At 39.2% G+C, this 288,358-nt stretch overlaps 1 protein-coding gene across 3 annotated transcripts; it reads right to left on the bottom strand.

Moving 5' to 3' along the window:
- Positions 1–55,922: 55,922 nt before the first annotated feature.
- Positions 55,923–243,772, bottom strand: TAFA4 (TAFA chemokine like family member 4). 3 transcript variants are annotated; one of them, XM_081071284.1, is made up of 6 exons: positions 243,531–243,772; positions 203,130–203,265; positions 196,508–196,623; positions 81,331–81,486; positions 69,909–70,033; positions 55,923–58,771 (listed from the first exon to the last, which is right to left on the bottom strand). In XM_081071284.1, the coding sequence occupies exons 2-6, from the start codon at positions 203,141–203,143 to the stop codon at positions 58,760–58,762; spliced, it is 423 nt and encodes a 140-aa protein (XP_080927410.1). In that variant the 5' UTR covers positions 203,144–203,265; positions 243,531–243,772; the 3' UTR covers positions 55,923–58,759. The 3 variants fall into 3 exon arrangements, with proteins under 3 accessions (XP_080927410.1, XP_080927412.1, XP_080927411.1); XM_081071286.1 differs by lacking the exon at positions 69,909–70,033; XM_081071285.1 differs by lacking the exon at positions 203,130–203,265.
- Between the last annotated feature and the right edge of the window lie 44,586 nt (positions 243,773–288,358).

The raw sequence follows: 288,358 nt of genomic DNA, 5'->3' as shown, positions 1-288,358 counted from the left end.
TTTAAAATATCGATGGCGTGCTTGTCAGAACTAGAACAAATAATCCTAAAATTTATATGGAATCACAAAAGACCACCAATAGCCAAAACAATCTTGAGGAAGAAGAACAAAGTGGAAGGTATCATGCTCTCTGATTTCAAACTATACTACAAAGCCATGTAACCAAAATGGTATGGTACTGGCACAAAACCAGACACATAGGTCAATGAAACAAAATAAAGAGCCCATAATAAACCCTTGCTTCTATGGTCAATTAATCCACGACAAAGGAGGCAAGAAAATGCAATAGAAAAATGACAGTCTCTTCAACAAATTGTGTTGGGAAAACTGGACAAATACATGCAAAAAAAAAAAAAGAAAGAAAGAAACTGGACCACTCACTTTACACCATATGCAAAAATAAGCTCAAAATGTATTGAAGATTTAAATGTAAGAGCAGAAACCATAAAATTTCTGGAGAAAAAAACAAGTAGCAAAATATTTGACATGAGTGTCAGTAATATCTTTCTGGACATGTCCCCTTAAATAAAGGAAACAGTAGCAAAAATTTTAAAAAATGAAACTCCATCAAACTAAAAATCTTCTGCAAAGAAAACCATCAACAAAATAAAAGGGAAACCTACTAAATGGGGCAATATATTCACAAATGATATGTCAGGTAATGAGTTGACATTCAAAGTATATAAGGAACTCATACAATTCAATAACAACAACAAAAAGAAGTGAACAATCAGGTCAAAAAATGGTCAGAGGACAGCAAGACACATTTCTTCAAAGAAGACATACAGATGGCCAAAAGGCATATGAAAAGATACTCAGCATCACTAATCATCAGAGAAATGCAAATAAAAACCACAAAGAGATATCACCTCATGCCTGTCAGAATGGCTGTTATTAACAAGTCAACAAACAAATGTTAGTGAGGATGTGGAGAAAAGGGAACCCTTGTGCACTGTTGGTGGGACTGCACATTGATGCAGGCACTATGGGGAACCGTTTGGAGGTTCCTCAATAAGTTAAAAATTGAACTACCTTATTACCCAGCAATTCTACTTCTGGGTATTTATCCAAAGAAAATGAAAACACTAATTCAAAAAGATACGTGCTCCCTTGTGTTCGTTGCAGCATTACTTACAATAGCCAAGATGTGGAAGCAATCTTAGTGCCCATCGATAGAAGAATAGGCAAAGAGGGTGTGGTACATATACCCAATGGAATATTACTCAGCCATAAAAATAATGAAGTATTGCCATTTGTGACAACATGGATGGATCTAGAGGATGTTATTCAGTGAAATAAGTCAGACAAAAAAAATAACTGTCATATCAGGTTGGTGCAAAACTAATTGCGATTTAAAAGGTTAAAAATAATTGCAAAAACCGCAATTGCTTTTGCACCAACCTAATATGTCTTCACTTGGAAGTGTAATTATATTTTAAAAATCAAAACAAACAAAAACAGACTCTTAGTAACAAAGAAGGAACTGATGGTTGCCAGGGGGGAGGGGAGTGGAGGAATGGGTGGAAAAGGTGAAGGGGAGTATAGGCAATAAACAGTGTGATAACTTTGGACAGTGACAGATGGTTACTAGACTTCATGTGGTGGTCACATTGTAAGATTTATAAATGTCAAATCACTATGTTGTACACCTGAAATTATTATAATATGGTATATCAACTATACTTTAATTAAAAAAAACTTATGGTAAAAGGGAGCAAACTGTATCTTCCTATGTGTTCACATACATGCTTTTCAAAAAGGTACTTTTCTTACTGCACAACTTGTAAGGTACGTGTCTAATGTATGTGTCCAAGTGAGCGTTGTTTCCTTCAAAGTAGTTCCCCTGAATCTTAGCACTTATTCTAGTGATGTTCACATGAGCTGCCATTATAACCTCTGGGGAATTTTTCTGTATGTCTCAGCATTAGTACCATCTCCTTCCAAAGGGATTTGACTTTAACAAGAAGCTGCCAGTTACTCGGAATCAAAGGTAACAAACAACATGGCTGATCGGATAAGACATTTGCCGTTTTAAAAAGAAGAGGCTTGGTTTTCTAATACACGGTGCAAATTCAATCTACAATTTGCAAAGTTGAGATGAGATGGAAAATCATCACTACAATGTAATTGTAGCCTTCTACAACTAGATTTGCCCCTGGTTGGAAATAGCTTTATATCACTTTTTTCTGCTTATTATTTAAAATTTATACAGACAAAAATAAAGATCAAGTTTAATCCCACTGCCAAGAGGTATTTGTGATTTATACTTTTGTGTTTACCTTTGTTTAATTTTCTTTGTTCATATAAAGCTTGGAATAAAGATTATTATGATCATTTAAATTGGATTATTATAATAATTTATCTTGTGATTTATGTAAAAATGAGTATCATTCTGTGTCAAATGTTGAATTAGACATCATTTTTAATGGCTGCATGGCATTGTGTTGTAGAGAGGTTTCATAACTTATTTAACCAGCCCCCTCCTGATGGGCATATGAGAGGCATTGCAATTTTTTGCTATTATAAACAACGCTACTAAGAATATCGCTGTCCGTCACAATTCTGTTATTTACAAACAGGCCTGAACTTGTTCTTCCTACTGTCTAACCCTCCCTCAGGCTTTCTTCTTGAGGGCACATATTTTTGAACAATGTCTAACTAATGCGGTTTCCATCACCATCATTTTTGAACGTCAATGTTCAAATAAAAATGATCCAATTTATGGCCAGTCTTGGTGTGGATGCTGGGGATCCTGATCTCAACATTGTCCTATTGGCCAGGAGAGGACAAATTCAATTGTCACCTGTTGGCTTGAGTCACATCTCTAGCCCGATGCTTCCATGGGAACCCAGAGGACATTGAACGTTCAGTTACATGTCACTGGGCAAAGCCATGCTGCTTTGGGCTCACATAACATGGTGATTCAGTTAGTCTGAGAAGAAACAGAGGCAACTGCTTATATATTATCTGATTATCTCCTGCATTCGATAAACAAGATGACCAAAGTCCAGGAAGGTGAAGCCAGGACATGTAGCATCACATCATTGAACTGCAGGCCCAGAATCACACCTTGAGTCCACGGAACTTTTATTAACTATTCAGTGAGCAGATTAGTCAAACTCTCAGCCTCAGTTTTGGGAAATGGAATTATAATACCTACCCCACAAGATTGTTTGATGTCTGTGAAATGTAGTGAGTTCTCAATACAGTTATTTCCCAGCAGTAATGGAAGAGTAGTAGTAACAGTAGTCGAGTTGTTATTGTCATTGTCACTGTTCCTATTGTGTCTATGCAGCAGTAACAGCTCTTGTTGTGTCTATAGTAACAGCAGTTGTACCGCAGAAGTTTGCAGTGCTGGCATGGGAGAATTTGGGCAGAACTCAAGCTAGATTTCCTATTGAATATTTCTCTCATTTTAACTATCTTACTACAGTTCCCAATTCATTTTTTTGAACTGCAAGTAAAAGGCAGAATTCTGCTTTAGAGACATATAGATTTGGGCTTCTATGAAGATACTACTTCTCATTTTGTCCTATCATAGGACAGCACAAATTAACACTTACCAGTAGCTTGAATCAAAGCCTCACTTGCCCCTGACCCCAGGGAAAGTCAAATGTTTGGTTGAGGCTTTAGGAGTGGCCACATGTTCAAAGAAGTAAGTGAAATGAAGTTTATGACATTAATCTTTTCTATTTCACTTTTCTATTTGCTTTCTTGACAAAGTGATTTCCTTTTGCAAAGTGTGTATGGCTTTACATTTTTAAAGAGTAGGGAGAAAAAGAAAATGTGTCTATACACAAGCAATTACAATTCTCATGAATATAACAAGTGGATCATATCTGAGGTTAGGTTTTCGGTCTTGTGTATGGACTCCCCACTGACTTAATAGGAATCACACTAATAAATTACAACACATAACATTTTTTTTTTCAATCAAGTTGTGGAGATGACAGCTCACTGGCCCCAGTGGGACTCAAACCGGCGACCTTGGTGTTATGAGCACCGAGCTCCAAGCACTGAGCCAACTGGCCACCCATAATATTTTCTTTTAAATTAAGGGCCAGACATCCACTAGGGATACTCAAAATCAAACTAATATTTTTCTTATGACATGCTTAGATAACCATTCTGAAGAAGAAGATAATTGCCCTACTTCACAAGAAGGTGTGCCAAACTACCAAACAATATCTGCAGTGATTGAACATCCAAAATAGTATTAAGCAATGGCACCAGTGTTTGCTTAGTGCTTATGTGCCACACATTGTGCTAGGAGATTTCTCTGAAGCTGTTGCATCAGTTTAAGGCAGTGATTTTAAGCTGGATATGATTTGGCCCCAGGAGATACACAGTAATGTCTGGTGACATTTTTGGTTGTCACAAGTGAAGGGAGTGCTATGGTTATCTAGTGGGTAGAGGTCAAAAATACTTCTAAACATCCTACCATGCTCAGGACAGTCCCTACCACAAAGAATTATGTGGCCCAAAATGTCAATAGCACTGAGGTTGAGAAGATCTGATTTGGATTAGCATTCCTTTTCATTCAACTGTTCATTCTTTAGTCACTCATCAAATGTTTATTGAGCATTATTATGTGGCATGTTCTGTACTAGCTGCTGAGGATCTCCAGAAAAGTGAATTACTATCTTTGCAGTAAGAAATTTGGATTATATACACTGTTTTTCAAAAGGTAGCTCAGGCATCATCAGTGTTATAAATACCAGGAGTATTGCCAAAGTACAGGTTCCTGGAATATACTCTGTGGCTCCTGAACTAGAATCTCTCAGGATAAGACAGAAAAATTACATTCATTTTTTTCCCATTTAACAATTTAAAACATTTAACTATTGAAAGTACAACATGAGAGAAGGTCCAAGATAGTCGTTTAGGTAAACATTATACTTACTGCCTCTCAGAATCACACCAAAAGTACAAATAAATTATAGAACAATCAACCTCAAGAATCATCTGAAGACTAGCTGAACAGAACCCCTATAATGAATTATCTAAAAACAAGGGCAAATTGAGACTGGTAGGAGGGAAGGAGGTGCAAAACAGGTTCACCCCAAACTCACAGATAGGGTTTGAACACTAAGAGGGGTACCTTCTTGGTGGTAGTCCCCCCAAAAGACTAAGGGTTCCCAGCTCCACACTAGGCTCCCCAGCCCAGGGGTTCTGTGCCAGGAAGAGGAATTCCCACAACATCTGCCAGTGAAAATTAGCAAGGACTCTGTCTGTCCATCTGGGTGAGATGGAAGGTGGCTGGGAACCCAGACTATTAAAGGCGCCACACATAACTCAGTCACTTGCAAACACTCACCTGGTCTCCAGTGGAGGGGAAGAAACTTGAGTGGCACTAGAGACATACACGGAAAGACTAAGTTGTGTGGCTTCAAGTGTGAGGGCTGGAGCAACCAGCCATTGTCCCTGTGTGGAGCCTGCCTCATGTTTAGCCAACAGTAGGGCGCCATATTTTCTATGTTGAACCCTCCCCCAAATCTGAGACCAAAGGACCAAATCTGAGACCACATTGGTCTGGTAAAATCCCCCCATGTGTACGACCTTGTTGACTCCCTGGATCCCCAACCCGCATAGCTAGTGCTCCATCACCAGGGGCACTCTTTGCTACTGAGTAGCCAGCCCTACCCCATGAGCTGCAGAAGTCTTTTACAGCAGCAGACAGCCCGTGGTGACCTGGGCAACTTTTAGTGGTGAGCAGTGGCTCTTGGTGACCTGGGTGGCTCTTGGTGACCTGTGTCCCTGAGGTGAGCGCTGGCTGGCCGCAGTGTTCTCAGGGCATTTTTACAAAGTGGTAGTAGACCCAGCACCAGTGCAAGAACCAAAACTGCATTAACTTTGTAAAAACCATGGCCCACACCCTGTAACTCCTTGGAACCCGGTCCCACCTACCTAGAGTTTCATTTCCAGGGGCAGTCTCAACACAGTGTCAACCAGTCTGGCCCTTGCACCTCAGAAGTCTCTTTCAATGGATGAGACTTACTGGCAGCCGGCAGGTGGCAGAAGACCTTTTGCTAAGCTGCCCAGGGTCCAATACTGGTGACAACTGACTTCAGTTCACAGTGAGGCCATGACCACATGACTCCAGGGCCAGCACAGGTACCAACCAACCACATATAGCTGTGTAGCCCCAACTGGATAGCCCCAGGCCAGTCAGAGGCAAGGCTGAAATAGGCCTGCAAGGTGGCCCCTCCCAATAGACACCAGAGACAACACATCCAGAGGCCAGCTTCGGCCCACACCAGAGCACTACCTGGTTAGGCCCACAAGCCACACACCAAAAGGGTGGACTCAACAAGCACAAATGCCCGCAGGGGCGAACCTCAATGGGAGGGGTCAGTCCCAACACAGCAGCTCATACACTGTGGGTGAGAAAGGTGAAGGGATTAGAAAGTATAAATTGGTAGTCACAAAATAGTCACAGGGATGTGAAATACAGTATGGGGAATCTTGTCAGTAAGCTGTACAAACTATGTATGTGTCAGATGGGTACTAGACTCATCGGGGGATCACTCCATAAATTATATAAATGTCTGACAACTGTGTTGTAGACCTGAAATTAATGAAAACTAATATTGAGTGTCAACGATAACACACACACACACACAAACATACACACGCACAAAGGGTACCAAAAAAATTTATACGCATTTTAAGAAAGGAAAAAACTGTATAAAAATTGTCTATTGAATAAAACAAAAGATGAATACAAGTCACATTTGACTTCAGCAATTACAAGAGGTGCTGAAAGTGGTTACCATCAGCGTAATTTGAATAAAGTTTTTTCCTTTCTTAAAATATGTATACATTTTTGGACACCCTCTCTCTATATATATTAACGGGATGTAAAATACAGCATAGGGAGTAGCATATAGGGATGTAATACATATAGGGATGTTATATATATATATACATATATATATACACACACATATATATGGGATGTATATAATAGGGATGTCATATATATGTCTATCTATCTATCTATATATATATAAATAAATAAACAAACGGGATGTAAAGTACAGCATAGGCAGTATAGTTAATGGTATTATAATACAAGAAGAGGGGTAGTAGACTTGTTGAGTTTATCACTTTGTGAGGGGTTTAAATGTCTAATCATTACGTTGTTCTGTACACCTGAAACTAATAAAAACAATAAGTAAATAAAAGAAAGTGCAACATATGTATTGCATGCCATATAAATTTTTAATGATACAATAAAATATAAACGATGATATGAAATGTTTGAAAATTAAAAAATAAACTGAATACACAAAATCTAATTGACTTTCAAGCTTCCTAGATGTTAAGTTATTTAATGTATATAACAACCCTTTTTAGTAAATGTTGCTTATATTAATATCAATTTCAGATGAGCAGCATTGATATCCAGTTATTTAAGGAACTGACATCCAGAAAAGCTACCATGCGCAGGGTCACGTGACTAGTTTGTGGCAGAATTAAGACTTGAACCACACAGAGACAGTAATACTCGCACTTGCCAACATAAATTTGTCCCCCCAAGTCCCTCTGGTCCCTTCCCCTCTCTCCCTGATGCAGCTGTCCGCAGTTAACAATACACCTCTCCTCTCCTCTCACTCTCAACAACAACCTCTCAAAAGACCCCTCCCCAGGCCTGTGCCAGCTACCCAAGATGAACAACCCAGAGTCTGGACCTTTAACTAAATAATAGATTTCAAATTAATTTGTTGTAAGTGGAGATAATTAATAGGTCCAAATGTTTGTAAAAGGAGAAGTTGCTACTATTTATAGTTCCTGACTATTTCTTAAAAGAGTATAACTCAAGGAAAGCCTGAGATCTGGTCCTGAATGTGAGAAGTCACATAAGTACTGAGGAAGTACGCCAAACTGTACATCTAGTACATTCCCCAGATGGTTCTATACTCACAAGTTTAAGGATGACTATTCCAAGAGGAGAGAGGAATATGTAACCAGGTAAACGAAGGTATAACCAAGTAAATTAAGGTATAACCAGACAAATGTCAAAATAGGTAGATAAATAAAATCCCTCTCTAAATTCTTTTTTTTTTAAATTAGGGTTTATTGGGGTGACGATTGTTAGTAAAGTTACATAGGTTTCAGGTGTACAATTCTGTAATACATCATCTATATATCACATTGTGTGTTCATCACCCAGAGTCAGTTCTCCTTCCATCACCATGTATTTGATCCCTTTTACCCTCATCTACCACCCACTCCCCTGCTATCCTGTGGTAACCACTAAACTATTGTGTCTATGAGTTTTTGTTTCTTCATTTGTCTTGTTCCTTTGTTGTTTTCAGTTTTATATCCCACATATCAGTGAAATCATATGGTTCTTGACTTTTTCTGACTTATTTCGCATAACATTATATTCTCAAGATCCATCCATGTTGTTGCAAATGGCACTATTTCTTCTTGTCTTATGGCAGAATAGCATTTCATTGTGTACATGCACCACATCTTCTTTATCCAATCATCTATCGAAGGACACTTTGGTTGTTTCCATGTCTTGGTCACCGAAAATAAAGCTGCAATGAACATCAGAGTACATATATCTTTACGGGTAAATGTTTTCAGATTTTGGGGGTAGATATCCAAGAAAGGGATTGCTGGTAATTTTATTTTTAATTTTTTGAAGAATCTCCACACTGCCTTCCATAGCAGCTGCACCCTTTCTAAATTCTAATTAGCTTTCAAAGCGCAATTTCTTGCACTCCATGAAATCGTTTTGGCTGCCCTAGAATGCAATGATCTTCTAAAATATTCATAAAACATAATTTTTCTCTAATTGCTTCTGAGTATAAGATTTTTCGTATTCCTTGTAGACTAAGCTATTCTACTGAAGGCTCAGTCACCCAGTAATTGTGAGATAATTGTCTATTGAATAAAATAACTTTTCTGCTTCTGTCAAGGTACAGGGGAAAAAATTAAAACAGAATCTAATTGAAACAAACAAACAAAAAAAAAATATATATATATATGTGTGTGTGTGTGTGTGTGTGTGTGTGTGTGTGTATGTGTGTGTGTGTGTATATATATATGTATATAAAATATAAAAATCAAGATAATATATTGGTTTTATCTTGTTGGTATCTATCTAAAACATGAGTCCACCTGACCCAGTCCCCTCAAGGTGATTAGCCTAACCCTAGTATTTAAGAAGTCCTTTTCTTAGGGTGAATTTTCCCCTTTTGAGGAGAAATTGAGTGAAAACAGCAGAATCAATCACCAATTTCTTCAATACAAAAGTTATTCCCAATGCATCAATCTTGTTGTCATCTGTCTTAGTGAAGATCCCAGCTGCTCAGAGCACCCTCTCTGTCACTGTCATCTATGGACCAACAATAAATCTCCCTGAGCTGCCCTCTAGCGGACACATTAGTGCCTGCCCCAGGTAACTGTCAGTTGCTTTGTGTAAGTCAATTCCCAAGAATTAGCTCTGGTGCTAAAAATAGTTCCTGAACCCCCAGAGCTACCTTCACCCAACCTTCTACAGAGCGATGGTCTGGGAGCTGGCATTGCAGTCTCTTCTTCACTCACCTGTAAGAGAGCAGGTGAGGTGAAGTTAATACCAAGGGGAGTTAGAGATCGCCAACAGCTAAGGTTGACTGAAGCCCTTGCAAACTTTGCTAATGTGACAATCAATATAGAAACTAAGGAAGTGCCATGAGTTTGGGGTCCAGGAACAGAGACCGCAGGGAACATATCTGTGCCTGAGACCCGGTTCCATAATCACTGAGATTTATCAGAGATTGTTCTGGATACAGGTCCACTTGTACAAGTCGAGTGAACACCTCCCCCCTGGGCCTTCAGGACAGCTAATACCAGAGGTCATGTTTGGATATATGTATGTTTGTCATTTTAGCAGTCTGCAGGGCCTAGCTCATATAGGAGATAGTGTAGGGATCAAGTTGATCGTCTGCCATCCTACAAAAAATTCTTTGTCAAGAAAAGAAAATACTTTGTGCTTAGAGAGAGCTGTACAGGTCCTTGTGGCCCCTACCTGTCTGGTTACAGCTCTGACACAGGAGAAAAAACTGAGTTGGTTGGAGTTGCCACCATAATTTGTAATTTCACCTTGATAGATCAATTTTGTTTTCCACACAAACACTTCAAATAGGTGATTAGGCAATAATTCTGTCTGATCCAAATAGGGAGATAATTCACTCAGTGCAGCCCTAGAATGAATTTTGGAAGGTCAAATATAAATACCAGTGATATCAGAAGAGGACATGTATATCACAAGATAAAATATTTTTGTAACTATGTATGATGGTAGATGCTAACTAGACATTGTGGTGGTCATTAACTACATTATGTAATAATGTAATTAATACATTGTTATACACCTAAAACTAATACAGTGTTATATGTCAATGATATTTCAATAAAAAAGAAGAGATGTAAAATATTGTTTTAGAATAATCTAATATTTTGCAATGCTTTAGTTTTTCATATTGCATAAGCAACCTCAAATCAACTCTCAAACTATATTAAAACAACACCTTCCACCACCATCAACCCACCTCTCTCCCTCCAACATTAGCCAAGCACATGTGTATAAGATTTGAGCACAGAATGTACAAATTTAATGCAAATTAAACACCTGTGGGTGTGGTACACATGCAAATAAGGAGTCCCACCAGTTACCAATTTCCATTTTATGAACTGCATACAGCTCCAGTTCTCAGAATTGATGAGATGTTCAGACAGTAATACATTTTTTTATCCTAATGAGGTAAAAAGTGGGAAGCAATACAAATGTAAGCTTTTATTACAAACATCTTTCCAGAAGTTTGATCAGGTTTAGGAATGTTTTATTAAAAGATATACGGCCAGCAGCCATGATTTGGAAAAGGGTAGATAATTTTCCAAAGCTAATAGCACACGCTACTATTTCCCTTCTTTGTCCACTGTAGCACCTAATACCAACAGTTTTCAGTATGTGGACCATGAATACAATAGGAATGACAAACAGAGAATTACTCCATTTGGCATTTTGTTATTGATAGTGATCCATAGAATCAAATACATGAGTGCTGTTAGGAATAATTCTTTAGACGGCTAAAATAATGTTAACTTGAGGTGAATGAGTTAGGAGAGGACATGATGCATGACACATTAGGCAAAGTCACAAAAGAGAAATCAACTTGGGCCTTGTCTCGGGCCTTACTTGGGCTTTGCTAGGAATGAGATAACACTAAGAAAAAATGAAATCCTTTGAGGCCAACTTTGGGCTTTGTTGACAAATGTTTATTTCAATTTTTCCAAGTCTGCCCAGATGTCCATGTTGCTGTATTGGGTAAAAACTTTGCTTGAAACTATCAGGCAGACATATCTATCTTCTAGGCCAGTGAGAGCTCAAGCTGACATAACCAACCACAGGAGAAGGGCTTAGGAATGGCTCCTGGTCTTTCCATGCAACAAGAAGAGTTGAAGTAACCATTTCTCTCAAGCTTATAAAGAAAAATTCCCTCACTTCATCTCTGACCTCCTGATATTTTTCAGTTTCATCACATTTCCTTATTTGCTGTTTATACTCATGAGGTTCCAAACAATCACTGAATAACTGTCACACAAGAGGAGATGAAACCTTGTAAATTATTATCTAGGGACTAAAACATAAGAATGGTATTTCTCAACAAAATATGTGAAACTCGCGTACAGATGGAACATTACTTTTTATACATCAAGACGTCAACCAAATCAGGATCAAGTGAAAGGAAATGTCTTTGAAATAACAGTATTTGTGATTTATTCTCATCTCCTATATTTCTAGCTAATTATCTTTGTTTGAGATGAAAAACTAAAAAGACTTAATTTGTTTTTGAAGTTCAGCCCTATCAAATTAGGCAGAATATATATGTAGCTTCTTGCTGATGGAATTAGGATCCAGCAATTATTTAAAAATTAATAGCAACTGCCTTTGTAATATTTCACTTTTTGACAAACTTCACCATTTACTGATTTCTTAGAGGCTTATAATTGTTCTAACTCTACAAAACCAGCTTTGCATGCCACCAAACTAGTTGCCTCAATTTAAGAAAAATTGAGACTTTATTTTAAATGTGTCACTTTTTAGGTAATGTATGCAAAACATCTTACATATGTAGATAATTATTAAAGCATTAAATGGCAGTGGCTAAAAGTTGAGCTCTAGAATACGTTAAACGGGATATGATAAAAGCTCTGTGCTTCCATTTAATATTTGAGCAAATTTCTAATCCCCTCCAGCCTGTTTTCCGATCAGTAAAATTGGAATAACGAAACCTTTCTCATGGTGTTTTATAGGTAATAATTAATAGCCTGGCAAACAAATAAGCAAGTGTTTGCTAGTATTGTTCCCTTATTTCAAGCATATTTTCCTTCTGACAAAGAAGGAGAAGGAGTCTATATTACTGAACATTTAACTTTTGGACTATGTGATGTGGAATATCTATTTATTCCATATGTGTCTATAAAATAGGGATTATGGCCCTCTTTGCAGATGAGAACAATGAAAAGCAAAGAGATCAATTAAAGAGACTGCCCATGGCCACGCAGCTACTCTGGGGTCAAATGGGGATATGAATAATGTTGTTGAACGTCAACCCCTCAGGCTCTTACCTAGTACTGTGCACTCATGTGTGCTCAGTGGCTCTTTCTGGAATGTCTGGAAAATGGGCAGTGACAGTGATTGAGGAAACCAGAGCCCCAAGAGGCTACTTTCACAGGGCCACCCAGTGACAACTCCAAAACTGAGGCCAGCCTTTTGATTCTTGCCTATGGGAGTCTCAAGTCTCCTAGGCCAGGACTTGGAGCTTCAAAGAGTGCAGGATTTTTCAAGTTCACATTCTTCAAAATTGGTGCCTTTTCTCGATTATTTAAGCATACTCATGCACTTGCCATTCATAAAACTAGAAATGATCTTTAAATTAGAAGCCATGCTCTTTTTCTAAGTGATGCTCCCCCTACATGAACTCAACATAACAGCTCTCGGCATTATTTTTAAAATATTCGTCAGACATTTGCATCTATAAAGATTAAAACTGCTTGCCCTCAAAGGGCTGTCTCCTTGAAAAACACTATAATTTGTGTGTGTCGGGGGAGGGTTCCGAAAATCCACCCCTGGATCTTTTACCTATCACCATTTTGGAAACACTTGCCCTTCTCTTAAGAGTCTGAAAAAGCAAGCCTCATCCAGACATCCCCTCCGTTTCCTACTATTTTTATAGATGTTTTAAATGTATAATTCTCTCTGTCAGTCCATTGCACAGTTATGCACTAGACACACCTTTTATGTGGGTTTACCTTGGAAGAAAAATCGATGTCAGCTAACCAATCTCCCTAGCCTGTCTTCTACCTCTTTTTCCCTATGGGACCTTTTCACTGATAATGAACCATGATCGTGATCAGTAAAATCCCTATATTCTCAACTCACTTATTAAATCTGCTGTAAAAACAATAGCACACAATACAGTCACTAATTACCAGTGAGCGGAGAAATATAAATATTCATCCATTCGGTTACATTACACCTGTTGTATAGTCACAGATGTTTAGAAAACTTCTAGAAAATGACTGACTTTTTTTTAATCTTAAGATATACTGTGAATTCCTCTTTCTTCTGCCCTGCTCCCTGAATAATGGTTACTCTTAACATAAAAACATTAATATATTGTTATGAGTTTTGCAATATTGAAAATAAAAAAATATCTGGCTCTATGTAGATGGGTCTTTAAGCATAGTTTTATATCTTCTCTTTAACTACTGTCCAGTGTTAGTGATGTATCTTAGACCTTAAACTGGATTGATATTTTAAGTATTATAAATCTAGTCTTTCAAGATTTATTTTTTAATTTTTCGTTTCATGACCACATTAACAATAGTTATGTAGAATTCCTGGTTTATTTATTTTCAGTACTAATTATTCTTATACGATAACTAATTCATTTCAAAGTTTTACATACATATGTAAATTTTCATAGATATCTAAATTTAAATGTATATATGTAAAATTTATGGATACATACCTATGTAGTTGTTTTCAGGAAGGATGTAGGTCTGGTATACTTTCCAACCCACTAAATGTCTAAGACCATTTTGCTATTATTTCTCTTCAGAGATGAAAAATTATATAGCCAGAAGTAGATTTCTTGAATTAATGTTTTTCTCAAATGCTGGAGATGCTTCACTTGCTTACTAGATTTCTAGGAACCTAGTCTACATACAGCTGAAGTTTTGTTCCTTTGTAGGTAACATCTTTTCTGCTTATTTATAAGATGCTTATTTAAATCTGTAAAATTCAAAACCACAAAATAAGGCCAGACATTTAGCTCTTTTCATTAATTTTTCTTCAGGCCTTTCTTAAAGACAAAAGAAATGCCCCTGTTGATTTCTTTGTTCCTCATTCTGCTTCAACAATTCTGTTGTCTTTCAGGAATTCCTCATATGTATTTCTTCCTGTTTCTAAATCTTTTCTCCCATTACTTTTACCATTCTATTTTGCCTGAATTCTGGGTGTATTTACCAAGGTCACTGTATACTGTAATAATAGATTTCCTAGAATATGCTATCATCTGTTCGCTACCTTCCTTACTGTTTAATATTTCTATGTAAAATAATTTTATAAATGTTACATATTTCATTAAGGAATAATAAAAAAAGTACAAAAAGAAAAAAGAAACAGTCAATACAATGTACGTAGATATAATTGTTGTTGTTGGTATTTATTTTTCCCAACTCCAATATTTCTTATATTTGAGGAATATCCCCTTTCAGGTTTTGTACACATATGTAATCATATGTGCCACATTCATGCTATTTCATAAGTGTGCTCATACTATTGCCTAACCTGCTTATTTATTTGACATGGAGAGGAAAACTTTCCCTGATAATGCATACAGAATCAGTTTATCATTGTTAATAGTTTCAGATTTATCTCATTACACAAATGTTCCATAATTTAATTATCCACTATTCAATTGATAGACATTTAGGACTCTGACAGCTTTGACTATTATTCACAGTGTTGTAGTATACATAACTTTACATATCTCTACAGAGTTACATCCTTGATCTTCAAGATAAATTTATAGGTGAAATTTCTAAATCAACTACACATTTAGAATCTTGATATTCTTGCCAATATGATCATATTAAAAAACCACCAGCCTACCAGTTAGTGAGAAAGCCTATCTCCTCCTCCTTCTCTGCTGTAAAACATGATTGCCCGTCTAAATCTTTTCCATCTGATAAGGAAAGCAACCTCATTACTTGATTTACATTACCTTCCTTATTGGGTGGCTGTTTGTGTTTCTTTTTTTATAAGTTTCCACCTCCTACGTTTGTCCATTTTGCTATTGGGAGGTTGTTCTTTACCTTGATTATTTATTGTTCTTTATGTTTTTGAAAATATTAACAACATAGTAATATAAATTGCAAAGATTTCTCCAGGTTATTGTTTATCTTTTAACGTTGTGTTTATTATACCACTTGCCATGTCATAAATTTTTAATTTACATATAATCCAACTAAAAATCCTTTTCCTTACAATTTCTGGGCTTATTTTTATTCCAAGAAAGGTCTTCCATTAACAACACTATGAATGTATTCTCATATATTCTCCTAGAAATTATTTAATCTTTAATCCTTTAACTCAGATGAAATCAATCATTTTCTCTTTGATTTAAAACAACACAAATTTGTTAATCATACAGTCTGCAGGTGAAAAATTGGCATGGGTCTCATCAGGCTAAAATCCAGTTGTTGGCAGGGTTATACAGCAGAATCTATTTCCTTGTTCATTCAGACGGTTGGCAGAGTTCATTTCCTTGCAATTTTAAGACAGGTCCCCGTTTCCTTGCTGTCAGCTCAAGACCATTCTTGGCTTTTGGAAGCCACCCATATGGCTTGGCTAGTGCCTGCTTGCTCTGTCTTCAAAGCAGCAATTGCCATTCAATTTTAGCTCACATTTCAAATCTTCTGCCTATTCTTCCATGGTACAGTTAAGCTAGATTTTTTTCCCCTCCAAAATAGACAGCTATTCTAAATTTGAAACACCAAATCTATCATACACTAAATTACCAAATACATGTGGCTCTCCTTCAACAGTATTTCTTTTTATTAAGACTCTTACTTATTTGCTATATGACAAATTCAGTTACTATGTTTGAATAAGTCCCTTCTAGTAGTACTAACATTGTGTTATTTGCTGATTAGTATTTTTTCAGATCCACTGAATGAAGTAGGACCCCTTCCTATTCCCTCTCAGACATCATCTTTTACTTTTATTCTCCTAACATGCTCATTCCACTTCAAACAAGCTACCCTCTGCTCTTTCTAGTATCCCTTATTCTTTTTTATTATTAGATTCAGATGTACAAAACAATGTAACAGTTAGACATTTACACCCTTCACAAAGTGATAATCCCCCTCCCCCAATATACTATCCTTCTGAGATCATATACAGCTGTTACAATTCCACTGACTCTATTCCTTATGCTGTGCTCCACATCCTGTGACTATATATATATTTCTAGTTGACATTCGTTATTATTCAGCTTTAGCTTCAGGTATACAGAGCAGTGATCAGGCATCTACACCATCCATGAAGTGGTCTCCTTAATAAGGCAAGTATCAATCAAATACCCTACCAAATCTTTACAACATCAGTGATTATATTCCCCAAAGTGTCTTTCATATCCCCATGGCAATTTTGTGGTTACCGATTGTACTTTCTAATCCCCTCACCTTCTCCCTCATCCCCACCCCCCTCCCATCTGGCAACCCTCAGGTTTTTCTCTATATCTCTGAGACTGTTTCTGATTAGTTTGTTCATTTATTCTATTCTTTAGATTCCACATATAACTGAGATCATATGGTATTCGTCTCTCTCTATCTGACTTAATTCACTTAGTATAATGTTCTCTAGGTCCATCTGTCTCATTGCAAATGGTAAGATTTCATTATTCTTTATGGCTGCCTAATACTCCATTGTATAAATCTATCACAATTTTTTAATACAGTTAACTATATGCCAACAAATTAGACAATCTGGAAGAAAGGGATAATTTTCTACAACCTTCCAAGACTAACTGAAGAAGAAATGGAAAATCTGAATAGACTGATCACTACCAGTGAAATTGAATCAGAAATCAACAGGCTCCCAACAAACAAAAGCCCTGGACCAGATGGCTTTACACGTGAATTTTGCAAAACATTCAAAAAAGAATTATCATCTATTCTCCTCAAAGTATTCCAAAAAATCCAGAAGGAGAGGAGGTTCCCAAACTATTTTTACTAGGCCACTATCACCCTGATCCCCAAATCAGACAAAGACATTACAACAACAAGAAAACTACAGACTTATATCCCTAATGAACATAGATGCAAAAACCCTCAACAAAATATTAGCAAACAGAATTCAGCAATACATTGAAAAGATCAGAGTGGAACGTAAACAAAATGGCGAAATGAGGTGAGATTCTGGAAATCTCCCCTAGAATTCACAACAAATTAAACAACTATAACTCCACAAAGGACTCCCTGCACAGCAGACAGGCAAGACAAAGAGTCTCACTACTGAATTCACCTAAAGGTTGTCAAATTGCACGAGTGATAGAGGAGGGAAGGAAGAAGTGTGGAGACAGAGATGCGTGGGTGCAGGATGCAGACCTAGCTCAGTGCTCCGAGCTCGCTGCATCCCGGAACTACCACAGCTGTGGGAGAGGGAAGAACTCGGACTGCTAGGGCTCCGCTTGTGGCCCACAGGGCTGAGGGGGCAGCATATAGCACGGCTGAACACAACTCTCACGGCAGAGACCTCGGAGAAAAGACTGAGGGAAAAAGGCTAAAAACAGTGGTTTAAGCCCTCACTGCCGAGCAGAGAATGGAAGCCTTAGGCACTGAGAACTAGCCCCCCCCCCCCCCCGCCTCCATTCCAGAGCTCACTCCGCCCCCACCTGCCCGGTGCTAGAAGCGGAACAGTAGCAGTGTCAGATCAAAAGAACAGAATATTTGCTGTTGTGGACCGCAGAAACAGATTTGCAGCCCAACTAGTTTCGGCAAAGGGGAGGGAGCTCTTGAAGCAGGACTGGCTGTGGTGGTGGTCACCGCCATTACTCTGGGCCACCTCTCACAACGATCCCCGACCCTGTCTCCACCTATCTGGGTGGATCCCTGCAGGAGTAAGCAGAATTGCTGAAACACATGGGCTCTGAGTCTGGTGCAAGAAGACCTTTGGAACTTCAAAACCTCTCTGCATACCCACACGGACACTGTGCCCTGTGACCCAGGTGAACTGTTAACAGAGGAGAAGTCTGTCTTCCAGAGAATCCCCCCATTGTGTGAGAAGCTGGAATAGTGCAGAGAAAACATAAACTACAGTGTGAGAAAGAAAAAGAGGCTGCAGTCAGATAGAAAATAAAACATTCTACCAACATGTACTGAAAAACAATCTCTTCCTCTCAATCTCTTCCAGAAATGACTCCTGTAGATGGCTAGGAAGAGAAATAATAAATTATTAATTGCTATGAATAACGAAGGCAACAAGACAGCTCAGAAAGAAAGTGAAAAGTCTCCAGAAAATGAACTTAAAGATATGTGACTTAATACGTGACTTAAATGACAGAGAATTCAAGATTGCAGTTCTGAAAAAACTCAATGAGATGCAAGAACACAGAAAGGTAGTTTAATGAACTCAGAAAAGCAATCAAAGAACAACACGAACATTTTACGAAAAAGACTGAAATTTTAAAAAAGAACCAAATAGAATTTCTGGAGATTAAGAACTCAATAAAAGAAATTAAGAATGAAATAGCCAGCTTAGGTAGTAGAGATGACCAGATTGAGGAAAGAATCAGTGACATCAAAAATAGAAACCTGGAAATGACATGGATGAAAGAAGAAAGAGACTTGAGACTTAAAAGAAATGTAAGAACTCTACAAGAACCTTCTGACTCCATCAGAAAGAGCAACATAAGAATAACGGGCATACCAAAAGCAAAAGAAAGAAAAAAGGGAACAGAGAGTATGTTCAGGCAAATAGTTGATAAGAACTTCCCAAACTGTGGGAAGAACTGGATCCTCGAATCCAAGAAGCAAATAGAATACTTAATTACCTCAACCCTAACAGGCCTTCTCCAGGCACATTGTATTCAAGCTGTCAAAAATCAACAACAAAAAAAAAAATCCTCAAGGTAGCCAGGGAAAAGAAGACGGTAACCTACAAAGGAAAGCCCATTAGATTATCATCAGATTTTTCAGCAAAAACTCTACAAGCCAGGAGGGAATGGAACCAAATATCCAACTATTGAAAGAGAGAAATTATGAGCCAAGAAAACATATCCAGCAAAGATATCCTTTAGATATGAAGGAGGAATAAAGACCTTTCCAGACATACAGAAGCTAAGGGAATTTTCTAATACATGACCTGCACTATAGAAATACTAAAGGAAGCTATTCGACCACCATCAACAGGAACAATTTGCGGCAACATAAAAAGGGGGAGAGTAAAGGCCTAAACCAGAATGTGGGAATGGAGAAAGTAAGCGTGCTGAAGAAAATGGAATACTCTAAATATCAAACTTTCTTTACATAAACTTAAGGGTAACCACTCAAAAAAAATCAGAACTGAAATATATATTGTAGTAAAAGAAGAAACAGAGGGAAACATCATAGAATACCACCACACAGAAATAATAGACAACAACAAAAAGGCAAAGAAACAATGGAGACACAGCCTTACCAGAAAACTAAAGATAGAATGACAGGAAATCTTCACATATCAATAATCACCCTAAATGTAAATGGACTGAACTCACCAATAAAAAGGCACAGAGTAGCAGATTGGATCAAAAAACTAAATCCAACCATATGCTGTCTCCAAGGGACACATCTCAGCTACAAGGACTAGTATAGACTCAAAGTGAAAGGGTGGAAATTGACATTCCAAGCAAATGGTACCCAGAGAAAATCAGGTGTAGCCATAATGATATCAGATGAAACAGACTTTAGGGTGAAAAAGATAACAAGAGACAAAGATGGACATTTCATAATGGTAAATGGGACTATACAACAAGAAGACATAACAGTCATCAATATTTATGCCCCCAATCAGGGAGCACCAAAATATACCAAGCAACTACTAACAGAACTAAAGGGAGAAATTGACCAAAACACAATTATACTAGGGGACCTAAATACATCATTGACAGCTATGGATAGATCATCCAAACAGAAAATAAATAACGAAATAGCAGCCCTAAATGACACATTAGATGAAATGGACATCATTGACATCTATAGAGCACTTCATCCTAACACATCACACTATAAGTTTTTTTCTAGTGTACATAGACATTCTTAAAGACAGAACGTATATTGGGACATAAAACTAGCCTCAGCAAATTTAAGAAGATTGAAATCATACCAAGCATGTTTTCTGATCACAAGCTTTGAAATTGGATATCAATTGCAAAAAGAAAGCAGGAAATAAAACAAAAATACATGGAGATTAAACAACATACGCTGAAAGAACGACCAGGTCAAAGAAGAAATTAGAGGAGAGATCAAAAGACACATAAAAACAAATGACAATGAAAATACATCCTACAAAAATTTGGGGGATGCAATGAAAGCAGTTTTAAGAGGTAAAGTTATATCATTACAGGCCTATCTCAAGAAACAAGAAAAATCCCAAATAAATAAACTCACGTTACACCCTAGAGAACTAGAAAAAGAACAAAAAATGAAACCCAACGTCAGCAGAAGAAAGGAAATAACAAAAATCAGAGCATAACTAAATGAAATAGAGAACAAAAAGACAATAGAAAAAATTAATGTGACAAAGAGCTGGTTCTTTGAAAAGATTAACAAAATTGACAAACCCTAGACTCACTAAGACAAAAAGAGAAAATACACTAATTAACAAAATCAGAAATGAAAAAGAGGAAGTTATCGCGGACACCACAGAAATACAAAGGATCATGCAAAAATACTATGAAGGACTATATACCACAAAATTCAATAACCTAGAAGAAATGGACAAGTTTTTAGAAACATATATCCTTCCTAGGTTGAACCATGAAGAACTGGAAAATCTAAACAGACCGATTACCAGTAACGAAATTGAATCAGTCATCCAAAACCTTCCCAAAAGCAAAAGTCCTGGACCAGACGGCTTCATTAGTGAATTCTACCAAACCTTCAAACAAGATCTAATACCAATCCTGCTCAAACTCTTCCAATAAATTGAAGAAGAGACAGTACTCCCTAACTCATTTTATGAGGTTAACATTACCCTGATATCAAAAATTGGTAAGGACAACACAAAAAAAGAAAACTACAGACCAATATCTCTGATGAATAGAGATGCAAAAATCCTCAACAAAATTCTAGCAAATCGAATGCAACAATGCATTAAAAAGATTATTCATCACAACCAAGTGGGGTTCTTCCCCGGGGCACTAGGATGGTTCAACATCCGCAAATCCATCAATGTGATACATCACATAAACAAAATAAAGGACAAAAATCATATGATTCTATCAATTAATGCAGAAAAAGCATTTGACAAGATACAACATCCATTTATGATTAAAACATTTAGTAATATAGTATAGAAGGAAAATACCTTAATATAATAAAGGCCATACATGACCAACCCTCAGCTATTCTCATAATTAATGGTGAAAAACTGAAGCCCTTTGCTCTGTGTTCAGGAACACGACAAGGTTGTCCCCTATCACCTCTGCTTTTCAACATAGTGTTGGAAGTCCTTGCCAGAGCAATCAGGCAAGACAAAGAAATATAAGGCATCCAAATTGGGAATGAAGAAGTTAAATTCTCACTCTTTGCAGATGACATGATGCTACATATAGAAAATCCTAAAGACTCCACCAAAAAGCTAGTAGAAACAATCAACGAATACAGTAAAGTTGCTGGCTACAAAATCAACGTACAAAAGTCCATTGCATTCCTATATACTAACAATGAAATCTCAGAAAAACAAATACAAAAAGCAATTCATTTTGCAATTGCAGCAAAAAGAATAAAATACCTAGGAATAAACTTAAACAAGGATGTGAAAGACCTATATGCTGAAAACTAAAAGACATTTTTAAAAGAAATTGAAGAAGACACAAAGAAATGAAAAGACATTCTGTGTTCATGGATTGGAAGAATGAACATAATTAAAATGGCCATATTACCCAAAGCAATATACAGATTTAATGCAATCCCCATCAAAATCCCAATGGCATTTTTTAAAGAAATAGAACAAAAAATGATCAGATTTGTTTGGAACCACAAAAGACCCCGAATAGCCAAAGCAATCTTAAGAAAAAAGAACAATAGTGGAGGTATCATAGTCCCTGACTTTAGCTTGTATAACAGGGCAACAATAATCAAAACAGCATGGTATTGGAAAAAAAAAAAAAAAAAAAACAGACACATAGACCAATGAAATAGAATTGAGACCCCAGGAATAAAACCACATAAATATGGACAGATAATTTTTGACAAAGAAGCAAAATACATACAATGGAGAAAAGACAGCCTCTTCAATAAATGGTGCTGGTAAAATTGGAAAGCCACATGCAAAAGAATGAAACTGGACTGCTATCTGTCACCATGTACCAAAATTAATTCAAAATGGATCAAAGACTTAAGCATAAGACCTGAAACAATAAACTGCATAGAAAAAAACATAGGTACTAAATATGGACCTTAGGTTCAAAGAGCATTTTGACTCCAAAGGCAATGGAAGTAAAAGCTAAAATAAATGAATGAAACTATATCAAACTTAAAAGCTTCTGCACAGCAAAAGAAACCATCAACAAAATAAAGAGGCAACCAAGTGAATGGGAGAATATTTTTCAAACAGTGCCTCCGATAAGGGGTTAATATCCAAAATACACAAGAAACTGATACAACTCAACAACAAAAAACAAGCAACCCAATTGAAAAATGGGCAGAGGACCTAAAGAGACATTTCTCCAAAGAGGACATACAAATGGCAAATAGACATATGAAGAAATGCTCAACATCACTAATCATCAGGAATGCAAATGAAAAACACAATGAGATATCACCTCACCCCAGTTAGAATGGCTATCATCAACAAGACAAATAGTAACAAGTGTTGGAAAGTCTGTGGAGAAAAAGGAACCCTCATATACTGTTGGTGGGAATGCAGACTGGTGCAGCCATTATGGAAGGCAGTGTGGAGGTTCCTCAAAAAATTACGAATAGAATTACCATATGACCCAGCAATCGCTCTCCTGGGTATCTACCCAAAAAATCTGAAAACATTTATGTATAAAGACAAGTGTGCTCCGGTGTTCACTGCAGCTTTATTTACGTTGGCCAAGACATGGAAACAACCAAAATGTCCTTTGATAGAAGTTGTGGTATATATACACATGGAATACTATTCAGCAGTAAGAAAAGAAGAATTAGGACCATTTGTGACAACATGGATGGATTTTGAGATTATAATGCTAAGCGAAATAAGTCAGACATGAAAAGCAGAGAACCATTTGATTTCACTGATATGTGGTATGTAAACCAAAAAAGTTTAGTGGTTGCCAGAGGGTAAGAGGCGAGGGGGATGGTAGATGAGGGTAAATGGGATCAAACATATGGTGATGGAAGGAGAACTGACTCTGGGTGGTGAACACACAATGGGATTTATAGATGATGTAATACAGAATTGTACACCTGAAATCTATGTAACTTTACTAACAATTGTCACCCCAATAAACTTTAATTTAAAAAAAAGATCATATACCACGATCGAGTGGTATGCAATGTTGGTTCAATATCCACAAATCAATTAATGTGATAGACAACATTAACAAAATGAAAAATAAAAATCATATGGTCATATTAATAGATGCAGAAAAAGCATTTGACAAAATCCAGCAGCCATTTATGATTAAAAAAATCTCAAGAAAGCACGAATAGAGGGATCTATATCTCAGCATAATAAAAGCCGCATATGATAAACCCACAGTTAACAAGGGGAAAAGCTAAAACCATTCCCCTTAAGATCAGAAACAAGACAAGGTTGCCCACTTTCTCCACTTTTATTCAACATAGTTCTGGAAGTTCTAGCCACAGCAGTCAGGCAAGAAAAAGAAATAAAAGGCATCAAAATTGGTAAGGAGGAAGTAAAATTGTCATTATGTGCAATGAGATGATACTATATAGAGAGAACCCCAAGACTCACCAAAAAACTATTCAAACTGATAAATGAAATTAGTAAAGTAGCAGGATACAAAATTAATATTCAGAAATCAGTTGCATTTGTATAGTGTTCCTTATTCTAATTTTTATTCATGTCTTAGAGCCTTGGCACTAACTAATTCTTCAACCTTGAATGTTCATCTCCCGAGATACCATCATGGCTTCTTCCTTCACCTGCTCCAGACTTTTGCTTTAATGTACCTCTTTAATTTCTTTTTTGTGATTGTTAATGGCATCCTATTTTTAATTCATTTTCTGCATGTTCATTTTCGATATATAGAAATGCAACTGATTTTTATATGTTGATCTTGTATCATAGAGCCTTGCTGAACCCAGTTATTAAGCAGAGAGATTTTATTTTTGGTAGATTTGTTCGTTTGTTTGTTTGTTTGTTTTTTAACATAGACAATCATATCACCTGCATTAGGGATAATTTTAGTTCTTCCTTTCCAATATGTATGCTTTTTATTAATTTTCTTGCCTTACTGTAATGGCTAGAATTTCCAGTAATATGTTGACTAAGAGTGGCAATAGAAGGTATCCTTGCCTTATTCTGATATTAGAAAGACAAAGGGGACAGAATTAAGTATGATATTAATTGTAGATTTTTTTCATTAATGTGTTTTATAAAACTAAGGTAATTCCTTTCCATACCTAATTCGCTGAGAGTTCTATCACAAATGGGTGTTGTGTTTTGTTAGATGTTTTTCTGCATCAATTGATATGATTATATGAATTTTCTTCTTTAGCTTTTTGATAGAGTGGGTGATACTGATTGATTTTTAAAGGTTCAATTTTCCTTGCATACTTGAAGTAAATCTAATTTAGTCATGTTATACAATAATTTTTATAAGATGCTGGATACAGTTTGTTAATATATTCTTCAGGATGTTTGCATTTAAGTTCTTGAGAAATATTGGTCTGCATTTGCCTGTAATTGTACTGTCTTCAGCTGGTTTAGGTATGAGGAGAATACTGACCTCCTGAAATGAGATGGGGTATTCCCTCCTTTACTATTTTCTGGAAGAAATTGTATAAAATTGTTAAAACTCAGGATAAATTCTCTAAGGAAACAATCCAGGTCTGGAAATTTTATTTGGGGGAGTTTTTAAATTACAAATTCAATTTGTTAAGTGGTTATCCAGCTGTTCAGAATATCTGTTTTATCTAGAGTGAGCTTGGGTTGTTTGTGTTTTTTGAGATATTGAGCCATTTATTCTAACTTGTCAGATTTATGAGCATCAAATTGTCCATAGTATTCCTTTATCTTTTTAATGACTGCAGGATCTTCAGCGATATCTACTGTTTCATTTTTCATATCCTTTTCATGTCATCTCTCCTTTAATTTTTTTCAGTCCTGCTATAAGCTTATCAATTATATTAATTTTTTTCAAAGAACCATCTTTTTGTTATATTGATTTTTCCCAATGTTTTCCTATTTTCAGTTTTAATGATTACTATTCTTATCTCTATTATTTCCTTTGTTCCGCTTGCTTTGAGTTTCTTTTATTCCTGTTTTTCTAGCTTTCTGAGGTACAAAGTTAGATTATTGCTGTGAGAGCTTTACTCATTTCTTGTGTAAGCATTTAGTTTTAGAAATGTTTCTCTCAGTACTACTGTAGCTCTATCCCACGTATTTTGATATGTTGCATTTTCCTATTCATTCAATTTTATGTAATTTTTAATTTTAAGACTTTCTCTTTGATCCATGGATTATTTCGTAGTGTATTGATTCATTTCCACACATTTAAGAGTTTTATTATTTTCATTCTATTAATGATTCCTAGTATGATCCCAATTGTGGTCAGAGAGCATACTCTATATAATTTCAACTTTTTCAAATTTGTAGAGGTTTGTCTGTGGCTCAGGACCTTGTCTATCTTAGTGAACGCTCCATGACACTTGAAAAAAAATGTATATTCTGCTGATGTTGTGTGCAGTGTTCTGTTTATATCATTAGATCATGTTGGTTGATTATATTGTTCAAATTTCCTATATCCTTGATGATTTTCTGTCTAGTGGTTCTATCAGATACTGAAAAGGGAGAACTGAAGTTTCCAAATATAGTGGGAATTTCTCTCTCTCCTTCAGTTCTGTCAGTTTTTGCATCATGTATTTTGAGGTTCTGTTGTCTGGTAATACACACTTACGATCATTATACTATCCTGGTAGACTAATCCTTTTATCATTTTGCAATATTGTTTTTGTCTGTAACAATTTTATTTGCTCTAAAGTCTACACTTACAGATATTGACATAGTCACATGTATTTTTTGTTAAAGTTTGTTTGTTATATCTCTATCCCTTTACTTTCAACCTTCCTATATCATTGAATTTTACGTGAGTTTCTTTTAAATGCTATACAGTTGAATTCTGTGTTTTTAAAGTGCCCTCTGCCATTCTGTCTTTTGATTTGTATATTTATACCAATTCCATTTAAGGTAATTGATGATATACTAGCATTTAAGCCCGCCATTCTATTATTTCTTTTATATTTGTCTCCTCTGACTTTCATTCCTATTTCTTTTTTTCTTGCCTTTACATGGGTTACTTAAACTTGTTTTAGAATTTCATCTTGATTTATTTATACTGTTTTTGAGCATACTCTTTTATATATATTTTTGTAGGGGTGTGCTGAGTATTACAGCTATATTAAAGCATATGAGTTATCAAAGTCTTCTGGTAAGAACATTTTACCATTTCAAGTGAACTATGGAAAGCTCACTTCCATTTACGTTCCTTTACCTTCCTATTTTTAATATCATGCCTGTATCAGATGGCATTATAGTTTTTTGTTTCAATCTTTAAATATGATTTCTACAAGTCATAAGAAAAAGAATAGTGTATTGTGTATACCTTTATTTCTGTTCTTCCCATTGTTATTCTTCCTTCCTGAGTTTCTAAGATTCTTTTTTTAGTTTTTCCATGAATTTACTGTTTGAACAATTTCCTTTAATCAATCCTTAAAGACACTTACTGTGGTAGAATCTTCCTTGCCTGTGGGGCTAGAGAATGCTTTCCAAGCTGAATGCCTGTGGTGGCTGAATTACTCTTGTCAGTCTCCCTGGGTGTCTCTTGGCAGGATAAGGAAGTCTCCAGCTCATTGAGAGACAGAAGCAATTCTCCCTGGTCACAAGACAGATGCCCTCTGTTACCACTGTCATTCAACATAGCATTGGAATTCCTAGCCAGAGCAATAAGGAAAGAGGAAAAAATAAAGGCATCCACATTGGAAATGAAGAAGTTGAACTGTTACTTTCTGCAGATGACAGGATTTCTTTTTTATATAGAAAACCCTGAGGACTCCACCAAAAATCTATTAGAAACAATAAACAAATACAGTAAAGTTGCAGGATGAAAAATCAATGTACAAAATGCATTGAGTTCCTATATACTAACAATGAAATTTCAGAAAAAAAAATGGAAAAAAAATACTCTTGCAATTGCAACTAACAGAATGAAATATCTGGGAATAAACTTAACAAAGGATGTGAATGATCTACACACTAAAAACTATAAGATATTATTAAAAGAAATTGAAGACACAAGCAACAGGAAAATATCCCATGTTCATGGATTGAAAGAATCAACATAATTAAAATGCCCATATTACCCAAAGCAATGTACGGATTTAATACAATCCCCATCAAAAACCCAATGGAATTTTTAAATAAATAAAACAAAAAAATTATCAGATTTATATGGAATCACAATAGATTGCAAATAGCCAAGCAATCCTAAGAAAAAAGAACAAGGCTGGTGTTATCATAATCCCTGACTTCAATTTATACTACAAAGTGACAATAATCAAAACAGTATGGTATAGGCAGAAAAACAGACACATAGACCAATAGAATAGAATTGAGAACCCAGAAATACACCCCCATATATATGGATAATTTTTGACAAAGGAGCCAAAAGCATGCAATGGAGAAAAGAAAGCCTCATTGATAAATGGTGCTGAGAACATTGGAAAGCCACATGCAAAAAAAAGAAAAAGAAAGAAAGAACAAAAGAAAGGAAGGAAGGAAGCAAGGAAGGAAGGAAGGAAGGAAGAAAAAGAAACTAGACTGCTATTTGTCACCATCTCCCAAAATTAATTCAAAATAGACCTAAAGATAAGACCTGAAACAACACATTGCATAGAAGAAAGCATAGGTACTAAACTTATGGACCTTGGTCTTAGGAGGATTTTCTGAATTTGACCTCAAAAACAAGGGAAGTAAAGCAAAAATAAGCAAACGAGACTACATCAAACTAAAAGCCTTCTGCACAGCAAACGAAACCATCAACTAAACAACGAGTCAACCAACTGCATGGGAGAAGATATTTGCAAACAATACCTCCAGTAAACAGCTATTATCCAAAATATGTAAAGAATTTCTACAACTCAACAAGAAAAGAAACAAACAATCCAATTAAAAAATGGACAGAGGACCTGAACAGATACTTCTCCCAAGAAGACATGCAAATGGCCTAAGATACGTGAAAAAATGTTCAACTTCACTAGCTATTAGGGAAATGCAAATCAAAACCACAATGAGATACCCCCTCACATTTATTAGAATGGCTATTATCAACAAGACAAGTAATAACAATTCTTGGAGAGGTTGTGGAGTGAACAGAACCCTCATACACTGCTAGTAGGAATGTAAAATGGTACAGTCACTATGGAAAACAGTATCGAGATTCCTCAAAAAATTAAGAATAGAATTACCAGATAACCTAGCAATCTCTCTTCTGGGTAGCTACCCAAAAAATCTGAAAACATTTATCCATAAAGATATATGTACCCCTATGTTCCTTGCAGCATTATTCTCAGTGGCCAAGACATGGAAACAATCAAAGTGTCCTGCAATAGGTATTGGATAAAGAAGACGTGGTACATATATACAATGGAACATTACTTGGCTGTAAGAAAAGATGAAATACTGCCATTTGCGACAACATGGATGAATCTTGACATTATCATGCTAAGCAAAATAAGCAAGACAGAAACAGTCGAGAGCTATACAACTTCACTCATATGTGGGATATGAAAGCAACAAATCAACAAAACAAATAAACAAAGAATCAAAAACATACAGACATAGACAACAGTTCAGTGGTTACCAGAAGGTATGGAGGGTGGAGGGGTGTAAGAAGAGGGAAAGAGGGTGTCAAATATATGGTGGTAGAAGAAGAACTGATTCTGGGTGGTGAGCACACAATGCAATATATAGATGATGTATCACAGAATTGTACACTTGAAACCTATATAATTTTATGAACCAATGTCACCCTTAATAAATTTAATAAAAATTGTAAAAATTCCATTTTGATTTTGATGGAGATTGCATTGAACAGGTAGATTGCTTTGGCTAGAATCATCTCAGCAATATTAAGTCTTCCAAACCATGAACATGTGATATCTTTCCCATTTATTTATGTCTTCTTTAATTTGTCTCAGTAATATAGTTTTTAGTGTGTATATGAGTACAAGTCTTACATCCTCTTGGTGTTAAATTTATTTCTAAGTATTTTATTCTGTTTGATGTTACTGTAAAGGAACGTATTTATTAAATCTCACAGGGGTTTTCTGTGAAATCTTTGGGGGTTTCTATGTACAGAGAGTGCCAAAAAATGTATACACATTTTAAGAAAGGAAAAAATTGTATTAAAATTGTAATACTCAATATATGCCAATAACAAAAGATGATGCAAGTTATGTGTACATACTTTTTTGTATACATATATTTTTTGTGTACACATGTTTGTGCCATTACATTTTTGGGGGGCACCTCTGGTGTAAAATCATGTCATCTGAGAGCAGAGATAATTTTACTTTTTCCTTTCCTATTTGGATGCCCTTTCTTTTTTGTGCTTAATTACTCTGGCTAGAACTTCTTGTACCACGCTGAATAAAAATGGCAAAATAAAAAAATGGCATCCTTGTTTTGATTCCTGATTTTGGAGAGGAAGCTGTGATATTTTCTATTACCAGAAATCGGAGTTCCTACTAGTTTTTTCACTTTGGAGGGCCATTGTCTCAGATGCATCTGTGGTCTTTTAATTTCCTTCTTCTCATATTCTATCAGAATCTTGGTCACTGTCTAATTTCAGCATACTTATGTTGAATTCACTCTTTCATGTCTGACATGTTCATTTTACTCCTTTTCATAATACTATTTGTATTTCCTGAGAAATAAGTGAAGACCATAACTGTTCTCTTGATTTTAGAAATAATGTTTTAAAAAATTATTTACTTTTTTTACTTATGGTTGGTATTCAATATTATTTTATATTAGTTTCAGGTGTACAGAATAACAGATAGACATTTATATAATTTATGCAGTGACCCCCCCCCAGTAGTCTAATACCCACTTCTCACTATACATGGTTGTTGCAACATTATTGACTATATTTTCTGTGCTGTTAACGTAATAACACTTGAACATTTTCTAAAAGAATAAAGTGCCCATATCTCTTCAGTCTACACATAACTGCAATGAATACATGAATGTATTTCATGCCAACAGTTTTCTTATGCAGTTAGATGGATGGGCTGACCAGCTGGCAATGTAATAGGAATGATATTATTATATCTGTCCAATATGGTAACCACTAGCCACATGTGGGCATAGAGCATTTTAAATGTATATAGTCTTGTTTTGGAAGGTGCTCTAAGTGGAAAATACACTCCATATTTAGAAGATTTATTATGAAAAATAGGTAAAATATCTCATTTATAATTTTCATGTTGATTACATGCTTGCAATGATAATGTAGTGGGTTAAATAAAATAAATTATTAAAGTTCACCCATTTTAAAAACCTTTTTATTAAACATGGCTTCCAGCACATTTAAAATTGCTTGTGTGACTCAAATCTGTGTGTCTCCTAATATTTCTATTGGACAGAGCTGATATATAGTTTTATATTCTTTCTTCACTTAACACTATAATACAGGCAGTTTTGCATGCCATAAAGAATTCTTCAAGATTATCATTTTAAACAGGAATTAATTATTTTATCATTTTGATACTATACTTTATTTATAGTATTTTTTAAAATTTTTTAAAAACATTTTCATGATACTTACCTTTTCTTGCTGTGGCAATTAGATATTACTTAGCAAACATTTATGACCTATCTGTTTCTTGATAATTTGTTCCTTTCTTAATTCCTTCATTTTTTTTCTTCTTTTTTCCTTCTTGCATTCATTTAGCAAATATTGTTGAAGGCCCTAGTAGGCATTATAATGTAACTATTAAGAGTAATTTCCTCTGAGGCCAGACTACATAGGTTCAAATCCTGGCCCTGTCACCTAGCAGTGGGATTGCTTTCGGCAAGTTACTTCTCTGGCATCAGGTTTCTCAATTATAAGATGAAGATTACATTTGTATTTACCTTACACGTTGTTGTGAGGATTAAATAGGATGTAATTAATTGCATGAACCATTTTGAATAATGCCTAATACATTCTAAGTACCATGTAAGTATAAGTTATTATCAATATCTGACACCTACTAATAACAGTCTAGCAGGGAAGACAGGTACTAGACAAGTTACCACGATCATGCTAAGTGTTATGAAAGGACAATCTCTGAGAGATAAACCAAGATATGTCCAATGCCCTCAAGTAGTCCACAGTCCATCAGGGGAGAAAGAGAGAAAGACATAAAAACAAATAATCCTAGTGCCATTAGTTAAATACTAATAGAAGCTATGTTCAAAGTGCTGCAGCACAGAGGAAGAATGGACTCATTGACCCTGGTTGTTTATGGAAGCAGTATTCTCTGAGCTGAGTCTGGAAGGGTGACTTCTTGTTTTTAACTCCAGTCCTTTGATCGCATGTATAGATTCATGGAGAGCTTAACATCTAACAGCGAAATGAAATGCCTTACATTTTCACAAGTTTGTTAGGACTAGTTGGCTGCATTTTGGAAAGAGATCAAACTCCATCAGTATCTTCATATACTAATACTTGGAATGGAGGCATGGAAGATACTTTAGCAAACAAGGGCTTATCTTTCATAACAGAAGTGTGAACAGAATGCCAATTTAGTGCAGAATTGCTTTCTTCTATTGCAGATGCCTGATTATCAGGCAAAATAACACAATGCATTAAGAATAAAAGAGTCCACAATTTTATGAAATGAAGTAAGAAGGCTTTTCTTTACAATGAAAAAGAACTAAAGACTTCAACTGTGAGCACAAGAGAGCTATTGGGAGTTTGAGAATACATTTAACTTGAAGGAAAAATGTCCTTGCTTTAGAATGAGAAAGAACAACATAATGATTGAAGCTGATAAAATTACTACTTACTCAGTTAAACTATCCAATCTAAGTATAATGTTGAGGTGACTTTGTGTGTTTCTAACTCTTTTTCTAGTGATAAAAACTATACTTGAAAGAAACTTTATTCAAGCCTTGGACCTGCCAAATTAACAATCAATTTACTTGGCAAAAACAACTTGACTAAATGCTTGTCTTTGTACTGGAGAAAAAAACATCAGTGAACTGGAAAACTTCCTTAAAGTCATTTGCCTATCTTTGTCGTCTTTTCACCCCATGTCTTCTAATTAATTAATTAGTAATAGCCAACTCTGAAACAAATAGAAGAAATGCCTACTAATAAAAGGTATAAAGATTTTAACTGAAAACTTGTGATACAGTGTATCTTTAACATTGCTTTGTCGTTCAGTTAATGATAAGGATTTAATTTATATCTCTTCACCTTTTCATTGGAAAGTCAAGATTTTTGTAAATCCAGATTAATAACAACAGCAGTTAGCTACACCTGCTCATAAATTTATTCATGTAAGTGTATTTTGACAGGTGGAATGTACTGTATATCTAACTCCTACTGTACGCATTTCTCTTTTCTTTCCAATTTATAAAAATCACAAAAAGGCTGTAGTAAGAGACACACACTTATTCTATAATTTTTGTGTTTTCATTTATTTTGTAAACTCATTTCCAATTTAGTTATACTGCCAGCTTTGCCCTGATTTATAGTTATAACTTCTTTGTGTTTGGATATATATTTCTATTTGCATGAAAATGCTCTGATTAATGTAGGCTGATATGTTTCAAAATCAAAGTTTTGTTATTTGCAAGTATTTAATACACTAAAGACATTTTTAACACAATTGCTTCTTGGGACAGATATGAATTTGTCTTACGGCAATGCTGAGTGATAAAATCAAAGATGTAGGTAACTTGCCAAACTATGTGACCAAGGGGTCTCATGTTGATTTGATGTCTCTCTCACCCGCAAATGTTCCCCAGCGGACATTTAGCAATATCTGAAGGCACTTTTGTTTATCACAAAAGTGATAAACGGGGGTGGGTACTACCGGCACCTCGTGGGTAGAAAGGCCGGGGAGGCTGATCAACCTTCCATGACGCACAAAACAGCCACACTCTAACAAAGAGTTATTTGGTCCAAACTGTTAGTAGTGCCAAGGAGGAGAAACCCTGGTCTAGTATGAAGAATATAAATGACTTTCATGTCTTTAAGTGTGGACATTTATATTTCTCTAGATATTGGCCCTTGTTGGAGCTATCCAAGCGACCTCTAAATTAGCAAGAGTCCTGAAAAATTGAGGTGACTGAGCTGATCCCATCTGCACCTTCATTGGTACATGTACACATGCACGTACACACACTCACTCACTTGTGAATGCCGACATAGAGCCTGTCTCTCTCTCACCTACATCCCGGCAGTCCAAAAGTCGCCATAATTATTGTGATTTCCTGACAGCATGCTCCTTCCATATTGCTTCATTGTGGCTTTTTAACGAACCCAGTGAGAAGAGCAATGGGGAATAAGGAACGTTAAATGGCACCATTGTGAGTAGTTGCTTGCTTTCCAAGCTAGCTGCCATGCTTGCCAAGCCTAAGCTCTTGTGTGCCCTGGCTTTGAACATTCTTTTCAATGTGGTTCCTGTGGAGATGTGTGGATGTGCATTCCCTTTCAAGAGGTCTGCTTTTTCTGGCCTGCCATTCTGAATAGCTTGCCGGACAGAGAAAATAGTATTGAACTATACAGATTTGGTAATTCTGTTCCAGAAATTAATTTTGCAGACTGGCAAACACGTCTTCCTTTCCAGCTAGTGAGGTTTTACAGTCTGGGTATTTAGAGGCAGAAAAACATTCTAGAGGAAAGGAAGAAATGTCCTGTGGCTGCCTATACTCACTCAAACACCTTAATTTCTGATCCTGGCTGTTAATCACTCAACATATAATTGCCCAGTATTTATAGCATGGAAAGCATTCATGTGGAACTGTTAATAGATGAGAAAAAAAATAAACTCTTGTTCCCTGAATTACCCAAAAAAATTGGGGGATAGGTGAAATAATTTTACACAACAGTGAACTCAAGGAAGAATAAGATTCATAACCAATTAAATTAATGATATAAATGGTAAAAGTCACAAGAGGGACAGCAATACATGACAATCTTGCCTGCACTCCGCAGTTAAAGCAATACAATGTGAGTCATGTCATTTGTGGCTGCTGTACCCAGACATGGACTCAGAAACCTTTTCAACATAGAAATGCAAGTGGCCATAACCACTCCATGGGAGATGGTATCTGAGTTGAACCATATTTTCCATGCTTGGACTGTGGACTTTAAGAAGCCATAGTGGATTGGGGAGAATACCTAATTGGTAGATGGGATTTTGATAGCGAGAAAGATATTTCAGGTCCTGCAGTGACACCGTTAAAATCATAGTGATGGGAAAGTATTTGGGGATGATTTCAAAAGTGTGTGAGCAGGAATCTGGGGCCTCATTAAAATAAGTGGAACAGTCAGAGTTGCTGCTGGTTTGAGGGAAAAGACAGGAATGTAGTTTTAGAATTATGCACTCCCACTTCTTCTTTCTTATTCTCTACATTCTGGAATTCACCCTCCATTTCATCATCTCACTTTTTCACCTTTTCCACCTTTCCTCCCATTTTTCTTACCTGACATCACTCATCCTAACACTAAGACTATTGAAAAGAGGAGTATAATACGAATAAAGACAGAGGAATTTCCTTGTCTTCTGAAAGAGTTTTGTAATTTATTACCAACTTCAGCTTTTGCAACTGTAATTTTGATTAGCTTAAGTGATTTCAGGTCTCAGTTCATTGATAATTATAATGATGGTAAATAATCATAGTTAACATTTAGTGGGAGCACCCATATGTTAGATATACACGTGTAACTTCATCCTCAGAACCACTCTTTGAGGATTGATACTCCTGACAGCCCCTTTCACAAAGGAGATTTAGTTATGGAACTTGCCCGAGCTCACCTCTCTAGGAAACCACTGCTTCCTGGCTTCGCAGGGCATGCTATTCTTAATAATGTTTTTTACTCTAGTAGAGAAAAGTAGTTAAAACAAATGATTTATTGGGGTGAGAAATATAGAGATAGGTATTAAGGAACAGTGAGAAAGTAAAGCTGTGTGTGTGTGTGTGTGTGTGTGTATGGGGATGTGTGGAAATACAAGTAAGAACGTGGGTGTTTTCCTATTCACGTCCTTCTCAGAGTTCTGAAGGGGAAAAAAAAAGCTATAAACCTGCTGGATAAAGGAAACACTCAGGTGTTCCCCTAGAGCTCAATGTGGGAAAGACCTGACTGACAATTCGGAGGTGAACAAACATCTGGGAGAAGTGACTCTGTTTAGCTACAGAGTCAATTATTTGTTTGGCTACGTTACTGTTTCTGAACAACTTTGTTGCAGACGTGATCCACTTCACATGGCCACCCATTCTTTCTCTATATGTTTGAAAAATATATTCATCTGTTCTGTATCATAGTTGTAGCTAATTAAATGCTACTACTGGGATATACACTTATCTTCATTTCCCTCTGTGTGACAATGAATGTGCAGATAAAGTACAGTTGACCCTGAACAACATGGGTTTGAACTGCACAGGTCCACTTACATGTGGAGTTTTTCAATAAGTGCATACCATATTGTAAACGTATTTTCTCTTCCTTATGGCTTTCTTAATAACATTTTCTTTTCTGTTGTTTACTTTATTGTAAGAATACAATATATAATACATATAACATATAAATATGTATTAATCAAGTGTTTATGTTATTGGTAAGGCTTCCAATAACAGTAGGCTATTAGTAGTTAAGTTTTGCAGAAGTTAAAAGTTATATGTGGATTTTCTTTTTTTGTGTACGTCCAGGGCTTTTCCCAAGTCAAGTTGTTGTCCTTTCAATCTTAGTTGTGGAGGGAGCAGCTCAGCTTCAGGTCCAGTTGCTCTTGTTAGTTGCAGGGTGCACAGCCCACCATCCTTTGCAGGAGTCAAGGAATCGAACTGGCAACCTTGTGGTTGAGAGCCCGCGCTCCAAACAACTGAGCTACCTGGGAGCTCAGCAGCAGCTCAGCTCAAGGTGCCATGTTCAATCTTAGTTGCAGGGGGTGGAGCCCACCATCCCTTGCGGGAGTGGAGGAATAGAACTGGCAACCTTGTGGTTGAGAGCCCACTGGCCCATGTGGGAATCAAACCGGCAGCCTTCAGTGTTAGGAACACAGAGCTCCAACCACCTGAGCCACCGGATCAGTCCGATATGTGGATTTTCAACTGTGTGTAGGAGGAAGGGTCAACATGTCTAACCACACATTATTCAAGGGTCACCTGTGAAGTCATTGGACACCTTCCCCAGCAATCACTGGGTTGTTAGTGATGTTGCTTTCGCAGTCACTGCTAACACACGCTCCACCACAGTTGAAATTACTCTGGGAGCTTTCCTGATATCTGGCAGGGGCCACCCTCGCTGTTAGGAGGGTTTACTCTGCCAACAGTAGAGCTACGTTACAAAATCGAAGTACACACACACAAAAACAGGAAAATGTCCACATACCGACCTGGAAATAGAAGTCAAAATACAACAGAAAAGAGAGGCTCCTAATGAAATAATGGCAGTTACCTGTTGCTGTCAGCTCATAGTTGAATCCAAGCACACTCATTGTGAGCACACTGGGTCAAGAATCCTTCCTCGGGAGTCCTGGGGAATATAATCATTCTTGTCCAGCTCCAGTCAGATTTTGTCTGGAGGTCACACCCACTGCTTTAATTAGGAGAAAAAAATTAATGTTGTAAATTCATAGAGAGTCACTTTTAATTCCGTACAGTCCATCCCACTCTGAGCCTGTATGGGGCAGCTTTTTTTTTTTTTTTTAAGATTTTATTGGGGAAGGGGAATAGGACTTTATTGGAGAACAGTGTGTACTTCCAGGACTTTTTTCTTTCCAAGTCAAGTTGTCCTTTCAGTCTTAGTCATGGAGGGCGCAGCTCAGCTCCAGGTCCAGTTCCCGTTGCTAGTTGCAGGGGACACAACCCACCATCCCTTGAGGGAGTCGAACTGGCAACCTTGTGGTTGAGAGGACGCACTCCAACCAACTGAGCCATCCGGGAGGCAGCTCAGCTCAGCTCAAGGTGCCGTGTTCAATCTTAGTTGCAGGGCGCTGCCCACCATCCCTTGTGGGACTCGAGGAATTGAACTGGCAACCTTGTGGTTGAGAGCCCACTGGCCCATGTGGGAATCGAACCGGCAGCCTTCAGAGTTAGGAGCATTGAGCTCTAACTGCCTGAGCCACTGGGCTGGCTCCGCAGCTCTTTTTAATAAAGGATTTTGCAGAGTGCCTGCTGTGGCTGAAACACTTTATCACCTTTGCTAGTTCCAGGACTTCTAGCATTATGTCATGTTTGACTCCAAAAAAATATTATCATAAGCCCTGGAATTAGAAACCCAACAATGGAACTAGCTGATTTAAATTGCCTATGGTGCTATCATATTTTGAGGTATAAAACTTGGTAAATTTTCATTTTAATCAAAAACTGTTAGAGGACCAGGGTGCTTGTCTGAAACGAATAATTTTCACAATTCTGGATGCTATTGGATAATGGCTCTCTCATCCATGAATTAATTATAAAACTAGAAATACTCTAAGAATATCAAATTGTATCCCTCACACTTTCTTTTAATGATAGCTTTGTTTCATCAACTCTGAGCTTAAAGGATGGAAGTGAAGAGCATTCGAGAGCCAATTTTTGAAGCATCTCACAGGCTGCAGCACCTGGGAGGACCTTCAAGGGCTTGCTATGTCCCAAGCATCATCCTAGTGTAATTGGCTCATTAAAGAGTCTCAAGTGACACGGATGACTGTAAGTTTAGGAAAAAACTTTTTCTTCATACAAATCTTTCAAGGAGCATATGTAAAACCTCCCCCATTCTTTCCCAACTGGGTAACATCTTGAGTCTCGCAGCCCAATTTGACACGTTTTTGGTTTTTTTCTATTTAATCCAATGTTCTCTTTTGAATTTGTATTGAGATTCAGCCCTGGTTGTTTTTTAAATGTCATTCTGATCTTTTTTCTTCTTTGCCCTATTAGCATCCAGTCCTGAATCTTACCAACATTAAGACAGAATCTTCTGTCTCCAACCTGCCCCCAACTCATGAGCGGGGTAGTTCTGTCACTCACAAGCTTTAGAAGTGACTTTCCTGGAGGACAGTCTGTTGACTCCCAGGAAAGGGCGTACCTCTCCCCACACACCCCTGGGGAGAAGCAGAGGCAAGAGCTCTTCCTGCTGGACTTCTCTTAGTAATGGGCCGGGTCGGAGAGGAGGGGCTCGTTCTTCTGCAATGCACCCTCAGGAAATGCTGCTGGGAGATAGCTGCCCTCCTCACTCTGACTTAGTACATAGCCTGCTTCCAGATTGTTCTTCAGCTACGGGCCGTAGCCAATTCTTGGACGGCAAAGACAGCCTCCTGGGTAGTAAGCATCATCCAGGTTCTGTGCACATGCTCTCTGCAAATACTAAAATTCTGAAGTAGGCTTGTTATCTCCATGTGGAAGATGTGGTGGTTTGGGAAGGCAGCATACTATAGTATCTACACTAGGGTGGTAACATGGGCAAAGCGGTGTCAGAAATGGGTTCAAGCTGTTGGCTCTGTAAATTATAACTGCTCAGTAGGTTTAGGGGACAGATGCAGGTTTGGTATCTGCCAATGAGCGTATCTCCTCATTCTCTATGCACCAATTTTCAGCCCTGTTTTCCTCTGCTTCTCTCCAGGCCTCTCCCTTTTCTGAAGTTTCCTCACATAAACCCGACAACCCCCAGAGATCTTATTACTTACCAGATCCAAACCTTTACTTATGTTGTTCACTTACCTTAAAAACTCTTCCTTCCCCCTTCTTCATTCGATTCCCCCAAATGCAATTCAATCATTAAGTTATTTAGCAAATACTTATTTAATGATGACTTTTAGCAGCTAGAATAGGCTGCATGTTGCTGCAGTAATGAACTTGAAATATAACGGGTTGACAACAACACAAGTTATTTCACTCTCATAGTCTATTAGAGGCAGTGTGACTCTCTTCCATGGCTTTCTCACTCAGGAAGCTTCCAGCATCTACAGCAGTTCTGTCTGTGATGAAGAAAATTTCACACTGCCCAAAATGGTACTAGTCACAGGTGGCAACTGAGTACTTTAAATGTGGCTAATGTGACTGAGGAACTGAATTTTTCTTTTATTTCATTTTAATTAATTTAAATTTCAATAGCCACGTTTGACCAGTGGCTGCTGTATTACAGAGTGCAGGTCCAGAATATCATGTGTTGCTAGGGAAGAGAAAAACATGGACACTTGCACACCGGTCCTTAAAAGCTTCTACCCAGAAGTAATAACTGCCATGCTTTCTCACATTTAATGGACCAAAGTAAGTCTCCTGTCCATGTCTAGCTTCCTGGGCTCAAAGAGAGCAATCCCACCTTGTCCTTGTTAGAAGAAAACCAAAATGATCAGTGAGTAGCACAGATGAATTGCACGCCACTGTTCAGTGCAGTCTGAACAGTGAACTGAAAGTCCAGTCTGGACATTCAGTGCAAAATGAAATCAGTAGGTGCCTTGCCCTCACGGAGCTTAGAATCAAGAGGGGGCGGGGACGGAGGTGATCATTAAAACTACACAAATATATGGTTACATAGCTTTGGGACAGAATAACTAGCTTGTGAATAAAGGCTTATAATTTAGATATAGAAGTAGGAAAGAGTACTATGAACAAGGGGCCTGCATGAGGACTGTGTACGTGGTGCAAAGAGTGGTAAAGGGATGTCAGACAAGAGGAAAAGAGTGTGTGAAGGCTCTGGATTTGGGAAGTACTTGGAGGAATCTTCCAGGAAATGAAGGAAGGCCTAGGAGGTGGGAGTGTCGTAGGGAGGAGAGTGGCCCAGGGACCACAGGCAGAGTGAGGACCATGCCACACACCGTGTTGTGAACTGTGGTAGGAGTGGAGAGTGGACCCTGGTCAAGGGGGAGCCACTAAGAGTTTTATGCAGAAAGAGACATGACCTGCTGTGCTGTTGGAAAAGTCACTCAGGCGGCTGCTTGGACAGTGTGTTTAGAGAGAGAGAAAGGGAGAGTAAGAAAGCCCCTTGTGAAGGTTCATTTTATGTGTCTACCTGACTGGGTTAAAGGATGCTCAGCTAGCTGGTAAAATATTATTTCTGAGTATATCTGTGTTTTTGTTTCCAGAAGAGATTAGCACCTGAATTCGTAGACAAAGATCACCCTCACCAATGTGGCTGGGCATCATCCAATCCATAGAGGACCCAAGTAGAACAAAAAGGAGGAGGAAGGGAAAATTTTCTCCCTGTTTGAGCTGAGACATCCATCTTCTCCTGCCCTGGGAATCAGCACTCCAGGTTCTTGGGCCTTTGGACTCAGATTAAATGAAACCACCGGCTTTCCTAGTCTTCAGCTGACAGACAGCAGATCGTGGGACTCTCCTTGGAGGACCCTGACTAGTACATCCCTCATCCAGAAAGTTTTCTACATTAGTTATTTGTTGCTATGTAACAAAAATGATGCAGATTTAGTGGTTTTAAACAGCACTCATTTGTGATCTCCTGGTTTCGGTGGGTCAGGAATCCCCACGTGGCGTAGCTGGGTCCCCTACTCAGCATCTAACCAGACTGCAAACCACATATTGGCCAAGCTGCATTCTTTTCTAGAACTCAGTGTCCTCTTCCAATCTCGTGTAGTTGTTGGCAGAATTCAGTTCTTTGTGATTGTACAAATGAGGTCCAGTTTACGTAACAGATGCAAGCTGGGGGTCCTTCTCAGTGCCTCGTATTTCTTGTTACGTGGCCCTCTCACGACATGCCAGCTTACTTCTTCAAGGCTAGCAAGAGAAACAGTCTCTTTAAAAGAGTCTAGTCTTTGACTTGATTAAGTAGAATATGTCTTAATTATTTCTGCAGAATCCCTTCCCCTTGGACACATCATCAAATCACAGTGGTGATAGCCCATCCTCTTCACAGGTCCCATCCACACAGAAGAGAAGGAGATTATATAGGGGTGTGCTCCAGGGGGCAAGAATCTGGGGGCAGGGTCTTGGGGGACATTTTAGAATTCTGCCTCCACAGTTTTTTGGTTTTCTAAACTCATATAGCATTTCGCCTCCCAGGATTTCCCATAGCAGCTATAGTCTGTACTCAAGGGAAAAAGGGTGAGAAGTAGGGAGCTACTGCCCGCCCCCCACCAAAAAAAATCAGTTTATTCATGGGGAACATAGAAGCCATAGTCTATGATTTGGGGGCAACTTAATTTGATTATCTATTTGGTTCTGAGAGCCTAATTTAGGCTGCCCATGTTCACAAGAGACGGGTCAGTAGCAGAATAACACCACTATTACCGAACACAAAGTTTAACTTCCAGACAGACCAAAACAGTTGTGTTGGCCGAGGAAACTGCAGAAAGTATTTAAAGAAGAGCTTTGGAATCAGAGAGAGAAGTTTCAGTATGGTCAATCCTTTAACTGCTCAAAGCTTCAGTTTCTTCATCTTTAAAGCGGGGATGATTTTAATCACTGTACAGCATCATTTGTGAGGAATAAATGAGATAACATACGTCAAACCTTTAACAAAGGACCTAGCACCAGATAAGCTGACAACAACCAGTGGCTTCTGTTACCCTTCTTCTCCTCCTCACCAGGCACAGCCAAAGCCAAGAAATACTTGTTGCTGTAACACAGTGGAAAGCATACAGCTTGGGTAGCTGTCCAGATTTTGTCCCAGGAGGGGCTCCACAGCTGAAGCAAATAAGCTCACCAGTGTGTCACTAAGCCACTCTGGGCCATCATTTCCAAGTCTGTTAGAATTAGATAACCTCCTTCTCTGTCTCCTCTCACTGAGGAGGCCTGTGGCAGCAATTTGAGGCTCTCAGAAGAAATGTGCTGTGGGATAATCATATAATAGTAATACCTTGCCTCCGTGTCTCTTGTTTACTCCCAGAGCATAAAGGAATTCCTGCAGCTCTGACTAACATGTCTTGGTAACAGAACCTTCCTGCACCGTCTATCATGCCATTACTTTATAGCTTGCATTTGATTATTTATTCATTTGGATTCTGCTGCAGACTGCTTCGTACCACTGGGCAGGAAGTAATCAATTAACACTCAATATTCTTGTTGCTACACCTGTATGTTGAAATGGGCACACTTTCCATGCTCTGCACTCTCAAATCTCAGGAGTATTCTTGGAATCTTGAAGGCTCAATACTTGCCAAATATTCCCTAACACATAGTTTCATGCCTCCTCAGCCAAATACGATACATCATAGGATGCTCTTTTATAATCGATTTGCAGGGATTTACTCTGAACACAGATGTGACTTATTCAAATCCACTCATAAAAATGTTTTGATTTAGGATGAGAATATATTGTCTCAGATTTATTTTTTGTCAAATGTCAATATTCAAGTTTCCAGTCACATAAACATGGGTGGTAACAAAATGGGAATCATATCCATGTCTCAAACTATGAAAACATTAAAAAAGGAATAATTGTTTCTTGCAAATAAACTCATCACAGATTGATAGATTACAATCTCTGTAATATGAGTAAAGTTCATAAAATCAAAGTACTTGCTGGAATCACGCAGAGCAAATAGCCCAGTCGCACAGAGAATAATATTGATAAGAGAACCCTGTTAATAAATCACACTGCAAAAAACACTCATCTAGACCAGTAGTTGGTAAATATGGTCTAGCCCACTGCCTGCTTTTGTATATAAAGTTTTACTGGAACATAGTCACGCTCATTTTCTTTCACGTTGTCTATGGTTGTTTTCTAACTTCAAGTGCAAAACTGAGTAGTTATGACCAAGACTACATGGCCTGCGGAAACCTAAAATACTCTTTGGCCACTTACTGAAAAAGTTTTCTGGCCCCAATCTTGAACATTAGTTATTAAATTGCAAAAGACATTTAGAATAGTGCTAGATCTAAATTTAAGTCACAACCGGGTTGATTAAGATAGAAAGTATGTCAAAAGGAGAAAGATGCACCTAACAACAGAGTTCCAAAATACGTGATGCAAAAACTGACAAAAAATTAAAGGAAGAAATAGGTCATTCAACAATCATAGTTGGAGACTTCAACACCCTACTTTCCATAATGGATAAAACCACTATGCAGAAGATAAACAAAGAATGGAACACTGGAACAACACTATAAACCAATTAAGATAAGAAACTTCTATAGAAAACTCCATCCAACCACAGCAGAATACACATTTTTAAATGCACATGAAGCCTTTTCCAGTGTAGACCATATGTGAAGCAATAAAATGTTCATAAATTGTAAAAGAATTGAAATCACACAAAGTATGTTCTCCAACCACAATGGAATAAAATTAGAAATCATTAATCGAAGGAAATTTGAAGAATTCACAAATATGTAGATATCAAACATCACACTCCTAAATACCAACAGATCAAAGAAGAAATCACAAGGGAAATTAGAAAGTACTTTGAGATGAATGAAAAGAAAAAGTCAGCATACCAAAATTTATGGCATACAACTAACACAGTGCTTAGAGGAAAATTCATAGCTGTAAAAACCTATATTAAAAAGAAAAGCTCTCAAATATATAACCTAACTTTACACCTTAAAATACTAGGGGGAATAAAGCAAACTAAGCCCAATACAAACAGAAGAAAGGAAATAATAAAGATCAGAGCCAAAATGAATAAAATAAAAAGTAGGAAAAAACATAGAGAAAAATCAACAATAACAAAAAGTTGATTCTTTGAAAAGATCAACAAAATTGACAAATCTTTAGCTAGACTGACCAAGATTAAAAACGACTCAAATTATTAGAATCATGAATAAAAGTGGGGCCATTATGAAGAACTTTACAGAAATAAAAAGGACTATAACACAATACCATGAAAAATTATATGCCAGTATATTAGATAACCTACATGAAATGGAAAAATTCTTAGAAAGAAACATACTACTGGAACTAACTCAAGAGGAAATCAAAAATAGACCTGAATAGATCTATAACAAGGAAAGAGATTAAAATAGTATTCCAAATACTTTTCACAATAAAAAGTCAAGAAGTAGTAAATGGCTTCACTGGTGAGTTCCATCAAATTATTAAAGAATAATTAACAAACAATTAACACTAAAACTTCTCAAACTCTTCGCAAAAATTGAAAAGGAGGGAATACTTCCCAACACATTCTATAAGATCCCGATATCAAAATTATCCTGATACCAAAATCATTCTAATACCAAGGCAGACAAAAGCAATACAGAAAAAGAGAACACGCACATCAATATCCTTCATGAATATAAACACAAAAATCCTTAATAAAATATTTACAGATAGAATTCAGTAATATATGAAAAAAAATCTGCACACCATGACCAACTGTGGTTTATTCCAGGATGGGAGATGATTATAATATCCAAATATCAATCAATATAATTCATCTTATTACAGGTTAAAGAAGAAACAGGACAAGATCATATAAATCGATGCAGGAAAAAGCATCTGACAACATTCAATACCTATTTCTGATTAAAAAAAAAAAACCCTCAGAAAAAAGGGAATAGAGGTGAACTCTCTCTCACCTTGATAAAGAGCATCTATGAAAAACTTTCAGCTAACATTATACTTTATGGTGAAAGACTAAATGTTTGTTCCCTAACATCAGGAACAAAGCATGGATGACTGCTCTCACCACTTTTATTTAACATGGTGCTAGAAATTTTAGCCAGCATAATAAAGAAATAAAAAGAAAAGGCACACATGTCAGAAAGGAAGAAATAAAATTGCTTCTTACTGCAGATGGCATGATGTTCTACATAGAAAATCCCAAAGAATGTACCAAGAAAAAAAAAGGAAAACCTTGTAGAACTTAGACCTTTTAAGTGACTTCAGTAAGTCTCAGGAAACATGATCAACATACAAAAATCAAGTGTATTTTTGTATACTAGCAATGGTCATGTGGAAAATAAAATTTTAAATACAATACCATTTATTAATACAATTACTCCAAAAACATGAAATACTGAGGTATGACTCTATCGAAACCTGTATAGGACTTCTATGATGAAAACTACAAAATGCTGACAAAAGACATAAAAATCTAAATAAATAAATGGAGAGATAATCCATGTTCATGGATTGGAAGACATCAATTAGTAAAGGCCAATTTTTCTAAAATTAATATGTAGGTTTAACACAATCATATTGTAATGGAACTAGGATGCTAAATATAATTCTGAAAAATAAGAATAAAGTAAAAGGATTCATTCTATCAGTTTTAAGATTTATTATATAGTAATCATGACTATGTTTGGTGGAGGGATAGACACATAGGTAAGTGGAATAGAATAGAGAATCCATAAAAGACTCGCACAAGTACAGTCAACTGATTTTTGATAATGGTGCAAAAGCAATTTAATGGTGCTACAGAAACTGCACATCCATAAGCAAAAAATAAACTTTGACATAAACCTGACATATTATAAAAACAATTAATTCAAAATGGATCATAGATTTAAATGTAAAACTATAGAACTTACAGAAGACAACATGGGAGAAAATCTTCAGAACCTACAATTTAATGAAATGTTGTTAGACATAACATAAAAAGAATGATCTATTCAAGAAAAAACTGATAAACCTCATCAAAGTTTAAAACATTTATTATTCTGTGAAAGATCCAGTTAGGGAAAGACTAGCTACAGACTGGGAGAACACATTTGCAAGCCACATATCTGACAAAGGATTCATGTCTAGAATATACAAAGAACTCTCAAAACTCAACATTAAAAACAAACACTGCTGAAGGACTGGTGAGGGTGTAGAGAGACTAAATCACACATACATTACCAGTGGAATGTAAAATGGTAGTCACCCTTGAAAATAACTTGGCCATTTCTAAAAAACATACACATAACATTTACCAAATGTCCCAGCAATTGTACTATTGGGCATTTGTCCCAGAGAAATTAAAACCTAATGTTCACACAAAAGTTTATGCAATGATTTTTCATAGAAACTTGTTTGCTTGTTTTTCTTTTGTTTTAAAAAATGTTTTTACGACACATTACTTACAAAATGTTATTATTGAATATGCATTTTTGTAATGAATGTTATCATATGATATTTTATTATTGGCATTTGACTGCATGTATGTTAACATCTAACATCCTTACACTATGTGTGGTTGAAATTACACTTGATCAGTTTGATATTTATGAGATTCACATAAATATCTTTTTTGATTTATTAACTATATTGGGGTGACAATGGTTAGTAAAATTATATAGGTTTCAAGTGTATATTTCTACGATACATTTTCTATATATTGCAGTGTGTTCACCACCCGGAGTCAATCCTCCTTTCATCACCATAGATTTGACCCCCTTTACCCTCTCCTACCACCTTCCCTCCCCACTTACCCTCTGGTAAAGACTAAACTGTTGTCTGTGTAAAGGAGTTTTTGTTTTTTTGTTTGTCTTGGTCATTCGTTCCGTTCAGTTTTACATCCCACATATGAGTGTAGTTATATGGTTCTTAACTTTTTCTTTCTGACTTATTTTGCTTAGCATAGAAACTTTATTTGTAAGAGTGAAAAACTGGAAATAATCAAAATATGCCTTAACAGCTCAATGGCTATACAAATTGTGCCTCATCCATACCGTGGAATATTACTCAGCAATAAAAAGTACTAAACTATTGCCACACGAACTTGGATGGATCTCAAAGGCACCATGCTGAATTTTTATACAGATGGAAAACAGATTAGCGTTTGTCAAGGGTTAAGGATGTTGGACAGCAGGGGTAGTGGTGAGACTAAAAGGGGTAACTGAGGGAGATCGCTGTTGTAATGGAATAGTTGTTATTCATCTAAAACGATCCACACAAACATTGTACCAATGGCAAATTCCTGCTTTTGATATTACGCTATAGTTACATAAAACAAAACTAGCGTGAAAGTGACAAGGGACCCATCTGTGTGTATTATCTTTGCAAGTCTTGTAATTACTTTTAAATAAAAGTTTAAAACAGCAAGTCCAAGGGGAACGATTCTCCCTAGGGAGGCTATCACTATTATTGAAAGAGTCAAGTTTCGTGAGAATGATCTGCCTACCCTTCAAAACATCTTAAATTCTAATGGGCAAATTAACTACACGTCTCCTTTGGTATCTAGGAACTGTTTGGATAACTAAATATCAAATACAATTGGAGGATACACACTGCAGGAAAATTTAAGCTGTTGTGCTGTAGTATCTTAACCTCTGATTAGACGAGCACAGAATTATTCTGAATGATGGAGTGTACGTATGCGTTGAATACATTGATGTATAAAGGCATCTCCAGCAATTGATCTGTACACCACAGATATTCCAAAGATCAGAACAAAACAAAAGTAAAGGAAACTTTTGTTTCTTGACCCTTTCTGTTTTTAACTGTGAACCAGAGTTACTATGTTTTTACACATTCATTAAAAAGCTAAAACAGGGCTTAAACATTATATATCATCAAATGTCTAATTTTAGGAATTTTTGCTAACAAAGGCTTTGCTTTGATTCAGTAAATCAACATCTACTAGGGTCCCTCCACAGGGATGCCATAACACAGAGCTTGGTTTTACAATTTGTCCTTTTAATACCTGTGTTTCAGTCCAAAAGCAGTCATTAGGACTGATTTGGTGTTGCTCACGATAACACAATACTTACTGTCTTTCTGATAAGGAGACTTTTACAGAGAGAAACTTAAAGGAAATTCTCCTTAGTTAGAAAAAGATTGTGAACAAGTAGAATGAGAAATTGAAAAATATATATGGTATCTGGGCTCCATCAGAGATCAAATTAAGATATGCCTTTTTTCCCTAAGGCTTTGATCTGATCATTCTTCTCTGAACCATTGCACGGAGCAGTGGCCTAGCCTTAAGGGATACCTTTCCCTAACTGAACAAACCTTAAACTGGCCGAGAAAATCCTGTGTCTGGCAGTCAGATCATAAAGCAATTGATCATCACTTGCATAGGTGCGAAACCAGAGATTTTCCCCCAGGCCCTGCCCATTGTTCCTGTCAGGCACGAAAAACAAACTTCTTCAGTCTCAGAGCATCCTGTGGGCTCCTATTTTCTGTTGAGAGGTCTTTGCAATTGGCTGATGGTCCATTAAACTCCAACACACATATTTCCTCATTTTATCAGTCTTGCTGACTCTACTTCACATAATGTCTTTTTACTAAAATCAATTCGTGTCTTATCAAATTTTTAGTTAAAGAACTCTCATTTAAATTTATTTATTTTCTAAGAACTCAAATTCCCAGTTCCAGACAGTCTCATGTAATTACAAAATTAATTACAGCATTAGGCTCCAAATCTCTCTCATTTTGACTTCTAATATCACCACCCTGATGTGGCTTTATCTTTACAATGCCTTCTCTAGGGAGGGAGGGGTTGCTCAAGCTTTAAGGGCTTGAGAATGACTTGTGGTTTCTACATTAATATTTACTCTCAAATTGCAAACCTCTGAGAAGTATACAACGGAAGTATGACAAGGGATGTAAAATCTCAGCTCTGACACTATTTCTGAGTCGTCGGAATGGCTTTTCAATTTCCCTAAGATTCAGTCTTTTCATCGGGAAAATACTGGCACATTATTATGTTGTCTCTTACACATAGCAGGTGCTCAATAAACGTCAGTTCCCTTTAACTCTCTAGCAATTTCTATACAGTGGAGCCATAGATGCCTCAGGCTTGCATCAAAACCTACAATGTGGGGGATCAGACGGATAGGTAGTAGATCAATTCTGATGGCAACACTAATGTTTCCAAACATTCTGATACATGACAGCTCTTGGTTGGGGAGATTTCTATTTGAGACATCAAGTTGAAAGACTGATCATCTTGGAAAGTTTTGACAGAATGTTATTTCTAGCTATCTGGATTGTCTTCCCTGCCCTGGAACGATTACTCAGTTTAGGTCAGAATGACCAGATAAGCCAAGGGAATATCTGATGGGAGCCCAGCTAGAGATTAAATATATTAGTAAACCTGTTTCAAATAAGGACAGTGTAAAGAAGAAAGTTAAAATCACACATTGTCCTCTCCCATAACATTTTACATATGAGATTTATATATGTATTCTAATTAACTCCGATTATACTAGATAGTTCCTATATAAATCAATAACATTTTAATGTCTCTATAATAATCCATTGTTTGTAGATACCATATTTAGCCACCCCCCTTTATAATAACTTTATATTTTGAAATAGTTTGACTCACAAGAAGTTAAAAATAGTAGAGTTCATATGTACCTTTTGCCCATATCCTTCCACTAATATCTTACATCACTGGGATACATTGCCAAAACCAGAAAATTGATGGTGGTACAATCAGTCCTCATTATTCATGGGCTCTGTATTTGTGAATTTGTCTACTTGCTAAAATTTACTTGTAATCCCAAAATCAATACTCACAGTGCTTCCACAATCATTTGGGCATGTGCCTGCACAAAGTGGTGAAAAATCTGAGTCACCTAGCATAAACGTTCTCTGCTGAGGTTAAACTTGGTGACGCTCTGCCTTCTAGTTTAAGCTCTCATACTGTAAACAGGTGTCTTTTATATGGTATGCTTAGCACCACTTTTTCTTGCAGTTTTGTGCTCTTTGTTAGTGATTTCTCTGTTTAAGATGGTTCGCAAGCACAGTGCTAATGTGCTGGCTAGTGCTTCTAAGCACAAAAAAGCTGCAATATGCCTTACAGAGAAAATACTTATGTTAAATAAGTGTTTTTCCAGCATGAGTTACAGGGCTATCGGCCATAAGTTAAATGTTAATCAATCAATATTAATGTCTGAAATAAAGTGTTTTTAAACAGGAACACACATAAAACAAGGTAGTATCAGGGTGCCAAAAAATGTATACACGTGACTTCTATTCATCTTTTGTCATCAGTATATATTGAGTATTACAATTTTAATACAGTCTTTTCTTTTCTTAAAACGTGTATACATTTTTTAGCACCCTCTGTATATTGATCAGCTGATGAAAATGTTGTGCCCAGAGGCTCATAGAAACATAGCCCTGTATGTTCCCTAGGAGCAATGATTCAGTGCTCATGAACTCAGTGTTTTGGGGAACTTTATATATCATAACTACAATGCATACCATGCATAAATATCAAGGGTCACCTGTCCAATGCTGGCAAGGATGTTGAGTAACTGGATCTCTCACACATTGCTGGTGGGAATGTAGAATGGTACCTCAACTCTGAAAAAGTTTGGCAACTTTTCTTATAAGCTGAAACATACATTTATCACACAACCCAGTAATTGAATTCCTGGGTATTTATCCCTAAGATACGAAAATTTGTGTTCACACATGTACCCTGGAATTTGTAGGTTTATGTCTTTAGACAAATTTGAGAAGTTTTCAGCCATTTTTTCGAGTACTTTTTCAGCTCTGTGTTTTTTCCCCTCTCCTTGTCAGACTCTGAGGACATGAATATTAGCTCTCTGATGACTGAATCACAAGTCCGTAAGGCTTTTATTTTATGTCCACCTATTTCCTCTCTGTCATTCAGATTGGATGATTTCTATTGGTCTATCTTCAAGTTCACTGACTTTTTTCCTGTCTCATTTCAATTCTGCATGAAACCCATCCAGTGAGTGCTTTTTGTTTTTACTTCGGTTATTGTATTTTTTCAGTTCTAACATTTCATTTTGGTTCTTCTTTTCATCTTTATTTCATTGTTGAGATAGTCTATTTTTTAATTTGTTTCAAGAGTTTTTATCATGGCCTGTTGGAGCATGTTTATGATAGCTGCTTGAAAATCCTTGTCTGCACATGGCAACATCTGGGCCATCTCAGTGTTGGCATCCGTTAATCCTATTTTCTCATTTGAGTTAAGATTTTCCTTTTTCTTGATATGGTGAGTAATTTTGGACTGTATGCTGGACATTTTGGATATGTTGTCATACATATGGACATTGTATGTGGACATTTTGGATATGTTGTCAACTCTGGTTCCTGTCTAAATCTTCCACTTTTGGCAGCTCGTCAATCTGTTAGATCCAAAGTGCATGTCGTGGCTCGCTCTTGAACGTCACGGTTCAAAAGTTAGTTTATAAAGCCCCTGCAGGGCCGTTCTCTTCTGCCCCCGTCCTTGTTACCTGGATGACAGGAGTCCAGCAGTGGTGGCCGGGGGTGCCTCATCACCACAGGGCAGGGACAGAAGACAGGGTTTAATGCACTAACACTCCTGGGGATCTCAGCTGGTTCCTGCACAGGGAATGGAATCAAAATTCTGCCCAGAGGCTCCACAGGGCAGGGGTGCCCTCTCACTACTCTGACGGTGGCCTGCGGTTGAAAGTCAGAATTCTGCCCACAGCAGCGGAATATCACCTCATTACCTTGGTGAGAAACACAGAGTTCAGAACTCCGCCCACAGGCTCTTGAGGAAGGGTGCTGCCTCAATATGGTGACAGGGCTCTGCACGCAAGCCACATGGGGAGAGACACATCTTCATACTGTAAGAGGGTAGCAGAAGTCCAAATTCATCCACAGGCTCCGCAAAAATGGAACACACTCAATGCTGTGGGAGAGGAGCATGGAGGGTAGAGTTCCACCCGCACACTTCCCTGAGGCAGCACACACTGGAGTAGGGGGTGGCTGCAGATGGTTTTCATGGTGATCACGCAAGAATAGGCAGACATGGTTAAAGGATTTTGTGCTGTTGTATTGCCCCTTTCCCACTACTTTGTGTGAAAGCAATCAGGTTTTGGGAACCGTAATTTTTGTCTGCACCCTTTGGCCTTTCTGGGTTGCAGCCTTCTCCAACGCCCAGCCAGTATTCACAGGACACACACACACTCACAGACACACACAAATCACCACAACAAACAAGACCTCATGCTGGGTTGTTTCTTAAGTCCTAAGGTCCCCACCTAGTCTGCCCTTCACTATCTTTGAATTCTTTGCTAGGTGACTTAGGTGTTTTTTCCAGGGGAAAACACCAGGGAAAAATTCCCTGACCATCACCAAAAGTACAGCCCCTTTTGATGGTTATTGGGCATTTCTGAATTTTTGCTTTTATGAACAATTCTGTGATTCTTAGTCTCGCTCATGCCACTTGACCTCTTAACTCCTAAATTCCTATAAATATAACTACTGAGTGAAGAAATACTATAGTGCTAAGGCTCCCAGTATGCAATATGTACAGTATGACACTACACTCCTGCGACTGTTCAGTATTCTCTTTCTTTTTAATATTGGCCAAACTGATACATGAAAGATTGTTCAGTCTCAACTATTCATCCAAAACTGGAAGCCAGTGGCCTTCTTTTATTTCTTCTTTCGTGAATTATTGTAACTGTTGTTCACTTTTCTGTTGAGGTGTTCATCTTTTGTTAACTAGTTTGTAAAAGCTTTGTTTTCATGAATATTAATATTTTGTCTTCCATGAAATCTGTAAATACGATTCCCAGTTTAACCTTTAGTTTGGTTTATGTGGTGTTGCCATGTACAGATTTTGCTTTTCACGTAATCAAATCTATTAATTTTCACAAATATTTTTCTGTTGAGTAGATCTGACTTCCAGGCCCTACTCTGAGCCTGAACTGACCCCTCCCCACTCTGACCCTTTTTTGTCTTTGAGGTGTCAGGAGGAGAAAGAGAAACCAACACAGGTAGTTCTAAACCACAGGAAGATGAACAGAGTAACAAACAGGGAAGACCTTCTACAATAGCCTTTTGTCTAATCAGACATGAAATAACAGCCACTTAAACCTCTTTCTACTTCACTCCCTGACCACAGCTCAAGCACCTACATCATCAAATTAGAGCCATCCACACTGATGATCCGCAGGCGAAGTCCCTCTCCCTTGAGAATATCAGACACGGCATCTTTTGAAGGTCCCCTCCCCTATTCCCACTCATCTGTGCTCAAGTAGAGAATCAGGAAAGACTGATTGACATAGCAGCAGGCAGCATCACATGCCATTTTTCCAACTTGGACAGTTTCAAGAGTTGTCACTAACTTTTTCTCAAGCTGAGGCTTAGTGGTTTTACTCTAGCTTCTTTACTGTGGCATTAAGAGTTACTGTCAGTCCTCTGTCAGAGATATAGCACTCATAAATATTTAAATATTCCAAAGTATTGTCCTGACTCCTACCTCAGCCCATACCCATACGGAGCTGACCTAAGCAGTCTGCTCTATTGATTTGTGTGTGAGAGAGTGCTTGAGAGAGAAACTATGGATTCCTTTTTATGTTTTCTTTTCAGTTACTGCAATGCTAAAATAGAAAAGGCATGATTTCATTTTCTATGATGTCCATGAATGGTGTATAAAACACTGAATGTTGAATTTAATATATGTAACAAAGTGAGAGTGAGGATGAAAATCAAAAAGAGGGTAGGGAAGTTCAGAGACCCAAACTAACTGCTGAGAATAGGATTTCAGATTAGGAAAGAGAGGATCAAAGTTCATCTGCTTGCTCCTATTCCCTGATCATTAATTACAGTTATTCAATTAATAATTCAGTGTCATGAACTATTTTGATAACTCCTCATTAAGAGAATCAAAGCTGATAATTAAAGGATGGGTCAGGGACTCCACCCACAGAGAGCAAAAACCCAAATGAACAACATGAAGAAAGTACCATTTTACATTCCTAACATGTAAGCAGGCTGTGAATATTCATAGCACCAAATAGGAGAGGAAAGGACAAATGCGTGAGCTTGCAGAGCCCTGCTTTGTTCACAGACCAAAATCAATACTATGAAGACTCCCAACATGCTTCAGTAACTGTTCATCAATTATTTAAGGGGCTCTTGTTCAAAGTTTCTGTTCACAAGATTACTTTGTAACTTGAAATGATTGTTTCCTTTCGTGTGATTGCTGGATGGGGTTTGAGCTTTTTACAAGATGAACTTGAAAGAACAGTGTTTTCATGTATGTGTTGCATTTGTCATCTGGGGTGCAGATTCAAATCAGGGCACCTGTGTGCCATATCTTTATTTCCGGGGGTACTCTGGCTTCCACCGGATAGGTGTTACAGGCCCAAGACATGTACCTGTCCATGACGAGAGCACAAGAATTTTCAACTTCCTGCCAAGTTGACTTGAGGTCAAGGGGAAGCTATATTCCTTGAGTTGTTTCTTGGGTTTGTCCTTGATCTCCTTTCTCAAAGTCCTCACTGACTTGGAAACAAGGAGAAAACACTTTAAGATCTCGTCCGATGTGGTCCCGATTTTCTGTCAGCTGTGCACCTTCCGTCCCAGTTTTGAGACCAGGGTCTGCTGTGTGGTTCTCTCTCTCTATGAGGTGACCACTCGGACTACAAGTTATTCATAAAAGAGGCACAACTTTATCAAGAGCTTATTAATTGCTAATCATGATGCTAAGAGTTTTTTGATAGAAAATTCTTTTTAAAACTCCTGCAAAGTGTCTATATCTTCATTTCCCTTTTATAAAGCTACGAAAGGTAAATGGCAGGGCCTATATTTGTATGCTTCCTGCACCTGGACACTTTGACACTTCCAGTGTCCCCATGAGCTCATAAATACATTCTGTTTTTCCACTGTGTAGAAGAGGAATTGGCAAACTTTTCTGTGAAATATCCACAAAGTTCAGGCTTTGTGGACCTGTCGTGGCTGGTCACGCCCAATCCACTCTGCTGTTGTAGAGCAAACACAGCCAGAGACGACACATAGCTGTGTTCTGATACATGTGTAGCTACGGAAACAGGCAGCATGTTTCGGACACACAGGCGCAGTTTGCGCCCCCGAGCGCACGTGTAGAAGACTCCATGTGCGTTAGGCACAACACTTACTCCTGCTTTGCCTATTTCAGAGACTGAAAGTGGTGAAGTTAGTTATCAGTGGATTCATCCTTGATCAGTGGGTCCCTAAGAGCCCATCACAAAGAATTTTGTGCAGAAACATCTTCCAATCCTGGAGAATTTATCTACGAGATAGGCATTTTGGTGAGGTTGTCTCCATTGACACTTTCAGGAGTCAATTCCCAACCATGTGCACTGACACATTCTTCCCCAAAATTCCACAGAATGGGTAAATGTTCAAATGAGGGCAGCTGGCCTAGCAGTGCTGGTGCTGGACTGGGGGCGTGCCACCCATCGAAGGGGCCGCCGTCCGCACCCCATCTAATAGTGTGAACATGACAGAACAAGGGCTCGGTGTTGCTGCATCATGTCTTCAAAGCCCCTGGAAACCCACAGAATGTGCTGAGCTGCATCTGCCCCATGCAGCCTCCAAGCAGAGACTGTGCAGCGTGGGCTGGTGTTCTGCCAGTGTAGACAGTGCTGTACATGACCTCAGAGGTGTTTATAGTCCACGTCCAACCACTGAGCACTGCAACTTTTCCCCCTATTACCCCAGGACAATAGTCTCCTTTAAATAAATAAAAAAGCAGGCAGTCACTTTTCTCAATTCAAATAGAAATTCAATAGTGTATATTTTACCCCATGTTACAGCAATAGCAGCACGACGTTTTTCATGAGTGTACTGGAATATTATAAGGTAGTGGCAGACAATGCAAGTGCTGGAACAAACCAATCTAACCCTGATAAAGCAGAGTAGATACCAGCCAGATCCTAAGACTAGCCCATCTCCCTGACACCTAGAACACAGGATAATATATGTTATTTTAAAAGTACTCAAAGGAAAATAGCTCTATAATTTCCTGTCTGTTTCATGATTCCTCACTATGTATTTTCCAATGGGAACTACCCGTGTGAATATAGGCAATTTTAGTTTTATTGGGTCCTAAATTCTTTTATAAAATGGGGATATTCATCAGCCCTCCCAGGTTGAGAGTAAAAATGGATTTATGTATAAGGATGGATAGTTTCCCCAACAACTCAGGGGTTCTTGGGAAGTTTCATTAAGTGTTTGTTGAATTTAATGTATGAACAAGGTTCCACTTTTCCAAGGGCAAGTACTAAAAAGGTATGTATGATTTAGAGCAGGAAATCGGGACCTAAGAGGGAGCTGTAAAACCTCGCTGGCTCCTTTGGTGAGACCCAGGCTGAGTCGGCGCCCAAGCTGAGTAGCTCCATGTTTTAAGGTATAAGAACTAAAGGGGTCTCGTCTTGAGACCACACATGCCACAATTAAAAGGCCTCGTGCTGGCATGACTGATACCCTCATGACTCCCTCAGGATCTTTGCTTTAAATTCTGGAAAATATAGAAAAGTGTCCTACAGAAAAAGACTAGGAATGATAACATTAAAATGCTTCTCGTGAAAGCCCCATTTCAGGGCTAACTTTTGAAAGAGGTAAAAAGTATACTTTGCAGCAATAATGGATGAAATGGCAGCTTTGATACCTGCCATTTTCTCAAATGGACCATTTATTCCCTGGAAGTAGTTTACACCCTAGAAATGTACCTCAAGGTGAAACAGTGTCATATTTACTTGATTTTATTTAGGGTACAAGATCAGATGCTTGGGCAAAGACTATGTGCTTTAAAATCTATGTGCATATAAAATCTACTTATTATTTTTTAGCTCTTTTCTTAAAAAGGAAGATCTTATACTAAAGGCAGCAGAGTATGCATAAAACATCATAAATGTGCCTAAAGTTAATTAAACCTCCCTAGATTTAACTCCGTAAGACTACATGGTTTGGGAGAAGAAATAAAGTAGCAATCTATATTTAAGTCTCAAGTTTTCCATATAGTTCACATCCCCAAAGTTAAATATTATTTTTTAAAGTTATTTTTCACTTTTGCATTTAAAATTTGCGAGCCTCAGATGTTAACACAAGGTAATAAAATAACAACAAAAACTTATAGTATGCCATAAGCCATCAGCAGAAAGAATTTTTTACTTACTAAGAAACAATTCTTGTTAAGCATCCAATCAGTCAAATTCAAACAAAATTTAGCAAACAAATGGATATCACCTATTTCCATTCCTTTTGCAAGAATAAAATGTTACTACTATAAACATTGTAGTAATACTTTCCCCATAATTATGAGAGCACAGGGATAATAGTGCAAAAAGTAAGCTTTGGCCATTTCTTACTATATATAAAATCTATCCCATATTATTATAGTTGTATGTATTTTAATAACATTATGCATTTAAAATCTGGGTCAGTTGTTTTTCATCTGTAATGTTTTTCTGCATGACAGCTTTCTAAGAATATGTGGAGACACATCAGCTACAAAAATCATTAAACCAAGAAAAAAGACTCAGATTTTACATTTAAATAAAATTATTAACAAATAAGCAGGTAAAGAGCTAAGTTAAGAATAAATCATGTACAGTCTAAAAATTCAGCATTTCAAGACTCTTGTCTAGGAATTAACAAAATATTTTAATATAATTGACATAAACTGGACCTAAGAAATCACCTTTGATCTAAACAGAGACTGTTTTCTATTTTCAATGTTTTCTATGACTACACATTAGCCACAAAAAACCCACAAAAATTCACATATTTCTTGGTGAATATGTCATGATAGAGCTTTGGTTATAAAATATCAATGTTCATATGCCTTCTTAGCACTCAGCAAAATGGTGCACTGAAATTAAAATGCTTACATTTTATTTCTCCTAATGTAACAATGGAAATTAAAATACAAAAATTTTAAATTAAAAGCAAAAATAAAATGCATACACAATAACCCCAATAAGTTCTGCCATTCTTCAATGTTTATAAAACAAATTTTCATGACCATTTTATCAGAATTCATTAACCTACATCCACAAATATGTTTTGCCAAAATGTTTTGTTACTTAGACCCATTTCAAACCACTTTAATGCAAAGGCTAAAGGAAAAGTTCAAAAGAGGAAAGAATGAGGACCCTTGTCAAACCTTTGTCCACACTAAGAAATTGAAGACCCAATATTCCTTTAGTGATGATCCATTCTGAAGTCTGTGGTTTGTTCCTCCAGGATTTCTTACAGGTATGTTCCTTGGGATCTGGATATGATGTCAGTTGTGTGGCAGCCTGTGGTTACAATTCAATGTAATAAAATGATGAAGAACAGAGGGGAGGGCTGGGACCGTTAAGTGAAAGCTCCGCCTTACAGCACACACATGCACGTATGATGTTGCTGGAAATCCAACACAGTTTTCCACAAAGTGGCCAGGATAGTAATTCAAACAAAAGAGCCTGGCATCTCGTAGCTCCTCCAGGATTGAAGCACACCTCTCTTTGCTATCGTGTTACCTAAAACAAATTAAATTAGTGAGCATTCAATGCCCCATACCCACCAAAGATAATCCTTCCTGCCACCAGACGCATATGTCCCTGCCCATGTCATTGTGTAGGGTACAGCAGTTTGCACCTTTATCCATAACCAACCTCACCAAATCAACTTCGAATTCTTCTTGACATTTCTTGTTTTTAGGTTGCAAAGAAAACGTGCATTGATGGGACTGCAAATTGGCACAGCCACTCTAGAAAAGAGCACGAAGGGTCCTCAAAAAATCAAAAATAGAACTACCAAATGACCCAGAAATCCCTCTTCTTCCAAAGAAATCCAGAACACTAATGAAAAAGATATATGCACCCTGATGTACACTGCAACATTATTTACAATCGTCAAGACATAGAAGATGGTTGGATAAAGAACAGATGGTACGTATATACAATGGAATATTACGTAGCCATAAAAAGAATGAAATCTTACCATTTCCGACAACATGGATGATCTAGAGAGTATTAATGCTAAACGAAATAAGTCAGACAGAGAACACCAAAAAAAAGATGCCAAAAAAAAAATGTATACACATTTTAAGATAACATCTCTTAAAATATGTACACATTTTTTTGGCACCCTGGTATATGATTTTACTTATATGTGGAATCTAAAAATCAAAATAAATGAGCCAACAAAACAGAAACACACTCATAGATACAGAGAACATTTTGATGGTTGCCAGATGGAAGGGGGTTAGGTGGCTGAGTGAAAAAGGATTAAGACGTACAAATTGGAAGTACAAAATAGTCTCAGGGATATAAAGTACAGCATAGGGAATAGAGTAACAATATGGTAATAACTATGTATGGTGCCAGGTGGGTACTAGACTGTCAGGGACATCACTTCATAAATTATATAAATGTCTGACCACTATGCTGCACACCTGAAACTACTATAATACTGAATGTCAACTGTAATTGAAAATAGCTAACTTTTTTATTAAAAAAAAGAAAACATGCACCAAGGCTTCTACAACATGGTGTTACATGTCCCAGCTTTGTATTTTGTGGAGTTATAAAAATCCCATCAGATTAGGTACATTCATGGCACCTCAGGTTGACTCACACATGCTGAGCGTGCTCTGTAAATGGTACTCAAATTTTGTCAAATGAATGCTGATTAAAATCAGCATATGTCGAGATGAAAATGTTGCCTTTGTACCTTTTCTAATGTAGTTAATTTGCATTTTAAAAAATACATTATTTTGTAAAACTGCCATATGGACTAGAAACATACCTCCATTAAAGGGCTTTTTTTTAATTCCATTTTTAAATGCCCCAGTCTCATTACTTATAATCTAAGAAAATAGCTCAGCAGTTTCTATAGTTTGATTTCTTCATGTAAGAAATTTTATATATTCAATACACCAACTAGAAAAAAAAAGCTTAATACTTTAACATGACTACACCATGAAAATATTTTCGAACTAAATTACATTAGTTGATAGCAGTCATCATGCCTCGTCTTTAGATCCAATCAGGTATTTATTCAAACCTCAGATTCACCATTAACTGATAATGGCCTTTATGTATTCTACAATGTAATAGCTCTTCCGTTTGTGCTGGAATACTATAGCAACAAAACAAAAATCCCATCCTAGAGTACGGGCCGGCACACTTTTTCTCTCCAGGACTAGACAGTAAATATGTCCACATTTGCAGATGTATAGTCATTGTCACAACTACTCAACTCTGCCTACTACAAAAGCCACATGGACAATACAACCCGCAAACTAATTGGTGTGGCTTTGTTCCAATAAAACTTTATTTGGACACTGAAATTTGGATTTCATATAATTTACATATGTTATGAAATGTTAATTTCTTTTTTATTTTTCCAAGCACTTAAAATTGTATATCTAACCCACCTTAGCTCACAGGCCATGAGCTGAATTTGGCTAGCAAACCATATCTTGCTGATTCCTATTCTAGAAGAAAGGATTGGATAAACAGGCAAATAAATAGTATGTCTAATGTGCTATGTGCTATGGAGAAAAGTAAATCAGTATAATGGAGAAAAGAAATATTGGGGCAGGGACAGTAGATGGCTACTGTTTTATAGACATTGTCAGAAAAGGAGATATTTGAAGAGACACTTGGAGGAAGGGAGGGAGGGAGCTCCGACTGTCTTGGGGAAGAGCATTCCAGGTAGAAAGGTGAATGCAAGGGGGACCACAGGTCAATACAAGATTTTTGGCCTTTCTCTGACTGAGGTACAAAGGTGAGACAAGGAACGCATGGCAGATGGCATCTTTTTGTTCTTTATTAATTAAAGTTTATTGGGGTGACAATTGTTAGTAAAGTTACATAGATTTCAGGTGTATAATTCTGTGATACGTCATTTATATGTCACACTGGGTGTTCACCACCCAGAGTCAGTTCTCCTTCTATCACCATGTATTTCATCCCTTTTACCCTCATCTACCACTCCCCTGGTAACCACTAAACTATTGTTTGTGTCTATCAGTTTTGGGTTCTTCATTTGTTTGTCTTGTTCATTTGCTGTTTTCAGTTTTATATCCCACATATCAGTGAAATCATATGGTTCTCTACTTTATCTGCCTGACGTATTTCGCTTAGCATAATAATCTCAAGATCCATACAAGTTGTCGCAAATGGCACTATTTCATCTCAAAATGGATCAAAGACCTAAACCTAAGACCTGAAACAATAAATGCATTGAAGAAAACATAGGTACTAAACTTATGGACCTTCAAAAGCTAAAATAAATGAATGGGACTACATCAAACTGAAAAGCTTTTGCACAGCAAAATAAACCATCAACAAAACAAAGAGGCAACCAATACCTCAGATAAGGGGCTAATATCCAAAATATATAAGGAACTCATACAACTCAACAACAACAAAACAAACAACCCAATTAAAAAATGGGCAGAGGACCTGAAAAGACATTTCGCCAAAGAGGACATACAAATGCCCAATAGACATGTGAAAAAATGCTCAACATCACTAATCATCAGAGAAATGCAAATAAAAACCACAATGAGATACCACCTCACCCCAGTCAGAATGGCTATCATCAACAAGACAAACAGTAACAAGTGTTGGAGAGGCTGTGGAGAAAAAGGAACCCCTATACACTGTTGGTGGGAATGCAGACTGGTGCAGCCGCTATGGAACACAGTGTGGAGGTTCCTCAAAAAATTACGAATACAATTACCATATGACCCAGCAATCCCTCTCCTCGGTATCTACAAAAAAAATCTGAAAACATTTATCCATAAAGACATGTGTGCTCCAATATTCATTGCAGCTTTGTTTACGGTGTCCAAGACATGGAAACAACCAAAGTGTCCTTCAATAGATGAATGGATAAAGAAGTTGTGGCATATATACACCATGGAATACTATTCGGCGGCAAGAAAAGATTGCATCTTAAAGGGATCACTTGGCTGAAGTGATGAAAGGGGAAGCCAAGAGAATGTGTGACAAACAGGATGAAGAATGTGACAGAAAGAGGAATTAGCCTTTGGCTTGAAAAACCTGATGACTGAATCGGTCATTTTCTGGATGCGGAGGACTGGCTCGCTTTGCCTTAGTTTCTTCATCTGCCTAATGTAAAAATAGCACCAGTTCCCTTCAGTTGCAGCGAAGAGTGACTGAAATATGTGAACTGAGTTGCATGGCCCAGTGCTTGTCACGTGGTTAACACTCAAGAAGTGTAGCTGCTGCCATGGTAGCTCTTCCCAGATTGATCATGTGTCTATACCTGACCTAACAGTGTTTACAGCCAAGTAGTGATCTGCATCTAGCATGGAATTCTCAAAGGCATGTTATTTAAGGAAGCTCATATCCATGCCCAGCTCATTTTAGAAGCTATCTACACTGAAAGTTGGATCAGATAAATTAGGATTTATTTTCCTGTAAAACTTTCATTTTGCTGATCGTATAAGGAAGGTTCATCATTATTTGGAATTTTGGTGGATAATGGTTACTAACATGCCAATATTAGCTCCACTCACATGTGACATGGTACCCTGAGTATTTTAAGCTCTGGCTGTAGGAATCAGGGGAAACAAGACTTCAGGGTAAAGATACTATCTCAGTTGGACCTGGAAAGACAAGTGGAATTTTAGAAGAAAAAGGAGATGGAGAAGAAAGCAATGGGGTGTGGAAATACATGGCCTACTGGGTGAGTGCCAGGGAAGGCCCATCCCCAAAGCGCTTATACTCTGTATTTTCGTCCTATTACTAATAGGGATTTATGAATGATCTCTCATCAGGAGGGAACCTGGGCATGGAGTTGATTCTGGTGGCACAGAGAGCAGAGTATAAACCAATAAAAGCTCAAGCCAAGCGCAGATAGGGAGCTCAGTTAAACCAGTGGCTCCTGCATGTTTGTTCGTCAGTCACCACAACCAGTTTTTTAAAGTATGGTTTTCTAAGCCTAGAAGGTCATGGAGGTGGGGCTCAAAGCAGTGCATTTTTAACAAGTGCCCATGGTGATGCTTCTACAGATACTGATATCAAGCAATTATTATAACATTGTGGCAAAAGAGGATGAGGATGGCCCAAGGTGGTAGCCCAAGAGACAGAGAAAGGGATCACTTAGAGAGCCGTCTGTGGACAATACCAGGAGGACTTGGCATCTTAGATCTTGAGAGGGGAATGGCGGTGTTAAAGCAAAACCCTGTTTTTTAAATTCCTAACTCCTACCTTAGATTTCCAATATAAAATATTAGAAACAATTAGACACTTTGAAGAACAAAATGATGTAAGAGGATTAGGTAGGATGCTTGCAAAGAGCTACTAAAAAACATATACTACTCTCTAAAGCAGAATTTTTCCGTCTCAGCACTACTGCTATCGGGGGCCAGACGACTCTGTGCCATGGAGGCTGCCCTGTGCGTTTTAGGGTGGTTAGCAGATCCTCCCTGCAGGTACCCAGAACATCCCCTCCCTAATGTGTGACAACTGAAAATGTCCCCACACAGCAAATAGCCCTTGAGGGAAAATTTCCCCTAGTTGAGAACTGTTCTAAAGACATAGCTGTTCACACTTAGTAGATGTTGTAAAAGTAAGAACATTAAAAAAATCTGAGAGCGGACGGGTGGCTCAGTTGTTTAGCGCGCGAGCTCTGGGCAACAGGGCTGCCGGCTGGATTCCCACATGGGCCAGCGAGCTACATGCTCCACAACTTGGTTGGAGCACGTGCTCTCAGCTGCAAGGTTGCCAGTTCGACTCCCGAAAGGGATGGTGAGCTGCGCCCCCTGCAACTAACAACTGGCGGCTGGACCTGGAGCTGAGCTGCGCCCTCCACAACTAAGATTGAAAGGACAACAACTTGACTTGGATGGAGCTGATGAGCCCTGGGAAAAACACACTACTGTTCCCCAATAAAAAGTCCTGGAAATACACACTGTTCCCCAGTAAAGTCCTGTTCCTCTTCCCCAATAAAATCTTTTTAAAAAATCTGGAAGTTCTTGATATTTAATAAGATTTACTTCCATTTTCAAACCACAAACGCCATGGCAAATGGTTGGCTTTTGTACGAAGACGATGTCATGCACTTGTCAGGAACTTTAATACTGACAACTCAGACAAAAAACGAACTCTTTACCATAGAGAATGCAGTAAAACTCAGAATTAAGAAAATGGAAATTGAGGCAGGACGACAGAGAGAGAGTTATATTTTTCCACAAGGAGTAATAGCTGTCCCCTCTCTGTGAAGCTTGAAAACTACACAGGAGAATAAACTCAATGCCAACCTTCTATGCTTTGGGAGAGACAAAAAGAATGGTTAGGGAGGCGTCCCCTCTCATCTTCATGTCTTCATCTAAGCCTATTAATATATCGAGTTAACTGCTAACTCTTTTCATATTTGCATGTAAGTGGAAAATAAAATTCTGACATAGGTGGTTTACTGTAGACAGACAATCTTACCTTTTGCCCCTTCTATGCTTTGTTGTGCATGAACAGTTTAAGGAAAATGGAAACTCTTTTGTTATGTATTTAACACCCTCTCCTTTAGGGTGGCAATTGCTCTACCTTTGTAGAGCTGGTATCTCACCAGTGAAGTAAGGTCAGGTGGTTTTAAGAAAAAGATGTAGCTTCTGTGGGCACCAACCTCTACACAGAAGCCAGTCACACCTCCACAAATGACTTTACTGTGTGTGCAGAAGATCCATAAAATACACAAAATGTTTTATGCAGTTCAAGTCACACTGACTCGGATTAATAAAGGAAACAAAGTTTTATAACTTAGAGATTATTCTCCAGTGGCTTATCACTAAAAAAAAAAACAGCTAAGCATCACAATAGCTTAGGGAACTATATTATGTTTCTACAACTCTTCAAAGTGCCAAATGAAATGTCACTACTGTTGAGGATTTAGCTACAGCAAACTTGGATTCCCAGCACACAGAGCCAAAATGCCCCTAAAGGTTTGCTTCCTGCAAATGCCCTCTATAACTGTACATAAACGGAGAGGGAATCACTATACCAAGAGGCTACTTTCCAGATCATAGCTGGCTTGCACTCATGATCCTGTTTCATATTTATATGTAAAAATCAATGCAAGCTGAAATGTTACTTCTTGGTCTACAAGAATTACAGTAAAAGAAAAATTTATCATTGATGGATGTAAGTAAGCTCCTAGCTCGTTGGTAACTCCAGGATTTTCATTTCAGTGGTTAGGGAAAATGGCTGAAAGGGACCAGCAGCAAAACAAGAATGGAATTAGTGAAAGGCAGGGTTTGCTTAGCAGGCACACTTGGGTTTACGTAGATTGGGATTTCATTGGGATCGGCTTAGAGGAGGCACTCATAGAAATGATGGAGTGGTAACCTCCTTCCTTCAACATGACTCCGTGAACTTCACTGCCCTGGATATAAACACATGTATCAGGTCATTTATCCTGGGCCTCTTGGTATCATTGACAAGGGCAAGTTAGATGATAATTGCAATTAATAATTGGAAGTAGTCTTGGCTTTGAAATTATGCTCTAAATAGATAAAAAGTAACTTAATCAACTGACTTAATATACTATTGATAATTTTTGGTATGATAATATCAACAAAAACTTACATTTACTTTAAAATTTATTATAAAATACATTATTTTTATGTTTTTGATTTAATATCCTATATTGCATAAATGGCATATATTTAAATATTTACCTTATAAAAATTTATTATAATATCTCATGCACACAATGAAGAGAAGAATTCACCTGCTTTTGACCTCAGTAGTTGAAGATGAATGAGAAATCTGTGTAGTAATTCAAAATACTCATAAAGGGAGAACCGTAAGCAAGATGAGAAGCCATTCAATAATCATTATACCTCCTGAGGGGCCAAAGTTCAGAGAGAAACCATAACTATAGAGTCACTCCAATCTATTGTGTCTCATTCTAATATCACAGAATGTCCTGTTTTACTAATTTTCATTCAAAAAAATAGTTAATGAGACATCCAGCGGGCTCTGGGACCATCAGGGTAAAGAGACATGGCCCTGATTTCCCAGCTCTGCTTTGAACAGAAAGCTCAAGGTCTGAACAAATAAGTCCAGCTGACGCTTGAATAACATAAGTTTGAATAACATGGGTCTACTTATATGCAGAATTTTTTCAATAAATACCTGTAGTGCTTTCTATCTGCAGGTGGGAGTCCGTGGATGAAGAGGGCCGACTGTATGCAAACATCTATACGTTTTATACAGGAGACTCAAGCATCAGTATATCTGGGTATACGTGCGGCTCCCATAGAGCCTGAGGGACCACAAATTTTGAGGAAGTCAAAAGTTATACATGGTTTTTTGACTGCGTAGGGGTAGGAGGTGTGTCAAGTTGTTCAAGGGTCAACTGTATACCCATCGACGGAAAATATAACCATAGTAAATGCTCAAAGATAAAGGGGACATGATTCTAATAAGGGAAGTGTTCCCTGAAGAAATAATGGTAAACCTAAGAAAAAAAAAAAAGGAGGGTAACACATTCCATGAAGAGTATATTCCTTTAAAACTGCAGATACCAGCGTAAGAGAGACTAACAGTCAGCAAAGATGGCCGAAGCAGAAAGAATGTAGGGCAGGTAAGTTGCCCGTTGACTTATTAAGAGCTTTTCAACATAGTGTTGGAAGTCCTTGCCAGAGCAATCAGGCAAGACAAAGAAATAAAAGGCATCCAAATAGGGAAAGAAGAAGGTAAATTGTCACTCTTTGCAGATGACATGATGCTATATATAGAAAACCATAAAGACTCCACCAAAAAGCGATTCGAAACAATCAACGAATACAGTAAAGTTGCTGGCTACAAAATCAACGTACAAAAGTCCATTGCAGTCCTATATACTAACAATGAAATATCAGAAAAAGAAATAAAAAAAAACAATCCCTTTTGCAATTGCAGCAAAAAAAATAAAATACCTAGCAATAAATTTAACCAAGGATGTGAAAGACCTATATGCTGAAAACTATAAGACACTTTTGAAAGAAATTGAAGAAGACACAAAGAAATGGAAAGACATTCCGTGCTCATGGATTGGAAGAATCAACATAGTTAAAATGGCCATATTACCCAAAGCAATATACAGATTTAATGCAATCCCCATCAAAATCCCAATCGCATTTTTTAAAGAAATAGAACAAAAAAATCATCAGATTTGTCTGGAACCACAAAAGACCCCGAATCGCCAAAGCAATCTTAAGACAAAAGAATAATACTGGAGGTATCGCACTCCCTAACTTCAGCTTGTACTACAGGGCTACAATAATCAAAACAGCATGGTATTGGCAGAAAAACAGACACATAGACCAATGGAACAGAATTGAGAACCCAGAAATAAAACCATATAAATATGGACAGATAATTTTTGACAAAGAAGCAAAAAGCATACAATGGAGAAAAGATAGCCTCTTTTATAAATGGTGCTGGCAGAATGGGAAAGCCACGTGCAAAAGAATGAAACTAGACTGTTATCTGTCACCATGTACCAAAATTAATTCAAAATGGATCAAAGACTTAAGCATTAGACCTGACACAATAAACTGCATAGAAGAAAACATAGGTACTAAACTTATGGACCTTGGGTTCAAAGAGCATTTTATGAATTTGACTCCAAAGGCAACAGGAAGTAAAAGCTAAAATAAACCAACGGGACTATATGAAACTTAAAAGCTCCTGCACAGTAAAAGAAACCATCGACAAAATAAAGAGGCAACCAACTGAATGGGAGAAGATTTTTGCAAACAGTGCCTCCGATAAGGGGCTGATATCCAAAATATACAAGGAACTCATGAAACTCAACAGCAGGAAAATAAACAACCCAACTGAAAAATGGGCAGACAACCTGAAGAGACATTTCTCAAAAGAGGACATACAAATGGCAAATAGACATATGAAAAAATGCTCAGCATCACTAATCATCAGAGAAATGCAAATAAAAACCACAATGAGATATCACCTCACCCCAGTCGGAATGGCTATCATCAACAAGACAAATAGTAACAAGTGTTGGAGAGGCTGTGGAGAAAAAGGAACCCCCATACACTGTTGGTGGGAATGCAGACTGGTGCAGCCACTATGGAAGGCAGTGTGGAGGTTCCTCAAAAAATTACAAGTAGAATTACCATATGACCCAGCAATTCCTCTCCTGGGTATCTACCCAAAAAATCTGAAAACATTTATCCATAAAGACACGTGTGCTCCAATGTTCACTGCAGCTTTGTTTACAGTGGCCAAGACATGGAAACAACCAAAATGTCCTTCAATAGATGAATGGATAAAGAAGTTGTTGTATATATAAACAATGGAATACTATTCGGCGGTAAGAAAAGATGATATAGGAACATTTGTGACAACATGGATGGATCTTGAGAGTATAATTCTTAGTAAAATAAGTCAGACAGAAAAAGCAGAGAACCCTATCATTTCACTGATATGTGGTATATAAACCAAAAACAACAAAAGAACAAGACAAACAAATGAGAAAGAAAAACTCATAGACACAGACAATAGTTTAGTGGTTACCAGAGGGTAAGGGGGGTGTGGGGTGGGAGATGAGGGTAAGGGGGATCAAATATATGGTGATGGAAGGAGAACTGACTCTGGGTGGTGAACACACAATGGGATTTATAGATGATGTAATACAGAATTGTACACCTGAAATCTATGTAACTTTACTAACAATTGTCACCTCAATAAATAAATAAATATTTTTTTTTTTTTAAAAAGAGCCTAACAGGCACAGGCTAGTAGACTAAGTAGCCAGAGGAAGCCAGTAGAAAACCTGGGGGACGACTAGCTTAGAGGATTCACGTTTCACAGAAATGAATGTAACCATCGTATGGAGAACAGGCTAACTGGGAGCAAGAGCAGATGTGAGGCAGCAGCTCAGTAGTCCAGAGGAGACACCGGGTGGACCGGACGGTGGCTGTGAGTACAGTGATGCAGAGTCGTGCAGGGATTGGGAAGTCACAGTACCACCAGCAAAAGAAACTTTAGACATGGGCACATAAGGAAGGAGTTGGATTTCTGGCTCAAGAACTGGGTTGACAACGATGTCCTTCAGAGACAGGGAGAACTGGAAAGAGAAGTATTTGGGGAGGAAACTTTTGACTTGAAAGACTTGAATCAGAGTCTTCAACATTACATCTCCTTACAGGCATACGTATTTCTATTTTAGTAAATCATCCATCTGTAGATTCTTGCCATGTCATTTTTATACACTAGCTTGTCGACTCTTGTAAACTTTTATTAATTAAATTTATTGGGGTGATACTGGTTAAGAAAATGATATAGGCTTCAAGTGTACAATTCTATAATACATCCTCTGTATATTGCATTGTGTGTTCACAATGTCAAATCTTCAGTCACCGTATATTTGACCCGGAAAGATCTGAAATTAACTTAGCAGCCTTGCCTAAAACAACGAATTCACCCACCAAGTCACTGCTGGGTAAAATCTGACATAAAGTGTGATGCTGGGAAGAGGGCTTTTCCAAAAGGCCACACACGGTGGCACTGCCCAACCAGGTTTACCAATATAGGTAATGTTGTTTTCCTGATGGCAGCATAAAATGAAGGGGAGAACCCCAGAGTTAATAATGCTGAAATGAAATCACCATTGTGTTTGGTCTATACTTGCCTTCGTAGTTTTGACTTTGTTGCCACTGCTACAGGACCAACCTGAGTAATCTGGCAGCACTTTACAATCCTCTCCTTCCAAACAAGGATGCATGTGACACCACCATTTCTGAATCACGATAGATGCTGGAAAACAAAGGCCAAATAATGTGACACTGCTCTTTCCTGCAAATGTGGACAACACAAAGCTCAATATAGATTAGTACATAGACTTCAAAGATTGCTAGTAAGAATTAGTTTACCATGAGTAAATTTAAAGAATCCAATTAGCCATACACTCTACAAATATTTTTTTTTCCTGTAGTTGACTAATTATAACATACTGTGATCTCAAGCTTCAAGGTAGGTAGGCCTGACTTGATTTGAATTTGGCCATGCTACTTTTTTACAAATGACCTGGGACTAGTTATTTAACTCCTCTCAGCTTCAGTTTCTTCACCTGCAAAATGGCGGTAAAAATGGAAGCTCACCATAGGATGTAGAGAATGAAGCTAATCTATATGAAAGTCTCGGCTGACTTTGGGCCAGTCACTATGTTCCCAGGAAACGTTAGCTACACTGTGGTCATCATCTTTGCTTGTAGGCTGCATTTTCATAGTGCAAAGTTGGTATATGTTTGATGCTTTTTGTTGTCAACAACAAAGACTAAAAGCAGTAAACATTTCCATCATACATTGTGCTCATCTCTCCAGCCATTCCAGCAAGTGGTGAGTAATTTGAAGTCAATTACTAGGTACAAAGTGAAGATGGGCAGGCCTGACATTCCCTCAGATGCCCGCATGCTAGACTAGTTAGCTCACTGTGAATTAGCTTTCCTCCTTACCTCACCATGCCCGCAGCAGTCCACCAATAAAATGATTTGTGTTTTAAGCCCATGAAGCAGAAATTAGCACCCCAGCTCTCTCAGTTTGGAGGCAGAAAAAGAGAAGTAAAGGAAACACCATTGATTTGGTTTGTTATTCCCACAGATTCAAAGGACATAAAGGGTTGTGACTGAGTTTTAAAGGTGAGCTCAACTAATAGGCTGGAACAGGACAGAGCACTGGGGGGCTGGGAGGATGGATGGGGTAAATGGGGACTAGCTTAGCCCTGTTTTCCTTCTTCAAACAGCAACACTTTGATAGAAATATACCCAATGGATTTGATTTGAACTACTGCTACCTAAGAAGTCCAAAACTCAAGTTCAAGCAAATTTTTATGAATTCTACTAATTGCCTTCCCTGAATTTTCTAATATCAATCTCACTGCAACCCTGAGGTTAAAATTATTTTCTGGCATCTCATAGAGAAGAGAAAACCAAGGCCCAGAGGCACTGAGTGACTTGCCAGAAGTCACATAGTTTGAAAACAGTTAGGCAGCATTTGGATGGAGGCAGTCTAATGCTGCAGCCCATGCTCTAACCATTAAATACATGCTCCCTCCCTCACACCAGAGTTCTCTAGTAGAAACAACTCCTTGTATAGAATCAGTGACAAAAGGAAGTAACACAGCAAGTCAGTGCATTCAAAATTATTCTTCTGTCAGGCAAATGCAGTATGGCATGATGAGGGCACAGGATGGTTTCTTTATCAGCTGAAGTGGCCACACATTGTGTCTACCTACCCTGATGCACAAAAGCGGCCACCGTTCCAGATTTTGGCCAAATACTGAGCTACTATTCCATTATTCCCATCAGCACCAATAGTACCCGAGGAAGGCAGATTTGTGATCCAGGAGAACCACTTGCTATTTAAATGAGAAGGTGACAACACTGAGAAAGGAATGTAGCTAAATGAGTTATTTATTTTGTCAGAGACTGCAACTGAACTTGAGTGGATGGACACACTGGGACAAAACCTGAGAAAGTTATATTCTTTTCAGCCTCAAATATCGTAACAATCTCATCTTAAAACTAGATGGAGTTTTGTCACTTTCAAAGAACTTTTACCTACCATTCCTCTTTTGATTATCCCAACAACCTTCAGAAGCAGGTGGGAAAGCAAATGGTTCAAGAAATAAACACTAGAACTTCCCATAAAGTGAGAGAGGAGGTATTAGAATCTAGATTTTGAGTGGCCAGTTTGCTCAGTGGTTAGAGTGCAATGCTCATAACACCGAGGTCGCCGGTTCGAGTCCCACATGGGCCAGTGAGCTGCGCCCTCCACTACTAGATTGAAAACAATGAGTTAACTTGGAGTTAAGCTGCAACCCCCACAACTGGATTGAAAACAATGATTTGACATGGCGCTGATGGGTCCTGGAAAAATGCACTGTTCCCCAATAAAAATTTTGAAAAAAGAATCTAGATTTTAATGCTCTCTATACATCTGTCTTTCTACTATGCTGCAATTTACAATAATAGTTTAGATTAAGAAGTGCTACATAGCATCTGACCACATTCATAGTGCTGACCAGCCATTCATTATTTTCTGAATACCTTGGGTTGTTCCCAAGTGGATATAAACATAAATAAGAGATGGTTTCCACCCCTCAATTTAAAATACCATCTGCAGGACTGGAAAAGTTATATAAATGTTGACAGAGCTTAGTGATATTTATACAGAGTTAAAGCTGAATTTAAAATAATTTTTTTTAATCTTTAAAACTGTTCCTTAGACACTTTCTTTCACTTAGCAGTGGAACTAATCTTGAGTGGTAGCAGAGCTACATGGCAGAGACAAAAGAAGCCTTGACAGGTGGTTAGCGATCTGTCCAAGTGAAGGCGGATGGAGCGGTGGGCCAGTGAGTGGATCATGTGGAGGCCAGCAGACCCAGGTGGCTCAAGGGAGGTATCAGCAAGGAAACTGAATGCTCGGCTAAGGAGGATGGGCGGGAAGGGGCTCTTCAGGCCAACTGAAGATTAGACTTGATTCTCTACGCAGTAGGGAGCCATGGGAAGTTTCTGAGCAAGGCAGTGCAGTAAGCCAGGGGAACCTGTGCTGCTAGTAGTGTTGGCCTGGCAGGGGTGGTAAAACAGTGGGGGACAGAAGGGAGTCTGCAAGAGACCAATTGAGGAGTGAGAAATCTGGGAACAAATTCCCTGCAGAAGAAATAGAATGAATCCGATTATCTCAACTTCACAGCAGAGAAATATCAGAACTTCTTACTGGACTCATAGGGATCCAAGAAAATACTGATGCCACGTAAAGGCGCTTGAGGGGGGGAAAAATGATGGATTCAGGCATTCATCAAAGAAAAATATACCAATTGTTAACTACAGAAAAGAATACTATGTGCCTAGTATTTTCTTTAAGGATTTAAATTTAATTTATTTAAATAAATAAAAGAAGGAAGCACATGCAATCAAGCTCTTGTGAAATTATTTACCATTTTTCTTTCATTTAATTGGAAAATATGGAGTGATTTTTCTAAAGACAGATTCACAATAGGCTCCTTATAATAGCAAGCTGACCTGGGATTTAAACTATTTCTCTATTTGCAAAAAAATAAATCATATTTAATATCTTATAGAAGAATATGTTGAGTGAGGTACCCCTATAAGTTCTTCATCTATGATGGCGTTTCATCGTGAAAGACTTAACAAATGTTCTTTCAGAAAACACAGACATAATAAGAGCTACCATAGTAGCCAAAATAAAAGTTTCAAATTCCTTTATGAGCTAAAGATTAACTAAGGAACTCACAACTAAGGTGAGAACCAACCAAGAGTTGGAACTGGCAGTGGATGAGGGGATTAAACAGCCTGGAAGTTTAAGCTTTGAGTGCATACTGAGCCAGGTAGAGCTGAGACAAAGAACCCAGCAGTAGGATTCTATTAAAATAACTCAGGAGAACATCTGCCCACTTAACTGAGCCTTGTCTCCCCCGGAAAATGAATTTGTGGAATGCAGTTTTTTTCCTGTTACAAAATACTATCATACACTTTAAATGAGAAAGGATCTTCTCACTTCTATTTTTACAATAAAATCCTTTAAAAAGCCTCATGCCTTCCTAACTTATGAAAACACTAAATCTCCCTATCTTCAAGATGCCAACCTGTAAGAAATTTCTAGTTCTATGCAGAAAAAGAGGAAAAAAAGACAGCGAAGCCCTGGATTTGTGGTAGTCACTAGTACTTTCTATAATGTTCTAACTGAAAATGTAATGTGGCTAATTAGCTACTTTGCTACTGGTGCATTTTCTTTACTCTCTGTTGTATAAAATAGATTGAGGGTTTTTTTTTCCCTATCCTTTATCCCAAATACATATCACCCCACTAAATAAAATACAGCATGTACTTATATAGCTATTTAAATAAGCCCGCCTTTGAATAAGGCCAACAATGAACGGACTCACTTCTTAAAAAGTTGGTCTGTCATTTGTTCACTTCATTTAGTTGTATTTACACAGAGTGAAGGCTTTTCTAAAGAAAAATGTAGTTTTGCACTGACACTATGGCCCAAAAGATTAAGAAAACATGTTTCTAAAATATATATCATCTAGAAAATGGAAACGGCCACCAGAATATGCTCTGGAATTTTAATGTATTTTATCTTTAGCTATTTTGCTCTTATCATTCTTATTTCAAGACGCACACCGTGTTCTTTAAAATTTAAGCCATTTATTAATTTTTAAGATCACGAGGTAGAAAGCCTGCCAATTTGTATTTCTTGTTTTTCAAGACAAGAAGCCATTCCAACCTGACCCATATAACACTCATAAAAGCGGTAGTTAGAGCATGACGACCCTTCTTGAGGAATCTTTTCCTTGTTCTCACAGGCCACTAATAACACAGGATTGCTACTTCCACAGTGTACACGGAGTACTGATTGAGGCAGTAGACGAATGTGCAGACTGGTCTTTTGGACTGAGTCTTGTCCTCTCGGCTAAATGCCATCTGATACAGCACATACACCTGCAGCGGGGCCTCTGAGGCAGGATTACTGAGCTGCGCACATTGACATTTGGGGCTGGATGATGCCTTACATTGGAGGTCTGCCCTGTGCGCTGGAAGGTGTTTAGCACCAGGCCTGGCCTCTATCCCCTGGATGACAGTAGCATCCTCTGCCCCAGTGTGACAACCAAGAGTGTCTCCAGACATTGCTAAACGTCCCCATGGGGCAAAATCGACCCTGGTTGAAAACCACTGACTTATGGTTATGTGGATGTATTCAGCCCAAAATGAGAAGCTGAGCTAATTCATCAGACCTCATTAAAGCGTTGGCTTGTGAAAATAATCCTACTCCACAGTAAACACCATGACACCACTCTCCACTGCCTTCCTCCATTCCCCTACTGTGGCCAAGTCCGCAAGTCTAAAGTCTGCGCGCGCTCTCTCTCTCTCTCTCTCTCTCTCTCACACACACACACACACACACTCACACACACACACATCCTGGCTAATCCTGGACTAGACATGAGACCTATGCTGACAATATGACCTGCCAAATTCAGGGATCACATTTTTCCTTCTCAAAAATTTTAGGGTATTTTATACGAATTTTGTTCATAGCACTTCATCCCCTTTCTTTACTGGCCTACTCTGCTTTATCCAATCTCCTAGAATACAAATTCCCAGAAGGCAGGAATTAAATCCTAAAACTCGATTTCGTCTAAGGCCTCTAAAATCAACGGCTCTGTTTCTACCATTTCCCAGCCACACTGAGCCACTTCCAGTTCCCAAGTTTGCCCCCCTCATTTTCGTATGCTTTATGCTGTGCTCTCCCTAGTTCCCTCCTACCTGGTAAACTCACTGCTTCTCACGGGGCACCACCGCTGACCCTTTCTCTGTTCTCCCTGGAGTCCTTCATGTACTAGAGCTTGTCTGTCTTTCTTAGTAAACTGCAGGTTCCTTGAAAGCAGGACCTGGATCTAATTATCATCCTACTTTCAGCATCTAGGACATGACAGGCACAAAGGTGCTAAATTAAGACTTAATAAACGAACCAACATATGCCAGGGCACATCCTTCCCACTCCCAAAGTGCTTTTGCAAAGTCCGCCTTGCTGTCATTCACCTGACCGCCACTGAGAAAACCCAGAAAACTGCTTCCCTTTTCAGCGGTACAGAAAACATGAGCAAGAAAATCCTGTGAAATCACATCTTTCAGATAGAGCCTGTGTCTCATCACACAGTCCATGAAGCCATGAGAGTTGTCTGCAGTATGAACTGTAACTCTCACCCTTAACTAAGCGAATTCTGACATCTGAAAAAAGAAATTCAGGCATCATCAAAAGAAAAAAAAAAGCTTTAAAAAGTAACAGCCTCCCATTCCTAAGTTTTTGTCTTATACCTCTTTTTTTAAAAAAAATCTGATTATTTACAAAGCATTTACTTTGACAAAATAAATTAAGCTTCATTGTACTACACATTTATCTCATTTTAGCATTAAGACCATTCGGGAGTGTTTCTATACAGCTGTATTTTGATAAATGCATAGCATACAGTTCCCACCACAAAACAGCCTCTTTATGCTGGGAGAAGATTCAAAAGGCTAAACAGTTGTCTGTGTTAGGACCCAAATAACCATAGCCTCAATCAAATAATTCCCCTCCCTTCTTCCAAATCCCAAATGTGTATTAAAGACACATTTCAATAATTCAGGGGGACTCATAAGTTAATTATTACAAAAAAATCTTGATAAGGGAAAACAGCTGGTTTTTCTTCCTGCTTAATAAAAGCTCTGTTTTTACGGAGAAGCAATGCAAACACCAGATAAGTATCTGTGGTATGGATTAACAAAAATGCATAAGGAGGTTCCAGCTTCGGGGCCAACTGAATCAGTGCCCTGTTCCAATGTCTTTTCACCTTTGTTTTAATTTAAATGTAAATTCAAATGAATTTTATATTTTAGAACCTGTCTATTCTTATTGACAAACAAGAGGAATGTATCAGCAGAGACTAAGTCTTCCCACAAGCCATGCAACTGCATGAAACTGCATAATTATTATAGGATAAAGATTTAGCAGGTAAACCTACAAAGCCCTAATGGAAACATATTTAGATGAAGGCTAGAAAATCAGGGGGACGTGAAAACAGATATATGCAGCGTGATTGAAAAACATGGTGAATGTTTAAATTTTAAAAAATTTATTACAGAAATAGACAAATTGCCATTAAACTCCCTTGCTTCAAATACATTTACCAATCATTCTTGCCACTTTCTGAAGCAGTTCTGGAAGTCCTCTTTCATGACTGTCTTTACTTCATCCTCCATCATGACAATGCTCCATGCCACACGTTGCTTCTGGTATATGGCAATTTCTGTCAAATAAAACCATTATGGTGTGTCCTTATCCGCCTTATTCACCAACTCTGGCACCATAGCACTTCTGCTCTTCCCCAAAGTCAAAACGATTTGGGACATTGAGGCAGCCACAACAGTGCAACTACAGACACTCACGAAAGAGGACTTCCAGAACTGCTTCAGAAAGTGGCAAGAACAATGGGATAAGTGTGTTCAAAGTGAGGGGTATATTCTAAAGGGGATTAATGACATGTGTCTTTTACTGTAATATTTTTTCATTTAATCATTCACCATATTTTGTGATTACACCTTGTATATCCTAACTAAGCCTAAACTACAACTTCCTATACCTCCTCAGTGACGTTGATCCAATAAACATTTATTGAATGCCAATTTTTTGCCAGGTGATGTGCAGGGGTCACAGACATGAAAACAAAATCACAATCTCATTTTTCATGTCTGGGTATTCTCTGGCCACAAATGCTGCTCTAAATTTATACGAGGTGTGACAATTAAGTTTGTGAACTTGTTGCACCAATATTGGTCACCTTTTTTTGATATCCGAGGGAATATTGATTATGAATTTGTATCAACTGGACAAACAGTTTACCAAGTTTACTATTTGGAAGTGCTGAACAGGCTGAGTGAAAAAGTTAGATGACCTGAACTTTTTGCCACCAATTCATGTCTCTTGCATCACGACAATGCACCAGCTCACACGGCACTGTCTATGAGGGAGTTTTTAGCCAGTAAACAAATAACTGTATTGGAACACCCTCCCTACTCACCTGATCTGGCCCCCAATGACTTCTTTTTTACCTGAAGCTAAAGAAAATATTGAAAAGAAGACATTTTGATGACATCAGGACATCAACGGAAGGTAACACGATGACAGCTCTGATGGCCATTCTGAAAAAGAGTTCCAAAATTTCTTTGAAGGGTGGACTAGGTACTGGCATCAGTGCATAGGGGAGTACTTTGAAGGTTACCTGTAGTGATATTCAGCAATGAGGTATGTAGTACTCTTCCTAGGATGAATTCACAAACTTAACTGTCAGACCTCAAAGCTATACTGTCCAAAAGACACTTCTAGTCACAAGTTCCCATTTAAACGTAAATTTGCACTAGTCACATCTCAAATGTTCAGTTCAAACGAAAATGTCCAGTTCAATAATTGGTCTCTATAAATCACTGTTTCTACGACACTAAGGAAATCATGTAGTTAGCCTGTGAGTCCGTTGGTTTTCCATAGACACAACCAAATGCCCTTCAGTAGAGGAAAGGTTAAATAAATTATGGCCTATCTATTCAATGGAAAACTTTAGGACAATTAAAAAAATAAGTTAGAGCAATGTGTACTAGATCTGGATCATAATATTGATAGGAATAAAGCAGGTAGGATTAAGAAATACCCAATGTGATACCATTCGTGTATAGCTCACATTTATATTGAATCTATCACATTTTCTACAGACCTATCTTAAATATACAAATACATAGAAAACATAGTTCCCTAGGATGGTAGCCAAGGGGATTTTGCCCAAACATAAAACAAGCTCATTTAGGGTAAGGTATTAATATTTCCTTTACTAAGATAAAGATGCTAATAATAATATTTGCTACCCAATTCCATACTTTCCAGGTACCCTAAAGGTACCTTGAATACTGTAAAACATGATTTAGACATATAAGAGTATATCCAAAGATTCTAGGCTAGCAGAGAGTATTTATATACTTTATGTCATGATTCTTAAGCTTCTATAGAAGTTTAACAATCTACAGAGGCAAGCAAACATAGTTGTTACCTTTCGAAAACAATCTGATTAGGAAAGATGAATCAATTCTCTGCTGTGTTAAAACTCATTCATTCACCAGCCAATGAGGGGAGATGGAAATAAGAGACCCAGTTCCTGTCCTCAAGCAACCACAGACTAACAGGAAGGCACACATTCAATAAGTTTTTACAACAAATTGGGATGCATGTTATGAACTAGAAATAGGAGGAGATACAGGAGAACATACAGGAGATTTGAAAGGAAAGTAGGGATTAAATAAACAAAACGTGTTGCAGGGAAGAAGGCAATGATTGAGGTACAGGATATTGATAGGTGAAGTGAAGAGATGAAGGGGAATGGAAAGGACTCCAGGTGGGGTGGGGTAGAGTAGATGAAAGAGAGAAGTGAAACAGAGTCAGATTAGGCAGGGCTTCATAAACCATGGTGGAAACTTTGGATTTTCTTTTAAAGACAGAAGCCACTGAAGTGTGATTTCAAGAATGAGAGTGACATAATCAGTTGTTTTTGTAGAAGCATCTTTCTTGCTACAAGATGGAAAATGGAATACTGGGAGTAGTAAGCTCAGCAAGATGTAATGTTGGCCCCCAGACTGTGGAGGTAACAGTGGGGTAGAGATAAGTGGAGCGAGTTGAGGGAGAACAAGGGGACAGAATGGGTATGATCTGGATTCAACTGATAGAGAAAATAGTTTGGATTCAATTGATAGAGAAAATATATCCCAGCTGGGGGTATGGGAACTCAGCAAGTTTCTTTCAAGTGCCTTTATAAATACTAAAGATCTTCATGTTTTTTACTGGTACACAATCCTTTACCTACAATCCCTAAATCCAAAAAGCTCTGAAAATGAAAAAGATTTCTGTACTATGGCAGCAAAATCTGACTTGAATTAACATAAGGTTCTTCACCCCGCCTTATCCCATTCTGCATGAATATTCACATATCTCACTGTAGAAATATTAATATCTGTGATTATGGAGTACAATTGGAGAATACATATGAGTAATTTCTGTTAGGTAATAAATGGGACATGCATTATGTTACCTTTATAAAACCTGACAAAATCTAAATTCAGCAACACATTTGGCCCCCAAGGTTTCTGATAAGGAATTGTAGATCGGAAATTCTCCACTTACATTTACAGCTTTAAAAGTGGCTGAGATCATGCCATAACACAACACCACTGATGATAATACAGCCCATAAATGTGTGCCTGTGTTTGTTTGGTAGAAGAGGTGGGCTGTGGGTAAGTTAGCTACTACTTTTGATAGCGCAGTAAGATCTGGAGTTAAGACTGTGTGTGTGTGTGTGTGTGTGTGTGTTTTAACTTTGACCTTTAGACATACATCAGGTAAGACTGGAAGTGTTTATTTCATTTTCAGGGAGGTTTTATGTCACTACAGAGAAACTACTAGAAAGCTTAACCTCATCTATCTGTTCTCTTGGGGAGTAATACTTGTTTCTAACAAGGTGTCTGCTGGAAGAAGCCAGGGACATCAAAAGGAATCAATCCCAGGCCTCCGCCTATAACCATCAACATTCACTTTTTTTTTTTTTAACCACTGGCATAGTACTCTGCCAGAAGATTTGGAGACAATGAATGAATGATACATGATCCCCAACTATTCTCAGAGAAGTTGCTTCAAAGAAGATGTTTTGTAATGTTTGCTAAATAAAATAGAAATTAAGAGAATATTTGTCTATTACATTAAACATGAAGTAAGAAAACCAGACTGAGTACAGAGTCTGATAGCAGGGAGAAGAAAGAGTCTAAGGAAGCAACTGCTTTGGTGGTGAGATCTGGAGAGACAGTTGGGCCAGAAGAAATCAAAGCACATCTTCCTGGTTATCTGGTAATGAAACTCCCCACTGATACCACGCTAAAAAAAAAATTATTAGTTTCAGGTGTACAAACAATGTAATCGGAGACATTTACGCCCCTCACAAAGTGATAACCCCTCTCCCCCCATCTAGTACCCCTCTGACATTCCATTGACTCTCTTCCCTATGCTGTACTCCACATCCCATGACCATATATGCATAGTTATAGTTATAGTTGATATTCCATATTATTCAGCTTCAGCTTCAGGTGTACAGCACAGTGGTCAGATATCTACACAGTCCATGAAATGGTCTCCCTAATAAGTCCAGTGCCCTTCTGATCCCCTACAAAATCTTTACATTACTGATTATGTTCCCCAAACTGTCTTTCATATCCCTATGGCAATACTGTGACTACTAATTTGCACTCTCTAATCCCTTTACATTCTTCCCCTCTTAAGAGATATCATTAATACCTTACTCATCATGAAATTGGTGAAGTTGTATTTATGGTCATTTTTGGAATGACACTGACCTAGAAGCAACCTAGTTTTCTTTGCATTGCAAAGACAGCAAAGTTGGAAGATCCTTGGTAGTTTTAGGTCCTTCTTCAATATTACAGAACCTGACCAGAAAGGTCTTACCTTCAACACAAGAAGGCTGAGCCCGAGTTGTGCCAGCAACCTGCCCTGGGAAGCAAGAACACTTCACTGTTTGGGATCGCTCTTCTATACGGTTCTTGTTACAGCACCTGTGCACAGCAACCACTTCACAGGTCCCCTGTTTGATTTGGTGGTGACCTGGTAGGTAATGGGGGGGAAAAACAGACCCAGTGCTGTTAGGAGGAAATGACATCACCAAGAACTTGAATGATGGCTAATTTTGGTGCCTACGTAGATGATGACTACATTTTCCAACTTCCTGTGCTTTGCTCATGAATCTTTGTAACTTTTCATTTTGATATAATTTCAAATTTATATAAAAGTGTCAAGAGGAGACAGATAGGGTCAAGATGGCAGAGTAGGAATATCCTTGGCTCCCCTCCTCCCTAAAACACGTCAAAATTACAACTAAATATAAAGCAACTATCTCCAAGAACAACCTGAAGACTTGCAGAACGGATTCTCTACAACTGAGAATATAAAGGCCACATTGAGATAGGTTAGGAGGCAGAGAAGAGGGCATCCACAATGAGGGGGGCAGATACACAAACCCCAGAAGCCCCTTGAAGAGCGAGGCATCCAAGAGGCACCTCAGGCTCCTCAGGCTAGGGGACCTGCACCTGGAAGAGTAGCCCCATAACTTTGAGTTGTGATAACCAGCAAACTAAGGGGCCCTGGGAAAGTGAGAATCCTCCCCTAAAGGGCCTGTGCACAAACTCATTCACTCTGAGTCAAAGCATAGACACAGCAGTTTGAAACACACCTAGGTCATACATGAAGAGATATACTGATGAATTTTAGGGTGACTGTGGGGGATTTGGCAGGGCTCTCTCTGGGAATAGAGGCACTAATACATACCACTCTTCCCTTGTTTGCTTTGTTTGCTCTCCTTCTATCTAGTCAGCCAGTGCTGTAGGTGCCAGGTCTGACACCTTCCATTAAGCTGCTAACCCTTCCATCCACAGAGCATTTCCCTGAGGAGCCACCCAGCCCAATCACCTTTCAAAGTGGTGCCTGCCCACCTCCAGCAACCAGGGGTACACATAAAATGGGCCCCCCACCAGCACTGGGCTGATGGCCCTGACAGGCCTCCAAAGAAGCACCCCATGCCACAGCACCTGGTTGGTGGCATGGGAGCACCCCCAAAGTGGGGATGAGGGGCCAGACCACACACACCAACATACCCATAATAGTAGAGACCAGGCCTTAAGCCATCCACACCAGAGGATTGCCCTATACACCAGCACACCAGCAGTAGTGGCTACCACGCCTTACAGCTGGCCAGGCCAGGGGCCAGCCTAACCCAGCAGTGTGCCCACAGCAGTCCAGCCAAACAGGGGGGGGCCAGCCTCACCAAACAACATGACCTCAACAGTCACAGCCCAACCACTACAGAAGCATACACACAGTCCACACAAGACACCTTCTACATAAGACCACTCTTCCAATACTGTCTGATATAGCTGATTTACCAGAAATAAAGTCATAGACCAAATGAGGAGACAGAAGAATATTTTCCAAATTAAAATTAAGACAAAACCCCAGGAAAAGAACTAAATGAAATGGATACAAGCAGTGTACCAGATACAGAATTCAAAGTAATGGTCATAAAGATGCTCACCAGATTCATGAAAAGTATAGAAGAACACAGTAAGAACTTCAACAAAGAGATAAAAAAAATTTCTAAAAATCAGAACTGAAGAATACAACAAGTAAAATGAAAACTACACTAGAGGGAATCAACAGCAGATTAGATAATGCATAAGAACAGATAAGCAACATGGAAGACAAAATAGTGAAAATCAGCAAAACAAACAAAAAAAGCGTTGTTTGTTTTTTTTATTAGTCTCAGGTGTATAAGACAAGGTAATACTTAGATGTTCATCATTTGTATCCCTTACACTGTGGACCCCCCACCCCCCATCCACTATCTCTCCAACCTCGCACCGAGCCATCACATTATATATATAAAATTATAGTTGGCATTCATTATTGTTCAGCTTCAGGTGTACAGTGCCATGATCAGGCATCTACAGTATCCCTGAGGTGATCTCCCAAATGGCACACGTGTCCATTGGATACCCTACAAAATCTTTACAACATTATTGATTACATTCCCCAAATTAATTTTCAAAACCCCTGAGGCCATCTTGTGGTTACCAACAGTTTCCTAATCCCTTCACCTTCCCCCTTATCCCTACCCCCCACCGCCCATCTAACAACTCTCAGTTTTTCCTCTTTGTCCCCAAAACTGTTTCTGATTAGTTCATTCACTTATTCTTTTCTTTAGATTCCGCATACAAGTGAGATCATATGGTACTTGTCTTTCTCTTTCTGACTTATTTCACTTAACATAACATTCTCTAGATTGATCCGTGTTGTTGCAAATGGTAAGATTTCTATCCTCTTTATGGCTGTGTAATACTCCATTGTATAAATGTACCACAGTTTCTTAATCCACTCATCTACCGATGGGCATTTCGGTTATTTCCATGTCTTGGCTATTGTGTATAGTGATGCAATGAACATAGGAGTGCATAAAGATTTTTGAATTGAAGTTTTGGATTTCTCCGGATAGATGCCTAGGAGTGGAATTACTGGATCATAGGGTAGTTCCATTTTCAGATTTCTGAGATACCTCCACACTCTTTTCCATAGTGGCTGCACCAATCTGCAATCCCACCAACAGTGCACTAGCGTTCCCTTTTCTCTACATCAGCGCCAGCATTTGTTGTTTGTTGATTTATTGATGATAGCCATTTTGACTGGGGTGAGGTGGTATCTCATTGTGGTTTTTATTTGCATTTCTTTGATGGTTAGTGAGGTTGAGCATTTCTTCATATGTCTGTTTGGCTTCTGTATGTCCTTCTTAGAAAAATGTCTCCACAGGTCCTCTGCCCATTATTTAATTGGGTTGTTTATTTTTTTGTAGTTGAGTGAGTTTTGTACAGATTTGTGATATTAATCCCTTATCAAATATATCATTGGCAAATATCCTTTCCCATCCAGTAGAATCCCTTTTTGTTTTACTGATGGTTTCCTTTGCTGTGAAAAAACTATGTAGTTTGATGTAATCCCACAAGTTTATTTTTTTTCTTACTTCCCTCACATGAGGGGATATATCAGTAAAAATCTTACTCCGGGTAAAGTCTATGAAGTTTCTTCCTATATTTTCTTCTAGATATTTTATGGTTTCAGATCTTACATTTAAGTCTTTAAGCCATTTTGAATTTATTTTTGTACATGGTGTAAGGAGGTGGTCCAGCTTTATTTTCTTGCATGTGTCGGCCAGGTTTCCCAGCACCATTTACTGAACAGACTGTCTTTATCCCATTGTACATTCTTGCTTCCATTGTCATAGATTAGATGGGCATATAAGCATGGATTTATATCTGGACTCTCTATTCTGTTCCATTGATCTATGTGTCTATTTTTATGCCAGTACCATGCTGTTTTGATTACTGTAGCCTAGTAGTATAATTTGAAGTCAGGTATTGTTATACCTCCCACTTTGTTCTTATTTCTCAAGATTGCTGAGGCTATCTGGGGTCTTTTACGGTACCATATAAATTTTAGGATTATATGATCTATTTCTGTGAAAAACGTCGTTGATAGTTTGATAGGAATTGTGTTGAATATGTATATTGCCTTAGGCAGTATGGACATTTTAACTATATTAATTCATCCTATCCATGAACATGGAATGTGTTTCCATCTATTTATATCTTCTTTCATTTCTTTCCTCAGTGTCTTACAATTTTCTGAGTACAGATCTTTTACTTCTTTGGTTAAATTTATTCCCAGGTATTTTATAGTCTTTGGAGCAATTGTAAATGGAATTGTTTTTTTTTTAATTTCTCTTTCTGATATTTTATCATTGGTATATACAAATGCAACTGATTTCTGAATATTAATTTTGTATCCTGCTACTTTACTAAATTAATCTATCAGCTCTAATAGTTTCTTGGTGGAGTCTTTAGGATATGATATAGTATCATGTCATCTGCATATAATGATAATTTTACTTCCTCCTTACGAATTTGGATGCCTTTTATTTCTTTTTCTTGTCTGATTGCTGTGGCTAGAACTTCCAGCACTATATTGAATAGAGTGGAGAAAGTAGACAACCTTGCCTTGTTCCTGATCTTAGGGGGAATGGTTTTAGCTTTTCCCCATTGAGTATGATGTTAGCTGTCGGTTTGTCATATACGGCCTTTATTATGTTGAGATATGATCCCTCTATTCCCACTTTCGTAAGGGTTTTTATCATAAATGGCTGCTGGATTTTATCAAATGCTTTTCCTGCATCTATTGATATGATCATGTGATTTTTATTTTTCATTTTGTTAATGTGGTGTATCACATTAATTGATTTGCGGATGTTGTACCACCCTTGCATACCAGGGATGAATCCCACTTGATCATGGTGTATGATCTTTTTAATGTATTGCTGAATTCTGTTCGCTAATATTTTGTTGAGGATTTTTGCATCTATGTTCATTAGAGATATCGGCCTGTAGTTTTCTTTTTTTGTGGTGTCTTTGTCTGATTTTGAGATCAGGGTGATAGCTGCTTTGTAAAAAGGGTTTCGGAGTCTTCCCTCCTACTGGATTTTTTGGAAGAGCTTGAGGAGAATAGGTGATAATTTTTTTTTGAATGTTTTGAAAAATTCACCTGTAAAGCCATCTGGTCCAGCTCTTTTGTTTGTTGGGAGATTGGTGATTACTGATTCAATTTCCCTGGTGGTAATCAGTCTACTCATGTTTTCTGTTTCTTCTTGTGTTAGCCTTGGAAGTTGTACGCCTCTAGAAAATTGTCCATTTCTTTCAGATTGTCAAATTTGTTGGCATATAGTTGCTCATAGTAGTTTAAAATTTTTTGTATTTCTGTGGTGTCTCTTGTCACTTCTCCTCTTTCATTTCTGATTTTATTAATTTGGGTCCTCTCTCTCCTTTTTTTAATGAGTCTGGCTAAAGGTTTGTCAACTTTGTTTATCTTCTCTAAGAACCAGCTCTTGGATTCATTAATCTTTTGTATTGTTTTTCTGGTTTCTATTTCATTTATTTCTGCTCTGATCTTTATTATCTCCTTCCTTGTGCTCCCTTTGGGCTTATTTTGCTGTACTTTTTCCAGATCCCTTCAGTGTGAAGATAAACTGTCAATTAGTAATGTTTCTTGTTTCTTTAGGTAGGCCTGCAGTGCTATGAACTTCCCTCTTAGGACTGCTTTCGCTGCATCCCATAGATTTTGGATCGTTGTGTTCTCATTTCCATTTGTCTCGAGATATGTTTTGTTTTCTTCCTTGATCGCCTGCTTGACCCATTCATTATTTAGTAACATGTTATTCAGCCTCCATGAATTGGTGTGTCTTCCAGTTTTTTCTCTGTAGTTCATTTCTAATTTCACAGCACTGTGGTCAGAGAAGACAACTGGTATGATTTCAATTTTCTTAAATTTATTAAAACTTGTTTTGTGGCCTAACATATGATCTATCTTGGAAAACGTTCCATGTGCGCTTGAGAAGAATGTGTATTCTGCAGCATTGGGTGAAATGCTCTGAAAATATCGATTAAATCGAAGTGGTCCAAAGTATCATTTAAGGCTGTTGTTTCCATATTGATTTTCTGTCTGGAGGACCTGTCCCTTGTTGTCAGACGTGTGTTGCAGTCCCCTACTATGATAGTGTTACTGTTGATCTCTGTCTTTATGTCCGTCAGTACCTGTTTTATATATTTAGGCGCTCCTATGTTAGATGCATAGATGTTTACTAGGGTTATGTCCTCTTGTCGGATTGATCCCTTTATTATTATATAGTACCCATCTTTGTCTTTTAATACGTTCTTCATTTTAAAGTCTATTTTGTCAGATATAAGTATTGCAACTCCAGCTTTTTTCTCGCTTCTATTTGCATGAAATATCTTACTCCAACCCTTCACTTTCAGCGTGTGTGTCTTTTGATCTGAGGTGAGTCTCTTGTATACAGCATATACAAGGGTCTTGCTTCCTTATCCACTCAGCCACCCTATGTCTCTTGATTGGAGCATTTAATCGTTTACATTTAAAGTGATTATTGATAGGTACATAGTTATTGCCATTTTTTAAATTTGTAGTTAGATTGTTTTCATCTTTCTTCTATTTACATAAGTCCTTTTAGTATTTCTTGCAATGTTGGTTTGGTGGTAATAAATTCCTTCAGTTTGTTTTTTTCGGGGAAACTCTTTATCTCTTCGTCAATTTTAAATGATAACCTTGCTGGATAAAGCAATCTAGGTTGTAGGACTTTGTTTTCCATCACTTTGAGTATCTCCTGCCACTCCCTCCTTGCCTTCACTGTTTCTGTAGAAAAGTCATTTGATAGTCTTATGGGAGTTCCCTTGTATGTAACCCTCTGTCTTTCTCTTGCTGCTTTTAGGATTCTGTCTTTGTCTTTAAGCTTTGCCATTTTAACTACAATGTGTCTTGGTGTGGACCTGTTTGGGTTTATCCTGGTTGGAACTCTCTGCACTTCCTGGGCTTGTGTGTTGATTTCCTTCATCAGGTTAGGGAAGTTTTCGGACATTATTACCTCAAATATGTTCTCAATCCCTTGCTTCCTCTCTTCACCTTCTGGTATTCCTATGATGCGAATGTTGTTGCGCCTGATGTTATCCCAGAGGTCTCTTAAACCATCTTCATTGTTGTTATATTTTTTTCTCTTTCTGTTGTTCAGTTTGGGTGATCTCTGCTAACTTGTCTTCTAAGTCGCTGATTCGATCCTCTGCTTCATCTAACCTGCTGTTAATTCCTTCAAGTGAGTTCTTAATTTCGGTAATTGCATTCTTTAGCTCTAACTGGTTGTTCGTTATGATTTCTACATCCTTCTTTATGTCTTCTCTAAGCTCCTTAAACATTCTTATCACCAGTGTTCTGAACTCTGTCTCTGAAAGGTTGGTTACCTCTGCTTCATTGGTTGCAGTTTGGAGGTTTCTTCTGTTCTTTTTTTGGGACATGTTTCTTTGTTTCCCCATTCTGACTGACTCTTGTGTTTGCTTTGATGTATTAGGAAGATCCCCTAGAGTTCTTAGTTCTTGCTGGGTTATCTTATGTAGTACGTGTCCTTTATATTTTACTTGCACTACTTCGTTCTTCTCCTCTGCTTGTGCTCCAAAGGTGACTCTTGTGTTGTGTATATTGTCCTGTTCAAGAAGAACTTTAATTGCTTTTTGCTTGTGAGTAGGTGGGTTTAACTCCTAGGCTGACTAGTTGTGAGACTTGGCTCTGCCCACCGCAGAGTGTTCTGCTGGGTGAGGGTTGACCACTTAAATGAGGTTTGGCCTCTATGGGCTCTTGTGCCTTCAGAGAATTCCCTCTGGGTGTGTGACTGGTAGGTCAAACCCGGTAGTACTCTGGTTTGGTCTAGAGTTGGCTTCCGGATATGTTGAATCTTGTGCCTCTTAAGCTGCGCCCTGGTAGGGCAGTTTCAGAACAAAGCAAATTACCATGTACAACAGCAACAACAACAACAAAGAAAAAAAATCAAGTACATTCACATGTAAAAAACAATCGACAACCCCCACTCAACACAGGCAAAGATATCAAAGACATAAAGACAAAAAAAAAGCAAAACAAAACAAACAAACCAACAAAAAATCAAACAAAAAGCAAAAAACAAACAAAAAAACAAAACCAAAACAAAAGAAAACAAAACAAAAAAGAAAAAAGAAAAAGAAAAAAAAGGGGAAAAAAAAGAAACAAAGCAAAGCAAAACAAGAAGCAGCACCAGTCTTGCCTTAAGCCCACCAAGTAATCTCCAGGTTGTCCTGTGCTCTGCCAAAGAGTCCTCTGCCTATTGCGCAGGCAGCGCCGGTCAGCTGGTGCCCAGAGTGAATTTGGGACTGTAGATTTAAATGCGAGTGGCTGAGGGGTCTGGATGACAGTTTTTAGAGAGTCAGTGCAGTTTCTGCCCTTGCCTCCACATATGCACGCTGAGAGTAGCACCACCAGCCCTGTGTCCAGTACTCCTGAGTCTTAGGGCCCTCCTTCCGTGGGTGTGTGGGAGGGGGCGGGTGGGAGATCTCTAAGCTGCTGAAAGCCGAGAGCTGCATCTGCCACTTACTGCTGAACTCAGGGAGTACCTCCGCAGTTGCACTTGCCCCTCCCCAGGCCAGCCAGAAAGGGTGGGGGCTGGGGATGGAGGGGTCTTCTCTCTCCCAGGCCAGCCCCGTCACACTCCTCCTGCAGGCCCACAAAGGTGGTGGCTGGGGGTGGAGGAGTCTCCTTTCTCCTCATCCAGTGAAAATCCCACTCCTCCCAGCCTCTTCTGTGGGTCAGAGCTGGCTGCCAATCTTCCCAGCGCCTGAACATAGACGCTCCTCTGTAATCTGACACCACTCCTCAGTTCAGGGATCAGTTTAACTCTCTGGAAGGGTGGGGGTAGGATTGGAAGAGCGGGGTGAGGGGCCCAGGTGTGGAGTCTGTTTTCTTTGTCTGCCGTAGGGCCCTCCAGCTGCCCGCCCCAATGGGAGCGATCAGCTGTGGGACGCAGGGAAAGAGCCCACCTCCTGGCTTTTGTGTTCTCTGTTCCGCCCTGGGCTCCCGCGTGCTGCTGTTGCGCTGTAGGGCCGTGGCTCTACCGTGGGTGGGGGGAGCGCACGGCGCATTTCCTCTCGCCCTCCTGTCGTTGGCGTGCTGCCGGTCTGCAACTTTACTGGGGGAGTGCGCGTCTCCACTTCGCGCCCCTCTCTCCTCCCCCACTTGCCCAACTAGCGTACCCCTAAGCAAGCCTTCCACGAATCTCTTAGCTGTTCTCCTGGTTTTTGTGTTCTCCGTTCCACCCTGGGTCCTGGGAGTCCCTGGAGGTGCGGGCACCGCCAGCCCCGGCTCTGCCGTGGGGGAGGGGGCACGTTCCCCCTTCGCTGTCCTGCCTCTTCCCCTGCTCGCAATTAGCACGCACCTTCAAGTAATTCTTCCACGAGTCTCCCAGCTGTTCTGAGTGATGAGCAAAGAACTCCTCAATGGGTTATATGTCCTGTTTGCAACAAGATCTGGAGGAGAACTCAAAAAGTGCGCCCTGCTGCCTCCATTCCTATGACGTCAGTCAAAAGCATTTTTTGTTTTAATGAATAGAGTTCAAGGGACCTCGGGGACAACATCAGGCATACTTATATTTGCATAATACAGTTCCAGAAAGAGAGGAGAGAAAAGACAGAAAATCTATTCAAAGAAATAATGGATGAAAACTTCCCTAACTGGTGAAGGAAACAGTATCCAAGTCCAGGAGGCCCATGGGACATCCTCCAGGATAGATCACATGTTAGGCCACAAGACAAGTCTCAATTAATTTAAGAATAAAATCATATCAGGTATCTTCTCAGACCACAATGGTATGAAATTAGAAACCAATTACAAAAAGAAAACTGGAAAAAAAAACCAAACACGTGGAGGTTAAACATGTCACTTTAGGTTAACTTAATCAATAGGTTAACAAATAAATCAAAAAGGAAATCAAAAAATATCTTGAGATAAATGAAAATGGAAACATAACATTCCAAAATCTATAGGACACAACAAAATCAATTTTAAGATTGAAGTTCATAGCGTTTGAGGCCAAGCTCAAGAAACGAGAAAAATCTTAAGTAGCCGATCTAACTTTACACCTACAGGAACTGGGGGGTTGGGGGGGGGGGAGAAAAACAAAGCCAAAGTTATTAGAAGGAAAACACAATAAAGATCTAAGCAGAAATAAATATAATAGAGACTTAAAAAATAGTAGAAAGGTAAGTGGAAATCAGAGCTGGTTTTTCAAAAGGATAAACAAAATTGACATACTTTTAGTCAGATTCATAAAGAAAAAGAAAGAGAGGGCTTTAATAAATAAAATGGGAAATGAAAGAGGGCAAGTTTCAACTAACACCACAGAAATACAAGGGATCTTAAGAGATTACTACAAACAATTATGCTGTCACTATTTGCAGGTGACATGATACTATATATAGAAAATCCTAAGACTCCACCAAAAACTATTAGAACTAATAAATGAATTCAGTGAACTTGCAGGATACAAAAAAAATACATACACAAATCGACTGTGTGTATATACACTAATCACAAACCATCAGAAAGAGCAATCAAGAAAAAAAATCCCATTTTCAACTGCATCAAAAATAATAAAATACCTAAGAATAAATTTAACCAAGTATGTAAAAGACCTATACTCTGAAAACGACAGGCATTGTTGAAAGAAATTGAAGACAACACCAATAAATGGAAGGCTATGCCATGCTGATCAAAAGAATCAATATTGTTAAATATCCATACTGTCCAAAGCAATCCACAGAATCAATGCAGTCCCTATCAAAATACCAATGCATTCTTCTCACAACTAGAACAAATAATCCTAAAATTTATATTTAAAATAGCCAAAGCAATCTTGAAAAAGAATAACAAAGTTGGAGGTGTCATACTCACTGATTTCAAACTATACTACAAAGCTATAGTAACCAACACAGCATGGTACTGGCACAAAAGCAAATACATATATCAATGGAACAGGATAGAGAGCCTACAAACAAACCCACACCTATATGGTCAATTAATCTATGACAAAGGAGGAAAGAATATACAATGAGGTAAAGACAGTCTCTTCAATAGATGGTGTTGGGAAAACTGAAAGGCTACATGCAAAAGAATGAAAATAGATCACTTTCTTACACCATATACAAGAATAATCTCAAAATGGATTAAAGACTTAAGTATAAAACCTGAAACCATAAGACTCCTAGAAGAAAACATAGGTGGTAAACTCTTAGACATCAGTCTTAGCAGTATTTTTGTGGATATGTTTCCCCTGGCAAGGACAACAAAAAAATAAACAAATGGGATCATATCAAGCTAAAAATCATTGGCAGAGCAAAGGAAACCATAAACAAAATGAAAAGGCAACCCACTGAGTGGGATAAGATATTTGCAAATGACATATCCAACAAGGGATTTCAAATATTATTTGAAATAATATTCAAAATGTATTAAAGAACTCATACAACTCAACATCAAAAACCAATCTGATTTAAAAATGGATAGAGAATCTGAATAGACATTTTTCCAAAGAAGACATACAAATGGCCAACAGGCACATGAAAAAATACTCAACATCATTAATCATAAGGGAAATGAAAATCAAAACCACAATAATAAATCACCTCACACCTGTCAGATTGGCTATTATAAAACAAATAAATAAATAAATAAATAAATAAATAAATAACAAGTGTTGGTGAGGATATGTAGAAAAGGGAACCTTCAAGCACTGTTGATGGAATTGCAAGTTCGTACAGCCACTATGGAAAATGGTATAGAGTTCCTCAAAAAAATTAAAAATAGAACTACTTTATGACCCAGCAATTCCACTTCTGTGTAGTTATTCAAAGAAAATAAAAACACTAATTCAAAAAGATATATGCACCCCTATGTTCACTGCCACATTATTTATAATATCCAAGATACGTTAGCAACCTAAATGTCCACAGATAAATGAATGTATAAAGAAGATGTGCTGTGTGTGCATGTGTGTATACACACACACAAATGGACTATTACTCAGCCATAAGAAAGAATGAAATCTTGCCATTTGTGTCAACATGCATGGACCTAAAGGATATTACGATAATAGTGAAATAATCAAGCAGAGAAAGACAAACACCATATCATCTCACTCGTGGAATCACAAAACAAAATAATCAAAACAGGTGCTCGCTTCAGCAGCACATATACTAAAATAATCAAAATAGAAACAGACTCATAGACATAGAGAACAAACTGACAGTTGACAGAGGGGAAGGGGGTGGGAGAAAGAGCAAGAAACATGAAGGGGAGTAAAAGGTACAAATGTCTTGTTATAAAATCAGTAAGTCACAGGAATGTAATACACATTATAGGGAATATAGTCAACACTACCATCACAACCTTGTAGGTAGGGTGTCAGATGCTTAATACTCATTGTGATCACTTCATTTGGTATATAAGTGATGAATAACCATGTTGTATACCTGAAACTAATGTAATAATATATATTAACTATATTTTAATGTTTAAAAATCTAAAAGAAAGAAATAACAGTGAGGAAGGTAGGATATCAGTGATCATTTCACTATGTATTTTTCAAGTTTGTTTGATTTTCTTTTTTATTTTTACAGTCGCTATGTTTTATTTTTCATATAAAAACAATAAAGCTATTTTTGAACATTTTTAAAAAGGTGTCAAGAACAGTACAAAAAACTTTTATGAACCTGTGGTAGAAAGAAATTTAATCCCCAAGACATTCAACCCCTGGTTATGTTATGTTACTTACATGGCACAGAAAATTTTTCAGGTATAATTAAGATTACTAACTGATTGATTTTAAGAAGGAGAAATTGGTATTAAGCTAAGTGAAATATGTCAGAGAAAGACAAATAACATATGGTTTCACTTATACGTGGAATCTAAAGAACAGAAGAAACAAACAAAACAGAAAAAAACTCAGAGATACAGAGAACAAATTTGGTGGTCCCAGCTAGGAGGGAGTTGGGGGGCTGGGTGGAAAAGGTGAAGGGATTAAGAAGCACAATAGCAAGTTATAAAAACAGTTACAGGGATGTAAAATACAGCATAGGAAATATAGCCAATAATATCATAATTGTATGGTGACAAGTAGGTGCTAGACTTATCAGAGTGATCAATTTGTAAAGCATGCAAATGTCTAATCATTATGTTGTACACCAGAAACTAATATAATGCATATAATATTGTATGTCAACTGTAATTGAAAAATAATGTCTTAAATGGGTAAAAAACTTGAATAGACATTTCTCCAAAGATGACATACAAATGGCCAACAAGCATAGCGATGCTCAACTTCACTAATTATCAGAGAAATTCAAGTCAAAACCACAATAAGAAATCACCTCACACCCATTAGGATGGCTACTATTTTTTCAAAAATCAGAAAATAACAAGTGTTGAAGATGTGGAAAAATTGGAACCCTTGTGCACTGTTCGTGGGATTGTAAAATGGTGCAACCACTGTGGAAAACAGCACGGAGTTTCCTCAAAAAATTAAAAACAGAACTACCTTGTGATCCAACAATCCTGCTTCTGGATATATATACACACAAAACAATTGAAATCAGGGTCTCAAAGTGGTATTTGCACACCCATATTTATAGTAGCAGTAGTCGGAATAGCCAAGACATAGAAGCAGCCCAAATATCCATCAGATGAAAGGGTAAACGAAACGTGATCTATATGTACGGTGGAATGTTATTCAGCCTTGAAGAGGAAGGAAATCCTATCAAGTGCTGCACAACATGGATGAAACTTGAGGACACTGTGCTAAATGAAATTAAGACAATCACAAAAACAAGCAAATACTACATAATTCCACTTATATGAGGTATGTAAAGTAGTCAACCTCATAGAAACAATATGTAAAATGGTGGCTACCAGGGACTTGGGGCAGGAAGGAAAGGGGAGTTGTTCTTCAGTGGATAGAGTTTCCATTTTGTAATATGAAAAGCTTCCGATGGTCTATTCCACATTGATGTGAATACACTTAACACTACCAGACTGTACACTTAAAAATGGTTACAAGCATAACTTTTGTGTTTTTTAAAAAATAAATAAATATTAAAAATAAAGTAGAGACCATTTTGGAGCTGGGAAAAAAATTGGGGGGTGGGGTGAAGGAGGGAAATTATCTTGGATTATCTGGGTGGGGTTACTGTGATCACATGAGTCCTTAGAGGTAGAGAGATAAAACAGAAAGGGAAGTCAGAGAGATTGAAAGCAAAAGGACTCAAAGCACCACTGCTGGCTTGAAGGAGGCGGCCAACATCAAGCAAATGGAGGCCTCAGTTCTACGATTACAAAGATCTGAATTCTGCCACCAAACTGAACACACTTGTGAGGGGTTTCTTCCCCAGGGCCTCCTGATGCCTTGACTTTAACCCAGTGGTGAGACCCTGAGCAGAGAATCCAGCCACACTGTGCCAGACTTCTGACCTATAGAAACAAGCCTCTACATGTGTGGTAATTTGTCACAGCAGCAATAGCAAACTAATATAAGGCCTTTTACCCAGATTCATTAACTGTAAGCTTGCAGCCCCATTTGCTTTATTGTTCACTCTTTCATATACTCTTCTGAGCCATGAGAGTAGTTTGCAGATTTGACACCCGTTTACTCCTAAATACTTCAGTGTATGTTTCCTGAAACAAAGATTCTCTTACAAACCAAAAATTTACATTGACATCATGCTATTTTATAATCTACAATCGATAGTCACACTTCGCCAATTGCCCAAATAAACTATATAGCCATTTTGCCCCTGCTCAGGATCCAGCCCAGCGGCCTGCATTACAGTTAGTTGTCACGTTTCTTTAGGCTCTTTAAGCACAAACTATTCCTTAGTTTTTATCTTTGTTAACCTTGACATTTTCAAAGATTGTATGCTAGTTATTTTGTAGAATGACCCTCAGTTTGGTTTTGTCTGTTATTTCCTGTTGATTAGATTCGGGTAATGCGTTTTTAGCAGAATGCCACAGAGGTGATACTATGTATGTCACATCAGGAGGCATGTGACAGATCTGCTCCATCATCGGTACTATTACTTTGATCACAGGTTAGGGTGGTGTCTGCCAGGTGTCTCCATCTGTAACGGAACTATTTTTCCCTTTATAATTAATAAACATTTTAAAGAGGAGATATGAGATATAGAAATATCCCATTTGTCATCCAACTTTTATCTGCTATTTTTAGCATCCATTAATGATTTCCACCTGAATCAATTATTGATATGATGATTCACACAACTGATTCTGTATTAATGTTCAAATTATCTCAGACCTCAACAGGAGAAGACCCTTCAAACTGGCAGCTATGCCATTCTGACACATCCCCATTATTCTCTGAGACTCTGCTAACTTTCTGGCCCCAAAGATATGCCAGGCTTATCTTCTATTTTCCCTGCCCTCACCATTTTTCTCAAAGGAGCGCTGACTATTTTTAGTGAGGCATTAGATTTAGAATGGCATTTAAACCTGGCACACAGGTTTACTCGCTGCTACTAGGAAGTGATCTGAGGCTGAAAGGGCAGTTAGAAGTGTGTGTACGGGCAGCGTGAGTTCACACAGATAGCTCCAATTCCAAACACGCACCACAGGCTCCCACTATTCTCTCCACAGTTCTGTGTTTGCAGCTCTCATCACCAACACTGAGAAACCTGACTTCCATGGTCCTATAACAAATAGAAAGGAATTTAAGCTTAATTTACATTGGAATCCACTTTATCAGTTAGGATTCTTTTGTCATAACAGCAGAAACTGATCTGAGCTAACGTAACCCAAAGGGAATTTATTGGAAGATTACCAGGAGACAGCAGAATCAACAGAGAACTTAGCTTAATGATAAGAGGATCATTTCTCACGGCTGGCCCTCAGTGAAAATTCCATTCCGAGTCTGTCATGCCGCTCAAGGTGACGTCAGCTGTGGGAACCACCATCTGAGCTAGTCTCCAATCATCCCTGCCTCCTGTATCCACAGCTTTGGGCAGCCCCTTCCCACATGGTACCAGAATTGGTCCTTATGACCAAGAGTACACAGCAGAAGGTATGGTAAGTCACTGGTAAGTTTGGGTGGCCACTCTCTCTGTGCCCCTTGGATCATTCACTCTGAGCAAACCATGGCATGAAAGGCCTCTGTGGCAAGAACCTGAAGTCTCCTGCCACTAGCCCTGTCAGTGAGCTTGTGAGCAGACTCCGTTCCACCTTGGGCTAGTGTTGGTCTGTGTGCCAATAGCAAACAGCAACAAAAGTAATGGTTTGTCACCTCCACAATTGGGTTATAAAAGACAGTGGTGCACTTGCTTATTTGCTCATCACTCACTCTGGGGAAAAGCATGCTGTGAACAGCTCTATGGAGATGTCTCTGTGGCTGGTAACTGAAGTCTCCTGCCATCGGTCACATGAGCAAGCCTGGAAGTAGGTCCTACAGCCACAGTCAAGGCTTCAGAGATGGCAACCCCAGACGGCAGCTGGTCTGTAATCTGACCACTCTGAGGCAGGATTACCCAGCTAAATCACTCCCAGATTCCTGACACTCAGAGTGTATGTGAAATCATACATGTCAATTGCTTTAAGCTCCTAAGATTTCAGCTAGTTTGTTATACAGGAACAAGTAACTAATATACCAATTCTGGCTATACTTTGCTCTGATATAAACAATGTAAATAAGGTTGCAGAGGAGGCAATGTTTAGAAATTATTAATAAAAGATAACCTTTTTGAGCACCCTCCTGATTTTCAGATACACCATTTACATATAAATTGTTCTGTGAATTACAAGCTATCTCATCTCCTCATTAAAACAGGTTTCCCCAAGGATTTCCATGGATAACTGCTTTCTTTGTTTTCTGTTCTTTGGTACATGTGCTTCAAATACCAAAACTAGTTTTAAAATATTCCATAATTCATATATTTAGTCTATAACAATAGGCCTTTCACAAAATATTATTCTGAATTTATTTCTGGCCCTTCCCTGTCATACTAACATAAATGTTGGTGGGAGCAAAATTCAGTTACTAGTGAGAACAAATACTAAGTCAAAACACATTTGTAAAATACATAACAGAAGAACCAGTCAATACCCACAGAATCAAACCCCTCGAGTGAGAGACAGTTTTCAATCTACTACAGAAGAAAGCATAAATATGAAAGAAGTAATTAAAACTATAAACCTAATTAAATGTTCACAACAAGAGTGTTGATTTCCCATTTATACAACAAGGTAGTTGTATAAAACTATAAAAAATAAACATAATAGCAATTACAATATTAGTACTGTAGTATAGGGTGTTAGCACTGAGTAAGCAGAAAAGTGAGGACCAGGAAGAGTTTGTGGGGAGACCCTTTTTTGGTCCCTAATTGCAAATAAGCACCTTCAGGTCAAATATTACCAGACAACTAATGAACTAATGGCTAGCCATGTAGGGGTGCCAATGTGAATTTATCCTCAGTCCTCTCTCTGTCCTCTCTGTTGGCCATTGTCTCAGTTTGTTCAGGCTACCATACCACAGGCTGGGGGGCTGACACAACAGATATTCATTTCTCATAGTTCTAGAGGTTAGAAGCCCAAGGTCAAGGTGCTGGTCAATTTAATGCCTGGTGAGAATCCTCTTCCTGGCTTGCAACTGCCACCTTCTAACTATGTCTGCACGTGGAAGAGAAAGAGAGAGCTCTGGTGTCTCTTCCCTTTTTTTATAAGGACACTGGCCCTATCAGTTCATAAGACCCACCCTTATGAACTCATTGAAACTTCATCACACCCTCACAGACCCTCTCTCCCAATACAGTCACATTGGGGTTGGGGCTTCAATAGACAAATCTGGGGGGAGGGAAAGGCACAGACATTCAGTCCATAACAGCTATCATGCCTTAATTAGATTTTAAATGACCCTAGAGAGTCTGTAACGAAGGCAGCTTTAAACCTCACTAAGAAAATAAAAGAAATATGCTTTAGTAACTTCTTAGAATAGTCAAGAAGTGATTGGGATATTCATTAATAATACAGTTTGCTTAGTATTTTGTTGCTATTTAGATAACCATCTACAAATGCAAACTATTTTTTTTTCCTTATTCAAACTTGTCTCTGAATAATCAGCTTGCCTGGTCTAGGATTATATTCATTTATATAGCACCAACTACCGTACTTTATTGATTTTAAGAAATATTTTTTTTCATCTTTTAACATGTCAGGAGGTGTCACAACTGATAGCATCTTACCATTACAATTGGCATTGCTTTTCTTTCTCAGAAATACACAAAAATAGTAACACATCTTACAATTGACAGCATCTTAGATTTAATAAAATATGGTAGGTTGCAGGCACTGTGCTAAATTTTTTATAAATATTATCCTGTGTAATCTTATTAAAGTGCTATGATGAGGGTACTATATTTGTGTATTACAACTAACAAAATGTACAAAAATTAATTTGTCCAAGGTCACACAGCTAGAAATTGAAAAGCGGTGAGATTTGAACCTAGACAGAGCCCATGCTCTCATAGAAGAAGGAAAAAGGAGCTGTAGTAGCTAGTATTTCCCCAAGTAGAGCCAAAATGGCATCTCCACATCAGCGGGTCACAAGATGTGGCTCAGTTCCCCACTGAAAACATCTTTCCTACTTGATGACATTGCTTGTGGGATTCTATATAGACAGCCTTTCTAGAATTTGTGTACTGCTGACACTGGACTGTGATTTTTGAATAAAGACATGCCTTGTTTCTTTGTGATCTCCAGCTCCTGGCATAGGAGATAAGTACTCAGAAACAGGTACTTAAAACTGCTCAAATGACGGCAAGAGGTAAGGATCCAGTATAGACTATGCACAGAAATCACTGATTATACTCAGTTGAGCAGCTCATTTTATGACATGGTATTAGGGTTCTCCAGAGAAACAGAATCAATGGGATATGAGCACAGAGAGAGAGAGGATGGAAGGAGAGAGAGAGAAAGAGAGAGAGAGGGGAGGGGAGGGGAGGGGAGGGGAGGGGAGGGGAGGGGAGGGGAGGGGAGGGGAGGAGAGGAGAGGGGAGGAGAGGAGAGGAGAGGAGAGGAGAGGAGAGGAGAGGAGAGGAGAGGAGAGGAGAGGAGAGGAGAGGAGAGGAGAGGAGAGGAGAGGAGAGGAGAGGAGAGGAGGGAAGAGAGAAAAGAGAAGAAACTGATTATGGAGGCTGGCAAGTCCCAAGAGCTGCACGGTGAGTTGGCCAGCTAGATACTCAGAAGAGCTGACCGCTTAGCTCCAGTGTGAGTCCAAAGGCCTGAGACACAGGGGAGCTGACAGTGTAATTTCAGTTTAAAGGCTGTCAGGCTCAAGAACCAGCAAGAACCAGTGTTTTGTTCACGTCCAAAGGCAGAGAAAGACTGATATCCCAGTCCTAAGACAGGAAGAAATCTCTCACTCAGGGGAAAGTCAGGTTTTTTGTTCTATTCAAGCCTTCAACTGATTGGATGAGACCCACTCACCTTAGTGGGTTAATCTGCTTTATTCAAAACACCTTCCAGAACACCTTCACAGAAATACCCAGAATAGCGTTTGACTAAATATCTGGGCATTCAGTGGCCCAGTCAAATAGATATATAAAATTAACCATCACAAACATCATACAACTTATAGTATTGCTGGATGGGAAAAAATGAAAGCAAAGAACAGACAAAAAATTCGTTGTTTTGTGATAAACTTAGTTCTTTAAAGAGGTAGCGAAGGGATGTCTTATTCAACAAACGTAGTACCAGAGAGTGGCCACTTCAGGTAAATTCATTTTTAAAAAGATGCATTTTCCATCTTAAACAGCAGGGAATATTTTGGTTGGGGATCCATCTTGAAAACTAAATATACATATATAACATAAGACCTGTGTAATAAGTAAGAGACTGTAGCTGAAACTTCTCATATACAGTTTCCTTTAGAGTTGCAAGGTGTGAATTGGAGTAGATAAGACTGAGCTTCCCAGAAGTGGAGCTGTGCTCTGGAGAGAAATGTGCCAAAAAGAAAACAAAACACTATCCCCTTTGTGCTGGCTGTTAATGCTTGTCACTTGCTCAGCCATTTCCCTCTGGGGTGTGTCATGGTAGGTAGATGGGAGGGTATTCATTTCTATTGAGATACAGTGTACTATGTGCCACACACTCTTCTCAGTGGTCTTGAAAACATACTGTATAAATGGGGAAACAAAACTGTTCCTTAATTCCTTTCCAGACTTCTCAACTTGCATTCAGGTTGTACATTTCTTTTTCAAAAAGATGACTTAAAAGATTGGCAAGACTGTAAAATGCAATATACCTTGCCTTGATTCCACACTTACCCAATTAGTTAACATAGACACCATTAAAAGCATTATGATAATCCTTTCCAGAAAAATTGATTGCTTGGGATTGCCATAAAGGATAGTTTAACTTCATCTGGAGAGAGAGTAAATTGCTTAAATGCATATCTTTTTATTCTTATTAAATATGCTTTTAAGAAAAGTTGTAAATAATAGGGGATATACCCATTTGTCCCAGTGCAGGTAAAGCCTTTCCATTATAAAAGAGATAAAATGCAAAACCACATTTGCAAGAGAAGTTCTTCTGTTAAAAGCTGATAGAGAGACAGAAGGCACCAGATTTCTTCATGTAATTATTTCCCTTGGATCCTTTTCCTTTTGTTCAAACATTTTTTGCCTTCCTACTCCTGCACAGCACACACACAAAAACACCCTCAAAAAGAAACCTCACCCTTCAGTGAGGTAAAGAGAGGCATTTACTTGATTTGAATGTGGTTTTCTCTATGGCATTCTCAGCCTTTCTCTCCATGGGAGCAGAACAGAGGAAAGAGAAGGCTACAAACAAGATTTCATGAAATGAAAGCAGAGAATGAGGCCTTGGCTAATCACTGCCTTTGGAAAGCATCCCAGGATTCCTGGTATTCCCTTATAATTCTCAACATTCTTCCCCTATCCCTGCCCCAAGTTGGCTTTTAGTCAAAAAGGGAAATGTCACAGGAAAGAAGTTGAGACTATGGTAGTCAGGGGACCATCAGCTGGACAAACTTGGTAACTTAGTTGTGAAGCCAAATATTTTCTGAGCCCCTACTACGTGCCAGGCCCTCTGCTAGGGTTGAGGATAGAACAGGAAAGAAAAGAGATGCCTCTGGTTTCAACGAGCAGGGATACCAAACAGAAATACCTGACCATTCTCCTGGAGGGGAATTGGACTCTCCTTACTCACTGGTAACAAAGGAGAGAGGCTGGACTTGGAGTCACAATTGCTGAGCTGAAATGCCAGCTTCCAGGCTTGAGTAAGTTGACTGAGCCTCTCAATCTCATTTCTCTCATGTGTAGTAGTACTTTACATGATGGCTATGAAGTTTAAAGTGCTTAATGAATATAGTAAGCTACGTATTTTAGTGATGAAAGGAACACAAAGCAGGAAAGATGCAATTTTAAATAGGAAGGGCCCAAGAAACTAACATTTGAGGAAGAAATGAAACCAGGTGAGAGAAAAAGCCTGGCAGATGTCTGAGAGAAAGAGGCCCTCAAAACCACTGCTATGTGAGAGAAGGGAGGTTAGTAGGAAATGATGTGAGAAAGATAATGGAGGACGAAAGGGCACATAACACAGGTCTCATGGGTCACGGTGAGGGCTCGGGCTTTTACTCACAATGGGATGGGAAGCCCCTAGAAATTTTGAACTTTGAATGACATGATCTGACATATACGTTAAAAGGATCTACTGTCATCAGAACAGACTAAAGGAGAGAAAGGATGGAAGCAGGGACACAGCTCCTGTCACCATAACTCAAGGAGAGGTCACAATTCTTGAATCAGTCACAGCAGTGGAGACGGTGAGAAAACGTTGGATTCTGGGTATATTTACTAGAGAGAGGTGGCAGGATTTGTGGATGGGTTAAGTGTGGGATGTGAGAAGGTCAGTACTGACTGCAAAGTTGTTGCCTTGAACAAAGAGAAGGGTGGGATCATTCTGTAAATGAGGGAAAACTAGGAGCTTGGTTGTGAAGTTTAGGTGCTGATTGGACATCTAACTGAGGAAGGTCATATAGGCAGTGACACACGTGAGTTGGAGTTCAAGAGAGAAGTCTTAAGATGGACAGTTGCTCATCTTTGGAATGTGCGGATGGTATTTAAAGCCATGAGACTGGCTAAAATCCCCCAAAGGAATAATTATAGCCAGAGGCTAAAGAAAAGGATCGCTTCAATGATAAGAGTTTGGGAAAAGGAGTAGTCAGCGGCCTAAAAAGAAAACCAAGAGTGAGTGTGTGGTGTCCTGGAAGCCTGGTAAAAAAGGCATCAAGAATGAGGGGGCAATCGTGTTAAATGCTGCTATGAATTCAAGGAAGACGAGAAACATTGGATGTTGCACTACTAAGGTCACTGGTGATCTTAACAAGAAACACATCAGAAAGAAAATGGAGGTATATCATGACTGAATGGGTTTCAGAGAGAGTAAAAAGTGATAAATTGGAGACAATTATAGCTAAAACTTGTGTTGTAAAGGAAGGAAAAGAAATAAGAATGTAACTGGTAGGACATATAGATGTTAGCAAATTTGTTTAAGATGTGAGAAGTTACAGCATACATGTTTGTTGATGGGGAAAAATCTAACAGAGAGGGAAACTGCTACAGATATGCCCGAGTAGGTAGGAGGGAATGGGTGGAGTGTAAAAGAAGAGGCAGGCATATGATAGGGGCACAGACAGTTCATTTATAATGTTGGTTTTCCCGGTTTTCTATATATTATCCTTGTGGAGAACGGTCTACATGGGAGGTGTGTTTCTTGCTATATGGGTATGCACTAAAATCATCACAAGAAAAATATACACCCAGCCACACATAAAACTAGTCCCAACTCAACACCAGGGGCTGTCCCATCAAGTCTGTTAGTCAGTCTGTCAGGGAGGGTCCAAACAATGATGCTAATATCGCAAAGGTTGAAGAATTTCATAACATCAACAAAAGTGACACTAGAGAGCTGCTTGAATACCACTCAAAGCCATTCATTGAGAATTTGGGCAGATTTAGGTCACAATTGAAGAAGAGGAAGTCAGCTGCATAGGCTGTTCAAAAAAGAGTGCAGTAGCAAAGAGAAGCCCTTAGGGAAATTGGTGAAGCACCTCAATGCTTTTGTAGCCATTTATGATCATGGGCAAGAGGGAATTACAAAATGAAAGTTGATACATTATAATACTACATTATGCTTTTTCCTGAAAAACCATGAAGCAAAATCCAGTCTAAGACTTATTATATCCTAGTTATCTTTTCCTTTTTCCATAAGGATCTGCCTCCTATGTTCCCACCCTTATTTGAGGAAAATTATCCATCTGCCTGGAATACTCCATCTCTGTGGGAATAACTACAATTGTTCTGTTCTCCTAAATACTACAAATAAAATTTTCAGAAGTATTCCATCAAACTGTCTGTTATGGACTGAATTGTGCCCTCCACCCCACAAAATTCATGTTGAAGCCCTAAACCCCAATGTTGACTATATTTGGGGATATGACAAGGTAATTAAGGTTAAATGAGGTCTTAAGGGCACATCCCTAATCCAACAGCACTAGTATCCTTACAAGAAGAAAAAGAGACAACAGAGTTCCCTCTCTTCCCATGTCCACAAAGAGGAAAAGCCACTCAAGGTCACAGTTAGAAGGCAGCCATCTGCAAGCCAGGAAGAGAGCCCTCACTAGAGACTAAACTTGCTGGTACCTTGATGTCTGACTTCTAGTTTCTAGAACTGTGAGAAAATAAATATCTGTTGCTTAAGCCCAGTCTGTGATATTTTGTTATGGCAGCCCAAATTGACTCATACACTGTCACTATTAAGTGAAGTACTTCATATCAAAGGTATCACACTGGAAACATGATTGGGCAAAATCTTTTGGGATCATTCATGATTCTGAAAAAGTCTCTCTCAATGTGTGTGTGTTCAGTCAATTGGGTTTTTAAGCCCAATTTATTATCTGCCTTAGTTTATGTCAACATGGTTTATTGATATGCCAAATTGTACTGAAGAATAGTCTTGTTCTTAGGAAATATAGCAGTTTTCCATTTGCCTTCAAGCAATTCAGAAAAGAAAGAATACCTAGATAGACACAGAGGCATGTAATTGGTAGTTCTAATATGGTAGGATGTAAAAAGTTGTAAATCTAGTAAGAGATATAAAGATGTTCGTTGTACTTGTCTTTCAACATTTCATTAGTTTAAAAAGTTTCCAAATAAGTTAGGAGGGGAAAGCTAACATTACAAGAAATAACTGGAAAGTATTTTATGAGAGGTAAAGACCCCAGGCTCTTGTGTTTAAATACTCTGCCATCTCTATTTCTGTGAGTTTTCAACAAGTGCCTTGTCTTTGCTTTGGTTTCCTTGCCTGCAAAATAATAAACCTGCAGAGGTTCCATGTTAGGTTCAATATACAGGTAAAGTGCTGAGCATGGTGCCTGGCACATTATAAGTGTTTAATAAGTATTAGCAGTAGTAATAATAATAATAATAGTATGATCGTAACTCTTATTACTGCTATTATTATTAAAGACTATTTAACCAATTCACCTGAGAACATTTAGGAAGAAATACGAAGAAATGGATTCAGTTCATTTTTTAAAAAACAATTATATTTCTCTGAATAAGGAAAAAGTCCATGTTTTCTGAAAGCAATCAACATCACAACAGTCCCCTTACCCACTGATATTCATTGATTTCCAATTTTGAGAGAGTCAGCACTCTTTTGTTTTCAATTTTTCTCGCCTGGAACATGAATCCCTTTAGTTCCCTACAAGTATTCATCCTCTGCCTCTTAAACCATGAGCTCTCCCATCAGAAGCCAGTTGATGAAAAATTTAGGATATCTCCAATGATGTGGATTATGACTTCCATCCCTATTGCATTGCACTATACGGGGTACTCTAATTTATTTCCTAAGTTCCTGGTTTTATTAGGTTGGTGAAAAAGTAATTGCAGTTTTTATTTTTAACCTTTTAAACCACAATTACTTTTGCACCAACCTAATATTATTGTCTTGTACTTTTAAATGTTTCGAACTAAGCAGGACAAATGAGGGACAGGAAGTCAAATGGAGTGGTTCCCTCTGCCCGGTCAATTAGAATGAGCATCTTTCTTCTAAAAGGGGAGCATAATTGAAGAGACAGAAGAGACTGCCAAAAGCCTCTCCATTTGGAGGTAACTGATGAAGCAGAAAACTGACATTATGCTTGATTGGCACCGCCTCTCTCAGCCTCAGACACCCTCCCCTCATTTCCTAGCACTCCCTCAAAAGCTGGGACACAACTAAAGTATACGGTTTATCACAAGAAAAAGAAGACAGAAAGAGAAGTGAAAAAGCTTGGTGCACTTTCAAAGAAACTGTTAATATATATATATATATATATATATATATATATATATATATATATATATATATATATATATATAAAAGTCTAAATAATGCCAAATGAAGAGTTAAACAAAAAGATAAAGATAAAAATAAACAAAAGGACTCAGTTTAGTCCCTGCAAGTCGCTTTCAATGTCTGTAGCGGTGATTTCAACATTTCATATACAGTTGGAGAGAGTTCTTATTTTTCTGCTAAATTTGTATGCAAAACTGTCTCAGTTTTGATCTCATAGATCAACAATAAATACTAGATCTATGTACATATAATGTGGAAATTGGTGATAAACTTCCATTTGTACATTTAAAATATAAAAAGTACATATGTATTTTTAACATTTCCTCTTAGAAAATTTTGTTCTGTTTCACTTCTAACTAAAATAGGCTTCAGTGAGAAATTGCATAATGTATTTTATCATAACCTAAACAATATTTTAGGTGTTAAACTCTCTTATAAACATTATTGTTGTTGACACATTATATATGTTGAAGTATCTAAGTCCAGAATTAAAATATCAGAATACTACCCTAACATGGCACCTTCTTAATGGCACTTAGCAGAGCCAGATTTCAATAGATATTTTAATTTTTTAATTCCAGTTAAAGACAGTAAAATATCCACCTAGACTGATCTTCTCTCTTTCCTAATACCCAACTAAAACTATTGTAAAAGAAGACAAAAGATCCCAACTAACAAGAGCAAAGAACAGAAGTGGAGGTACCACAGTTGAGAGACACTTCTTAGTGTTTGGGAAGATGAAAAGCAGGTGGATTAGGAGTGGCTGGTTGAGAAGGGCAGAAGTGAGGGGATGAGAGTGATTCACTTCCAAGGACCTCCGTAGGTCCCTCAAGGCATGGGGCTGAAAGCCAAAATACTCAAAACACAAAGCCCACTGGTCACCAAGTCCTATCCACATTCAGAGATTTCATTCTTCCATAAGGAGGTAGAACATTTGAAGAAAGTCTCCAATATGAAAAAGACCAAAATAAAGAAACAGAAAAAAACAAAACAAAAAGTTAGTGCAAGGAACAGACAAGGATCTAAGAGTACTAATTATAGTGGTATGACTCCAAAATGAAGACGGGGGGGGGGGGGGGGGGGGGGAGGGGGGCAGAGAAGAGAGGTAATTAACACTTACTATGTACCAGGTATTCTAACTGTTTATTAATATTTAATATATGTAATATACAATAAACACTTATATGATATATATCCTTATTAGTTTTACATATAATTACAATATATATAAAATCTCAGTCACAGATCTAGAATATATGTATTCTTATTAAATCTTTGACGATAAGGAATGGAAGGGAACAAGACCAAGTTTCACAAGGTCATTCAAGAACTATCAGACACTGAAAAAAAAAAAAGAACATCTCAAATCCAGGTAGTCTGATACTGCAAATGGCAATGATAAAATAAATTAGACAATTAAAAAAAACAGTCTTGAAAAATTTTTAATAGCTAAAAGCAATAATTTTCCCAAAGGAAATCTCTCAGAACATTTGAAAAAACAAAGCTATAAATCGATGGAAATTATGAAAGCAAACAAGAAATACTTAGAGAAACAACCCAGATGGCCCAATATCCTATTCTGGAGGGAAAAAACAACAACAAAAAGCATAGTGAGGATATCATCAAAGAAATACGACACGGTCAAGTTCAGAAAGAGCTGAATCCTCGTAGCGCACAGAAACACACAGAATGTAGAGTAGACTTACACCATGACACAGATCATCATGAAATTTCGACAAAAACAAACAAACAAAACATGGTAAGTGCTTTGAGAAGCCAGGAGAAGGAAATATTAACATGTGGAAAAAGAAATAAAACAATTTTATCAAACATCTCAAAAACAAAACTGTATGTTAAAACAACTACAGTCATGCTTTCAAAATTCTAAAGTAAAATATTTCTACATCCAACAAAAATATCAATAAAGTGTGACACAACAAATATTTCAGATATTGTCTCAAAACTTTTATTTTCATGAATTCAATTGTTTAGAAATTGACTGCAGGATATGCTTTAGTTAAAAAAAAAAAAAAAAGAGCAAAGTTAGAAACAAAGAATCCACTCCAAAAGATTGGTGAAACAAAGCCCCAGGGTCAGTTTTTCAGCTAGCCAGAATGGAAGAAGCCAGAATGGAGAAGATGTCTGGAACAAAATGAAATCTGATAAACATAAGCTGAAAACATTCATAGATGCAAATAAAGTTTATTAGAAACAGTAAACTATCCAAGAAAGAAAAGGTAATCTTTATCATAATAGAAGGTTAATACATAAGATCTAAAATTCACAGTATGAATTTTATGAATCAAAAAGTCACCGTATATGTATATTACATAGAAATGGGGTGTTAATAGAAAATTTAAGATATAAAAAAAGAAAACAGTAATTGCAGCTGAAAAGTGGGCCTAGGGGTACAGAGAGATTAGGCAGATTAATTTTTCAAATATATACCAGTTATTACTTTAATACATTCAATCATATATTTTGAAATCCTAACCAGCCAGATGATTTGCAAATCCATAGTATCTTACATTCACAGCTAAGTCCTTACATGCATGCGCACACCACACACACACACAGAGTTGTCCCTCAGTATCCACAGGAAATTGGTTCCAAGACCCTCCGTGAACACCCAGATCCTTGGATGTTCAAGTCCCTTAGATAAAACAGTCTAGTATTTGCATGCAACCTATATTTGAATATAGTGCCCGCAGGTCACTTCATTTGTGTGGATTCGGAGTAGTGCTCAGCCTGCGGAAAATTCAAGTTTTGCTTTGAAACAGACTTTCCAAGAGGTACACACACACAGCTTTACGGGAATTAACTTCCAGATTATTCTCCATACATTGTTTGTTTGGTGTTTTTGTTTTTGTTTTCTTTTACCTAAACATATAGGATATGCCTACGATAGAGGCAGATATATGCCTGCTCTCCAGACTCAGCTCAGCTTCTTCCACTTTATAAAGAAAGAGTAACTTTTGTGCAGCCCATATCTCACTGTGATATAGAAATAAACATATCTAGATAAACACCCAACAGAAGGAGAGTTTGAAATTTGCTGACATTGAAAGCTCCCTCCCCAATATTTATCCCATTAAGAGATGAAATTCCAACAAAATTTTACTAATGAGGAAGAATTTCAGGTGTCAACTAAATAAAATCAAAATTACTAAAATCAAAAGTCACAGTTCACTTCTGCTCAGTCATTCCTAAAAGAACACATAGCATCCCCTGTTACGGGGCAGGGTCCCTATGAGACCAGGGGGTAGAACATTTGCTCTGTTTTACCCCAATAGGAATGTACTAAAATACAATTCTGGAGTTAGCACAATCTCACCTGAAGGGCCAAATCCTCCAAATGACTGCCCCAACTTCAAACGCCAAGTCACCCATACTTGTGTTTAACTTGGCTATGAATTCGGGGGTTATCATGACCCAGTCAGCTTTGAAAATTCACTAGAACAACTCACAGAACTCAAGGAAGCACTATACTTATGATTCCATTTTTATTTTAATGGACACACATAGGGCAAGATTTAGAAGGGTCCTAGACACAGGCTCCCACGCCTTTTCCCCTTGGATTCAGGGCCAGTCACCCTCCCAGCATATCCATGTGTCCACTAACTCGAAAGCTTCACCAAACTCAGTGTGCAAACTTTTTATTGGGATATTATTACACAGTCATGATTGACTAAATCACGGGCCACGTGACTGAACTTGATCTCCATGTCTCCTCCTCTAACCAAAGATCAGAAAGTTGAAATCTCCAACCCTCTAATCAATCACATGCTTGGTCCTTCTGGTGACCAGCCACCATCCTGAAGCCATCTATAGGCCCACCATGAGTCATTAGCAGAACCAAGACAGTCCTGTCACTCAGGAAATTTCAAGAGATTTGAAGCTTTGAGCCAGGAAGCAGAGACAAAGGAAAAATAACTAAAAAAAAAAAAAAAATACATATATATATATATATATATATATATATATATATATATAGAGAGAGAGAGAGAGAGAGAGAGAGAGAGAGAGAGAGAGAGAGAGAGAGAGATGTATATAATTTAAGTATAGTTGGTATACAATATATTAGTTTCAGGAGTACAAAACTGTGATCGACATTTATATACCTTATAAAGTGATCACCACACCAGGTCTAGTAATCATCTGTCGCCCTGCAAAATTACTGACCATATTCCCCTTCACCTATTTCATCCAATCCCCCACCCCACTCCCCTCTGGCAACCATCAGTTTGATCTCTGTTTCTGAGTCTGCTTTTGTTTTGTTCACTTGTTTTCATACTAAGATTCCACATATAACTGAAACCATACAATATTTGTCTTTCTCTGACTAACTTATTTCACTTAGCATAACACCCCCTAGGTCCATCCATGTCATTGCAAATTGGAAGATTTCGTTCTTTTTTATTGCTGGGTAAATATTCCAGTGTGTGTGTGTGTGCCTCTGTGCACGCGTGTGTGTACCACATCTTCTTTATCCAGTCATCTATCAATGGATAGACATATTCTTTACTATACCACAACAGGTAAATTAAACTGTGGAATAGGGACAATTTCATTAAATTTTTAATGCAATTACGGATTGGGAGAAGACTAAGAGTTGGGCAACTTAAGAAAATGTAGGGAAGACAGGAAAGCAAGGAAAACTGAGAACAGTGATGAAACAACACATGGTAAGAGAAAAAATTATATCAAGGATAAATGACAGCCTAAGCTCAGACCAGTGTTGTCAACATGTTTGCCAAAGTATGTGTTTGATACAGAAAAAAAGCATCTGGAGGGAGAAACCAAACAGAAATGGACCTTTGCTTCTTCATCTAGGAGATGAACCAGAATGGTCACACTAGGCCTAGAATTTGATGTAGGAAAGCCTGGCAATAACACAGGGGTCCCCTTGCCAAGCTCCAGTCATAGGAGAGGTGGCAATCCTTGGAAAGAAAGCCTGTGGGAAAGAGTTTACTCCTAGAAATACCCGCTAAGCTCAATCAGAACAGAACACAAGAATTCACAAACTATGCTAAACATTTACAGTATATTGTTAGTACTACAGTACTATTAGTGAGAAAGATAAGACCATTAACACAGAGGCATTGCTTCTGGAAAGGAAAACTCTTTTCATGCTCTGTACGCTCAAGCAACAACATCAGAAAATAAACCAAGACAATGTGATTAAATGGAATAACCAGTAAACAGTAAGTGTGTAGCCTGAATCCTGCCTCTGCCCCTTAATAGCACACATGTGAGAAGAAGTAGAGCAAATATTAATTAATCAACAAATGGTATTGAGTCAACTCAATAGCCACTTAGAAAGAACAAAAGCTGAGTTAGTATATAATGCTATACACTAATATATGCTCCAGGTATATTTAAACATAAATGCAAAAATTTAAACATAAAATAATAAAACGTAAATGCATGATGAGAAAACATGAAAGTTTTTTCTGTATCTTGGGTTTTTTTTTGTTTTTTGTTCTCATTTTGGAGTAAGGAAGCCCTTTCTAATCAAGATGTAAAACTCAGAGGCATAATGAAGGAAAATTATATATTGGACAGTGAATTACATAACAAAAACACTTTTTAAAAATTAACAGTTAAGGATAGGAGGGGGTTCCACTTGTGCTTAGGATACAGAAAAATTGAAAAATATAGAAATTGCCACAATAACAAACAAAAAAAAACAGATAAGCTACAAAATCATGACATTTTTGAGCCCATAAGAGAGTCACAAAAAATTTGGGAGAACTGAATTTCAAAGGATGGCATGGCCCTTTGAGGACATGAACTGTTTGACTTTTGTCAGAAGCGGGGAGAAAAAGATAGCTGCCATAAAAGCAGGTAATGAGACAACAACTAAAATTTTAACTACTTTTAGGGCCAGCTCGGTGGCTCAGACGGTTGGATCTCCGTGATCCTAAAGCTGAAGGCTGCCGGTTCGATTCCCACATGGGCCAGTGGGCTCTCCACCACAAGATTGCCGGTTCAACTCCTTGAGTCCCGCAAGGGATGATGGGCATCATTTGGTTGGAGCGTGTCCTCTTAACCACAAGATTGCCAATTCGACTCCCGCAAGGGATGGTGGGCTGTGCCCCCTGCAACTAGCAGTGGCAACTGGACCTGGAGCTGAGCTGCGTCCTCCATAACTAAGACTGAAAGGACAACAACTTGAAGCTGAATGGCACCCTCCACAACTAAGATTGAAAGGATTGGGGCCGGCCCCGTGGCTCAGGCGGTTAGAGCTCCATGCTCCTAACTCCGAAGGCTGCCGGTTTGATTCCCACATGGGCCAGTGGGCTCTCAACCACAAGGTTGCCAGTTCGATTCCTCGAAAAAAGGCCTGGAAGTACACACTGTTCTCCAATAAAGTCCTGTTTCTCCTTCCCCAATAAAATCTTTAAAAAAAAAAAAGAAAAGAAAAGAAAAAAGAAAGGACAACTTGACTTGGAAAAACAAAAAAGTCCTGGAAGTACACACTGCTCCCCAATAAAGTCCTATTCCCCTTCCCCAATTAAAAAAAAAAAATGCCAAAAATTGAAAAAAAGATTTAGCTACTTTTAAAGGCCAAATGTGAGCAGAGAGCCCCAGACACAAGGGAAATTTGCACTCATTCTTTTCCAAGGAACTCTTCTGGGTGCTCAAGTAAAAGAGAAGGTAAGACAGAGAGGGACTCTAGGCAGTCCAGGTGTAAGATAGAATCAGCTGTCCCTGGGGAACAGCACATGACTCATTATCCTAGAACCTCTTCACATACTATGAAAAAGGCATCTGCAATCCCACACAAAGACTGGTGACCACTGTAAGGAGGTAGAAAACCTAAGTACCCTTGCACACACTGCCACCAGCCACTAGAGGAAAAACAGGAACCCACTTATTCCCAGGATCCTATAATGACAAAAAGCAGAGGCTTAGTGCCACTGGTGAAAGGGTGGGAGCGGAGGAGGGCAGGAAACCTGCTTCCACCCAAACTGTCTCCATCCTACAAAAACCAGGGAAAGTTCAGCCATCCTGGAGGGAGGAGCAGGAGCAAGAACATGGAGAAAGGCGCACCCCTGAAGCTCAGGCATACAGACGCACCTAAGACATGCTCAAGTTGAAGAGCCATACAAATTCCTGCTCCTGACACAAGACTTGCACTGAGTAATGAGCAACATCAGTCTGCTCCTGGGGAAAGGACAAAAGCAGGGAGGGAAACCACCTCTGTACATGTCCCACACTAAGCAAAAGGTAGCGACGGTCCACTGCTGAAAGGATGGGTACTAAGGGTAATGAGAGCAACAACAAAAAGCAAATCCAGAAGCATTGCAGACTCTATTGACTCAACCCATGGCCTGCTGGAAAATGAGTTAGGCCTATATATGGTCGTAAATAATATTTATCTCAGTCTCCTGTTCTATACACACTGTCTTGCATTCAATAAATATTAAGAGACACACAGAAGAAATCAAGAAAAAATAACCCAGAAGACAATGGAGCAACATCTTTACAGTACTAAAAAGAACAACAACAACAACAAAAAATACTGCCAAACCAGAATATCATGTTCACAAATGGAGTTAAAACACAACAGAATAATTAAAGTAGAATTCCAAAAACTATTCATAAATAACAGGAATGGGGGAATGGAGGGACAGAAAAAGAGAAGCAGCAAGCAGCAAGCAGAAAACAAAAAATAAACTGGTAGACTCAAACTCAAACATATGAGAAATTATAGCAAATGGTAATGGTACTATAGAATTAAGTTAAAAGGCAAAGATTGTCATAATGGACAAAATTTAAAAAATAAATCAGCATAAAAAAATTGGAATAGCTATATTAAGAGTAGATAAAAATATATTTCAAAACGAAATGTATTACCATGAATAAAGAGGGACATTTCATTATAATAAAAAGGTCAATTTACCAGAAAAATATAGAAATCATTAAAATGTACACAACAGAGCTTAAAAATACATGAAACAAAAGTGATGGAGTTAAAAGAAAAAAATTGATAATCCTATATTCATAGATTTAACCCCCTTCTCTCAGCAACTAATACAACAACTAGACAAAATCAACAAAGACAGAAAATCATAATACACTATCAACCAACTTGACTTATTTACAGAACACTGTATCCAGTAACAGAAGAATATATAATACATTATTTGGGACACTTATGGTACGTTTATCAGAACAGACCATATTGTGTGCCATATAAGAAGTCTCAATAAATTTAAAACTATTAACATCATAAAAAAGCATATCTAAACACAATTTAATTAAATTAGCAAACAATAATAATAAGATAACCAGAAACACTGTTTGGAAATTAAGTCACATACTACTAAATCATCCTTGAGTAAAAGAAGAAATCACAAAAGAAATTAGACTGCATTTCAACCTGAATGATAATTTTTAAACAGAGAGAATATAAAGACTTTCTCAAACAAAAGCTAAGAAAAATGAATGCCACAAGATCAGCACAAGGAATAATAAGGACATTTTTTCAGGCAGAAGAAATATGACACTAGATGGAAATTTGGATCTATACAAAGAAATAAAGAGTGCTGGAAATAGTATAAATGTGGGTAAATAGGAGACATTTTTCTTACTTTCATTCTCTTTAAATTATAACTGACTGCATAAACCAAAAATAGCAACATATTTAAGGGTTTAAACCATGACACCAAAGAGAGACGGATGAATGGAAGCACGCTACTGTAAGGCTCTTACACTGTGCATAAAGTGATATATTCTTTGAAGGTAGATTGTAAGAAATTAAAGTCATATATGTTAAACTCCAGAGCAGCACCATCCGATATGGTGGCCACTAACCACATGTGGATACTTCGGCACTTGAAGTGTGGTTAGTTCACCGAAGGATATGAAATTTTAATTGTATTTAACTTTAATAAATTAAAGATTAAAATTTAAATAGTCATATACAGATTGTACCTACCATACTGGATAGTGCAGGCCAATCACCATTAAAAACTTGTAAAAAAAAAAAAAAGTAGAGCAAAGAGGCATAGATAATAAGTCATAATGGAGGGAAAAATAGAATCATGAATAATATTCAATTAATTCAAAAGAATGCAAGATTATTAGAATAGATAAGTAACAAAACCCAACTGAAACCCCCTTTAAATATAAACATAAAGATTAGTTAAAAGCAAAAGGATGGAAAAATATGGATACAACCACTAATAAAAGAAAAGCTGGAATGTCTATATTAATATTAGATCAAATGAACTTCAGAAAAAGGAATATTACTGGAAGTAAAAAGTGGAACTTAATGATAATAAAAGGGTCAATATGTATGAAGAGGTCATAATAATCCTAAATGTATATGCATCTAATACCAGCATTTCACAATACACAAAGCAAAATTTCATGGACGTGAAAGAGGAAATTAAAAAAATACATAACTGTACTTGGAGACTTCAAAACTCTACACTCAATAAGTCCAGTAAACAAATCACAGCAACTGATTGACATTTACGAAACTCAACCCAATAACAGAATACACATTTTAGTGTACATGGGGCATTCACCAAGATAGATTATATTCTAGACTTTTTAAATAAAAAACTTAAAACACTTAAAAGAACAGGAATCATACAAAGTATGTTCTCTGAACACAAAGGGAAAACAAAACAAAAAAACTAGAAATAAATAGCGGAAACATATTTGGGAAAATCCCAACTATTGATCTAAATAACCCATGAGTCACAAAAGACATTGCAAGAGTAATTAGAAACTATTTCAAATGAGATGAAAATGGAAAACAACCTGTCAAAAATCTGTGGGACGCAGCTAACTCAGTGTTAAAAGGAAATTCATAGAATTATATGCTTGTATTAAGAAGGAAGAAAAGTCTCAAGTCTAAAGTTTAAGATTTCGCATAGCTATAAAAGGGAAAGCAAATTAAACCCAATGCAAGCCAAAGGAAGAAAACAACGATAGCGCATAGAGCAACAAAAGATAAACCAGAAAAACAATAGCTATAATAAATGAAACAAAAGTTTTTTCTTTGAAAAGGCCAGTTAGATTGCTAACTCTCCCCAGAATGATGAAGAACAAAGAAGAAAAAATACATACCACAAATATCAATAATAAAAGAGGAAACATCACTACAGTTCCCACTGACAATAAAGAATAAGGGAATATTATGAACAACTTTATGCCAATAAATTTGATAACGTTATTGGAAGAAGTCCCTGGAAAGCACAAACTACCAAAGCTCATTCAAAAAGATATAGTATCTCTACACCTACTAAAATGATTTAATTTTTAGTTTAAAATCTTCCCACAAAGAAAATTAGGTGCTAGATTATTTCACTGCTGAATTTTTCTGAATATTTAAGGAAGAATTAATACCAATTCTACATAAACTATTCCAGGAAACAGAAGAGGAGGAAACATTTCATTTTACGTGGCATCATTACCCTGATACCGAAACCAAACAAAAACATTGAAAGCAAAGAAAATTGCCAACCAAGTTTTCTCATAAACATAGATGTAAATATCCATTTAGAAACAAGCACATCAATGACAGCTAAAATTATAAAACTTTTAGAAAAACAACATAGGGATAGATCGTCATGACCCTGGATTTAGCAATAGATTCTTAGATATGTATATGACACCAAAAATATAAACAAGAAAACAAAAATACATAAATTGAACTTCATCAGAATTAACAACTTCAGCTCATCAGAAGACACTTTAAAAAATAGGATTATAACAGACTGGGAAAAATAGTTTGTAAAACACATCTAATAAAGAACTTTTATCCGGAATACATAAAAAACTCTTACAAATCAGTAAGATATAAAAATGAACAAATACTTCCTCTACCCACAAAATAGGCACAAGATTTGAAGAGACACTCATCACAGAAAATTTATGAATGGCGAATATGCATATGAAAGTATGTACACAAGCAAGTTATCAGAGAAATGCAAATTAAAAGCATGATTAGACGTTACTAGGTACCTACTAGTATGGCTAAAATCATAGAAGTGACAAAACCAACTGCTCATGAGAATACAGACCAACTGGAACTCCCATACATTGTTGGTGGGAATGCAAAATGCTATAGCCAGACACTTTGGACAGCAAGTTTGCAGTTTATGTAAAATTAACCATAAAATTAGCATACAAACCAGCAATCGAATTCCTAGGTGTCCACCCAAGAGAAATGAAAGCATATTTCCACACAAAGACTTGCATGCAGCTTTTTTCCCCTAATAATCAAAAGGTGTAAACATCCCAAATGTCCTGGTGAATCGATAAGCAAATTGTAGTATATCCACACAATGAAATGCTACTTAGCAATAAAAATGAATGAGTTATTAACACACACAACATGGATGAATCTTAAATGCATTATGCTAATGGAAGAAGCCACACACAGAAATCTACATACTATATAATTCCATTTATATGTCAATCTAGAAACAGCGAAATTTAAGGACAGAAATCAGACCAGCGGTTGCCAAGAGCTGTGTGTTGAGGGAGAGGGTAGATTGCAAATGTGCTTGAGGAAACTTTGGGGTTTATGGAAATTTTCTGTATCTTAATTACAATGACTACACTTACTGTATACATTTAGCGGAACTTATCAAAGTGTACCTTTAAAAGAGGTGATTGTGCATATGTAAATTATGTCTAAATAAACCTGACTTTAAAAAAACGCAAGCTGAGAAAAACTCTGTAATTGATCCTAAAGTCCAGTAATTGTATTTCCAATAACAAATTATGACATAGGCAGAGTCTCAGAATCAGATAGACAAAAACACAAAGGAGCCCATTTAACTTGAGAGCTTCAGAGCTGTGACCAAACAGCGAGAGGCCAGATGTAAACTTAGAAACAAGAAAAGAATCCTTGCAAGTACTGAGGATTTTCCTTTCTAAAGAAAATGGAAAGGAGGAGAGGATACAAACAAGTGAATGAATCTGTTTCAAAGCTTCCCACCTAGTTTTTTGACATTCCAGGTAACTCCAGAATTGCAATATAAAATAAACTTTGAAAAACAACTCTCTCTCTCTCTCTCTCTCTCTCTCTCTCTCTCTCTCTCTCTCTCTCTCTCTCTCTCTCACACACACACACACACACACACACACACAAAATAAATAAATAAATAAATAAATAAATAAATAAATAAATAAATAAATAAATAAATAAATAAATGACGGAAAGAACATATACCAAATAACAAAAGTGGTTGTCACTAAATAACAGGATTATGGTGACTTTAATTTTCTTCTTTTTGCTTTTCAGATTTTCTCGTTTACTTGCAAGAAAAAAATTTTAATGAAAAAAGTGTCAAAACACAAATGATAAATTGGGGAAAATATCTGCAATGGGACAAATGGAGATATGTTCTTCAATACATAAAGAGTTCTTAAAATCAATAAGAAAACATCATTGAAAATCCAAAGAATCATGAATAAACAGAGAACTGCAAATCAAATACAAATTGCTTATAACCATATGAAAAGATGTTCAACCTCACTAATAAAGAAATGAAAATTAAAACTTAGACTGGCAATTAAAAAATAATTTTACGATTTAAAGTATTAGAGCAGTTGTGAGGGAGGGCATAATCTTTTGTGTAAATTATTATACTGGGTAAATATGGTAATTAGTATAGGACACTTTCAGAAATATGCATCAAAATTTTATATGTACATACCCAATAACTCAACAATTCTACTTCTAGGTATTTGCATATTTGTCTAAGAACAAGCATATTTGCAATATATACACAAAGATAATGTTCAAGGCTGTTCAGACTACTACTCTTCCATAGAACCAAAAAACTGGAAACAACCTAAAGGTCCATTAATAGGGGACTGGTTAAATAGACTATGCTAAGTCCCCATAATCTAGGGGTAGATCTGCAGGGTCTGTTATATATGTTCCATTTCTACCCACTTAATTAAATAAATAAAGCATGCTGCAGGACAGTATGGAGAATCTTCTCTGCCTGGATTTAAAAAAAAAGTATAGACAAGATCGAATGCGCATGGAAAACCACTGGAAGAAATGCAAGAAAATGATTAACTATGCTTAACCCCAAGATAGGGAAAGTAGTGTACATCTTTTGTACTGTTTCAAATTTTACCATGTACATGGATTAGCTTTTATAACCATTTAACCTTGAGTAATAATGTATTTTACCTTGGTTTTCTACTTTGTAAAATAGTATTACTATTTTTGCAGCTCATCTCACAAGATAATTGTGAATGCTAAATGAGAAAATACAAATGCATGAAAGTGATTTGTAAGCTTTATAGAGTGACACATAAACTGCATAAAAGTTAGGTATTATTGCTAATCATTATTACTTTTTTTAGCTATAAGAAACCATTTTATCACTTGGAATTTCTAACGAATAAGTCTGAGGAAAATTTAATTTAGGGGAAATGATAGATGAGAAATAAAGGCTAAGAATATTGCTATAAAATGTATTAGTGGAGAAAGGCTTTCGTCTTGTTTTTCCATTAAGGTCAAAGTAGAAAAAATAAAATGGGTCAAGAAAAATATACAAAAGCTCATGCAACATTTTTTTTCACATTACTGTGCTAAATAAAAAATTTAATCCTATATAACATTTTTTGAGGATCTTAAAAATGAAGATAAAAACCTCACGTGAAGTTCCACAGTCTCCTCACAAGTAAGGGAGCGCCAGTTGTGGCCAAGGTGATTCAAAGAGAAATATGTTCCTTCTATACTGGGTGAATTTTAAACAGGTGTTTACAGGTATCAATAAAGCTAATGTTAGGGCGAAATAGAAAAACAACGAGACCTCAGAGTATTCAACGGAGACTAAAATTGCAACAAACTAACCCCCTACATTCACTATTAAAAGCTCATTAACTGCCAGCTGTTCATCCATTAGGCTGAGGAAGAAAAAGCACATGCCCTCACTGTCACATGTTTCTACCAGAGGTTTTCACCTCATAAAAGGGAGAGAGTGGAAAGATAAGGAGAAGATAACAATCATAATTATATCAGCAGGCTGTGGAGAAAGCTGTGCTAAGTATAATAAACCTCTCATCTCAGGCAATACAGTCAGGCGGATGTCCAAAGTCTGCCACGCAAAGAGGAAAGAAGGGTGAAGAAGGCTGGATGCCCAGTGACATAAGGGGACTCGTCCTTGAGCCACTTACAAACTGGAGCCCCATAACTGCCCGCACCATGGCACATCTAATCTACACGACACCTGCAAAGAGAATACTTTTCTGCCAAGTTATTCACTGTGGCCCATGGTCCTTGACGACAATGTTGAATTAAACAAAAGAAGGCATTGGAGCACAGATCAGATGTCAAGCGATCTGTGTACAAACCTGTTTTCCATCCATGGTTGGGAATCTGCAATGCAAAGGGGGGACTGTGGTTATACTGGAATTTTCAGCCACACGGAGATCAGCACCCCAAATCTCTCACTCCCGATGTTCAAAGGTCAAACGTACTGTTTTCCATAAGGAGTGATGGAATGAAGTTGCTTGTTGTGTGATGGAGCTTCTAGGCCAGTGCTCCGAAACTGGCAATGTGGAACCTCATTTTGGCCCACAGGTGTTTTACTTTACTATCAGGTGTTTTACTTGGCTCAGAGCTCCTAAAAAATTAACTGTTTAGTTGTCAATATGTAAAAGGCATAAGATATAATTCAGTGGTCTCTTTCCAATTTGGTGAAATTGGAAGATTGAAAAGCTAGGTCTATATTTATATATTTTGATGAGAGACAGGTCCCAGGTATTTGAGGTTTTAGCCGCAGAGAGTCAAGATCTTCAAATAAAGATCTTTGCACAGCTTTCCTTATGCAAACCTCAGGCTGAGATGCAGTACATGGCTACTCCTTCCATTTCTTTCCCAGCAGCATCTCTATAGCCCCGGCCTCACCTACCTGGCTTCATTACTGCATTCTTTACTACACTTCGCCCTCACTCTCTCCTTGCTGTTCCTCAAGCATGCCAATCACCTTCTGCCTCAGGACGTCTGCATTTGCTCTTCCTTCCCCAAGAAGATCCTTCCACCAGACACCATCAGAGCAGGCTCCCTCACCTGACTGCAGCCTTTACTCCAACAATCCCTTCTCAGAGAAGTCATCCATGAGCAACAGATTTAAAAGTCCATCTCTGACCCCTGCTTTATTTTTCCCCATAGAACTCATGACATCTGACACATTGTTTTTATTTATTGGCTTTGTTTATTTATTGGCTATCTCCACACACACAATGTTAGCCTCAAGGACAAATTATTTATTTGTTTGTTCACTGCTTTATCATCAATTGTCTGATGGATACACACATAGTAGGCACCAAAGAAATACCCACTGGACAAATTAACTTTGTTTCTGCTCAGGAAGCAAAAGGAAAACACACACTCAGCACATATCCACACATGTCAATGAAATTGTGGTGACCTCACACCTCTAAAATGAGCATACAATTTATCTACAGCAGACTTTCCATACAAGAAATGCTGAAGGATATTCTCCAGGCTGAAGGGAAATTATATTACAGGGAAATTCAGAACTTTATCAATGAAGGAAGAACAGCATAGGTAGTGAATAGCTGGTGAAATATAGGCCACTTTTCTCTTACATTTTTAAAAGTACATATGATGATTGAAACCCAAAATAATAACATTATCTGGTGGAGTTTTCAGTGGATGTTGATGTATTACATTTGACAATAATATAAAGCAAGGAGGATAAAGGGAACTATATGCTTATAAGGCTTCTACATTTTGCCTAAACTGTCAAAATACTAACTCTAAAGTAAATTGTGGAAAATGAGGTAGGTACACTTTACACCCTAGAGCAACCACTATAAACTAATACAAAGAGATATAGCCCAAAAGCCAATAGATAAATTAAAATAGAATAGTATAATGTATTCAAATAACCCAAAAGAAGGCAAGAAGGAAACAGAGGAACAAAAAGCAGAAGTGACAAAGAATAAAACAGTAGACTTACGTTCAAATATACCAATAATTATATTAAATGTAAATGACCTAAACTTACCAATTAAAAGACAGATTATCAGATTGTATAAAATGACAATACTCATAATTGAACAAAATAAGAACCCTTTGTGTGTTGAGGAAAAGGATTACGCTGAGTATACTCAGGTGATTCACTTACATGATAAATTCTCAGGTGGAAGTCCAGTGTCACATTCAGATGGAGGTGGGAATCCCCTGAATTAATTGTGCAAATGACCTCAAATCAGACATAAGTTCAGAGCATCACAACCAGGGAAAAAACTGTTACCACGCCACAGTAATATAGCAAAATGGCGGCAACCACTGGATCTGCAAACATGAGGCAAAGTGGGGAGAGCATTACCCAGAAGCAGTGGAAAACTGACAGGGTCTCTCCCACCTTTTGTATCAGCTCTGCACTAATGAAGGCAGGAAGTGAGCCTCAAAAATCTTACTCTGGCAACTGTGCCCACTTCCAACCACCATAATGATTTCCTTTTGAAGTATTTATGGCAACTTCCAATGTGTACGGTGGCATAGTGGGAAGAAAAGGTGTGTGGATGGAAACTCCTAGAGACATGTGACTAAAAGAGGAAGCAAAATGGTGAGGAACTAAAACATGGTCACTGGGCTGGAGTCATCTCCATAATATGAACTGATATCAGGCTACATGGTCCACAAAAGGGCCCCACCCTAACCACATGACTACACATGGCCCAGGGGCCAATAGTCACACTGGTCCTGCTCTATGTTCAATGCAAGTGTTATGGACTGAATTGTGTCCCCAAAAAAGATATGATGACGTCCTAACCCACAGTACGAATGAATGTGACCTTGTTTGGAAATAAGGTCCTTGCAGATATAATCAAGTTGAAATAAAGTCTAATCTAGTATGACTGGTGTCTATGAATAAGAAGGGGGAAATGCCATGTGAATACAGAGACACACAGAGTGTAACAATAGAAGCAGACACTGAAGTACTGAAGCTGCAAGCTAAGGAACACCTGGGACCCCCAGAAGCTAGAAGGGGCAGGAAGGAGCCTCCCTTAGAGCCTTCAGGGGGAACATGGCCCTTAAGTTTGGGCTTCTATCCTCCAGAACTGGGAGATAATAAATTTCTGCTGTTTTTAAGCCACCTAGTTTGTGGTACTTTGTTATGGCAACCCTAGGAAATGCAGCAAAGGACGATAATTCTCTTTGGAACACACCATCATTTAGGGGTGGGGAGTGGGGAAGATAAGATAAGACTTTAGGTCCATCAGAAGGACCAGACACCCAAGAAAGAAACCATAGCCTCCCTTACTACCTTGTATGAAGCAGGGATCTCAAGCTGCAGAGACTATAAAGTAAATGGAAGAAGTGGCCACGGAACCTAATCGGGCACGGAAACGGTGGGAGCCAGGTCTCTGTCTGGGGGAGCAGCATCTCCTCAGCTCTAAACATGATAATCTTTTGTTAGCAACTGAAATTAGAATTTTTGACATGATATTCCCAGACACTGAAACACTGTGCAGGATCTATATAGCACATATTTGGGCTAAACGACCCACAAACCACCAGCTTACAATCCCTCCTGTCAATCACAGCCCTGAACCCCAAGGCAGGGATTCAAAATCTAATAAAACCCTGCAACTGGAAAGAAGTCATAGTACTTTCAATATTAATGGATTGCCAATGAATTTCACTAGTCATCTAGATTTTCTGAAGTTATTAATCATAATTTTTCTTAGAAATATGTCATCAACATTCATCCTTGCAAGTTCATTTTACGCACAAAATGAAATGTGGACTGATATCACATTATTAAATACTACTTATCAAGGATAAAAGGTTAATGGACAAAAAATCCTTAATTCATCACCATTAGTGGAGGGAAGTCCTCAATTATTAGTCTTATTTCTACTTTTTAGTTGAGAACATAAGCTATGATTACATAGATGGACTCACGCATTGACAACCATTTTCTTCATCAATGAATCAAGGAAAATTTTAAGACAGAATTAAAATCTCAAATTTGGTGGCATATATCCCGATTTCATGGTCTGGGATATGTTCTGGACATCAGGATTTTTTTATAGCTCCCCAGGTGATTTTAGAATGCAGCAAAGTTTGCAAACCTCTACAATACACAACAGAATGAAAAACTTTTTCTAACACTAGTATAACTCTATTTCAGATTCAAAATATGATGCACTCATACCCCAAAGATAATCCCCTCAAAGCTTTCAAAGTTTCAGGGAAAAAAATATCAGATTGATTTACGCTGTCTCTTGCCATTTTGGTTGATGAAAATCTTCTAGGTTCCTAAATTGGTCTAAAGTTGCCATTGTCATTTTGTAATTATGTTTCTTTGTGTGACAATAATTTTCATCTAGGATGCTTTCCAATTAACTAGATTAAAAGATTACCACTTATTGCAAACAAAATGTGTCCTGAAGATAGATACAACTTTGCTTCCACTTGTAATGAAACTCACACCTTTCATCTTAAATTCAAGCAGAATCTCAAACACTAAAATGAAATGAGTTTAATACTTTCATATTTCTATTAAATCGATGGCCATCTATACACAGGTAAAATGCCTCCTCATTCTCTTCATTATCGCTGTACAGCTGCACTCTTGCTTCTGTGAGATCAAGGGGTTATACTGTCTCTTATAGTGAGATTACATTTTTCCTACATTTCTGCTTTTATTATTGTTGACTCCACAAAGCATCTCAACTTTGGCAGGCAAATACAGGCAGTTAATCGCTCTCTGATTTCAGGGAAGTAGAAACTGACTTATCCAAATCCCACACTGGGAGACAGATCTTCAAATGAAATCCTCTGATTCAATTCAGAAAAGGATGGCATGACCCCAAAATTTACTAAATAGAAAAGGAGAATGGACCATTGTTTTTAAATTCCACTAAGCAGATTGCATCATTAAGAGAATATAGGGCCAATAACTGTACAGATGATCATTGCTCTACTGAAAAACAACCTGTGTTTTAATTGCTTGCTTGTAATTCATTCAACGGTTTGGTTTTGCAGCAAACTGTTTCAGATAAGCAATCCTATTTGGTGGTTCATAGCTTGGCAGTCAATTCGGAATTCTAATTGCCATTTAAGTAATGATTAGTCATAAAGGTAAATGGCAAAAATGGCATTTCAATTTTGAGCTTATATATGAGCACGAGAACATGAAAAACATTTAGCATGAACCAATACTCTCTCCTGTAACAGTTAGCAGAACTTCATGGACAGTAAGTAACAATTACAATCTCACGCAAAAGGAATGAGTGAGACTTTGAGCCAGTTCTTTAAAAAAGAGAGCTTCCATTTTTATTGCTGTGCTTGAGTTATGGATTTTAAAAACTGCATCACACATGCAAGTTTAATTCACTCTGTAACAATGAATCACAAGTAGGCATATAAAGAGGGATTCCAAATCAGATAAAGTGAAATTCAGAAAACGTCATCTCTTTACCTGCTGATCTATAACCTAACTCACGATGCAGACTTACTGTGTTTAATGGCACAATCAAAAAATGTGTCGAGACACTGGAACTGCAAAGCTGTTCCCCTGACACCCATCCCTGATGACTCATTTAAAAGTGGGCAGGTTGTCCAAATCAATGGGACAGAAACACCTTTCATTCCCTGAGGGCTTGCTAGGATCCTGACCCGGGCCACTCTTATTTTTTCAATCTTCTCTCTTTGGAATAAATGGTTTTCTTGACAATTCTAGTATCATATACACTTTGGTAGTCGTATGATGATTTATTTTGGCATTAATGAGAAAATATGGAATTCATGTTATAAGGAGTCACTCACTGTCTATGAACACAAGCTAAAAAAGATGGCACCAATTAATTTCTGTCACTTTTTCCCCCTACTTCTCCCTTCCCTGGAGAACTAATCATTAACAAGAGGAGCAGGTGTTTTCTCTCCTGGCTGTTTTCATTTCTTCTCTTGTAATTTTAAAAGCCATAAGGCATATAAAGATAGATGTATTTTATTCATGTTAAATATACGTATGCTACGTTATCACAAAGTAACCCAAGATGACTTTAAAAACATTCACTCTCAGAACAACAGGGACAGCTCTGGCCTGCAGATGACTTTCTCTTCTTCCTCCTGACTGACAATTGGTCTTATCTCCCACCTTCTCAGCACTTCCATATCACTTCTTCCCACTTTCCATGGTTCCCTCCTTCCTTCACATTGCTTTCAAAATTCCAAACTATGTACTAGTAAACAGCTAGTAAACACTAGTAAACAGCTTAGGCACACATGCAGATATCAGCACCGGCAACTGACAACTCAGAAGATATTTTTGTCAATCATTTGTAGGGGAAGGAAGGATATACACTCCACACCTCAGAAAGCATGATGTAACCCAATTCTTGAATGTGACACAATGATTCTGATTCTCTTCATTATTAGTATCACCCACTTAATCCCATTAAGATAGAGTAGTAGGAATTGACCTCATCAAAAAGACAAAGAGAAAATAAATGCAGCTATTGCAGAACCAAGTTGTAGATACAGATGGAAAAAAACTAATCTGCCAAGAGTTATAAAGATCAAGCGAGGGACATCCCAGTTTCAGGTACCCCCTCTCATAAGACAGCTGTACTTTCGGTTTAATAAAAACCTTTGCTTGAAAGGAAAGAAGGAAGGAAGGAAGGAAGGAAGGAAGGAAGGAAGGAAGGAAGGAAGGAAGGAGGGAGGGAGGGAGGGAGGGAGGGAGGGAGGGAGGGAGGGAGGGAGGGAAGGAAGGAAGGAAGGAAGGAAGGAAGGAAGGAAGGAAGGAAGGAAGGAAGGAAAGAAGAGATCAGAGTGATGTCAGAAACATGGCAGCATGAGGGGTGCTGGTCCTTGATATCTCCCCTTGAAGGTACAACTTGAACAGCTACAATTCAACAAAGGATTCCCTATGCAACACACAAACATATCTGAGAGATCTGCATTGAAACATCGAAAGGTGGGCAAATTGAGGCAAACATGAGAGGAGGGAAAGGAGAAGAGCAGGGACGGGTGCCATGGGATACAGAGGTCACTGCAGTCCCAGGAGAGGGGAGAAATCAAACTGCAGGTACACTCTGTGGGCCCCAGAAATCCTGCTTGAGGGATCAGCATATAACACAGCTAAACCCAGTTATCAATTGATCAATCAGGACAGAGACCTTGGGGCAAAGATCCAATACAGAAGTGTGACAACTGCAGTCTAACAGGCCTCACTGCCAGGCAGAAAACAAAGCCATGGGGCCTAGCTGCCTACCCCTCCCTCCCAGAGCTTGTCTACCACCACCCTCTCAATGTTACCAGCAGGCCCCAGAAAAAAAACTGTAGCTATGTCAGAATATCTACAGCCCTGACAACTGGAGAGACAGTTCCTGAGCAACAGACACACACTGTGGCTAATTTTGGTGACAAGGGAGGAGCTATAGGGACAAGACAGCTGTGGTCTGGCAGTCGTCATTACTTGGAGGAGAACACAGACACAAACACACCAGCAGTGTCTCCCAGCTCACCCTGCCCCCACCTTTCACAGCTGCCTCAACCGGAGGTACCCTGGGCAAGGGAGGCACACAGCTCAGCATCTACCTGCTGGGCCAGCACTGGGATTTCAGGGGATCAGAACCCAATGATCCACCACATCCTCCTGTGGGGGTGGTTCCCTGAGACTAGGGCAACCTGTTCACAGAGGAGAAGCCCAAAGCCCCAGGAAATCTCCCATTGTGCAAGAAACCAGAACAGAACAAGAGAAAATAAAATACTCCAGTGCTACCAAATGGAAAGCAAAAAAAAGAAAGAAAGAAAGAAAGAAACCTTTTCATATCAACTGCTGCAGAATTCACTCCCATAGATGCTCAGGAAGAAAAATAATCCATTAATTGCCATAAATAACCAAGGTAGCAAGGCAGCTAGGAAAGAAAATGAAACATCTCCAGGAAAAAAAAAAAAAAAACTTAAAGACATGGAAATATGTGACTTAAATGACACAGAATTCAAGATTCCTGAAAAAACTCAGCAAGATGTAAGAAAACTGAGATAGGCAGTTTAATGAACTCAAAAATAAAATCAACAAACAGAATAAATACTTCACCAAACATACTGAAATATTAAAAAAGAACCAAAAAAGAAAATTCAGGAGCTGAAGAACTCAATAGATGAAGAATGAAATAGTCACTTCGAAAACTGAGCTGACCAGATGGAGGAAAGAATTAGTGAAATCGAAGATAGAAATCTGAAAGTGATGCAGATGGAAGAAGACAGAGACTTGAGAATTCAAAGAAATAAAAGAACTCTACAAGAACTATCTGACACCATCAGAAAGAACAATATAAGAATAATGGGTATACCAGAAGGAGAAGAAAGAGAGAAGGGTTCAGAGAGGTTATTTAAAAAAATAGTAGATGAGCATTTCCCAAACCTATGGAAAGAATGGGATCCCCCAATCCAAAACGCAAACAGAACACCTAATTACCTCAATCCTAACAGGCCTTCTCCAAGACACATTATATTGAAACTGTCAAAAATTAATGACAAAGAAAGAATTCTCAAGAAAGCCAGGGAAAAGAAGATGGTAACCTACAAAGAAAAGCCCCATTAAATTATCATCAGATTTTTTTCAGCAGAAACTCTACAAGCCAGGAAAGAGTGAAATCAAATATTCAAACTATTAAAAGAGAGAAATTATCAGCTAAGAATAATATATCCAGCAATGTTATGCTTTAGATATGAAGGAGGAATAAAGAACTTTCCAGATATACAGAAGCTCACGGCATTTTCTACCACGAGGCCTACATTACAGAAAATACTGAAGGAGGTTATTCTACCTGAAACAAAAAGACAAAAGGATACAAAACTATGAGCAAGATACTAACAGATAGACGGAAAGAGGAAATGGCAACCCCTACACAGAATAGGGCACTTAAACATAACATAAAGGGTAAAGAGGATAAAAATGTAAAAAAAGAAAAAGAGAAGAAAGAAGACAATTTGCTACTGCAACTAAGAAATGAAATTATATCACAAATGGATAATTTGTGACAACAATGATATAAAAGAGGGGGGAATAAAGTTCTGAATTTGCAATGGAAATTTAGATAAAATGCATGGTGAAGAAAAAGGATCACTGTATACGTGAAACTTTCTTTTACATAAAATTAATGGTAACCACTCAAAAAGAAAGAAAGAAACCCTAGAACTAAGACACATAATACACACATCAAAAAACTGTGAACAGAAGAAAAAAATCATAGAATACCACCAAACTAAAATAACAGACAGAAACACAAAGGCAAAGAAATAATGGAAACACTGAGCTACCAGAAAACATAAGATAAAATAGCTGTAGTATATCCTCCTATATCAACAATCACCTTAAATGTAAATGCGCTGAACTCACCAATAAAAAGACACAGAGTAGCACACTGGATCAAAAAACAAAATCCAACCAAATGCTGCCTTCCAGAGACACATCTCAGCTACAAGGACAAATATAGACTCAAAGTGAAAGGGTGGAAAATGATACTCCAAGCAAATGGCATCCAGAGAAAATCAGATGTAGTCATACTTATATCAGATGAAACAGCCTTTAGGATAGAAAAGGTAAAAAGAGATCAAGACAGATATTTCATAATGATAAAGGGGACAATACAACAAGAAGACATAACATATATGCTGCCAATCAGGGAATACCAAAATATATTCAGCACCTACTAAGAGAAAACTAAAGGGAGAAACTGACAAAAACACAAATATACGAAAAGACTTAAATACACCACTGACAGCTATGGATAGATGATCGAAAAACAGAAAATCAATAAGAAAATATGAGCCTTAAGTGACATATTAGACCAAATGAACATAACTGATATTTACAGAACATGAGACTATATGCGGTAGGACAATTAAGTTCGCAAAATTGTTGTAACAATGTTACCAACCTTTTTTGATATCAGAGGGATTATTCATTATGAATTTGTACCAATTGGACGAACAGTTAATCAAGTTTACTATTTGGAAGTGCTGAAAAGGCTGCGTGAAAAAGACGAAAATGATCTGAACTTTTCACCAACAATTCGTGGTTCTTGCATCACAACAATGCACCTGCTCACAGGGCACTGTCTGTGATGAAGTTTTTAGCCAGTAAATAACTGTATTGCAACACCTTCCCTACTCATCTGATCTGGCCCCCAATGACTTCTTTCTTTACCTGAAGAGAAAGGAAATACTGAAAGGAAGACATTTTGATGACATTCAGGACATCAAGGGTAATATGACGACAGCTTTGATGTCCATTCCAGAAAAGAGTTACAAAATTGCTTTGAAGGGGGATTAGGCGCTGGCGTCACTGCATAGCTTCCCAAAAGGAGTACTTCAAACATTACCACACTGAAGATATTTAGCAATGAGGTATGTAGCACATTTTCTAGGATGAGTTTGTGAACTTAATTATCCAACATCGTACATTCCTTTCAGTGCACCTGGAACATTCTCAAGGATAGACCACATGTTGGGACACAAAACTAGCCTCAACAAATTTAACAAGATTAAAATCAAACCAAGCATATTCTCTGATCACAATGCTTTGAAATTGGAGATCAATTGCAAAAAAAGGTGGGAAAAAACACAAATATGTGGAGATCAAACATTCTATTAAAGAATGACTTGGTCAAAAAAGAAATAAAATGAGAGATCAAAAGATACATAGAAATAAATGAGAATGAAAATACATCATACCAAATTATTGGGATGCTGAAAAAGCAGTATTGAGAGGGAAATTTATATCATTAGAGGCCTATCTCAAGAAACAAGAATAATCCCAGTAAACAACCTAACTTTGCATCCTAACAAACTAGAAAAAGAAAACAAATGAAACCCAAAGTCAGCAGAAGGAAGGAAATAATAAAAATTAAAACAGGATTAAATGAAATTGAACAAAAAGACAATTGAAAAAAATTAATGTAACAAAAAGTTGGTTCTTTGATAGGATTAATAAAGTTGAAGAATCCCTGGCTAGACTAAGGAAAATAAGAGAAAAGACAAATAAACAAATCCCTGGCTAGACTAAGGAAAATAAGAGAAAAGACAAATAAACAAAATCAAAAATAATAGAGGAGAAGTTACTACAGGTACCACAGAAATACAAAGGATTATACAAGAATACTATGAAGGACTATATGCCACCAAATCCAATAACCTAGAAGAAATGGACAAGTTCTTAGAAACATATAACCTTCCTAGACTGAATGATCAACAGCTGGAAAATCTAAATAGACTGATCAACAGTAAGGACACAGTCATCCAGAACCTCCTCAAAAGCAAAAGTCCAACACCAGATGGTTTCACTAGTGAATTTTATCAAACATTCAAAGATGATTTAATACCTGTCCTCCTCAAACTCTTCCAAAAAACTGAGGAAGAGTCAGTACTCCCTAACTCATTTTATGAGGCCAACATTACCCTGATTCCAAAATCTGGTAAGGAAAATAAAAAAAAAAAAAAAGAAAACTACACACCAATTGACCAATATCTCTGATAAACACAGACACAAAAATTCTAAACAAAATAACAGCAAATGGAATATAACAATACATTAAAAAGATTATACATCACGATCAAGTGGTGTTCATTCCAGGGGCATAAGGATGGTTCAACATATGCAAATCAATCAATGTGATACACCACATAAACAAAATAAAGGGTGAAAATCAGATGATTATATCAAGAAATGCAGAAAAAGCATTTGACAAGATAAAGCATCCATTTATGATTGAAACACTTAATAAATTAGGTATAGAAGGAAAGTACCTCAGCATAATAAAGTCCACATACTATGACAAACTCAGCTAATATCATAATGATGAAAATGAAAAAATGAAGCCCTTCTCTCTATGTTCAGGAGCAAGACAGGGCTATGTCCTATCACCACTACTTTTAAACATAGTATTGGAAGTCTTAGCCAGAGCAAAGACCGGATCTTATATTAAGTATTGCTCCAAAAGATGCATTAGAGCTAATTGTACGGCTAGGTCTTATTTTTGGGGAAACACGGTAATAACAAATGTTGGAGAGGCTGTGGGAAAAAAGAACCCTCATACACTAGTGGTACAAATGTAAATTGGTACAGTCACAATGAAAAACAGTATGGAGTTTCCTCAAAAAATTAAGAAGAGAATTCCCATATGACCCATCAATCCTTCTTCTGGTATATAACCTAAAAATCTGAAAACATTTATCCATAAAGCTATATGTACCCTTTGTTCACTGCAGCATTATTCACAGTGGCCAAGACATGGAAACAACCAAAGTGTCCTTCAGTAGATTTTTGGATAATGAAGATGTGGTATATATACACAATGGAATACTACTCGGCCATAAAAAAGATGAAATACTGCCATTTGCAACAACATGGACGGATCTTGCGATTATCATGCTAAGTGAAATAAGTCAGACAGAAAAATAAAAAGTTGAGAGCCTTTTGAGTTTACCCATATATGGGATGTAAAACTGAAAAAAAACAAAAAGAACAAGACAAAGAAAGAAACAAAAACTCATACACACAGAAAACAGTTTAGTGGTTACCAGAGGATAAGGGGGGAGGAGGATGGTAGAAGAGAGAAAAGGGTGTCAATTACGTGGTGATGGAAGGAGAACTGACTCTGGGTGGTGAATGCACAATGTGATATATAGGTGATGCATTATTGAAATGCATACTTGAAACCTATATAATTTTACTAATCAGTGTCATTCCAATAAATTTAATAAAAATGGAAATAAAAGTTTATAAGGTATAAGTTATAGCCTTTGCTTTTGAATCACACTTATGCTTCAAAAACAAAATCACAATTAACTTTGAAAAATTAAAGTCATAGTGCTGTAATTCCTTCACTAACATTTAAAACCACACTTGAATTTTCATAGCGATTGGGACAAGAACTGCAAGTAACAGAGAGAATAAGCATAATACACACATTTCTGGCAGAAGTGTTTCTGCATGTGGAGTTTATTAAGGAATTAGAGTAAGGAGCTGAAGGAAGTGGACTAGAGTGGAGGCTAGTTTTCTGATGTGCTTTTGTATCTCTTATTTAGGAAACAATTCAGACATAGAAGTCCATAACTACAGAGTAAATTCCAAGGGCTCCCTCATTCAACATGTCAGTATTTGAAGCCTACTTGCATCAGATCCTGTGTGAGACCTGAGGACATAGTTCCAAGCAACAAGATCTGGAGCCTATCCCCATGGAGCACAGTCTTCTCTACTCCGTTCACTGGATGAATCTGAGAGCAACCATGGACATCACAACATAGTGTTACTAGAATTACAGCGATATTGGCCTATGTGTATACACACACAAAGAACCAAGGCCAAAGAGCAAGGTTTCAACACAAGACTATCTAATGCATCACGCAGGAAGGACCAGGGTGTATAGATTTTTCAGGTAGGAATTTCTCATTTCTCAAATAGCGACATGTTGAGCAAGGGTTATTTGGAATGAAATGGAGGACATAGAATAATAATGCATGTGGGGCAAAATTGGTGCTGCGACTTGGTCAAACTCAGGCAGTTTACAAAACTGAGAAGAGCATGATTTTACTTAATTGGACAACAAATATGTGCTTAAGAGGTAGAAATCACTGTCTGAGGTGTCCAGAAATAGTTTTTCTTGTATTTCGTTACTCTCTCTGCCCTATATTTACATGTTCATTGGAAGCAGATGATATACACACAGGACAAATTAATTAATTATGCTTCTCCCTTATTTCTTCTCACCTCCCACATTCAGTCAGTCACCAATAAATAGTCCTAACGATACCGTCTCCTAACCATATCATAAACCCATCATGGTGGACTGCAAAATTGGCAACAAATTCCTCCCCTCCTCTTAGCTATGCCGTTGTAAAGTGACTGTAGCTTCTCCCATCAGGAGGTGGAGTCTTTTTCTACCCCTGAATCGACGTTGGACTTGTGAGTTGCTTTGGCTAACTGCACATTAGCAAACATTTAAAAAGTAACTGCACCTTGGGGCTTGCTTTCTTGCTGCTCTTTTAACAGGAACAGGCCAACAGGTTTGATGAAGAGAGACACATGGCCCAGTCACCCATCACCCAGCCAACAGCCAGCCTACCTCAGAGTGCAGTGGAATGATCCTGGTCAGTCAGTCCCTAGCTGACCTGCTCAGTGACCACTGACACACAAGCAAAGCCAGTCAAAGTCAGCTGAGCCTGGCATACACCAAGAGAACTGCCCAGAACTGCCAGCTAAACAAATGGCCGTTGTCTTAAACCATAAGTTCTGAGGCAAGTTTATACATCTACTTATTCATCTCCTAGACTCTTACAATGCCTTCCATCTTGTCCTCTCTAATCCACACTCCACAACGCAACCAGAATGATCTCTGAAATTACATATTATATGTATTATATGTATGCATATTATATGTATAGATATATGTTTGTTTGTTTGAGGAACACACTCAGTGGTGTGTGATAAATGTTTAACAACCATCTCAAGGGCATGCATTTGCTAATTTCCAAGGTCTAAATAATCCAACCATGGAAATTTCAAGCTACCACTGGTGTAACAACTTGCTTGCGAAAGTTATGAAAAATGAATAATCAGCTTTCACAAGCCAGTATTTAGCCCACTCCAGCAAAATACTTCCTCCTTAAAACCTTTACTGGTTTCCCATTAAACTCAGGGTAAAACCCAAATACCTGCCATATCCCAGGCTGCTTCTCTTTCCTTCTCAAACTCTACAATCCAGTCATTCTAGACTTCTTTCATGTCCTTCGATGGTGTTACTCAAAGCATGAGCTTAAAAACACTGGCATAAGAATTGCATGGAACGGCCATTAAAAATTGGGATAACAAAGCCCCATCCTAGAGATCTCAAGTCAGAACTTGAGGAGTGGAGTCCAGGAATTATGGATTTTAACTTCCTGAACAGATTCATGTGTTGCAGAAGTCATAAACTAGACATAGGACCACCTTATTTTGATGACAGTATTTTAAAAGATTTAATCAATTGCCAAAATGTTTAAACTGACAAATATGAATTAAGAAACTCTTGAAGAATTGGAAGATCTAGCATCCTGCTTTGGAACTGAGAGAATGAAACAGCTTCAAATGGGCTTGAGCCTTTCACCCCCACCCTCCACCACGTATTTCCCTAATTTCGTCCCGCTTCATTTCATTATCCATCGTACTAGACACAGGAGTTTGAGCCTCTTGGTATAGAAAGGTTTCTGGGCCTTTCTACTTTATTCATGGTACAATGTTACATCCCTTCATTCTAAACTATCCTCACTTGTGTCTAGGTAATTCCTGGATACATGTTAAAGAAACATCTCCTCATGGAATCCCTCTCAGAACCCAGACTAAACATTCCTGTTAAATTCTCCCATCACTTCTCTTTTTATAACACTCATCAAACCTGTGAAATGCCCGTCTCCCCCTCTACATTGTAAGTCCCACAGAGAAAATGATCAACCTTTCTGTGCTCAGCACACGGGGATGGAGAGAAAAATAGACGGGAGATGTTTGTTAAATGAAGGAATAGATTCCATAGATAATTAGATAGAGATGATTTTGTGCTGGGAGTACTGGAGAAAGGACTCAGAGAAGAGGTAAAATTTTTAGCTAAGTTAAAAAATAGATGCAGATACTAATGACAGAGAGGTCAGAAAGCAATCTAGATGGGGACAGTTTCAACTGTGGTTAGTTTGGGGCTACCCAGCATCCTTACCCTGGAAGTGAATTAAGAGCTTGACTTTCCTTCAGTAAAAGGCCCTCCCTCATTCCCGATCTTGTGATTCATGTGGGGTCCCTACCTTCCAGCTCCAGTTACAGGTCCTATGACCCATACCTCAGATGTCGAGGCCTTGCATTTGCGGCCTTGCATTTGTCACAATAACTGATGAGTTCATGACTCAAGCCTACCCAAGTCACCCAGTCAGAGGTAACCTGTCTTATACCCAATGAACGGGTTTATTGCTCTATCCCATAACACTGAAAAGGAAAAAAATTGTAAGACTTGAACTGCTGCTGCCATCTTGCCACCACACAGAACAGAAGAATAAAACTAAAATCCAGAGGCAAGCAGAGGCAAAAGACAGAGAAAAACTGAATCCCAGAGCTGTGGTTTGAAGCTCAATCAAGCTATAGCCAGAGCATGCTGTGCTTTCACAAGAGCCACCACTTTCTCCTTTTGATGACGAGTTTCTGTCACTTGGAAAGAGACCTAAGTAAAATAAAGACCTACATGAGCAAATTTATAAGAGCCAGGCTAAGTTCTGCAGTCCCTACATAAGCCACGTGCTGGTTGTAGTGGGGCATGTGAGTCAGTGATTGGGGGATGAAACTGAAAAAGAAAAACGGGCCAAACTATAGAGAGACGATGCCCGAGTTTAGGATTCAGATTCCTTGCTACTTCCAAAAAGAACATAGGGGTGCTACTCAACATTTTTAAAATCTATAAACAGAATAAAATCATAAACTGTCTTCTTCAGAGAAGACCAATTAATAAAATTAAGTTATACAACATAAAATAAGACCGAGGAAAATAATAAAATATGCACATTTAAATGTCAACATGGGTATAGTAATTAAGTTTAAACATGTCCCTGAGCTCCCTAGTAATCTGGGTGAGAAGGAAATTGCAATCCGTTTTATTGTAGTTTTTGTTTGCTTTATTTTCAAAGAAAGGTAAAACTTGAAAATACCTTCTAGGCAAAGGGGAACCATCCAAGGGTTTTTGAACAGAGACATGTTAGGAATGCAGGCCAGTCAGAACAAAGCCACCTCTTCCTTTCCCAATGTCCTGTCCTAACTCTCAGAACCTACGAATATACTGCCTTACCTGGCAAAGGGACTTTACAGGTGTGATGAAGTTAAGGATCCTGAAATGAGGAGATTGTTCTGGATTATTCTGGTGGGCTCATGTGTCACAACGGTCCTTATAAGAGGGGAGCAGTAGGCCCAGAGGCAAGAAAAGGCCACATGAAACAGAAGAGGGAGAAAGCAAAGTGATGAGAGCCCCACGTCAAGGATGAGAACGCCTCTAGGAGTAGCTGGAAAGGGCAAAGAAATGAATTCTCAGCTGAAGCATCCAGAAGGAACCAGCCCTGAAGACAACTTGATTTTTAGGAGTTCTCACTTCCAGAACTGTAAAATGATAAATCTGTGTTGTTTTAAGCAATTAAGTTTGTGGTATAAAGCCAATTTTTTATCAGTACTATCCCAGTGTCACTTACAGAATCAAACTTTTCAAAACAGATGGAAATGCGCAATGGATCTTTTGCTTATATGAAAACATTGAGCCACAGAGTGGTTGGGCGACCTGCCCAAACTCAGAAAGTGTGCGTTCTGCCTGAGCACCCACAACCACCTAACAGGTTTGCTCCACACTTGCTTCTCAACTCTCCAGGGCCGGGCACCGAAATGGGAGGCTGTGCATGAAGGAGTTCATTAAGGCGTGTCTGAAAGCTTGCCCAAATTTAAAGGGAGAAAGAAAAGCAAATTCTTCTGCTAGGTGCATATTCCACAAGTTTAATGAGAATCGAAACACAGGAAGAAATGAATTGGAATCATCATTAGTGAGACGTGGAATTGAAAATAAGGCAAAAGAGACCAAAATAATGGCATATCAGCTTTGTCACCAAAGCTGTGGGCATGTGGCAAGCACCTGAGGGGAGGAGAGCAGGCACCACCCCTTCCACAATTGCAAAGCTAGCTGGGCTTTCAAGTGTCCAATGGCCACAGCTGTCTGCTTCCATTAACTTGCATGACCACTCTCTTAAGACCCCAGGGTTTCACAGCCAGATCTGTTCTGGATTTAAGTTTCAGGAAAGGTCACCCACCATGCCAGAATCACTAGTTTTATTTTGAAGGAGATTGGAGATTTAATAAATATTGTGTTCATGGACAGTAAATCGTCGCTTAACATCACTGATAGATTCTGTGACTTTAAGAGAAACGACGTATAATGAAACCAATTTTACCATAGGCTAACTGATATAAACATGAGCTAAGTTCCTAAGACATCCCGTCAATATTATAGCAAAATGATGTTGAACAAAATGACATTATTCCAACAAAAACTCATAGACACAGACAATAATTTAGTGGTTACCAGAGGGTAAGGGGATGGGGGGAGGGTGATGAGGGTAAGGGGGATCAAATATATGGTGATGGAAGGAGAACTGACTCTGGGTGGTGAACACACAATGGGATTTATAGACGATGTAATACAGAATTGTACACCTGAAATCTATGTAAATTTACTAACAACTGTCACCCCAATAAATTTAATAAAAAGAAAAAAAAAAGACATTATTCCAGAATCTGCTGTACTGTCTTTGCCATGCAGATTTCCAAGTGAAGCTCAAATGCATGTCCCCATTGGCCAAAATACCAGGAAGAATTACCGTTTTGTTGATGTGTCCCTGTTTTATTCTGTCTCTGCCTCGTTGGCCATCACCTTGTCGCTCTGAACGAGCTCTGGGATCCCTGTGGATTCTGTTGCAGACTTTGGGGCAATATACAGGTCCAGGCTGGAAACCATTCATGCCTCTTCAGTAGCTTACGTGAACAGATGAGATTAAGAAGCTTCTTAGTTCTTTAAGCTTCTCCACTCACAGCACTAACTGTGGTGGTGCTGTAGTAAGTGCTACTTACTACAAATGTCTGTTGAGCACCCCATGAATGAGGTCCAGCAGGCATTTTTACCCACCTCATAATCTCCAGGGCAATTCAGTTAGGCAAAGTTTTACCAACATAATCTAGCTCAGAGGTTGGCAAACTTTTTCTTGAAAGACCAAACAGTAACTATGTTAGGCTTTGAGGCCCAATCAGCTGAATCAAGGCTTTTATGTCAATGTCTAAACAACCATTCAAAATGTAACTATTTAAAAGTGTGAAGAATATTCTTAGCTCAGGGGCCCCACAGAAAGAGACAGTGGGCCAGAGGTAGCCCAAGGGCTATACTTCGTCAACATATGATTTAAATAATTAAGAAAGCCTATTCATTAATGGGGGGGAAAAAACCTGTAATCTGAAGTTTGAACTATTCCTCTAATCATTCAAATTCTTTACAAAATATTCCATGAGCAGTCATGCACCTCCTAATGACAGTTTGGTCAACAAGGAACCCATATACAATCGTGGCTCCATAAGATTATACTGGAACTGAAAAATTTCCATCACCTCCTAATGTCCTAACATCACAGCACAGCACATTAGTCATGTGTTTGCGGTAATGCTGGTGCAAACACACCTACGGTGCTGCCAGTCATATAAAAGTATAGCACATATGACATGGACACACAGAACACAACGCCTGCTAATGAGAGTAAATGACTATGCTACTGGTTTATGTGTTTATCATACGTTTTATCATTATTTTAGAGTGCACTCTTTTTACTTATGAAAAAAAATTGCTGTGAAACAGTGTGCTAAGTTATGCCGGAAGACGTCTCATACATTTCATGCTTACCGCATCTCTCGATTGCATCATTTTCTCTGGTGCTTGATTTAACCTCGTTGTTTTGTGCAGGAACATGCTGTACAGGCCTGTAGCCCAGGAGCAGTAGGCTGTACCACAGAGCCGAGGTGTGTAGTGGGCTCTACCACCTAGGTGTGTGTAGGGGCGTCTGTGATGTTCGGACGGTGACGAAATCGCCTAACGATGCGTTTCTCAGCACGTATCCCTGTTCTTAAGTGGCACATGGCTGTGGTTGTTTTCCTGGAGCCCTGGAACCTACAGTATGTATAGGTACAAGATGCAAGCAAGCCACTGGGATCTTCAAGGAATATTGATACCTTTGTTCATGAGGTTTTTCAAAATAACAGGATGGAGGTTACATTATATTTTTACTCTGTGCAAAAGCATAATAGTGGCATTAAACAATAGTGAAAACTATTCTAATTGAGACCACCAGTTAGCTAACTTGTATATGCAATTTTGCCTTCTCTAATTGACATTTTATAAATGCTATCTGCTTCTAAGTGTTCCATTTTGATTCATACCAATCTGTTAGCATTACACATGAACTGGAAGAAAATATGGAGCCTTCTGCTTCAAGTATCCTAATTTACATGCGAAAGCAGAAGGTCAAAATAAATCTTTGTCATGTTTAGAGCCCTGTACATTGGCCCAGAAATACAGCATGTTGTTGTTTTTTCGTGTGTGTGTGTGTGTGTGTGTGTGAGAGAGAGAGAGAGAGAGAGAGAGAGAGAGAGAGAGAGAGAGAAAGAGAGAGAAAGAGAGAGAGAGAAAGGATAATTGTTTTTTTTAAAGCGGCAAGCAATACCTGAATGTGTTTAAAACAACAAAATTTAGTGCATTGGAAGATAAATAATGTAGAAATGCTTTGGTGTGATGAGCATGGCTTTGTTCAAATTGAAAATTGTTCTTCATCCTGATAGAAGTCGAGCAGCAGATGACCAAAGTTTCCATAAATATGTCAGCTCTAGAAGTACTCTACATTGAATAGCAGCCAAAACACAAGAGTGTTGAACCACACAAACCAGAGAGAGAACCTTCTGGCACAGACAGAAGAATGACAATCCTTCCCCACACAGTAAGATTTTTAAGCATCACCCAGCTTTCCCACACAGTAGTAATGCATACGGTAACCCCATTTTTTAAAGGTTACATGGCAAGAAAGTTAGCCTTTCTTTCAATTAAATTACCACATTTTCACAACACAGAACTTGAAATAGAATTTCAACTACTTTCTTAAAGAAGAAACTTGCTGTCAAAACCCAAGTGTACTGTTAAGAAAAAGAGCTATACAACATGAGGGAGAACTCCTAACGGTATGGTTTGCTTTACTTTAAATATAACTTTCAACCATTCTCTAGATACTGTACCATTTTCCCTTGCTCCCTGACACCTAATTTAGTACCTGAAATAACGTTTTAAAAAGATCTTTATTGAAAATTCCCTTCATTGCTGAATTACAAAGGTAGCTGATTTTATATCTACTGTGGCTAGTCATAGTATTTTGTACTTACCAAGTTTCAATAAACACATGTGAGATCCACCCATCTATTTGTCCATGCCTATTATGTCCTGTGCTAGATAACTAGAAATATAGAGATGAGTAATTTAGAAAGGACAACAGAATTAGTTTGAAATTTCTGCCTTCTCACTGTCACTCTGACAAATGGGAGAAGAAGGAGTTGATTTGATTGCTGAAATGATGAGAGTAAAACATTCCTGGTCCATAATTCTGTCCTAGACAAAGCTGATTTGGTCACAATTGATGTGACCTTCCTGAATTCAATGCCATGCATGATCTGCCATGATGATTCCTGTGGGTTACTGGGTAGCTAGCTATCTGTCCTGCCCTGTGTGAGTCCCAAGGAGAAACTCAGAGTGGAGAAGGAGTATCAAGAAGCCCACTTGGGCTGAAGGTCTGAGTCTCATTCTCTTCTACATCAACTTACAAGTTATCTGATGATGTCCTTGTGTCCTCTAGTATTATCATGCCTGAATATTTACATATTGAACCACAGGTTATTTTATTACTTCTTTTTAGTTTCTCCTTTATAATAGAGTAGAGCACCATATTGGAGGGTTTTTTTAATTATGTGTATAAGTAGATTATATGATTTGTGAATTTTGGTTTGGAACAATAAAGGAGGTGCTGTAAAATATTTATTAGAAAAAAGAGGACTGGGTCTGATGCAATCTGGGATAGAAAATAAAGAGGTTAAGGAACCAGTCACAACAGAGAAGAAACTTACACACAGAAGAAGCAGTAACAGAACATACAGGAGAAGCAGAAAACAGAATCGTTCATTTCCATGAGCAAGCCCCTAAAAAGGGTCCGTCCATTGTTTCAAAACCCCTCTGTCCATCCTGCTGCCATGCCAATCATCCTAAAATGCAACATTACTAATGTCTTCATCTTATGCCCAAGCTCTCCAAAGTTCCAAGTTCCCTTCAAGTGTTCACAATCTGGTCCAACCTACCTCCCCCAGATAATTTATTGCTTACTCAAGCCATATGAGTGCGCCGCCCCAATCTACTTTTTTCCCTAAATAGGTCATGAACAGTCCCAAATCTCATCTTCTCACCTTTGACCTCTCTGATTTCCCTATGGCAAAGCACATCCTCACCCGTATTTCTAAATTCTATGTTTTCCCATATAATTCACCTCAAATCCCATACGCACAAGCCCAACGTGATCATTCCTTCCTCTAAACACCTAGAGGGAGCGATGACGTGTGGCACGGCAGTCAGATTGGGTAAATTACACCACAGATAACAAACAGCGCCAAAATGTGAGCGGTTTACAGCAATGGCTCACATCTCACCTACGTCAAATGTCCAGTGCACATCACCAATGCTTCTGGCTCCAGGTCACTTTCACTCTAGGACACAAAGTAAGGGACCGGCCTTTGTCTGGAATACTGATCTTCATCGTGACAGAAGGAATCGAGAACACGGGAATCCTAACCAACTCTTAAACTTTGTCTCAGGACATATACACGTCACTTCCCCTTGGACAGCATTGGCCAAAACAAACTGTATAACCAAACATAATGTTCATGGGGCAGGAAGCAGAGGGGCAACAGCTATTTTTGAATACCATTCAAATCTACAATGATAGGATCAGCCTGCACAGTTAGATCACTTCCTAGAAATGCCCTCACACCCCTAGAATACAGTACAAGTGTCATGGTCAGCAACAAGCCACCTATATGATGGTCGCAGTGGATGTAAAATTTTAAAGTACAAACGCAAACCCTGAAAGCACATTTGATCATACGAATCAGAACCGATAATGTCTCTTCTGAATTGCCAGTTTTTGAATTGAGTTTAACAATACCATGAAATTCCAGTACAATAAAATAATTTGGACATGAATTTAAAGCTCAGTATAACAGTATGTGGCTTACAGTTATTTGTCTAGAAATATAATTTATTGCCAATACAATATGGTTGCCTTTTTATAGTTTTGAAATATATAAATTTGAAATGAACTATGAAATATTATTAAAGTCTCACTTTATATACAAAATTAGAAACAAAATGTGAAAATTTTAACTTCAAAGTCACTGAGACATGGGAATTACAAACTGATGCTACACATGAAGGTGTTAATTTAGCTGGTATGCAGATACTGACAGACTGTCAGTATTGTAGGAACCATTCTGCAAACTATTTTACTCACTACTGTGCTGTTGTTATAACGGTCAATACTTACAAATTAAAACCTTTTTTAAGTTCTGTAATAATGTCATTCATACATCCACCGATGTATGATGTGAAAACCATGCCAAAAATTAGTAACTTTTGTACCACCGCCAAAACACCATGCTATTAATTTAGGTGCAAACTCAGAACTTTGAAAAATACTGAGGATTAAACACAGCATCAATGTAACAATAAGACATGATAATACTTGCAAATGAACCATGAAAATAATCCTGCTTGATTTATTTTCCAGGAAAAAGAAGTCCTGGCTGACGTGCATTATGAATTTTACAAGTTTCTCAGGTACGATCCCTCACATCCATGCCACCCTGAATGTTAAACCTTGCCCCAAGAGTAAAGCCATGAGTGCACATTCCCAATAACTACACTTCACTCAGGTGTTTTACCCACAGGTAACTTTTTATCCAAAAGAAAAATGCGAAAATATTGACATGTTTAAGCCATGGTAAGTACCTAACAGCCAGCTCTCTGTGTCTTCTATTTAAAGATACGGCTGTCAAATCCATCACTTACAAAGATATTTGTGAGTTCTGTTCCAGTAAATCTGCAATGGAAACCTCCTGTAGAAAGCTCTACTGGTGTTAATTTTGCAATCCTATTGAGCCTCGTGTTAACAAAATAAAAATGTATTATGCTCACTCTTTTCATATGGCAGATGTGGACAGCTTTGAAAAGCTACTTGTTTACTTGTGGCTGCCATAGCTGTCTTTCTAAATTATCCAGTTAAAACAAATACCAACTTGTTTAAAAAAATGTAACACAGAAGGTGACTAGGATGTAAAGTGGTATTGAATGAAACGAATTTAACAAACATTCACATGCCTACTGTGTGCAAAGCAATGTGCCAGATTTAAGCCTAAAACTCTCACCAAACAAGCCATTTACTATGCTATCAGAGACGCACGTCTTGAGAACTGTGACTGAAGCTCAATTGCCTATTCTGCTCGGTGACAATGGTCAGCACAATTTACTGGATCTTCTTACACATTCTTAGTCAAGAAAAGTTTCCTAAGCACGATTACCTAACCAAATTTACCTCCAAGAAGCAAATTCACTGGTATTCTTATAAAACTGTTTATTCCTTTAGTTGTTTTAATGCTTTGCTGATAGGAATTAATTTCATTCTTACCACCCTACCCTACTCTAAAATTGTTTATTTGTTAGCTTCTCTCTCCTGGTCAGTGATCTTTACAGGTAATGTTAAAAACCATGAGGCCCAAATAAACTCAGTTGGGTTTACAAGAATGGCTTTGGCCTTTCCCGAAGAATAGAGCAGTCACTTCCTTGTCCAAAGAGACACGTCCCTTCAACCCTGAGGATTTACAGAATACATACACTGACTCTTATCTTAATATCAGTATTAAGATCTTGAGGTGTCACCATATTTCCCTGTGGTCTTTTCACAATGCTCCTCCCAGGGTGTCATACTTGAGGACCCCAGGGGTCCACAGCCAGAAGTGGGAGGTGATGGGGGGGAGCAAGAACACGGTGAGTGGAACTTGGATAGAGGGAAAAAAGTTACATCTTTATTTTACGAACCTCCGCCTGAAATCTAGCATTTCCTTCAATGAAGAATATAGGCAATGAAATGCAAAAGTATCAGCAGTACCTGTGCTTTTTGTCACCAAAAGAAATCACGGAAATCTTCATGTCCCATTTCAGTTTTTGCAGATGTGTTGAGATGTCATTTATACTCATTACTAATTCAAAATGACAGTGGTTATTAGACCTGCCACCAGATCTTTTGTAATGTGTCGCTGACATTCAAATATCACTTTGACGCACGTTTGAAAAATATTTGAGAACTGTTATTTCAATATAATGGGTTTCCTTTGTTATAGCACTGATTTTATTTTATGAATTCAAAATGTAATGATAAGAAGGGTCCATAGGCTTTACGGAACACCTGCCGAGGAGGCTCAGGAAAAGCAGTCCAGGGGGGTGGTGCAGTTATCGTGCCTGGTGTGAACAAGGGCTAAGGGGCTGCTCTAAGTTATTCAAAAACAACAACAACGACACAGACCGTTTTTTTAATACTTACTGTATTTGTTTCCTATTACTGCTATAACAAATGACCTCAAATGTGGTGGCTTAGAACATCACAAATAATACCTTACTGTTCTGGGTGGCAGAAGTTCAAAATGGATCTCCTGAGTTAAAAATCAAAGTTCCGACAGGGCTGTTCCTTCCTGTGGCTCTAGGAGAGAAGCCATTTCCCCGTCTTTCCAGCTTCTACAAGTTGCCCACATTGCTTAGCTCATGGGCCCATTCCATCTTCAAGGGCAGCAAGCACATCGCTGCAGTCTCTGCATCTGTTATCACACCCCCTGATACTGACACTCTCCAGTCCCTCTTTCGCTCATAAGGATCACTGTGATTACACAGGCCCACCGATCATCTAGGGCAATCTTCCTCTCTCAAGATCCTTAATTTAATCACATCTGCAAAGTCCCTCTCGCCGCGTAAGGTGACACATTCTCAGGTTCCCGGGACTAGGATGTGGATCTCTCGGGGGAACCACCATTGCACCTACCACACTAACCATACTTCCAACCAAGCTTTACATGGCAAAACAATGAGTTTGAGAATATGTGGTGGCTTAGAACATCAGTGTAATAGAGGAGAATCAAGGATTCAGCAGATGTACACAGAGACAGTGTCTAGAATTTTCCATGACTAAAACCTGACTTTAATAAAACATAGCATCCAAATTTATAGTAGCATGTGTGTCTAAGGACCCCAACTAAGATTATTTTGAATACCTAAAGCATTTAGGCATTTAGGAATAAAAATGAAAATAAGAAATTTTCCTAAAAATAAGTTCAATAAGAATAAACAGTCCACCACTTTTCTGTTAATTTAAAATGTGTGTAAATATTTGGTTGGAAGAACTATTTTTCTTAATTCTTTTGTGACTTTAACTAGAAATTTCCCTTAACAGACATCCATTCTTAGCACCCATCAATAATAACAAAAAACACTTTCATGTCTATAGCTTTAGAAAATAAAATGATCACCCCTTTCACAGTTCATTTCCTTATAAAACAGCAGAGGAATAAAAGTCCAGGTCTTCCCATTCCAAGCTAGCTATATGATCTTAAGTAAAGTGGCATTTTTAAGCTTGAGGTGTCTCAGCTGTAAAATACTGATAAAATATGAAGAATACATGAAACAATTAGTGTAAAGCATCTACCATGCAGGAGATGGATGGGGGACATGTATTCCTGACTCCTCATGCTCCGTTACAAGAGTTCATGCTCACTCTGGCTTCTCTCCCCAGACCTCAGGAACGCTGCTCTGGAGGAGGAAACACAACGTGCAATTGGCTGACTGGCAAGCTTAGGGAAAAGAAAGAGGGCATTCGAAGGTCTGCCCGTGGCACACCCTCTTTTAGGATCTGCTTTCTTGAGCAGGGGCTGACATTCTGGTCTGTTGGGTTCCACGCAGTAAGGGACCCACCCTGGAAAATGTCCTCCTCCACCAGGCCTGGCACGTGAGTCCATCCGATTCAGCAGTAAAGTATGGACAAGTCCACTGGGCCACAGCCCCAAAGCCACATTCTCTAATCCTGCCATCAACAGCAACAAAATTGAGGTTTCAATTCTCTACCTGTATAACTTTTGCTTTAATTTACCAATTGGTTCTGAAATCAGACACATGGAAAAGAACGTTGCTTACGGTGCTCATGCAACCCAAGTAACAGGCACACAATAGTAACTGCTATTGCTACTGTTACCACCACCTTCCCAGTGCTCCTTCCTGATCTTCACCACCTCGTATCCAGGTGCCTTCCTGACTTCTTCATCTGAGTAGCTAATAAACATTTCATCTCTCCATACCCCAAGTCAGACTCCTGGTTCCCACTGTCACCCCATATATACACGTTCCTCCCATACACTTCCTTACCTCAGAAACTGCAACTCCTTCCTTCTGGTTGCTCAAGACAAAAGTGTTTGCATCATCCTTGAGCCCTTTCTCTTACAATCTACATTCCATCTGTCAGCAAAATCGTGTTGGCTCCATTCCACAGCATTGTCACAGTCCCCTTAGGTCTTACCCCTCTCCTGCTACGACCCTCGGCCAAGCCGCCCAAATTTCTTGCCAGGATTATTTCAACAGCCTCCTAACTGGTCTCCCTGCTTCTGTTCTTGCCCTCCTACACATCAATGCACCAACCAGACTGATTGTTTTACACTGTGAGTCAGATAATGTCCTCTCCTGCTCAAAGCCCTCCAAGATCTTGCATCACACTCAGGATAGACGCCAAAGTCTTAGCAGTGGTGAGGCCCAATTCTCTCTGTGCCAATGCAGGGCTGAGAAGTACAGCATTCACTCCACTTAACTCTCTGGCCTCTCTACCTGATCCTTCTCTCCTTCCTCCCTGAGCTTTTGTATTTGTTGTGCCCTCCACCTGGATCCCTTGCTCCCAGGTATCCTCAGGGTTTTGTCTAAATGGCACTTCACAGTAAAGCCTTTCCTGATGATCCCATTTGAAATAACTGCCTCCCCCGTACCCACACGGCTCCCCCAATCCCTTGACTCTGTGTCAGTTCTCTCCTTAGAACTCATCACCACCTAACGCTTACTTTTTTGTGTTTGTTCAGTCTATCTCCACTCACCATCATTAAAAGTTCCTTGAGGGCAAAGACTTGATTTCCCCACATGAGAATACAACCTTATACACAGAATTCAAATACTTGTTGAATGAATGAGCCAGAGGTACAGGACAGAAACAAATGTATTTCTTCCCTGCCAGCTAGCTTCTAGAAGGCATAATAATAATGAAATCATTAATAAATAAACCCCCAAATTGTAAAGCCATGATTTCTCCATCTAAGTTAGTTGCTCCAGTGCAGCACAGAGACAAAATTTTTGTAAGAAATTTCACTACAAAGCCCAGATATCATGCGGCAGTCTTGCATAGGTACAAAGTTGGCTTGCAGGTGACATAATTAGGTCACGAGGGCAAGAATGCTTAGAAATGACAAATATGTATGACTTCTCAAGTTAGTCTCTTTATAGCTTCAGCAGCTGTGCCTTCCTTCTTCCCTCCAAAAGCCAGACAGACTCTCAGCCATTCGTCAGTATCTTTAGTTCAGTAATTCCATTTCAGGACAGCCATTTTTTTCGGCTGCTTCATGTAGGCCTCTTCTAAATTGTTTGTGATGCTTTAAACTCACCTACCAAATTGCCTTTCACTTTGTGTCAAAACCACATGCAAATTCCAGTGTATTTTCTAATAATATGCAATGTTGTTACCAAGAAACCCATTCCAGCAAGGTCTGTGGACTTCATTTTTTAAATCTTATTAAATGCTCTAAAATGAGAAACTACAAAGAAGAACGAAGAAGAGAATGTATCACCCTTCAGTCAGTCCCCTTATTTCTTCTAACTGGTAGCATGACAGTTAACTGTTGATTTTGTTTGGGAGAAATTCCCCAATCACAAGAAGATATAGGTTTTATCTGGGATCTCTTGCCCAGGAAAATTCCTTGATTCCTCCATTCACCAGGATGGTTTGCCAAAACACAACTTTATTCCCAATATAAGGAGAGGAGAGGGTGAAGCTCAAAATTAAGAGGGATTAATATCTGTTAGAAGTCACAAGGTAACAATTTAGGTCCATGCAAATGGTACTTATCAAACTTAAGTGACCTACTGAGTACGAAGGAGACAGTGTGTGGAAAAATCCGGGCTCTGGGACTTACACTGAGATTCACTAACTATATCACTGGTTGTGTTACTTTACTTCTAAAAATCCCTTCCTATAAAAACATAAATATTAGAAGTGAGAAATCATGAAATAGCCATTAATTCAATAAATGTTTATTGAGTACCTACTATGTTCTAGGTACTCTTCTAGGCAGTGAGAATGCAGAGAGAACAAAATATAAAATCTCCTGCTGAAGGTTGTATTATAGTAGTCCTTCAAAAGAAAAGCTATTTCCAAAGCAAGACTTATTGCTAATGTGAAACCCTCCTTGTATAGTAGAAAGAAAACAACATTCAGATTGCAGTCCAGAGGTCAGGGTTCAAGTGTTACCTCTGCCACCTGGCCATGGCGCATCCTTGAGAAAGTAAGTGCTTTAACATTCCAGATCTTCAGTTTTGTGTATTATGCCAGGATGCAAATGAATGAAAGAAAGCACCTAGCAAATTACGCGTCATGTGGAATGCGTTCAATACTTCTCAACAACAGTGATAATATAAAAAATTGTTATGATTCTCTAACCCAGGGTTGGCAAATTATGGCCTTCAGGCCAGATCTGACTGGCCACCTGTTTTTGTAAATAATGTTTATTGGGATAAAACCACACCCACTCAATTATGTATAATCGATGTCTGTTTTTGCACTACAACAGCAGAGTTAAGTAGCTAGAACAGAGTCTATATGAGCCGCAGAACCTAATACTTTTACTCTCTGACACTTTAAAGAAAAAATTTGCCGACTCCTGCTCTAATTCCATGTTATGTTAAATGAGTAACAAGAACAGGTACCATCAACATCACCTGGCAGCTTGTGAAATGCAGAGTCTGGGGCCCCACTCTAGACCTGATTCAGAATCCACATTTTAACAAGATGCCCAAGTGTAATTTATATGACATGGACGCCTGGGAAACACTGCCAAGTAGTGTGCTCATTCGTGATGTAAGCGTTCTTACTCCACGTTGATAAGATAAATTTCAACCTTCCCTTCCTACCACTCCAGCCAATAACTGAATTGAGAATGACTATTTTCTACCTTAGTGAACATCAGAATCACATATGGAACTTGTGAAAACTATAAACCCCTGGGGCCTCCCTCCACTGATTCTGATTCAGTGAGTCTGAAGTGGGGTCAAAGAATCCACATTTTTAAATAAGCGCCCCCTGAGGTCCTTGGGCAGGTAGCTGAGACGACAAAACTGGCAAGATGGCGGATTAGGTACACGCAATGCCTAGTGCATTCCAAGATCAAACCAAAATTACAAATAAATTGTAGAACAATCAACCTCAAGAATCATCTGAAGACAAAACCCCTATAACTAAGGATCTAAAAAAGAGGCCACTTTGAAACTAGTAGGAGGGGTGGTAATGCAAAATGGGCTGACCCCAAACCCACAGATAGTGGATGAACACGAGGAGGGACACCTCGGTTGTAGAGGTCCCCCCTGAAGAGGGAGGGGTCCCAGCCCACATCGGGCTCCCCAGCCTAGAGGTCCTGACCCAGGAAAAGGAGTTCCCACAATATTTAGCAGTGAAAATCAGCAAGGACGCTGTCTGCCCACCCCGGTGGAACAGAAGGCAACTAGAAACCCAGATGCCTTCTTATAGAGCCCGCACAGACTCACTTGCTTGTAGCAGCTCAAGAGGTCCAGACACAAATAGGGAAAGACTGAGTTGTGTGGCTTCAGGGCCAAGGCTAGGGGGACAGGAGCCACTATTATTCCCATGTGGAGCCTGACACACATTTGGCTTACAGGAGGGAGCCATCTTTTCTGTGTTGAGCCCTCTCCCAAAAGGCCAAGTCTGGGACCACATTGATCTGCTGGAATCCGTCTTGGTGATGCCCTGGGTACTTGCCCCCCTGCACAGCTGGTGCTGCATTGCCTGGAACACTGGACTGCTGAGCTGCTGGCCTCACCCCACAAGCTGCGGAAGCCATTTTGCAGTGGCAGATGATCTACAGCAGCTTGGGAAACATTTGGTGATGGGTGCTGAACCAAAACGTGTGCCACAGAGTCTTTTGGGCAACTCTCAGGGACTTATGGGCCTGAGGCAGGTGGTGGCTGTCTGCAGTGTTCTCGGGGTGTTTTTGCAGGGTGGTTGCAGGCCGGCACAGGTTTGGGAGCTGAAACCATACTGACTTTTTAGAAACCACCACACACACTGCTTACCTCCTTGGAACCCTGCCCCACCCACCTCCAGCTGCATTGCCAAGGGCACTCTCAGCTCCTGTGTGCACAACCCAGCTGCGCAAACCACAGAAGCTTTTACAGCACCGAAAGGCCCATTAGAGCCCAGAGAGCTTTTGGTGGTGGACAGTAACCCAAAAGAAGCACCACAACCACTCTTGGGCAACTTTCAGGGATTTGCCAGCCCTAGGCAAGGAGTGGCTGGCTGCAGTGTTCTCAGGGCTCTTGGCGAAGTGGTCACAGGCCGGGCACTGGCAACAACTAAATCTGCATTAACTTTGTAAAAACCACCAGCCACGTCTCATGACTCCCTAGGACCCTGAGAAGCTAGCACTGCATTGCCAAGGGCACTCTCAATATCAAGTCAACCACTCCGGACCTCACACCTAAGGAAGCTTGCTCAACAGCTGAGCCTGATAAGCAGCTGGCAGGGAAAATAAGCAAAAGGCCTAGGGAGCCTGCAGCCTTTTGTTAGACTGCCTCAGGCCCACTATTGGTGACAGCCAGCCTCAATTCATAGCAAGGCCACCCCCGACATGACTCTAGGTCCAGCACAGGCAGCAGCCAACCACATACAGCTTTGTGGCTCCTACCAGGTAACCCCGAAACAGTCACAGGCCAGGCTGAAATTGGCCTGCATGGGAGATGCTCCTAAGAGGTATCAGAAACAGCACACCCAGAGGCCGGCTTCAAACCCGACCAGAGCACTACCTGGTTAGCCCCACAAGCGGCACACCCAAATAGGGGTCTCAACAGGCACATGCGCCTACGGTGGCAAATCCCGCTCTGAGGGGTCGGTCAGCGCACACACAGCAGCTCATACGCTGTGGGCATAGCCAGTCTTTACTGTCAGTCAGCCTGTGAGTCATTCTCACCCACTTATGCACCAAAAGAAATCAAAGCTCAACTACAACAGAAGAACACACACAACACAATCCTATTTACAACTGCATCCAAAAAAAAAAAAAAATATATATATATATATATATATATATATATATATATATATATGCACACAAACATGCTCACACACATACTTAGGAATAAATTTAACCAAGGAAGTAAAAGACCTGTACTCAGAAAATTATAAGACATTGAAAAGAGAAATTAAAGAAGATACAAATAAATGGGAACATATACCATGCTCATGGATAGGAAGAGTTAATATAGTTAAAATGTCCATACTATCCAAAGCAATATATCATTTAACACAATCCCTACCAAAATGCCAATGGCATTTTTCACAGAACTAGAACAAATAATCCTAAAATTCATATGGAACCATAAAAGACTTCGAATAGCCATGGCAATTCTGAGAAAGAACAAAGCTGGAGGTTTCATGCTACCTGACATCAAATCATACTACAAAGCTATAGTAATCAAAACAGCATGGTATTGACCTAAAAATTGACACATAGATCAATGGAACACAATAGAAAGCCCAGAAATAAATTCATGCCTATATGGTCACTTAATCTATGACAAAGGAAGCAAGAATTTACATTTGGGTAAAGACAGTCTATTTCATAAATGGTGCTGGGGAAACTGGACAGACACATGCAAAAAAATGAAACTGGACCACCTTCTTAAGCCATATACAAGAATAAACTCAAAATGGATTAAAGACTTAAATGTAATGCCTGAAACCATAAAACTCCTAGAACAAAATATAGGAAGTATACTCTCAGACATTACCCTTAGTAATAGTTTTACTGAGTTCCTCTAGCAAGGAAAACAAAAGGAAAAATAAACAAATGGGACTACGTCAAACAGGAACCATCAACAAAACAAGAAGACATCCTACTGAATGGGAGAAGATATTTGCCAATGATACATCTGATAAGGGGTTAACATCCAAAATTTATTACACACAAAAAAAAGAAAAACTCGTACAACTCAACACCAAAAAAAACAAACAACCCGATCAAAAAATGAGCAGAGGACATAAAGAGACATTTTTCAAAGAGGACATACAGATGGCCAACAAAAAGACGCTCAACGTCACTCACCATCAGAGAAATGCACATCAAAACCACAACGAGACACCTCCGCACACGTATCAGAATGGCTATCATCAATAAATCAACAAACAGCAAGTGTTGGCGAGGATGTGGAAAAAAAGGAAACCTTATGCACTGTTGGTGGAATTGCAAATTGATGCAGCCACTATGGAAAATAGTATGGCGGTTCCTCAAGAAATTAAAAATAGCACTACCTCATGATTCAGCAATTCCACTCCTGGGTATTTATCCAAAGAAATCCAAAACACTAATTCGAAAAAATATGCACTCCTATGTTTATTGCAGAGCTACTCACAAAAGGGAACACTTTTATACCCTGTAGAGTTGGGGTAAACATCAAGAAACACCATTTGTATCCATTTGGGATACTTACAATACCACCAGAGATTTGTGAGCAATAGTTTATTGTAAAACAATGACTTAAGGTGCCCTTGTGGCTATAGAGGGTTTCAGTGCTACAACTCTGAGCTATAAAAATATTTTTACTACAATTATTGTTTTTCAGTGACATTAACTTATTTTCATATCTTCATGACCTTATTCAAAAAACTTTACTGAACAACAGTTGCTTGTGAGGCATCATTCTAGTTAGATGGAGATTCCATAATTTAATAAACCAATCAACATTCATTCATTCACAGCGCAAGTATTTGTTGAGGACCTGCTCAAAAGCCAGGCATTGTTCTAGGTCAGGGTTGGCAGATGTTTTCGCTAAACAGTCAGATAGTAAATATTTTAGCTTTTGTGGGCCACATATGGTCTCTGTTGCGCATATGTTCTTCAAGTTTTTACCTTGTTTTAACCCTTTAAAAATGTGAAAGTCATTGATTCTCAAGCAGTACAAAGATAAGCTATGGGCCAGATTCGGACTGTGGATTATAGTTTACCGATCCCTGTTCTAGGTGATCGGGTGACAGAAGTGAACAAAAATAGACAAAAGTCTCTGCCCTCATGGAGATGATACTGGCAGAGGGACACATAAACAAATAAATACAGTAAAATGTAGACAGCGATGAAGTTCCAGGAAGAAGAATAGTAAGGTGATAAAGAGGACAGAAGAGGATTTTTATAGAGATGGCCAAGGAAGGTGGCATTTAAGCAGAGATCTGAATGAAGTGGGGAAATGTGCCCTGCTCTTTCAGATATGGCAAGACTTGCTCAAGTTAAATTATCATCGTGGGAAATATTGTCAACACCATTTAAGTACGATGGAAATAATATCCCAAACAAAAAAAATAATTCATGATGAAATCGGCGTTAAGCTACACATATTAATAGTCAAGGCAGGAGTTTAATGTCATGATGTAAATGTAAATGCTTCAAACAGGACTTAAAGTCAGCAGCAACGTAGGGTTCATTAACACTCAGGTGCGCTTCACAACCTTTTCATACTGAGAAACATTCCCGTGCCTCTTAAAAAAATCATTCTAATTCTTCCTTTCCCTGACAGATGCCCTGTGCTCTGCTTCCCAGCCTCACATGAATCCACTACAAGTGTTAACTTGGAAATCAGTTGAGCCTCAAACAGAAGTTTGTTGCAAAGGATGTGCCAGGTCTTTAGAGTCACAGTCAAGAGGAAAATGTAAAGAGAGTAACTCCAGAGGCTGGCTAGAGGTTTGGGAGATCAGACATCAGCCACAGTCACAGAGGCACTGGGCTGGTGTGGAAGGAAAATGCGGGAGACCTTTGATGAGTCCACCATGAAAATGAAGTACTGGCCACAGACTTAATCCATAGGCAGAAAGTCTGAGAGAAACGTGGCTTTCTTGGGCTCTCTTCTTTGCCTCCCTTGGTTTCTAACTAGAAGCTTTGATATGATACTGTCTTTTCTCCAAAGAGGTGCTTTTGTGCCCTTACATTACGTCTTAAGAACAGAAGAAGACTGTGAGAAGGACCCCACTTCAAATGAGCTGCATCAGTAAACCTTCCCTGACCAGAAATCAAGGTCTGCCACTTAAGGGTTTTAGACAAACCATTTGTAAGAATAGCTCACTAACCTCTCCAAGAAACATTCAAGAAATACAACATATATGGCTTTAAAATATAAATTAAAACTCTTAAATTCTCTTTCCTTCAATACCCAAAGACAGAAGCTGAGAAGCTGGCTTAAGACATTCACAGGTACCTACTATGGCGATGGAGAAGGGAAAATAGAGCCCTAGCCTTTCACTGTGTAGAAAAATTAGAGTTCCACGGTTGGTTTAGCGGCAAACACTTCCTGCATGAGGAGCCTCTCCTGGTTTGTCCCTTGGTGCCACCATGCCTGCCAAACACCATGCTGGCTTACCATCCTGACAGGGGCTGGACTGACCAACAACTGCTACTCTTGCTCCGGTTACTATTATGTCCTAAAATACTAAACTAAGTGGAGTTTCTTTCTTACCCTGGACTTGCCCTGTCTCTCATTCCCCACTTCACTGCTAAGACAATAACTGTAATCATGCAAAAATCTAGCACCATTCAAAGGCTCCCCTCCTTCCTTTATATGTCTAACTAGAAGGTGATTCTAAAAAATAAAACACACATACACACACACACACACACACACACACACACACACACACACACACTTTTAATTTGTACTGAATCTGTGATTCCACAATTGTCGGTATCGTTCTTGCCTTTCACCCCGGACAGCACAAGGCCACCAGCCCAGACCTAAATCACAAGGCATGACTGTCACCCAACATAATTCATGTCTTGTCGCTTCCAATTGATTTACTAGAGGAGTCTGAGAGGAATTGAGCTTCTCAAAGGCCACCAGTTCCAAATTAGTAGATTTGAGCACAGTAAGGAATGAAATCACTTGGTCATAAAATCCACATTCATTTCCCAGGTGTTTTGAAAACATTTATCACCTTTGTGTATAGTAGTTCCTGCTTTGAACTTGTCCTCCAAAGATTAAGTGAAACACGTGCAGAATTCATTCATCCAACATTTCTAAGTTCCTACTTTATGTCAAGAATTGGTGCTAGGAATATCTCTAGAAAAGATAAATAGTATTGCTGCTAATAGCTATCACTTTTATAGCACTACAAGGTCAGACAATTAAGTTCGCAAATTCATCCTAGAAAAAGTGCTACATACCTCATTGCTGAATGTCACTACGGTCACCTTCGAAGTACTCCCCTTGGGAAGCTATGCACAGATGCCAGCCCCTAGTCTACCCTTCAAAGCAATTTTGGAACTCTTTCTGGAATGGCCATCAGAGCTGTTGTCATATTACCCTGGATGTCTTGAATATCATCAAAATCTCTTCCTCTCAATATTTCCTTTATCTTCAGGTAAAGAAAGAAGTCATTGGGGGCCAGATCAGGTGAGTAGGGAGGGTGTTCCAATATAGTCATTTGTTTACTGGCTAAAAACTCCCTCACAGACAGTGCCGTGTGAGCTGGTGCCTTGTCGTGATGCAAGAGCCATGATTGTTGGCGAAAAGTTCATGTTGTCTAACTTTTTCAAGCAGCCTTTTCAGCACTTCCAAATAGTAAACTTGGTTAACTATTTGTCCAGTTGGTACAAATGCATAATGAAGAATCCCTCTGGTATCAAAAAAGGTTAGCAATATCGTTGCAACAAGTTTGTGAACTTAATTGCCAGACCTCATATTTATACTTTATGTACAATAATGTATTTAATCTTCACAACTATACGAAAAGTGGGTGCTATTACTAGCCCCACTTTAATGTTGCAAAAACTGAGGCACAGAAAGATTAAGTAACTAATCTTAGTTTCCACAGCTGTTAAATGGCAGAACCAAGATCTGACCACAAGAAGTTGGCCTCAGTCAACCATTTTCTGAGGCCGTGCCCTATGTTACACGAGATGAGAGAAAATAAACCAGACGGTATCTTACCTCTGTTCTCGTCACACGTCAGCAAATAAAAATAATGCTCTCCACTCCTGTTTTTAGTCCTTTGGGCACAAGATGTAACTGGAGTGTCCTGCGACCTGTATGCTCTTTCTCTAGGAAGCAGGTATCTTACATCAATAGGTAGAAACTTTCAGTAGCCTTTTCCTCCCACTGTCCATGGTGGGTCAACTACCTTGGTGGCAGGCGTACCATGAGCTTGGATTAAAGGTAAAAAACGGACAGGTGTATTGAATTGCATTGCTTCCCCATCTCCTCAACATTCCTTGTGCCCCTCTAACAGCTTCTACATCCAGTGCCCTTGGCTCTGGCAATAGTTCCCATTGGCATCTCCAGAGGAAATGCAGCCTGCTCTACACCACTCCCTACCGCAAGACAGCAATCCTAGCCCCTCTGCCAGTCACTCACGTACAACTCTCAGTACGGGGACTTGCACAGCTCGTAGTACACAGAATGTGTCAGACTATCTCCTTTCCACCTCATTGGCTTACCCAACAAAAATCAACCTGATTCATTGGAACAATTTGCCAAGGAGAAAGCCAACCTAAAAAAAATAACAACAAACAAAAAAACAAAAATAACTAAGGAGGAAAATAGAAGCACTCTTCTAAAAATTCTCTGTTAAATAAATGTTCTACCTCTAGTACAAACTATCCTTCCCGGGATATGAAGCCATGAAAACTCCTGCTGATTAATATAATGCACATACAGGTTTTCCACTATTTATGTTTCTTTGGCTATTCTAGTAGGAGGAGTCTTGCTTTTAAAAACAATATTTCCTTTCTTAGATCTGCTAAATTCTTTTTGGCCAATATATTCATCTAAAACGTGGTAGTAACTCATGACAGATTAAAGATAGCCACAAGTGCTTGACTCTCCTCTGAAGGAGAGATGGGCTCAATGTCCCCTCTATCTGAAACAAACGTGCTCGGTGACAGCTTTCAATAATACAATATGGCAGAAAGGACATTGTACCAGTATCTGGACCTAGGTCTCAAGAGACTGACTGCATCCACTCTTGGCTGCTGGAAAGCTTGTTCTTGAGCCCTGAGCCACTATTAAGAAGTATAATAACCCTATTGGAGAAACTCAGTGGAGAGGCTGGGAGACACCAGTAAGGAGCCATGCTGAGCTCGGCCTTCCAGCTGTCCACGAAGTGCCATAAACGTGCGTGAAGCTACCTTGAATCCTCAGGCCCTGGCTAGATGTCAGCTGTATACCACCAGGCAACGCAGTCCATGTGGAGAACCACCCAACCACGTGTGCCAGAATTCCTGATCCACAGTTGGAACACAACAAAACGTTGTTTTAAGTCATGAACTTTCTGTCATTTTTATGTACAATTAAATAACTGGAACATCAATCCTTCCACATAAAAACAACTTTCATTCATGTTGTCTCACAAGGCCTCTTCTCTCCCAAAAGATGCACTATCAAAGAGCTTGTTCAGGTTCACCAGCCTTTACCAAGTTCATCCAATTGTATGCCTTTCCCACCCTTCAGTTTTTAAAGAGGGTTTGTGGTTAGCTGCTTACCATTTACCACGAGGCTACACAATTGCCTCTTTCATTGTGAAAAAAAAACCAGAATCTATGCTCTGCTCTTCAAATTCCATCTGATCTGCTTTGGGCTCATACCATCAAGTATATGTAATACTAAACACTTACGGGTGGCTAGAAATCAGGTTATCTGATTTCAAAACTCACTCTTCTGGTTGTAGTAGGTAGGAAAAATCACAGAAAGGCAAAACTAGAGGGCGAAGCAACCTGAGGGAGAGATAAACGAGGCTGGACCCTGAGATAGTGGCAGCAAAATGCAGAGAAACCGTTTCAGGAGACCGTTTCAGGTCATACCTACGGGATGCGGGTGAGCAAGCTTTAGCATGACCCAGAATGACCAGGTCTTAATAATTCAGATTCCCAGGTTCACACCAAGAGACTTTGATTTAGTATATTTGAGTGGGGGCCAAGCACATGTAGATTTTGTTTTGTTTTGTGGAAAGAACTATTTTATTTACGTGTGTGCACACGTGCAACATATCCAGTTATCCACCCTTGAAATATATTTATGTCCAGTTTTTTGTTCTATATTAATACTACTCCCCTGTCATGCAGGGTGTCATGCGGGTCTCAGCTCTAGCTCCCCACATAGTAATGCAGGATATGGTGAGGCCAAAAAGGAACACCCACGGAGCCATAGATAGGGGAGTCATACCACTATATTCTCGCTGGCGGCTGGGTTGGAGACACAGGAAGCAGGAGCCACACTATCCGCAACCTGCCGTCTACTTCTCTGCAATCTGCAACCCGCACTCCGCCTCGTGCTAGCTTAGCCACAGCAGTTATATCAGTGGCCAATGGCTAACCGGTAACAGCTGATGGCCAACTAGCCACAGCTGATGGCCGTCTACTACCCAAGCCAGCACCTTTCTACATGAGGCCGAGAGCCTGGAAATTGCTCTCTGGGGCTCTGTCCCCTCACCCCCAAACAAATGCTCTTCCTAATGATGCTTCTAGAGGCCTGGGGTGGGGGCGGGGGGAAAACCTACTACTTCTCTAATTTCCTTTGCAGCTTTCAAGAACACGTGCTTTAACAGCTTCCTGGTGATTCTGATGCCAGTGGCTACAGACCACTTTTTGAGAATCACTACTTGAGGTCTTACCACCTGATGACTGAGGAAAAATGACAAATCACCACTGACTCTTGAGTCTCAAGACTGAAAAAAAGCCTATGCAGAACTACAGAGGTCAGGAGGAGCTGGGCTAGGGGGAGGTGACTGTTTCCTGCCAGATGGTGTTAGGAGGGACCAGGCATCTAAAGAGGAGTGACTAATTGAATGTGGGCACTTTGCATTTGATCAGTTTGACTCCTGTACAGAGGGCCTGTGGTTGTCCAACTCTGCCAGTGACAGGTATGAAAGTCCACCTAATTCCAGAGCAAAGCATTAGCAACCCTTGTTGGCTACAGACCTAAGGGCACATTGTTCAGTCAGCTGTGACAGTGCCAAAGGTCATGTGGACGTCTCCACTTGCCTGACTCCATGACTCTCAACCAGCTCAGACCTAGAGTAGGTGGTGTCGTTTACCAGGCCTCCCAAAAAGCAATTAAAAGTTTTAAATTGAATTGGCCAGGAGTGCAGTTTCCAGGCTCTCACTCTCACGTGGAAGAGTGCTCACTCGGGTAGTAAATGGCCATCAACTGTGATTGGATGGCCATCAGCTGTGGCTAGTTGGCCGTCAGCTGTAACCAGTGAGCCATTGGCCACTAATATAAATGCCGTGGCTACGCTAGCAGCAAATGGGGGCTAGCAAGAAGATGGTGGCTGAGCTAGCAAGAGCGGATTGCAATTAGCAAGGCAGACTGCAGTTAGCAGGGTGGATTGCAGCTAGCAAGTGGGGTTGATTGGTTGGCAGAGAAGCGGAGTATGGATTGAGGATCGTGTGGCTCCTGCTTCCTGTTCCTCCAGCCCAGCCGCCAGCGAGACTATAGCGGTGTGACTACCCTATCTATGGCTCCGTGGGTGTTCCTTTTTGGCCTCACCATATCCTGCGTTCTTATGTGGGGAGCAGGACCAGAGACCCCGCATGACATCCTACATGATAGCCAGGCTTCAGCTTTAGCATAAAAATCAACACACACCTGCAATCAATTTCTGTTCAGATTTACTAATTCTGAATCCTTAGTCACTGAAATTCATTGACAACGTTCCCAAACATTATTATATCATCCTGAACCTAGCACTGTCATCTACTAAAAAGAAAGCAAAGACTGAAATCCTTGGTTCTTATGAGCCCTGGGGCGGGGAAGAAAAAATACTTCCTCATCTCATACACCTGATTGAACTAAATAATCCTTTTGGATCTAAAAATCCTACATGTTTCCCAATAGTATTCTGAAATAATTCCTCCTTAATAAACTCTTCTTCCTTCAAAGGAAAACTGAGCGTTCTTAAATAAGAAATGCAAAGGTTCAATTGTGATTCACCTGAATCTTTTGCAAGAACATGGTAATAATGTGCAAAGTAATGTGATTTCTGAATAAGTAAATTATACTTTAATTTACAATGTCAAATAGATATAAAGTTGGAGTGTCACAACATTTATATATCTATTAGCCTTCATTATTACTATCTACTACAGAGTTAAGGGGTGGGGCGGGAACACGTTTTCCCTGCTAGTATTCTAAAAATAAACTTTCAAGTGTTAATAGATAGAAGTCAGTTGTGTTCTTAATACAGGAAAGTGTGACTCCATAACATCGACCTTCCTTCTATGACCTTCAAGTCTATTTTAAGTAATATTTTAAATGCATGATTTATTATTTATTATTAATTTTCTCTGGAATGCCCACCTTTCCTCCTTTCTGCCTAGAAGAGACTTGTTCTTAAAATCCAGAGAAGTCGCATCTCCCCTTCGAGGTGGGGTTCCGGTGAGGGGGGGTTTGGGCCATGACCTCTACTTTCCCTGGATCACTCCCTTTGCTAATTCCTATCCTACATCTAATTTATAGAACACAATTAGCAACCTTCTACATGTTCCTCCAATCTCTTACCATCTGTTTTCCATGATATGACCCTTTATTAATTACTATTTCAATGCATAGGTAAAGACATTACAGCGAGGTGGTTAAGGAATGGAAGCATGCCCAAGTCTGAGGCATTCTGGGTCCCTGCCTTTCTATTAGCATGACTTTGGGCTAGCTGCTCAACTGTTGTGCCTCAGTTTCCTCATATGTACAAATAGAGCTAATAGTATGACCTACCACAAAGGCTTTTTAAATAAATGAATACTTACAAAGCATTTGGAACAGGGCCTAGAGTATAGAAAGCCTCAATAATAAACAGTCACTATTACTGTTATTACTATTGCTGAACATATTCCTGGGCTCAGGGAATACAGAAATAAATAGGGCACAGTGACTGTTTCAGGTTTTAGAACTCATTCACTGATTTAACAAATATTTACTGAGCACCTATGTGCTAGGCATTACCCAGGGGATATAACTGTAAAAATTATTTTGATGACAGAGAAAAACAATAAACAGTAGAAAAAATGAAAATATAATAGGATGTCAGCTAATTATGAGTTCCATAAAGAATTATAAAGCAGGGTAAGGGGAGAGAGTGTGATGTGTTAGGAGACGGGAATACATGAAGAGATGGCATTTAAGAAATGTCCTCAGTGAAATGGGAGAGTGGAGATGAAAGAGGGATCAAGGCAGAGGGAACACAAGCCTGAGACGAGAATAACAAAGTGAGCAAGAAGGAAAGTGGCAGGAGATGACGTCAGGGGATTATCCAGGGCCCAGGTCTGACAGGGTCTTGGGAAGGACTATAGGCTTTATCCTAAGGATCATGAGAAGCCACTAGAGGGTTATTACAAGGCAAGTGATACGATCTGCTCTAGGGAGAATATACTAGAATCATAGACATTTTCACTAATTGTCAACAGTGCTGCATGTCCACTAGTTGTTCTTTCATGTTTACTCTCCCATTGCACAGCTATGTGCCCTGACTAGTGTCTATCACACAGTAGGTGCTCAGTAAATATGTTAAGTCAGTTAATGAGTTCTAAAATAGGAAACAGTCACTGTGCCTGCCCTATTTATTTCTGTATTCCCAGAGTGCCGTGTGGGCAGGTACCAAGGCATAGGATTCTTGGAATCTCACAGCGTTTACATGGAGTAAGGAACAGATCCGTGATCAAAGCCTCATTGATTGAATGAATAATCTTCACCTCTCATTAGACTCAGTTAAAACAAAAAACAAGAAAACAGTATCCTCTAATATGTTCTTCTCTCTGGTTTTGTTGTTTATGAGGCCTTGGTTTGTTTCTTCAAGCTTCTGGAATGCAGCCTTGACAGAAAATTCTACTGAGCTCTCATTACTCCCAACACGGTATCTCTAGATGTTACTTATAACTATCTGGATACACACCAGTTCACTCTTAGTTAACATACAGTCCTAACACCATTGTTCTCAAACCCACAGAAGAATCGTAATAGATAGAGATAGTGCAGAACATTAACAAGGATAAATAAGAGATGATTATATGAAAACTAAGTAAGAGATGGAGAAACCTAAGTCACAACAAAACTATGCTTGGGGCTACTACAATACTCAAAACTAGATGTTTCTAAAGTAGCCAGCACTAAAGAGTTCAATTACATTCTGTATTTCTTAATTTACAAAAAAGGAAAGAGTAAAATATAGCTTAGATGGATTTCTATGCAAAATGGTTAAAATCAGCAGTTTTGGTAAATGATAGGAACAGCTTGATTTACTCTTCTATTTTATACATAACATGAAGAAAATTTGATTTTTTTTAATAAAGCCCAATAAATTGCTAACATAAACTAAGTTGCAAAACATAAAATAAGTTGCAAAACAGTATGTATAGTAAATGTCATTTATGTTAATAGAGATTGATTTTACATGTACATAAACATATACATAAATTCATTGAAAAACACTGAGTGGATAAACAGACACTGGTAATGCCAACCCAACATCCTTACTATCAGAAACATGATTTTTTTCCCCCCAAATTAGTCATGCAACGATGTTCCGACCAAGGAATGTAAGCAGATTTCATCGGGCCTGATTTCCAGAAAAGCTATTACTTCCCTGACAAAAATGACCAGAATTAGCTGCCACACACCTCTTTCCCTTTGCCCTTTCCTGTTTTGCCTGCCCAAAATGCAGACTCAATATCTAGAACAGGAGTAGCCATCTCTCCACCAGGGGGGCAAAAGTCGCCCACTAAAGGTGCTGAGGCAGAAAGGAAGAAGGGGTCTGGATTGTTGAACACTTGTACTACTGTGGACTACCCACCCCTCGCTTCCTTGGTAGGAGGGAAAAAATAAGCTGCTTTGGTTAAGTTTTCTCGATTACTACATGCAGATGAACACGATCCTAAGTCATTAATACACCAAACTGATGTCAGCGGTTACCTCTGAGGAGCAAACTGGGTAGGGGCACAATGGGAAAAGAAGACTGGGAGGTCTAAGGCAGCTCTGTGTCTTTAAATGTTTTAAAATAACAATGCTGAATTGTTTGTCATATTTAATTAAAAACAGAACAGAAGATCATTCTGAGAGTTCAGTCTAATATGGCACAGAGGAATAAGACATCCCTCTTCAAAGATTAAGATGCTTCCAAATATGCCTAACTTGTCTATTTCCTCTTAGAACATTCTTCCAGAGTCCTATGGAAACGTCTCTTGACCTATATTTTCAACCCATTAGGCAGCCCCTTGAGGTAACAGACTTTGTAGGCACCATATGTCATAGTAACCTTTACATAATTTTTAAATTAACTCATAAGAACAGTACTCAGGCAGGAATCTTGAGCTGGAAAAAAGATATTATGGTTCCACTTTCAATGTCGGCACTGTTCAGTACTGGTGGTCAAACCTAGAATATGGTTTTCAGCATTCACATGATAGAAGAAATAATAATTGTACCTCAGCCATTCTCAGGGAGGCACAGGTGAGAAGCATAACACAGAAATGAACCACATCACTGGGGAAGCACTGTGGTGTGGAGGGGAAGGACGAGAACTCTGGCGGGAACCAGGTGCAATTCCAGCACCAGCGTCACTTGCCGGCCGTGTGATGTTGGGTGAGTCACTGATCAAGTCTGAGCCTCAGTGCGAGTATGAGGGGATAACAACACAGACTCCAGGGTCACGGAGGAAGTCACATGGGATATGCACAGGGTAGAGGATTTGCCCCAGTGACTGGTAATAACATCGTAATAATTATTACACTCAGTTAAACTCATCGTCATGCAAACAACATTCTTTATGAATGAAACTGGAATTCTCTGAGCATTCTTATCAGCTACCATGCACCTGTTGTATGTCCAAGTGTGGCAATCAAGATTCCCTTTCACAATTGCATTCTATGATTTCTTCCAATTCATGCAAACTGTCAAAATGTTGACATGCAGCCAATTCTGAAAACTCAAAAATGCATCAGGGGCATGATTGTTAAATAATACACATCTAAAGGACAAAATCCCCCTTAATAAAGAACATCATGGTCTGTGGATTCACTAAGTACATTAAGCATACATAGAGCAGTGCAAGTACGGAAAATCAATGCCTGAACACCAAGGTTTGGAGTTAATGTGAAAAGAAGATAAACAGGAAATAATGTTAGATTATTTACTAATGAGAACCCATGGATAAAAACTTGAATCATTCAGATAATGTTCTTAATTTCCATTAAAGTAATTCCAAATCATTGAAATTAAAAATGGCTTTTACATACTATGATTGTTTTACTAATTTATTAACTAAAAATAAATTATCTAGAAGTACATTGTGAAATATACATTTTATTTATATATATAAATGTTATATACATATAAACATAGTATACAGAGGGTGCCAAAAAATGCGTACACATTTTAAGAAAGGAAAAAACTATTAATTGTAATACTCAATATGTACCTATAACAAAAGATGAACACAAGTCATGTTTGACTTCTGCAAGTACAAGAGGTGCTCACAGTGGTTCCCATCAGCGTCCAGACACTTCTGATTATGGTGAACTACTGCTTGAGCAACGCTGACCAAAGTGTCCACTATTATATATTTTTGGCACCCCTCGTATATCAACTATAACATATATAATTTATATGTATATATTTATATGCATACAAACACACATACTATAATTAAATGTCATAATTTTCCTTTAATGTTAAAGCTCCAGAGACAAAACCACTCACAAACAGTACTTAGTTTTTGTGCTAAATAGCGTTGGAAGACAACATCACTTTTTTGAAAAGGAGAGAGAAAGCCATATTGGCTGAAGAAATATAATATGTTAACCGCTGATTCTAGTCAAGAGAGCAGGCCAATTTATCTCCATCGCATTCCATCATCCCATAATTTAAATCTGATTTCTGACTCTCCATCTGCTTATCAAACACCGAACACCACCATGAGACGCTGCCACTAAAGAGAGTGACCCTGTTTCTCTTTCCCTCTGCGGGCTGTCAGATCCACATTATAATCCACGTGAGCTGCGGGCTCACATTATAATCAGAATGGCATGATCTCCATTTCCACGGCTGGAGTATGGAGGCCATCCCGTAAGCCATCTGATTCACGTATGAGGAACAAAGCTCGCACTCAGGAGCAAAATGCTTTGTGGAAATGCTTCGCACACGTGCTATTTCCTCAAGCCTCACTGCTTGGAAGGATATCAAGAACAGGATAATGTCCATCAGCTTTCACAATTTCCTTGTTAGGCTAGAATTAATAATACTAACAACCTAGCGTACTCGTCAAGTCAAGGAACACCTGCGTGAAGCAAAAATACTACTTCTTGCTTATCTCAGCTGATGGGAAAAGGAAGAGAAACTATCTTTATTTACCAATTAAATTTTATTTTTCAACCAAATTGTACATAAAAATATTTGATGGGTTAGCATGAACAAGGCCCTATTTTAAGTAGCGTGTATGTGTGTTTGTGTGTTAGTATTTGGTGGATACGTATTCACAGAGATGCAAATGGAATCCTCACAGTAAGCTTATAAGGTGGATACAACTGCTGTCTTACTTAACTGAGGACACTAGTGTTCAGAGAGGTTAAATAACCAGATTGAGCTTACACAGCTGATACGGAAAAAAACATCCCTTGCTTCCAGGAAATTTTGATTCCAGAGCCCTAACTCTCAACCATTGTGCTACAAAATGACAAAGATACTTGATATTTGAAATAAAATATTTTAGTTATTTTTATATTTATTCTAGAACATGTAAGTCAAGTCTCTCAAATTGAATTGCTTATACTGCATGGTCAAGGGAATCAACATAAATGAGGGAAGCAGATGACAGAGAGAATGACAAATGCCCCATCTGCTGGGGGCAGCCTGCAGTCAGTTACAGCAAATCATTATAAAGCAGAAATAAAACCCCAGTGTTGGCCAAAGTCTGGATTTTATGTGAAACTTTGTGATTTTCAAGTATGTTTTTTAATTTAAACATAATCTGGGCCAAACAAAACTCATCTGTGGACCTAAATTACCTCTGGGCCATTACTTTGAGACTTCATCTGTAAACCATATCTTAATCAAATTTTCGAAGGAAAAAATATATATATCACATCACTGGCAACACACAACTGGTAACAGTCATATTTCATCGCAAATATCTGTTTGATATTTGTTTGATTCTGTTTGATTCTGAAAAACTTAAATCCTTTAACCCACATGAGACACTTAACTAAACCTTCTCAATTCATGTCTTCTTCCTGCAAAGTTTTCCTTTGGTCAGGTACAAAATGACCTTGCTGGTTCTATTTATTATTTAACAGAATTCAGTCTCAAAATCCCTGTCATAATCTATAATGAAATAGAGAGAGCAAACTTAATCAGCTGTAAAAGTACAGTAGTTAGCATTCACCGCAAAATGCTAATAATATTTCCAGAATGCCATTTCTCTTCCTGGCCTTTTGACCAAGTTGGTTAATGGACTGAGACTCAAGAAATAATGGAAATAATTTAGGCAGAGAACTTCCCAGCCATGCATCAACTTTGAATTGCATTGCACCCAAGCAGTGAAAGCAGCACGGCCCCTCAATGTGGGGGGCCACGACACAGGTTTGGCTGACCAGCCAGTGTGCACACTTGTGACTCTAACAAAAGGAGAATCTAAAATTCCAATTGCAAGTGCAAATATGCACCTTTGGGCATTCCTAGCATCAGGTTTTCTTAGAAACTACAAAATTAAAATTGTATGCCTAATATGTGTATGGAACACTTGAATCTTGTGGTTATCAAGAGTTTTCTAAAAGACAGTTCAAAGTAATGTCAGAAACATGGTGGCATGAGGGATCCCCCTGGAGTTACAAAAAATTGAACAGCTATAATTCAACAAAGGATTCCCTGTGCAACACACAAACATGTCTGAGGGACTCACAAAGAAACATCTGAATGTGGGTGAACCGGGGTAAACAGGGAAGGAGGGAAGGGAGAATTGCAGAGACGGGACCACGGACGCAGCGTGGAGCTCACTGCAGTTCTGGGACAGGGTAGGACTGAGATAGCAGGTACACTGCCTGAGTGATCAGTATATAATACTATGGCTGAACCCAGCGACTGGGGCAGAGACCTCTGGACAAAGGCTGGATAGAGCCGTGCTACAACTGTGCTAATAGCCCTCACTGCCAGGTAGAAAACAAAGCCACAGAGCCTGGCCGCCTACCCCGCCCTTATAGAGCTCGCCTTCCCTACAACCTCCCAGTGTTAGCAACAGGCCCCAGAAAAAAACTGTAGCAGTGTCAGAATATTTACAGCCCTGAGAACTGGAAAGACAGCTCCTGAGCTGCAGCTGCATAGTGTGGCTAATTCCAGTGACAAGAGAGAAAATATTGGGGTGAGGCAGCTGTGGTCTGGCAGTCACCATTACTCAGAGGAGAACAAAGACACAAACACACCAGCCACCCCTCCCACCCCTCCCTGCCCCCACCTTCTGCAGCTGATCCCAGTGGGGACACCCAGGGCTGCAGAGATGCATACCCCAGCATCGCACTGCAGGAACAGCACTGGGATTTCAGGAACTCCGAACCCCATCACCCACCACATCCTCCCACAAGGGTGGTGCCCTGAGAAAAAGGTGACCTGCTCATAGAGGAGATACCAACCTCTCCAGGAAATCTTCCACCATGAGAAGCTGGAACAGGGCAAGAGAAAATAAGACGCTTCAGCACTACCCACTGGAAAAAAAAGAAAGACCTCTTCATATCAATCTGAGGCAGAATTCACTCCCATAGATGCCCAGGAAGAGAGATAATCCATTGATTGTCAGGAATAACCAAGGAAACAAGACAGCTCAGAAAGAAAACTAAAAACCTCCAGAAAATAAACTTAAAAACATAGAAATCTGTGACTGAAATGAGAGAGAATTCAAGATTGCAGTTCTGAAAAAACTCATCGAGATGCAAGAAAACTCAAATAGACAGTTTAGTGAACTCAGAAACTCAATCAAAGAACAAAATGAACATTTTACCAAAGAGATTGAAATTTTATAAAAGAACCAAATAGAAATTCTAGAACCGAAGAACTCAATACAAGAGATGAAGAAACAGCCAGCTTAGGAAATAGAGCTGACCAGATGGAGAAAAGAATTAGTGGTATCAAACATAGAAACCTGGAAATGACACAGATTGAAGAAGAGAGACTTGAGAGTTCAAATAAATGAAAGAACTCTACAAGAACTTTTTCACTCCTTCAGAAAGAGCAATATAAGAATAATGGGTATACCAGAAGGAGAAGAGAGGCAGAAGGAAACAGAGAATCTATTCAGTCAATGAGAACTTCCCAAACCTACAGAAAAAAAAAAAAAACCAGGATCCTCAAATCCAAGAAGCAAACATAACACCTAATTACTTAAATCCTAACAGGCCTTTTCTAAGACACATTATATTGAAACTGTCAAAAATTAATGACAAAGAATTCTCAAGGCAGCCGGGGAAAAGAAGATGGTAACCTACCAAGGAAAGCCCATTAGATTATCATCAGATTTTTCAGCAGAAACTCTATGAGCTAGGAGGTAATGGAATCAAATATTCAAAATATTGAAAGAGAGAAATTACCAATCAAGAATAATAGATCCAGCAAAATTATCCTTTAGATATGAAGGAGGAATAAAGACCTTTCCAGATATATAGAAGCTGAGGGAATTTTCCACCACCAGGTCTGCATTATAGGAAATACTAAAGGAGGTTATTCTACCTGAAACAAAAAGACAAAGGATATAAAACTATGAGTAAGATTACTATCAGACAGACAGAAGCAGGAAAGGATAACCCCTACACAGAATAGGGCACTATACACTTAAACATAGCATAAAGGGTAAAGTAGATAAAAACAAAAAAAGAAAAAGACAAGAAGAAAATTTGCTACTGCAACTCAGAAATGAACTCACAGCATAAACAGGGATAATTTATGACAACAAAAACACAAAAGGGGAAGAGATAAACGTATGAATTTGCAAAGGGAAATGGAAATAAGATGCATGTTGAAGAAAAAGGACTACTGTATATATGAAACTTTCTTTTACGTAAACTTAATGGTTACCACTCAAAAAAAAAAAAATCCAGAACTGAGACACATACTATAAAAAAGAGGAAATATAGGGAAATAATCATAGAATACCACCAAACTAAAATGACAGAAACACAAAGGCAAAGAAATAATGGAGACACCGAACTGCCAGTAAACAAAAGATAAAATGACTATAGGAAATCCTCATGTATCAATGATCGCCCTAAGTGTAAATGGACTGAACGCACCAATAAAAAGGTACACTGGATCAAAAACAAAACTCAACCATATGCGACCTTCAAAAGATGCATCTCAGCAATAAGGACAAATACAGACTTAAAGTGAAAGGGTCAAAAACGATACTCCAAGTAAATAGCATCCAAAGAAAAATGGGTATAACCATAACTACATCTGATAAAACAGACTTCAGGATAAAACAGTAACAAAAGACAAAGATGGATATTTCATAATGATAAAGGGGACAACACAACAAGAAGACATAAAATATACGCGCCCAATCAGGGAACACCAAAATATATAAAGCAGCTACTAAAAGAATTAAGTGAGAAACTAACAAAAACACAATTGTAGAAGGGAACCTAAATGTGCCATTGACAGCTATGGAGAAATGATCCAAACAGAAAATCAATTTCAAAATATCAGCCTTAAATGATACATTAGACCAAATGGACATAATTGACGTTTATGAGGCTTTTAATCCCAGAACACTAGACTATACATTCTTTTCTAGTGTACATAGAACATCTCAAAGATAGACCATATGTTGGGACACAAAACTAGCCTCAACAAATTTAACAAGATTGAAATCATACCAAGCATATTCTTTGACCACAATGCTTTGAAATTGGAGATCAACCAAAGAAAGGGGGGTGAACCACAAATACCTGGAGATTGAATAACATGCTCTAAAGAACAACTCAGTCAAAGAAGAAATAAAAGGAGAGATCAAAAGACACATAGAAACAAATAAGAGTGAAAATAAATTGTATTAAATTATTGGGATGCTGTAAAAGCAGTATTAAGAGGGAAATTTATATCATTAAAGGCCTATCTCAAGAAATAAGAAAAATCCCAAGTAAAACACCTAACATTACATCTTAAAGAACAAGAAAAAGAACAAATGAAACCCAAAGTCAGCAGAAGGAAGAAAATAATAAAAATTAGAACAGAATCAAATGAAATAGAGAACAAAAAGACAATTGAAAAAAATTAATGCAACAAAGAGTTGATTCATTGAAAAGAATGATAAAATTCACAAACCCTTGACTAGACTAAGGAAAAAAGAGAAAAGACACAAATAAACAAAATCAAACATAAAAGAGAAGTTATGACAGATACCACAGAAATACAAAGGATCATCCAAGAATACTCTGAAGGACTATATGCCACCCAATTCAATAACCTAGAAGAAATGGACAAGTTCATAGAAATATATAACCTTCCTAGATTGAATGACAAAGAAATGGAAAATCTAAAGAGAATAATCAATAGTACGGAAATTAAAACAGTCATCCAGAACCTCCTCAAAAGCAAAAGCCCATGACCAGATTGCTTCACTAGTGAATTCTATCAAACATTCAAAGATGATTTAATATTTGTACTCCTCAAACTCTTCCAAAAAATATGAGGACAAGACAACACTTCTTAACTCATTTTATGAGGCCAACATTACCCTGATTTCAAAATCTGGTAAGAATAACATAAAAAAAGAAAACTCCACACCAATTAGACCAATATCTCTGATAAGCACAGATGCAAAAATACTAGTAAAGTGAATATAACAATACATTGAAAAGATTAAGCATTACAATCAAGTGGTGTTCTTTCCAGGGGCACAAGGATGGTTCCACATATGCAAATCAATCACTGTGATACATCACATAAGCAAAATAAAGGATAAAAATCAGACGATCATATCAATAGATGCAGAAAAAGCATTTGACAAAATAAAGCATCAATTTATGATTGAAACACTTAATAAAATGGGTATAGAAGGAAAGTATCTCAACATAATAAAAGTCATGTATGACAAACCCTCAGCTAATCTCATACTTAATGGTAAAAACTGAAAGGTTTTCCTCTAAGATCAGAAACAAGACAGGTATGTCACCTGTCACCATTGTTATTCAACATTGTATTGGAAGTTCTTGCCAGAGCAATCAGGCAAGAGAAAGAAATAAAAGGCATCCAAATTGGGAATGAAGAATTTAAATTGTCACTTATTACAAATTACATGATTCTTTATAGAGAAAACCCTAAAGGCTCCATCAAAAAATCTACTAGAAACAATAAACAAATACAGCAAAGTTGCAGGATACAAAATCAATGTACAAAAACCCATTGAGTTCCTATATGCTAACAATGAAATTTCAGAAGAAGAAATTTAAAAAACAATAATTCATTTTGCAATTGCAACTAAAACAATAAAGTACCTAAGATACTTAGGTACTTAACAATAATAAACTTAACAAAGGATGTGAAGGACCTATACACTTGAAACTATAAGACATTCTTAAAAAAAACTGAAGAAGATACAAAGAAAAGGAAATATATTCCCTGCTCATGGATTGGAAGAATCCACATAGTTAAAATGGCCATATTACCCAAAGCAATATACAGATTTAATGCAATCGCCATCAAAATCCCAATGGCATTTTTTTAAAGAAATAAAACAAACAAAAAAATCATCAGATTTGTATGCAATCACAAAAGACCCTGAGAACCAAAGCATCCTAAGAAAAAAGAACAAGGCTGGAGGTATCACATTCCCTGACTTCGGTTTATACTACAAAGTAACAATAATCAAAACAGCATGGTATTGGCAGAAAAACAGACACACAGACCAATGGACTAGATTTGAGAACCCAGAAATAAACCCACATAAATATGGACAGATAATTTTTCACAAAGGAGCCAATGGAGAAAAGAAAGCCTCTTCAATAAATGGTGCTGGGAAAATTGGAATGACATGTGCAAAAAATGGAACTAGACTGCTATCTGTCATTATATACCAAAATTAACTCAAAATGGGTCAAAGATCTAAATATAAAACCTGAAGCAATAAATTGCATGGAAGAAAACATAAGAACTAACCTTATGGATCTTGGTCTTAGAGACGATTTTATGAATTTGACCTCAAAGTCAAGGGAAGTAAAACCAAAAATAAATGCATGGGACTATATCAAACTAAAAAGCTTCTGCACAGCAAAAGAAACCATCAACAAAACAAAAAGGCAACCAACCAAATGGGAGAAGATATTTGCAAACAACACCTCTGATAAGGGAATAATGTCAAAAATATGTAAAGAATTCCTATAATTCAACCTCAAAATACAAACAATCCAAATAAAAAATGGGCAAAGGACCTGAACAGACAAGAAGACAAACAAACGACCAACAGATATATGAAAAAAATGCTCAACTTTACTGGTTATTAGAAATGCAAATCAAAACCACAATGACATACGTACCACATCATACCTGTTAGTATGGCTGTCATCAACAAGACAAGTAATAACAAGTGTTAAAGGGCAACAGAGGAAAAGGAACCCTCATATACTGCTGGTGGGAAGTAAATTGGTACAGCCACTATGGAAAACAGTGTGGAGGTTCCTCAAAAAATTAAGAATAGAATCACCATAGGATCCAGCAATCCTTCTCCAGGGTATCTACCCAAAAAATTGAAAACATTTATCTGTAAAGATATATGCACCCCTCTGTTCACTGCAGCATTATTCACAGTGGCCAAGACATGGAAACAACCAGTGTTTTTTGATAAATGATTGGATAAAGAAGATGTGGTACATATACACAATGGAATATTTCTCAGCCATAAGATGAAATACTGCCATTTGCGACAACATGGATGGATCTTGAGATTATCATGCTTAAGTGAAATAAGTCAGAAAAAGTCAAGAACTATGTGACTTAACTCATATGTGGGATATAAAACTGAAAGCAACAAACGAACAAGACAAAGAAACAAAAAGTCATAAACACAGACAACAGTTTAGTGGTTCCCAGAGGGTAAGGGGGGAGAGAGGTAGTAAAAGAGGGTAAATGGGGTCAAATATATGGTGATGGAAGGAGAACTGATTCTGGATGGTTAACACATAATGTAATGGATAGATTACGCTTTTAGAATTGTACACTTGACACTTACATAATTTTACTACTAATCAATGTCACCCCAATAAATTTAATAACTTTTAAAAAAAAAATAAAGATAGTTCAAGTCCACAAGCACTTATTTAGCACTTAGGTCCCTAACTCGACATGCTAATCATATATGTTTATCACTGGGCTGTGATCCTGAAACTGATCAAGTGAAGCATGGAAATCATTTTCCAAAATCTTTGCTTCAAATTCCTTCCTTTTAAAGAAGGCATTTCACACACAGCTTCTGGGACTATAGAGGAGAAAGGTCACTGTGGCTAGCCATCTGTTAGTATTTTATAATGTTACATTGTGCACCCCCTCCCACCCCACCACTGCCATGCAATCCATCCATTTACCCCAGGGAAATTCCTGAATAGGTCCTTACAGGGACATTTACATGCATGGATCACATCAATGTATTCTTGTTGTTTTTGCTTGTTGTTTTGTTTTGGGATAGTGGAGAGCCGGAGAAACTTCAGTGTCCCTTACTAAGAGAACGAAGAAGTCACATTGTGGACATTCACTAAGAAATATTCCACAACACCTGGAATCTTGATGCATTCATTATTCACTATCAGGAACTAACTCGGAAAAATCTTTCCCACTTGCATCGTAAAATGCTGAAATGATAGGCCCTGGGAAATGTTACTTTAGGAGAGAAAATACCCTAGTATAGTCAATATTCACTCAATTGATTTTTTTAAAATTATATTGTGCCAGGTATCTTGTGAAACAAAAGTAGATACCTACAGCAAACGTTTAGGAACTCTTGCCTGCTTTGGAAGGGAGACAGGCACAGATCATTTTCTTACCCGGTGATGAAGGCTACAGAAGACCTGCGTGCCATGGATGAAAGCACTGAGGGCGCTGGCACCCCCAGGGCCCGGGAGAGAGACGGACGTTGCCGTAGAGGGGTGGGAGCTTTCTCCCCTTGGCCCAGTTCCACACCCTCAGTGAAGATCCCATGCCCGGAAGTTTCCAAGTATGCATTTACTCCTCTCTCCCCAAATGGGTAGGACTCAGCAGAAAATCAAGGCATCTGTGACCCGTCCTCTGATTCCCACCCACCGGAAGAGCAGATTGAGAAGAGAAATGTGAGGAATGGAGATTCAATTTACTGGGCATATGATGGAGGGATGCTGCAACAAAAACTTCCCTGATGTCTCCCAACTGGGTCACACATAATCTCCGTGTCCCAACACTGCAGTGATGCAGCTGATTCCACTTCTGCCTATGGCTGACCAACTTTTCCTCTATTCCCGTCCCCAGCTGACCCAAGGGTAAGCTAATCTTTGCTGACACCTGAGGTCAAGGCAGAGCAGCCTCCCATGTGACTGTCAAGTCCCTTCCCTGTGGGGAAAGAGCTCTCTGTGATGCCACTAGAGGGCCGGGCTAGCAGCAGCCCTTACCAGGGGACTTGTTCAGGGCAGGTAGGCTACGATGCGGTTGTAAACACTCACAGCAAATCATCTTTTTTTTGCCATGGTGAAACCTATGAACTTCCTCTTAAAACAAACATTGTAAAGGCATGGAATAAAATTCAAAAAAATTGCAGAGGAAATCAGTTATGTTACAATACTCTAAGAACCCGAGCATTTTGTAAATAAAATCTATGGCCAGTGCATGTGTATATGTAGACATGTGGCTGTTACTAAATAGGCACACAGCAGTATATGGGCTATATGACAGTCCTTACAGGATGTTCTTTTTTACCCTAATTTGTCTGTTTATTAACATGATCCTTAGGGTTTCCAAGCTAGCACCTATTACAAGGTATTCACAGAGAGAGATTCTAACCCTCCCCTTCAGGGGAGCCCGATCTACAGATGTACTCTAATAGTGAAATGCATCACCCTCTCTCCCACCCATGCCACCCATGCCGTCAGCAGCATGGGGATGGCAGAGGCAGGATCACTGCGGGAGCTGGGGAGCAGAATCCACTTATTCACCTTGGGCCGGAACCCTCTGAACAAACTGGCATCTGAGCAATGCTGCACGAAACCCACTAGCTACAGGTACTGACCAATTTGTTTATATCATGGCCTCATTACACCTCAACGCTTGAAAGAACCTTAGCAAAAGATCCTCTAGCTGGATGTTTCCCGGGGAAAAATGAATAAGAACACATTTTACTAGTAAGGATAAAGTGCACAGTATATTTTCAATCAGACAGTGGTTGCACTGTTGTACTTTTTGATTATAAAAATGAATAAATCACACAAGTCAAAGTCCTTTTAGGTCAATTCTATATTTTCTCTATGAAAATGCCATCAACACATGCTTGAAAACTGAGACAGATATGGATGAGGGATATCTACCCAATCCAAAATGGCTGTAATTACCAGTACCAAAATGGATGTAAGGGCCCTAAGAATCTACCCCACCCCTCGAGGACAGATGTATATATACTGTGAACGTAAAAACTCACCTGACTTCTATGTTTTACAGCTATAGAAACTAACGCCAAGAGATTGAGCAACTTGTCACAGAAATCTGTCAGTGTCTACACAACTAGTTATCGCCTAAGTCCGGAAGAAAACCAGTCTCCTAGACTTCCAGGTTGGCGTTCCCCATTGTTCAGAGATGCACAGATGTGATCTGTTTAAAATATTCTTATCTAAATAGCTATATTGTTTAAATTACTGCACACATTCATTTTAACTCACTAATTCAGACTAATCAGTGTGGGACTATCAGTCTGGCTTAGTAAAATACCTAACTTATTTAAAAATAAATCTGTGATTTTATTATTTTCAAGTACTCTCAGCAACTTCACCTAGATAGAAAGAGAAGAATTTATAATGAGCAATATTTTTACCTACTAAAAATGCGTTAAGTGCATCATAAAAAATTAATTCAAAATGGATCATAGGCCTAAATGTAAAGCCTACAACCAAAACATTACATAGAAAATAACCTCTGTGACCATGTGTTAGGGGCAAATGGTTCTAAAACAGCAAGAGGACAATACATAAAAAAAAAAAAAACCCTGGTAAGCTGGACTTCATTAAAACAAAAAATTTCTGCTCTTCAAAAGAGACTGTTGAGAGAATGAACAGAATGGGAGAAAATATTTGCAACTCATTTATGTAATGAAGGCATTGTAACAAGAATACATAAAGAACTCTCAAAACTCAATATTAATAAAACAACCCAACTTTTAAAAAATGGGCAAATGATTTGAATAGGTCCTTCACCACAGATATACGGAAAACCAAATGAAAAGATGTATAATGTCACTAGTCATTAGGGAAATGCAAATTAAAACCACCATATGATATCACTACACACCTATAAAATGGGTAAAATTAAAAATACTGATTGTACCAAGCGTGGGCAAGAATGTGAAGGAACTGGGACTCTCATATGCTGCTTGTGGGAGTATGAATTGGTATAACCACTTTGGAAATCAGTTTGACAGTTTCTTAAAAAGTCATCTACCATATGAACACCTACCATATGAACCAGACATTCTGCTCCCTAGGTATTTTACTTAAGAGAAATGAAAACACATGCCCATATAAGCATTTGTTCAAAATGCTCATAACAGCTCTATCTGTAATAGCCCAAACTGGACACAGCCAAACGTCCTTCAACAGGTAAATGAACAGTGTGACACATGATGGAATACTACTTAGCAATTAAGAGAAATGAGCTATTGATATACACAACACCATGAATGAATCATAAAACAATTATTCGGAAAGGAATCAAACAAACAAAACACATACTGTATGATTCCATTTAAACACAATGTCAGAAAATGCAACTCATCTACAATGACAAAAAGAATACTGGTTGCCTGGGGATGGGGTGCGGGGGTTGGAAGGGGTAAGTAGGAATGATTACAAAGGGGCACAGGAAACTTTCAGGGGTGATGGGTATATTCATTATTTTGATCATGGAGTTGGTTTCATAGACATCTATATAAGTTAAAACCTATTGAATTTTACACTTTCGAACATACAATTTATATATGTCAATTACATCTCAATAAAGCTGTTTTTAAGAATTAAAATAAATGCCAAGCATAATACCAAACTGTTTATATGAACTATTTCATTTAAACCTCACAAAAACACTTTGAGATAGAAAACGTTGTTACATCAGTTTCCAGAAAAGAAACTGAGGCTCAGAGAGATTGAGTAACTTTGTTATTCAGTAATTCACAGAGCTAGCTAGAGCTTTACAGAGCAAATGCAAAAGCATTTTCACTTCATGTCAAATACATGCTTCCAACGCACTTAACCATTTTTTAAGATAATTTAAACAGGTCCCAGCAAATATATTTACACCATTTATTTGCTCAGCAAATCTCTTTTCGTAGACAGCACATGGGTAAATGTCAGCCTATTGTTTCAGGATCATCACATATTATAAAATTAATAGGGTTCAAATTAAGGTTTCAGCAACTTAGAGAAACAATCCAGGTTCTAACATGTCACAAGCCACGCTCAGTGGAAAACAAATTCAAGATCAGCAGAGCACAGGGTGGAAGAGATAGGCCAGCAGTGTTCTTGCTGTCACCCAGAGAGATCAAATAACGTCATTTTTCTTCAGGAAAAGACTGACAGACAGACAGACAGACACACACACACACACACACACACACACACACACGACAACCAAAACGCTGATCACGCCATCCTGTGGGTGTTTCAAGTTTCCAGATGGTGCCCTAAAAGTACACCAACTGGTACTATTTCATCTTTTCTTATGGCAGAATAGTATTCCATTGTGTAAAATCTATGTAACTTTACTAACAACTGTCACCCCAATAAGCTTTAATTAAAAACAAAAATAACTACACCAACTGGAAAAATAGTAAATGCTGCTCCCTCACTTTACATACAGTCATGATTTCCTATCGGATGTGACTGACTAGCAACAGGTCAAACACATGCGATATCCCCAGTCAGAAATCACGGGTCAGCACTTGTGTGGAAGGCTGTGAGACAACTGCAGGCCATCTGGGGAGAAAACAAAAACATGCTCACTTCTCTGACTCAAATCCAACCAGGTTTCAAAACTCCTCTTCAAAGAAATGACTTCCACCATCCCTTGCAAATGCTTTCCAAATAACAGAGTATATACCTATGTTTGATTTAGGTGGAAAAGACATACACCCTAACTTGGTGCTCCTTCAGTCACTACCAGGTTCAGGTTTTTCAAATCCCTCACCCCTGACCCCTGCATTGCTGTAGCTATGCACAGTGAGAAACTACAGAAAAATGAGCCATTTCTAACAACACTGCGCATTGATTCACTTATTTCATTTCACACCCATAGTATTTTTTCCTGAAACAAAGTTCTCTATTGTTCCCTTTCTGGCTCTGGGATCCCATTACTCTCTCTGCAACAGGTTTAAGAAGCAGGAAGAGAGAGCCCAGCTGAAGATGCCCTCCACCTTCAGGCCCCATTTAAATCAGTTATAGTTTTTATCTGATTTCAGACATTCCCTAAAACATAAGCATGGATAGCACACAACATTAGAAGAATTGTTTTCAATTCTTGTATACAATCTTCTCACAATCAATTAATCCTTTTTAATGGGTTTTTAAATGCCCTTTCAATAATATTATTGTCTGTGTGCTATTCTGAGACCACCATATGGGCCAAAATATTGCAAGCATCCAAGCAACACCTAGGATAACACAAAAGCTCATTTTTCTTCCTGCCCCCATCTGATTCCTCCTGAATCATTTACCAACGATTTTGCTTTCCTTATATGGGACAAAAGACTCTGATTTCCTTGCATAGCACTGACACACAGATGAGATATTGACCCGTGGCTTTTTAAACCCCAAACTGTAGGCTTTGTTTACATAACTTGAAGTGCATGGTTTGAAAGAAGAAAGAAGAACTTTCTTCTCAAGGGTAAGGTGAATCTTTTTCCTAACTACCTAGAGAACGCTTCAAAGCCCTGTTCTGCCTCAAAGACTCAAAGAGGAGCTAGAGAAAAGCCTGCTTGCTAGGGAGGATGGCTCACAAGCTCATTTAAGGAACTGAGATTCTCTACTCCCCTGCCAGAGAAACAACCCTTTTTTCCCATGAAAAGGGATGAGAAGCACACTCATTCATCAGGTACTTTGCAAAGCTGACCTTGCCGACGGCACTGGGACTTGAACTTGCAGCCGAGGAGATGAGAAGAAGCCGAATATTAACATCTCAGATAATGTTTCATTCCCTTCTTATTAAATGCTGAGATTATGATGAGCCCATCAAGATGGCACCGGAGAAAAATAATGTAGGTTACAAGGGAGGTCAATGGAATTCCTCACACTAGATAGAGGCTTTTAGCATCTGGAATGGTCCTGCCAGTGCAAAATGCGTTAAGTATTCTCACAGTCCTTCCAAAGAGGAGGAGATGGAGGTCACCTTCATGGGGGAAAATATACAGTGTAATCAAAAAATGAGGTGAAGGTTTAAATAAAAAATATTATTAACAATATTTTTAAAAGACACACTGCCATTAATCCCCCTCAAAATACTCCCCCTCACTTTGAACACACTTATCCCATTGTTCTTGCCCCTTTCTGAAGCGGTTCTGGAACTCCTCTTTCATGAGTGTCTTTAGTTGCACTATCATGGCTGCCTCGATGTCCTGAATCATTTTGACTTTGGGGAAGAGCCGGAAGTTGCACGGGCACAGATCTGGTGAATATGGTGGATGAGGACACACCACAGTGTTTTTATTTGACAGAAATTGCTGTACCCGAAGCAATGTGTGACATGGAGCATTGTCATGATGGAGGATGATTGACGGCACACCTTAAAACACACCTTCTCTCAACCGTAGCTCACACCTGACTGACTGCACGGAACAAGTTGAAACTTGTCACACACTGTTACTAAGGTTCGACATGCCACTTCCCGTATTGAGGATCCCTGCCCTTCCATTGGATGGCACTCGACAGCAGCATTCCCCGTATTTTTTTATCACATCTCGTACCTCAGTCTAGCTGCAGCATGCTGAGACTGAAATGGAGACGCATCACCACTCGGATCACACAGTAGCTCAATAAGAGGTAGAGTCAAACTTCTGATGTTTTTTCTGTTTTCTGAATCAGTGGTTCTCAATTTTGGCTGCAGGTCTCAATAATCACCAGCACAACTGTTAAATACTACAACGTCCTGGGTTCCACCCTGCAAGATCCAGCTACAACATAGCTGCATGGCCTGTAGGATTTTTAGTGTAAGATCTCCCTGGAGAGACTCAAGTGAGCATCCTCAGTCACTACCAGAACACAAGCTTCGTGACCATTACACAATCCTTTTTTTATTAATAAAAATAAAACTAGAGGATCTACTACTTCAAGTTATTCGCCATATCTCTCTCTAAAAATCCACTCTTGCAAAAAATAATGATGACATAGGCAGAGCATTAGAAAACAGGACCGTTTTCCCCACAATGACTTCAGATTACAAACCACACTTACCTGGTACTTTCCATAAATTCAGAAGTAGTCATTTAGGGGGGGAAAAGTAAATGAAACATAAAAAGAAATTAAGTGAAACAAAGCGACATAACACATTGTGCCCTATGATTGACCCATGAATCAAATAACTAAGAGCTGAACCTTTCAGAAAGTATGCTAAAACCCAGCTTCTTAGCTTGTGCTACGGTACTGATCACAGTAGCCTCTGGCCGCATGTGGCTATACTGAGCACTTGAAATGTGGCTCCCTCCACATGTTGCAATATTTTGCACAAGGTTAAATAAAATATATTACTAAACCTACCTTCACCTGTTTCTTTTTACTTTTAAATTGGCTGTAGAACACTTGAAATTGCATCTGTGGCTCTCATATTTGCACTGAACAACAGCACTGCAACAGTCCTGCATCTTGCTATTTAGCTCTTCTAAACCTTGCCTGTCCCCTAGTGTCAGAACTCAGGCAATGCAGGAAAGAAAGTTTTCAAAACCATCTGTAAAAGTACAATTCATTGCAGTCTTTAAAGTAAAAATAGAAGCTTACATATACAGTTTTAATACTTGAAATTTTCACAAATAATATATCACATGTAAGACTCACAAAAAACTGTAATACAAGTTATGTACCTCACCCAATTGTTATCTGAAAGAAATAGGGGTTTCTTATGGAAAATTAGGCCTAAAATAGTCATTCCAATCAAAAGTATCTGCAGGATTCCTACAAAATTTCAGCCATTAGAAGGGACAGAATCCTGGGCCCAAACTTGGATACAATGACTACTCTTCAAATAATTTATCCTAAGTTAAAAATAATACCTTTCACCAAAACACACAATCACAACATTCATATTTTACATTATCATTTATAACAGAGAAAACCTAAATGTCCATAAATTTGAACAGTATAGAACCTCTATAAAATGGAATACATTCAAAAGGAGGAAGCAGACCTCAATAATGAGATCCATCTTTACAGGTGATGAAGCAGGTTCAGAGAGGTTAAGTGGCACGGACAAGGTCACACAGCCAAGATGCACAGAACCAAGAGGTTTGACAACAGAGCCCCAACACTGGACTCCATTTACTGCTACAATCCAAAGTGTCTCCAGTTTTACAAGGCCTTCACACCTGTACAAAATATATTAAATAGGAGGCTTTACACTGAAATGGATCATATTAAATATTAGCTGGGCACCACAGCATTTGGTGGAATTGAAACAGGCCAAACCAGGTCATACATAAAGCTCCCTGGGGAACTGGCACTATTGAAATAAACTTATAAACCAGCAGCACCCAAGTTCAGCCACATAGGAAAAGTAGCTCTGATTCTGTTTTCAAAGGGAAAAATTTAAATATTTTGAAGTGTACCAATATTCCCAGGGATAGGTCTCCAGGATGTGGAGTGGTTTGTGTCAAAAACTCATCATGTCCACACCTATGAAGCTTTCACAAAGATCCCTAAATGACGAGTTCCATGACTCAATGTTCTGAAACTGCCAGCATCTTTCCACTTCCTTACGTTTGCTGCCCTCTTGCGGGGAAACATTCTGCTGACTGGGGGTGGAAAAGGAACAAAAGGGCAAATTGCTAGTTGAGGAAATAATAAAGTTAACGCTGGCTTCCTTTAAAAGAAGCTAACCTACCAATGGGCCCCTTCACCTTATTTGAAGCTTAAGGTACAGAAGTCCATGTGGTCTCCTGCTCAATCATAATGTCAAGTAGAATCTTAAAAACAACAGGGGGTCTTTTGTGTTTTCTAATTCCTTAAAAATACCGCCTCTGGACTCTTGGGGAAGTTTATGAAAGATTTCCACCACTTATCCTGTGAAAACTAGGTGGGTTTTTGTTTTCTACTTTTATTTTTATTTATTTTTTTATTAGTTTCAGTTGTACAAGACAAAGTAATATTTAGACGTTTATCTTTTATATCCCTCACATTGTGAACTCCTCTCCCCCATCCACTATCCCTCTGACATCGCACACAGCCATTACATTTCCACTGTCTCTATTCCTAATGCTGTACTCTGCTTCTTGTAAGTACATACATATACACATATATACATATATATATATATATACACATACATATATACATACATATACATACAAACTTGTAGTTGACATTCATTATTGTTCAGCTTCAGGTGTACAGTGCAGTGATCAGGCATCTACATCTTCCCTGACGTGGTCTCCCTAATGAGACAAGTGTCCATCGGATACTCTGCAAAATCTTTATAACATTATTGATTACATTCCCCAAATTAATTTTCAGAACCCCGTGGCCATCTTGTGGTTACTGACTGTTTTCTAATCCCCTCACCTTCCCCCTTATCCCACCCCCCCTCCCATCTAGCAACCCTCAGTTTTTCCTCTTTGTCTCCAAAACTGTTTCTGATTAGTTCATTCACTTATTCTTTTCTTTAGATTCCACATGTAAGTGAGATTGTATGGTATTTGTCTTTCTCTGTCTGACTTATTTACTTAACATAATGTTCTCTAGGTCCACCAAGGTGTTGCAAATGGTAAGATTTCTTTCTTCTTTATGGCTGAGTAATACTCCATTGTATAAACGTACCACAGTTTCTTAATCTAGTCATCTACCGATAGGCGTTTCGGTTGTTTCCATGTCTTGGCTATTGTGTATAGTGCTGCAATAAACATAGGAGTGCATAAAGTTTTTTGAATTAGAGTTTTGGATTTCTCCAGATAGATACCTAGGAGTGGAATTGCTGGATCATAAGGTAGTTCCATTTTCAGATTTTTGAGATACCTCCATACTGTTTTCCATAGTGGCTGCACCAATCTGCAATCCCACCAACAGTGCACAAGGGTTCCCTTTTCTCCACATCCGCGCCAGCATTTGTTGTTTGTTGATTTATTAATGATAGCCATTTTGACTGGGGTGCGGTGGTATCTCATTGTGGTTTTTATTTGCATTTCTCTAATGATTAGTGAGTTTGAGCATTTTTTCATATGTCTGTTTGCCATCTGTATGTCCTTTTTAGAAAAATGTCTCTTCATGTCCTCTGCCCATTTTTTAATTAGGTTGTTCATTTTTTTGGAGTTGAGTTGAGTGAGTTTCTTATAAATTTGTGATATTAACCCCTTATCAGATATATCATTGGCAAATATCTTTTCCCATTCAGCAGGACCCCTTTTTGTTTTATTGATGGTTTGCTTTGCTGTGAAAAAACTTTTTAGTTTGATGTAATCCCACATGTTTATTTTTTCTCTTCCTTTGCGCGAGGACATATATCAGTAAAAATCTTACTCCGGATAATGTCTGTGAAGTTTCTTCCTATATTTTCTTCTAGGAGTTTTATGGTTTCAGATCTTACATTTAAGTCTGTAAGCCATTTTGAATTTATTTTTGTATATGGTGTAAGGAGGTGGTCCAGCTTCATTTTTTGCATGTGTCAGTCCAGATTTCCCAGCATGACTTATTGAATAGACTGTCTTTACCCCACCGTACATTCTTGCTTCCATTGTCGTAGATTAAATGGCCATATAGACATGGATTTATTTATAGACTCTCTATTCTGTTCCATTGATCTATGTGTCTGTTTTTATGCCAGTACCATGCTGTCTTGATTACTGTAGCCTTGTAGTATAATTTGATGTCAGGTGTTGTTGTAACTCCCACTTTGTTCTTGTTTCTCAAGATCGTTGAGGCTATCTGGGGTCTTTTATGGTCCCATATAAATTTTAGGATTATATGTTCTATTTCTGTGAAAAACGTCGTCGGTACATTGATAAGAATTGCGTTAAATATGTATATTACCTTAGGCAGTATGGACATTTTAACTATATTAATTCTTCCTATCCATGAACATGGTATGTGTTTCCGTCTATTTATATCTTCTTTCATTTCTTTCCTCGGCGTCTTATAATTTTCTGAGTACAGATCTTTTACTTCTTTGGTTAAATTTATTCTCAGGTATTTTATAGTCTTTGGAGCAATTGTAAATGGGATGTTTTTATTTTAATTTCTCCTTCTGATGTTTTATTAATGGTATATACAAATGCAACTGATTTCTGAAAATTAATTTTGTATCCTGCTACTTTACTAAATTCACCTATCAGCTCTAAGAGTTTCTTGGTGGAATCTTTAGGGTTCTCTATATATAGTATCATGTCATCTGCATACAATGACAATTTTACTTCGTCCTTAACAATTTGGATGTCTTTTATTTCATTTTCTAGTCTGATTGCTGTGGTTAGAACTTCCAGCACTATGTTGAACAGAAGTGGAGAAAGTGGGCAACCTTGCCTTGTTCCTGATCTTAGGGGGAATGGTTTCAGCTTTTCCCCATTGAGTATGATGTTAGCTGTGTGTTTGTCATATATGGCCTTTATTATGTCGAGATATGATCCCTCTATTCCCACTTTCTTAAGGGTTTTTATCATACATGGCTGCTGGATTTTATCAAATGCTTTTTCTGCATCTATTGATATGATCATGTGATTTTTATTTTTCATTTTGTTAATGTGGTGTATCACATTAATTGATTTGCAGATGTTGAACCACCCTTGCATACCAGGGATGAATCCCACTTGATCATGGTGTATGATCTTTTTAATGTATTGCTGAATTCTGTTCACTAACATTTTGTTGAGGATTTTTGCATCTATGTTCATTAGAGATGTAGTTTTCTTTTTTTGCGGTGTCTTTGTCTGATTTTGAGATCAGGGTGATAGTGGCTTCATAAAAAGTGTTTGGGAGTCTTCCTTCCTTCTGGATTTTTTGGAAGAGCTTTAGGAGAATAGGTGATAATTCTTTTTTGAACGTTTTGTAAAATACACCTGTAAAGCCATCTGGTCCAGGGCTTTTGTTTGTTGGGAGATTGTTGGTTACTGATTCAATTTCCCTGGTGGTAATCAGTCTATTCAGGTTTTCTGTTTCTTCTTGAGTTAGCTGTGGAATGTTGTATGCCTCTAGAAAATTGTCCATGTCTTCCAGATTGTCAAATTAGTTGGCATATAGTTGCTCATAGTAATTTCTTAAACGTTTTTGTATTTCTGCGGTGTCTGTTGTCACTTCTCCTCTTTCATTTCTGATTTTATTAATTTGGGTCCTCTCTTTCTTTTTTTAAATGAGTCTGGCTAAAGGTTTGTCAATTTTGTTTATCTTCTCTAGAAACCAACTCTTGGATTCATTGATCTTTTGTATTGTTTTTCTGGTTTCTATTTCATTTATTTCTGCTCTGATCTTTATTATCTCCTTCCTTGTGCTCCCTTTGGGCTTATTTTGCTGTTCTTTTTCCAGATCCCTTAAGTGTGAAGATAAACTATTGATTAGTGATTTTTCTTGTTTCTTTAGGTAGGCCTGCAATGCTATGAATTTCCCTCTTAGGACTGCTTTCGCGGCATCCCATAGATTTTGAGTCGTCGTGTTTTCATTCTCATTTGTCTCAATATATCTTTTGATTTCTTCCTCGATCTCCTGGGTGACACATTCATTATTTAGTAACATGTTATTCAGCCTCCATGAATTGGTGTGTCTTCCAGTTTTTTTCCTGTAGTTCATTTCTAATTTCATAGCACTGTGGTCAGAGAAGACAATTGGTATGATTTCAATTTTCTTAAATTTATCAAGACGTGTTTTGTGGCCTAACATATGGTCTATCTTGGAAAATGTTCCAAGTGCGCTTGAAAAGAACGTGTATTTTGCAGCATTGGGGTGAAATGCTCTGAAAATATCGATTAAATCCAAGTGGTCCAATGTATCATTTAAGGCTGTTGTTTCCATATTGGTTTTCTGTCTGGAAGACCTGTCCCTTGTTGTCAGAGGTGTGTTGAAGTCCCCTACTATGATAGTGTTACTGTTGATCACTGTCTTTATGTCCGTCAGTACCTGTTTTATATACTTAGGTGCTCCTATGTTGGGTGCATAGATGTTTACTACGGTTATGTCCTCTTGTCGGATCGATCCTTTTATTATTATATAGTGGCCATCTTTGTCTTTTAAGATGTTCTTCATTTTAAAGTCTATTTTGTCAGATATAAGTATTGCAACTCCAGCTTTTTTCTCATTTCCATTTGCATGAAATATCTTACTCCAACCCTTCACTTTCAGCCTGTGTCTTTTGATCTGAGGTGAGTCTCTTGTATACAGCATATACAAGGGTCTTGCTTCCTTATCCACTCAGCCACCCTATGTCTCTTGATTGGAGCAATTAATCCGTTTACATTTAAAGTGATTATTGATAGGTACATAGTTATTGCCATTTTTTAAATTTGTAGTTAGATTGTTTTCATCTTTCTTCTATTTACAGAAGTCTTTTTAGTATTTCTTGCAATGCTGGCTTGGTGGCAATAAATTCCTTCAGTTTGTTCTTTTCTGGGAAGCTCTTTATCTCTCCATCAACTTTAAATGATAGCTTTGCTGGATAAAGCAAACTAGGTTGTAGGCCTTTGTTTTCCATCACTTTGAGTATCTCCTGCCACTCCCTCCTGGCCTTCAATATTTCTGTAGAAAAGTCATTTGATAGTCTTATGGGAGTTCCCTTGTATGTAACCCTCTGTCTTTCTCTTGCTGCTTTTAGGATTCTCTCTTCATCTTTAACCTTTGCCATTTTAACTATAATGTGTCTTGGTGTGGACCTGTTTGGGTTTATCCTGGTTGGAACTCTCTGCACTTCCTGGGCTTGTATGTTGGTTTCCTTCATCGGGTTAGGGAAGTTTTCAGACATTATTACTTCAAATATGTTCTCAATCCCTTGCTTCCTCTCTTCACCTTCTGGTATTCCTATAATGTGCATGTTGTTGTGCTTGATGTTATCCCAGAGATTTCTTAACCCATCTTCATTGTTTTTTATTCTTCTTTTCTTTCTGTTTTTCTGTTTGGGTGATCTCTGCTAACTTGTCTTCTAAGTCGCTGATTCGATCCTCTGCTTCATCTAACCTGCTGGTAATTCCTTCAAGTGTGTTCTTTATTTCAGTAATTGTGTTCTTTATTTCTAACAGTTTGTTCATTATGATTTCTCTATCCTTCTTTATGTCCTCTCTAAGCTCCTTAAACATTCTTATCACCAGTGTTCTGAACTCTGTCTCTGATAGGTTGGTTACCTCTGTTTCATTTGGTTCCAGTTGTGGAGGTTTCTTCTGTTCTTTTATTTGGGACATGTTTCTTTGTTTCCCCATTCTGGCTGAGGCTCTGTGTTTGCTTTGATGTATTAGGTAGATCCCCTAGAGTTCTTAGTTCTCGCTGGGTTATCTTATGTAGTATGTGTCCTTTATATTTGACTTGGACTACTTCGTTCTTCTCCTCTGTGTGTGCTCCAAAGGTGACTCTTGCGTTGTGTATATTGTCCTGTTAAAGATCTTTATTTGCTTTTCCTTGTGAGTAGGTGGGGTTAACTCCTAGGCTGACTGGTTGTGAGACTTGGCTCTGCCCACTGCAGGGTGTTCTGCTGCATGAGGGTTGACCACTTAAATGTGGTTTGGCCACTATGGGCTCTTGTGCCTGTAGAGAATTCCCTCTGGGTGTGTGACTTGTAGGTCAAACCCGGTAGTAGTCTGATTTGGTCTGGAGTTGGCCTCTGGGTGTGTTGAATCTTGTGCCTCTTACGCTGGGCCCTGGTGTAGGGCAATTTCAGAACAAAGCAAATCACCAAGCACAACAACAACAACAACAACAACAAAGAAAAAAATCAAATACATTCACATGTAAAAATAACCGACGACCCACATTCAATACAGGCAAAGATATCAAAGATATAAAGACAAAAGAAAACAAAACAAAACAAAAAATGCAGAGCCAATCTTGGCTTAAGCCCACCAAGTAATTTCCAGGTTGTCCTCTCCTGTACCAAAGAGTCTTTTTTGTATTGTGCAGGCAGAGCCGGTCACCTGGTGCCCAGAGTGACGTTGCGACTGCAGATTTAGATGTGTGGGGCTGAGGGGTCTGGATGGTAGTTTCTACAAAGTCAGTGCAGTTTCTGCCCTTGCCTGCACATATGCGCACTGAGAGTAGCACCACCAGCCCTGTGTCCATTTCTCCTGAGTCTTAGGGCACTTCTTCCGTGTGTGTGTGAGTGTGTGTGTGAGTGTGTGTGTGAGTGTGTGTGTGTGTGTGTGTGTGTGTGCGTGCGTGGCGGGCGGGAGATTTCAGAGCTGCTGAAAGCCTGGAGTGCCTCTGCTGCTTACTGCTGATCCCTGGGAGTGCCTCTGCAGTTGTACTTGCCCCGCCCTAGGCAGGCCAGAAAGTGTGGGGGCTGGGGATGGAGGGGTCTTCTCTCTCCCAGTCCAGCCATGTCACACTCTTCCTGCAGGCCAGTAAAGGTAGTGGCCTGGAGTGGAGGAGTCTCTTCTCTCGTAGCCCAGCAAAAATCACACTCTTCTCGGCCTCTTCCCTGGGTCAGAGCTGCACGCCGATCTTTCCAGACCCTGAGCACTAAGGCTCCTCTGTAATCTGACACTACTCCTCAGTTCAGGGGCCAGTTTAAATATCTGGAATGGTGGGGATAGGATTGGAAAAGCAGGGGGAGGGACCCAGGTATGGAGTTTGTGTCCTTTGTCCGATCTAGGGCCCAACTGGCTGCCCCCGTGGTGAGAGAGATCAGCTGTGGGACGCAGGGAAAGAGCCCACCTCCTGGCTTTTGTGTTCTCTGTTCGGTCCTGGGATCCCCTGCGTCTCTGCAGCTGTGGATGCCAGCCGTGTTTCCACCACCTCAGATGTGGGCCACATTTCCACAACCACAGGTGTGGACCGCGTTTCCACTGCCGCAGATGCGGGCTGCGTCCCCACAGATGTGGGCTTCGTCTCCACTCTGCTCCCTTCCCTCTTCCCCTGCCCGCCCAATTTGCCCACCTTCAAGTAATCCTTGCACGAGTCTCTTAGCTGTTCTGCGTGATGAGCAGAGTCCTTTGATGGGTTATAGATGTCCCGTTTGTGATAAGATCCGGAGGAGAACTCAAAAAGTGCTCCCCGCTGCCACCATTCCTATGATTTCACTCTAGATTTATTTTTAAAAATCATAATTGAGTGGCATGCAGACGAAGTGAAAAATTCTCTTAGCCCGTTCAGCGCTCCGGACACGGGCAGCGATGCTCCAGGGGTGCAGATGGTAGGACAGCGGTGGCTGGGACTGTGGAGAGACTAGGTGGGTTTTTCATTTTGTATTGTTTTTTAATGTTTGAATAAAAATGAAACTTAAAGTCACACCTAATAACCCATCTCCCAAAACTTCAGGGGAGTCCCACCTTCTTCCCTTCCATCTCCATCTTAGAGAAGTGGGTTGTAAAATATCTCCTTGTTTATACACAACCCTCAATAAGCCGTTCTTCTCAACCAAGCCATTAAAAGCATACAATAAACCTGTAACTAGGGTTTCCTAGTGCCACTGTTCCTGTAATTGGCCAGCACCAAGCATAAGCCCTTGGGACAGTCCCAGGAGCCCTTCTGGACACTCACACACAGGCTCTGCCATGAGCGCTGCAGCTTGTTCCTGCCTCCGAGCTTCCTTAGGTACCTGCTCGGTGAGTGAATCTGAGAGAACTTCATAGCATCTCCATACACAGCCCCCAGCTGATTCTGACCCTTGGGTTTTCCAGCAGCTGAGCTCTACGCTAGGAAGCAAACTACCTGGCCAATGCAAGGATCCTGGACTTTCTTCTCCAGAAGGTCATTAGAGGAAATTTACAGCCCCACTCCTCCGCACCACACACACACACTCACATGCACACACACACACACAAACGCACACGCACACGCACACACACACACACACCCTCACTGGAATGGGAGTGGTGGGAGGAGCAGCAGGAAGGAACAAGGGAAGAGTCGCTCCACTGTCCTCCATTCAAAAAGAGCTGTCGTGAATTGACAAGTAAACAATAGAGAGAGCCAAGGGGAAAATGAATGAAGGATTAAAGAGCTCAAAGATAAACAAATAGTCCACCAGCACAGTAAGAGTCTTTAGTTGAAAAGAGATGCAAGTCAAAACAATCCGATAGCAGTTTTCATTACTATATTGGTAAAAAAACCAAAACTTGAAAGCACCCAGAGTTGATAAGGATGTGGGGAACCAGCCCCTATGACACTATTAAAATGTTAATGTGCTATGTCAGAGGCTGCAGGGTACTCACCAAAATTCACATTCTCCCCTTCTCCTGAGTCTACAGCTAGTGTCCCTCAGCTGCGAGGCAGTGGGGAGTGGCCATGGGCAGAGCTCCAGCCAATGGCAGGACACTACAACATGCAGGCCTGGCTCAGCAGCACCTCCCAGGTGCACCCTCCTGGCCCACCTCCCCTCCCAGCCGGCTGCAATGCCGACCAGTTCAGAACAACCACAGAAGCCACAGGTTGAAAATGAGAGAGCTTCCACCCACGTGGGTTCCAAAAACACTGGATCATCCAGCCAATCTTTGACCCACCCAGCACTCGTGAGCAAAAAATGAAAGTTCTTTCGTTCGAGCCATTATGCATCTTTGCTCTATTTGTTACAGCACTTAGCTTACTCTAATACTTTCACATGCCATTTAACTCAGTTTCACTACTAAGAATTCACCTGAAGTCAAGACATATATATTTGCACAGACTAGTAACAAGCTCAATGTCCACCAAAATTAGGAGTGAACAAACAACCGATGGCACATGCACACAACAGATGATGGCACAGTATTAGAGCGTGTACGACTCCATAAGTGCTCAAGTGAAAAAATCTCTAACCTCTATTGTTAAACGGGGATGGAAATGAAGGTGCAGAGGGCACAGTGACTGACGCATGCATGTACACTCCTATGGGTGTGCACATTCTTTTTTTCTAGGGCAGTTGTGATGGTTAATTTTATGTGTCAGCCTGAGTGGGCCCTGGGTGCCCAAACGTCTGCTTAGACGTTACTTCAGGGTGTGTCTGGGAGGGTGTTTCTGGAAGAGATCAGCATTGGAATTCGTGGACTAAGAAAAGCAGTAGCCCTCCCCAGTGTGCCTGGCCTCATCCAGCCACTGAGGACCTAAACAGGTTCAAAGGTGGAAGAAGGCTGACCTTTGTTCTCTGACTGACTGTGGAGCTGGGACATTGATCTTCTCTGCACTTCCTGGTTCTCAGGCCTTCAGACTTAAGACTGGACTCCACTCGACTCGCTGGCTCTTAGACCTTCAAACCACAAAAGCTGGCTCTGCTGGGTCTCCAGCTTGCAGGCTTCAGATCATGAGACTTCCCAGCCTCCACAGTTGTGTGAGCCAATATCTTGTAATAAATCTCTTCACACACACACACACACACACACACACACACCTCGTGTTATTACACTTCGCAGATACTGCGTTTTCATGAACATCGAGGCAAAACCCATCCAATGGTAAAAAGATTACAACTGGCTGAAGGCTCAGATGATAGTTTGCATTTTTTAGCAATAAAGCATTTTTTAACCCATGTCTGTACATTGTTTTTTTAGACATAATGCTATTGCACACTTAGGAGATTACAGTAACTTTCATGTGCACTGGGAAACCAAAAACTCGTGTGACTCACTTTATTGTGAGGTTTGCTTTACTTTGGTGGTCTGGAACTGAACCCACAACATCATTGAGGTGTACGTATCTCTTTTTGATTCTGTTTCTCTAAGGAACACTGACTAATACAATAGTCAACAAAAAGTTAAGAGGATATCTTTCACACCTGCCTATATTATTTGGAATTTTACCACCAGCAGAAAACTATATAATTGATCACATAGTGACAAATGGACAAAATTAACCATCTAATAATAAATATTCATTTAGCACCGACTATATTCCAGGGACACAGCATAAGAAACATGTAAGGGAGTAAGACTTCATAGCAGCATTCAGGAGCCCTCACTCTCAACAGGTAAACTACCTGCAGAAGGCCAGAGGTCAGCTTTGGGGGTCCTGGCTGTTAGGCAAACGATGCTTTTGTGAAGATATAGTTGTCCAGGCAGCAAGCAGGTTCAGTGAGAGAACAGAGCCCCCTGCAGGCAGGCAACCATCTTGATTGCTTTGTCAGTTGTTTAGCTGAGGGAATGGGAGGGACTTAAATTCCAAAACTGAAAGAAGGAAGAATCCCTCAAAAGCCAAAGAAAAACCCAACATCTGAGGATACGTGATGATAATCCAAATAAAATCATCTAGAAATTCTAGGGTGAAAATTTCATTTATTTAGCAGGATTTAGCCAGGTTTTGCTCAGACATCTCTTATACCAACTGCTGTCGAGTGAAGATATTACCCACATTTCTGGTGTATATAATCCTAACCTTAATTTATATTTATCCCTGTAGTTCAACCTTTTCCAAATCCAAAGTGTTATGGTAGGAAACGAAGATTTCCACTCAGATAAAAATTGAAGGTTCAGTCGTGTCCTTTATTTCCTTCAAGTGTTAATCACTTTTCAACACAATCCCTGAAGCCTACTTCCTAGAAACCTGGAAATCGGCTGGTGATAACCCACTCCACTGAAATGCTTTGCCTGTTTACTAACCTGACTCTCCACCGGCACCCAAGAAAAGAGATGTGTCTTAAACAGACAAAGCTAATGATGCCTTGGGACAGTCCCAAGCTTCCCTATCCCTATCCCTTCCCTATCCCTATTCCTATCTAGGACACTGGAGAACAAACTCATCAAAAGATACACAATACAATAACCAACTAACTGGGGGGACTTACAGGGCAAATGGTATGGATTTTATGCCAGTTCACTGAAATTTCAATTATTATTTTGCTTGCCTTCTTGAAACTTGAGGAGTCAAAATTGAGTCATGAAAGATTTTAAAAATTATCTTAAGTCTAAAATTATGCCTTAACCTTAAAGTATCAGAATAACTGAGTGGAAAGTATGACCTGTGTATGTCTGAGGGTCAGGATATCCAACACACTTTTCCGTATACAAGACCTTTTGGAGAGAGACTTTACAATTCTGGCACATACGTGGTTTATGGTTCAGCTTCACTCTTTCACTAAAAAGTCAAAGCATGCCTGGCACTGTCACACCTCAGATTACCAAAGCAGAGAGTAAATTAATTGTTTGGCAACAAGTCTTCTGATAAATATAAATTATTCAGGAAAATATAATTCACTGGGGAGTTTCCATGTCTGTGTCACTTTAAACATAAATATAACAAGAAAAGGCAGAGAGAAACAGACACACACACATACACACACACACACACACACACACACACACATGCTTTATTGATTATTTTAATCTTTCTTTAGAAATAAGCAGAGTATAGACATGGGTCTCACCAGAAATCAGCATGATTCTCTAAAACTAGAAACATTCCATTTTAGGGTCCATGCAAGAGTTACCGCTTCCTTCTTTTTCTTTCTTCTTTTTTAAATGATTCATCATCTTTACTCCACACATCTTAAAAGGGTCTTAAATTATCTGAAAGCTCCCTTTACTGTAGCCCTGTAAATGTTACTTTAATAAATATGTTCTGCCTTCGAAGGAAGCTGCTATATATACACATATATGTGTATATGGATATAGTATTGCTATATATATATATATATATTGCAGCTTCCTTTGAAGGCAGAATTCATATATATACAAACAAAGTGCTGTTGGAGCATTATTCACAATAGCCAAGATATGGAAGCAGCCTAAGGGTCCATCCATAGATGACTGTATAAAGAAGAGGTGGGATATAGATAGATAGATAGATAGATAGATAGATAGATAGATATAGTGGAATATTACTTGGTCATAAAAAAGAATTAAATCTTACCACTTGTGACAACATGGATGGACCTAGAGGGTATTATGCTAAATAAAATATATCAGACTGAGATAGACAAATACCATATGATTTCACTTAGATGTGGAATCTAAAAAACAAAATAAATGAACAAACAAAACACAAACCACTATAGATACTGAGAACAAACTGATATTTGTCAGAGAGGTGGGGGTTGGGAGCTGGGTGTAAAGGTAAAGGGATTAAGAAGTACAAATTGGTGGTTACAAAATAGTCATGGGAATGTAAAGTACAGCATAGGGAATATGGTCAATAATATTGTAATAACTATGTATAGTGCCTGGTGGGTAGTAGACTTATTGAGAGTAGTAGACTAACTCTTTCTAAGTTATATCAATGTCTAACCACTATGCTGTACACCTGAAACTAATATAATATTGAATGTCAACTCTAATTGCAAAAGTAAAAAGAAATAATTAAAATAAACAAATAAACCCTAAGAATTATTTAAAATAATAAAGATGAATTTCACGTACTTAAAAAAATTAATAAAGTGCTGCTACTTTTCTGAATTCCTTGAAAAAAAACTCGCTACAAAAACGCAAGTGTACTCAGGAAAGTTCAAAAGGAAAAAGAAAAACATGGAGAACATCCTTATAGGATGTCCAGAACAATGCTCTTTCAGTACCAAACTGTTAAACTGCTTTATCCTGCTGTGTTTCGTGCTTCCTCTCGTTGTTTACACACCATCAAAAGTTCTTGTCAATTACCTGAGTCTAAAATATGGACTCTGACGTTTGAAAGGGTTTTAGTAATTGAGCTCAGTGGTGCATAATGAGCTTAAAAGGGCCTACCTGCGTGTCCCCGGAGGTGCTGACTGGAGACGGACATCAGCTTACAGCACACCATTAACAGGCAGGCCTGCAACAGCCAGTGTGACAGCAATCCTGAGTTAGCAGAGACTCTCATCCTGCAGAGAAAGAGACAGCAGGAAGCAAGTGATGAGCGAAGCCTCTCGGCAAACACTACCCAGGGGAGGTGGAAGAGCTCGGTGCTCGACTTCCTTTCCCGCAAGGAAACAGAAGACCAATCACACCTTATGTGTACTGTGCATTAGCTCCATTTTCAATAAACACCTTTCATAATTAAGAGTTTTTCAAGTTAGCAACATGTCTCAGTGAGACATGTTGCTAACTTGAAAAACAAAAACTAACTTGAAAAACAAACTTCTCGGTGAGAAGTCTATTTATGAATTCCTAGGGTGGAACCTGAGTTGTCCAGATAGAACATGGGGGTTGTGTACTATTTTACATCATGAAGTTTAAAAGCTACACACTGAGAGCTGGATTCAAACAAAATACACAGGTTTCTGCATCTGAAAGAAACCACAAAAACTTTCACACCCAGCCCAAGAGCCTTTTCCTGCTCTACATTAAAGCCTAGAAGATTGGCCTCATAGCTCAAAGCAGGGTGGGAATACAGGCAAGTACAGGGGAGTGTAACATACACTTAACTGCATATGGACATCACAGATGAATGGATAAAGAAGACGTAGCACGTGTATATGTATACGTGAGTATATGTACAGACACACCTGCCAGAATAATATTCAGCCATGAGAAAGAAGGAAATCCAGCCATTTGTGGATTTCCATGGATGGACCGTGAGGGCATTACACTAAGTGGAATAAGTCAGACAGAGAGAGACAAATACTCTATGATGTCATTTATATGTGGAATCTAAAAAAGACAAACCCACAGAAATGGCAGGAGTTGAGGGGTGGGGGAAATAGGGAGGTATGAGGATTAAAATTCCAGTTATAAAATGAACAACTTTGGGGATCTAATATCCAGCAAGATAGTACAGCTAAAGACACAGCCTCACATACTTGAATGTTGCTGAGAAATGGCAACTGTGTGATGGGATGGAGGTGGCAGCTCGCATGGTGACACCAATTCATGGACACCAAAGGAACACGTTGTACACCTTAAGCATACACAGTGCTATGTGATAATTACATCTCAATGAAACTGGAAAAATAAATGAACTTAGCTTCGTGTGGATGGACAGTATCAAAACAGTTGCTCAAAGCCAATTCGGTTCAGAAGATGTATTACAGAATTATACACCTGAAATCTATGTAACTTTACTAGCAATTGTCACCCCAGTAAATTTAATTTAAATTTTAAAAAATTTAAAAAATTAATTTAAAAATTTTAAATTTAAAAATTTTTAATTTAATTTAAAAGAAAAAGAAATAAAAGACAATTCAGTTCATAAATGTGGTTGTGCCATCTATTCTAAAACAAATGCCAAAAAGAAAGAGTAAATGAAAATATAAAAAATGCATTTTCCCTCTAATGTTCTGCCCTTTTTGATATTATAGGGAAATTAGAACTTGATTAACTTTTTAGCTTGCTCATTTTTTAAATTAACTTTTTCAAGCAAAAGCCAGGGTGCATGGCCTCTGAAAACTTCAGTGATAGTAGGTTCTGCCTGGCATGTGTCTCATGGTGCCTGTGATAATACAATCCACTACAGTGGATCAAGGACCCCCTTTTTACAGATACAAGATGTATAAATTCATGGCAGATGATCATGTTTGGGAAACACTGGAGACAAAGCCCTGAGGAAGTCCTGGAAGGAAGGGTCCAGCCTCCATAGCTGCCAGCCCAGCAGGGCTTTTACCAGAACCCCGATTCCATGTTGGAAGGAGAGCAGAGGTTCGGGGACCCAGTGGCCACCTCACAGTCCTCCGGGAGAAGACTGCCACCAAGCTACCAAAGTGCAGGTGTGCGCGCATACACACACACACACACACACACACACACACACTGAGTCAAATACATCGTGTTAAAAAGGTGTCATATTGCTCACGATTTGAGACTCAGTCTACCTTTGAAGCAGCCAGGCCATGGCAAGATTCTAAGATCATCTTTGAGGAAGTCAGTGTTAAAAGGGATACAAAGCGTTGGCTTCTCTCTCTCCTTCACCTGAAAAATCTGAAGCATTCTCAACTGACATAGAAACACCGGGTCTATGCTCCGAAGGGCCTGCATGCTTGGTTTCTCAAAGTGCGTCTCCCATCTTCCACCTCAACACACACACAAGAGACTGACACCCTGGGAGCAACTAGAGGCGGCAAAGAAACCATGCAGCCTACATGAGCTGGAGGTGCTGTTATTTAATTACATTGTCTATTGAGGGGACTGATTAACTGATTATTAAGTAGGGAAAGCGTGGAGATTCAAGATTTCATATGTGCTTGTAGTCACACAACAGCCTAGCCAACTGTCCCTCCATGTCTTTTCTTAAGGAAAGAAGAGTTTGTGAGATTGTGCCTTTCTGGGACTCTGTTCCATCCTTGTGTTTACACGTTATGTCTCTCTGTCTGATCCCCAAAAGATGGTTTGCAGCCAAAGACGGGTAAGATATCTCACGGGAGATACAACCTAAGCCAGGCGGAACCGAGTGGGGACCCCTAATGAGCTACCTTAGAAAAATAAGAGAAGGGGCTTTGCCTCCCCTTCCCCCTGCCTGGGAAAGTCTGTTGCGCGCCCTGGCTTTTCCCTTACAGCTGTTTGTGAGAAAAGTCATGAGGACAACAAAGATCAGTCCTCTCTACTTATCTCTACGGAGCTGTTACAATATGAGAGATTTGACCCTGAGAAGGTACAGACCTTAGGTAAGACATCATGGGAACTTGTGCTTCAGCTGTTTGAAGGTTAAAATAATTGGCTTGGGATGTTTCTATAACGTGATAAGTGAGTCTCACAAACCGTGCCAAAAACACTGCTACTCCCTTGTATACTTATAAATAAAAGCCTCCAGTCGGCTTTGTTCAGGGCTCCAGTCCTCTTAGACTGAGAGACCCCTGGCCTTCTGAGAGATTTAACAGCATTAAGTCTCTGTTTCTTTCTTAAAAACTTAACCCAAACCGCCCCTTCTCGCCTCCTCACTGCCCTTGTTGCGTGGGACACGACATGTGCTGAATTTTCAAATCAGATACTCTGTCCCATGTGCAATGTTTTAAAATTCTAGTTGTTATCCCCAATATCAGTTATTGATCTAAATGTTACAAAGGCTCCTCTCTCTTTCCAAGGGCCAAACATTCAAACAGCTCTGAGTGAGTGAGCAGGCTGGCTGAGCAGCAGGCATTGGGAGCCTTGTCTGTCTCGGGCTTGGTTCCCACCCAGCCGGTTACCACAATGCACAATGTCAGCACGGGGGAGCCAGCAATAACTTTCCTGGAGAAGCTGGATTCTGATATGCAGTCTGCACATTTATTTGTTGGCAACTAATTCCATTTGTTTTGGTTTTAAAACATAGTGCAAACCAAACACAACACATTTGCTGGCTGGATCAGGCACCTTGGCTTCCAGTAGCAATTAATGGCCCAAAAAGGGAAAATTTCAAGGAATCCGATAAATGGAGCATAGTTTTCTATAGCTGTACAACAAATAAACTGCCAAACTTAGCAGTTTAAAACAATGTGAATATAGGATCTCAGTTTCCGTAAGTCAGGAGTCTGGCAAATTCTAGCTGGGTCCTCTGCTCAGGGACTTACAGGGCTGAAATCAAGGTGCCATCTGGGTGTGTCCTCTGATAGCTCAACTGGAGAAGGACAGCTTCTGAGCAGCCCCTGATGTTGGCCAAACACATTTCCTTGGGCCTGTATCACCGAGGTTTCTGTGTTCTGGCTGCATCCCAGGAGCAGCTCTCAGCTCCTAGAGGCTGCATTCAGATTCGGCCACGTGGCCCCTCCACAGGCCCTGCAGTCTGACTCTCCTCTTCCAGGAAAGGCGCAGTGCCTCGGTAGGGCTCATCTCATTAGGTGATAAATCTCCCTTGTAATTAACTCAACATGGATTTATTTGGGACCCTAATTCCATCTACAAAATGGCTTCATCACTGCCATATAACCATAACCTAATTACAGGAGTGGACTCCATCACAGTCACAAATGTGCCAGACTCTAGGGGAGGAGCTGACACAGGACATGTTCACCAGAGGGTACAAACTTTGCAGGCCACCTTAGAATTCTGTCTACCAAACATGGGTATCAAGCCATTCACCCAAGTTTCTCCATATGTTTGGTTTACAAAGATCCAACTGGATATTCAACCCATACATTTGGCTTCCCTGTTTATAGACACAGGTCAATCTCAAGATTTCTGTCACTGAAAATGGGCCCTGCAGAAAATGGTGTCCAAAGGCACAGAGCACTGCCCTGCTCTCCTTCCCTTTAGCTGGCATTCCCCAGAGAGGTCTCCCGGCCCAATCCATGTGTCCACCATCCACTCTCTGAGACGTCAGCAACGTTTCCGAGAACCTCAAGGGAAATTGTTCTCTCCTTATTAAAACAGCCTGACTCAATCTGGTCCTCAGTCCACCTTCCTGTCCTTAATCCAGTGTCCAGGTGCCCAGGTCTCCTACCGGCTTCTTACTTCGGTCCCCCACGGAGCTCCTTACACACTCATCCTGCTTAGCCCTGTCCCCCATGGATTCCCCTTACACACTCGTCCTACTTAGCAGGTTGGCTCCTCAGCTTGCCTCCAATCACAACATCCTATCCAATTCAGAATCTCCAAAATCAGAGTAGGTTTTTCGGGTGAGCTATCATCTCTCCCACCAAAACAAGTAAATGTCAGTTTCCATCAGTCTGTCAGTTCCTGCATCTCCTAAACTTGTCTGGGTGTATTTTACCAAAATTGGAGAATATATTTGAGATGATCTGAATCTCAAAGGTTGGGTTCCCAGCGAAGCCCAGTTTGAGAGGAAATTGGTGAGCAGGAGGGTAATTAAGGGGTACTCTTGGGATCATCTCTTGTGAAATGGGAGGAAAGAAGGCAGGTTAGAGGGAGGAAGGGCCTCAGGTAACCCTATGGAGAGTTGAAGATGCCCCTTCTCAGTGCTACCAAGTTGGGCAGAAAAGTCGAGCCTTTACACTTCCATGCTGATCAGTCACTGGATATGAGCTGCTCCTAAAAAGAGGGGTCATCTTAGGCAAGGAGGCTCTTTGAATTGAGGACAATTCGAAAAAGCTGTAGGCCATCTTCTGCAATACCCCCAACAGTTGAGAGAATAAATCTTTCATTCCTGAAGGGGAATCTTGGCAGTGCGTCACAGTATCCACTACTGTCCACCTTCAAATAGAAGATTCCATGGCACAGGCAAAATTTAGTCTTGAGGCTCTAGGAGTCATCCTCAAGAGAACACCTATCTGCAGGGTGATCATGGCAGAAGTTACATAAATGTCTAATCACTATGTTGTGCACCTGAAACTAATATTATGTTGTATGTCACCTGTAATTGAAAAACAATTTTTAAAAGAGAGAGAGGAGACCCATCCTCTGAGGTATAAAAAGCGCATGCCATGCTCATAAAAACGTCATGGGAAAAGGTTTCAAATATGAACCCTGCCCCAGTATGGGCCTGTTTTGCCCTCAGCTCCATCTTTGCCCTCCACCTGGGTGAATCCTGTAGGATACGTTCCCCAGGTTCCTGAATCAGCTGCCTCCCAGCTGAGGTTAAGCAATGGGAGATGCTGACTGGAGCCTGCAGGGTGGAAGAGAAAGGCCGTGGCATTGCTCCCCACCTTCTCTGTCTTGGGCAGGATCTATGGAGTCGGCCATTTCTCCTCCACGGTGCCAGTCCTACCAGAAGGGTCCACTATGGTTCCAGCTGCCGCTAAAGTTCCCTTCCCCTCGGCGCTGGCAAACACTACTTCCTTCCTTCATCCCACAAGGCCCAGGATGGGAGCAGCTCCCTGCTTCTGCTAATCTCTGGGCTGCCTCTATATTTTCTGCTTTACTTCTCGGATTCTCCCATCACCACTTCCCTGAATTCAATTGTCTCTACTCCACATTATCAGAAAGGTTCTGTCTTTTTGGCTTAATCCCAACAATAAACTCCAAAAGTCTCAAGGGCAGACATGCCAAATCTCAGGTGATGGTCCCTGATCCGTCATCTTCTCACATGGACAATTCCATGTACCAGGTTCTGGGTGAATAGCAGTAAGGTCCCAGGGCCTAGAACAAGTATTTACTTAACAATAGCTACGATTCCCTGGAGAAATGCTTGAGGCTTGGGGAGGAGAGGCAGCTATTCAGCAATAGTTCCTTATTTCATTCAACAACCCATAACTCCAATTTAAGGACTTCTGACCTACCACATCAACCATGAGACCAGTTTCCTCCACATTGAATGTTTTTGTCCAAATGTAAAACAAAACTGGTTTATCTTAAAAATGTCACCTTTCACCCTACTGAGTAGCCAAAACACTGCTTTACAGACTGAAATAATGTCAAAGATGAGAGCTAAAATTTTTGAAACTGAAATTCCCCAAATTCCCAAAAACTCAGTGTAAAAGAAATCTTTTCTAAAAAATCGTCAACTCTAGGATACTCTGTTTTACTAAATTCTTAATGCTTCATAAAGATACCATCTCTAGGTATGTGTTAAAATTATTTTTACCTTGGAGACTTCATATGATTTCGTTCCAGTCAAACACAATTATTTCAGGATGTATTTCAGAGTGACTCCAAATTCCCATTTGTAGCTAGGACCAACCATTTCTGCTGTTCTAAAAAATTGTCTTAGCTTGAAAGACCTATTTAAAAAACAAAAAAGACAGGAAGCCATTAGCATTTTAATGTTGAGATGATACAATTTCCCTGTAGCAAAATAATGTTTTTTACAATGACATGTGCAGTTTCAGGCGGGTGGGAGACAGCCACACACATCCGTATTTGTAAAGAGTTCTGCACTCATTAACTAGCCACATATTAGTTAAGAGAACACAGTTAGTTCTAAAGTAGAAATTCCCTCAACAGCAATGGCATTCAAAATTCTACAGAGGCTCCCAAACCATTCATGATGCAAAAACTTCACTCTCCCATTTCACTAACCAAGGGATGAAAATGGACATTGGGAATGATCCATTCCCAAGAGTTCTGCAAGCTGCCCAGCTCACAGAGCAGTGGAAAGCCAGCGTGAAGAGCTGAACCCCGGCTTTGTGTGATGGACACCCGAAAATGGTGCTGAACAACCTGCAAGGATGGTTTGTAAAAACGTTAATGGGAGGCAGAGGGCAAATGTCTTTCCAATATAACACAACATACCAAAATGCAACAGACACTTACTAATACACTTGACACACCCCTTCGATGCACAGACCTACCGCAAAAGGACCTTTCTACTCAGCAAACATGTTTTTGCCAAAAGGACTCAGATGATTCCAAACCAAACACATCTCAAGAAAAAAATGGAACGTGAAACTGCACTTTCCCATTGTTAAGTTAAATACATCTCTCCCAGAGGTGGGGCTCAGAGAGAAATAATAATATGTATCAATAAATATTAAAGTTACAAATACAGTATGAAAATGATCCTTGCAACAGTTTAATTACTTTAGAATCCTGCTGAACCCATCACAAATCCATCACAAAGCACAGTTGAGCTTTTTCTCTTCTTTAGATGCCCCTGAAGATAATTACACATGTTTATCTAGAGAAGACTTAGGTAACAGACTTGAAGACCCACCATTTGGGGTTATAGGAAAAGGTGGGCCTTGAGTGATTCGCTCAACGAGAGGGAAGTAGCTTTGAATAATCGTATAAATATGAAGAAAAGAAAAAAACAAAACTGGGAAGTGTTCATCTCTCAGATCCTCCAACTTTATTAAGTATGTTTATCCTGGTGTCCACCCAAGGGCACAACGTGACCTCTTATTGGAAAGAAATACACAGTATAATTTATCAGAACCCATCATAATGAACTTCCCACATACTGGAAACCAAAATGACCTTTCATGGTTAATATTTATCTTGTTTTCTTCACATACAAAGAACCACTGGGGATTTTTGTTTTCAATTCATTAAAAAATGGATTCACCAGTGGAAAAAAAAAAATGTGATCTAATAGTTCGTATGCCAGACAAAAAGCCAGGAGCTTAATCTTAGGCAGAGCAGTAACTCATTCAGTCCGGTTTCCAAGAGTGGACCCTACGCACTTACGTAAAAGGATTAACTCTTTCTTGTCACTTCCAAACTTTAGTACATTCAAGAGCACTGACAACTGCGCATGGCACCAAAAGCATTTCCTTCCAGTCATCTCACTTCTCTCTGTTGTTCCCCAGCAATAGAGCAGTCCTTCCTATTAGTCTGCTGAAGAGTAACAGTATTTTCAATGATGAAAGACATTACCCATATGTAGATTAAAAAAAAAATTTTTTAGTGTGCCCACTAATTCTCAGGATGAACTAAAAAGACTCAGCATTTATAGAGTAGGCTACACTTGTCATCTTTCTCCTTATGTGTTGGTACTACATGGAGATAGCCACTCTTTTACGACAAAAGCACAGAATGCCTGTTCATATTTGCTGGTACCAAGAAACTTTGAGGTTCCCAGGAAGAGGGGACCATTCTTCAGATGTTTAATTTATTTCTGTTGTACACAAGAAAGAATCATGCCCACGTTTAATTTCTTACCAAGGAAATATCAAGGCTTTACCTTTCTTTTCTCTTGATCTACTTGCCTTCACTACTGTGTTTACCCGAAAATAAGACCAGGTCTTATGTTAAGTTTTGTTCTAAAAGACGCATTAGGGCTTATGTTCAGGGGATGTCCTGAAAAATCATGCTAGGGCTTATTTTCCGGTTAGGTGTTATTTTCGGGGAAACATGGTAATAGTGGGGTGAATTCCCTAAGAAGTTTATTCTTTTGGAATACAGTAATTTACTTGTTATAAATAAGCACTCTCATAATCTCTTATGTTAGTTTGGCTACACTCACCTCACTCCATACATGTCAATCTGTACGGCATCAAATTCTCCTCATTTCTTCATTCTAAAATCCTACAATGATGAAATATCACAGTGCTTCTTAAAATCTAAGACACAGTGACCTTAAACCTGGATCTAAACATGAGTTAGAATCATATTAAATCAAATCTGAAATATATGTATTCTTAAAAAGTATCTATGAGGTCCCCAGAAGGACATGTGAAATTTAGCAAGGAATTTGTAAATCCATATGCCCTTCTGGCATTTCCTATAGGTGGGAAATATATTTGCATTTTACATCCACATACTATGATTTTTAAAATAAATGTTGGTAAATCTGAAAAAAAGAAAAAAGTGTCAAGGTCATGAAAAACATATGCATATATGGAATTGTCCCAAATAAAAGAGAGACACATGGCAACTAAATGCAATTGTGATCCTACACTGGATCTTGGGCCAGAAAAAAATACACACACACACAGACATTCTCAGGTTGAACTGCACACAAACACACACACACACACACACGCACACACACATACAAGGTCTGACAATTAAGTTTGCAAACCTGCTGCATGTGCTAACCTGTTTTTGATATCAGAGGGATTATTCATTATGAATTTGTACCAACTGTACAAACAGTTAACCAAGTTTACCACTTGGAAGTGCTGAAAAGGCTGCATGAAAAAGTTAGACGACCTGAACTTTTCGCCAACAATTCATGGCTCTTGTATCACGACAATGCACCAGCTCACACGGCACTGTCTGTGAGGGCATTTTCAGCCAGTAAACAAATAAATGTGTTGGAACATCCTCCCTACTCACCTGATCTGGCCCCCAATGACTTCTTTCTTTACCCAAAGAGAAAGGAAATATTGAAAGGAAGACATTTTGATGACCTTCAGGACATCAAGGGTAATACGATCACAGCTCTGATGGCCATTCCAGAAACAGAGTTCCAAAATTGTGTTAAAGGCGTGGATGCATAGCTTCCCAAGGGGAGGACTTGGAAGGTGACCATAGTGATATTCAGCAATGAGGGATGGAGCACTTTTTCTAGGATGAGTTCGTGAACTTAACTGTCCAACCTCATAGCACATATGCACACATATAGCTATAAGGGACATTATTGGGACAATTAACAATTCCTAAATGTAGCCTATAGATTATACAGATTAGTTGACAAATTAGTGTTGTCAACATTAAATTTCCTAATTTTGATCATTATACTGTAGTTAAGAAAGAGAATGTCCGTGTTGAAATATTTAAGAATAAAGGGACAAATGTCTTCAACTTATTTTCAAATGATTCTAAGAGGAAAAAAAAGATAGAAAAAAGAAGAAAGGGGTAAAAAAGGGAGGAAGAGAAAAGTGAATTGAATAAAGGAATGAATGAACGAGAAAACAAATGAGCAAAATGTGAGCAACTGGTGAATCTGAATAAAGGATATATGAGAGTTATTTGTACTATTCTTTCAACTTTTCATTAAGTCAGAAGTCATGTAAAAATAAGACAAATATGTACTAAAAGACTTCAATTTATAAGATATTCTAAAATGATTTAGAATTTATTACCAATTCTAACAATGAGGAGAGTTGATAAAATGTTCTGGTTAATTCAATTCTAAGCATTCACCCAAGCCCCCAGAGAAGGCTTATTTGTTTTTGTTTAAAAAGCACTTGCATAATGCCTACTATGGACCAAGCACTGTGTTAAGCACTTCAAAATGTTAACTCACTTAAAAGTAAGATATATTTATATCGTGAGGAATTATATACACATTATATACACATGAGGAAAGTAAGGCATAGAGAGGCTAACTGATTTGCCCAAGGTCACTCAACTAGCAAGTGGCTAAGCCAGGATTTAAATTTTAGCCACCAGGCACCAAGGTACCTATTGTTTCAATTCTGGTAAAAATTATTTTCTAAAAGGATCAGTCCCTTTTCATGCTTTAGTACATAGGCTGAAAATAAACCTGTCTTTCTTCAGGAATTCAAGATACTGACCATCAACCTATAGATGAAACTTCTGTGGACAAATGTGTACAGGCAACTGAATAGAATTTGCTAGCAGATTCTGGCTTGGAGCCTAAGATGTTTTATATTAACCCTTAAACAAATTTTGCCTCATCTCTGAAAAGCTAAAGAAAAACAGTGATTTTGATTTGCTGCAGATTTATTAAAGGCTTATGTCATTTTCCAAATTAAGACCAAACAGGTAAGAATTCTAAAGGCCTTGAGTGCTTAAGCTGCCATTTTCAAACAGATGGAAAACAACTGCAATTCAGATCAGAAGCCCTCTAAAACATTTCGGCGAAAATACACCAGAGCCAGAACAAAATACACAAAGGCCAAATTACTTCAGAAGATTTCTATGAAGGAATTCATCACTGAAACAGACAAACAAAGAAAATGATTTTTGTCTGTGCATATACTCCAACAATTCAGAAGCATTTTTGCAACAAAACAGTAAGGCCGACTCTCAATAACAAAACAAACAGTCCTCGTGCTCCTAAACAACACTGTCCTTTCCTGCCTGCCCACTCAGGCAGCTTGGAGGTTTCCAAGCTCCATCTTGCATCACGTCCATAGTGGGCACATCTGAATAATTAGCTATTTCCAGAAGCACCATCACTACACCCAACCACCTGGGTGGCATCTCCTGGAATGGCCCTGTGCTTCGGTGCTCAGACCCTTGGGTATCAGGGCACAAGCAGGAATAATTCTAACAGCCACCAACGTAAGATGTGACACCCATAAGAGTTTAGACATTGTGGTAAATCATTTCTCCATTCCACACTCTACTCAATCAAGACAAAAATGATAGAAGGGAGAAAAGTCTCATAAATTAGCAACCTGCATCTGGGGAGTAAAGAAAAGTTTTATTAGTAGAAAAGAGGTGAGATGCTGGTCCCACTAAGTGATAACCCATGGAAATTTCAAAATGTAAGCTGCCTACATAAAATAATTCATCCTTTCTTCAGACAGAAATGAGGAAAAATGTTTCTATTTCCAGTTGCATGAATAACACAACCACATTGACTTGTCTTCTGGAAATTGTCAAACAGCTTTTCCACAAAAGTATGCAAAATGAAATATAACCTCTCTCTTGACAAATTTATTCTGAAACAGACCAGTCTTAATGAACTTCTTACATTTGAGAGTGCTGACGGAAGTAAATGTATTTAGCAGATTATCGATGTTTGTATGAATGTATTTGAAGCACTGATAAGTGGCTGATGCCTCCACTGAGCTCCATCTAATTATCACACGGTGCATGGAATTACTGTGTAATTCAGAGCACCGTCATATGTTAAAGCAGGCACATTTTTCTACCGAAACATGGTGTGTATATATTAAAGACAATAATTGTGTCTATTAAATATTAAAGAATTTTATAAATGGCATTTCAATTTCAAGTGTTACCAATACCATCTCATCTAAATTAGGAGGTAGAGAATTTTTTTAAAAGGCTCTTCTGGTCAGAGATGATTTAAAAAATTTAAATAGACATGCTGGGTTTTTATTAGGTTCACACTGTGTCATTTTAAGAACAGAGAAATTCCTTAAAACCACACTTACTAAGTACGATGACACATTCCTTTCTAATGGAAGTATGGGCCCACAGTGCATTTATTTTGTTAATAAAGAAAACCTCTATCTAGGCTTCCACTGACAATGAAAAGTACAAAAGCAATCATCACTAAGTGATAATGGGTTGTTTAGAACCTATGTACATAAAACAGAGAAAACAAAGCAGAAAGTTACATAAAATAAACAACTCACCACTCTGAGCCACTCGGCGTGACTCCACAGTTGGTTGTCCGAGTGAAACTGCCCAGGTCTGGGGCTGAACGTGTGAGCTGTAATGGCAATTTAGCCATAAATCTCTCAAGGCCCAATTATCCTTACTGCAGAGGGTTTATTTCTTTTAATTAGGCCAGTTTTTAATTGGAAATTTTCCTCTCGTTTCTCATTATTCCAATAATCAAAACAGTATCAAGGATTTTATTTAACATATTAAATAACCAATATAATATTTCAGAGACTACCCACAAGTTGCCAAGCACTTGAACTTTTATCTAAAAAGTTTTTATGTGATGACCTAACTTCCACATAACGAACATTCATAAAAATAAAGTAAGTTGTACATAAATATCGGTAACAGCACCTCTATTTCATTAATCATTACAGTGGGGGTGGGGGTGGTCTGTTCTCTGACAACCAAAATGCAAACAAACCTCTTGAAGGAGGAATAACATCTAATTTCTCTTCTACCCTGATCTCTAACACAATGCCCTGCATGTCGTGGGTATTAAATATGGTTTGTTAAGGAAATGAATGAATGTTAAGTCTCTAGTTTCACTTCCAAATAAATGGTCATTTAACCACTATGCTCCCCAAATTCCTCACCTGTAGACTAACGTAGTTGAACTGGATGATTGCCAAGATGCCTCCCAGCTGAAACTCAGCATTTTAGGAAATATACAGTGTGATTCAGCTACTAATGTCATACAACTCATGGACATCGATACTCAGTAAATTCCACGGTGGTAGGATTACATAGCAAGACAATGCCCATTGCAGATAATATCGGCCATTTTAATTTCTGAGTGGGAGAATGCTTCTTAAAAGTTTAATTTAGACGATTAAATTTTCAACCTTAAAATCAATTTTTGTTTGACAACAGTGCCCTCCTGTGGCAAAAAAAGGAAGTATTTTGAGAGCACTAACGTGTTAACTGATTTACGATGTTTTTATTATAAGTACATTTAAATTTTTTAATAGAGCCATGTTTATAAACAATATGAACTATCCTTAAATAAACATAAGATATTATTATTATATAATTTAAATAACAATATCACACTAAATGACATTTTTAAAAGTTAAATCAAAATACACTTATAGCTTCTGAATGAAATGGTAATTATTTATAGGGAATATTACATATAATAAACACAAGAGCATAATGGGATTCAGTATTTGTTGGTACTCCCTGTTACTTCTATAACACAAGTTCATTTACAATCTATCAAAGCTCCTCAGGTTAAAGGTGCTGAAAATACTCAGCCTGTATATACTAAGCATAGCAGGACCTGCTAGGGGAAATCAATAAGACCAATTTCTGTCTATCCAGAAGTGACAATCTAATTAGAAAAGACAAACATACAGGGAGCAACAAAGAAAGTAGGTCAATAATATCTAGTATTGTTTTTGGAATAATAAAGACTTTAACAATGTCTAGAAGAGTAAGATTGGCAAGAACTTCTGTAACCCAGGAAAACTTCCTGGAAGAGGCAATAATGAAGAAGAGTAACAGGAGTGTTTGGGAAAGGAATAAAGAGATATTTGGGGATTCTTTATGTTTTGTTTTTGTTTGTTCATTTGTTTGCTGTTGCAGGGAAAAGATCTGTATATGTATGGGTTTGTTTTGTTTTGTTCTGATTTGATTTGGTGGAGGAGGTGGAAGGGCCACCACAGGAAGACACAGAACTTATGGCAAAGGGGAAAGGAGAGGACGGAGGTCAGGGGGCCGACCACATGTGGAAGTCATACGGCCGAGCTGGCACAGCCTTCCACGTTCTGTCTCCGTGTTCAGTGGGTCACCACTGCATCGTTTCTTCAACAAGTGTGTTTTGATCCTCCTTCTGCACCAGCCCTGTGTGGGGTCCCGGGCATAGAGGATGGACAAGTACCCTGGGGTTTCTATTCTAGCATGGGGAGACAGGTGAACAGGTAAACAAGCAGGAACAAGATCACTGTGGGTTGAGTTAAGTGTTACAGAGAAAACCACAGTGAATGTAGTCGTTTCCTCTTCTTGCAAGAGATATGTTCCAAGACCCCAAGTGGATGCCTAAAACCACGGATAGTACCAAACCCTATATATACACACCTTTTCACTAAAGGAAGCACTTCTCAGCTCCTCTTTGGTATATCCAAATTGCCAGCATCACTACTCTTGTGCTTTAGGGCCATTATTAAATAAAATAAGGGTCAGTTGAACCCAAGCACTGAGATACCAGGGCAGCCAATCTGAAAACTGAGATGGCTACTAAGTGCCTATCGGGTGGGGAATGTCTACTGCATGGAGACCCCCGGACAAGGGATGGTTCATGTCCCAGGTGGAACGGAGCAAGACAGCATGAGATTTCATCACACTATTCAGACAGCATGCAATTTAAAATTTATGAATTATTTATTTCTGGAATTTTCCATTTAATATTTTCAGACCACAGTTGACTGTGGGTAACTGAAACCGTGGAAAGCAAAACCATGAAAAGGGAGCACTACCATTCAGTCAATCCCAAAGTACCTTTGGTAACTGGGGCCAGAGACAGCAGAATCAATGAATTACCATATTGACCGGCTTATTCTTGCAGCCCTTTAAAGCCTTCCTGCCACAGGGCCCTTGCACATGCCAATCCTATTGTTCAGAAGCAGACACATTCTTCTGTCCTCTACCTACTTAATTCCTGCTCAATCTTTATATCTCAAGACAACCATCAGCTCCTCAGGAAAGTTCTCTTAATTACTGAGTAAAATCTCTAAATTTTAGTCTTTTCTTCTGATTCTTCAGAACTGCATTTTTATAGTAGCATGGGTCTTCCCCATAAGGCTTGAAGCTCTATGAGTACGAGGATCAGGTATCTCCTCTCAGCCTTGCACCTCATCTCTAGTCCTTAATAGAGGACCTAGCACAGAGCCTGGCATGCACAAGCAATCAACAAATATTTGTCGAATCAATGAATGCATCTGAAAACCTAAACTTAACCAGGATGCCCTATCTCCTTTCCCTAAGAAATTTGGTTTTTCAATCAGTTTCTACCTTGTATAACAGCAAAATTTCTAACTGTTGTCAGAAAACAAAATCCCACCAAGTAAACTTGAAGATCTGATTGGCTTTACTGGGCAATTCATGAATTGGGGAGCATCTCATCTCGAATGTAGAGAGGAGCTCCAAAGGGCTACAGAGAGGGAAAGGTTTTTAAAGGCAAGACAAGGAAGTCATAAATAAAAAAAAGATTCTTTCAGGTTTAGGTCGGAAGGGATCTATGTGGTAGATTACCTCATCTTGCCTTGAGGGATGGAAAGGATTATCTCATTCATGCTGACCAGAAAATTCCACACTGACAGGTTAAGACGACATGTTGGGGGAAGGTTGCCACTGCAGTTCGGTTAGGAACTAAATCTTGATTTGCTTAGCACAAATGACTCCATTTGGGGCTTGTTTCTTTGTTAACATGGGAGACACTCTTAGGAGTGGATCCAACTCACAAGTACTGCTTTCACTAAGAAAATCCCAGCCCCTCAACCCCCACCAAACTTCCTAAGAGGGAACAGGGCAGCGTGGTTTGCTCTGTAGTTAACCCAAGCATGGCTAATTCAAGCCAAACCAAGTGAAGTTTCCCCTTCCTAGAACTCAGAATTGAAACTGAGAGACAGCTAGTCATTCTAGAATAAACTGTTGAAGGAGGGAGATACAAATCTGGGAGGTGTGGGATGGCCATCTTTCTCTCATTACAGGCAGGGTGAAAGAAGGCCAGTCTTCCCCGAGACAAGATTGATACAGATGTGCAAAGAGCAGGAAAGAGACAAAAGAGCACAGTCAGGTCCCTGGAAGTTCCTGGCCTGCCTTTATCCCTTCCCTTGGATTCCACAAGAAGTCCTATAACTTTTGAAAAATAGTTTTCATCTTTGGCCTAGCAGGAGTGAGTTTTTAACTGAGTCCAAATACAATGATCCCATTTCAGAGATAGGGAAACTGAGCTCCCAGAAATTATCTTCCTGAGGTTACAAAGCTAACTGGTAATAGAGCTGGGCTTCATACCTGAGCCTTCTGACACAAAAGCCACTCTCTCTGCACTGTCCAATTGGTAGCTACTAGCCACATGTAGCCATGTAAATTTAAATTAACTTAAATGAGGGAAAAAATTTTCTGTTATTTTTTTAATTTTTATTGTTCAATTACACTTGACATTCAATAGTATATTAGTTTCAAGGTGTACAGCACAGTGGTTAGACATTTATACAACTTAGGAAGTGACGCCCTGATTAATCTAGTACCCACCTAGCAGCATATACAGTTATTACCATATTATTGACTATATTCCCTGTGCTTTACTTTACATCCCTGTGACTATTTTGCAACTACCAATTTGTACTTCTTGAGCCTTTTACCTCTTTCACCCAGTGCCCCCAACTCCCCTCCCATCTGGCAACATCAAAATGTTCTCTGTATCTATGAGTCTATATCTGTTTTTCTGTTTTGTTTGTTCATTTATTTTGTTATTTAGATGCCACATCTAAATGAAATCATATATTTGTCTTTCTCTGTCTGACTTATATCTCTTAGCATAATACCTTCTACATCCATCCACATTGTCGCAAATGGTAAAAGTTCATTCTTTCTTATAGCCAAGTAATATTCCATTATGTATGTATATATATATATATATATATATATATATATATATATATATATATATATACAGAGGGTGCAAAACAATGTATACACATTTTAAGAAAGGAAAACTGCATTAAAATTGTAATACTCAATATATACCAATAACAAAAGATGAATGCAAGTTATGTTCGACTTCTGCAATTACAAGAGGTAGTCGAAGTGGTTACCATCAGGGTCCAGACAATACTGATTACGGCGAACTACTGCTTGAGCAATGCTGACCAAAGTGTCCACTTGTATACATTTTTTTGGCATCCCCGGTATACATAGGCACCACGTCTTCTTTATCCGATTGTTTATTGATGGACACTTAGGTTGCTTCCTTATCTTGGCTATTGTAAACTGCTGCAGTGAACATAGGGGTGCCTATATCTTCTTGAATTAGTGTTTTGGATTTCTAAGAAAAGTAAAATTTGAAACTGAGTTCATCAGTGGCACCAGCCACATTTCCAGTGCTCAGCAGCTCCATGGAGTGGATGGGTATTGACTAGCACAGATATGAAGTCGCCACCATGCAGAAAGTTCTACTGGACGTACTGGGCGCCTGAAGGGTCAGTCCTCTTCATTTGCGAAATCTGAAATGAACACTGGAAGCTCACTTCAGCTGATGTACTAAATGTAGTGACACACACTGGAATGCAGGCAGGTCTTGCCATCCCAAAGCTCAGCTTCTCATCTCCCCTGGCTCATATCCTTTCAATGGGCAAATCACTGAACTTCTCTGAACTGCAAGTTCTTCTATCTCTAAAATAGAATTTAAGAGTTACCTGTGCTCCTGTGAAGTTCCAATGAGGCATGGTAGAGGGAAGGGCTCTGTAACCTGCACTTGTACTAACATGAGTTGTTATAATTAATAAGGGAAGAAGCTAAGAGCCACCTCCAGTGCCCATGTAAATGCATGGCTCAGCTCTAAAAATGTTCTAGGCTTTAACATCCTTAAGCCTCCCCACATGCTTTGAGGTAGGTGCTATCATTATCCCCATTTACAGAGGAGGAAATCTGGATATAGGGAAGTAATGTGACTTGCCCCAGTGGCAGAGCTTGGATATTAACCGGAGTTCTGAGCCTGCTCTCCTAACCACTGTGGAGAGCCATGCCTTTCCAATAGCTGAAAGTGGGCACTCACCGCTCCCTCTTTTACCCTACCACCATTTTTTTTCAGACAATGCCTACATCGTTCACTGTGTGTATGCACACCCTAGTTATAATCTTGCCTTTTGGGCTTTCTCTTCTACTATTTTTAACTGTGTGTATACATTTTTGTATGTAGCTATGAGAACCTTACTGGACACTAGAACACCTGACGCCAAAACAAAAAGCAGAGGGCCGGCCGGGTGGCTCAGGCGGTTAGAGCTCCGTGCCTCTAACTCCAAGGGCTGCCGGTTTGATTCCCTCATGGGCCAGTGGGCTCTCAACCACAAGGCTGCCGGTTCAACTCCCGCAAGGGATGGTGGGCTGTGCCCCCTGAAACTAGCAACAGCGGCTGGACCTGGAGCTGAGCTGCGCCCTCCACAACTAAGACTGAAAGGACAACAACTTGACTTGGAAAAAGGGCCTGGAGGTGCACAGTATTCCCCAATGGAGTCCTGTTCCTCTTCCCCAATAAAATCTTTAAAAAAACACACACACACACACAAAGAAAGCAGACTTGTTTCCTCTACAACATTATGCAAAATGATAATCAGCAAACAGACCCTGCTTCAGAAAACCTGACAAACCAACTTAGTAAAAGCACTTTCCAAAGTATTTTCAATCTAATAAGTAATTTCAGACATCATTGGTTCTCCCAATCAATAGCCATTTCTATAACAGATGAAAGGAACAAAAAAAAAAAAAAAGCCAAGAGAGGAATCCTGAGAGGTAACATCCCAGCATCACCACGCTGGTCGTTAACATTTATCTGACATATAACAACGGCAGGCAAAGTGCTGGACAACAGTTCCCTTCGACCAGCATTTGCCAGGCATCACTTGTGAGGCAGATGCTGGGACAGGGGTCGCCCCCATCAAGCAAACCGGAGCCTGTACATGGGCCTGAAAGAACTGCCAAAGCTGAGAACAGGGATTCTGAACCCTGGGCTCCCTGGAGAGGATTCGGGGTCCACGAACTGGGATGAGGAAAACAACTGACATCTTTATTTTCACTACCCTCTACTTGAAACTCATCGTTTCTTTCAATTACAAATGTCCAACAAACCACAGGAGTATCCGGCAGTTCCTGAGACTTGGTCAAAACTGGAAACCACTGGTATTTTCAAGTCACGTTACAGTGTGCTTCAGATACTTCAAAGTGTGTCCGTCACAAACTCATAATTATTTAGTTAATGGATCTGCCTATACATCATGTTGCTTAACGCATTAATATAGAAACACATGTTCTATACTAAAAATTGTCTTAGTGTTTTCATCACTACATTTCAGTAGAGGAGACTTCCCTTACAATCCTATACATTTTGTATAGTCCTAATGTATGATCCTATACATTATTCTTAGAGAGGATCCACTGGTTTCATCAAACCTCCAAAGGAACCAGACGCATGGCACAGAAGAGGTTAAAGGGCTTTGTCCTAGGAGCTGGCAAAGCCACACCTTCACTACAGCAACACAGCTGCCTCCTCCCCGACCCCCACCCTATGGAAGCTGACCTTTCACCCATTAGTTCTGCCAGGACTGACTCAGGAAGTTTGAAAGAAAAACTGACAGATGATGATTCAATGACTTCTGTGCAAGGCATAAAACAGTCACAAATGCATCAGAAACAGTTGCAGAATGGTATTTGGAAGGTTAAAAAAAAAAACAATTTGCCCTGTATAGGAAGCACCATTGCTTCAAGTACTTCTTCAACCCCTATTTGTAATATATTCCAACTTGCCAGGCCTCAGAAATGAAATGGCCTCATTATCCCCATAGAGGTCCTTCAGAAAGTCTATTTCAAAGCAACTGCCTCTGAAAGTTAGCCCACAATCTAAAAGCCAGTGCTATAAATACATATGCCTGGGAAAGCAATCACACAATGGATTCCAAGGTTATGTTTTCAAGAAAGAAACCAGGAGAGCTGACCAGTGAATTGCCCGGTGAAGAGCTGTAAGAAAAGGAGATGAAGTTTCCAAGAACTTTAGAATAACAGGTGCCAGAAGTCCAAGGGCAAAGAGACCTTTGTCATCCTAAAAGAGATCAAGTACAGAAGCAGGCAACTACTAATAAAGAGGTTCACAAAAGCTTTCCCAATTTATGTCACAAATGCCCATGCAGGCTATGACAGCGGGCAGGCAACAGTGAAGGGAAGGGATCAGTATGCATGGGCCCCAGGATGGGTTCTCCCCAGAGCAGCGCCTACGACAAGGGTGTACAAGTACATGACTGAAGTCTCTGAGGCGGCTGATTTCCACCAGGGCCTCCCAAGAAGTGAAGGGAATGGCTCCCAGAATCATCCACCAAAGGACAGGCGGTAAAAGCATTTCCCCATCAGGTTTCCACCAAACACAAGCACTCTCAGCTTCTTCCGGGCGGCTGTTGCTCGCACACAGCTGCTTCGGAGAAGGCTCTGTGAGGAAGGCGGGAGGATGCTTGGCGCATGTGGGAGCAGAACGTGAGTGGATACCTCAGGTTCTGTCCCTCAGCTCCCCACAGATTCACCTCTGAACTTGCTCCCAACAGTCCTTTGCGAGCGGGGTGAGGGGAGGGACATTGCGGGACACGACACGAGGTACCAGAGGGTACCGTTTCTTCTGGAGTAGCTTCCTCTGCACTGAACTTTAAAATTCATGCACTTGTCAAACATTTGTGAGCCCCAGCAGTGTGCTAGACACTGCTCCAGGCGGTGGGACTCAGCCATGAAGAGGACAGGCGAGGTCTCAGTCCTCGTACAGCTTGTATTCTGACAGCAGCCATCTGAAAAATGAGTATTCCAGATACTGACAAAAAAGAGATGATAGGAGAAAGGGTGGTGAGGAAAAGGGAGAGGGCAGATGATAATTTAGCAAGGGTAGTCAGGAATTAATGTTTGAAGCCGGAGACTGAATGATAAGAAGGAGCCCCATAGAGGAAGAGCTTTTAAAAAGAGGGAACGTCATGTCCCAAGGTCCTGAGATGCACAGAAGTCAGCTAGAGCAGCAGTCAGTGTCCTCACAGGGTGTGTGGAGGGGAGCGTTTATTATAAGCAGGAGCTCTCATCAGTCAGGGGCAGGCATACGGTGGAAACTTGTTTCCACCTGGTGACGGGGTCTGTATAATCTGGAGAGCACTCTGCTCAGGCAACTTCCAACCAAAGCAAAGCATTTTCCCTTCCTTTCCCTTCCCTTCCCTTGCCTTGCTTTCCCTTCCCTTTCCCGCCACATTTTCATCTACAGATCTCTGAACCTGGAGTTTCAGTGTTCACTGGGCTTAAACCAAAGTAAAAACCCCACACTGCCTGTAGTCCCAGGGAATTCTGGAAAGGAAAAAGAAAAGTAAACCATAAGGTATCTTCACATCTGAGAAAGAGGCACTAAGGCGCTAGTGGGATTGGGTACGTGGGAAGTGAAGTGGTGTCCTACGTACACAGCAGGCCAGATGAGGAAGCAGGACGCAGACTGGACACTCCTCAAAACACCAAGTGTTGTCCTCGAAACAGCCAAGCGAGCTCTGCATCTCCATTCTGTTATCACATCCTGGGTGATGGTACACTGATTAGCGTAACAGAAAATCAGGTATTGATTTCACATGTCCCTCCCTGGACATTAGAATTGAAGCTCTTACCAGCTGACTGCTCTTTAATTTCAATTATCTGGGCCCTTTTAGCCTTGAGAGACTTGGTATGAAAATAATAATTGCCACTATTAGAGGGTTTTTATTTAGCATTAACTATGTGCCAAATACTATGCTGAAAACTTGTTATATATATAGATATAGATATTAACTCATTCACGTCTTGCAATAGCCTTCTGAGGCAAGAACCTCCTTAGAAGAAATTCAAATACAGCAAGGTTAATAATTTGGCCAAAGTCATAAAGCTGACAAGTAGGGAACCTGGGATTTGAACCACCGAGGGTCTGACTCCAGAGTCCTCTTAACCACAGATTCCAGGGCTTTGTTAAATCCGTGTGAAGCACATAGCTGACTTTCTGTGGCAATGGTGTTCTGAAGGTGTTGGAAGCCTGTCTGTAGAGAAGATGCTCCATCTTGTACGGAAGTCACTGCCATCTGAAAACCTATTTCCACAATCTATTACACCCATCATGAAACAGTCTCAATAAAGCAATTTTAGCCAAGAGAGGGAAAAAGGCAAAGGAGAGAAGGTTTAGAGAAATTGATCCTCCACTAATACCCAAAGTAGTCAATGAAATTAATGCTCATTGTCTGAATAGAAGGTGGAGGAAGAGATATGCACCGACTGTCATTCTTGGTAGAATAGCGCTCTCTAGATAGCTCCTTTAAAGCCATCTGCTTGGAGAATGCCTCGATCCTCAAATGAAAAATCTTTCAGCTTCTGATACGAGTGTCAGGAAGGCAAAAGGCTGGGGTGAGGTGGGTCCAACAGAAAACACGCAGAACTACAAAAGGCTAGTTTTGTTAAGCTCCGGGCAAGGAGAACAACAAGAAGACAAAGGTCTCCTGCTTGAAAGGTGGTATGATGCTAATGGTGACGGCAGGTGGAATTACTCAACCTCCAGTCTGTGTCTGCATTCTGTCAAGAGGGACAGATGCTTTCCATGAAGGGGAAGGGAGGCACTGCTCAGAGGGGATTAAGGCCTAAAATAGGTACCGCAATCGTCAGAGTGCTTGCCCTCTGTAAATGAGTCCGAGGCTCCTTGCCCTGTTGAATTAAACCCCAGATGCTACTGGTGGCATGAGGTGCAAGGAGGCAAAAACATCGTTGCAAACTGTGAAAAATCCTGGAGAACAGGACATGCATCAGCAAATGAGAAATAAAGGTTCTGCTCATCATAAATCAGGGAGCATCTGCCCGTCTCACAAAATAAATCTTAGAAAGCCATTATTAACATGGGGGCAGGCAGCAGCAATGACTACTTGGAATCAGCATGGATTCACTAAGAAAAATTCATACCAGGCAACGCTCATTCCTTTTTTTCATACTTATGGACGCTGATGGTCAAGAGACTGTTATGGTCATAAAGTCTATAATTTGGCAAGTTATTCTCAGTTTTTCATAAAACTCTCATATAAAAATGTAAAGAAATAAAGGCTAACCGTAATAAAAATCAGTAAGCTGAATAACCCACTCAAAGTTTTCCTCTCAAAGTGCTGATTAATTATGTCTATGTCCATTCAGAGTGTAGTCTCTAGTGGTACGCCACTGGACTCTACCCAGGCTCCATCCTGTTCATCTTCTTACCAGTAATTTGGATGGTGATACTGCCAGCATTCCACTCACATTCCACTCACCTGAAGCTAGGAACGAAAACAATGGTTATAAAAAGTCAGAGGCAAAACTGAAAAACACTCCAATTGAAAAAAATCCATTGAAAGTTAACAAAATGGAATTCTCTAGAGGTAAATGCAAAATATTAAGTTTGGATCTAAAACCATAAGTGGAGAAAGGCAGGATCGAAGAAACACGGCTCTCTTGTAGCACATGGAGAAAGATTACTTGTAAATGTCTTAATTGACTTTGAATTTAAAATGCGGAATGCAATATGGCTGCCAAAAATGTTACTCTGATCTTATGTTTTATTAATAAAAGTATATTATTTAAAACTAGAAGAGATAGTTCAGTTATACTCTGAAATAGCTAGAGCAGAATGACAGCTATTACATTATTCCCTTCACTGTAAGGATTCCATGGACAAACCAGGTTTTATTCAGCATCTGTGGCCAGGATGCTGGCCCAGCCCTGTCCTGCAGCTCTTCCCACCACAATCGAATGTTCTGTCTCCAATGCAGTAGTCTCGCCCACACACGGCTACTGAGCTTTTTATATGTAGCTAGTATGGCTGAGGAACTGAATTTTTTATTTTATTTAATTCTAATCAATTTAAATTTTTTAAAATGTACCTGCTTATGGTTCATGGCTACTGTACAGGGCTGCACAACTCTAGACAAGGCCATATGGCAAATGGTAGCAGTAACTGGAGGACAGCAACCCTGAGAAAAAGACTTAGGGGGACAAGATGCAATAGTGTTTGTATCTGAAGTGCTGTCTTGTAAGAAAGGGATGGGAAATATACTTTGGAGCCCACTCTGCAGAATTAGGACTTAAAGAGAGAAATTACAGTAAGATCAAACTCATGGGTGTGTAGAAATAAGTGTTGAACAATTATGACAATGTCGGTTCTAAATGGCAGGACCCGTGGCCACTGTGCTCACTGCACAGCACCTAACACAGTGCCTGGCACCTAGGAGGCCTTCAGAAAATACTTCTGTTGAATAAGGGAATCAACCCATCAATCAATGAAATGGGAAGCTGCCTCATAAGACAATGAATTCCCCTAGTGTGGAGGAGCCCCACAGAAGCTGACTACCTTGCCAGGGACATTGTAGAAGATCCAGGCATCCAGCAAAAGGCTGCTGGACTAGATGGTCATTAAGGCCTTTCCAGATCTGCCTCACGTCTACCATCAGATGGGACTGGATTCAAATCTTGGCACTACCGTGTTTCCCCAAAAATAAAACCTACCCTGAAAATAAGCCCCAATTAAGATCGTCAGCCAGATGGACGCATTTAGTATGTTATGACAATGTTCCAGAAGAAGATAACATGACTGTATTTGAATAAACGCAGATTGTTGTACATGAAAAACTAAGACATCCCCTAAAAAGAAGCCCAAATGCGTCTTTTGGAGCAAAAATTCATACAAGACCCGGTCTTTTTGGGGGGGAAATACGGTATAAGACCCGGTCATGTTTTTGAGGAAATGCGGTATTTGTGTGACTCTCTTAGATATCTATTGCTGTAAAACATATTACCACAAACTTGGAGACTTCACACAGCATACATTTATTATCACACAGTTTCTGTGGGCGAGACATCTGGATGCAGCTTAGCTGGGTGATCTACTTAGGGTCTCCTGAGGCTGCAATCAAGATGCCAGCCAGGGCTGGGGTCTCATCCAGAGACTGGACTGGGGAAGAATCTGCTTCCCCACTTGCACGATTGTTCACAACATTCACACCTTCATCCCAGTGGTTGCAACACTGAGAGCTTCAGGGTTTTTGCTGGCTCTCAGCAGAACTACCCTCAGTTCCAAGAGGTCACCTGCACTTCCTGCCACAGGAGCTTCCCCAACATGCCCACCTACATCTCCAAGCCATCCAAGAGTCTCCAGGGCCAGGTTACTAGCACGCAGAGTTTACATAAGAAAACACAATCACAGAGTGACATCTCAGCACCTTTGCTGCTTCCTATTGGTTAGAAGCAGGTCAGGTCCTGCCCACACTCAAGGAGAGGTAATTTCACAAAGGTGTGAACTCTAGGAAGTGGGGTCATGCACGGCCACCCAGGTGTTCGTCTGTGAGAATGACCTTAACAAGTCACTTAGCTCAGTCCAGCTTCTCTGCTATGAAAATAAGGACACCAACAGCACAGTAGAGCCATCAGTGGCACATTGAATATACAAACCCATTTTAGAATGTAACCAAGGTCAGGTTCGTCTCCACCACAGCATTTAAACCTCACAAAAACAATTCTAGTAGGGACAGATGTAGGTCAAAGAGGTTCACAATTAAAAGAGAAGTGAGCCAACACTTTCAGCCAAAGAAATACTTAAGAATTCTCAAACTATCACCCACAATATAGAACATGGTTGGTTATACGCAGAATGCATTCAACATGCATTTATGCAACAACTTTGAATGCCCGGACTCCTGCATGAAAACACTCCTTTGTTCCTTCCTGTGTAGTAGGTTCAGTGACTCTCAAACTTTGGAGATGACAATTCTTCTCCAGGGGTGTGCACAGAAATATTTTATGAGATTTTTCTGACTATACATGATTTTTCTTTTACGCACTTAATTCTGCACTAAATCCTGCGTGCAAGCAGGTTCCACTGCCCCAGCCTCACAAGTGTGTCCTAATCAAGCATCAATAAAAGGGTGATACAGTGCTTGGCACTTCATTGTCTGACAAATATCAACTTTTACTTCCTATTAAATTACTAAGCATGTAAAAAAGATTTGATGATAGATTTTACCTGAAATATCTGTTCATTTGAATTTCACATTCCCAACAAGAGGGTCAAACGCCATATCCTTCTCTTGTGCTGAATTTACATTTCAAAAATTGTAGCCCCAGAACCTGTTAAGAGCACTGTTCACGTCTGAGCAGCTTGCTGCTGAAAGCAGAGACGCTGCTGATGTTCCCGAGAAGAGCAATTATGCCGAGCCAGTCGATAAAATGAACTATAAAGATTAATCCTCCATAATCCATTTTTTTCTATTGAAGACTGCATTTGGAGATTTCTTAACTGCTTTCCCCCATGTCTCTATCATTCTCTCATAAGACAAAGACAAAACATCAACAATTAAAAGGTCTGTCCAATTAGAGCCAAATGTTCTTTTTTAAGATTTACATTCCCCGTCAATTTTGGTTGAGGGGACACTAACAGGGACATTAGGTGGCAGGCGCCGTGTTGGACAAAGTCCCCGTGCTGGTCACTTATCCCCAAGGGGATGGGAATGGTCAAGCCAGTTCTATAGATGGAGGAACAGACGCTGCGAGAGGTGAACTGGCTTGCCCACAGACACACACACACACACACACACACACACACACACACACACACACGCCCCACCCTGAACCAGAACTGGAAGCTAGACCCTCAGATGCGGATCCCCTAATACAGAGCATGTCTTCACCATAGCAGAATTCCCCAAACTAATCATTTGTTCAACTCATGTCAGAGAGTCGATGTGCAGGACACCAGCAGCCATCGCATGCCTTATAAATAAACCAGAGAACCAATGAACAGGGGAGACGCAAAAATACAAGTGCACTTGTAATCTTGAGTAGTGGTTAGGGGACAGAGAGGGAAGATTGCTTAATTTATGCCAGTGTGTCAGGAAAGGTTAAACAGAAAAACAAAATGCCACAACGCTTCCGGGGGAAGGGGCTTATGTGTCAGGATGTGTCAGCAGGGGGGGCCGCCTTGGCTCGGAGGCCTTATTAGCAGTAATATGTTTCTCACCCCCGCAGAGGGCTCTAGTGCCCAGATCATCAGCTCGAGCGCTGTGAAACCATTTCAGTTCTCCACACCTCACCTGAGGCATCGCACCTCTCCGGTACCACCTTTGGATCAATGTTTCATCAGCTCCGTTCGAGCGAATCACTGATCCTGCTCCTTCGTTCTTTGGGTATAGGCTCACAGAATATTTCCCACACCTTTATTCCATTATTTCCATTCTATTATTTTCCCGTTGTCAGTTTCCCACTTCCCAAGACATCAAAGAGAAGCCCATTCCTAAAGAGCAGATGAGCCAATTTCCTTTTCTACACCTGCCAGGGCCCCTTTAATCGTGAGACATCAGGAAAGATCTGCAAACCCAAATCTCCCTTCCATTGTTACCAGTCCCATCGAATCTGGTGTTTTTATTTGCTTGCAGAATAGTACAGCAAAAGAAAGCAAGGGGGTGGACATTGCCGTGATTAAAAGACTGCCACAGCTCAAGGACACACAACCAAAATATTAGATGCCTGACTATCTACTGGCCACTAATTAAATGCAAAACAGTAGCATTAATGCAAAATGGGACAAGCAACACTATATTGGGTGGTTGTTTTTGTCTGCAAAGTGAATGCCGCTGGTTACCCATCTCCCCCTCACCATCCCTTTGCATTTTCTAAGTGTTTGGAACCAGAAGAGCAAGCAGGCAGCATGCCATAATCAACCCTTACTCATGTGAGTGTGCGTCTTCATTCAGAGGGAAGTGATGACAGCTTTAAATGAAAACTGTCTCCCATTCAGGCATTCGCAGGTTCATGGCTGTTCTTTTAAGCCCTGAGAGATCAAACTCAGTTGTTATTCTGTTACAGCCTAAAAATTGGAAAGCCCCAAAAATACCCTTTCTGGGCTTCCGAAAACCACGAGAGATGAATAAAGTCAAAGATACTCTGGGTTCTCTTCTATCTTCCGCTGGGTGGATGTTAAACCACTTATGGATCTCACTTTTGGGGATTTGAAGTATTCACCCAGGTTCCTGATGCAGGCTGAGAGAGACATGATTGAAGGCACTTGGAGAACGAATCCTGCCCCAAAACATTTCCCCAGCCAGGATATACTAGTAGAAATCCACTCTTGGGGTTATGAAGGAATTGTCTGTCCTAGAGGAACTAACATGGGAAGACTCTCAGGTGCTCAGGCATTCGTTTAAATGGCCTAAATGACACTCATTTTGAGTAACACCCACCAAAATAAATACAATGGCTGCTTATATTTAATATTTAATGACAACTTCCTGTGTGTCAAGCACTGAGCTGTGTGCTGCACATGCATTTGCCATCTAATTCTCACCTGGTATTTTCTTTACTTTAGTGATGAGAAAACCTGAAAGGACTCACATTATTTGCCAAGGGTTGCACAAATAGTTAAGACTGAAGCCAAGATAAGTGATTTCAGAGTCCAGCTTTCTGAAGACCACTCAGTTCTGCCTCCTTCTGGTGGCCAGAAGGGGCTGCAAAATAAAGCTGGCCATCAGGGAAGAGGACAGAGAGCACGGGAAGGGGCCCCGCCAGCTGGCACAGCAAAGGGCCCAGGACAAAGCTTATTTTATTTAGCAGAATGGTTAAGAGCAGAGTACTTCGCAGCCAGGCTGCCTAGGTTCAAATTCAAGGTTAAATCGTAGGCCATTGGTGTTCAGTTTACAATGCATTCCTTGCTTGCCATCGGTCCAGTATGAGGTCCTGCAGAACGGTAACCATTTGAGAAATCAATGTTACTAATCCGATCAATGTTTGAAAAATGTTCTCAATTAGAGAAAGAAAGACAGAGAGGGACAGAAAGAAATTCAAGCTCGATAAGTCACTAGCTATGTGACCCAGGCAGAATGCTTCCTCACACTGTTCCTCAGTTTCTTCATCTGTAAAATGATGGACTAATACAGCCAAAGTATTTGGAATAGTGCTTGACAAAGGATAAGTACTAAATAAGTGTTAACTATGTTTTATTTTTGTTACTTAATAATTCTGGCAAGAAATTGCCCTGGTTCAAATACTCAGTCTAAAAAATAAAAATAAAAAATAAAATAAAAACAAGGATATGTAGAAGAAATGAGTGCATATGTCTACCAAAAACACGTATGAGAATCTTCCTAGCAGCCTAAAGTACAGTAGCCAAGACCTAGAAAATACCTAAATGTTCAATACTAAAATCGATAAGTGAAGTGTCCTGTTAATACAATGAAATACTACACAGCAGTGAGGAAGAAACTACTGCTACTCGCAACAGCAGACACATGTTGACCCAAAAACCCAGACAGGAAAGAGTGCCTACTGTGTGTTTCCACTTACATGAAGGTGTAGAAGAGGGACTTGTCTGGGTGTTGGAGAGTCTGAGAAGTGGTTTCATGAGTGTGTCTACATGTGCAAATTCACTAAGCTCTAATGGTTAGTTTGGGTACTTTATTATAAGTTAGATCTCAATTTTTTAAATATTAACAAAAGGTACTGAGTCGATATGGAACACTGTGATTTTACGTACAATGTTATATGGTTTCATTTCAGTTAATAATTTCAAAGGTTACTTAAGTAGTGGTGCATGTAGTCTATATTTCATTAATCAGAACATTAAATTTACTATTTCACACATAATATTGTTTAAGATGAGACTGAATATAAGTTTCAATACAAATATATTGCACTATAAATATGGACTAAACGGTAAAACACTACAAAGGCGGTGTGAGAATGGAGTTCGGAAATCACCACACTGTGGAGCAACACACATCTCTCTGAAGAAAGGGACTCAAATGGGCCTTTAGTCTAGTCCACTGTGGATAAACTATACCCAGTGATCAAATCCAGCCCACTGCCTGCTTTTGCACAACCTATAACCTAAGAATGGGTTTTAAGTTTTAAATTTGGGGGAATCAAAAGGATAGTATTTCTTCACACACGGAAATTATATAACATTCTAATTTCAATGTCCAAAAATGACATGTCATTCATTCACATATTGTCTCTGGCTCTTTTCCCACTCCAACATATTGTCTCTGGCTCTTTCCCAGCGCTGACGGCAGGGCTGAGTAGTTCTCACAGACCATGTGACTCGCAAAACCTAAAACATTTACTATTAGGTTGGTGCAAAAGTAATTGCGTTTAAAAGGTTAAAAATAATTGCAAAAACCGCGATTACTTTTGCACCAACCTCATATATAGCCATTTGCAGAAAAAGTTCGCTGTTCCTGGTTCTAGTAGATCAATTCTGCCCTGCCACTGCCGCTGCCTCACAGAGTCACCTCATTCTTTGAATCCTTTCCCGTTGAGAGACTGTTCTCCAGTGCCCACCAGGATAAGCTCCTTGGCTCCAAATTCCAACTTGACAAGCACACAGAGTGTGTCCAGGCTCTGCGTTCTCAGTAGCAGCTAGAGGCCAATCAGAGATCCTGGCCACAAAAGACAACAACCATCACAAGCTATCCTGAGCAGATGTTATGAGTTCCTTTCTTGTGTCACACTGCAAAATTGTCCATTTTTTCCTGAATGTTTCGTCTGCCCTTGGGTTACTTGTTTAAAAACCAACCAACTATAGAGTACGTTTCTGTTTCAAGCCATTAGGGTATCTTTAAAGTATAAACATTTAAGGCTGTTGTTGGAGATGCACCAGTAGAAAATAATTGGGGTGCTAACTGGTTGATAAGAAACTTTAACTGTCAAATGGTAATGGAAGATGAATTTTCCCACCTCTAAACTTTCAGCAGGCTTATTTCCTACACATGGGATAGCCTTCCTCCTCTCTGCTCTGTAGTTAAATCTGCTTACTAGGCTGAAAGTTCAATGAACATGAAAACCATATTAGAATCGAGAATCGTACCCAGCCATCACTTTATGCAAAACAGGCATTTGGGAAGTATATGGAGGGAAGAAGAAAGTTATAAGAGAAAGTTCTATCCTCATTCAATAAATATTGAATTGATCACCATATGCTGAATTTATCGGCTTATCTCCTTAGTTTTTAAGTGACTATTTCTCTATCTTCAAAAGCAATAACTATTTTTGACAGACAAGTTCAAAACCTACCAGGATGAATGTGTACTTTTGCAAATAGGGTAAATACCTGACAATTTTAAGAAATTCTTTCTTGTGGAATGCTGCTTACGAAAATGTCCAAGGCTTCCAGTGGCTTTGTCTAATGTTAATCATTTATGAAATACTGTGGTTCAGAGCTCAGCAATTGGAGTCATTTCAGGCAGTAAATATACATTTCCCGTCAAAACACATCAAACAGATAAGACTTCAATTTACTTGAGAATGAGTTGTAACTAACTTCAGTATTGGCAATTTGGAGAATTCTCTGATGGCTTTTAATAACCTTGACAGTTTTCTTCACTTCTTGCCCCCAAACCACAGAGTATCTCTGTTCAATGCTCCCCAGGAATGGCTCTCAGTACTATCTGGGAAGCATTCATTCCTCCAATTCCAAATCTGTTGTGTAGTTTGCTTCCCATCACTCAGGTTTTCCAGAACGAAAGCCAAGTCTACTCATAACTCAAAAGAGCTCTGGACTGACAGACTATAAATCCTTCTACTGCATTAGGAACTTATTAAGGGTAGGGTCCTAACCTCATTTGTCACTCACTGCATTGCACCTGTATCATTTCACCTCACTGCAGGTAACAATGACCTAGAAAATAAAGGCTTTGACACAAATTGGCTTGCTCTTTTACAAAAGTGAAGTCTAGTGTTAGACAGGCTTCAGCTCCACACAATCCTCAGGGCTCAGGCTGCTTCTATCATGGTACTCGGCCTTCTTCCCATTGCCCTTCATCCTCGAGGTCACCTCAGAGTGGAACATGGCTGTTAAAGCACCAACTATCACATCACATTCCAGGATATAAAAGATCCAGAAAGGGCTCCACCCTCAATTTTAGGAAGACTCCCCAGAAATACTATCTGACCCTTGTATATATTGGGGGGTGCCAAAAAATGTACAGATTTTAAGAGATGTTATCTATGTATTACTTTTCAAAGTTGAATTGAATTGCATAGCAATGTGTAGTATAACATTCACTCAAAAGATGGCGTTGATCAAACGAATGCTAGCGTCATTCATTGTATTATAATTTTAATGCAATTTTTTCCTTTCTTAAAATGTGTATACCTTGTTTTGGCACCCTCTGTATATATATCTCACATGGTCACCCTGGTACCATAGTGGCTGTGAAAAGGTCCTGGTTTTATGCAGCAGGTACTTGCCTAAAAACTGGGACTCCATTACAAAGGAAGGGAGAATGGATATTATGTAGGCAACTAGCATTTCTTCACAACCCTGTGTTGTATGCATGCACTTTGAGTAGGTGGGCCATTAGAGATTAAATAAAGAAACACAAATTCTCCAACTTGGTGCCTTTCATCACCTCAGGAACCTCCCTGAAGATTACACTCCAACATCCTGGAAGGCAACATTTGCCATGAGATGTATTTCTTCTCAGATTAAACACTTCTTCTCAGATGGGTCAGTTCACATAGTATTATACTTCCTCATCATACTTCTCATCATGTTAACATAATAACAGATTTCAGATGTAAATATCACCTCAACTGCACTCTTTATGAGACTAAGCTGTTCTGTGGTTTGAGATTTCAGGTTTTGTTTCCTATGAAATTTAATTATAAAACCATGAGTGTTTCTAACTCATCCAAACCCAAGAGCAGAATCAGAGACTTCCATCCCCGTGTGTGAATATAGAACAGACTGGAAGTTCGGAGAAATTATGGCATTTCCCTTCGGATCATATGATAAGGTAGAAGCCCAAACTTTGAATCCAATACCCCTGAGTTTTCACACCAACGACCAGCTTTATGGAAGTTCACCATGCATCAGCAGAAGGCTCTATGGCAACTAGCAGAACCTCAGGAATGACTACTATATGCATTTAGACACTGAGTTGCAATTTTCAAAGCATTTCCACATAGTCAGCAACTGGAAACCCCCACCAGTGCTCTGTAAGAGGCCAGATCGCTGTTGGCTGTGAGGAGGTAAGGGACTATGTACTCAAGGCAACATTTGAGGCTTACCGATGAGGAGGAGGCAGCCAAAAGAAAACAAAGGGGAAAGAAAAAAAGAGGACCCTCGCTCCAAGGAATGGACCATCAAGGAATGGAGCCATTGAAGAAGGGATGGGTTTTGTGTATTCTAGGAAATGAGGGAGGGCCAGTGTGGTCACAGGAGAGTAAGCAAGTGGAAGAGGTGTCAGATGACATCAGAGAGGAAAATCGAGGCACTGGAAACCTACTTCTAATATAACTTCTGCTTTTCCTACAACCAGATGCACTTCAAACAGGGAATCTTATCTGTCTTCTGTCTCCACCGTCCCCACTCAACTACTTCTAGAACTGTCTCTCAAGAAAAGAAACAGAAGGTATTGTTTGGTACGCCTAATTTTAAAATATATACAAAATTCCAGAATTATAAATCACCATTTGCTTTAAAAGCAAGTTTTCCACAAACTTCCTATAACCAGTGATTTCAAATTATAATTCCATTTGTGTAATTTTTAAAATAAGATGTACCTGCAAATACACAAGGTCCTATTTCTTCTATTATCAAGAGTAAACCTTCAAACTATCCCTATGCAAGAACAGAATCCCAAAGCCCTGCCAGAGTATTTATACCCAGTAGGCCCTCAATTTCACTGGCTCCTTTGGCCTGTAACTCGGAAGGTCCACAGCTTCAATCAGTTAGAGGAAAAGAAAGAATATATATATTTTGTAATATCTTGGCATCCATCAACCCGTATTTCAAGGGCAAGAAAACTGCAGCGCCCAAGGAGCTGTCTGAGGTGCTTAAGGTTAATGGCTGTATTTACATAGCCATCAATCCACTTTACAAAGAACTGCCTGGAACTGTGCAGTTCCCATCAGGGAGCCCAGCCAGGCCAGAGCACAGTCACTGAAGAAGGGACGGGGAAATGCCCAATAAATCTTAACAACACTGTCTTGTTTTCATTAGATTATTTCTCTCTCTATTTTCAGTTAAAGACTCTTGGGCCTCTTGTTGAACAAAACAGACTACACTTCCAACTCTCCATGAGTCAGTCACTTTCTAAAACACTTTGGGACTAAGATTCAATAGTACGGTAGTGTACCTCCTGTGATGGTGAATACCTTTCAGCAGCACTGTCCAAAACAGCAGCCATTATACACATGTGGCTATTTAAATGTAAATTAATTAAAATAAAATAAAATTTAGAATTCAGTTCTTTGTCCACAACAGCCACATTTCAACGGCTCAACAGTCACATAATGGCTTAGTGGCTACTGCAGTGGACAGCACTGATTTTTAGAACATTTCCCTCATCTCAGAAAATTCTGTTGGAACTCATAAGATTGTTTACAATATCCAGGGCCTGACCTGTTCTGGAGTTTATGTCTCTTAATTCCAAGAGAATATAACGATGAAAGAGAGTCCCTGCAGCCCCACATTTTCTGGATGCATTCCCAAGCAACTTGATACTCTAAAACACACCCTTTGACCTGGTGATTCCAATTCTACTCCCGAAAACACTAGCACATGGCTACAAAGACACATGTAATTATGAGAGGGCTTCAGACAGTAAACACTGCATCTCAAGTAATATCGGGTATGAATTTGTTCAAGAACATTCTCCTAATACTCTCTGTAATAGGGGGAAATGGAAAAAAATCTGAACGCCCATCTGTAGGGGAAGAGCTAAATGTAAAATGTAACACGTTCATAAGGGAACATTAATGGCCATTAAAGAAATGGACAAGAGCTATGTATGTATCAACACGGATATGAAAGACAATTATAGAGCCAGAGGGAAAGTATGGTACTATTTAAGTGAAAAAATTCACACACAATACTATATATTGAGCAAACATACATAATTTAAATAACGTAAATTTAAAAGTTTAATATGTTTAGATGTTTCTACCTTATACTTTTTAAATGAAGGTAAATGCCAGATATGCTTCCTACTTCTGTGGACCAGTGAACATTGACTAGTCACCTTCAGATGGTTAGAGCGAGTCTACCATGTGACATCAATCCATCCTGCCCATGTTTGGATTTCTTTGAGACATGATGTTTATTAAATATTTGAAATATGTGCAGAAGAATATTAGCCAAACTTTTAGTATTTGGGGAGGGAGGGATAGAAAAGAGTTGGGAGAATAATTAAAGGGGAACTTTATTTTTTATATAACCCTAATTTTACTTTTACTTTTTTCACAACATGCACGTTACCAGCGGGGCTTCCACGACGATACAGTATTAGCAGCTATAATAACACCAACTAGCTGGCAAAGAATACCACCCACACACACCAGGCTCCACTCTACATCGAATGCCATGGTGTTTTTAAGTGTATATTTGTTCTTTAAAAACAAAAAATCAGGGCAGTTTGGATGCTTCTGCTGTTTAGTCTTCCATGTAAGCTATCTTGTATCGTGCCCTAGTCTGACACACAACTTGGAAGCCTCATCTTCTAACTGTCTGGAGTTGAGTGCTCGTCGGGGACAGAGGGCAAGACTGCAGGCCGCCAGGGAGGAGAGCTGTAGCATCTTGACAGTTGGGCAGAAATGACCAAAGTGAAACCTGCTAAAGGGAAAACAGTGACAGATAGGTCCCAAGGAAATGTTAGTACAAACCTAGTCATATGCAACACGCCACAGCCTTTGGGAGTACAGGGCAGTTCCGCAAACCAGTCACGGAATTAAAACACAGCTCTGGAGACAGAGGAGGTTAAACGACTCTGACCCAGGCCATCCGCTCTTCTTGGTGGTTGTCAATTCTAACCTTCCTGCCAACACCCACACGTTTATATAAGCTAGACCATCTCTAAAAAAATCTCACAAATCCCAATTCTTAAATGAGTAAAGACTTTTAAAAATCAAGTTCTTTACATTTGTTTTTATTCAGCAGAGACCTCTGTTTGCAAACTTCACATTTTTTTAATTGTGCAAGACAAACTAATATCCACTGGCAGCTTTTCATTTTAAACAAATGCAGAAGATAATTTATTCCTCCAAGTGGCAGGAAAATGCAACAAGCCAGGCATCTGTGCAAAAGCTTTCCATACCCCTCACATCCCATAATTCTATCTGCGACTCCATCTTCCGGTCCTGACTAAATCTTCAATTATTCCCAGGACATATGAAATCTTAAATCCACATCACCTTTTAACATCTGCTAAGTCTTAACTATACAGGAACAAAAACAAAATTCCTGTTTGTCACCTGCCAAGAGAATTACAATTTAAATCAGATTCAAAAGTACATGCAAATGGAAGCCACATTTTTTTCCTAGTCAGTGTAGACATCAGCCAGGCAACAGACGCAAGCACTACGCTGGGTGTGTGCCACGTGCAGCAAAACGACCTCCACATCCATTTAAACAGCTAGCAATTCTTAGTTTAAAAGTCCTCAAATACAGAAAATGCACCTTACGCTCTAAAAGCAACTTAGGGACATTATCAAAATGAGTTTCTCATATAGAACACTGATGCAATCAGCAATGTGTATTTTGGATTCAGTTATTTCAAGTAATCTTCAGAATTACACTATGTAGACATAGTATACTATGTTATCAGTATATTACAAAATGAGAAACTCACAACCTACTTAAAACAGTGTTGATTTACAAAAATCTCCACGTTAACAATTTTTAACTCCGACCGGTGAACTACAGTTATACAAAGTGTGGTACAAGGTAAGACAGCACCAGCATGTGGGGCAGCTTGTTGGAAATGCAAATTCTCAGGCTCCAGCCCCACAGCTGAACCAGTAGCTGGGGATGAGGGGAGCAGGGTGGGAAGCTGTGTCTTAACAAAGCCCTCCAAGTGATTCCTAAGCACTGGTCTAAGTGACAATATTAAAAACTGCAATAAAACCGGAACTGGAGGACAAGCATACCAAACAAAATTGACAATATAAAATAGATTTTACAGATCCAACCTATGCAGAGGACAAAAAAAATTGCAATCAGTGTAACTATATCCATCTCCCCTTGTCACTTACTTCTAAGTCAATGAGGACTGTGAAATTCATATACGGATGTAGTCAACTGCTTGTAAGTTCATGCCTAGTTACGCTATGGCTCAGAAATATTTGCACATCAAACCGGAATCTGAGTTTACACTTGGGATCCTGAGTCCTTTGTAAATGTGAAAAGAGTAAATTCAAAATCAAAATGTCTTGAAGAAACAGTTTCCTAGGAATCTTGCCAGTCCTTTTTCCCAGGGTGACCTTAAGTTTCAGGCTTGAGAAATATTTTCCTTTCCTGATTAATACTTCTGTAAGATGAGCAGTGTACTTTGTTCATGTATATATTAAGACAAGCCCCTTTCCGCCACGATGCAGAACGCCACCGTGAACCGCGCCGGGCCAGTCTCAATGGCAAGCTTATTGGTGCTCTCCGCTGCCTCTGATGGCCCAGGAAGACCATAGGGCTGACATGTTCCAAACACTGGCCATTTTCCTCTACGTAACACAGAAACCCTGCAAATGAGCTGCCAACATGTGACAGACAGGATTCCAGGAGGACCTTTCCCCGCAAATACAGGCTTATTTCTAGGCCTTTAAAATCAAGTTAGAATACCCCATCAGCCACCTATTCGCGCAAACATTAACTTCAAGTGTATGTAAATGTCCTCACATCTTGCTTTTGCGCATCAATCCAGTAGCGCCTCCTCCACTGTGTAATCCCCATAATGAATCAACATAGGGTGCTCATAAAGGACTCGGGTACCACAAAACTGATCAGTTATAATTCTACAAAGGGACTAAACATGCCTTCCTCTGCAATATTTCCACTAAGCTGTGTTTTGGGTAGGAAAGATGCCCATGTCCTCTGCCACTGTCTCTGTAAAGTAAAAATGTAGTCATTACTCAGATCCTACCTAAGGCTTACCCAAGCTGCATTATTTTCTTGTGCTGTCTCAACCCACCACTACCCCCACCTCCAACGAGAAGCAAACTCTAGCATGGCATTTTAAAAACCACGGACTACATGGTTAATAATTGCAGAAGATTTGATGCACAACTGATATTAGCAGGCAAAATAACTACAGTGTATATTTATTGGTGTCTTATTATTTTGATAAAATACCAATCTCGCAATGAGTGTCTGACCCATGGGAACGCGAAGTCTCAACCAAATTCTTCAGTGTGGCGGGATGAGGACTTTTAGAGCTTCTCCTTGGGATAAACATGTTTGTTAGTTATCTTTTCCCCCCACCACAGCTGGGCCACAGCCATGAGTTCAGTCAATATTTCTTGAAATGAAGGAATGAGGATCCAGTCCGAGCTCTGGCTCTGGACCACACTGCCTGAGTTGAAACTGTGGCTCTGCCACAAGCTACCTGTGTGGCTTCATCCTGGCGTTCCTCACTCTCCTTGTGCACAGAAAGGAGCTGATGACTGTGTCTACTTGTAGGGCAGGTTGGGCTTAAATGAGGTAGTACATAAAAACGCTTAGTGCAGTATAATGACACAGCCACTACAGGAAACAGTATAGTGGTTCCTCAAAAAATTAAAAACAGAATCACCATGTGACCCAGCAATTCCAATTGTGAGATATATACCCAACAGAATTGAAAGCAGAGACTCAAACAGATATTTGTACACCCATGTGCATAGCTACATTATGTGCAATGGCCAGAAGGAAGCAGCAACCCATGTGTCCATCCATGGATGAATGGATAAACAAAGTATGATACATACGACGTCTGACAATTAAGTTCCAGAACTCATCCTAGAAAAAGTGCTACCATGTTTCCCCAAAAATAAGACCTAGCCGGACAATCAGCTCTAATGTGCCTTTTGGAGCAAAAATTAATATAAGACCCGGTCGTATATAATATAATAATATAATGTAATGTAATGTAATATAATATAACAAAATACAGGGTCTTATATTAATTTTTGCTCCAAAAGATGCATTAGAGTTGACTGTCCAGCTAGGTCTTATTTTGGGGGAAACAGAGTACATACTTCATTGCTGAATATCACTACGGTCACCTTCGAAGTACTCCCCTTGGGAAGCTATGCACCAATGCCAGCACCTAGTTCACCCTTCAAAGCAATTTTGAAACTCTTTTTCTGGAATGGCCATCAGAACTGTTGTCATATTACTCTGGATGTCCTGAATATCATCAATAATGGCTTCCTTTCAATATTTCCTTTATCTTCAAGTAAAGAAAGAAGTCATTGGGGGCGAGATCTGGTGAGTAAGGAGGGTGTTCCAATACAGTCATTTGCTTATTGGCTAAAAACTCCCTCACAAACAATGCCGTGTGAGCTGGTGCATTGTCGTAATGCAAGAGCCATGAATTGGCAAAAAGTTCAGGTCGTCTAACTTTTTCATGCAGCCTCTTCAGCACTTTCAAATAGTAAACTTGCTTAACTGTTTGTCCAGTTGGTACAAATTCATAATGAATAATCCCTTGGATATCAAAAATGGTTAGCAACATCGTGGCAACAATTTCACGAACTTAATTGTACATACAATTAACTTAATTGTACCTCATACATACAGTGGAATAGTATCCGTTCTTAAAAAGGAAGGAAATTCCAACACACGCTAGAACATGGATGAATCCTGAAGACATTATGCTGAGTGAAATAAGCCGATGCAAAAGGACAAATATTGTATGATTCTCCATATATGAGGTACCTAGAGCAATTAAATTTGTAGAGACAGAAAATAGAATAGTAATTGCCAGGGGTTGGAGGCGGGGTGGGGAACTAGTGTTTAAAGGGAATAGGATTTTGGTTTTGCAAGATGAGAAGAGCTCTGTCAATGGATGGTGGTGATGGTAGCACAGCAATGTGAATGTGCTTAATGCCACTGAACTGTGCACTTGAAAGTGGTTAAGTAGGTAAATTTTATGTGATTTGTATTTCATCACAATTTTTAAAAATGCTTAGTGCAGTATTCAACGACATCCTTATTCAACAAATGATAGGTACTGATGTTACTACAATTTTTTGCAAGGTCAACAAAGCAAATATTTAATAAATATTCCCAAATATAAAAATGGCAAATACCCTCAGAAAACCTAGTGAAATAGACATTTGCTATCTAAGGCCCAATTCCACTTGAACGTCTCCTTGCCCGCCCACCCCTTCCCTGCCTCCAGAAAGGTACTATGTGGCCTTCCTGGGGATGTTTAAATGTTAACCAGTTTGTTTCCCGGCTGTGCATCAGCCCCTAGGCCTGAGGTTAGTAGAAATTCAGCACAAAGAGAAGAAGATTGGTATGAGGGATACACTCAGTCATTCCCCAGCTTGCTTAACGGGGGCTCCATGCTCCTAGCAGGCCTGACAGCACAAAGAACAGGACAGAGTGTGAAGAAAATTCGAGTTTTTTCTGGGAGATCCAGGCCCATGGTAACCAATTTTACGGCTTTTTTGATTTCTGTCCGTGTGTGTGTGTGTGTGTGTGTGTGTGTGTGTGTGCGTGTTGAGAAGGAATTAATCTGGAAACATAGGTGAAGAACGCTGTGTGTCTCCGATGTGAAGGTGGTTGCATTATAATCAGTTCCAAAAGCAGAGAACAGGTAACAGATGATTACATTACAACGTGGCTGCTTCTGGATGGGCTGCCAAACGATGTAAACAGTCAGGAAGCCTGCAGGCCCCAGTGATCTGTTGCCCCCACTGACACATGTAGAGAATTCACCCCCAAAACATTTTCTTTGGATGGCTTTAATTAAAGACTCCAGTGTACAAAATATTTGTGGCTTCCAACTACTTACAATTTTAGACTGTACACCAATAACTAAGGCAGAACTGAAGGACTTATTCCAGTACTGACATTATGAATCTTGCTGTCTTGGATAAAGAGGAGTGCATTAAAAAGGAACTCAGAATCCCTTTTAACTTTTGGGTACTTCGTGACATATTAAGATAAATTTTTAAACAGAGTAACATATAGCTATGAAAAAAAATGGCATATAACACTTTTCATGAATTCATCATGCTCCAGAGCATATGAGTCTCATGAATGCATGTAGAATGATCACCCCTGCAGAGGAGGGCTCCGTAATCAAGGAGATTTCACCTGACCACATGGGTGTCTGCACACCGAGTGGGGCTGTCAGCTGACAGCATGGGTGTCAGGTGACCGCATGGGGGTCAGCCTCCTTCCCCAGCATCAAGTTCACCACAAGCCCTCCTGTGGGCCTTTGCCAAGTAAATAAACAGGACACAGATTATATGATGTATGACCCCACTTATCAAAAACAATTAGGTCTAACTATCTACATGAAGATAAAAGCAGAAGGAGGGAACTGCATACGTATTTACAAAATATGAAGAGGAATTTTGTCAATGACAGAATTTGGTTCATTTTTTTACTTCCTTTTTTATGCGATTCTATAATGTTGAATTTTCTACCCCAAGCGTGTATTATCTTTATAAATTAAAAAAGAAAGAAATCTTCAAATCAGAAGGCTAGAGTGATTAAAAGAATCCTGGCTTATGCACTTCAAAATCTGGGATCCCTGCCAGAAATAAGGAGGTGGGGATACCGGATAATCCATTTCACTGCTGTGAGACTAAAAAGTTGCACTAGAACAGGGTTTCTCAGCCACAGCATTCGTGACATTTTGGGGTCAGATAATTCATTGTTGTGAGAGCTGTCCTGTGCATTACAGGATGTTTAGCAGCATCTCTGGCCTCTACCCACTAGAAACCACCCAATACCACCCCAGTTATAACAACCAGAAATGTCTCACGACATTGTCAGTATTCCTCTGGGGAACAAAACTGCCCCCATTGAGAACAACTGCGCTAGATGGTCTTTAAGTTTCTTCCTTGCTGGAAACCTTTGATTATTTCAGAAGCTGTATCTAAGTCTGAGGTTTTAAGCCCAAAGGTACCCATGGTATACCAAGGACTCATCAATATTTTCATGATTCATTAAGCAAAGGACTTGAAAATGAAGAAAAGAAAGAAAACCATGAATTTTCAGAGAAAACTTTAGCACATATGGCATAGATGTGCAAGTAAGAGAATTCAAGCAGACACAATGGTCATTTAAAAACTAGTAATAATAGTAACTCTAGCTTTTGACAGTTCCATCTTTAGTTCAGACAATTTAAATGCTGCAGAAATGTTCAACTGCTTTCTAGTTTGAAATGAACTTACAGCACTAACAGAGCCAATATAGATTATTGTGTATGCAATGCCATATTTTATTGGAAAAAAAAAAGGCCTAGTGTTTTCCCTTTATAAGAAATACAAGAGTATCTTCGTATCTTCTATAAGGAATGCTTCAGTCTTCTGCACTAAAAATACTACAAACAATCTCATGAAAGGAGACAAATTAGCCACATCTTGGCAATCTTTCTAAACACAGCATCTTCTTTTTTGTTTGCCATTTTATTTACAAGAAGTTCCTAATATCTGACACCACCATACTTCTGAATTAAAATTGTTTGTGTCCATGCTAATGATGTGCTACTGTGAAATCCGAACATCTTTTGAATCAAAAAGAGTGACAGAAAAAGATTCAGTGTGGTTTTAGATTCGTGCCTTGGAAAATCAGTAGTTCATCCATAGAAAGAGTGCCATCCATTAACCAGAAAGTTCCATCAACATCAACACCCTACTCCTGGCACACACTAAATATTCACCAAATGTAGGATACAGTTACATTACTCGCAACCGTGCCAGTATGGAGGGTTTTATTCCAAATTATTAGTTTGGTTTTACAGCAACTAAAAATGCACAAAGTATGAAAGAAGAGACTATCACACGATAAATTAATATTCTGAGTTTTCTTTACAAGTAAATGTTAAATCATTACCTAAAACTGCCTCATCATTTTTTTTTCCTCATCATCATTTTCACACGTGCCTTTCCAGGTGTTTAAAAAGGTCCAAATTGAGTCACTCCACCCAAACCTGTTCCAACGCCACCTCCCCTTTAAATGTCTCCGTTGTAACTGCAGATGCTGTGACAGTTACTAGAAAGTGACCCAAGCCAGCTGGTGCACACAGCTGTCAAGTCTTTGAGCTGGGTTCAGCTGAGCTTTGACAGTGAAAGAGGTGGATGTAGACCTCTGCAGAGAAGGCTGAAATGAGGGGCCCCACCCCATCACAATGCTCACCCCTGCAGGCCTCTGCTGGAAAGGGCCCCACTGGGCTAGGAGGGAGGGAGGGCACTGGCATTCTAACCCCAGTTCTTTCCACACCGTAGGGATTCAAGTCACACCTCCTACCCTTAAACTTCTGGAAAAATGAACTCTGCAGTACGTTCCAGATTTAAAATTCTGTGATCCTTTGAGTCTTTCTTTAAACCAGATTGTGCAATTAAATGTATGCTTTGGGTTTGTTTGTTTTTTTAAAAAAAAAGAGCACTTTTAGCTGACTTTATGGAAGAAAATGGATTTAACTTGAATGGCAACTGTAAACCTGGAAGAGTTCCTTTTCTTTTTTCCACAAATATTGAATAGATGAGAAGCCAAAGTTAATTTTATCTTGTGAGAGGTGGGTTTTCGAAGATCACAAGCTGAATTACAAAGCACCACTCCACATGACAGCTCAAGCCCGCGTTGAGGAGTACGGACTGAATTTCAAAACAAATAATTGGGAAGTGATTAATGTGGCCAAGATCACTTCACCAATTCCTTTGTGGTCACATTTTTCCTATTGCCTGACCTCCACCCTCATTCCTGAATCTTCTCAACAAATTAGGATAAAGCACACTTATGATTGGCTTCAGGACCTGAGGTCATTTCGCTAATCCTGGCAGATTTATATCTAACACCCGACAAAACCAACAACTGTACACAAAGAAATGAATCCATCTATCTGTCAGTGTTCCATCTATCTCAAGGACAAAAACAAATCTAAAGGCTAGTCTATGTACTATGATGGCTCTCCATGTATGTAAAGAAATAGAGCCAGAATACAGGGTGGAAAAGTCCCATAGAGGAAGAAGGCATAAGAGGGAAAACATACTTACGCAAATTCTAAAGAGATCTATAAAACTGCAATCTGATAATTTTATTATTAAACTAAGCTTCTTAGTATAGAAATCCCCAAAACTCTCCAACTGAGCGGCTAATTGAGAGTCAGGAAGATCCAAAGACTTCCCTCTTCTTTTCACTCATCACAGGCACTATAGAAACCCTCTCTCACTAGGATAATGTGACTTTTGTCAATGCATGTTCAAATCAAATAGAGGATTGGCTGGTGATGACGTCATACCCTGGGTTAACCCCCAGTGAATGCAGTTGCAATATCACATGCATCAACACATCATTTACATAACAAAGCAGTATATTACAGATAACAATAAGTGAGTTGTGCAGATAAAAGCAGCTATTAGAGAAAGGCTATGTGCCACTGAAAAGGAGGTAATGGGATAAAGCAAAGAACCTTTTTTGTGTGTGACTAAATATAACTAGGTCATCAAACAATACACATCTCTAAAAAGAGCAAAAATTGAATATTGAAATTCAAGTGACCTAGAACATTGTACTACTAGAAATATGGAAAGGTTGCCTCTGATGAAAAATACTCAATAATCAACTAGAAATATTTGTAGGTTTTTGTATGTTGAGGGAGAAGTAAAACAAAAAAATTAAAGTCATTGAAAACTAAGTGAATTGGCAGTGACTGCTTCTCTGGGAAGGGTAACTTTCTTATCATTAACAGGTAAAAGTGGCCAAGTCAAAGCATGATTTAAAACCTTATAATAAACTTTAAAGTGTCAAAGGGTATCTAAGATGGTACAGAGGGAAGAGGGCAAAGTCACGCAATGCAGAACAATGACACAGAAGAACTGAGAAAAGAAACCTTGCAATTCAGCTTTCAGCTATGAAAATATTGACCAAGAAATGCCCACACAAACGAAGAAACCTTTCTGCACAAATGAGCCAAGCCAACTGACACGGTCAGTTTGGGAGGACATAAGTCATCATTAGTCCTAATGACTCTGAAAACTGCTCTCACGCTGCCTTATTAAGATCTGTATTTCCAATCCAAAGGAAGTGTTGGGCTTGTACACTGATTTATGACTACACACTTAGCAGAAATGCTTCTGACTGTAAAACCCACAGCGAGCTGTTGAAGAATTCTTCAAGTCATACATACACCTGTTCTCAAGTGACTTAGTGGAAAATACTTATTATATTGTGAAATGGATGTTGCTAAATAATTTTAGCCATTTTTTTTAATCTAGTCTCTGCCTGAACAAGGGCTCAGACACACAGACAAATTGCCCCGACCTTGTGTGCAGCAAGTGGTGGGGGTGGGGGAGCAGTGTGATGGGGAGCTAAGCCATCAACACATGCAGCTTTGGGTGCCTGAGTCTGCAGCTGGGGTCTGCGGGTTGTTGTGGACAATGCCTGTACCGGGGAAACTGGAGAAAGAGCCAGCCCAAAGCTTTAAACGTACCCATCCCCACACACCGGGGTCGCCTGTCACATCACATCAACCTTGCTCATCTCGGAGGGACGGCCACTGAAAAGCTAAAGGGGAAAAGAGTTCAGGGATACAGACTCTTCGCCAATGGGAGTGAGGGGTCCCTAAATCCTGGTAGGGAGATGGGCAGGCACTTGGGTAGGTCTCAGAGAGTCCACGAATCTTTGCGTATACATCTCGCGGGACAGTTGCTTCATAGCTTGGCTGAAATTCTCAAGGAGGTTTGTGGATTCCACCCCCCCCCCCAAAAAAAAGTGATACTGATTCAGGAGAAACACACACCAGTGGCACCGTATCTGGCTTGGGCTGCCTTCCTAGGGGTGGGATATCAAGCTTTCTAGTTCCCATCCTCCCCAAAGATGAGCTCATGGTTTAGGGTTAAGGATGTCCGTCCTTCCTTCTAGAAGCGATTGATAGGACAAATGAGGCAAGATTAGGTTTGAAAAGGGGAAAGAAATGTAGACAGGCCGGCTTGGTGGACAAATCTGAGGTGCCTAACTCGAAAGAGACAGAACTTCCAGACCCGTTCCCGTTCTCCACTTGGCAGGAAGCTTTGCTCCTCCAGCTGCAAGACGCGTCCCAGGCGCGAGCGGCGCCTCCCACCAAGAGGCCTGCAACCAGGGGTTCGGGTAGAGCTGCCCTGCTAACTCCAGCTGGCTCCTGTTAGGATCTACGGATGAGGCCCCAAGGCATGAAGCCCCACGGCGGTCTTCTCCAAAACAAGACCTCACGGAGCGTCCGCCCTCCCTCTCTTCGTACCCGTTCATCACGTGGCCTCTCCGGCATCCACGGAGCAGCCCCGGGGTCTCTAAATGACAGGCAGGAACCCAGACGTGGGAAGCAGCCGCTGCCCCTCCCCAGCCACACATCCTCCCTTCAGAGCCCGGCTTCTAACTTCTGGGCGCACGCCACCCACCGCACAGGCCACCCCGCACTCCGGAGCACGGAGATGAGCAGCCGGGTCAAGTGCGTGTCAGTCCGAGAGGCAGCTGGTACCCACGGGACAGAACTGAGCACGGATCCAAAGCCACCCCAACCCCATCTTCCCGGCCCTCCTTTCCCCTTTCCACCCTTCTTACTGGACCACAGCCGGCAGCGAAGTCCGCGCATCCCAGTCGAAGCACGGGTCTCTGCACGGGCGGGCGCTCACGGTGCCGCCTCCCCGCGGGCACCCCGGGAGCGGCCCATCACCTCCTCCGGCTCGCTGTAAAGAAAGTTGCCATGTCTCTCCAAAGACAAGTTCGAAACTGCCGCGGGAGAAGCAGGGTCTGCGGGAGCATCAGCTGCGACTCCGCGCCTGGGGTCGGTCCGCGCGGTCCAAGGCGGCGCGTGGACGGCAGGGTGCAGCCGGACCGGCGAGCGCGCCCGCGGGGCGGGGCTGGGACCCCCGCGAGCCGCGCCGATTGGCCGGGCTGGCCTGCTGCCCCTGCCCCCGCCCGGCCGCCGGTCCACGTGGCTCGGCCCTCTCCCCGCCCCGCGCCCTGGCTCCCGGAGCCGCTCCCGAGCGCCTCTCTGTGGCCACCCCCCCGCAGCTGCTGGGAAGAGGTGTTCCGAATACTTGCGAGCCGCGTTAGTCCTGCATAAGGATTCCACTCGCAATAGAAGACAATCCTCACGCAGCGTGTGTACATCCGAGAACTCAAACCAGTTTTCAAACAGGCGTCCTGAGCCGCCCTACGCGTAGCACATGCATGACTAATCTGGCCTCTTATGTAACTTGCTTGCAAGGGAGAGGAGGTGATTCCGTACACACGTCAATACCTGAATACTTTCTTTTAAAAATTATCAAAAAATACAGCTAAGATGTCTTTGACTCGCTCCGCATACCAAATCCTCTTCCTTTCTCCCTTCCCCAAGTGAAGTAACACTAATAACCAGTGACACTTAACTAGTATTCACTTTACAGAAAATACCTCATCTGATCTCCATTTTATAAATAAGAAAGCGGAGGCGCAGAGAGGTACCTCACATGACTTACTGAAGATCACATAGTTAATTAGTGGTCACTGCGTGGATTTCAACCCAGAAAGTATCTTCGCAGAAGCCGAGTTCTCTGATACAAGGTGTAACCCAGAAGCGTTATCCCCTGTGAACTTGGAAGGATGCAGTCTTTCAGAGCCCACCTGGAATCAGAATCTTCATTGTAACCATATCCCCAGGTGGTTAGTAATGCGTAAAGTTTGAGAAGCAGTGTTCTATGCCCCTATGCTGTGTGCTGTCATTGTTTTGCCTTATAATCTGGCCTTTTTACTCTGCATTGACATAAAATTAGGCGTCATCTTGTCCCAGTTGCACTCCAGGGTTTATTTGCCCTTCTCTGAGCATATTGCTTGAACTCTCCAGCAGGCCTCCTGTCTATGTTCTCCCTACCTTTGTTCACACACACACACACACACACACACACACACACAGAGCATGTTATTTTATCATTTAAATTTTGAATCCTTCCCTCTTTTATTATCAAAATTGAGGCTCTGCCACCAAACACAGTCGTGTTACCAAGTTGTCAGCAGTCTGAGGGATAATTCAAACATGGGCGACAAGGGCGTGATCTTTGATATACACCTCAGTGCTGAGATTCTATGCAGCATAAGGACATATCCAAGGAAAACTTGAAACTGCATGCCAGAGCTCTCTCTGGACACCATTCACTCGTTCCTTCATTCACTCGATGAAATGGAGGATGTTACTCTGTGTTCAGCACTGCAGCAGGTGCTGGTCTAGACAGAAGTAAACAAAACAGTAAAAATTCCTGCTCCCAAGAAGCTTACCTTCTAGTTGGCGGTGGGCGATTAACATGACAAATAAGTGAAGTACACAGTGTGATACAAGTGTTACACAGAGAAATCAAGTGCAGAAAGGGAGACTGTGATTTCTAATGGGCTGTTCAGGCTACTTGGAAGAGCTAAGGGAGCAAGTCATTTAGAAGAACTCCACATTCATTCATTCACCAAATATTTATTGATTCAAGACTATGTGTCAGATAGGCGCTGACCTGGATCTGTGTGTTTACTTCAATCCTGCTTAAGTGTTTTATCTCCGAGTTTTCCTGCACTGAGGTTTTCTTGTCCTTACAGAGGAAAAAATGTAAGCAATTTTGTGAGGCTCAACCTAAGACGATGTTCTCCCATCCTGGATGTTTGGTATCATTAGGGATTTAAATGTGTCCCCCAAACTCCATATGTTGACATGCTAACCCCTAGTGCCCCAGAATGTGATCTTTTTTAGAGAGAGGTAATCAAGTTCAAATGAGGTTATTAGGGTAGGACATAATCCCAGGTGACTAGTGTCCTAAGAAGGGGAAATTTGGAGCCAGACACAGACACGGGGAAAACATCATGAGAAGATGAAGGCAGGGATCCCGGTGATCCTTCTACAAAGCGAGGAATGCCGAGGATTATGGGCAAACCACAGGACAAGAAGAGAGGCATGGAATAGATTCTCTCAGCCCTCAGAAGGAGCCAACCCTGCCCACACCTTGATCTTGGACTTCCAGCCTCCAGAACTGTGAGACAATAATTTCTGTTGTTTAAGCCACACAGCTTGTGTTACTGAGTTACAGCAGCCCTAGAAACACAAGTATGTTTCTAAGGTAAGATGGTACAGTTCAGCGACTCATCTACAAATTTCCAATGACCTGATTGATATATTTTGTATAATAATAAGAAGCAAAATGATCTGATAGATTGAGATTTACTAACCAAATTCACCACAAGGAAAAACAAATTGCGTTAAAAAAAAAGCACAATGAGACTGAATTATTCAATTATTTCTTCATCAGCTATTTATCAAAAGCCTGCTGTGTGCCAGACTCTGGAATGTGGTGACAAACAAGACAGATGAGATCCCTGCTTTCATGTGACTTCTGGTCATCAACATGGGGATAGCTGGACATTAAACATACCAATAAATATATGAACAAGGTAATTTCAGAACAGAATAAATGCTTTTTAAAAAAAGAAATTAAGGCTACCTCTACCATACCTCTTAAAAGAATGGAGAATGCATTTAATTTAGATTGATTGCCCAAGGAAGGTCCCTATCAGGTAGTGACATTCGAGCCACGATAAAAAGACATCCAAGCAAAGACCTGGCAAAAGTTGTTCCAGGAACAGATAACAAGTCCTCTTATAAGAAAACAGCCCGCTACTCACTCCAAACACCCTTCCTTCCTCCCTTTGCTACCATTTTGCATCCTTAGAGTTTATACAAAATCAATCAACATCTTTTTCATAAAAATGGGGTCAAATTATTTATTTTCTTATGTAAGAACCTGTGTAGGTCCTGCCAACAGGGTTTTACACGCACACACACACTCACAAGACATTCCTTGACATCTTTGTATTTGTATGTGATGACACTCTGTGACTTGGACAGTGTGTCTACTTTCCTCATTTGTATAACTTCCAAAACACAACTGGGCACGTCCTAATGCTTACTCAATACACTGATGACTGGCTGTGCCTGCGAAGGAACATTCCGACTCGCCAGGGCCTATTTATAAGATCCTCTCATTATCAAATGAAGCTTTGGTTTTAAAATTTTGCAATGCTCATGTACTTGGAGTGTCATTTTTACTTAGGAGACTAATAAGAATAATAGCAAACATTAATTGGGGGCTTGTGTATGGCACCCCGTGCTAAGGGTTTCAGATTGATTACTGTCCTCATAATCCTACAGGGTATATTCCCTGGCTATCATCTCCATTTCACAGATGGGAAAATTGGGGCTCAAAAGAGGGTAACTAATATGCCCACTGTTGGAACCACAATTCAATGGCAGGGTTATGCCTTGAGCCAATCTCTTTAAATGCAAGATTTGCGTTAGAGTGGGTGAACAGAAAGCAAAAAGCATTTGTCTATTCCTTTGCATTTGTCTTTGAAATTTTCAAAGCACTGTTTTTTGACATTTTTTTATTCACTCCAGCCCTCTAGCTTTCAAGTTCACTTTTCCACCCAGATATGTGCTTTGCTTTCCCTTGCTTCAAACTGGGAACTGGAAGAACTTTGATAAAAGAAACAAGTGATATATTTTTTGTTTCCAGTCTGTTTTTTAGCAGCTTCTGAGGAAACGTGAGTCAAGCCTCTTAGAGCTCAGCCTACTTTGACATACATCCGTATCTCATACATTGACGGCTGCCCAACACAAAGGGGGTCCCTCCCTTCATTCAGAGAGTAGAGAACATTACATCCCCTGCCAGACTAAATGCTGAGCGCAATGCATGATGCCAGCTCTGGCCCTCTTTACACAGAATCTAATAAAACCTCCTGCCTGAGAGTGAACATCTGAAAATGGAGTCAGCTGGTCTTCGTGAATCACTTTTTATTCTGGTGGTTTCCCCACAGTCCTGGTCAGGGAGAAAGCCCAGGGAACTTGAAATGAAAAAGATGTGAGGTCTCTCTCATTGGATGCTGGATTCCTCCGCCTCACTTAGGAAGTGGCCAGCCCTTTGAGCTATTAAATGACTTCCTGACTGGGATGGTTTGGTCAGCCTTGCTTTAAACTTCAGGAACTCAGACAAGGTATCTGGCCATTCACTTTGGAATGCTCAGATGGTTTCACTATGCTTCCCTTGACTGACCACAGCTGCTTCAATAATGTATGCCTGAAAAAGAGCAGCACTTCAGGGCAAGTTAGCATTAAGAAGGATTTGTGAACCCCGGTGGGAGAGCATTTTGACAGATCACGCTGGAGCAGTTGCATGGAGCAATGTGAGCCAGTTCCAAGCAGGACTGGCCTCGGGTAGAATCATCAAAGGAATAATGTTTCTTTTGGGGCCCTCTCTCCTTCTCATCCCTTACATTCTGACAACACCCAATGTGGTCATTTTGCTTCCAGGTACACAGAAGACTGCTAATGTCATTTATTAATTCATTCTTTCATTGATTCGCTTATTAATTTGTTGTAAATTTCTGTCAAAGACATATTTGTACATCTATGTTCATAGTAGCAGTATTAGGCACAATAGCCAAAAGGTAAAAACAACCCAAGTATTTGCTGACAGATGAATGGATGAACAAAATGTGGTATCTACACACAACGGAATAGTATCAGAATTAAAAGGAAGGAAACTATAGCACCCACTCCAAGATGAATAAAACTTGAAGACATTATGCTAAGAGAAATTAGCCAGTCACAAAAAAAAAAACAAATACTGTATAATTCTTCTCATATGAAGTATATAGAGTAGCCAAATTCCTAGAAACAGAAAGTACAATGGTGGTTGCCACAGTATGTAGGAAGGGGTGGGGGGAGAATGGGCTGTTACTGTTTAATGGGGACAAAATTTCAGTTTTGCTAGATGAAAAGAGTTCAGCAAATGGATGATGGCGAGGGCTGTACGATACCATGAATTTACTTAATGCCAGTGAAAAAAAGGTTAAACCAGTAAATTTTATGATATGTGTATTTTACCACAATTTAAAATTTTCAAAAACTAACAGTTCTTCTAAATCAGTTTAAAATGACAAGATTTTAAAGCTTAAAATGTGAGATGTGATTCAATTTGTATACAAATGACTAGACATAGACTAAACATTTTTTGTGTAAACAAAATAGTTTTGTTTACATTTTGTGTATGCTAGACACTTTAGATGCAGTTTAAAAAGACATCATAATCCCTGCACTCACAGAACTGAAAATGTGTACCACGATGACCTGGATGGAATCCTTATTCAGTTCATACTTTCTTCCTCCACCAAATATTTATCAAGTGTCTACCATGTGCCAGGTTCTCCGCTACCTGCTAGAATTCACTGGTGAACAGACAGACGCAGACCCGACCCTTACAGAACTGCCAGTCGAGCTGGGGAGAAAGATAATAAACAAAAAAATGATTGTTTCTCTAAACCCTGTGTTCCATCAAAATATACTGGTTCTCACCTTTTAGACTCCTAAAGCTTGACTTTATGAAACTGGCTAATGATATCCAGATACAAAGCTTCTAACTGTGATCCCTCCCATACTTCTAACATATTTGTGCAGTAACACAAGAAACAGAATGTTAACCCAGTTTTTTCCAAAATGTGGTTTGTATCCCATAGATGGTTTGCAAAACGATTTTAGCTGAAACACAGAAGAATTTTCTTAATAGTTGTAATTTATTTTAATGTATATTGGGGGAAAAGTTAAACAATATCCACATGGTTTCATGGATATTGTTATTTAGAGTGAGATTTAAAAAGCATTCCAATTAAAGAAAAATATTACAATAATAATAATTTAGGCATATGGCAAAATCAGGAAGGTGAGGCACAACTAAATGAACAAGGAGTTGACATTTATGAAATAGGAGTGACTCTATTGGCAGAAATGCTTGCCCAGTGACAGGCTGATGAGAATGACATCCTGAAAACACAGGGGAGGTAGTCGCTTTTATATCCCATGATGGGCTTAACCTGGCTCCACTGTTAATTTTCTCTTCCCTTTCTAACCCTGCAATTCTTAGGGGCACCTACTTCATATCACACTGTGATGACATGTACTGAGAATCTCTTCCTTTCCTACTCACCAACTCAGCTTCCTTCCCCAGAACAGACTCAACAAGGATGAAGACAGTGGGAAAGAGGGGGAACAGTCAATTGTCTTTGGACTTGGGTTCTGAGCATGTTGAGTTTGTACCGTAAAAGCTGATATTGTGGCAAACTAATGGTGGGAAAAGTAAGCATGCTTTCAGTCCTTACCTGTCCTATTTTCTCCTCTAGACCTCTAGCGCAAAATTTTGGAAGAAACAGAAAAATAAGTATTGGGTTTTATTCCAACATTCTTTCCATCTGCCCTATTAGAATACAGGCCACAAAAATTTTAATACAGGCTATATCCCATTTGACTCATTTTTGCAGTTGAATTTGCCTCTGCCTTCGAACAACTTTATTTATTAAGAGGTCGTAAATGTTAAAGTAGGATTTAAGAGGCTTCTTCACTTGGACATCTAACATTTGGAATACTCTTGATCAGGGCCTTATCCACCAAATCTATCAGTAGACCTCAAATCACATGGATTTTAAGCAAGCTGAAGTACTAGACATTCACCTGCCTGCCAAAAGTCCCCTTCCAAGAAAGTGTACTAGCCACAATCCTTGATTGCAAGTGATGGAAACTAAACACAAACTGACATTGGCAAAAAGAGGTAGCTATCTGTTTCATAACTGAGATGTCCCAGAAGTGTAATTTGATACAGGTACTCAAGAGGACATAAATGTGTACGTATGCCTTCCCCAACTCTTAGCTTTTCTTTTTTTTTTTTTTTTAAATGGATTGGCCTCATTCTCCCTTACCAAGAGGAGGCTTCCAAAAAGCAGGGAAGATGACCTACAAAAGTTCAAAGCCATATCCTTCCAACTATCTGACACTAAATGCAACAAGAATTATCCTCTGGCTTCAAATTAGAGAAATCTGTCCCAGCTGGTTTCACATGACCAGGTCAGGCAAGAAGGTGAATGCAGTCCCACCATCATCACATGGTTATAAATTCCTAGTGTACACTACAGGAATCTGCCCCACCTGCTGCCCTGACTGTGACAATAGCCAATTAGATGATTTGGGGCGCCTACGCCAAGGACTGTCCATTCATCTAATACCTCTGACTTGTGGCCTGACTGGAAAAGTGGCATGGGCCAATCTGACTTTTCCTCATGGAACTTGAAAATAGGAGCCTAAGAGACAGATCCATCTACTTGGGGCAGTTAAACTACATGACAGAACAGATAATTAAGGGCAACGTGCAGTTGAAGTTATGAAGAAGCCGACCTCTAGCAACTGGAGATCAAAGCAGAGAGAAACGTTGATCTGAGACCATATCACCTTTGAAAGAGAGGTTCAGTGAGTTGCTGATTCAGTTTATTGGGAGTTCCAGTGCCTGGAAATTTTATGATTTGAGTAGGGTATCCAGGTAAGAAATGGCTAACATATTTGTACTTTGACTCATGTTATCTCATTTCCTTGTCGTATTACTCCATTAGAATGTATTTATTCTCACCATTTCACAGATGAAAAACTGAGGTTCAGAGAACACATCTGATCTTTCTTAATGTGATTTTTCAAGCTATAAAGTCTCTAAGTTGAGAATGCTTCCTTTCCTAATCTAAGTTGCCTCAGAATATTGAGTATCAGAGAAAGATCTAAACTGGAGATATGGGTTCGAACATCATCTACTTAGATTCTTAGAGATACCATCAAAGCGATGGAAGGGCATGAGGCTGCCAGGTGAAGGATAATAGCTAGGGAATATAGTGAGAGCCCTCATCTATTGAGGTTGTGCACATTACATGTTCTGTCAGCAAAAGAGACTGAGGTAGAATTTGTGAACATAAAGTGACCATGCTTCTAGGTGCCATAGATGAAAGGGACTTCAAATAGTTTGTTCACTAGGACTTGGTAATTTTCCTGCCAAACTTGTATTGCATTATCCTCACATTGAGCCCAATCTGAAGAATTCAAGAGAATCTCTTTTACGTACATATGAATTTCTAAACAAACCTTGCAAATTAGGCTTATAGGGCCAGGCTGAAGGGAATGAGGCAGAGAATACCAAGTGGTGGGTGTCACACAGAATATGGTGATGCCCAAGCTAACATTTCCACCCAGTCTTGATAAACAAGGTTCCACACTGAGTTCATTTTGCCCCTGGGGAATTCAGAACATTGTAACATTTTAATGACATATTTTAACAGCAACAAATAAAAAGTAAACTGAATTGATTAGACTGGAAGAATCAATATTGTGAAAATGTCCATACTACCCAAAGCAATCTACAGATTCAGTGTAATCCCTCTCAAAATTCCAATGACATTTTTCTTTTCACATGTTTAATTTGAACTAACTGGAAGACAACTTTGAGGGAGGGTCTTTGAAAGACAGTTAGAGGTCTGTGCATGACACACTGAGAATAACAAAAAACTTCCTGTTCACATTATATGATACTTTATAAGGCACATGTTTTTCAAAAAAATGTTCCCCCTCACAAAAAGCTTTTCAGGCAGGTAAGACAATATTGTCCAATTTTGTAGATAAGAAACTAGGCTCGGAAGATAAAATGACTTACTCAAAGTCATTGAACCCAGATTTTATTATTTCAAATTTTATCTACTTTTTAAATTAGTTTCAGGTGTATAAAACAATGTAATAGTTAGACATTTACACCCCCTTCTCCAATCTATTGCTCCGCTGACATCATATAGAGCTGTTACAATTCCATTGACTCTATTCCCTACACTGTACTCCACATCCTGTGACTATATATATATATATTAAATTATAGTTGACATTCAGTATTGTTCAGCTTCAGTTTCAGGTGTACAGCATAGTGGTCAGGCATCTACACCATCCTGAAGTGGTCTCCCTAATAAGACCATCGATACCCTACAAAATCTTTACAACATTATTGATTATATTCCCCAAACTGTCCAATAACATTTTTAAAAGAAATAGAACCAATATTCTAAAATTTGTACGGAAGCACCGAAAAACGCTGAAGAGCCAAAACAATCCTGAGAAACAAAGGCAAAACTAGAGGCTTCATACTCCGTGGTTTTAAAGTATATTACAAAGCTATAGTAATTAAAATAGTATGGTATTGGTATTAAAACACACACATAGATCAATGGAACACAATAGAGAGCCCAGAAATAAACCCACAAATATATGGTCAATTAATTTACAACAACAAAGCCACAAATATACAATGGAGAAAGGACGGTCTATTCACTAAATTGTTCTGGGAAAACCAGACATCCACATGCAAATGAATAAAATTTGACCACTATCTCACAGCATGAACAAAAATTAACTCAAGATGGATTAAATATTGAACATAAGATCTGGAACCATAAAACTCCTAGAAGAAAACATAGGTAATAATCTCCTTGACCTAAGTATTGGCAATGATTTTTGGAATCTGACACCAAAAGCAAAAGCAATAAAATGAAAAGTAAACAAATAGGACTACATCCAAGTGAAAGTTTCTGCACAGCAAAGACATCAACAAAATGAAAAGGTAACTTTGTGAATGAGAGAAAATATTTGCAAATCATATAGTATATGATAAGGGACTAATACACAAAATATATAAAGAATTCATACAACTCAATAGCAAAAACAAAGCAATCTGATTAAAAAATGGATCAATGATTTAAATAAACATTTTTCAAAGAAGACATACAGATGGCCAACAGTACGTGAAAAGATGCTCAGCATCACTAATCATCGGGGAAATGCAAATCAAAACCACAGTGAGATATCACCTGTTAGAATGGCTTTATCAAAAAGACAAGAAATAACAAGTGTTGGCCAGGATGTGGAGAAAAGGGACCCCTATGTACTCTTGGTGGGAATGTGAATTGGTGCAGCCACTATGAAAAACAGTATGGAGTTTCCTCAAAAATTAGAAATAAAACTGCTGTATGACCCAGAAATTTCACTTCTGGGTATTTATCTGAAGAGAACAACAACAAAAACTAACTCTAAAAATGCATATGTTGGGGCCGGTCTGGTGGCTCAGGTGGTTGGAGCTCTGTCCTCCTAACTCCGAAGGCTGCCAGTTCAATTCCTGCATGGGCCAGTGGGCTCTCAACTACAATGTTGCCAGGTCAATTACTCCACTCCCGCAAGGGATGGTGGGCTGCGCCCCCTGCAACTAACAATGGCGACTGGACCTGGAGCTGAGCTGCGCCCTCCACAACTAAGACTGAAAGGACAACAACTTGAAGCTGAATGGCGCCCTCCACAACTAAGATTGGAAAAAAGTCCTGGAAGTACATACTGTTCCCCATTAAAGTCCTGTTCTCCTTCCCCAATAAAATCTTTTTAAAAAATGCATATGTTCATTGCAGCATTATTTACAATGGCCAATATATGAAAACAACCTAAGTGTTCATTGATGAATGAATGGATAAAGAAGAGGTGTTACATATATACAATGGACTCAGCTGTAAAAAAGAATGAAATCTAACTGTTTGCAACAATATGGGTGGACCTAGAGGGTATTATGCTGAGTGGAATAAGTCATACAGAGAAAGACAAATACCATTTGATCTCTCTTATATGTGGAATCTAAAAAAAAAAAAAGTTCATAGAAAAGGGGTCAAAAAGTAAAAAAAAAAAAAAAAAAGCCACAGATAATTTGATTTACCACTGTATTTTCAGAACTAAACTGTGCTTTTCATAGTAGGGGAGCAAACAATATTTACTGAATGAATAAGCCAGTCAACTGTTAAAAAACCCTTTATTACATACTTTATATTGAAAATAGGGAGTAGGAATTGAATGCGGCAAATATAACCTACAAAACTTGTTTCAAAAATAAACAAAATTTATACTAAAAAATGAAGTATGATTCCTCATGTCAGTACTTTATTTTGTATGTTATTAGCACACAATGACATAAAATTTAAGGAATAAATATATGTGTAAGATGATTTTTTAAATATTCCCTTGTACTTACTTTTACTTCACGACACTTATTTCTATCCTCACTCCCAACACATTTGAGCAGCTAGACAGCATGCTTACAACTCTAGGGGAAAATACACCAAAGCAAAGCTCAGAGGACAAAGAGACAAAGCCATCCATGGCTTATGAGTTTCAAAATAGGCTGCTGAAACCCATGCCAGAAATAATAGTTTTGAAAAAGTCTCTGAGCCCCAGAAGCCAGGTTTTTAAATATCAAAAAGTCACAGCATATCTTTATAGATTGGGGAAAATGTAATCTCCCTTCCAGCTTTTGGAGGAGGCACTGATTCCATAGGCTGGATGGAAGAGAAGATAGTTTGAAAGAAGAAAATAAAATGGGGTGAATGTTACGTAGAGAAACCACTGTGGACAGTTTTCCCCAAGTTGTGTAAGATCAGCAACAGAAGTCTGATCCAGGCTGGAAATGCACAGGGCTTCTCAGCATCAGGGCTATTAACATTTTGGCCAGGTAATTCTTTGTTATGGGGGCTGCCCTGTGCACAACCTCCAAGTTGTGACAGCCAAAAATAACTGCAGATATTGCCAAGTATCCACTGGGCGGTAGAGTGGAGGGGCACGGAGAGAGGGCAAAATTGTCCCCAGGTGAGAACCAAAGCGAGAGAGAGAGAAAGAGTGAGAGAGAGCGAGAAGAGTAAGAGAGCGAGAGATGACACACACATACACACAAATATCTTCTAATAAAAAGGTTATATGTTTTTATACAGAGAACTTTAAGAACACAAAATAATCACCCCCAAAATAATTGATACTCTACCCACTCAAGAATAATCATTGTTAACATTTTATCTACATAAGATTTTGCCAATATATGTATTTTATATCTGGAAAACCAAACGGCGGAGCCATATAACCATATGTTATACTGTTTTATAATCTGCAATTTGTTTTTACTTCACAATATGTCATAAATTTTCACAGAAGCATTGCATTCCTTAACATAGCATTACATAATTAATTTCACCAATCCCCTATGACTAAACATTTAGGTTACCCCAGTTTTTCACAATCATGGGTAAACCTTTGATGAATATCTTCATGTATTCCTTTGACTGTTTCCTTAGGATAAATTTCTAAGGAATGTTCTCAACAGAGAAAACTGATATTTGGAGAGCTGTGTTTTTAATATTTACTATGTCCCTGGTTTGAGTCATAGTTTGATGGCTTAAAATATACCTTCTATTTCTCTAATGTTTTTACCTTTCCATAGTGCTTTCCACATCACCAAGTATGCAGGGCAGCTACAATAGTCCCTTTTGACCAATAAGAAAACTGGTATTCGTGTAAGTTACATGACACCCACGGCCACACAATTACTTAGGAACAGAGTATTGAAACCCGCCTCCCCTGAATCTTGGGCTTTTGCTATTAGCACTGACACTGGTAGCATATATACGGCCAAAATCGAATAATCCCGAGAAAACTAGTGTGTCTAGTTTTCTAGACACACTATGGATGTTCATGGATGACATGCAAATTTGTGATCACTAGGATGCTAGAATAATTCTTGATTATGAGTTCTGCGTCTAAGTACAGTTTTGTGAAGATTCCGGAAGTCCCAAAACATTGTCAAGGCTGAGACCTTGGACAAGTGAATCTGCAGCTTCCCATGCAAAATTCCACAACCAATCTCATCTCCAAACGCTGACTTAAAGGGATAATATTTAAAGATGCTAATTCCAACATCTGCTTTGTTCTTATCCCTGAAGCCAAATTAAGCTGGTACGGTCTGTTTTTACTTCCAGTTACTCTCCAACACACATTTATTACCAATTAATTTCTTACCAAGGAAAAACAACACCATCATAAGTATTTTAGATAATGACGTCCAAGTATTTTATTGTGTTTTAAGTCTAAACAGTTAGAATAGAGAGTGTGTCCAATGTCCATTACCTCTTAATGCTTATATTCTTTTTCATGTTTTGATTTTTTAAAAAATGAAAATGCTTCCTACTGCTTAGCCATTTTTCAGGTTTAATGAGATTAAATAAATTCCGAGGTGGAAAAGAATATAGCTTAATAATATTTTAAGTGGTTTGTAGAAACATTCCTTCTATCATGGGCACAATTTTAAACCAAAGCCAGTTTCTGCAGAGCTATTGAAGGCTGATGAGTGCCTTAATAATATGCAGAGGAAAAAGCAATGAGTCGATTAGATACAGAAATACCCTAGACCTCTGAAATACAGTTAGGAAAACAACTCAATTGTACTTAGAGCCAGAACTCATTACAAAGAATTATCCTAACATCCCAGTGATCCATTTTGTTACCCATTAATGATAAGTCATCTTCTTGGCAGCATGTAATTGACAGTCGCTGATTTGAGGGCTAGATTTTAAAGCTTCAGATAAACCTTGAACCCATTTCTCTTGGTTCTGATACTACCTAGACAATAAGCACAATTTAAAACATCACATAACTTTTCTATTTTCTAGAACCCAGTTGATGCCAATCCTTCCTCCAGTTAATTAAAATTCTTGGCAGATGTGTACTTTTTTAAATGAAGTATACAACACATTCATGTAGAAATTCTATTTTATTTTTCCTGATTGCTTACCTTGTTTTTGGAACTGTTCTGTACGTGCATATCCTTCTGTGCATGAGATTGTTACCTTCAAAAGTGCTTGCTTTCTGATGGTTAGACACCCAATTGTGTAAATGCACATTACATAAGACTAAAATAAACAGAGCTTCTTAGAGTGCGGCAAATTCTAAGATGGGTTGTTACTTGATCCTGCTAGTGATGAGCAAATGAAATACATTTGATACACAGCTTGGGTAAAGAAGGCAGGTATCAAATAGCAGGGCCATCAGATCACCTGTGACATACGTGTACTATCACGAAGCTCTAAAAGAAGATGAAGAGGGGCGGACAGGTGGCTCAATTTGTTAGAGCGTGAGATCTGGGCAATGGGGCTGCCGGTTCGATTCCCACATGAGTCAACGGAGCTGCGCCCTTCACAACTAGAATGAAGTCAATGAGCTGCCGCTGAGCTCCCGGGTGGCCAGATGGCTCAGTTGGTTGGAGCACCAGCTCTCAACCACAAGGTTGCTGGTTCGACTCCTCAACTCCCACAAAGGGATGGTGGGCTGTGCCCCCTGCAACTAACAATGGCAACTGGACCTGGAGCTGAGCTGCGCCCTCCACAACTAAGACTGAAAGGACAACAACTTGACTTGGAAAAATCCTGGAAGTACACACTGTTTCCCAATAAAAGAAGGTGAAGAACCAATGGACAGGAAAAAACAGGTGGAACAACAAAAAGGAATAAAGTACTGACATATGCTACAATAGGGATGGATCTTGAAGACATTTTGTTTCATTTTATTATTCAATGAACTAAGCCAGTCACAAAAGACTACATATATATAATTCCACTTATCTGAAATGTCTAGAATAGGCAAACCCATAGAAAAGTAGACTAGTAGCCGGGGCCTGGGGAGGGGGAAATGGGGACTGTGTTGATGGTACGAGGTTTCTTTTTGTGGTGATGAAAATGTTCTAAAATTAAGTAGTGGGGATAGTTGCACAACTTTGTCAATACACTAAAACTAACGAAGTGGATACTTTAAATAGGTGAATTTTATGGGATGTGAATTAAATCTCAATAAAGCTTTGGGGAAAAAAAACAGGCAGAGACAGAAAGGAGTCAAAAGAAAAGAGCCAGGAGACTGAGAGATACGAGACCTTTACTCACTAAGAGAAGTTTCTTTCTTTGTGGTCTGTTGACTGGTGAGGTTTTCAGGTAATTTTGATGTGACGAATTGGAATTTTTTTTTAAAGCAAGATAAAATCAACACTGGATCTCTGTTCAGGTCAACCAGGTAGATTCAGCAAATATTGCCCAAGCACCTACTATGTGTCAGCCACCTAAATATAAAGAGATTGTTGCCCTTTTGGAGTTACAGGATTTTAACTAGAAAATAAAATATTTTTAAAAACATAAATAGAGTACAAATTTAAGAATGATTCTTAATAGTCATGGAATTATGAGTATTTTCTTATTTCCAGTGATCTAGAACACAATGATTTTATATTATAAAGAGAGGGAAATAAATGTGTTTAAAAAGCATTGGGAGAAAATAAAATGAGTGCTCTATTAAAGCGATGGAAGCACAGAGGAAAGAGAAAGGAGTTGGGCCAGAGGAAGGTTCAGAGAAAGTTTGACAGGCAATCATTTGCTACTGGCCCCAAGGGATGGGTATAGTGGGCTTGAAAAGGTCTGAGATGTTCCTCCATTCTTCATTCCTGACTTGAAGGATATGAAAAAGGCTGAATCAAAGGCTGAATCCTTCAGAATCTGGAGTCTGCAGGAATGGGCTTCAAGATATCAGCCCCCCACCTCCACCCCAGACCACCCTGGGAGAACCAAGGGGCTATGGGCATAGGCTCTGGGCTCTGGAAACACCGTCTGCTTCCACACTGTCCTCCCACCATTGGTACCTGCCTTTTGTTTCAATAAGGGAAGGAAGATTTTTAACAAATAGGAATCATTAGAAAAGAATTAGCTTCTGGATTTGGGCCAGTGGGCTCCACTTCAGACTCTTCTACAGTTGCCAAAGCACATAACATGGTAGGACAATTATCAGTTTGCTGCAGAAGTAAACATGGAGAGCTCTCCTATTAATATACACACAGTGTGTGGCAACAGGTAAAGGAAAGCCTCCACTGGTTCAGTTACTCCAGTTCCCTTTTAAAAGCTGATGCATGGAGTTCATTCATTATTATGAGCTGTGTTCATTGCCTCAAGTCTGACCTCTTCATCCTATGCCATTCTTGCAGTTATCCCAGCATTCTGTAAAACAAAACAAGACGGCAAAACCATACTGGCTCAGACTCATGGGCCACCCATCCCTGCAATCTAAGTGCAACAGGGGGAAGAAGCCTATTAAGAGAAAGAACATGGCCTTTGGGGTTGGATCCCAGCTCAATCAACCACCAGCTAATAGACTTTGGGAAAGTTATTCCAGCTCTCTCGTGCATCATATCCTCCTGTCTAAAGTGGGCATAGCATTAACACTGCCCTGATAGGGTGGTTGTGCACGTGTTTGAAATAAGATACACACAATCACCAGGCACTATAGGTGTCGAGCACATTTAAGGTCATTTTCATTCATTCTCTTCATGGAAAACTCTACAACAGATCCCCAAGCATTTAAAGAAATTACCTATGCGTTCTATCATTTTTCCTTGGTTTATTTAGCTAACAAATGTCTATTTATGTATACATAAATATATACAGCATATAGCATTTATTGGAACTGTCTTGGCTGCAAATGTCAGAAATTCAATTTACCTGGCTAAGAACCCCTCATAAAATTAGGAAATATTTTTTTATTCACATATGTGAAAAATCCAGTGGGAGCTTTGTTTCAGGCACAGCTGTATGCAGATACCCAAATAATGCCATCACAAATTTGTCTTTCTTCATGTTTTAATCTTTGCCTTTCTCCATGTGGTTAAATGGATCAACATACATAAAGCACTTAAAATAGTGCTTACTTATATAAGCACTATATATTTTTTCATTGAACATATTATTTCATTTAATCCTCCCCATGTTCCTATGCAGCATGTATTACCATTGTCCTACTTTTACAGATACAGGAACTGAGGTAAAGAGAGGTCATGTAGCTATTCAATACCCAAGCTGGGCCAGCCAGTCTGAGTCACAGGCTTTTCTTCAACAGTTCTCCAGACTGTCCCCTCGTTAAGTTAGAATGATTGTGAAGGGATAGAAAACATAAACCCTAAAAGGCAGATGTCCTTAAAATAAAACAAATGAGCAAGGTTGGGTCACTTGCCACTTGATGGAGTACTATCCTTTCTAATGTGTTTTTCTTTCTTTTTGAACCAGAAAATAAGCTCTTCCTTCTATAATTCATGCATAAATCTTATTAGTCCCATTTATAGGCAAGAGTTATACCCCCTTAAAAATTCCAGAGATGGGGAGTGGTTGGAATACGAGTCCCAGTAGTGGTCACTCGTTGCTGATGAACCATCCCCTTCCCAATCTGCTTTTCACTTTTGTTTGCTCTGCTGTGTCCTACGAGCTGGCCTCTATGGACCAAAACTCTGGGCCACCTTCCCCTCTAGCTTCTGGTTGGGTTTGGCCAATGGCCCCTGCCCCTGTTGATTCAGGTCCTAAAGTGGTGATGGTTCCATGTTTGCTGGGTCATGGGTGCTTCATTCTTACTGGTTTTCTTAACCCAAACCACACCTTTGCAAAGAGCCCCTCGGCTCCATTCTCTTCAGATAAAATTTCTGAGTTTGCCATCAGTTTTCGGTTCACATGAGTTTTAGGTCCCCTTGGCATTTCTACCTTCCTGAGCTCCTTCCTCCAGAACAAATATTAAAAATGGTACTTCGATCAAAATGGCGGCGTGAGGTGAGCATCTGTAAAGCTCCTCTGGAATTTACAACTAATTGAACAACAATAATCCCACAAAAGACTCCCTGCACAGCAGACAGGCAAGACGAAGAGGCCCACTACTGAATTCACATAAATTTTATGAATTTGACTCCAAAGGTAATGGAAGTAAAAGCTAAAATAAACGAATGGGACTATATGAAACTTAAAAGCTTCTGCACGGCAAAAGAAACCATCGACAAAATGAAGAGACAACCAACTGAATGGGAGAAGATTTTTGCAAACAGTGCCTCCGATAAGGGGCTAATATCCAAAATATAATATATTTCGCTTAGCATAATAATTTCAAGATCCATACATGTTGTCGCAAATGGCACTATTTCATCTTAAAATGGATCAAAGACCTAAACATAACACCTGAAACAATAAACGCATAGAAGAAAACATAGGTACTAAACTTATGGACCTTCGGTTCAAAAGCTAAAATAAATGAATGCGACTACATCAAACTGAAAAGCTTTTGCACAGCAAAATAAACCATCAACAAAATAAACAGGCAACCAACAAAATGGGAGAAGATTTTTGCAAAGAACACCTCCGATAAGGGGCTAATATCCAAAATATATAAGGAACTCATACAATTCAACAACAAAAAAACAAACAACCCAATTAAAAAATGGGCAGAGGACCTGAAAAGACATTTCTCCCCAGAGGACAAACAAATGGCCAATAGACATGTGAAAAAATGCTCAACGTCACTAATCATCAGAGAAATGCAAATAAAAACCACAATGAGATACCACCTCACCCCAGTCAGAATGGCTATCATCAACAAGACAAACAGTAACAAGTGTTAGACAGGCTGTGAAGAAAAAGGAACCCTCATACACTGTTGGTGGGAATGCAGACTGGTGCAGCCGCTATGGAAGGCAGTGTGGAGGTTTCTCAAAAAATTACGAATAGAATTACCATATGACCCAGCAATCCCTCTCCTGGGTATCTACCCAAAAAATTTGAAAACATTTATACATAAAGACACGTGTGCTCCAATGTTCATTGCAGCTTTGTTTACGGTGGCCAAGACATGGAAACAACCAAAATGTCCTTCGATAGATGAATGGATAAAGAAGTTGTGGTATATATACACAATGGAATACTATTCGGTGGTAAGAAAAGATGGTATAGGAACATTGTGACAACATGGATGGATCTTGAGAGTATAATGCTAAGCAAAATAAGTCAGACAGAAAAAGGAGAGAACCATATGGTTTCACTGATATGTGGTATATAAACCAAAAACCAACAAAAGAACAAGACAAACAAATGAGAAACAAAAACTCATAGACACAGACAATAGGTTAGTGGTTACCAGAGGGTAAGGAGGGTGGGGGGAGGGAGATGAGGGTAAGGGGGATCAAATATATGGTGATGGAAGGAGAACTGACTCTGGGTGGTGAACACACAGTGGGATTCATAGATGATGTAATACAGAATTGTACACCTGAAATCTATGTAATTTCACTAACAATTGTCATCCCAATAAATTTTTAAAAAATGATACCTCATGACTGTGCTGGTATAAAGATGAATAGAATCCAGACTGTATTATACCCATGTTTTTCTTATGATTTTTAAAACAAATTAAAACATTTTCATGGGCTCTTTAAAGTAGCATGGGCTCTAGGCACGAAGCCTGCTATGTGTAATGGTGAAGTCAGCCCTGGCTGTTTTCTGCCAGGACTCTGACAGATGCCATCTCCTCCATCTACATACCTGACAGACAGAAAATAGACAGAAGTTACCAGGAAGGTGGGCTACTATCAAATTAAAATCATGATCCTCGGGTCAGATTTGTCAAACAGACTGTTTCCATTCCAGTGGACCCAGCATCCTTGTCTCAAAGCAGATCCTGTCTCCAAGTCGCAGCTAAGATGACAAGATAATATAAAAGTGAGGGAAATGGAGTATCTAAGTGTTGAATTAGTGCCTGATTCATTTACTACTCACCACATTCTAGTGGCTGATGACATAACAATCACATGCTTCATTAATAATCCTCACTTTGCTTTAGGTAAGTATATCACTCTATAGCTGTGGAGGACAGAATATTTTCTCTATGTTCTCAGAAAGATCTCATTTTGGCTCCCAGTATTCAAAAGCAAGGTTGCAGTTTGTTTTGTTTTTAAAAGAAAAATGAGATTGTTTTTAATGATGAATACTGCCTTTAATTGGCAATGTGTGGAGTATTGATGATATTGAAGGTTATATTTAGGATTCTATTTGTTCAGCTGGCTCTCAGTCTGTGACCACCTCATGGACCAGGCAGAAAGAAATGAACATTGTAAATTATGCTGGGAAGAAGATATAGCCAGACAGAAGGATTTTTAAACCTAAAACAAGCAGTTATTGATTTTCTGTTGGAGGCAAACACTTCAGACTCTACGCAAATGTGGGACCAATGCCATTTCAGATTCTTCTTTTTTTTTTTTTTTTTTTTGCCTTCTTTTAATTTCAAGTTAATACTGAGTTTAAAACTCCAAGTCTCTGGATCTTTCTCTATCCACTTGCAGTTTGTTCTCTGACAGACTGGAGGAGAGAGGAGGTCCCGTAAAGGATAGGGAGCTGAGAATTAGCCCCTCAACACCCTAAATGTGAACCATAAAACTAGTGAACTATGGCAACTGAATTGTATGCATTCATTCCAAATTATATCTATGTAAAGTTCATCCTTGTTTTCAGCTGTCATCCTGGAATCATAAATGTTGAATCTGAGGTACAGGCTCTCAGATCCCTGAGGCTTGTCTGCATTCTTCTCACTGTTAAGCCCATCATTTGTGATGCCCTACTTTATGTGGTAAAAGGACAAGGGGTCCTCTCTTGTGGGGAAAAAAAACAAAACTATATATCACACATCATTAAAATGGCGGCGTGGGGTGAGCCTCTGTAAATCTCCCCTGGAATTTACAACAAATCGAACAACAATAACTCCACAAAGGACTCCCTGCACAACAGACAGGCAAGACAAAAAGGCCCACTACTGAATTCACCTAAAGGTGGGAGAATCGCGCGAGCTGGGGAGGAGAGAGGCGAGAAGTGCAGAGATGGAGCCTCGCAGGCAGGACGCAGACCTAGCTCAGTGCTCCGAGCTCGCTGCATCCCGGAACCACCACAGTTGCGGGAGAGGGAAGAACTCGGACTGCTAGGGCTCCGCTTACGGCCCACAGGGCTGAGGGGGCAGCATATAACACGGCTGAACCCAATACTCAGAGCAGAGACCTCGGAGAAAAAACTGAGAAAAGAGGCTGAAAATGGTGGTTTAAGCCCTCACTGCTGAGCAGAGAACGGAAGCCTTAGGCACTGAGACTAGCCACCCCCTCCCTACCCTCCCAGAGTTCGCCCCACCGCCACCTGCCCTGTGCTAGAAGCGGAACAGTAGCAGTGTCAGATCAAAAGAACAGAATATTTGCTGTTCTGAGAACTGTGGACCACAGACACAGATTTGCAGCCCAACTAGTTCCGGCAAAGGGGAGGGAGCTGAGGAAGCAGGACTGGCTGTGGTCGTGGTCACCGCCATTGCTCTGGGCCACCTCTCACAATTCACCCCGCCCTTGTCCCCTGTCACCCCATCTGGGTGGATCCCTGCAGGAGTAAACAGAACTGCTGAAACACACGGGCTCTGAATCTGGTGCAGGAAGAGCTTTGGAACTTCAAAAGCTCTCAGCATACCCACACGGACACTGCGCCCTATGACCCAGGCGAACTGTTAACAGAGGAGAAGCCCGTCTCCCAGGGAATCCCCCCATTGTGTGAGAAGCTGGAATAGTGCAGAGAAAACATAGCACTACAGTGTCAGAGAGAAAAAAGTCTGCAATCGGAAGGAAATAAAACATTCTACCAACAAGTACTGGAAAATTAAAGAAAGACCTCTTCCTATCAATCTTTTGCAGAAGCCACTCCTGTAGATGTCTATTAGATAAATAATAAATCAGTAATTGCCATGAATAACCAAGGCAACACAACAGCTCAGAAAGAAAGTGAAAAGTCTCCAGAAAAGAAACTTAAAGATATGGAAATATGTGTCTTAAATGAGAGAGAATTCAGGATTGCAGTTCTTAAAAAAAAACTCAACGAGATACAGGAAACCACAGAAAGTCAGTTTAATGAACTCAGAAACACAATCAAAGAACAACATGAACATTTTACGAAAGAGATTGAAATTTTAAAAAAGGACCAAATAGAATTTCTGGAGATTAAGAACTCAGTAGAAAAAATGAAGAATGAAATAGCCAGCTTAGGTAGTAGAGTTGACCAGATGAAGGAAAGAATAAGTGACATCAAAGATAAAAACCTGGATATTACACGGATGGAAGAAGAAAGAGACTTGAGACTTAAAAGAAATGGAAGAAATCTACAAGAACTTTCTGACTCCATCAGAAAGAGCAACATAAGAATAATGGGCATACCAGAAGGAGAAAAAAGAGAGAAGGGAACAGAGAATATATTCAAACAAATTATTGATGAGAACTTCCCAAACTTGTGGAAAGAACTGGATCCTCGAATCCAAGAAGCAAATAGATCACCTAATTACTTCAATCCCAACAGGCCTTCTCCAAGGCACATTGTATTGAAGCTGTCTAAAATCAACGACAAAGAAAGAATCCTCAAGGCTGCCAGGGAAAAGAAGACGGTAACCTACAAAGGAAAGCCCATTAGATTATCATCAGATTTCTCAGCAGAAACTCTACAAGCCAGGAGGGAGTGGAACCAAATATTCAAACTATTGAAAGAGAGAAATTATGAACCAAGAATAATATATCCAGCAAAGATATTCTTTAGATATGAAGGAGGAATAAAAACCTTTCCAGACACACAGAAGCTGAGGGAAGTTTCTAATACACGACCTGCACTACAAGAAATACTAAAGGAGGCTATTTGACCACCATCAACAGGGACAATTTGTGGCAACCAAAACATAAAAAGGGGGAGAGTAAAGGCCTGAACCGGAATATGGAAATGGAGAAAATAAGTGCTGAAGAAAATGGAATACTCTAAATATCAAACTTTATTTTACATAAACTTAAGGGTAACCACTCAAAAAAAAGAAAATCCAGAACTGCAATATATACTGTAATGAAAGAAGAAACAGAGGGAAACATCATAGAATACCACCACACAGAAATAATAGACAAAAACAAAAAGGCAAAGCAACAATGGAGACACAGCCTTACCAGAAAATTAGGGATAAAATGACAGGAAATCCTTACGTATTAATAACCACCCTAAATGTAAATGGACTGAACTCACCAATAAAAAGGCACAGAGCAGCATATTAGATCAAAAAACTAAACCCAACCGTATGCTGTCTCCAAGAGACACACGTCAGCTATAAGGACAAGCATAGACTCAAAGTGAAAGGGTGGAAATTGGCACTCCAAGCAAATGGTACCCAGAGAAAATCAGATGTAGCCATACTGATATCAGATGAAACAGACTTCAGGATGAAAAAGATAACAAGAGACAAAGATGGACATTTCATAATGGTAAAGGGGACTATACAACAAGAAGACATAACAGTCATCAATATTTATGCCCCCAATCAGGGAGCACCGAAATATACCAAGCAACTACTAACAGAACTAAAGGGAGAAATTGACCAAAACACAATTATACTAGGGTACTTAAATACATCATTGACAGCTATGGATAGATCATCCAAACAGAATATAAATAATGAAATAGCAGCCTTAAATGACACATTAGATGAAATGGACATAATTGACATTTATACAGCACTTCATCCTAAAACATCAGACTATATATTTTTTTCTACTGTACATGGAACATTCTCAAGGATAGACCATATATTGGGACATAAAATCAGCCTCAGCAAATTTAAGAAGATTGAAATCATACCAAACATATTCTCTGATCACAAGGCTTTGAAATTGGATATCAACTGCAAAAAAGAACCAGGAAAAACCACAAATACATGGAGATTAAACAACATACTGTGAAAGAACAACCGGGTCAAAGAAGAAATTAGAGGAGACATCAAAAGATATATAGAAACAAACGAGAATGAAAATACATCCTACCAAAATTGTTGGGATGCAGCGAAAGCAGTTTTAAGAGGGAAATTTATGTCATTACAGGCCTATCTCAAGAAACAAGAAAAATCCCAAATAAATAACCTCATGTTACACCTTAAAGAACTAGAAAAAGAAGAACAAATGAAACCCAAGGTCAGCAAAAGAAAGGAAATAACAAACATCAGAGCAGAACTAAATGAAATAGAGAACAAAAAGACAATAGAAAAGATTAATATAACAAAGAGTTGGTTTTTTGAAAAGATTAACAAAATTGACAAACCGTTGGCTAGATTCACTAAGATAAAAAGAGAGAAGATACTAATTAACAAAATCAGAAGTGAGAAAGGGGAAGTTATCACGGACACCACAGAAATACAAAGGATCATTCAAGAATACTATGAAGGACTATATGCCACCAAATTCAATAACCTAGAAGAAATGGACAAGTTCTTAGAAATATATAGCCTTCAAAGGCTGAACTATGAAGAACTGGAAAATCTAAACAGACCAATCACCAGTAACAAAATTGAATCAGTCATCCAAAACCTTCCCAAAAGCAAAAGTCCTGGACCAGATGGCTTCACTAGTGAATTCTACCATACCTTCAAACTGGATCTTATATTAATCCTGCTCAAACTCTTCCAAAAAATTGAAGAAGAGACAGTACTCCCTAACTCATTTTATGAGGCCAACATTACCCTGATACCAAAACCTGGTAAGGACAACACAAAAAAAAAAGGTACAGACCTATATCTCTGATGAATACAGATGCAAAAATCCTAAACAAAATTCTAGCAAATCAAATACAACAATGATTATTTCACCAAACAAAGATTATTAATTAATCTATTAATTAATTAATACAACAAAGATTATTTCACCACAACCAAGTGGGGTTCATCCCCGGGGCACAAGGATGGTTCAACATCTGCAAATCCATCAATGTGATACATTGCGTAAACAAAATAAAGGACAAAAATCATATGATTATATCAATTGATGCAGAAAAAGCATTTGACAAGATACAAAATCCATTTATGATTAAAACACTTAATAAAATAGGTATAGAAGGAAAATACCTTAACATAATAAAGGCCATATATGACAAGCCCTCAGCTAATCTCATAATTAATGGTGAAATACTGAAGTCCTTTGCTCTACGTTCAGGAACACGACAGCGCTGTCCCCTATCACCTCTGCTTTTCAACATAATGCTGGAAGTCCTTGCCAGAGCCATCAGGCAAGAGAAAGAAATAAAAGGCATCCAAATTGGGAATGAAGAAGTTAAATTATCAGTCTTTGCAGATGACATGATGCTACATATCGAAATCCCTAAAGACTCCACCAAAAAGCTGTTAGAAACAACCAACGAATACAGTAAAGTTGCTGGCTACAAAATCAACGTACAAAAGTCCATTGCATTCCTATACACTAACAATGAAATCTCAGAAAAAGAAATACAAAAAACAATTCCCTTTGCAATTGCAGCAAAAAGAATAAAATACCTAGGAATAAACTTAACCAAGGTTGTGAAAGACCTATATGCTGAAAACTATAAGTCATTTTTAAAAGAAATTGAAGAAGACGCAAAGAAATGAAAGACATTCCATGCTCATGGATTGGAAGAATCAACATAGTTAAAATGGCCACATTACCCAAAGCAATATACAGATTTAATGCAATCCCCATCAAAATCCCAATGGCATTTTTTAAAGAAATAGAACAAAAAGTCATCAGATTTGTTTGGAACCACAAAAATCCCCGAATAACCAAAGCAATCTTAAGAAAAAAGAACAATGCTGGAGGTATCACGCTCCCTGACTTTAGCTTGTACTACAGGGCTACAATAATCAAAACAGCATTGGCAGAAAATAAGACACATAGACCAATGGAATAGAATTGAGAACCCAGAAATAAAACCATATAAATATGGACAGATAATTTTTGACAAAGAAGCAAAAACATACAATGGACAAAATGAAGCCTCTTCAATATATGGTGCTGGCACAATTGGATAGCCACGTGCAAAAGAATGAAACTGGACTGCTTTCTGTCACCATGTACCAAAATTAATTCAAAATGGATCAAAGACTTAAGCATAAGACCTGACACTGCATAGAATAAACTGCATAGAAGAAAACATAGGTACTAAACTTACGGACCTTAAGTTCAAAGAGCATTTTATGAATTTGACTCCAAAGGCAAGAGAAGTAAAAGCTAAAATAAACGAATGGGACTATATCAAAGTTAAAAGCTTGATAAAAAGGAAAAATGGTGCAGATTTGATAGGAATGAGTTATTTTGCTAATGCTTTCAGGATGGGCAAACAGAGCGAAAAAAACCTGGTAGATGAATTCCGTTAGAAGGTGTCAGTTCCTTTCTTCAAACAGGCGAGAGAAGATATAAGAGTCTTTGCCCCACAGAGGCACCCCATTTGGGACCCTCTCCTGCTCGGAAGCTGTGACCCTTTGCTTTTTAATAAACTATCCTCTTTTACAAAAAAAAAACCAAAAAACTATTTTTTAAGGAATTAAATCTGAAACTTTGCCATAATTCAATGAATCCAAATGTTGATATGTTGCTGAGATAGTGTTTTTAAGTACATCCCCCTTTAACTATTCATAACCCAGTTATAAATTCATGTTTATTTTATATCTTTTTGTCTCCGTCCTCTTATGACTATATAACATTTACCCTGACAAGTGTATAAAGAATACTGAGGTTGACACTTGCTGGTCTTAGTAGAAATTAATCAAAATCCATCTGTTCCCTTCTCAGCCTGGACAATTTCATTACAACTAAACCAGGGATTATAGGATTCTTACATCTTTTTTTTTTTTTCCAACACAGTTCAGTTGATTTAGAAACAATGATTAAAGCTGCTTTACTTTAAGGAAGATTGTTTCCAATCTTTCCTACTTGCAAGGCAGAGAAAGATGAAAGCATCTTGATCCTGAAATATTTATATCTAAGACTAGAAATCTGTATTGGAGGCATGATGAACGATTGAAACCAAAGACTTTTTATTTTGAAGTCATATTTCTTATCTTTACACTTCACTTTCCTCACAAGCTAGAGGAAATAAGCCCTAAATACATTCACTGCCCCTTATCCCAGGTAGATTTTCTACCTTTATTTAATTGTAAATTCAATGTGACATAATAAAGAGACTCAAAGATAAAGATTACCTTTCTGACGCTGACTATTTATAGGGATAAATATCAGTTATCCTTCTGTGGCCTTAGAATGACTGCTTTCAAAGGAATGCAGAATACAAATTAGAGGGAATGAATTTAAGCCTCCCGCAAAGAGATACCTTGATCTGGGATTCAAGAAACCTAAAGAATTAGAAGTGATTACTAGAGAGCAATTCTGGATTTATCCAGCCTCATGCAGGTGCTATAATTAACTATTCAAACTGTTTTTTAAAAAAATCTAGTTTCTATACATTTTACCCTCTAATGCCCTTTTAAGAGAGGTAAAATGCTCAGAGCTCAAGTATACAGTTGGATGAGCTTTGACAAATGTATACACTCCACTCAAGATCTATAATATTCCATATGCTTAATGTTTTGTTGTGGTTGTTTTAAAAAATAAGAATTTATTATAGCCTGCTACAAGAAATGAATTCCCCTCTAAATTCCAAAAGGAATAAAATAAAACCAAAGACCTATAAACTGGTTCCCTGTGGAGCCAAATACTGTTTGAAACCTGTCCGTGTCCAGGTCCTTTTAACAAGATAACACAAAAAAGAGCTGATCTTGATGGCGTCGTGGCCCAAACATCAGATTAGAAGCAAAATGATTCCCTGGGACTGGAGTCCACATCCTGGCAGACGATGCAGCCTTTCATCTTCTGAAATGGAGAAATTGAACGAAGCAAGGCCAATTCTGGGCCAGACTGTTAGATGAGATTTTTTTTTATGTTCCTAATTATTCTACATAGACATTAAAACTTCAATTACAGCAGACCTAGAAACTGTCCCTCTGCCTTTGACATTTCCTCTTTCCACGCTAGTTCCTGTGTCGCTGGAAATCAGTTATCCACCCATATTCCCAGCTCACAGGACACTGCACCTCAAGAGTGCTTCCGCTGTGGTAGAAATTCCACTGCTTAAAAGGCGAGTTATAAACACTCATCCTTAAAAGTTTTGAAGGGAATAAAGACAGCCTAAGGAGTGCAAAAAGGCTCTTTACTTCATTCAGTAATTGCTGCTCAGGAACCTATGTACAAAAAAATAAGTGAACTGTACGAACTGACTAAAGTATAACAAAAAGAGCTGAATGATGGGGAGTTGTTTCTGCTCATTTGTTTTTAAAACCAGGAGTTCTGTACTGGCAAGTTTCATTGTCACCATATTGTGATACAGCAGAGTCAAGGAACTCTGAATCCAGACAGCGTTGAAATTCTAATTCTGTCACATATTTGGTATATGACTGAACAAACTACTTGCTTCTCTGTAGTTTCGTGTGCACCTCTGTAAAGTGAGAGCAGCAATAGTACCAGCTCAGGGGTCGGTGATGTTTTCTGTAAGAGCCAGGTACTAAACACTTTAGGCTTTGAGGGCCATGCAGTCTGTCACACTGCTCAGCTCTGTCACTGTAGCATGAAAGCAGCCATAGATAGTATATAATAAATGGGTGTGGCTGTGTCCCAGTAAAACTTTACTTATGGACACTAAAAATTTGAATCTCATATAATTTCTAGAAGACTTTATTTGTTAGAGCAGTTTTAGGTTTACAACACAATTGAGAGGAAGGTACAGAGATTCCCCATGTATCCCCTGCCCCCACACAGGCATGGTGTCCCCTGTTAACATCCCTCACCAGAGTGGAGCATTTTTTACCAAGGGTCAGCCTACATTGGCACATTATATCACCCAGAGCCCATAGTCTACCTTACTTAGGGTTCACTCTTGGTGGTGTACATACTATGGGTTCATATACAGATAGGTATCCACCATGGTGGTATCATACAGAGTATTTTCACTGCCCTAAGAATCCTCTGTACTCTGCCTTTTTATCCCACTCCTCCTCACCCCTGGCAAGCACTGCTCTTTGGACTGTCTCTATAGCTTTGCCTTTTGTAGAATGTTATGTAGTTTGAATCATACAGTATGTAGCCTTTTCAGATTGGCTTTCTTCTCTTAGTACTATGCATTTAAGGATTCCCCATGTTTTTTCATGGCTTGATAGCTCATTTCTTTTTAGTGCCGAATAATATTCCATTGTCTGGATGTATCACAGTTTATTTAACCATTCAGCTACTGAAAGACATCTTGGTTCCAAGTTTTGGTAATTAACAACAAGCTGCTATGAACATCCTTGTGCAGATTTTTGTGTAGACAAAAATTTTTAACTCCTTTGGGTAAATGCCAAAAAGCATGATTGCTGGATCACATGGTAAGAGTATAGTTAGTTCTGTAAGAAGCATCCAAACTGTCTTCCAAAGTGGCTGCCCCATTTTGCCTTCTCACCAGCACTGAGTGGGAGTCCCTGTCGCTCCACATCCCTGGCAGCATTTGGTGTTGTCAGTGTTCTGGATATTGGCCGTTCTAATCAGGGTGCAGTGGTTTCTCATTGCTGTTTTAATTTGCATTTACCTGGTGACGAGTTACCAGGGAAATGATGTGGAGCATCTTTTCATACGTTCATTTGCCATCTGTATATCTTCTTTGGTGAGGTGTCTATTAATATTCGGCCTATTTTTTAATTGAGTTGTTTGTTTTCTTATCGATAAGTTTAAAAGTTCTTTGTATATTTTTTATTAGTTTCAGTGCACAATACAATGTAATAGATAGTTACACTTCTCACAAAGTGATAGCTCCCCTCCCCCAATCTACTGCCCTTCTGACAGCCTACATAGCTATTACAATTCCGTTGACTTGACAGTCAATATTATTCAGTTCAGCTTCAGGTGTACAGCACAGTGGTCAGACATACACAGAGTCCATGAAGCGGTCTCCCTGATAAGTGCCTATCTGACCCCTTACAAAATCTTGACAACATTATTGATTATATTCCCCAACTGTATCTCATATCCCCATGGCTATATTGTGACTACCAATTTGTACTTTCTAATCCCTTTACCTTCTCCCCCATTCCCACCCCTCTCCTATCTAGCAACCCTCAGGTTTTTCCCCCTATATCTCTGAGTCTGTTTTGGTTTTGTTTGTTCATTTATTCTGTACTTTAGTTTCCACATATAAGTGAGATCATGTGGTATTTGTGTTCCTTCGTCTGATTATTTCACTTAGCATAATATTCTTTGATCCATCCATGTTGTTGCAAATAGTAAGATTTCATTCTTCTTTATGGCTGCGTAATACTCCATTGTATAAATGTACCACAGTTTCTTTATCTGATCATCTATCAATGGGCATTTTGGTTGTTTCCATGTCTTGGCTATTGTGTATAGTGCTGCAATAAACATAGGGGTGTGCATATTTTTTTCAAATTAGTGTTTTCTTTGTGTATTTTGGATAACAGTACTGTATCCTGTCTCTTACTGAATTTCATATAATTTTAAGCTGTCAAGAAATCTTCTTTTCATTCCTTTTTTCAACAACTTAAAAACTGTAGACAGCCTTTTTAACTCACAGGCTGCGGCCAAATGTGGCTCACAGGCCTTAGCTTACCAACACTGACATCAGCTGATAGGGTTGAGTATTAACACACGTAAAGCTCTTAGAACAACGCCTGGCACATCATAAGCACCACTTCAGTGTTACAACTTACTGTCAACATCTAGTGGAATGTGATGAATACTACAGTCTTCAGGGGTCTGGTATCAGTACTACATCCCAAATAGTTGACCTTATGGGCTTTTAGTTTTGAGAGAGAGATGAGTTCCTAAGAGTAAAAAAGTGATCTTAGATTCTTCCTCTGATATCTAAGAAAGATATAGTGAACACCGTCTCTAGATAGGGATCCAACATTCAGAGTGTACCATTGTATAGATCCCATCATTTGGGGAATGATTTCTTAAAGCCGTTGCTATCCATTTTTGCACATTAAATCCCACCAAGAGATTTATTTACAACATTAAATCATTTCCTTGCTGCCTGGCTATATTTTTAACTATTAAAATATTCATCACACACTCTAAGAACCTAACACCAAGTGTTTCACGACCTTTTAAAGGATGGCTTCTTTTAAAATTCACCATTAAATGGGGATGTCAGTTTCCAAGTAGGTCTAACAAGGAGTGGTTCATTGTAAAATATCAAAGGAGATAAACAAAAGATCATTGCCCTGGAAAAGACCACTGCAGATGGACTGAATAAACAGAACATGATAAGAAAATGTGTGGGTTGGAGAAATGGGGATAAGATGTGGGGAGGAGTTGGGGTCAAAATTTCTTGTTTCCCTCGTGTGAAAAAATGCACTCTATGGTTTACAACCATTGTTCTCAGCAGGGGGCAATCCCAGCACCTCAAGGCATTTGGCAATGTCTGTAGACATTTTTGGTTATCACAATTGAGTTGAGAGGTGGAAGTTGCTACTAGTAGAGGCCAGTGATGCTGCTAAATACAGAGCATAGCCCCCCACAACAAAGAATTATCTGGCCCAAAATGGTCAAGAATGTCAAGACTAGAAACCCTAGTCTACAGGATCCTCTCCAGCTGACCCCCACTTCCTATCTGACTTTGGTTTGCTTTTACTATGAATTGGCCATTACAGGCATGTGTCAGACAACTAAAGATACATACTAGAAAGCACCCCTCTCTATGTTTCTATTAAGGATCACAATTCAATTTGAACTCTCCATCCACCCACTTTTTCAAAGGCACTGTGATGGAAAAATTGCAAGATTAGCGTTCATTTAAATTACACAAATTAATTCAATTACCCTGAAGGAAACTGGTACCAGATCACCAGATTGCTGAGCAACTGATGCTAATTTGGTAATTCAATTTACTAAAGAGGTAACGTGACAAATGTTTAAAAGCTGGTCAGCTGTAGCTAGCATCAAGGCATCCAAGGAAGTCTACCTGCTGTGTATCAATTTGGATCCAATTCTATTTCTTGTTCTAGACCAAAATAAATCTGCTCAATTTCTTTAAGTAAACAAGGGTCTTTTTAGACTAACATGAGGTGAAAGAAGAGGTGAAAATGAACTTCCATTCTTTTACAAAGAATCAAAACACTAAATAAGCAGAACTAATAAAAAGTTTCCAAATCAATTTATGGAGAGTCAAAGTAATTCTAATTGATATTAATCAACTTAAAATTATAAGTACACTAATTAACATTGTATATCAACACTGTTTTAAAAATTTGTAATACCAGTTTAAAACTTTCTTTTTTACAATAAAATTTTACTTAAACTATATTTGTAGAGTGCTTTACAATTCTATTTAAATTCATCTACATTAGTAGAGTGATTTATAATTTATGAAGTGCATTCACATATATTATCTCACTTGAGCTCTAAAATAATTCTGAGAAGAGGGGATGGCAGGTATTATCATCCTTGATCTACAGGTAGATGAAAATACAGGTTTTAGTCCATCGGATAAGTCCCTTTGGCTTAACAGCACACTCAACTGAAGACATTATGTTTTACAAAGCTGGATTAGGAGGGAATGTGGCACAAACAACTCTTTCAGTTCTCTATTGTTGAATAAACAATCCCAAAAGTTAGCAACTTAAAACAACAGACATTTCATTGTAGATCACAATTTAGTGGGACAGGAATCCGGACGGAGGTCAGCTGAGCAATCCTTCTGCTCCACGTGGTGTAACCGGGGTCACAGGGGTCACTCATGGTATTCAGGTGACGGCTGGTTTGGAGAGTCTGAGACAGGCACTTCACTCATGGGTGCCTGAGAGGGACAGCTAAAAGGCTGGGCTCAGCCAGGCCTTTCTCCCTCTCCTGCTGTCTCTTTGCCTCTTCATGAGGTCTCTCCAGCAGGGCAGTCAGACTTCTTACATGGTGGCCAGGAGCAAGGACTCGGAGAGCTAGACATCAGACGTTGCCAGGCTCTCAATGCCTGGACCGGGGCATGGCCACCAAGTCACCTTCACCAGTGGTCACAGAGCCCACCAAGATTTAAGATGTGAGGGGAAGGAGGGAGGCAATAGACCCCACCTCTAGATGAGAGGAATGTCGAAGACTGTGTGGCCATCTTTAATTTGCTGCAAGAGCCAACTTAAATGTTGAAAGATGGCCCAATGACTCTGCCACCTTCCCTGATGTTAGGCACGATTCTCCTCATAGAAACTAATTACACCGGGCGAAACTGCAAACCCTAGAGGCTGAAGTAAGGGGGCTCAGCACCTGTGAGTCCTCCTGCATTCTCTGTTGACTTACTGCTATCTTTGCTCCTATTCATTTCCATGGTTCAACCACCATTTCTATGTTAGTGACATCTCTTCTCCCAAGCTCCAAGACTCCTGCATGCACCAGGTACCTCCAGTTGGATACCTCACAGGCACTTTGAACTCAACACATCCAAAATGGGACTGACTCTCCATCTTTCCTCAAAAACCAGCGTCTATGCTTCCTTTGCTATTACAAGTGACACAGTCAGCTACCCTGTTTTCCAAATCTGCATCCTGAGTATCATTCTTGGCTTCTTCACCCTCACCCTCTGCACTAAATTGATAATCATGGCCTATAGATTCAAACTTCTGATACCAACCCACTTCCCTCCATCCTCTCTGCCGTTGTCCTGGCTCTTGGACTTCCACACTCCTCTCCTACTTCCCCTGCCTCCAGTCTTGCTTCCATACAATCTAGAGTGACCTTTCTGAAATTCAAATGTGAGTATGTCACTTTGCATTTTATTGGGGAGGCACACTGTTGAAGATAAAATCCGAAGTCTTTAATGTAAGTTACACATTTTGTTCCCATGTGATTTGATTTGAAGACACCAAATGCCCTCCTGCCCCAACAGATTCCTCTCACAGGCACTGCCAATAAAATGTCCATATTATCCATTCCTTCCCTCAAGGCATCTGGAGTCTCTGTTAATTGCAAACGGTATCTAAGAGGATTAGCCCCCATTGACACCTTATCAGCCATTAACTCCTTTACTGAAATTCATTCATCAAAGTATCTCTGTGGCTATTTAATCCTTTGGGGAGGGTCACGGGGCAAATAAGATTTGAAAAGAGCAAGGGTTGTATAAGTTAGTGCCTGGAGTCATTTCTGACGCACAAAAATTAAAATAGACTAATGTACATAAAATATTTAAGGATCTAGAAAGCTTCTACATTACGAAATGATCCTATATGCCATTTTTTAAATGAATTAGATAGTGTCTGAATAAATAAGAAAATAAAGGAGGTATCCAATGAACGGAATAATGGATATAGCCACTTTAGATTCAAAATTTCATAATCATCTAGGGAATCATTTAACTGTCTTCATTTGATAAGATTAACATAGCTAGAAAGCCAATCAAATCTCCAAAATTTAAATTCCAACTGGTGATTTACATGCATTAGTCACATAAATTCGCATTATTGATCATTTCTGGAAATTAGGGACCCATCAGGCAAGACTCGAAAATTGTTTCCATGTATAGCTCAACTTCTCCATTACAATAGCATTTATTACTATGACAGAACTTGACCTTTAATAGAATTTAACATTTTTTGAAACTCAAGTTCTGTGTCCTTCTTATCCATCTTCCACTGATGTTCCACTTCTCCAAGTTCTTATCCAAGAAATGGAGCACCGAATGTGGCCACTGCCATCAGAATACCCACGCCCTCACTATCCTACATGCCCAGGCTACTGGCTATTTCTGCTGATGCCCCTTCTTCATATATCTTTTGTTTTACTCATTTTTTTTCTGACATACCTGCCACATTTTCCATCTTCTTCTTTTCCAGCAGCCTCTTAAGCTCCTACATCTTACCACGCAATTTTCCAAAGCTCCCACATGTCATTTTCTATAAAACCTGAATTCCGGTGATGATAATGACAGTGATGATTAGTTAACACTTTCCTCACTTTGATGTCACCTTACGATATACTGAACTCTCACCTGTAATCCTCACAAAACTACGACAATGTCTAAGTATCATTAGCATCTCTTTTACACAACAGGAAACTGAGGCTCAGAGAAGTCAAATAATTTTGCTGAGGTTGTACAATTCATCAATATTTTACAAAGATATTCTGATAATGCTGAATCAGAAAATTAAATAGATTAGGACCAATCATTCAAAATCATTTTTATACACTAAAGTGTTTATGAGTAAAATGATACGATAGCAAAGATTTGCTTCAAAATAACCCAGTGCAGGAGAGGATGGGGTGTAGATGAAATAGCAGCAGCCCTGAATTGAGCATTGTTGTAAGTGGGTGATAGGTACATGAATGCTCATTGTACTATTTGTTCTACTTTTGTGTATATTTCAAACTTACCAAATAAAAATGTGACGTTCTTTTTAATGTCATTTTAAATACAATTACAAACAACCCAAGACTACTGATCAGAATAGCCATTCAGAGTTTGTAGATAATTTCAAAATGTTGCAGTATGCATTCAGGCTTATACCTAACATAGGGATGTGGGGAGAGCACTTCAGCTTTAGATACAAATGTCTCATCTTTGTCACACAAGTTTATTTTTTTCTAGACCTTTGTAATATGCATTGCATACTTGTCTTAGTGGAAGAAACAATTACCCAGGCTCTGTGTCCAACTGCATGGTATTAACTTTTAATTAACCTGTGTAGCCTTTTTTACTTAACCTAGTTTGAGAAGTGACAGCCACTTGGGCAGTCTAAATAACGTTTGCCACTGCTCCTTTACTGGGTCTATTCAATCAGAACAATAGTTCCCAGTGCGTGGTCCAGCTCTCCAGAGATGGTTATACTTTCTATTCAGCCACGACCCTGTCACAAACATCAGGTAAACTTGTCTTGCTAACCACAGTGCTTAGAATGATTTCAATACATGAAACACAGATTAAAACAATATGTTCTCTTCTCTCAATGTTTCTGTGCTAAAGCTATTCTGCAACTCTACTTCAAAACCCTTCTCCCAACTTATAATATCCAGTGTTGTGAATATGTGGGGAAGTCGGATGCTTGCATATCTGTTAAAGGGTTAAATGAAAAATGCCACTTTTCTGGGTGGAAATTCATCAGTATGCCATCAGATCTCTAAAAATGTGCACGCCCTGGGCTCCAGCAGTGCTGTATCTGGAATTTATCCTAAGAAAGTAACTGGGCAGATATACAAAGATGTATGTGCAAGGATATTCAAGGCAGTGGTTGTTTTTTTAAATATTAAATAGTTAGAAAGAGTCTAACTGCCCAATGATATGAGATTAGCTCAATGAAATTATCTGCAGATACTAAAAATGTTGATATAAACATTTTTATGGTAATGGAGCGGTTCCATCAAATTCTGCTAGTAAATGGCAGGTTACCCAGAAATATGCACAATATATATACATATATACACGTGTGTGTGTGTGTGTATATATATATATATATATATATATATATATATATATACACATGAGGTGGGACAATTAAGTTCACGAACTCATCCTAGAAAAAGTGCTGAATACCTCATTGCTGAATATCTCTATGGTCACCTTCGAAGTCCTCCCCTTGGGAAGCTATGCACCAACACCAGTGCCTAGTCCACCCTTCAAAGCAATTTTGGAACTCTTTTTCTGGAATGGCCATCAGAGCTGCTGTCGTATTATCCTTGATGTCCTGAATGTCATCAAAATGGCTTTCAATATTTCCTTTCTCTTTGGGTAAAGAAAGAAGTCATTGGGGGCCAGATCAGGTGAGTAGGGAGAGTGTTCCAATACAGTTATTTGTTTACTTGCTAAAAACTACCTCACAGACAGTGCCGTGTGAGCTGGGGCATTGTCGTGATGCAAGAGCCATGAATTGTTGGCAAAAAGTTCAGGTCGTCTAAGTTTTTCATGCAGACTTTTCAGCACTTCCAAATAGTAAACTTGGTTAACTGTTTGTCAGTTGGTACAAATTCATAATGAATAATCCCTCTGGTATCAAAAAAAAAGGTTAGCAACATCGTTGCAACCTTTTATATATGTGTGTGTGTGTGTGTGTGTGTGTGTGTGTGTGTGTATACACATATACATATATATATCCCAGCATGATAAAAGTTATACTGTAGGTGTGTATAAAATTTGTGTGTATGTGTCTGAGGAAGTGAGGAAGTGTTAGATTGTGAGCACAGCCTAGGTCTGGACTGATAAATAAAATACTATGGTTTCCTTCAAAGAAACCCATCTGTATTTTCATATATTTCTATAAAGAACATGGAGTATCTACCTAAGAAATAAAAAAGAAGCAAAATGAACAGATAAAACTTACTCTGTCTAAATGGGTTTCAAGTGTTCAGATAAAAGGAAAATGAAATAACCTGGAGAGGATGTAAAAAACCTTTGGGAACATTGTTTCAATAAAGAAAAGGCTTTCAGTATTAATTATTGAATAGAAATGATAGAAAGGTAATGGGAAAGGAGCAGAGAACAGAGTGAAGAGTCACTCTGCAATCGGTAAAGCTATCCCAACTTGAGGCCGAGAGCTCTGAGTGAGCTGTGGCGCCCAAACCAGAGAAAACTGTGGCACGTTTTTGCTCCCTTTTTTGGGGTGCCAGAGCTTTTCGGAACTTCTATAAGGTGCCAGGTATTATTCTCTGACCCTTACAACAACCTTCTAAGATAGGTCTTCCCAAAGGGTGGCCCAGGGGATTTGCTCCTTGCCCAAGGTCATAGCTGGCAGACTTAAGCTGAGACCATGAACCCAGCTGTGCTTTTTATCATCAATACACTTCAGGGGCTCTTCATTACAAAGAGAAGAGGGACCCACATAGGCTCAGAGAGAGGCATTGTTACTGTTACTTACACAAGTGACTAAGATAGGACCTTGGTAACGTCTGGGTATTCTCTGAAGAATGGGGTCAAGCTCAGGTGTGCAGTCGGGAATGAGAGGACCTTTTTTAGGAACAGAAATTAGCCTCTGCGATTGTAAATTATTCAGGCTACATGTTTGCAATGAGCATTTTAGCTTCAGGCCAATATTAACTTCTGTTCCTATTACTATCAGATTAATGCCTTTTGTTGCTTTTTCTAAATACACTTCAAATCAGGAAACCTATAATTCAGCTGTTATTCATTAGAGTAGCAGTGTTTCTGCAACTGTGTTATCTGAACTTTATCTGCAAAATAAAACAAAGGTCGAGGGTCCTTCTTTTTGGAATGATAAATAGAGCATTAATAATAAGTAACTAGGATATTGTTTTTAAGTTGAAAAAATGTCTAAATTGAAAAATTCTTCAGATAACAAAAGACATCAAGGCAAATAGACAAAAGAGCATTGAATGAATAAGGATAAGTTTGCATTTTAAACAATGGATCTATAGAATATGTAGAAAAATACAGTTACAAAAATTGTCAAGATTAAATAAACCATAAAATATATAAATATTGTGTATGCTAGTATGTTCATGTACAAAAATAAGATGGACTTAAAGGGAATTAGTATTATCTGACAGATTTCAAATACTAAAGTACTAAAAAGTATTTTCTACGCACTTCAGAGACTGTATATATACTATATATATGCACATATATATGTAAGATTGTCTTCATGTTACATTACTCCTCATGATCTCATGCCTTTACATGCAGCTAATATCAAGGACTGTTCACAGCGGATCAATAAAACACAGTTTACATCAAATGACCAGCGAGTTGTCAATTTTTAAAAATCCCAGCCTCTCTTGTGGATTGCTAACTTCAAAGGCTTGCATTAGGTTATTAAGCAAGTAATGATTGATTTATTACATAACATTAAGAAATGTTTTCTTTGAAGCACAAATTAAAAGGTCACGGATACCCAGATTTTTCTTCAGGTTGATAGTTAAGCATGCAGAATAGATCATTTTGCTGGCCATGAAGGACACGAGAAGGGCATTTGAAATAACTCTCCTTCCCAGCAATATTTCAATGAAATGCTTAATATTCTGCAGTGGGATAATGAAATTGTTCTCTATTTTCAAACAATGGGTGAACAATTAAGATCCTGAAAACAAATGGGTGTCGCTGTTATTTTGTGATGATATTTAACATGACCACTATTTAACATAACATTACGTTTAACATAACAATAAGGCAGTATTTAACAAGACAGAGAATAACTATTTACATCTAGCAATTCAGTGGAGACATCTGAGAAAAACAAAAATGTATATGGCAGCTGCAGTTCCTGGAAATAAAGCTGACATTTAGGACAAAAGCAATTTGACCAGCTGAAATCTAAACATGCTATGTGCCAGGCTCAGAAGTCACCCAAAATGCATGCCAATGTGCCAAACACTCCCCGTAAAGCAAGCGAGTTGTGCATTTTCTCACCCTGGTTTCAGAACACTTAAGGGAGAAGAGATGGGTGCAAATCTTTGAAGAGGTCAGACTTGAGAATGAAAGGAATTAATTAGTCACATGAGTATTTAAATAAAAAACATACCAAAAGTGTGGGGAAAATAATCTACTTATGGAGATTAACTGTAAAACATCGATCTTCCACCTAAACTCAAAGTCCAATCCAAGACTGTCCTAAACACCTGTGTGCTAAATAATCAGGAACTATATTGCTCAGCAAGCTTGCATCACAATGCAAACAGAATAATAAATTACCTCACATTTTCCCAGTGCAGTGTTATGGAAAATTAGGATAAAATTTTGGTAACTTCAGTGTGATATGTAGATGATGTATTACAGAATTGTACCCTTGAAACCTACATAACTTTACTAACCATTGTCACCCCAATAAACTTTAATAAAAAAAAAATTTTGTGTGTCATTCTACAGGTAGCCAACGAGAATAAACTATTTTTTATGTTCGAGAGTCATATAAAAATCAAGGAAATTTTCTTATACTTTTGTGATTTATAATTGTGTTTACCTCAATATCTTCCCCGAGGAACACTCTTTCTAATTCTACTTCTTTCCATTCTTTCCTTCCCAGGTTACAAATTTACGTTGCTTGCTAGTTTAGGTAAATTCTGTAATTTACTCATGTTCCTCCCCACCCACCTCTTCAAAAGAAAAGTCTGTATGGCCAAATTGATGTGCTGAAATGATAGGTTTAAAGAATAATTCATTATACTATCAAGATCTTGGCATGCCAATCTTGAAAAGACTATTTTGAGCTGTCAGTTCTAAAGCACATATTTTTTCATTGACTGACATGCCAAGTGGTTGATGGAATAATGAATTGTTCCCACTGACATCACCATTACACACCACCCTTGGGCTCTCTGCAGCATTTTTCAGGGTGATAAATAATGTTGCTGCTCTTTCTGTGATGTGTAAAACGAGGAGCTTGAGGTCAGTTTCAGGGACTTGTTGGAGAGGAGGTTGGCTTAGGGTTGGCGGGAAACATGGGGTGAAGGTCAGCGTACGCTGGAGATCAGCCATGACTGTGGCACATGTCATACACTTCACAATTTAAAATACACATGAGTCTACAATTTGACATGATTGCAACAAAACACCACCTTCTAAGTATTCCACTTTGTTGCTTGGGAAAGGTTTTGTGTTTTTGTTTTTTACTGACTCAAAAGCTATTTGCTTCTACTGCATTTAACGAGAAACTAAACTACTCTGACTCAGAGCCAAAAAAAACAGGCAAGAAGAAGGCACCCAGATCCAAGCCATGGGGGCACTGTCCTCAGCACCAGTCGAATAAATGTTCCCAAGATACACTCTGCCCCTAAGTTATCATCATCCAGCCTGTATCTCCACGTAGGCCAAGTCCAAACCATCCTAGCCAGGGGAAGGCCTTCAGGAGGCCGTAAGACCCACCAAGCAAACTTGTCAGGAGTCCTGGGTAATGTCAGGGACCAGCTGGACAAAATGCTGAATGCTGACAAAGATCACTGCCCACAGCAGACAGGAGCACTTCCCATCTAAGTGAAGACCGTTTTTACTGTGTTTAAGAGGCAGGTGTGGGCCTTCCCTGAGACCAGTCTCTCGTTGCCAGGCCCCGGCCTCCACTCCACGCTCCCTGAGCAAAGCATCATTAGTAACAGCTGCCTCGAGAGCTACCACCAACTCCACCAAACAGCAATTCATTCATTTTGTTTTTCCACAAACCCAGCTTTCCTTTGCCCCTTCCTGATCGTGGTCCTATATACAATTGAAAGTTTTCAGCTACAGCAGGATTTTCTGTAGGTCTCCGCCCACTCTAAACACTTCAGCAAATGAGTGAGCCCCCCCTGCTCAGAATTAAGAATGCATGTTCCTGAGGGGGGAAAAAAAGGAAAAAAAAAAAGAATGAATGTATTTTGTAAGAAGACTTTGGAATGAGGCCCAGAACCACCTGCCCCCACTTCAGAGCCACCTGGCTACATTACACAACTGAACTGTGGGTTTACATAGGTGCATGTACGTGCACAGATGTGCGTACCATCGCCAGGTACTCAGAGACTTCATGAGCAGTTGCACAAGTTAGATATAGGTCCAAACTCTGCACTTACCAGCCGAGAATGCCAAGGCCGGGAGAAGGAAGGCTCGCATACACCTTTCTACCCACGAGGTTCTCAGGTGGTACTGACAAACCCACTCAGTGGGAAGTAAAGTCCAGTCCCAAGGCCTGGAGCCTGGGACTTCTGTCCAGCCATCTGGTCCGCGAGGGCCTTCACCCAGAGGCTGTCTCCCTCCTAGACTGTCAGCCCATTGCTGGACGAGTATTCTGGACTTGCAGACCTTGGTGGCCTTGGCTGGGACATTTCCGAGTAAAGCTGTCACCTCCACAAAGGCTCCCCTGGTGCTCTTGGGCACAGGACCCCAGGTCCTCAGTGTCTGTGAACCCTTGCTCCTCAGCTGCCTCTTCTTCTTCCTACACCCCCGTTTATTGAGGCCTCACTAGTTGCTGGATATTAACTGTTATCTTACGTTTCCCTGGGATTAACCTTCCGCGTTTCCCTGGGAATACCCTTCCCGGACTCTTTCCTGGGAACAGCTATCCCTGACTCCTCTACCTCTCCCACCGCAATCAGAAGCTTCTCCCTGGCTTACAGCTCGTTCCTTCCCTTCAGGGCGCCAACTCCGGTTTACCCTCACATACCCTCACTCAAGTGGTTGTCTGATTAACATCAGTCTCCCCTATTCCCTGACCATTGTTTTCCCAGCAAAGGGCCTTGCACATGGAATGACCAAATCAATCCTCACAACAACATTGAGGCTGATGCCTTTAATAGCCCCCATTTACAGATGTGAAAACAGAGGCTCAGTGAGTGCAAATGATTTCCCTCGAGTCGCTGGGGCAGTAAGTGGCAGCACTGGCCTGTCTGACGCCAGGTCCTAAACCATTACCACTCTACCACAGCCTCTGGTCAGGGCTCTGCAAAGCCCTCTGATTTCTTGTAAGACTTCATGTACCCACACTTGTCATTACCCTCAGTGGGTCTCAGGAGGTCTCAGTGGGTGATACACGTATTACCCACAGGCTGCTGTGGGATCTCCTCCACAGGCTGACAGAGCAAGTCCAGAATCGGCTGCAATGTCTCATCGCCATGGACGAACACTTGGAACAGGAGCCCGTCCACTAGGAACCAACTAGCCAAGACCTTTCTGCAGGTTTCCTGGCTGATGGGTGCTATTTACTGCCACTTAGAAAGCAGACTTTTAAATGCTAATATTGGAAGAAGGAGGAGGAGAAATTGTTGTTGGAGGAGGAAGGAGAAGCAAAAGGACAAAAAGCAGAATATAAATCTTTCCCAGCTGTTGGCCCTTTTCGCTAGTTTAAAGCAATGCCGTAAAAGAATGGGTTCCTTTTCCTGCATATTACTTTTATTCCATCCTCCAGATTTATTGCTTGCACAAAGTCGCAGCCACCATAATCTCTTCTTTTCAATAGAATACTATTTGAATTGCAAAAGCAAGACTACCCAAGAACATACAATCTAGTAAAAGTAAATAGATAGTATTACAAAGTGACTTCTGAAAGGCGATATATTTGCATAGCAAAACCTGACAGACAGAAGCAGAATTCCATCTCGGCTCCATGTTTCAGTTTGGTGATGGTACTGTGAGATGCTTTACCATCATATCCTGCTGTTAGTTTTACAGAAAAGCAGACCTAGTGACATCCTTCTAAACTAGGGGAGGAAAATCTCCTGGTTCCATTTCTACAAAGATGAACCATAAACACTTCTAAAAGCAACTTGTGTACATTCTCCCCCTGAAAGTTGCTGAATCTCTCCTGCATTAAAAAAAAAAAAATGATACGTAAACAAAGGTATTTCTCTAGAAGATTTACATTTTTTCTGTCAGTGTAGAATTGCTCTTACTGTGAATCAGTGCTTTCTTGCTTTTCTCCCCATTTTCCACTTGCCTTAGAAGTTGGAAGGGTTGCTACAGTAGTAGGCAGGTTCTTGCTTCCTTAGATTTCCCATTTTCCTCCTCCTGTTGCCTCCTTTTTAACTGCGTTTCCAGTGTTAGTCCTGGCCTCTGCCTGCCTCGCCTGCAGTCTGTTCAACATGTGTCTAGTACTTGCCTCACTTTCGTCTTGTCATAGATTTTATTTGCATGTCCACACCACTTTAACTGTGGGTTTTCTTCTGGGACTTGGATCGCCTACTTGCTGACGCCTCATCCAACTGCCTGATATCAAACTGGCTTGATTTCTCTGGCACTCTATTTAATATTCTGCCCAGCTTAGCGTTCCACCCAAGATAGTAGGCATTTCAACAGAATTGTGTCCTTGCCATTTATTTTTCAGATTTTTCTAGAAACTACCATTACTTTCTACCTACATTTGTCCTGCTGATTGCATGACCGCAACTTGAGAGGCAACAAGATGTTGGGGTAGCTGGATGGAGTAGGAAGGCCTGGTCCAAGGCCTTGCGTCTCCAGGGTGTGGTGTGGAGATAACTGCATGCCGTGCTCCTTAGGACCTCTCAGACTGCCAGGGCGATACTGCAGTCCATGACCTGAGGGGATGAGTGGCCTTGTGGATAACTGGGCAGTGCCTCTGAGGTGTGCTGACCCCAGAGAAACAGCAGTAGCTAAGATCTGCTGCCTTGGAACCAGGGACTTTGGTGTTCTTGCATCTCGCAAGCAAATGTCCCTTGCAGAAGGGATCTGTTGGGTCATTTATTTACCCTTTGTCTTGCAGCCTCCTAATTGATCCCTGGTCCCATCAACTGTGACCAGGTAGCACAGTTGATTTAGCTCACAAACAAGGTGCAACTGACTAAAGTATCTTCACGCGGAAAGCTCTGCCTGGTACCTCTTTCCCCAGAGAAGGCCGTGGTCACAGCAAATGCTCATGGCAGCCTGCCTGGAGGAGGATTCTTGCCAACACTGATCCTCACGCTCCTTAAGAAAAAGATCCAGCAGTCAAATACAGTTGGAAACGGCACATATTATATCTTACTGTTTAGAGATTCACAATGCACAGCAGTGTATCAAAGGTGCAGAGAAGCCCTGCAATAATAACTCTAATTTGGCTTCAGGCAGCATTTCCAAGTAAACCGTCTTTTATGTAACATATCGAAAGCCAGTGGAAGATCCTTTGACAAGTGCTGACTTGGACGGCATACACTGTCTAGTCCTACAGCTTTATCACTGTCTCCTTAACCGGCAGTTCCCAGCTCCTGTGCACGGAAACCACCCGGGAACATTTAACTGGAGTCGGCTGGCTACACCCCAGAGGTTCCGATTTACCTGGTCGGGAGAGGCCTGAAGATCAGAATGAAAATGCTCCCCAGGTACTGGAGCTTTAAGTAATAATAGTTCTATGTGTCATGGTAAACACAACAATAGCATTTACTGAGCATAGGCTCTGTGCCAAGCACTAACCAAGTGTGACTTTATTTTATTCTTAAATGTACTCTGCCAATAGATATTACTACCACCAGTTTACAAGTAAGAAAACTGAGCAACCAGGCCATGCTCACACAGCGTTCGTGCTGCGAGGCTGAGAAGTCAGGGCCTCCTGACATCTACATCCGAATTCTTTAGTC

Source organism: Rhinolophus hipposideros (assembly GCF_964194185.1).
Source record: "Rhinolophus hipposideros genome assembly, chromosome: 14".
NCBI classification, from domain to species: domain Eukaryota; kingdom Metazoa; phylum Chordata; class Mammalia; order Chiroptera; family Rhinolophidae; genus Rhinolophus; species Rhinolophus hipposideros.
Note: the sequence above shows the minus strand (reverse complement) of the source record. Positions and strands in the feature narration are given on the sequence as shown.

Bases quoted from the DNA above. Each gene is read 5' to 3' on its own strand.
- TAFA4 (XM_081071284.1), bottom strand. The intron at 81,487-196,507 runs GTAGGCCCTTTT...ATTACCTACCAG, and splicing joins GCACCTCCGGGGACACGCAG to GTCACCACCAAATCAAACAG. The intron at 70,034-81,330 runs GTAAGACCTTTC...TTTGTTTTCCAG, and splicing joins TCAGCCTTCTTGTGTTGAAG to CATCTATCGTGATTCAGAAA.